This window comes from Mesocricetus auratus, unplaced genomic scaffold (assembly GCF_017639785.1).
Source record: "Mesocricetus auratus isolate SY011 unplaced genomic scaffold, BCM_Maur_2.0 Super-Scaffold_100003, whole genome shotgun sequence".
Classification (NCBI taxonomy): Eukaryota; Metazoa; Chordata; class Mammalia; order Rodentia; family Cricetidae; genus Mesocricetus; species Mesocricetus auratus.
The window spans coordinates 101,654,374-101,859,689 of NW_024429188.1; the positions used below are offsets into that span (position 1 = coordinate 101,654,374).

General features: G+C 42.6%; 1 protein-coding gene and 1 long non-coding RNA gene across 4 annotated transcripts; both read right to left on the reverse strand.

Annotated features, from left to right (window-relative positions):
* Positions 1-18,229: 18,229 nt before the first annotated feature.
* LOC106022463 lies at positions 18,230-24,327 on the reverse strand. Its single transcript, XR_001197433.3, has 5 exons — positions 23,832-24,327; positions 23,375-23,420; positions 23,123-23,172; positions 19,525-22,761; positions 18,230-18,777 (listed from the first exon to the last, which is right to left on the reverse strand). It is a non-coding gene; the product is annotated as an uncharacterized LOC106022463 (long non-coding RNA).
* Positions 24,328-43,325: 18,998 nt separating this feature from the next.
* On the reverse strand, positions 43,326-172,858 carry Plac1 (placenta enriched 1). Of its 3 annotated transcripts, none has more exons than XM_040744629.1 (3): positions 172,813-172,858; positions 70,700-70,771; positions 43,326-44,213 (listed from the first exon to the last, which is right to left on the reverse strand). In XM_040744629.1, exon 3 carries the CDS (start codon positions 44,153-44,155, stop codon positions 43,634-43,636), a length of 522 nt encoding a protein of 173 aa, XP_040600563.1. In that variant the 5' UTR covers positions 44,156-44,213; positions 70,700-70,771; positions 172,813-172,858; the 3' UTR covers positions 43,326-43,633. The 3 variants fall into 3 exon arrangements, with proteins under 3 accessions (XP_040600563.1, XP_021091882.1, XP_012980314.1); XM_021236223.2 differs by lacking the exon at positions 172,813-172,858 and adding an exon at positions 86,186-86,419; XM_013124860.3 differs by lacking the exons at positions 70,700-70,771; positions 172,813-172,858 and adding an exon at positions 86,186-86,421.
* Between the last annotated feature and the right edge of the window lie 32,458 nt (positions 172,859-205,316).

The window sequence follows — 205,316 nt, forward strand, 5'->3', positions numbered from 1 at the left end:
GTCATTTCTGGAGCAAAGATTGGAGTCCACCTTCCTCAAAATACATTGGACTTTTTCAGGTTTGATAAGGATGGCAGAATTCCGTGTAAGAAACAACTAGGAACAATGGGTGTGGTCTCTAGTATCAAAAAAGTAGAGTTTGGTGCTTGTTGAGGCAAAAATAGAGATCATGGGAGAAGTTTTAAATGGGGTTTTGGCTTCCTGGTTTGGAGGGGCTAGTGTGGCCTGGGATCATCTCAAACTCTGTACACAGCTGGGTGTGGCCTTGAAATCCAGACCCTCTTACCTTTACCTCAACAGCTCAGGGGAGGCCTGGGGAAGTAGCAGCTAACCCAGTAAACTGTTTCCTTAAGTTCAGTTTCCAGAACCCAGGGAAAGGCGCCTGGCTTTGTGGAGGTCACTTGATAGAGTGCTTGGCTAGTGTGCACAAGGCCCCGGGTTCCGTCAGCAGGCCCACAACTGCAGGTTGTCCTCTGACCTTCATGTGCTCACTGTTAAATGTGCACTGCCCCCCACAGTAAATAATGTAAAGATATTGTTGTTTTCAGTGAGTTTCAGTTGAATCCTAAGTGAAAAGGTAACGATTTTACTTGTATTAGGAAAAACAGAACACTGGTGAGTCAGAGCCCTGGAAACTGTGACATGTGTGTTCCTGTCACCTGCTTTTTTCCAGAGTGGCTTCTGCCCTAGAGTCAGTTGCCCCTGGCCACATCCATCTGCTTCTTAAAAACAGCTATTATCATTTTGTTTTCATGCCAGATAACATTTTCTCCAGTTTAAATAGTTTGCATCTTTGAGCTGGGCATGTTGAGTTTGAGTCCAACTTAGGCCACATAGACAGACTGTCTCCAAAACACAAAGCAAAAAACAAGTTATGCATCTTTATACAGGGAGTCTGGATAAATAAAAGAATTTTTATTATTTCTAGAAACACTCTTATTTACATGTCTGTCCTCACATTCCCTCGAACTCCCATCCTCCCATGCTTCCCACCGACCCCCCAACCCACCCACCACCCACTCCCCAGGGGTAGTGAGACCCTCCACGGGGGAATCATCAAAGTCCATCACATCATTTAGGGGAGGGCCCAGGCCCTCCTTTCTGTATCTGGGCTGCAATAGTATCCCTCCATAGGGAAAGGGCCCCCAAAGTCCATTTGTGACTTAGGAATAAATCCTGACTCCACTATTAGAGGTTCTGTAGACTGTCTTGGCCTTCGATCAGCTACTGGGTAAAGGCTCTAGGTAGTTGTCAATCTCATTATAGGGGAAGGGCATCAATAAAAGAATTTTTAAAATCAGAAAAATGCAGATTAAAGATAAACTACAGCTATCAAGTCTTCCTGTGCTTAGTACAGTACTATGTATAAGGGTACAGCCATCAAGTCTTCCTGTGCTTAGTACAGTACTACGTATAAGGGTACAGCCATCAAGTCTTCCTGTGCTTAGTACAGTACTATGTATAAGGGTACAGCCATCAAGTCTTCCTGTGCTTAGTACAGTACTATGTATAAGGGTACAGCCATCAAGTCTTCCTGTGCTTAGTACAGTACTATGTATAAGGGTACAGCCATCAAGTCTTCCTGTGCTTAGTACAGTACTATGTATAAGGGTACAGCCATCAAGTCTTCCTGTGCTTAGTACAGTACTATGTATAAGGGTATAACTTTCTCACTGCAGCCTCCACACATCTTGCTCTGTTCCCCATACCCTTCCTGCTCCTGACAGCCCCCTCTCCCTCTATGTTCCCACCTTCCTCTCTGTTTCTTGTTTTTCCTAGGGAGAGAGAGAGAGAGAGAGAGAGAGAGAGAGAGAGAGAGAGAGAGAGAGAGAGAGAGAGAGAGAGGAGAGAGAGGAGAGAGGAGAGAGGAGAGAGGAGAGAGGGGAAGGAGTCAATTAGCCTGATATAGAAGGATCACAGTTTGGGGGATAGATGGTTTTGAAAAAAGAAAATGTCTAGTAGTATACTTAAACAGAAAATCAAGTAGTTTTCTAAATAAAATACATCCATCAGAAGTCATACTGACAGCTGCACACTGGTGGCACACACCTTTAATCCCAGAAGCAGGTGGATCCCTATATGTTTGAGGCCAGACTGGTCTGCAGAGTGAGTTCCAGGACAGCCAGGGCTACACAAGAAACCCTGTCTTGAAAAACCAGAAAAAAAGCAAAGAAATCATATTCATAGGGCTGGAAAGATGGCCTAGTTCGTCACCAAGCCTGCCCACCTGTGACCCACAGAGTGGAAGAAAGGAGAGAATTGATTCCAGCAATTTCTTCTCTGACCTCCATGTGTGACATGGAGACACACACACAATAAATAAAATAATGTTCATGAAGGCTATGCAGTGATAAATTTTTTTTTGGTTTTTCGAGACAGGGTTTCTCTGTATTGTTTTGGAGGCTGTCCTGGAACTCGCTCTGTATACCAGGCTGGCCTTGAACTCACAGAGATCCACCTGCCTCTGCCTCCCGAGTGCTGGGATTAAAGGCGTGCGCGCCACCACCGCCCGGCCTATGCAGTAATAATTTTATAACTCCTTTCTAAGCCTTTTACTGCCTAGTCTTCCAAAGACTTTATGTATACCAACCTGAATCCCGACAATAGGCCTGTGCAGGCTGTAACATTAGGGGAACTGAGCACTCCCTAACTGTGTGACTCTAGACAAGCAGTCAGCCTTTACGCCTCTGCCTCTAGGTATCTCATTTGTGAGAACAAGGCTCCCACCAGCAATTATCTCTACAGGGGCTCAACTTTCCATTGGCACAGGACCTGGTGTAAGTGCGCAATAAATGTCTAGTATCACGAGAAAGCCGTAGATGTCCTGAAGGTTTCAACTGACAAAATCAACTCATGTCAGTACCCAAAGAAAATTCTGCTGAGCAATTTTTATCATTCTGGATTAGGTAAGACTTTCAAAAATAATTTATTTTTATTTCATGTGCATTCATGTTTTATCTGTATGTATGTCTGTATGAAGATGTCAGATCCCCTGAAACTGGAGTTACAGGTAGTTATGAGCTGTCTTGTGGTACTAGAAATTGAATCTGGGTCCTCTGCAAGAGCAGCCAGTGCTCTTAACCATTAAACCGTCTCTTCAGGGGTAAGACTTTTTGTTGTTATTTTGAGATAGGCTCTCATGTCTTACAGGATGACCTCAAAATTGCTATGTAGTGGAAGATGACCCTGAGTTTCTGGTCCTTTTGACTACCTCCCAAGTCCTGGAATTATAGATATGTGCTCCTACACCCTCTTTATGCAGTGCTGGGGATCAAACCCAGGACTTCATGCATGCAGGGCCAGCACTATACCAACTTAGCTATATGTCTAACATTAGGGGATGCCTTTCTAAGCTGAATCGATCGCTGAACCAGAGTTCTCAGCACCCATGCATAGTGGCTCACAATTGTCTGTAACTCGGGTTGTAGAGACTCTGATACCCTTTGTCGGCCTCCATGGGCATAGCAACACAGGTGGTACACATGTAGGCATAACTCTCATATACATAAAATAAATCAGTAAGTCTTAAATGTTGGATAAGTCAAGAGGAAGATTTCTACAAGTATAAATAAAACTAAAAAGAAAAACCTTATTGGAAGATGAGAATAAGCAGAGAGAAAAGTGAAATATATTGACAAGATTTTTTTTTGGTTTTTCGAGACAGGGTTTCTCTGTGGCTTTGGAGGCTGTCCTGGAACTAGCTCTTATAGACCAGGCTGGTCTCGAACTCACAAAGATCCGCCTGCCTCTGCCTCCCGAGTGCTGGGATTAAAGGCGTGTGCCACCAACGCCCAGCTATTGACAAGATTTTTTAATATGCATTCAAATAAATTTTCCTAGAAAAATCGGCAAAGAACATAAATAGTAAAGCTAGTCATTTTGATGTGGCCAAGTTATTCATGGGGACAGAGTTACTTGACCCAGTTACTACCTACAACCACTGTGGGACAGTTGCCCTGCTGAAAACATGTACTTCTTGGCTCTTCCTCTCTTCCTAGTCTCTAGTCCAAGTGTCTTGGCTTTCTAGCACACGGTATTCTTTTCTTGTGATTTAATGGCCTTTTGTAAATATCTTGCTTTTAATCAGGAATAAGGGGAGAAAATCCTACTAAACAGCCTCTTCTGATGGCTAGTCAACGTAAAGCAACCTAAAATCACCCACTAAGAGAGTGTCAGTGAGTGCCGGGCATTGGTGGCACATGCCTTTAATCCCAGCACTCAGGAAGCAAAGGCAGGTGGATCTCTGTGAGTTCGAGGCCAGCCTGATCTACAGAGCGAGTTCCAGGACAGCCTCTAAAACAATACAGAGAAACCCTGTCTTGAAAAACACCAAAAATAAATAAGTAAAAAAGAAGAAGAAGAAGAGAGTGTCAGTAAGTGATTGGCTGTGGGCACATCTGTGAAAGATTGTCTTAATTACCCTGATTCATACTGAAAATTGCAGTCTGAAAGTATCTGACACCATTCCCTTGTTTGGTGTGTTACATATGTAGGAGTAGAGGGAGCTACAGGGCTGGAAAGATGACTGAGAGGGTAAGAACACTTGCTGAACCCAAGTTCAGTTCCCAGCATCCACATCAGATGGTTCCCAGCCATCTATAACTCTAACTTCAGGGAATCCAACGTCTCTTGCCTCTGCCGGCACCTGCACTCATGTCCACATACACACATGAAGTCACACACACCTATGCATAATTAAAAATAACAAAAACCTATAAAATGAGAAGAGAGTGGTGGCACATACCTTTAATCTTCTCAGTCAGGAAGCAGTCAGGCAGATATCTCTGAGTTGGAGGTCTGCCTAGTCTACATATGGAGTTCCAGGCCAGCCAGGGAACTCTGTCTAAAACCCAAAGGCGGGAAATGCTGGGATTGAGTGTGTGTCACCAAAGCAGACTGCTAAATAAAGAACCTTAGTCTTCTCCGAGTACCTTCCCTCTCTTCTTTCCTGAGTACTGACTGTATCCTGGCTCATCGATCCATTCTTTCTGCCCCTACTGTGCACCAGGCAGTAAGCTAGGCCTGAGGGCTCAACAACGAGCAGGAAACAGTTCTTCATGCCCTCGTGAAGCAAGCATTACGGCTGGGAGTTGGTAGGGGACAAGAAAAAGGAAGTCAAGCTTCATGGTAAGCACATGTTGTCAGATGTGAAGAAATGGCACATGGGAAGAGTCCGGAATGGCAGGGGCTGCTGATCTGAATGACATGGTTGAGAAGGTGTCTGAGACAGAGTTGGGGAGGTTTGGGAGCAGGCTGTGCAATTACTGAGACCACTTCAGACAGAGGCTACAGCTTCAGCACAGAGCCCGAAGCAAGGATGGCTCTGCTGTGTTGAGGGAGGGTGGAGAAAGAGAAGAGGAAAGTGATAGGAGATGAGGTAAGAGCAAGGGATCTTTAAGCGGAGCTCTCAACACCGAAAAGACATTGGGCTTTAGTCTACGCGCTGGTGAGACTAGGAATGCAACTCAGTTAGTGGAATGCTTGTCCAGCATTCATGAAGGCCTGGGTTCAATCCCTAGCGCCTCATAAATGGGGTGTGGTGATGGGTGCCTATAACCCCAGCACTTGGGAACTAGGAACAGGAGGATCAGAAATTCAAGGCTATTCCTAGCAAATTTGAATCCAGGCTGGGCTGCATGAGACACTATCTCAAAATATAAATAAAAAATAAAAATATTCTGGGACTGGGAAGAGATGGCTCAGTGGTTAAGAGCATTGGCTGTTCTTCCATAGGACCCAGGGTTAATTCCAAGCAGACACACGGTGGCTCCCAACTATTGCTAACTCTGATGTGCTCCTGCAGCCTTGGGTCCTGCAAGCATGTGCTTCACAGGCAAATGTGCAGGCGAAAGAACCTGCACATGAAAATTAAAAAGGCAAAAAAGAGAAAACAACTCTAAGAGCTGAGAAGGTTGGTGTAAGAATCCAGTCTACACGAAGAAGTGTCCTTTACGTGAGTGAAATGGAAAAAAAAAGTGATTTCCATTAAACAGGGAACCCCTTGTGCGGGTGAGGTGTAGTCCAAAATGGTCCCTAATTATGATCTAGTGATCGCTCTTCCCTCATCCAACATGTCCCTCAGAATGGTGGGTGTTAGCAACACAGAAATCTTAGGCTTGGATTGCTGTGAGGCGTAGTTAGCTCAGCAGGCTTGGAGGCTTATTCCTTGCTTATCTCCAAAGAACACTTAATCCTTGGGAACTTGGCTTCCAGAGCACTCATGTCACTGATGGATTGATGATTTCATTGTGCACACTTGTAATACTAGAGCATGCTGTGCATCGTGGTATGGTTGCTCCGGACGAAGACTGAACATACATACAGACATACATGACTGAACACATACGTGTTCGTATATAGGTTCACATGTTTATGCTTGCTTTTATTGTTGGAACCTTGAGTTTCAGTTGTCACAGACAGTCACTAGCAGGTGAGATTATGTGCCCAGCAGTCATATGGGCCGCAGACCTTGCAGTACCGAGCAACCTTCCCTAAGCAGAGGTGTTGAGTCCTTGTCCGCAGTTTGCTGCTATGACGCAAAAGTGTTGGTGTACTTTCACCTGACATGAAGGACAGTGAAAACCTGGGCTAGATTCCTCTGAGTCTGCTGACAAGTGCCTTTCTCCTGCTCTAATAAATCTTAGCTGTTCATATGAATTGCTATCAAGCTGGGTAAATCTGCTGACTCACTGTTATGGAATGAATTAGGTTGCCTCAGTTTCCTATGTTGACATCCTAACACACAGTATCTCACTGTATTTAACAGAGAGTCTTACTCTTTTTTTTCGAGACATGGTTTCTCTGTATTGTTTTGGAGACTGTCCTGGAACTAGCTCTAATAGACCAGGCTGACCTCTAACTCACAGAGATCAGCCTGCCTCTGCCTCCCAAGTGCTGGGACTAAAGGCGTGCGCCACCACCGCCCGGCGAGAGTCTTACTTTTATACTAACACGTTCCTTTCCATCTTTTGCTTGTTTTGTTTTGTTTTTTTTGAGAGACGGTCTCTCTGTTTAGCCTTGGCTGTTCTGGAACTTGCTCTGTAGACCAGGCTGGCCTCAATATCAGAGAGCTCCTCCTGCCTCTGCCTCCTAAGTGCTGGGATTAAAGGTATGTGCCACCACAGACATGTCTTTATTATTGTTATTATTATTATTATTATTATTGTTATTATTATTATTATTATTATTATTATTATTATTATTAAAAACAAGGTCTCACATTCCAGGCTGGCCTCAAACTTGCTATGTGGAGGATGGCCTTGAACTTCAGAACTTCCTGCCTCCAGGATTACAGGAGTGTAGCACTATATCTAACTTATGCTGTGGCTAGAACTTGGGTCTGTGCTCACGCTATGAAAGCTTCAGCCCCTGTGTCTTACACCTGCTGTAGACACATGACATACAGGTAGCTTTAGCAGTATTTTTAGCACATCTCGATTTCGACTGTGTTACATGAAATAAGACATGTCATTTCTCACTTGTAACATTATGTCAGGGCTCAGAGACATTCAGATTTTATTGTATTTTGGACTTGGGGTTTTCAGATTAAGTATACTCAATCAGAAGTGGTTATGACATAACTAATACATTTACTGAATGAGCAAGTTGGTCAAAAATTCTTTTTTACCGATTTTGTAACTTTTTTATGAAATGTGAGCTTTTCAATTGAAGTTTAACAGTTTTAAAAATGAAATAAGACAGAAAAGACAGCACCAGCATTAAAAATCTAATGGGTCCTGGAGAGACGGGTCAGGAGATAAGAGCACTTCAAAGTATCCCTTCACACCCCCACAGAAGACCTCGTTGTATTCTGACATCTTTGGCATCTGTGGGCTGAAATGTATGACCCTGTGCATTCTAAGCTTGTGCATTCAGTCATTTAACCTGTATCTCTTGAGCAGCAACTATGGGGCAGTCACTGTTGTAGGTAGTGGAGACATATCAGTGATCAGGGACAGCAATGAAAGCACATTTCTTCTTCAGTCCTGTGGTGCTCCTAATGCACAATAAACAGAATGCGCATTTAGCCAGTTGAGTAGGAGATGAGGGGAAGGGGAGAGGAGAGGCAGAAAGAAAAGCAAGCTTGGAGCTTGAAATATGATATGCAAGGTCTGGATTGTGACCCTGAAACATTCTTTCCCACTGCTAGCAACAGGACTCCTTGAACAAATGGCTAATTCAAGGTCAGGGTCAAGAAACATGCAAGAAGAACCTGGAACATTTTGTTGCACCAGAAGGATAAACTAAAAACAACACTGGGCTCATTAGTCATTGTTGGAGGTTAGAAAAGCAATTTACAGCTTGGCATGGTGGTATAGGCCTATAATTCCAGGAATGAAGAGGTTGAGGCAAAAGGACTGTGAACTTGAGGTCAGCCCAGGCCAAGGAGCAAAAGTCTGTCCAAAACAACAAAAAAAGAAAGAGAGGCTGGGGGTGTGACTGAGTGGTAGGGCAAGGTTGTCGAGTTTGGGATAACAAAAGATACCAAATCCAGGGACTCGTGCATGCTATGCAAGTTCTGTACACTAAAACTTTTTGGGATAGTAACAATGTCGTTATTGTTGGTGGTGTGCGTGTACAGGTACATTGTGTGTACAGGTGTGTGCGTGTGCACGCGTGCGGGCCAGCGTGAGTGTGTGTAGGGGTGTGCACGTGCCATGGAAAGAATGCAGAGGTAAGAGGACACTTGAAGGGTTCAGGTCTCTCTGTTCATCACGTGGGCCCCAGGGCAATCCAATTCAGGTCACCAGGCTTGGCAGCAAATGCCGGTACTCAAGGAGTCACCTCACTCACTAGCCCTGCAAACTTTCTTTTTTGAGATACAGTCTTGCTCTGCAGACCAAGGGGGTCTGGATCTCACTATGTAGCCCAGGCTTTTCTGGAACTTGGGGAAATCCCCGTCTCAGCCTCACAAATTCTGGGATTACAGGTGTGAGCTTCCACAGAGCTACTCACCTAAACTTTAATGACTATCATCTCTAGAAGATTTTAAATTAAAAATGATAGCAATAGACACAAAGCGTAACATTCGCCATTCTAATCATTTAAAATATACAGTTCAGCATGTTTTGACTGCTGTGCTACCAACATCCACTATACAGTTCCATAGGTCTTTATCATCCCCAACTAAACTCTGTACTCATTAGTCATTAATTCCTTTCTTTCTGTTGCTCAACTTGCAAGCCCTAGGGTGTGTGTGTGTGTGTGTGTGTGTGTGTGTGCGCGCGCGCGCGTTTGTGTGTGTGTTTCCTTTTACTTTGACAGAGACTCATTAGATAGTTTATATTGACCTTGAACTCACAATCTTCCTGCCTTGACTCTCCAGATGCATGCATCATCACTTCTGGTTTAAGTTATAGCAGTCTGGCAGGGGGAAGGATTGATAAGTATGTGTATATGTTTATGTGAATGCATATGTGTGTGAGGGCAGAAGCCAGCATAAGATGTCTCCTTCTTCCTCACTCACTCTCAACTCAAGGATTTGGAGCAAGTTCTCTCACTGAACCTGGAGCTCAGCTATTCAGCTAGATTTCTTGGCTAGCCAGCCCTGGGCTCTTCCTGGCTTTGTCTCCCTGGTGCTGGAATTACAGACATGTGCATTAGCACCCAGCTTTTTACATGGGCCTGTGGATCTTAACTCAACTCCCTATGCTTACACAGCAAACACTGTACCCGCTGAGCCATCTCCCAAGCCCCTTTAGCAATTTTGAAGACAGAATAATATTCCATTATGTAGATATTTCGTTTCTTGACCCATCAATGGGCCCTTTGGGCAGTTTGGAATAGTCTTACTGAAGACAGTGGGCACACTTACAAACATTTGCATACTCTTAGCAGTGATTGGACACGTCATGGGACAGGAGTTCAGAGGAGGCCCTGTGTGGGCACAGACGGAGGAAACAGGGCACAGAAGGGCAACACTTGACTGAGTCCTCGCCAGTGAGTGGACTGTTTTATCACTAGTGGCATATGGACTTCACGTGCAGACAGCTGAGGGTGGAGGTGTCCAGTGTGAGCAGCCAGTCACTTAGGACAAGGGAAAGAAGGTAGAGGAGGCTGAGAAAGACTGGACTAAAGGGCGCAATGAGCAGATGGGAGAGGGCAAGAAGACTGGATATAAGCTATTTCCTGGAAGGAACTTATTTTCACTCACAACTGGTTTTCACTGAACGGACCTTGATTCATCTATGCCATCTTCCTCACGAGGTATTGTAAAAGCTGAACCAATCAGGGACAGGTGTGGGGGGGGCGGGGGCACAGGGCTGTAATCCCAGCATTCAGCATGCTGAAGTGGGAGGGTCCCAAGTTTAAGGCTGACTAGGTTACACAGTGAGACTCCATTTCAGTAAAAAAAGCAAAACACCAAAAAGGTTCTTGGTCCTTGGATGGGAGAGCATGGTGATTATGTTTGTTGAATGAGTAAATAAGGTAGTTCTAAAGGAAGTCTAATGCACAGCGTGGCAACTGACAAAGACAAGTGGAGTTGACCACGGAACAACTTCTGTCTGAGGACCTAATCTCTCTCTCTTTCCTATCTCTTCTCTCCCCTTTCTCCTTCTGCATCTCTGCCCTCCATCACTCCTCCTGCCCTCTATGCTATTTCTCTTTCTGGGTGTCTATTGGTGGTGAGTGAGCTAGAGCACTTTGTCCAGTCTTCATTCTCCAAAAGAGGAAACTGAGGAAAGAATCCACAATGATGTGAGAGAGGACTGGGCTACACACAGTTCTGTTTAAAACCTGTCAAAGAAAGAGAGACTTGCTGCTCCAGTACTTAACCAACAGATTCAAATCCAGATTCTGGCCTTTAATCCCAGCACTCAGAAGGCAGAGGCAGGAGGACCTCTGCGAGTTTGAGACCAGCCTGATCTATAAAATGAGTTCAAGACCAACCAGAACTACATTGTGAAGCCATGCTTCAGAAACCCCCAAATGGGATGGAGAGGTGGCTTAGGAGTTGAGAGCACTAGCAGCTCTTCCAGAGGACCTGAGTTCAAATACCAGCACCCACATGGAAGCTCACAATTGTCTATAAATTCCTGTTCCAGGGGATCCAGCACCCGCACACAGACATGCATACAGGCAAAACACCAATATACATACAGTAAAAGTAAATAAATTATAAAAAAACCTAAACAGCAACTCCTGCACCACAAATCCCTAGCAAGTACTCTGATTGCCTAGGCTAGGGTCACAAGAACTAGTTCTAGGCCAATCAATAGAGAAAGAAAAGTTAATATTTTCTGTTCAAGAGGAAGACTCCTTTGGGAGGCTTGACAGTTTACTATGATTGACAGCTCTTCCGGAGTTTCATGATTGTGGTGGGGGAGGGGCAGCTCACCAAAGCAAAGAGTCCCTGAATCATTAGAAGACCCAGAGAATAGAGTCTTGTCAGTAGTAACAGATGGAAACCCAAATGTCTGGAGTCGGGTGCATGGATTCTCCTCTCAAGATGAGAATGGCCTGGGAGTCCCTGGACAGCCCTGAGGAGCCCAAGACAAATACAAAAGTTGGAAATGGTTGAGATCCTAGCTTGCTTTTTTTTTTAAATTGCCCTCCTTTGAATAGAGAAACTGCTGCAAATTTCTCACTATTGAACCTCGTCTGCACTCCAGGAGTTGGTGTCATACATTTTCTGGGAGTATTTTGCATGTTCCACTCCCCAAGACACTATTTTACCCTCAGGGTATAGCCCAGCTTGTATTTGGAAGCCAGATTTGTCCTTGACAGGTTCCTCCAGACACTCTTGACTGTTCCTGTGACAGAAGCCATCTGTTCCTGCCTCTGCCTGTGCCCCTATCATTTTCCCCTGCTTGAAATTCATTCCCTCATTCTTTCTGCTGCCTCCAGCCCCACCCACCTTTGGAGGTGTTCCTCAAGTCACTCATGCTTCCCTGTGTGTGCCAAAGTCACTCTCTCTGTCCTTTAGGCTCAGTGTGTAACAGTGGAAAGAGGCCTAAAGACCAAGGCTCAAGTTAACCACCAATTCTTTGCACGACCTTGTTGGGAGTAATTTCCCCTCTCTGCAACTGCGTTTCCTCTTCTGTTCGATGAGGGAGGACTGGTTTGTTCGAAAGGGAAATCGTCCCCTCTGCACCACCCCCACCCCAGAGTCTCTTGGCATCCTCCCAACTAGGAGGCATGCTGCCTGCATCGGCCACATTCTAGGCTATTCTGTAATTCAGAAATGCTGCTTAGTCCCCTGCTGAATGAGAGGGCTTGAAGCTCAGAGCTTAAATTGGTGGAGTCTTCTCTTTCTGGAGCCTAGAAGTGAGTCCTCCCATCTCAGGAGGGGTCCCGCCCCGGCTTTGCCCCCTTTCCATAACCCTTTCCCAGCAGAGTAAGGCCTAGGGGGAAGGGGGTGGCCTTGATTACAAGGAAGTGCTCTGGAAGATCCGGCCTGGCCGGGAAGAAGCTAACAAGGTCTTGTTGATTTCTGCTTCAGACCATAGGGAGGAATGGGTTTGAGCATCCAAGGTCTCTCTGGTTCCACTTCTCATTAGCTCTTGTTGGTCTCCCTTCCAGGTACAGAGTGAGGGGCCCAGTAAAAAATGCTCTAACAAAAGGTGGCAGAGTAGATTAGTTCTGAAAAATCTATTGTAAGGATATGTCTGGCTGTGTGGTTGCTGTACAGCAGATGAGTAGGCTGTGAGGCTGGCATGAATGAGTTCCCAGTTCCTTTGTGAGTGAATCTGTCCCCCGCCACAGCAGTAGCTCTGCTTTAAAGACTACATGGGCTTTGCTAGTGTGCTTTGCCTCTTGGGGGAGAGTGCTTATAAATGGTTCTCAGAGTGGAATTCTAGCTCCTCTTCCAATGTGTGACATTTGAGGAGCATTAATAAAACCTTTGGGAGGGAGCAGCAAGATGACTCGTCAGGTAACAGAACATGCCATCAATTCCTGAGTTCAATCCCAGGAATCCATATGGTGGAAGGAGAGTATTGACTCCCACATGCTGTCCTCTTATTTCCACAAATGGGACATAGCACGCATACACCTTCCACCACACACACCCACAAACACAAATAAAAACGGAAGACAACAAAAATCCCAAGAAACCACAAACCCCCCTGACAGAACTTTGTCGGAAAACCGGGCTGCCAAGTTAGCTGATGGCCCCCGTGTAAGGAAGAAGAGGGAAGGCTGAACTGGAAGATGCCGTGTAGTCTATACTGAGGCTCCAGAGGGATGGGGGAAGTATGTAGAGAAATACAGCCAGTTGCTGACATCTGTATGTCCATTAAAGTGGGCTTTGTGGAAGGATTTTCCCTGGCTCAGGCATTTCTCAAACTAGCCAGTGTGTCTTGAGGCCATGGGCAATCATCCAAGTGCCTCCTTCCTGAAGGAAAATTTGTGACTTTCAACTCTCTCTACATTTTAGAGTGCTTGATTATGAAAGGTTCTGGCCTGCCCTGTTACCTGGCAGGACACATTCAGGCAGCTCTCTGGCCAGCCCAGAGTTCTGTGAGAACCACGCAGGTGCAAAGGACCCCTTTAAAGGACTGATCCCTGCCCGTTTACGCTCTTTTTTTACTCTCCTCTTCCTCTCCATCTTATCTTCTCTTTTACTCTCATCTCTTTGTCTCTCTGTCTCTGTCTCTGTCTCTCTCTCTCTCTCATGTCTTATCTCTCTCTCCTCTCTCACCTCTGTCCGGGTTGGTTACCTCTCACCCCCCTTTCCTTCCCTGTCCACCAATAAACTCCACGTGGGATCGTTGAGTCACGGTTTGTGTCTCCTTACTGGACAAACCTAAACATTTTAACAACATTGGTTCCCTGAGCGGGAACCTAGGCATTTTAACAACAGATCAGATAAAAGCTAGCACTCTGGTTAGCATTCACTAGTGTTACCCTGTGTGGATACAGTGTTTTGAGAGGGGGTCTCACTCTGTAATGCAGGTTCAGCTCAAACTTTCCAACAAACCCCCCTCAGCATCCTGAGTGCTGTTATTACAGGCTTGAGCTACCACACCCAGCCATCATGGTTGTTTGGTTGCTTTTTCTTCTTCATTTAGTGTGTGCCTGTTTGTGTATGTAGAGTGTATGGAGGCCAGGGGACAACCGTAGGTTTCATTCGTCAGAAGCTCTCCACCTTGTTTTTTGAGACAAGGACTCACATTGGGGCACAGGGCTCGCCAATTCAGCTGGAGCCCCAAGGACCTACCTGTGCCCACCTCCCCAGAACTCAAATACTAATTATATATTTAAAACATCCATATGAGTGCTTTGCTCACAAGTATGTATTATACACACTACATGCTCTTGAAGATAGAAAAAGGCTTCATGTCCCCTGGAGGTGGTTTGTGAGCTGCTATGTGAGTGTTGGGACCCACAGGCGTCCTCAGCAAGGGCAGCAAGCACTCCTAACTGCTGACTAATCTCTCCAGCCCCCATAAACAGCAACAACAGAACAGCAGTTCTGAGGACTGAATGCAGATCAGTGGCTTTAGTGAGGAGCTAGTTCCAACTTCTGCATTTGCTAAAGCAGGCTATGTTTCACCTCTGCCCAGAGAAAATGAAAACATGTATCTTCAGTTCAGATCCTATGGAGGTCCTGTAAGTTTCCCCTAGACAGGTTGGAAATTGTGTTCTAGGCCCACTGCTGTGCACATAGAAATCCCCCCTCCACAGGACAGGGGGTTCATGCTAAAAAAAAAAAAAAAGAAAGAAAATCAATGTAAAGCCAAGTGTGGTGGCACAGGCCTTTAATCCCAGGACTTTGGAAGGTGGAGGCAGGCAGATCACTCAAGTCGAGCCTGGTCTATGTAGTGAGTTCCAGGGCAGCCAGGGTTGCATTGGGAGACCCTGTTTCAACTACTCCCCCAAAAGAAAACAATGTAGACTCTTGTATACTAAGATAAAATAAGTTTTATTATTGCCATATAAAAGAAAAACACTGTTTATATATTATTTGGAAAAAATAAAAATATAGAGAAAACCAAACATCACCTGTAATGCCAGAGACATAAGTGCTGTTAAAATTTTGTCGTGTTTCTTCCTGAAGTTTGTCATGTTTCCTTCCCCCATATATTGATACAAAATTACGTATGCAAAATGTTCCCAATACGCTTACATTATGTATTCAGGAACATACTGCAAAAATAATTCTGCATCTTATTCCTGGTATAAAAGCAAACCCATAAATAATTATAGTTAGACGTGCCACTTCTTTCTTCTAGCCTTTTGCCTATATATTGATACAAAACTATTTATGCAAAATGTTCCCAATATAATTATAGTACATATTAGGAACACATCGCAAAAAGAGTTCAGCATCTTTCTTTTGTCACTGGTGGTGCCACAGCTTAGAGGTAACTGTCTTCAGCCCATACGATTGAAGCAGAACCATGAATGCAAAATGTCCCCAATATACTCATAGTACATATTAGGAACACATCGCAAAAACAGTTCAGCATCTTGGCTTCTTCTCTTCTTTCTCTATCATTCAACCACACGCCCAGGCCCCAGCATCTTTTTTCAATAACATTAAAGCACAGCTCAGAGATAACCATAATATTTTGATGTCTTTTCTCTTAGCCTTATAGCTGTATATTGATCCTATGCATGTAAAATCAGAATACAGAGAAGAAAAATATTTTGCATGTTTCTCACTTAACATTTTATCAGTGTTTGTGACATATCACAAAATTATTTTCAGAAACATCAATTTCAATGAAAGCATGCTATCCCATTGCCTTAGAAAAGCCGATTTTCTAATGCAACCCTTTACTGTTAGTCCATCATTCAGGACAGTCCTAATTTTGTCCTCATATTTCTGAGTGGAAGAGAGGCCTGTAACCACAGTGATGTGGGATGCTGAGGTAAATGAACAAGATTCAAATTCTGCCTGGCCTACAGAGTGACTTTAAAGCCTTCATGAGCAATTTAGTGAGAGCTTGTGTCAAAAATAAAAATATATAATCACCTATAATCCCAAAACTTGACAAGCAGAATCAGGAGGATAAGGAATTCAAGGTGAGCCTTGGCTATACACAAGTTTGAGCCCAACCTGGGCTACTTAAGACCTTGTCTCAAAAATAAGTAAGTAAATAAATAAATAGCACTAAACATAATAAAAGAAAATTCTTTAAAAATTTCTGTGACTTTCTGTTTCCGTGGCATATATTTCTTCATGGCCACTTGTATGATTCAACATATTACAGTTGGTCTTGTGTTTCTATTGCTTGCAGCTAGTGTTTTTCTTGTTGGTTTGAACAAAAAACTTGTTGTTTTAATATTTAGCACACACAAACACACACACACACACATATATATATATATACATATATATATATATATATATATATATATATATATATATATATATATACCCTGTCTAGGCTTCAGTGGACTGAACAGAAATGCAAATTAATAAAATGACTCTCATTAAACTTCCATGCATATACAACTCCTACCCTCCCCGACTCCATGGCAACCCCGCTCCTTGATCAGGGCCCACTTCCCTCCTGACTTCTCATCTCTTGTAATACTCACCCCACCTGGTCTTAGGAAGATGAGTGGTTCCCAGACCTTTCAGTTATCAATCTGTCACAAGGGCACAGTGTATCTCGTGACATGATGATCCCCGAGACGCCTGAGATCCTTGCATGCAGAGCCTCTAGCTTCTGTATTTCCCAGGACCCTTAAAGACTTTTCAGAGAGTTACATTTCACAATGCAACAAAAAACAAAGCACAACAAAGCGAATCAACAACAAAACTAAAGAAAGAAAAACAAAATAAAACTTTGGGTGTAATTCTCCTGCTAAAGGAGTGTTTGTTCTGCAGTGTCCCTCCAGTTTCTGCTCCTACTTTCAGCCAGTACAACCTGTGTGGTTCTGTGGCCTTGATATTTAAAAACTTGTTATCTTAAGCATTTTTCTAAGCTTCTAGGTAGTTTTTGTAATGGCTAAAAAGGTTATATTGAGGACTCCGCTAAACTAATTCCCTATGGCTAAACTCATATTTGCTCCCTTAATTTAGTTGAATCTATAGAAAGGAGCAAAGATTTAAAGTGAATTCCAATGACAATTGTTACGACCGTGCACACTGAATTGTGCATGGGTATGTAGCTTATAGTCATTACTTAATTGGCTCTCACTCATTTTAGAACTAGGAAGTTTCCCCTAGACCTCTTCTAACCAAACATACTAGTTCCCTCCATTAAGGTGTAGGCCTCTGATGACCAGGTACAGCAGGAAGTCTGGATGAAGCCTCAGCAGCTAGGGTCCCATACATCCTTCATCTTCCGAATCCTTGGGTTTCTGGAAACGTTTTCTGCCTTACTTATCTCAAAGTTGTTGCAAACAACAAATCTACCAAAGCAGTTGGGAAAGTAGGTGAACAAAGGAAATAACGGCAAGGGCTGAGATGAGGATTGCAAAGATTTTGTTTCTAGGGCACAAAAAGCTGCCTTTCACTCTGCAGAGTGGAGGTGGGGGAGGGGTAGCAAAAGCCCCGCAAGGGCACTGCCTCTGGAAATTCAGGCTGCAAAGCAACCAGTATTCCCAACCCCCACCCAGACTTGGGGCCAGGGCGTCCTCTTCAGTTCCCCCCAGTTGCTCAGATGACAGAGCTCAGGAGCTTAAAGGGAGTGCTCCAAGACTCAGGGAGCACAGGAAGTGGAAGTCTATAGAGGCTCCTCCTTAATGATGCAGCTTAAGGTCCCCACAAGGCTTTAAGTCCTTTTGACCTTGAGATCAACTGTAAAGCCAGGAGGGGAAGCAGATGGGTGAAATATTAGGATAGAGCCAGGGCATATTGTCTTGGTGAATAGATATTAATGGGCGGACATATGCAGGCTGTGCCAGGAAGATACGTATTTGACATGATTGGTGTATACGTTCTGTGTTTCTTTTAAGAGTTGTGCAATAACTGAATAAAGATGAACATATAAACTTCTGGGATCACCAGACAAGCTTCTGGCCAATGGGAAAACAGATCTCTAGAAATTAAGGTCAACTTGGTATAGCCTCCAGTTCAAGTCCTCCAATCTCTTATCATACATATTCATTAATCTTCCTCAAGCATGCTTTTTGAACCTTATTTGTATTTTTCATCCTACGTGGTTTCTCGGGAAAGCTGCCTGTCAATTAACTTCTGTCTTGTAGAATCATATTTTCCCTAGGATTCGAGGAACAAATCCAGTCCCTTGCTATTCCCATCTCCTTTCCTTGATGGACTGACAGGTTATGGTGTTTTAGTTTACTCAGCAAAATAATGTGCACTGCAGAGTCCTTATTGGGTTTTTGTTTAATTGGATAGTTGCCCATGTTAATGGAATCAAAAGCAACATACAATTATTTAGTCTCCCAGCACTGGAGCACATCCAAATGTTTTCCTGTTTAGGATTCTACTTTGTCCTTGTCTGTGTGCACGAGTAAATGCTTTAGAGTTGCAACCACTGCCTTTTTCTGTGGCCCTGGTTATTGGCATCTAGTTTTTCCAAGTAACATTGCCACACCTGACTGACCCATTTGGTGGGAAAAACAAGTTAACATGCCAGTTGGAACAAAGGAGCCTGGATTGGGGGGAACAGCAGGAAGAATGACATGGTGGGACCGAATTCTTTGACTTATAGACCGTAAAACACTTTCCAGTAACATTTTTAAAAGACATATAATATTACACTAGTGATTGATTATATCTTAACCCCCAGCTGGGTGGTTGTCAATATCTAGTGTGGTAAAATGCATATAAATTAGTGTCTGGAAGATGATTGTACTTTCTTGAAAGAGGAGTCTTCTGTGTCCACATCCCCAAGATTGTTGATGTAGTGTTCCCTTGTTGGAAAAAAGAAAACAAAACAAAACCAGTACTGCTAACTTAAGATGCCTTCAGAATTATTCCTGTTATTAAAATTGTTACAAAATTACACTCAGTTCTAGTGTATCACAATAACCTGAATGCCGTGTCCTACAACTTATAGAAATGTCGAAGTTTAGATTGAGAGCCAGGCTAAGCTTTTCATAGATTTAAGAGCCATGTATGTCTAATAAACTTTATACAATGCCACGTGCACACAGCTTCCTCACTAACAAATAACATGTGTTGGGGCAAAAAATGAGAAAAAGAGATGCCTCTTTGAATGTGATAATGGAGGATCAATTAATCAGCCGACTATAAATGAAATCACTTTATACAAGTCTGCCACACATTATGATGCACATTTAGCAATGTTTGAAAAAACAATTTAAAAGAATACCTTAGGGAGTTGTTAAAGAGAATTTATAGTCTGGAACGAATTGCCATTTTCTTAATTGACATAGAAGTGTTTGGCTAAAATATTGCTTTATTCACATTTTTGCCCTTGGAAGAAAATCTAGTCACACCATAACAGAGCAAATAAAGGTGCGAAGAGCATTTCAAATAAGAAAAGGGCAGCACACAGTCAGGCGCTGTGTGGATGAGCTCAATTTTGGCGCCCTTGGGCACCTTGGGTAAAGGACATCTTGGATTCTGGAAGGCAATGGCCTTAAATCCGGATCCTTTGCTCCCCTGCTGTCTGCCTCAACCCGCCTGAATCTCACCTGAGTCCTGCAGGCACCCACTGGAAGAAGCCGGATGGCGCGGGCCAGATCCTTCTGGATGGGTGGGCGCCTTCAATGCACCCAGGGGCTCTTCCTCTGGTTTGAAGGAAAAGCCTGTTGAACAGCGGAAAGGGAGAAGGGAAGCTGGTGAGGGAGAGTAAGGAGTCTCAAACTGCCCCTCCTCCAATCCAGTGCATAGGAACGCGGATGCCTGAACCTGTTAGCCATTTGCCCTGGGGATTCCTGGACAGAGGGGCCCTGCCACGGGGCGGGGTGGGGCAGAAACTGGGGGCGTGGCTTCAAAAAGTTGAGGGGGGGATGGGGACAAGGCTTGGCCGAAGTCCATAGGGCTCTTGGTGCTCCTGGGATCCCGGGGGTCCTTGGGGGCCCAAAGGAACCTAAACCACCTCCCACACATTGCTCAAGCGCAAGGGAGTCTGGGAGAAGGGCATTTGGTGACTAGAGCTAGACTCCCAGGCGCTCAAGGCCTCCTCTAACTGTAAATTTTATGGGGGCCTGGCCCCAGTCCCTGGGGAAGATCACTACAAGGCAGCTCATACAGACCAGAAGGGTGTGTGTATGTGTATTTTATTTTTTTAAAGATGACAAAGCAGAGAGATTTCCCCCCACCCCGTTTTCCAATACTCCTTTACATTCCCATGCTCCAGACAATATAAAGTGATTTTCACAGGAAAAGTAAGGCCTTGCTCAGGTAATTAACACTCTTCTCCAATTCCCAGGTGACTCTTGAACCCCTTTTTCTCACTGCAGGCTCAAAGGGCTCCTCAAAGGACTGGAGGTGGCATGAGAGGGCCCCGATCATTAGTCACAGCACACACCTCTGGTCCTACTTGCCATTTTCTTAGAGCCTGTCAATACTAAGCTTCCAGGCAGTGAGAAGGGTGTCCCTTGAGTCCCAGCTGTTAGGGTAGAATTGTGTGATGACTTTGGGAAATGAGGACAAAGAGGGTATAAAAATGTAGAGCCTCACTGTTAGGTCACTGTTCCTCAGTGTCACCTGGGGCTCACCACCAGCAAGGCTAGGTGATTCTTTTGGATACCTGATATCCAGAGATACCCCCACTAGCACAGCTGTGGGACCCTTAATCTTTCCTCACCCCTAAAGTCCTTTTTTATACAGCACCTAAGCTCCTTCAGGACGAACTGCACGGAGAAATGGGGATTGCTTCAAGTCACCCTTCTGACCACCTTGGGACCCCTTCTTATTCCTTTTCGGGAACCCCCTCCCCATCTTGTTGTTGAGGACTGAAGACAAACTTTCTTCATTGCTGTCCTGTGGTTGGTATTTCACTAGGTGATGGGGAAGTGCTTTCTTTCAGGTCTGTTCAGTTTTACCTGGGCAGGCAATGAGGTGCTAACAACAAAGGGTCTGTCACACCCAGTCACATATTCACAGGTCGGCAAATGTTTCACGGAAGACAAACACAAAAGCTCTAGTCTGGAGCTGTTCTGGAGTCTTGCTCGCATTGGGGCCTACGCTGCAGGCGATGGACTGTAACTTACCTGGTGGGTGTGCCCAGGCGTTAGTCCCAGACTTACCCGGGCAGCGGAAACAATACTCCAGACACCAAATACCACAGTACTGTTCACGCTGCTAGGGCACGACTGAGTGTAGTGGGCTGACTGCAGGGTACCTTGTCCCCCCTCCAAGTGCATGGCCAGCTTGCTTAGCAGTCACCCCCTCCCGGGTCCTTGAACAGTGGAGAGTGGCCCTTACTAGACTAAGGCCCTGTCCAGAATGAACTAAAGAAACAGACAAGCCTCTACCCTCCCACCTACCTGCTTGGGGGCTTTTAGGAGAACCCACACGGGTCTGTTCTGCAGGCCCCCACCTTCTAAGTTCCCCGCGAAGGGGTGTGGCAGCGCTTCATGTTTTGAACCTTTACAATACTCCAAAACATGAATTGCTGCTGCATCCCTTCGGAGTAAACGAGGGTGGGGGTCGCTCGGGTACCTGTGAATGAAGAAAGTCTCTGTGAGGAGAAGAGAGCCTCTCCTTGCCCTGCCCCCAGGGGAAAATTAAGTACAATGTAAGCTTCTTAGGACTTATCACTCTAAGTTGAGGGACTTTTTATAAGCCAGTTCTTCTTATACTTTTGTCCGATTTCCAGGATCTGCTGGCGAGGGGCAGTATGTGGCTTCACACCCCCTCACCATGAATATTGGGAAAGTGTATTGGTGGAAAGCAGGGCAAATAGAGGGGTGGGGAGACTCTTACCTCAGAAAGTAGACGAAAAGTGAGATTAATTAAATTGAGACAATTTGGTAACATCTGGATCACTCTTGCCAGCTCCAAAGTCTTGGTGAAACTTCCTGCTGCATTGTATAAGTGTCATTTATTGTCTCCAGTTTTGGGTCATTTATTGGAAATCAATGTAAGGAACTTTTGATTAAAAAAAACCCTCTGGGTGGCCAGTTGGTTTTAACTCATGGCTAGTAGTTTCTTGCATTCTAACAGTAAACACCTTGTCTGCCATTAGTTATAAGGACAAAGCATGAGAATGTTCTAGATGAAACCCCTAGATGTCTTCATACATTGCTGGTTACCCAAACTAATTTATAAATCATTTACATTTATCAGTGATCACAGATCAAGAACGTTAAGTACTTGATGTCAAATGGCTCCTTCTTAAGCAACTCCACAGAAACTCATGTCTTGAAATGGCCGACACTGTGCATGACCATGCTCTGATTTTCAAAATGGACACCGGAGCAATAGGTTACATTCATTCATTTCCTTTTGTTTAAACAAAACATTCAAGAAAGCACAAACAAAAAAAATCCTTCAATCCTTGACCACAAACCTAATAATTAAGACCATAAACTATAGTGCCTTTGAAGGTAAAAATACGTTCTATATACATAAACAAAGATTTAATGTCACCATATTTCCTGTATTTTCATTTAAAATTATGTCAGATTTTCAAAACTAGTACAATGAATGCTGGGTCGTATTAATTAACTAATTAATTAGTTAAATATACAGAGTATGTAATTAAACTAAGTACAAAATTCCTAACACAACAGATTGTGATCCAGCGCTAACAAATGCACTGATAATAAAGCCATAAGGTCATGATAAGTAAAGCCATTAATAATAATAGCTCCACTCCTTAAGTTGGAACGAGTCTCTAAATCCCGTCTTGTCTTGGCTATATTACAAATCATTTTCACATGGACACGGAATGGAGAGAAAAAAAAACATCGATGGTCACCCTTAAAAAGAGAAAAAAAACATGTTTAGTAAAGGCATAATTATACTTTAAAGATACATAACTTTCTCCCAATTTAATTTTATGTTCCACACAAATATGAGAGATTAAAGCCAATCCTAATTTATCATTTCCTTAGTTGACTACTTAAAAAAAACACATAAGTTCATTCGAAGTAACATCAGCCTCAAAGACGAAGGTCCTTCTAGATCATTTTGATAACAAATAAACCGGAACCAAATTCATCTATACATTTTACTTCACCCATTTCTTTTCCTCCAGGGACTCTAGAACGACTTATGTCCCTCAAAAGTCATCTCACTCCCCCTGTTTATGTATTTCCCCTTGGGCTGAACTTTACTTACGAAAGGAGAACACAAAGACGCGTCTGGTCCCTTCTGGAGAGGGTCATTCGCTGATACAATAGACAAAGAATCAATACTTTGGAATTGCCATGGCCCCACCCCCTTCAGAACTGGGATGTGTTCGGCCAAACGATTTAAGAGTCGAAGAATACGCCTCTTCCTCTCTTCCCAATTGAGAACGTTTTGTCTTTTAATGTTGCAGACGCCATGAACCCCCACACCCAAAACGCACAATGTTCACGTCCTCCTCACCTTCGAGCCAAACTTTTCCAAGGTGGAGTTTCATAAACTGGAAGCGCTAAACAAACCCGAAAAGTTTTAGTTAGTGAGAAAAAATGTACAATGAATTTTACAATTCTTTCCAGGGCACTCTTTGATGCTCACAAATGAAAGTTGCCTGAAGTCCATTTACAGTCTGTCAAAACCAGTGGCTCCCCACCCTGGGGAGGCTGACAGCTGGCCACTGCCCCCACTCACTTTTCTCTCCCTGCTCCTCCCTGTTCACCCTTCTGAGTCTATTTTCTGACCCCCCCCAACACTCTTTCCGCCCCCAACCCCCACCCAGCGCGACACATAACTTTTTTCCCCAGGATTATCCTCGAATTGAATCTGTTACAGGCTCAGTGACCAGCGTCTTAGTTGGGGGAAAAGGCCAGCCACAAAGTCTCCCTCCTCCTCTTTTTTTTTTTTTTTTAAGATCGCAAGTCACCTCTCACTCCACTCGAAAATGGCGCCGAAATAGTAGAACTTCTTAAATTTCATTGTAAGCTTTCTGCAAAGGTTTCTGGGATTTTCCTTCGAGGCTGCTCCGCCAAGTCGAGCTGGCGAACAAGCCAGCAGAGCGGGACAGAGGAAGAAAAAGGAGGGTGGGGAGGCAGACAGACAGACAGACCTACTGGCAGACAGAGAGCTAGAGAGCAAGGGCAGAGGGCTGTGGCGGGGCTGTGGGAATAGAAGAGCGGGCACAGGGACTTGGGAGGGCGCGAGGTCGCGGGGTGCGGGACACTGAGCGACAGAGGGACCGAAAGTCGAGGGTCGAGACGAGGGCGAGGCGCGTGTGCTGGAGAACAGGAGCCGGGCTGGAGCTGACTGGAACTGGACTGGAGCTGAGCTGGAGTTGGGCTGGAGCTGGGCTGGAGCAGGGCTGGAGCTGAGCGCACCCGGAGAGGTGAGCAGGAGCAGCCAGCGCCCAGTGGCCCGCAGCAGCCCTAGAAAAAGCCGGCCCGGGGGGTGTGGCCAGGCGCTGCTCCGCGCCCCGCCCGGCGATTCGCCGGCTCCGTTTGGAGGCCTGGGGGCGGAAGGGGGAAGGGGGGAGGCCGTGCGGGCGCTCAGAGCCACAGCCTTGGCCCGCAGCCAGGAAGGGCTGGGAAGGACGTGGGGAGCCTGCAGTGGCCACGTACAGAGCCTCATAGCCTGTGGGTGCTGGGAAGAAAAAAAAAAAAAAAGGGAGAAAGGGGAAAGGGGGAAAAAGCAAAGCCAAGGACACAAGATAGCTTAGCTTCAGCTCAAAGACCCGTGTCACAAATGCCACTCCTTTTACTAGTCCTCTGGGCTGCTGGGGGGCGCAGGGTGGCTAAGCAAAGCCTCTTGGGATTGTTTTTCTTGGGGGTGCCTGAAACAGGCTGGGGAAACAAGGGACCCTCAGACAGCAGGAGGGGAGTGCTCAGCGCGCCATTTGTGTTCCAGATCCCTTGGGGCTTCTGCTCTCTGGCCACTGCCAAACTCTCCCTAGGCTAGAGGACTCCCTTAGGTCCTGGCGGTCCGCTTTGGTAGGTGGGCATGACACTGAGGCAGGGCACAACAGTTTATATGTTTGTCTAGTCCAAGAAGGGAAGTCTTTATGACAAGTTTTGAGTCTTAAGTAGGGAAAGAGAGTCTTTTTTTTTTCTGTTTGCTAGGTAACCTCAGGGTCGACGATGTTTACTAGGGAGGTGTGAGGATAGTATTGAAGTTAATAGCAGGGTGTCCACATTGTTACAAGATCTGTGCCAAAGTATAGAGAGATGAAGTATAACGATGACCGCGATTTTCAAATGATGCCGCTGATATACACACACTCTCAGAGAGAAGGGGGAATATATTGCAATGAGCGAACAGATAATGTTGCATCTGATGGGGAGTAAACAGCCTTTCATTGTTCGCAACTTTCTTATCATTATAACACAAATCTGGAGAAACCAGGTATGGTGGTTCATGCCTGAGGTCCCAGCATTTGGAAGTGGAGCACAAGAAACAGAAGTTTAAGGGCATCCTTGGCTACATACCAAGTTCGAGGACAGTCTGGGGGATGTGAGAGACTGCCTCAAAAAAAAAAACCTAATAAATAAAGAAATAAATCTGAAAGAAATCCCTTATAAAATAGCGTCTGGATGCTAAAAAATAAACCGGCTTCTTTCTTTTCCCCTCTCCCGGGTTGGACAAATCTTTGAGCGAGTGGGATGTAAACTTAGATGGGTTTGAATGAGGACATTGGGTATCGCTGGCGTGCAACAGCCACAATCCCGACACCAGAAGATGACCAGAAGGGGCCACAGGGGCAGGTGGAGTGCTGGGCGAAAGGCGCTACACAGGAACTACTTAGCACTTTGCTTGGGGACTCGGAGAGAGAAGTTATTGTCCTGGCAGCTCTTGGCTAAAACTCCACTCCAGCCATCTCTTGTCTGGTCTGGGACTTAGTGGGTTCCGCGGCGCCATTGACTAGCAAGGATATCCGGACATCCGTCCGTGAATCGCCACTAGTTGAGTGGCACCCTGGTAGCTGCGGTGTGGCCATGGGGTCTTCCTTGCTCCCAGAGCCAAGCTTAAGTTTCGTCGCTGAGGGTAGAATGAGTGCGGGATAGTTTGGAACCGCATGAGGGAGGTGGAACACCTAAGGCAAAACCTACCAGGTGCCAAAAGAGGGGGGAAAGGCAATCGGAAAGCGGGTGAACACACTCACACGCGCGAAAATGGCAGGCAGAAACTAAAACCACGGATTCCGCGGGGCTCAGCGCTGCTGCTTCTCGCGCTGCGAAACTTTCACCGTATTTCTGTATTTTACTGTCATATTTCTTCAGGGCTGATCTAAAAACTGAGTTTTGCGAGGACTATCACAAAGTCTCAAGGTTTCGCGTGGCCTTATTCTGATGATTTGGGCTTATTTTCGTTTTTTTTTTTTGCGGGGGGGGGATGCGAGAGTAGAATTTTCCAGGGTCTGGAAAACCGCTGGAAAAAATTAGTCAAAAAATATTTCACAGACCAACATTTTCTTTTCGGGATTTTTGTTTTCATCACAGAGGACAACATGGACAGTTTCGGTGGGCACTTGAAACTACTATTAGGACCTACGATTTTTTTTTTCTATTAGTATCTTCAGAACTCGTGGACAGGGCGGAAAGTTTGCCGGCTTGTCTGAGGTGACTGAACAGGCTTCTAAATCCTCGGCTACATCATTCATACAGTTCCTGAGTCCTTGGGGGTGAGAGGCTTTCTTTGGGCTTTTAAGATTCGGCTTGGTGGGTCCGTATGTTTGGATTCCTGCACATAAACATTAATTTTCCTACGTAAATACCAGAAGATTCCAGCACGGAAGATGAAAGATAAATTTGTGACAGGTCCTCTGAAGAAAAATGGCAGCAACTTTCTTTATTAAACTCCTTTTGCTACATCAGCATATTAAGAGAACCAGTTGAATATTGATGAATTTTTTGAGGCTGAGTAATATGGCTTGGGGCCCAAGAAAGCGAGGGAGTGCAGGCTTAAGTATTTACTCAAGTGAACAATCTTCAAATATTTTTTCAAAGATGGTTTGTTTCTCAAGGATTTTCTTAGGACATCGTAGCGAGCCGGTTCTGGACATGGCTTCTCACGTATTAGGCCCTTCCTGACTGAGGGTGATAAAAATCACCTTTAAAAGTTTCCTGAAGGACATTTGGAGATTAAAAGGGGGACACAGCTCACCAACCAGAATGCTGGGGAACTTCCAGGAGGGGAGTCAAACATTTCTCACGGGGCAAATAGGAACCAGAAAGAAAATGCACAACGTGTAGCTCCTGCTCCCACCTTCGCTAAAATGCTGTTTTAAAGCAGTTATCTTCTGGAAAATGACACATAATTTTTTCTTTCATTTTTTCCAAGTAATAGTCAGAAATTACCTTGATAAATAATTGTAGATAGCGAGGGAGGAGAGGGTGCAGCAGCAATTTGAAGGGTCTTGGGTGCAGCTGAGAAAAATAAGTCTGCCTTAGACTTGAGACATTCAACTGGAGGTATGCTTGCTCATCAAGGCATTTGAAATAGTTTTGGGGGAAACTTTTTTTGGAAATGATCACTGACTGGGTCTATAGATGTTAGGGAATCAAGTTGAACTGAAAGTTTTTTTAATTATAAAGAAAATTTCTAGACACTGGGATTTTTAATTTTAAATAGGAATGCTTTTTTATGATATGTGGGATTTGTGTGTGTGTGTGTGTGTGTGTGTAAAAGGCCTTGAGTTAGAGAAACAGGACTTTTCTTAGGTTGTAAATATTCAGAAGTCTTCAGAGTGATAAAATCAGGATACAGTTACAGATTTAACAGAAAGGAAAGCTTCTACTGTGTTATTGGTGAAGACCCCCACCACTCAGAGTTCAAGCAAAGGCTAAAAGGGATAGCAATTATCAGATTAAACTAAAATGATAGTGTCCTTTGGTAACTTGTATCTTACTTTATAAACTTGGTTATGAATGATTTAAATAAACAGTTCATTGAAAATCTTAGAACTTGAGGGGAATTTTTGAATCCGCGCTTCTACTGCTGTGATCTCACCAGAGAAACGAATGAATTAGTATATTTTTCCTTTCTGCCAGGGAGGAGCTTAGTTAAGTCAATGATCTCAAGATTTCTTTTCCTTTTCCAAAGATGCACACAGTTGCTGCCTTGAATGCGTGTATATGCTTATTGTCTTAATTATTTCTGGATTTCTGCTCATTAAATAGAAAACTATTTCAGATTACAGAACTGACTGATCAACCTTCACACACACACAAAAGGCCCACAGTGGAGGGAAGTAGGATGACCTTAGTGTCCCTGTGTGACTGCCCTACCAGAGATTTGCTCTCTGGTCAGTATGAACTGACAAAGTGTAACAAGAGGCACTTGGAGACAGAAAACCCGTGTACGTGCAAATAGAGGCAGTTTGCGTCAAACTTGACACCTCTACCACTTTCCTGAAATCTTGTCTAATTAGGAAAAAGGGAGGGAACAAGAAACACAGTAATGTCTATCAATGTGACCCTGCCAACTGCATTCAGGGAGGCAGAAGTACATTTGAACAGTTGCCTGGTTGCCCCATTTATATAAAAATGCCAGAGAAAACAAAACAAATCCGAAACAACAACAACAACAACAACCTCAAATGAATAAGCTGAAACAGTGACTGGAAGTCCTGAAATCCCATGAAAAGTGCAGTGCTCTGGCAAGTCTGAATGATGTCACTTTCTGAGTCTGGCTCTGTAAGGATCAGACTCCTGGGGGCAAATTTTATCTTACTAAGTTGAGGGGAGAAGAGGGACCAGGAAGTAGAAGGCTCCTGAAGGATGTTATCTCTGTTTAAAATGGACATGCAGATACGTGCTTTTCAAAGCCTGGCTTACTTCGTTGCAACAGAAGAGGGGGGAAGCATTTCCCTGTGCTGGTAGGTCAGAATTATCCAGAATTGACTCAAGAGTTCTGTTCTGTGTCTATAACATTAAGTGTTTGCATTAAAAAAAATAACAAAAAGACAGGGTGTGACGACTCTTGCCTGTAATCCTAGCACTCCAGAGACTGAAGCAGAGGTCAAGGCCAGCCTGGATTACATTGAAACCCTGCCTAAAATAAAATAAAATAAAATAAAAAAGACTTAGTTGGTAGGGTTTCTAGGTCCAGTGGAGTATGTCATTTCTTTTACTTCCTGTCTCTAAAAATAATTCTTTTTCTCTCTTTCTTTTTTAAAGCAGTTCTGAGGATCAAACACAGGGCCTTGTGTTCAGGCCAGCATTCTGTCACTGAGCTCCAGCAGCAGCTCTTCAGATAATTACTGAGCTTACAAGTGACGTGGAGTCCGCAGTTGTGTACGACCAGAGTAAAGCCCATCTGTTGGTATGAGAAAGGAAATAGAGATCTGGAATCAAGATTTCTTTTTTAAACAAGGTCTCATGTAGCCCAGGCTAGCCTCAAACTCCTGATCTTCCTGCCTCACTCTCCCAAGTGCTGGGATTATAGGCATACATTACTACACCCAGCTTGGAATCTGTTCCATCAACAGTTTAGCATTTGCCCTAAACCCAGAGACCAGCAGTTTCTTTCGCTCCAGGGCCTCCAGGAAGGCAGAGGGCTAGGTCAGCCAGAGTGAGCACAAGAGGGAGAGGGAGAGGGAGAGGGAGAGAAGGCATCAGCAGCACAAGAGAAAGAAGGAAGGCGAGGGTATGAAAGGAAAGACTTCCCCTTCCAATTTAACATTTGTCCTCAAGTACAGCCCCTCAGTGTGCCACTGGCTCATTACAATGAACTTTTCTGACTGTCTGGACATCTTTCAGATGAATTTTGCCTCTCTTTCCGTGGTCTTGGGGGCTTTCTGGGAATCAATTGCGTACAAAATCTCATAACTATAAATTCACTGTGGAATGTGGCACTCAAGGCCCTCCCTAACCAGATGCAGTCTACTCCTATGGGTGCTTTTCCCACACTTGCAGGCTGAGACACCTGATCCTCACATCTTCTCATGCCAGCCCATCACCAATGCCACTTCTTCCTGGCCGCATTCCTGGGTGTCCTCAATCCTCCATTTTCACAGCATTTCATCACGCTATGCTGGGCTGGCTTTCCTAGTAGACAAAAAGGCCCTAGAGGACCAGGGCATGTGTCACTATTGTTGTCTTCTCTACACTTTATGCAATACCACGCCTCAGCTCATGTCCAGTACTTAGTTGTTGAATGAGTACATACCTAAGAATGGCAAAGAGAAATGGACAGAACGACACCATGGCAGTGTGTTGATGCTAACCCTAATGGTTAACAGCCTTAGTTCCTTTGGTAGAGAGACTGACAGGTGTTTAACCCAGGTCTACCGTGTTGGCATGCCAGAAGTCCATCTGGCACTGACATTCACCAAAATTATGTGGAATTACTTTGGTTTTAGGCTAGCTGCTCAGAACTCTAAATTTTCTCCTCAAAACCCATCACATGCTTTGAGCTTGTAGGGAAATGAGGATTTGGATGGAATGGGGGAAAGTCCTTTCAGAGGCCCAGTAGTGGAGGAGAACTAAAAGAAGATGGACTCAGATGAAAGACTTAGAGAATGACCTGCACACATGGGGGTCACATTGGGAGGAGGTGTAGGCACAGGACATCAGTTTTCCATTTTGACATAGCTTTATGTAGTCCAGGCTGGCACCGGCCTCAGTGGGGATGATCTTGAACTTTTGATCCTCCTGCCTATATGCAATAGTGCTGGGATTATAAGTGTATATCACTGCACCCATTTTATGCAGTGCTGAGGCTCAACCCCAGAGCTTTAAGTATGCTATGTAATCACTCTACGACATGAATTACATTCCTAGCCCTGAAAGAGGAGTTTCAGTTTTAGTCATAGGACTTTAAAGGGCCTTGTGTAGGGAGGATTGTGATATCACAAAATAGTGTTTTTAGCCGATTCACCTAACTTAAATGGCAACCCTATGACATATAAATATAGTAAAACCCACACCTGTCTTATGAGAACTATCCCAGTCTTCATTGTACAATAGTGAAATTGTTATTTGGAAAGAGAAAAAGGAGAAGACTATGGCTGCGCTATGTATCAGGAGATACGTCGTTCTTCCATGTCATGTTTAATATAACTTGTCAGCTTGACAGTACCTACAGTCACCTACGACACAAGCCCAGCAGCATGTCCGTGAGGAACGATCTAGCCCAGCAGCATGTCCGTGAGGAACGATCTAGATTAGGTCAGCCTCTGAGCATTTCGGAGAGGGACTATCTAGAGCAGGGTCACTGAAGAGGGAAGATCTATCTTAACTGCATGAAGGGCCACACTGGGCTGGTGTCTTAAACTGAACAAGAAGGAGAAAGAGAGCTGACTATTGAGCAAGATTCCCTCTACTCCCTGGCTGCGGATCTGCTGGGAAGAGTGGCTTCAAGATCCTGCACCTATGATTTTACACCCTTGAAATGATAAACTGTATTCTTGGAGTGTGAGCTAAAAGACCCTGTCTGCCTTTAAATTATATTTTTATTTATGAGTATTCCATGTGTGTACTAAGTATAAACCTAATACAGAGGTGTTGGGTCCCCTGGAGTTGAAGTTCCAGGTGGCTGTGAGCCACCCAGTACGGGGCCTGGGAGCCAAACTTAGGCTGTCTGCAGGAGCAGTCCTTGCTGTTAACCAAGGAGTCCTCTCTCCACTCCACTCTTTCTTTCAATTGCTCTCCTCAGGGCATTCGGTCATAGCAACAAAAAAAGTAGCTAAGTAATGGTCATTGCCGCCTCCGCTTCCTATATTTTCTTTCCAACCCTCCCTTCTCCCCTCTATGTGAACACCAGAAGTTCTGATTAGGGTTCGGTTTTCAATGACTTTTAAAGTTAACCAATGAACTTATCAAAAGTATGTTTTACGATGCCAGTGAACAGAAGGCAAAAGAAAGACAGAAAGAAGGAGAAAAGGGAATGGCAACCGGCGCTGATTTGAAAGAGCAGAGGAAGGAAAACACTGTCTCACTGTCTGCCCTGAGCCTGACTGGTTGTTTTTTGTGGCAGCACAGCCTCCAAATGGCGAGTGCTCATTTTCACAGGCAGTTTGAAAATATTGTCACCAAATACTTTAGTGAAGTTAAACCAACCTTGGAAGTGACGTGGGCAGGCATGGCCTTCCACACACTTGCCATGTAACCTGAATATCCTTACTACTTCAGTGTGTAGGCACATCTGTCATCATTGCAGGGGGATTTTTCAGGGTGGAGCAAAGACTGAGGAAGGGAGGCTGGGGATGTAACTCAGTGGTCAGGGACTTGCCTAGCATATAAAAGCCTGTGGATTTCACTTCTAGCACCACAAAAGAAAAACAATTACTAGACATGAAATGTAAATGACAATTAGTTCCAGGTTTGACCCACAAAAACACAAGTGTTACGAGAAGCCTTTTCTTTGCTAGCCGCTTTGGTTTATCCCCCGACAGCAGCCTGGGCTCTGCTGCGATGTAGTCCCCAAATAACACACAAGACGCTGTATTAATTATGAAGCTGTTGGCCTTGCTTGTTTCTTACTAGCTAGCTCTGACTTAAGTAATTACCCCATAATTGTTAATCTAAGTATGTTTCTTACCGGAGAATATTTCCGGGTTTCCTACCCCACGGCGGTTACATCTCGAACTCTCTTGTGTTTCTCCTTCCCAGAATCCTCCTGGACTCCTAGCCCCACCTATCTAGATTCCTATAGGCTCAACAGTACTTTATTGACAAATACAGGCAAATAACAGGACTTCCCCAACATCTCCTCTTTTCTGTTTAAACAAAAGAAAGGTCTTAACTTTAACATAGTCAAATTATATACAACAGAACAGTTATCAAGTAAGAATACAGTTACAATATTTTGTCTATCAACATTCAGCAAGATTTAAAGAAAATATCATCTATCTCATTCTTGTGAGTCCAAAGTCCTATATGTAGCTTATCTTTTATCATAACTAAGGAAAACTATAACTATCTGTCTTCAACTCCATCAAAGACCACAGAAGGATAATATATAAACACTAGGATTGACAGAGACATCTTACTGCCTGGACAGTCACCTGAAGTTCCTCTGTAACGTTGGGGCATCCATCTTCAGCCCATAGGCCACAATGTGTCTGGAACACTTCTCAGCAAAGCAGGAAATTTCGAACTGTCCATCTGCATTGGCAGTCTGTCAGTCATTTTTCTTTGTCCTGCAGAAAGTCTTGTAGACTCTTCCATGAAGCAGGAACCCTGTAAGACTGAGTTTAGCAGTCACTTTTCTGTGGGTCCTGCATGTCCAGTTTATACAGCAACAGTCAGTCTAGGCAAGAGCAGTTTCTTGCCCATATGGCTAATCTTGCCATGTTGAAAGCAAACTCCATAACGAGTTTTTTCGATGCCCATCTTCCTCTCAGACGTAATTGGTGCTGCCAGGAGCAGACATTTCTCATTGTCAAGAAAAACCCTAAGCCATTTTAAATGCCATTTTCTGAAGGTCTTTGAGAGGTTTGAAGACTGTTTATATATCACAAATATATTTCTGTATATCTAGAAAATCTAACTTACCTAACTATAAATTCTATTATAAGTAACTATCTATAGTCTGTATTCAATTATGTATTATGTTTTAAAAGAACAGTATAAGCACAATACTTAATCAAGAGGAGAAATATAAGCATCACAAAATTGACCTTGATTTTGTCTCAATAAATGAAAAACAATACCCATACCATAATTCCCCTTTTTACCATTAAGAAGATTGGCTGTGATCATTAGCCAATTATAAACAACCCCATTTAAATGAAAACAAAGATTTATAAACAAGATGGGAATTAGGACGTCGCTCATTCCAAACTGCTTCCTGCTGGAAGGGGGCGCTGTTCACACCATGGGGATCATGACAAAACTCAGAAACCTGTATAAGTCCTTATTTTCATGGTCTGTAAAGCTGCATCATCTTAGCTGTTTCAATTGTTGGAACATCTGATCCACTGCTTCCGGGGGTCTTGGTTCGTCAAACCACAGAAGACTGGAAGGAATCCTCAGCTTTTCATTTTCTGTGGAAACATAAACTAAAACTCCTTTTCGGAGTAACATATCCTTATACTTAAATTTTGAAGTCAAGGCATTTCCAAAAGATATAAGTTGAATTAATTCAGAAGCATTTATAATCAAGTGTACTTTAGCAGTTGTTCCTTCCTTAGCAATGAAAAAACTGAAAAACACAATAGCGTACAGTGTCCAGACTCTCTGTGTATTTTTCATCTTTGCGTGGCTTATTTATTTATCTATTGTTACTTTATTTCTTTCACTTTTATTTATTTTTCTCTGAGACAGGGTTTCTCTTTGGAAACCTGCCTGCCTCTGCCTCTGGAGCAATTCCTACCGGCGTGTGCCACCACAGCCAGTTTCTTTATTTTCTCTCTCAATCTTACGTATATTTTTAAACACACTGTAAACCTTTAAAGTTTTGTTCATCCAAGTCTGACTTTACTGTAAATCTTTATGTTTTTCTGGCCACGTGTCTTATCTGTAAAACCGCGGCTGTTTTAAACTGCCGTTTCAAGATGGCGGGCATAAGCGTGATTTCAGCTTACTGCCTCAGTCCATGCTGATCTCCAGCAAAAGCTGCCACTTCCAGCTGTACGTACACCCCTTTAAATCGTTAGCAGAGTCTCTTAAAACAACCTTGTTGGTTTTTTTTTTTATGCCCAGTCAGGAAGACTCCGGTAAGCGCGCCACATGAATCTCGGCTTGTTGCTAGCAAAACAGAGCACACCTGAGAAAACGCTGCTACCAAAAATCTGTGCTTCTCTCCGTTCTTCTGTTTCTAAAATTCCTTTAAAGCTTTTGTCATTCTACATGGAAATTCCATCCCACTCCTGATCACCATTATGTAAAGAGAAGCTTTTTCCTTGAGAGGAGCCTTCCCACCCGCCTGGTTCCAGATCCGCATCAGTCCCAAATAAACACACAGGAGGCTATATTAATTATGAAGCTGTTGGCCTTGCTTGTTTCTTACTAGCTAGCTCTGACTTAAGTAATTACCCCATAATTGTTAATCTAAGTATGTTTCTTACCGGAGAATATTTCCGGGTTTCCTACCCCATGGCGGTTACATCTCGAATTCTCTTGTGTTTCTCCTTCCCAGAATCCTCCTGGACTCCTAGCCCCACCTATCTAGATTCCTATAGGCTCAACAGTACTTTATTGACAAATACAGGCAAATAACAGGACTTCCCCAACACACAAGAGTTTTATAGAACTGTTGTTTTCATTGAGACAGGGTTTATGTGGATCAGGCTAGCCTTGAACTCCCTATGTAGTTGAGGAAGGCCTTGAACTTCTGATTCTTCTGCTTCTATACCTCCAGAGGACTGGGCTTAGAGACATGCACCATGGTTTATGTGGTGCTGTGGATCAAACTCAAGTCTGCCGTGCAAGCCAGGCAACCACTCAGCCAGCTGAGCCAAATCTTCAACCTTGAGATGACTTCATTTTGATTGTAGACTATGAATTATTCCAGGGAGTTGGTGTAGAAATGATATGGAAGTTTAAACTGCTGGCCCTCTCTTTCCTGTGAGGTGCACTGCAATTTCTGTTTGTTCCTTACCCTGATTTTCCTTGTGTTTTGTCATGCAAATAACAGTGAGGTGGCTGAGAGCATAAAGGCACTTGCTCCCAGTTTGATCTCTCTAATCCACCAGACAGGACATAGAGCTCACTCAGAGTTGTCCTGTGATTTCTACATGTGCACCGAGGCACACTACAAGCCCCCTATACAAATAAATAAAAACAAATAAACGTAATTTTTAAAAATTTAATAAGAAAATCCAGTGACTATTAGATGGACATCACCTGGAAAACAAAATTTTTTTTTGAGACTGGGTTTCATATTGTAGGCCAGGATGCTTGGAACCTACTATGTTGTCCAGGTTGGTTCCGAACTTGCAACAGTCCTTCTTTCTCAGCCTCTGATTGTTTTGAAATGATGTATATATGTTGAAGTTATATAAAGAGCTTAAAATTTTTGTTTTTTCATTTGTTTTTAGGCAAGGTCTTTCTATGTAACCCAGGCTGACCTTGAATTCATAATTCTCCTTGTAAGTAGCGGATTCACAGACATGCACTACAAAATGCACTTTTTCAAAAAGTTATTGTTACACATAAATAGGTATTTGGCTAAAAGTAAAAGAATGCTAAAGTACCTTGAAAAGCAAATCATTTATATTAGTACAGTATGTATGACAAAGATAAAACGGCATTGACCATATCTTAGGTGATTTTACTGTTCCTCCCAGTAACTGGAAAACATAGGTGCATTCGAATGGCTGGATTTCCACACAACTGTCAAGGAATCTATGTACCTTTACTTAAAATAATTAGCATTTGATTCTCAGACTCAGCGATTCCCCGTTGCGTATGCCATGGCAGCCCTTATCAGCTACCAGTGTTTAATAAGGCCATGAAATTCTTTGGTTTCATGCATGGGTCTTCGGGCAAACCACGTGTGCTTCACCAATGGCCAGTGTAGATGGGTATGAACTGTATAAGAACAAAATTAAAACATGAAGCAGGAAGCAATAGGAAACATGATTTTAACACATATATAAATTAATAAGCCAACCCTCCTACCCCAAGCCTTGTAGCCTTAGATATTGGGCAATGTATGAAAATATCCAAATATTTAACACACACACACACACACACACAGACATATAGATCCACAAGCACGTTAGAATGATTCTTTGGTATCCATAGGGGATTCATTCTAGCATTCCACCCCTCATTGATGGCAAAACCTTTAGATAGTCAAATCTATATAAAATGGCATAGTTTTTGCACATAACTTATGTACATCCTCCTGAAAACTTAAAATAATCTCCAGATTATTTATACTTTTTCCTCCAAAATTGTATTTATTTACTTGGTATGCACGTACAAGTGTGTGGTGTGTGTCGGTGTCACTAGTGTGGAGGTAGAGAACAGCGTTGTGGAGTAAGTTCTCTCCCATTACACCAATCCTGGGGTTTGAACTCAGATTGTCAGGTAGCAAGTGCCTTTGCTGCTGACATGTTTCACTGCCTTATAATTCTTAATGTGATGTAAACGGTTGGTATACTACATCATTTAAGGGACAAAGAACAACAATAAGAGTACTTGCTGGTTGAAATCGAGAATACGTAGTCTAAAGGTACAGCTGGAGATTGTATGTGGATCCCTACCTGATCTCTTGAACCTGAATTAATTTAGAAGATTGTTAGCCTGCAGGAGAGTAGGTGACCCATGCCTTTAATCCCAACACCTGGGAGGCAAGGCACATGGATCTCTTGAGATCAAGGCCAGTATGATCTACAGAGTGAGTTCCAGGACAGCCAGAACTGTTACACAGAGAAACCCTGTCTTGAAAAAAGGAAAAAAAAATCAGACACAGGGCAATGGTGGTTGTGGCGCATGACTTTGATCCCAGGAGGCAGAGGCAGTTAAATCTCTGTGAGTTTGAAGCCAGCCTGGTCTACAAAGAGAGTTCCAGGACAACCAGATCTTTTAAATAGAGAAACCCTGTCTTGAAAAACAAAACAAAAAACATAAAAATTCAGTCTGAGAAGAATATATGTATGTGATAGCAGTGTAAAGTTGAGCAGTCTTAAGTCACAATTTACTGTGATATCCAAGTAACTTACTGGTGTATAGAAGGAAGATGTTCAATGCCCATTCATTTTTAGGACATTCATTAGAATTATCTGTATGTTTTCTATTTTGTGTACATTTTAGTACAGTAGCCCTGCATACAGTTGAAAACCATGCTGGGTTTCCTCTCAGGAGGAAGGGCCAGGCAGATTGAGGCCACCCTGGTCTACAGAATGAGTTCTAGGACACTTAGGGAGGTCTACACAGAGAAACCCTGTCTCAAAATACCCAACTCCCCGGTTTCTCCCCGCAAAAAGATTGCTAGCTTGATGAGAAATACATTAGAGGATGCTTTTGGTTTGTGTTTTGTAGTGTAAAAGATTCCAGGGTAAGCGTTTTACCGCTGAGTTCCAGCCTTAGCTCCATATAGGAAGATTATTCAACTTATATATCACTATTATGGGTAAAATTAGAAACAACCTGAGCGTGTCTACCCAATGCCATTTTATGTAGCTTGATTTCTATTTTACACTTTTCTATTGATCTCAAATGAAGACCACTGCCTTTTTACGAAGTAAATAGAGGTTTCATGGAGGAATGATCTTTATCAATCTTCAATCGATCTTGTGACTTTTGCAACTTGTACAACTTATTTTCCCCTCAAGAAGGAAAACATAACTAATTGAGGCAAAGATGCAGCAGTGACAGAACATGAGCTTTTCACGCAATTTATGTGAATAAATTGAAGAGTGCTGTGTTTACATAAATACATGAATCATTTGAAAAGTGTGGCATTTGTGGAGTTTGCTCATGTAATCAGATGGAGGGTATGGTAGTGGTCTGTATGATGGTTCCCAGTAGCCCCTGCCCTATGATAGTCCTACTATGTGTGTTCCCTCCCCTGCTGATAGTCTCACTTTGTGTGTTCTCTCCCCGATAGTCCCACTCTGTGTATTTCTTCCCCCGATAATCCCACTCTGAGTATTTTCTTTCACCGATAGTTCTACTATGTGTATTCCCTCCTTCCTGATAGTCCCAGTCTGTGTGTTCCCTCCCCTAGCATGTGTATATGCTCTAGACAGTAATTCTCATCCTTCCTAATGCTGTGACCCTTTAATACAATTCCTCATGTTGATGGTCTACACAGTGCTTCTCACCCTTCCTAATGCTGTGACCCTTTAATACAGTTCCTCATGTTGATGGTCTAGACAGTGGTTCTCACCCTTCCTAATGCTGTGACCCTTTAATACAGTTCCTCATGTTGATGGTCTACAAAGTGCTTCTCACCCTTCCTAATGCTGTGATCCTTTAATACAGTTCCTCATGTTGATGGTCTACACAGTGGTTCTCACCCTTCCTAATGCTGTGACCCTTTAATACAGTTCCTCATGTTGATGGTCTAGACAGTGGTTCTCACCCTTCCTAATGCTGTGACCCTTTAATACAGTTCCTCATGTTGATGGTCTAGACAGTGGTTCTCACCCTTCCTAATGCTGTGATGCTTTAATACAGTTCCTCATGTTGATGGTCTACACAGTGGTTCTCACCCTTCCTAATGCTGTGCTCCTTTAATACAGTTCCTCATGTTGCAGTAACCCCTCAACCATGAAATTATTTTTGCTGCTACTTCGTAACTGTAATTTTGTTGCTGTTGTGAATTGTAATGTAAATATCTGTGTTTTCCAGTGTTGTTGGGGGTCACAACACACAGGTTGAGAACCACTGATCTGGAGGCTCCTTTTAATAGGTAGAATACGTCAGAATTTTTTTTTGTTTTGAGACAGGGTTTCTCTGTATTGTTTTGGAGCCTGTCCTGGAACTCGCTTTGTAGACCAGGCTGGCCTGGAACTCACAGAGATCCACCTGCCTCTGCCTCCCGAGTGCTGGGATTAAAGGTGTGTACCACCAACGCCCGGCAGAATAAGTCAGAAATTTCAGAATGTTCTGAGATTGGAAAGTGAATTCCAACACGGCCCTCCTGCCTTCCCTTCCTCTTCCCCTCTCTCTTTTTCATTAACTGTCATGTGAGGAAACCCGAGGACACTTGGGCAGCTCATGGATAGGGCCTCAAGACAGGAGGACTGAAGGTCTCCTGCCAACAACCACCTGAGTAAAACTTGGAGACAGATTCTGCAGCTCTGGGTAAGGGTTCAGATGGCTTCAGTCCTACAGCTTGCTTCTGGAGACACTGAGCTGGGCACACCTGGCTAAGTCTTAGCCAGATTCCTGACTCATGTAACCAGGGAGACAATAAGGGCTTGGTATTTTGGGTAATTCATTATTCAGCAATATATTCAGCAATAATGAAACAGTGTTTGTAATTGTATAGCTAAAGTGAGTTTAGAAGCTAAAATTTTATCTTATTTGTTAAAAGAGTCATAGAAAATCACAGAACTGAAAATATTTCTCTCTGAGAATAAACAGCTATTATAGTTTAAACAGGTCATTGTAGAAATCTGTCATAGAGATTAACACTAATTAGAGATAACAAGCATTTTTTGAAATTTAGCTTTCATCTTACAATAAACAATATCATCTCTTGATAACACACTTTTTAAATGAAGTGTGTGTGTGTGTGTGTGTGTGTACAGTTTAAGTTAACATTTGATTGAATTTTCATTCTTGGTTGAGGGAGAGAGGAGCAGGAGTGTTTATATACACCTCAAAATGGGTTATAGAGCCAATAACATGATTCAGAGGGTAAAGGCAATGACACCAGGTCTGAACACTTGAGTATGAGCCCCAGAACCTACACGATGGAAGAAGAGAAGTGACTGCATAACACTGTTCTGTGACTTCCATACACATGCTGTGACGCACATGTACACACATACACACTAAATGAAAATGTAATGAGAAAAGCTTAAACATGAAAATTAATAAGACGTTTGCCCTTAGCATTTGTATGTATGTATGTATATGTGTGATGTGTGTGTGTGTGTGTGTACTTTACTCAATTAAAATATGGCTTGGTCAGAGAATAAATAAATACACAATATTTTTGAAAATATGGTTCACTGTTATCAGACTCTAAGAATAAATTTTCCACGGTGCTAGGAGATTGTGCAAGCACTGTACTAGTGAGCTACATTCTCGGCCATTACTCCGAGTCTCCTTAGATGGGTGAAGCATCTCATTAAAGCTCTAATTTTTAAGATCTGACAAGCAATTATCCTAACAAATGGTGCAGACATTTTTGGCTTTTCTAGAAATTGAAAGGTGAACATGTTCATTTTCTTAATGGCAACACAGCATTTCTTACTATTATTACAGACATGCTGAACACTATTTATGAAGTTTTATAAATCACGTCACCTTACAAATTAACTGAACCTTACCACACTAAGGAAGGAAAACATTCTTTTGGAGTGGTGTATCATAAGACAACTAAATTACTCAACTGAAAACTCAGGGTTAGGGGCTGGAGACATGATTCAATGGTTAAGATAGCTTTTTGCTCTTCTAGATCCTATTGCTGATTAAAGGCATTGCTTAATTACATTGGGTTGTCAAATTATGAAAAATATGATCACCTATCAGTTGTTCTTTGCATACATTTTTTTATTATTTGAGACTCTTATGCAAGTATACAATAATTTTTCTTTATCAAATCTACTCCTCCTGCCTCCTCCCAATGTCTTCCATACTTCCTCATCACTTTTCACTGCCAACTTCATATAGTAATGTTTTTAACCCATGAATCCATTTAGTGACGTCAGCATGTGTGAGGGTAGGGCCATTGACTAGAGCCTGGGGGATGTTTCATCACAACTGTCAGCAGCTGTGGTTGCATACATACGACCTACACAAGTTCAAGCCAGCTAAAATTCCAGCAGGAAGCAGGAACGGCCTCACCAAGTCCCACACATAGCTGAAGAGCTATTGGCTGTTGATAGCTTCTGGAGAAGGGAGACTCAGTTCTTTTTGCACATTGCTTTTTGCAAATCTCTTTACCTAGAATGGCCTTCTCCTTCATCTTAACTCAGTGGAACTAACTTTCAATTGTCCCCAGTTTCATATGGAGCCTTACTCCATCTTGGTTTTTATCTGTTGCCCTGGTGACTAGAACTGATCTGGCTTTCTTCCCAATTTTTCCACACATCATTCTGTGTCACTTCTGTCATCTTTGAAGTCTGTTTTTTTAAAAACCATTTTCATTGTTTCCCATCATCATCTGTCCCTTTGCCCTGCCTCCACTGTATTGAAAGAGACTACTAGCACTTTCTCCAGTGACCTCAGACCTGGTCCTCATATTTTGTACAAATCGATTTTCTGGGCTTGAATAGCCTTTGCAGTTTCTAACTCTGTAGGCATTTCTGTGGTTCTATCACATCAGATAGGGTTAGTTTTGTCAGCCATTGAATTACCAACACCTCAGGTAGTGATTGACATATCAGATAACTATAATAAGTATTTGTTGCATCCATACCCTGCTTCCAGGGATTGCTACCTGACATTTTATCAAAAAGGGCTAGAGATACTGAGATAGATCTCTGTCCCTTTAACTACCATAGTTGAATTCTTTTCTTGATGTTTTCCTTTAAAATATTTGTCTCTTAAAGCACTTCACCTTTATTAATGAGAAAAATCGTGTTAAAGCATTGTGTCCTTTTTACTTCAAGATTTATTTTAATATATTTAATTATGTGTAGATATGTAAGTGTGTGTATGGGAGCCAGAGGCTTTGGATCTCCTGGAACTCAAGTTATAGATGACTGATATGGGTTCTGGGAACTGAACTTGTTTCCTCTGGAAAAGCAGCAAGTGGTTTTAACTGCCAAGCCATCTCTCTTAAAGCATTGGTTTTTTTCTTTAAAAGTAATTTTTATTGACAAATAAGAATTTCATGCTTATTATGCACAACATGATGTTTTTAAGAGTCTGATTCTTACTAGCTATATGCCCTTGAACTGCTTTCTTAATCATTCATGCCTCAATCTCCCCACCATGTGTTTGAGATACTCTCATTATATAGATTAAATTCTTCTGAACTTGCAGCAATCCTCCTGCCTCTGCCAAGTCCAGTTTTCTTACTTTTAAAAGGGTGTGACAAGAGCACTTCTTTTCTAAGGTGGTAGTGAGGGTTAAACGAGATGTTTCTACTATCTGGAATATTTTCTTTGCAGATTATCCCTGCCTTCACATCCAAGACATAGTTCAAATGGCAAGACCTCAGAGGCCTGGCCCCTCCCCAGTTTCCCATGTCACTTTGTTTGAAGTTCTTCATAGCATTTGTCACTATCTGAGTTTATCTTTATTTACTTATTTGTTTACTAGCTATGTGACCTCGATTTCAGAGTCCCTTTCTTCTCACTACCACGTCCTCAGTATCCAGAGCCAGGTCTGCATGTAACTTCACTGCATAATAAATAGTTGTTGAGTTATTCACTTCCTCCTGTTGCTCCAAGCCTTTGAGAAAACTAACGGACAGCCACACTTTGTGGCTGGTTTCTGATAGTTTATGTTGGGGGTGAGAGGGCTTTTATCAAAGTACTGTAAGCTTATGATCCAGCTCAGCCTTGGGAACCTAGCCTGGGACCATTGGAACGTGACTTGTCTGCTTCCCAGAATCACTGGAGACTTGAAGATAACCAGCTTATCCTTTCTGTACATAAAAAGTGGTATAGCTGGAGATCAAACGAAGGAGACATAGTGCTAAGCTCATTGGTGGTAAACAGAAGATGGGAAATGGGGATACAGAGGAAGAGATTCTGCTGGGAAAGGCTTTGTAGAGGAACCTGAAGGGGTGGGAAATCATCCTAGAGAGAAAAACCCAGGCACAGATGCTGGCAAACCATGCAGATGAACTCCTGTTCCATAGATAAAGCAAGCTACATATTTATGAAGCAAAACCATCCAATTGATACTTTAATGCCATCAGAATTTTATTATTTTTTAAAGATACAAAAATAGTAAAAAAAGGTTATAATTGGCTATATATGAATTGCCCCTTCACAAAATTCTTCTTAAAAAGCCATAATGGCACTTATTTGACTGACAGTAGAAAATACTACATACTAATTCTAGAAACAGAGTTTTCAGAAGCCCCCAAATCTGGGCACTACATGGGTTTCCTCATATCATCTGAGTGAACACACTAGTCCCCAGAAATATCAGTGGAGTCAGATGACTACACAAGATGGGCCTCCAAAGACTCTGCCTGGTGATGGGCTTAGATGCTCTCCTGCTTGAAGACATGAGGTGGGCAACTGCAGTTGGATCTTTGGCTCGGCTCCGGCAAGCTGAACACTTGGTAGCACGTCTCATTCTTCTGGGTCGCAGCCATGTTATTGCTGGGAGATTTCACGGACTGGGGCTTAGTGAGCCAAGGGGACCGTCGAGGGGCAGCACATGACACGGGGATCACATATCTAGATGATGAGCCCTTAGAAGCGTAGTGAATCTCAGAGCTGTAGATAACTACATCTGGAGAGATGGCCTTGATGCGGATGCCACATTCGGTAACGCGGTAGGTGAACTGGTAGAAGTGTGGGTGAACGTGGTTGGGAGGACAACCCAGGCCCAAATGCACCTCATAAAAGTGGACATACACATCATTATTCAGCAAGAAGGGGTGAACGGTGACCATGAACCAATCCGTCGAGCACAGAACATTGACTTGATTTTGTTCTGAATAGCTGGAAAACATGAAGGCGAAGAAGACCATCCCTCCTAGGAACTTGAAGAGTTTCATTCTTGCAGCAGGCTGGGTAACAACTCACAGGAGGCAAGAAGGCGTCCAAGAAGGAATTCTAGAAAACATAAAAATACAAGAGGCAAGTTACCTCATGTCTTATGTACAGTTCAAGTATGAGTTTTTGAAGCAAAAACACAGAGAAGAGGGAAACTTCCATGTGAGGCAGAAGTGAATTTTAATTTCATTGCAGGAACTTGTATGATAAAAATAACTAGCATGGCCTCTTAGGATTTTGTTATTTATTTATTTATTATTTATTTATTTATTTGGTGGTGCTCTACCACTGAGTTACATGGGTCTGGAATGGTGGTACATGGATTCTTAAGTGGCTTTCTCATGCTGTTCTGGCATGAAACACATATATCTCCCTCTTGTGTAGCACACGAATCTGCACTGATCAGGCTTGGTATCCTCTTTTGTGTATGACCAGCATGAAACCCAAACAAAAGAGTTTCATGTTAAACATTAAATCAAGGCGTGGGAAATAACAGTTTAATTCAAACTAGCAACCTGGTGTGCCTTAATGGTTGTGATGTCCTCACATATATAATCCCAATGAGCCCTTCTTTATGACCTTCTTTCTTAGCAAACAAATTGAACTTTAAAAGCAAAGAAGAAGCTTGGTGAGATGCTTCATAGGGTAAAGGCACTTGCTGTCAAGCCTGATGACCTGAGTTCAATTCTTGGAACTCACATGGTGGAAGGAGAGACTTCTGAAAGTTATTCTCTGCCCTCTAGACACTCACTGTGGCAAGCACACACCTCCCCACAATGAAATATAACAAGTTCTTTGAAAAAACTAAGGAGAAATTGCATTTTATCGCAGACAGCCATGTATTGAAATTTGGCTGAATGGCTCAATTAAATACAACCAAAAGAATTCACCTGATATTCCATCAGTAGCATTGTAACTCATGATGACCAAAATATTCTTTGTATAGTGGGACATGTTGCACATCAGAGAAATTTCAGAGAGAGAGAGAGAGAGAGAGAGAGAGAGAGACACAGACACAGACACAGACACAGACACAGACACAGAGATACAGAGAGAGACAGAGAGTGATAGGAAGAGGGAGGGAGGAAGGAATGAAGGAAGGAAGAGAAAGAAAAAAACAATGGGAGTTATATAGAATATAAAAAATACAACCAAAAGCAAACAAAAACAACAACATTCTGAGATTCTGAGCCTGGTATGGTGGCTTACACTGAGTAGAACCCATTCTCAAAATAAAAAATACCCCTCCAATCATTCTGGTCTTAATTTTACATTTTAAATGCATATTGTATATAAACTACTTAAAAGAAATCCTATATTTAAAAAGAATCATTTTGTTTATGCTTTATGTGTAGACTGACCATCTAGCTCCTAGGTTCTTTGCTTCAGATTCATTTGGGTTCGGTTTGCCTTTTGCCCCGGAAAGTGTAGTAGACACAATGGCAGGGAGAAACGAACAAAGCTAAGAAAACTGTGTCTAAAACATGGCAGCAGAGAGTGGGAATAAGGGGAGAAAGATGGACATCATCAAATATTGTCCAACTCAGCTTTCACTTTAAATGTGGAAAACCACATAAATCAAACAGAAAGTGCCTAAAAATTGGAAAGAAACTCATGTGCATAAGTGTGGGGATTAACTTTTGTTCCCTGCTAAGTATTCCCCATACAGATGATTTCATTCTTTGACTAATATTTATTGAGTGCCTACTATACTCATAGCATCAGGCTAAAAAGCCCCCAAGCCCTCCCCCTTTTCCCATCTGTAAACAGGCAGCTGTTTCTCTGCTGTTGCCCTTGACAGATGTTCGGAATTCTTGAGTAGTAAGCGCGCTGTGGAGGCCCACTAGAAGAGTGCACTATCCTGGATGAAATGCTTTGCTTCTGTTGGGTATGGCTTGCTCTCTTTCTTAATGACTCTTCATTCTTTCTGCAGTGTTGGGGGGAGGGTGTAAAAAGAAAGCAAAGTGACTTTTCTGTGCTCTTCATTCTGAAGTGTCACTGCTGGGGCTGGCTGTTTTTTCCCCTATAAAACAATAGAGACAGCAGCAGCAATACACACACACACATACAACACACCACACACACATACAGAGACAGAGATAGAGACAAAGAGACACACAGGCACACGGGGGGGGGGGAGGGAGGGAGGGGTTGAGAAATAGAGAATCACCCACCACTGTCACTTTATTATCTGTGTCTTAAGAAACCTCCTTGTCCATATACACTTTAGAAATGGCTTTCTCTCTCTCATCCTTCCCTTCCTTTCGTCCTACTTTCCTCTCCCCTTGCGCCCCTCTCCTTTCCTTAGCATGATCTCACAACCTGGGACCATCTGCCCTGAACAAAACCCTTCTCATTAAGCCATGTCTGGAATAGACCAAGGAAACAATTCTTTCATCCCATTTTTGTTCTCAATCCCCAAACTGAGGCCCCAGCTGAAGGTTGTTCTGGTCCAGGAGTTAAGCTATCTATTTTCTCTCCCTCTCCCAAGCATCCTTCATGTAATCCCGTCTCTCCCTTTCTCTCATGACTAATCCAAATAAAGTTACCAAATGCCTACATTCTCCAAGAAATAAGACAATTGGTCCCCAGGCAATCATTTCAGACTATCTTCTTGCTCCATACCCACTTTTCAAGTTCTACTGCCCTGATACAGTCTGAAAGGGGAAGGGGGGGTTGTGACGCCACTGCTCCACTTAGTACAATCTCCAAACTTGGACAAGATAGAACCCGTTTCCCCTAGTTCCCTTAGATCCAGCAACAGATTTCTATGCCATAGAAGCAGTAAATGAAGATGCCTATGTATGTGATAACATACTTGTGGACTCAGAGAAAACTTTAATGAAAGTCAGCACAAACCATGCCTGGGGTTCCATTGCTCTGAGGGAGAAGGGAAAGGCTAGAGATTAAGAGGAGAGCAGAATTTATTTGATGAATTTGCTAAGTCAGAACCCAATACTTTAAGGCAGTATTTTAGGACTGGCTCCCTGTTGCTGAAGACGCATCATCAAAAATATAGCAGCCTCCTTTCCCTAGCTGCCTGCTCTTTGCAGGGACAGAGAGAAGGGTGTGCATGTGTACCCACACTGCACTCATTTGTGCCAGGGAATGATTCTAAATCACTCACCACACAGTGTGAATTCACATAAGCTTGCTTTCCTAACAACTAGCTGAGATGGGCCAGCAGCATCGGATCTAGAAACGGGATGGGGAAGACTTGTGTTACAGAGCCAAAGGCGGTTGAATGGCTAAGAAGGGAAGTAGGAGACTATATAATAGGCGCCAGGCTGAAGGTATTTCCAGTTCTAGTTGGAACTGCACAGCTGCCCGGGAGGTGTGGGATGGGAACGAATTGCAGCTAACATCTCCAGAAATCTTCAGTGCTAAGGGGCAGTTGGAGACCCAGGAGGGGGGAAATACAGATAGGAGTATTCACCTTGTGACTACTGTCTGGCTGCTGGCAGGTGGGCTCCAAAAACAGGTTTTACCGTATGTATTACGGGAGCCCCATTTGGCCTTGACTGTAGATTTTCTCTGCGGTGAACTGACATTCATTGGCTTAACTAAACAGGGATCAACTATGGAACATACCGTCCTGAATCCAGCTCTAGAGCGGCAAGGCAAGCTCTTCTAACACCCGGATGCAAAAATGTTTGCTTTCCTTGCAGTTACTGAGTACAAGGAGCTTTCTGTTTTCTTAAATGTGCTTTATGTATATATATTTCCCACTAGTTCCTTCAACGACAATTCACCTTCTCTTGCCTTCCTCTACCCAACATCTCCCATATTTGGGCTAATCATAGATGAATCCTTTACATTAAAACTTCATGATATCAGGGTTAGGGAGATGGCTCAGTGGGTAAAATGTATGCATGGCAAGCATGAGGAGCAGATCTCCAGAAGGCAGATAAAAATGTGAGGTGCCTGTAATCCTAGGGGGAAAGGAGTCGAAGCTGGTGAATCCATGGACAATGCTACTTATGAAGTTGAGCACTGATATATTTAAAGCAGTGAATAACAATTTGCATAACACCACGTATAAAGTCATCCCTCACTATCTATGGAGAGCTGGTTCCAGGAGCTTGGGTAATACCCAAAACTACAGATGCTCAACTTTCTTATATAAACAGCATACAACCTAGCCCCATCCTCCAATACACTTTAACTCATCTCTAGCTTACTTACAATACCTGGTACATGTAAATAGTTGCTGGTTTATACTGTTCAGGGAATTATAGGAAAAAGTCCATACTTATTCAGCACAGAGCCAATACTTTTTCTCAAATATTACCAATTTATGAATGTGTCCATGGAATGAAAAGGGCATATTTATATTTTTGGAATAATTTATGGGGAGTAATGTGGTATTATAATATAGTTGGCTAAAATTATTTACTATACCCATCACTTTATATTCTTCTGAAACAGTGGTTCTCAACTTGTGGGGGATCGAATGACCCTTTCACAGTGGTCGCCTACGGTCACCTGCATATCAGTTATTTACATTATGATTCATAACAATAGAAAAATTACAGTTATGAAGTAGCAATGAAAACAATGTTATGGTTGGGGATCACAACAACATGAGGAGCTGTATTAAAGGCACAACATTAGGAAGGTCGAGAACCACTGTGTAGACCATCAGCATGAGGAACTGAATTAAAGGGTCACAGCATTAGGAAGGGTGAGAACCACTGTCTAGATCATCCACATGAGGAACTGTATTAAAGGGTCACAGCATTAGGAAGGTGAGAACCACTGTCTAGACCATCAACATGAGGAACTGTATTAAAGGGTCACAGCATTAGGAAGGTGAGAACCACTGTCTAGACCATCAACATGAGGAACTGTGTTAAAGGGTCACAGCATTAGGAAGGGTGAGAACCACTATCTAGACCATCAACATGAGGAACTGTATTAAAGGGTCACAGCATTAGGAAGGGTGAGAAGCACTGTGTAGACCATCAACATGAGGAACTGTATTAAAGGGCCACAGGATTAGGAAGGTTGAGAACCACTATCTAGACCATCAACATGAGGAACTGTATTACAGAGTCACAGCATTAGGAAGGTGAGAACCACTGTCTAGACCATCAACATGAGGAACTGTGTTAAAGGCACAGCATTAGGAAGGTCGAGAACCACTGTTCTAAAAGTTAAAAATAGAGCCTGGAGTGAGCAGGAAAGGTGAGGCATTAGTTAAAGACAACAGAGCTTCATTGAGACTGGAATAACATGCTTGTTGATTGGTTTTGCTACTATAGGGCATGTGTGTGACTTTATGTGTGCACATGGAACCCAGAGGTAGACTTCAGGTATATTTATCTCTATTGTGCCCTGCCTCATTTAAAGATTGCTAAGAGCAGATTCAAATTTTTCTCATCATTAATGTATATCTTAAAGGAAAGAGATCGAATCTCGGTCAAAATATAGAGCCTTTTAAATTCTAGCCTGTTTTCTTTGAGATAGAGCCCCACTATGTAGTCCTGGCTGTCCAGGAACTCACTCTGTAGATAAGGCTGGCCTCAGACTCAGGGATGGGCCAGCCTCTGTCTCCCGAGTGCTGGGATCAAAGGCATGCACCACCATGTTTGATTAGGAAGCCTTTGAAAAGACACAAAAACTCAAGTGCAAATCAATTTTGTGGTGTTACTGGGCAAAGTAAGGAGTCTGACTGAAACCTCCTGGAAAGCAGGTGGGAATTCTGCCTGCCCTTCTCCTCTGATATCGTTAGAGACACGTAGGAATTCTGCATGGAGAACGAGGAGGGGAATTAGCTAAACATTTCCACATCTGTTTTTGGAACAATTTGGAGAAAGAACTTGCTCCATAAGCTCCTGGAAGCTTTCTGGTTTGACAGTTAATTTATTTTTAAAATTCAGTATACTCGTGACAGCAAAGTGATCATTTGTATATTGTTTTCCCAGACTCTTGTTGTCAAAACAAAGGGAAACAGAGAGGAAAAGGAAACTCCAAAAGAACATGCAATTAGCTCAGGGAAATAGAACTGTCAGAGCTTTGATTTGTAATGAAGTTTGCTCATTCTTTTGCAGGTTATTTGAAGAAAAAGGAATCAGTGTCAGAATAGAGTCTTCTACAGAACAAGGAGAGAGGGGGGTAAGGGAGGAGGAGTAGGAGGAAGGGATGGAAGAGGAGAGAGAGAGAGAGTGAGAGAGAGAGAGAGAGAACTAGAGAGAAGCATCTGCATGCTCTGATTTAACAGTTCAGTCAGTTACAGTCTAACTTTGCCTTGTACACTGTCTTAAGGGTGGAGAAAAATCAGTGTTCTCTCACAGTCCCATTTGAAAGAATTAGTGGGCTAGCTGTTCTCAGAGACAGAGTGAGACTTGTAATTAATACTAATGATGCTGAAGGTATGATAAAATGAGCTAGAAAATGAAATAACAGCTTCTATGGAACTTGCATTTGTGCTAAAGACCCTGGGACGGATTCTATTTTGGAACCTCGTGAAACAGTGTTAAAGTAACTGCACATTATTCTCCGTTTTCTGGGGGAAGAATTATGAACTGCTAATGCTTAACAAAGTCCATTTTCTTCATTGAGGAAAACACCTCGCCTGGGCCCTTTAAAAAGGCGCCATTCAAATTAAACTAAAAAGCAGCCATTAAATATATACACGTATAGAGTTTTATTCTAAAAGAAACTGCAGGGGAAAAGTGGAGCTATAGAAAAAATAAAGGAGGAAAATACTCCTAACTAGCCATTGTTAAATTTTTGTTTTATATACTTCTAATTTGGGGTCAGGAGGTTCATGTATACATATATAATTCAAAGTCATTTTTGGAAAAAATGTCAAGGCTTTTTGAAAGCTGTTTCTAATTTTTGACGTTGAATTTGAAAGCAATCAAAGCATTATTTTTGTTTGGGCCATCTGGTTTTGTTCTTATAATCTGTTAAGCTATCAAGCATAGTTTAAATGTCATGGTTCATCTCATACACAAATAAAGGCTGTGAAATAAATAAGAGCCCAGGCTCCTCCGAAGAGAGAGGACTTTTCGCTGGGCTGGGAATTGAAGTTACTAAAAGGTAAGTAGTCCAATGTGAAATCAAACCACAAGAAGGCTACAAAACAATGGGGAACCATGCCTTAGCTGCACACAAAAAATTACAAATAAATGTAGAAAGCCATACGCAAGGGGAAACTGAAAATCTCAGGTCCTAGGAACCCCTTTCCTTGTGTGTGGAAGAGCTGAGTTGGCTTAATTTTAAAGTTGAACAAAGGGATGTATTTCATAATTTCCATAAAAATGTAAGGAAATTCCAAATGCATGCCTCTAATACAGTTTATGCTTTAATTTAATCATTTATTTGAGATTACCCCCCCAAACCTAACACCATTTGCCACAAAGTACCAGAGTCCCTTCTCATTTTAAAAAGACAAGGTAGGTTTGTGTCTGTGCAAGGCTCTCAACTACACAGCAGCCCAGACCACACATTTAACCCTTTAGTAGTCCTTCCAAGGCTATGCAAGCAAAATAAAGACCCATTTGCTTGAGATGATTTCAGGGCATTACCCTGGGGAGGGCAGACAGTTGGATCAGATGCCCCATTCAGGCCTTCACCACCTCCCTGATACACTTGTGTCAATAAACGAGGGCTCTAGACAGCTTCCAAAACCCAGCCAGGCAACTCCCTGCTCCCTTTCAAAACTGGGAGCTTTGGGCACAGTCTTTAAAGTGGGGGTGCATGTATATGGACTCTTAAGAGTGGCCTATGTCCAAGTGAAACCACGGTTGATTTTATAGGCTGTCTGCTTGATTTTTAACGGACCTAACTGGCATGTATCTTTCTCTAACTCAAAGCCACCATGTGTCTCTGCTCTACCCAGAGTGTAACTACGTGGTCCAAGTGTATGTATCCTGACTGGGGCCACTTGCCATCCCTTGGCGGCTACTGAGAGGTAGAAAAGGTTCAGAAGAAAGGTTCTTTTGATAGTGAGGCTGTCAGTCAATTTTAGGGAGCCTACAATTTGGGACGTGTGTGTGCATATTACAGAAAGTAAAGAAGTTTGGACCATGGCTGGGACTTTGTGAGAAAAGAAAGACATTTATGTACGTATGTGCATGGGCACATGCACACACACATAGACACACGTACACCCCTCAAATAGAAAGAAAGCCTCAAATCTCTTTCCCATGTGAGTCTGATAGCTACTACTTCTTTTCATTCCTTAATCCCTGGTCCACAAGCTTTTTTTAATTTAAAAATTTATTTTATGTGTTTGGGTGTTTTACCTGCATGTATGTCTGTGTACCACCTGTATGCCTGGTGCCCACAGAGGCCATAAGAAGTGTTGGACCCCGTGGAACCAGAGTTACAGCTTAAAGCCACCATGCAGGTGCTGGGAATTGAACCTGGTCCTGTGGGAGAGAAGCCAGTGCATTTAACCGCTGAGCCATTTTTTCCAGTCCATGTAAACTCCTTAAGGCACACACCACAGTGTCTGATACACAATAAGCAATCGGTGAATATTTTCTTAATTGAAGAATACAAGAGGGAGGGCCTAGGGAGTTAGCTCGGTAAGTAAAGTGCTGTTTTGTAAGTGTGAGGACCTGAGGCTGACCCCCTGAACCTATGTAAAAAGCCAGGCACAGTGGTTTGTGCTGGAAATCCCAGCTCTAGAGATGCAGGCGTGGGATGGAGACAGGCATCTCCCTGGAGCTCACTGACCAAGAAGCTTAAACGACTCCATGAACTCCAGGTGCAGTGAAAGACTGTCTTAAACAGTCAGAGAGCAATCAAGGAAGACAGCCAACACTAGCCTCTGCCCTCCACACACTTACATGCAAACATATGTCCATACCCACACATATACACGAACATGTATGCACACACTGGACACGCGCGCTCGCGCGCACACACACACACACACACACACACACACACACACACGCACGCACGCGCGCGCGCGCACACACACACACACACAGGAATAAAAGTGTAACGGAATCATGGCACGTTCCTCTGCTTCCTTGTCTGACCTAAATGTAGTTATTGGCTAGCTCCTTCCCCACACCCTTTCCACTATTTCATTTCAAGGCTGCAATTGTGGGAAAGCCCTTGTCGATGGAGAGCATAGGGCCCTGTCAAGGGTCCTGCTCTGCTCATTGGCCTGCCTGCTCAGCTTGCTGATGACAAGGACTTCCCATCTTCCTAGCATGATGGTCCCATTGTTTACTATCCTGAATGGAGGTAACACTCCTTTCCCCAGCTCTCTGTGATAAATCAACCTCTAAAGAGGACAAAGTAGAAGCCTTCCTTGGTTTGGCTTTTATACAAGAGGAAAGAAGAAACTCTCAAGCCCAACCCAGACTGTCTTGGCAGTTGAGAGACACAGTATAATGAAAAGCAGAAGCTTTGGGTCCATGGGGTACTGAAGGATGATGGGTGCCCAGAAGGGTCTTGCTGCAGTCATTGGGATTACTCAGGCAAATGGGTAGGGCTCTGAGGTCACTTAATTCTCTAAACTAAAGAAGGAACCACAGCCACGAGTTTCACACTGTTCCTTCTGAAAGCTGATGGACAGGTTCGCCCCAGATCCAAGCATAGAGGGAGGCCCAGAATACTCCAGAGGTCCTGGGAAACCAGAAGCAATGTGGGCTGCCTCCTCCATACTAAGTTCATCTGTGGTCAATCTCAGGTTCTGTTTCAACATTCCCCCTTCTAAATACTGTAAAAAGTGTTTCACAGTTGATCCTCTCTTTGCATAAAGTATACTATTTCATCGGCAAATATCACTACCCATCACTCTCATCTGGACTTTTTACATAGCAGTGATTTGAATTTAGGCATGCTACTCTTGATCCCAGCAATATAACAGACTTGGTTTGGTACCTTCTTCCTGAAATCACTATTTGGTTAAAATATGTACACATGAAAGCACATAGGAATAGACAATAGGTTGAACCAGTCTCTATTATATATGCTATAGAATATACACACTAAATAAATAAATATATATTTGCTAAAAACAAATACAAGATGGCTAATAACTTTAATCACAGCACTCTGGAGGAAGAGTCAGGCTGATTTCTGTGTGTTTGAGGACAGCCTGGGCTACATAATACATTTCAGGCCAGCCATGTCTACAGAATGGGACACTGACTCAATAAAATAAATATTAAATAAGTATTGCAGTATTGTATCTAATAATGTTTATACATATGGCATACAACATTATTTTATGAATATCAAAAATGATCAAAATCTCTGCTCCTTGATAACCTTCTCCTAACCAAAATCAAAAAATCTTTTATTTGGAGTTTTCTTTACATCCCTATCACTCATCTATAAATGTATAGGGGTTCAATCGTATCCCTCTCCAAAAGATATGTTGAAACCTTAACTGCGTGTCTCAGAATGAGACCTTATTTGGAAACATGGTCTCTACAGAGGCAAGGAAGTTAAAATGAGATCATTGTGGTAGGCTCTAATACAATATGACTGATGATATTCTTATTAAAGGAGAAATCTGAGCACAGAGACAGACATGGGCAGAGAAACGATAACATGAAGACACACAGGGAGAAGATGGACATATGCCTGGAATGAATGACACCTCTGCAATCCAGGGATTGTTGACAAATACCAGAACTATATAGCTGAGTCCCACCACCACCACCTAGAGTTGTCAAGACAGTGTGGCCCTACTCACACCTTGATCTCGGGCTTCTAGCGTCCCCCAGTGGGAGACAAAGTTCTGTGTCTCAAGCCATCCAGTTGGAGTGCTATGTACATCATTCCCAGCAAACAAATAAATGTATTTTCCCAGAAATTGAATAGACATGCATATCCCTTTCCTGAGAAAAGAGCCCCCAACTATAAATGTTGGATTTTATAACTTCCTCCAACCTTAAATTCCATTTGAATGAGAACACTAACAAGACAACAGGAAATGAAGCCAAAAGGAAAGAAACTTGTCATAAGGGTCTTGGATACCAGCAGGAGAGACAAAAAGTTGGGAAAGCTGGTGAGGGGCTGAGTGCTTTTTGCTTCCTATGTAGGTATCAAAGTAAAGATTGAATGACAACTTATTATGATGACTGAAGAGGCAATTCATTTCCTGTGTACAGTTTTATCATAGAATCTACTCTCCCCTTGTATGTGTGTGTGTGTGTGTGTGTGTGTGTGTGTAAGAAAGAGAGTATGTGTGTGTTGTGTGTTTGCATGTGTGTGTTTGCATGTGTGTGAGAGAGAGACAGAGACAGAGAGTGTTTGTATGTGTGTATGTTTGCATATTGTGCATGCTCTTGAAGGCCAGAGGTCATTATCAAGTGTCTTCCTCAGTCACTCTCTGTTTTGTTTACTGAGCATTTTCTGCCAACTTGTTCCAGGGATCACTGTTTCTGCCTCTGGAGTATTGGGATTATAGGTGGGCCACATTTTTATGTGGGTGCTGGGGATTCCAACCCTGGGCTTTGTGTATCAAGGACTTTATCATCTACTGGGTCATCTTTGCAGCCCCTAAGTCTTCATTTTACTTGTTATTTTGAGACAGAATCTTGTTAAGCTGCCTAGGATGACCTGGAACTCACTCTGTAGCCCAAGCTGGCTTTGCTCTTGAGTTTTTTGCCTCAAACTCCTAAGTAGCTGAAATTACACACTAGTGCAACAGCACATGGAGAAATTCACCCTTTACTTAAGTTTTCATTGAGAATAAGAAGTCTTGCCTATATTTAACTCCCAAACCTTTTCTCTCTGTTAGTTGGGTTTGTGCCACCATGCCTGGGATGATAGGGACTTGAGCTGGCCTTTCTAAACTGTGTGGTCTTTGAGAGCCTTGTGTTAAGGCTTGTCTTTACAAAGTTCTTATGCTTGATTGAAATGTTAGGGCTCGCTCCTCTGCTCCTTAGAACTAGAAGACCACTCAGGCCCTGTTACAGAAATAGCACAAGTGTTCAAAGACAAATTTCTTTTAGAATGGAGTAATGGTAATGACCTTTAAAAATACCTTTATGCTCATTTACAAGGCTTTAAGCAATTGCAGAACCCAGAGTGTTCATAAAAAAAGCTCGTTTGACATATATGGGTTACGTATGGCAACGACTCTCAAGAGCATCACATTTTTGCTTAATTTGGATATTTTTATTTGAATACAACTCTCCCTCTGCTAACACAGCATACTGTCTTCTTATCCCTCTTAATGCTTGCAGTTGTCTCTGAAGGTCCCCAAGGCAAATGCCATGGAAATAAGGGCCCAGAAGGGCAGAGAACCTTGGCCAAGATCATGTTCGCAAAAATGAATTTGGGCCTCAGGCCTTTCCACCAGCCTGTTGATGTCTCTCCCCCTTCACAGGGCATCAGCAGTCACAGAGCATCATTGTGAGTTAATCTCTGTGATATGAAGGGGGTCCTGAAATCTGTCTTAGTGTCTGATGGCTGAGTTGTTTAGGATAGTGAGGAGAATCAATATTCAAGCTGAGCAAAGCAACACACAGAGGGCCTCTGGAAGTAACTTCCTATCTCAGTGGAAGGCTGAGAGAATCTCTGGGGTGGCACAGGCATTTGGGGGGGGGAGTAAGGCTTTCTAGGTAGACTGAGTTTTGAAAAAAACTACGAGGAAGCATATTGTTTGGCATTCTTGTGAGCTCTCCATTACAGGCCAGCCAGGGCAGGCCCAGGTGAGTATAGGTGGCACCTTCCTGGAAGTTTGACTCTCATTTCCTCCAAAACAGGTACTTGAGAATGGATGGTACAGTTGATGAAACTCTGGACAGCAAAGGAGGCGCTCACCCGTGAGAGGCTGTCCCTTCCCAGAACAAATGGTCTTCAAAATTCCAAGAGCACTGAAAACTTCTTTATGAACTCTTTCTTCCCACCAAACTCAGCAGTTCCTCATGCCAAGTCGCCAGCTCTTAAATCTACCCTACCACATGTGTATTAGATTTAGGGAGATGGTGTACTATTTAATTTTCAAGATGCTTACCTTTTGCCATGTTACAGCATCCACAATAGTGCAAGAGCTAAAGGGGCTTTGTGATAAACAGGCCATTGGGGTATTCTGAAACTTGGCTATTTTGTCTATAGAGATGGAGGACTATTCCATTTGCTGTATACACAATTTAGAAATTTTTCTAGTTTTATTACTAAGGGATGTACAAAGACAGAAACTGGGTCCAACATTATATAAGACTGCTCCTCAGAAACAGAAACAGATTCCACTGCAGAAGAAAAGGAACACTTATTGAGGCACCAAGCAAGGGCTCCCTGTGTACAGTCTTACAGACACTCCGTGGCAACCCTGTGTGATATTATTACTACTAGGCTTGTTTTAGAGAAGACACTGAGGGCTAGACATGCAAGGAAACTCATTAAAGATACAAAGCTAAGACGTGCTAAGGACAAGATGAGAAGAACGCACAAGCTCATGGACCCTCCATGTACAGAGTGTTTACAAAAACAGGAAAGAGGCGATGCACGCCTTTAATCCCAGCACTTGGGAGGCACAGGCAGGTAGATCTTTGTGAGTTCTAGGCCAGTCAAGGTTACACAGTGAGACCATATCTGAAAATAATGAATAAACAGGGGAGAGAAAGAGAGTTATAGATTGCTTCTGGGTATCAGAGTCTAAGTGATGGGGAAGCTAGTAACTTTTTAAGCAGGGAAAGAGAGAAGCAATAAAGGAGAGGCAGACATTGGAACAGACGACTCTCGGTCACTTTATATTTTATCATTCCTCATATTTGAGAAATCGAGAGAAAAAGCTATTTCCTGTTTCAAAAGAACACATTTGTTCCATGATCTGCGATGTCTTCCTCAATTTACAACCATCTTATTTTCTGAGATGGGGCCTCTCACTGAACTTGAACTTGCTAGATGGGCTGGCTAGCAAATTCCAGGGACCTGACTATCTATATCATCTGAGTGCTGGAATCACAGGCATACTACTGAGCCAGCTTTCTACATTGGTCCTGCGGATCTGACTCAAGTCCTCAAGCTTGTACGCCAATGACTTCACCAACTGAGCAATCTCCCAAGGCCCTCTTAAATCCTACTTTGGTAAAGGAAACACATGTGGCTTCTACACAAAGCCACCAACTCTGAATCTGCCTGCCCATTCACCCAACAACTCTTCCTGATGCAAAAAAAGAGTTGCCACACATTCTCAGAGCCTTATATTTCTCATGGAAGGAGACAATCACATAGTCCCTACTACACCCCGAGACAGGACCACGTCTCTTTCTGATTTCATCATGTCTTTGTAAAGAATTGCCGTCTTCACTTACCAAGCCTAGGTGACTGTATCACTGCAGAGAGTGCTTGAAGGGGAGGGAAGGGAGGAGCATCAACAGCCAAATGGTAGAGTCAGTGGGAGACTCCTCATTAGTGCTGGGTTCTACACACGCAGAACTAGGCAGCTCTTAAGCTCTGCTATCACTGAGATTGTCACAAATATTATAATGCTCAGAGGGAGAGACAGAGAGAGAGAGACAGAGAGAGAGAGAGAGAGAGAGAGAGAGAGAGAGAGAGAGAGAGAGAGAGGACAGACGGTTCTCTACTTTTTTCCAGGATGAAGAAAGCAAGCAACAACGTTAGGAAATTCTTCATTCCTGATCAAAATCACTAGCTTGGAGTATTGGAGAGAGAAATTGAGCTGATCCCCACCCCCGCCCCCACTGATACCATCTTGTGGTTTCACAGGCTGTTTATGAAGAGTCTTGTATTGTTTGAGCCATGAACTTGTCTCATACTAAGAGCAGAACAACTGTGGCATCCACCTGTTTGAAATCAAGACTAGGGTATTAAAACCAGAAGTGCTGGCCCATTAGAAGAGCCTGGCTCTCTTGCATGGAAGGCGAACGTCTTGTAAAGCCAGGGATTAGTGTGTCCACACTGGGCTAGTGACTGGAGCAGGTGCTCATTCTATGGGTTGTTCAGACTCATTTTTTCCCTGACTGCCTAGGAGCAGAAGCTGAAATAGAATAAGATCTCACAGGGCATGACCCCAGACAGGAGATGTGGCGGTAATTGACACTCCTTGTTTTTTTATATACCTGGAAAATGGCAAGACAATCTCTTGGAACAGGCTATTCATCTATTTAAAAACAGTGTAGGTTCATTCCAAGATCATCCTGACATACTGAAGTCACTCAGGTACTCAACTATCTTGCCCATGACTGGGCATTTTTAAAAGACCAGTGTCCGGGCATATAGCCTCTATGGGACAGTGCTTGCCTAGCATGTGGCCCAGGCTCCAAGAAAACAAACACTAAGTAAATACAAATTCCAAACTGGGTGGGTGGAGTGCATGCCTGTACTCTTGGCATTTAGAGAGGGTGGGCATGAAGTCTGAGACTAGCTCAGACCATGTGGTGAATTCCAGGCCAGCTGTAGCTACATAATAAGGTTGTTCAAAAACTTAAAACCAAAGCCAGAGACTGTAGGACATACAGAGTTAACCTTGGCTGGGGGGGGGGGTCTGCCACATGCTATGTGGCCCTGGCCCTTTCAACTCCTGGCTTTAATTTCCTCATATAAAAAGGGTGTTATCATAATAGTGACCTCAAAGGACTGGAGGATTGAATAAGGTATGAGAAGCAGCATGCGCAGGGTGTGGCGCAGACCAAGGGTCCTGTTGATGGGAGTTACAGAGTGGGCTCCGACAGACTGCTGAGAGCAGGTCTCCACCTACTCCCATCTCCTTCCACTCCCTAGTTAGTTCCAACCAGAGTGTCATCAATCTGCCACTCTCCTTGGGGGTTGCCGGAAATTCCTGGCGCAGATGTCTCCTACAGGGACAAATTTTGAATATTCCTCCATCCAGCCCTGTTACCTCTGAATTATGGGGAGAGAGAGGAGGAGAGAAGAGCCATTGAGAGGGAGAGGAGAAAACAAATGCCTTCTGTGTACTCCTGCCCTGGCTCATGCCTGAAATAGGTGTTCGGTAAATACTACAGGAATGTATGTACAAGTGAATGGAAAAAAAAAAAAACCAGACAGGCGGCAGCCAGGCATCCGGGAAGAGAGTTTGACACTGTGGCAAACTTTCCCTCACAGTACCCCCATGACACCTCTCTATCTGGGGGGGGGGGCGCTTCCCTAGCTAGGAGTTGCAGCCAGCCCCAAGTCTCTCCTTCCCTTTTAACAGTGTCCCAGGCAAAAACTGAGAAGTCCCATTCAAGCTCATAACAGAAGCTCAGGGGGCTCCTCTTTGGGTTCAGAACACGTGAAATTTTCAGCTGTGGGCTCTAAATAGAGCTTCATTCTACTGTTGGCCTCAGAAAGCTCCTCAATGGCTATCCAGATATAATCCCACCCATCATTTTGAGATTCCCCCTCTTGTGACACCAAGCTGCAGGATAACAATGGATTCATTATTCTATTTCCATTTTTCATGTAGCACATGAAAGAAATATGACCACCAGGTTTTGCTAGACACACAGGTGGATGAACATGAGCTCTGGACCCACATGCTAACTAACCCTCAGAGGGTCTGAGGCCGAGGATTACGCTCTTCATGGGTGACAGTTCCCAACCTTATCTGCTATGGCTTCCTCCATGCCCCTCACAAATACCACTTCTGTTTTGACATTTGTTTCAAATAAGTTTCCCTTCCAGAAAAATACCAGTTAGGGCCACATAGAGAGAAGATGGATTTGGCTCTTCCTAGGTGTTAAATATTTTGTTGGATGTGCTGATTTTCATACTGCATTGCTGGAAAATTAATACACATTTAATTAATTGCCTGCGTGGTGACCTCTCAACACAGGAGCAATGGCTTCATTCTTTACCTCTTGTTCCCTATGAATTCCTAACCTCAGTTTCACCCCAATCCCCCTTTACCCACAAATTCTGCAAAAACATCCTCTCTCCAAATAAAAACAAGGAACTGGAATGGAGGGCGAGAATTGCACTGTTCACGGTGCAGTTGGAAACGTGAAAAACGATTTGAAAGAGAATCATTGCGTTTGTAACACACGGATCTTCTTGATTGCTTCCACACTCGGGCTGGATCTGGTTCTGGGGATCTGACTCAGCAAACTTTTCTGTTTTATCTCATTCCACATGTGCAGAGAGTGAGGGATATCTGAAGGCTGCCCTTTTGTTGTTAAAATAAAAAATATGGTTGAAGACCAGAATTGACTTCCAACGTGGGTAATTGCAGTTCACAGGTCAGAGAAGGAGCCCCGGGGAGTGTGTTTATCACGTCCTGAGGTGGAGACCTTGAGGTGGGGGTAATTTCGTTCTGACGGCAGTTGGTTAGGCAGCTGGTGAAGAACAGCTGCTGGAACAGGGTGACTTCTATGGAGGGCAGAGTTTAAGCTTGAACTTCTGTGTGGAACCGTCCAAACTGACCCAAGCAAGCCTGGGTAGAATTCTCCCCGCTGGTATCTGTTACAAGTTAAGCCTGGCTTTCAGACATACAAAGAGTTGAGAGAGTGAAGGGCCCTTGCCCACTTCCTGAGTCCCAGCATGGCTAGGGAAAAGTTGCCACCCGAAGGTGGCAATTCCAGGTGATCTCTCAATGTGATGCTTTGATTGGATTTTAGTGCAGAGACTGTCCCATGAACAGGGCTCTCATTTAAAGTTTAAAATGCCCTTTCATAACTGTTGGAAAGGAGGTTTGTATACATAGAGAACATCTAGGATTTGCCCGATTCTGTGAAAAAAAAACCTTCCTGACTGTAAATCCTGTGCTCTGTAAATAATTTGTGAGTCCAAGAAGACCAATAACTCGCATTTTCCTATCCCACAGTTCCTTGCACTTTTGAAACCCTCAGCATGAGGAGAGGGGAAAGGCATCTGTGAGGGAGATGACAAATGGATCTAAACACACTTAGTTCGTAAACAAGCTCATCATCTTCTATAATTTAAAATTTGCTGTGAGCAAATACGAGTTCTGGCTCCCCTGGGGCGGGGGAGGGTGTGGGTGTGGGTAGAAGGCCAGCTTCTTCCTGAAAGCCCTTCAGTAATTGCAGGGAGAGCAATGGTCCACCCAGGTGGCAGGACAACACACCTATGGGCTGAAAACAAAGTCCCAGCTGTTAACCCTGAGGGGCCGCAAGGCAGCCCTTGGGTTGGGTTGTGAAAGCCCCTTCTTTTCAGAGGAATCCAAGGTTATCATGTCTCATGGCCTCCTCCTTTGCTGGGTTGGTATTTCTGAAACATCAATACCCAAGTGCCATGTGAAGGTTTCATGAGCCTTGTCTCAGTTAATCTGAAGCGTTTAGAGGTAGATATCGTTGCTACGCCATGGGAGAGAAGAAACATAGGCTCAGAGACTTTAGATGGCTTGGCCAAGAAGGTCACATCTCACAAAGGGACCAGAACTCAAAGCTGGATCAGTGGCCTCCATAGCTGATCCTCTCCCAACAGACTTCACAAATTCATGAGATCTTGCTTCAGGAATGGGTAGTCTTATTTTGCTATTTTCCCTTATTTTGTTTTCAGTGCTGCTGATGGAACCCTCAGCCACATGCATGTCAGGCAAGTGCCCTACCACTTGGCTATGGGCAGGGGCCTTTAAATATCTCCCTTTGCCCAAACCATTTCGTTGAAAGAGAGTTCCAGGGCTGGTACAGAAATGAGTTAAGGAGGCCTGGCCTAGGGCAACAGTCCTGCAATCATAATTGCAAAATGTGCCTGGGCTATAGAGTGGGTTCAAGGTCTGACTAGACAACTTGGGGGACTGAATGGTAATTTTTAAAAAGAAGGCTGGTGGTATTCACTGGTAGAGAGATTGCCCATATATATGCAGGAGCTCCTAGGTTCAGTCAGAGAGAGAAAAGAAGCAGTTCCGGGGCAGTGCCCGCGATGCATCTCCCTTCACTTGAGGGGTTGTCTGCACAGCCCCTACTAGCACCCTCAGTCCTCCTCAGGTTATTAATGAGGCATGCTCGCTTTCAATGAGGCAGGCAAGGCAGAGAAGGGTTAGGGATTGGAAATCTAGGTTGTTCTTTCCTTCTTCCTCTTGAACACCCAAGCTATAAAAGAGGCAAGCTTTATGTAGGAAAAAAGCATCTGTCAACATATTTCTTGTTTTTATGAACTGCGATAGTTTTCCTCCCTGCTTTAAAAAAATGTGGTTGCTTCCAATTTGTAAGGTTCGGGTACTCTCGTTGCTTCTCAGAGTGTGAACCCAGAACAGTGTTGAAAAGAGGTCTTGGATATATTCTCTCTGGTTCTGAGTTGATTCTCTACCCCAGTTCTAGCTGTTTCACTGAAACTATTCTCATCTTAAAATTCGGCACTATTTTAGTCTTCTATTTTATATTTTTATTTTGGATTACTTTTAAAATTTTACATGCTTATGAAATGTAGTGTGATAATTCCACACATGTATATAAATACATGATAATCAACTCAGGGCAATTAGTATATTGTTTTTTGTGTATGTGTACCAAGAAATCAGATTCCATTCTTCTAGTTCTTTATAAAATACACATTTTTTTGAGACAGGGTCTTACTGTGTGTCTCTGACTGGCGTGGTACTTGGTGTGTAGACCAAGTTGGCCTCAAACTCACAGAGATTCATTTGCCTTTGTCTCCTGAGAACCACCATGCCTGGCTTCCATATTTTTTTAAAAATCTAAAACCAGTTGTAAAATACAGCCACTGACAAGAATCAGAATTCATCTAGCTAGGGAGAATAAGTACACATGCTCACATTTTCCCTGAAGACCCTTTCCTCTGTTCCCTGTGTACTGAAGTTAAACCATGCAGTGGAGACTAAGGTGACTCCAAGAATTCATTGCACATTGCTGCTGGGCCAAGGACCAATGCTTTGGTGGGGTGGGGTGGGGGTAGGGAGGTTAGGGACCAGGACTAAAACATTTGTCCTATGAGGACACTACGAAGAAAATGATCATACCAAGGTAGGACATGGCAGCAGTAGATGGCAGGAGCCCAAGAGCAGCATCTAGCAGGAGAGGAGCTAGGGGCAAAGCTGAAGTAACGGAGAGTGAGGGAGAAAAGCTAATCCCAGACAAGACAAGTCGAGGGAACAAGAGAGGCTTGAACAACAGCTCTGGTGTCAGGTGGCTGTGAGGAGAGCCATTTTCATTGTGACCTGGGGACTGAGCATGGCACTCAGGCAGGGAAAGACCTTAATGGGTTGGAGTGAGGATGGGGTGGGGGAGCCTTGGTGGCTCAGAGATGAATCCTGGTAACCGAGAAGACAGGACAAGGTGCGGGTGAAGGGCTAAACAGGTTGGACTTGTTCCTGAAATGTACTGTTGGAAATATGGGCAACCCCCAAGTGCTCCTACTGAAGAGTCTGTGCTTCCTAACTAGCCAGCAGAAAAACGATAATGAGCACAACAAGGGCTAGGGAACCTGCAGAAGAATGAAGATGAGTATTCAGGTGCCACGGTCTAAGTCCAATGTGGGGGGCATGGTGTCGTCTCTCAAATCCTTTATATTCTCCTAACCTACTGTTCCTTTCAGGAAATAGTGATGCAAATCATGATTTTTGGTCCACTAATCCTTCAAAAGCTGGTGTGGGCACCAGCATCCCTGTAATCTAGCAAATGTTCCCATCAATCTCTGGGTGATTTGAAGGGATCTTTGGTAGGTGGAGAGAAGCCCCACTTCCTAATGGGCATATGTGCTGATGTGCACATTTTTCTGTGAAGCACATTCAGGGCTTGGGATTTTATATCTCAAAGAATTAACAATGGGCCTCCAGACTCCAAAGGTAGGAAGGTACTACTTTATTATCATTGAGCTCTGTAACTGTAGCTGAAAAACTCTTTTTATTCCAGGATATTCCCCATATCTATAGAGTCTTATCCGCTGTGATAAGCAGGGTAGCCAATGTTTCTCTACTCTGTGAGAGAAAACAAATACAAGTTAAAGTTCATCTTCCTTCGAGTAACTGTTTAATTTAGCTAGGATCTTGCTACCTTCCTGTCCTTCGGGTACTGGGCACCTCCCTTGTGTCAGGTGTTAGGAGTATACAAAAAGGAACTAAAACAGAGTCCCGACACTCATGAAATTTCCACTCGCAAGTGAGACACAGGCATTAAATAGATCACAGGCAACCTTATCAAACATTAAATATCTCACCTCACACTTTTGTAATTACAGATGCAACAAATACTATAAAGGTGAGAGTCAAGTCTTATCAAGATGGACACCAGAGGAATCTAGCCTAGTGCTGGGGTCCCAGCAAGGCCTCCTCAAGGAAGAGACAGCAGTTGTCAGAGTTGGGGGCTGCAGATGGGGAAGATAGCAAGCATACCTCAATGGGATGACTCAAGTAGCCACAGAGGGGCTCACTCCTCTGCTTGTTATTCCCCTTTGCTTTATCTTCTGTCTTTCCTACTACTCTTCTGCCTCTGCTATCAGCCCGAATCACCCTTTCCCCTTGCCTGAGCACAGTTCAGTGGAGCTTTTATCTTTCATCTTTGAAAATGAGTCAAGGGACAGGAATTGCACTGCGTGAAAACTCTGTCATCTTGTATATATGTGTGTCTTGTCAATGTGGGATGAATGATAACATTTAAAAAATAATTGCCTTAGAGATGCTCACTTCAAATATACTGCCACAAAACTGAAATCACATGGAGTGCTCCTTTTTGACAAATGGCCTTTTGAATCAGAAGGAACTGAATCGAGAGTTCTCTATGACAAGGCGGAGGTGAAGAGCTTTGTATAATTTGCTACTCCAGATCATACCCTTGAGGTCCTCCAAGTTGTCTTTCATTCTTTTCTTTTTTCTCTTCTTTTTTTTTTAATTGTACCACATTTTGTTTAACTAGTCACCTATCAAAGGACATTTGGGGTGTTTAAATTTTTTTTGCTATTACAAATAAAGCTTCTATAAACATTCATGTATGAGATTTAGTGTGGATATAGTTTCATTTCTCTGGGATAAATGCCCAGGAGCGGGATTACTAGGTCCTATGGTAATTGCATGTTTAGTTTTGTAAGAAACTGTTTTGCAGAGTGTTTTTGTAGCATTTCTCATTCCCACAGCAATGTCTGAGAGATCCGGTTTCTCCGCATTCTCCCCAGCACTTGGTGTTGTCACTGGTTTTTATTTCAGCTGCTCTCTCTCGTGGGTGTGTATTCGCCACTGTGGTCTCAGTTTGTATTTCCCAAGTGGCACCCATCTTTTCACATATCTACTATCCATGCTTCTTTGCTGTAACACAATTTCACCTCCTTTGCCCATTTTCTTTTCCCTTTGTTTCTTAACACAGGGTTTCTCTGTGTAGTCCTGACTGTCCTGGAACTCACTCTGTAGACCAGGCTGGCCTTGAACTCACAGAGATCCCCCTACCCCTGCCTCCAGAGTACTGGTACTTAAGGCATGTATACCACCACTGCCCAGCTACTATTGATTTTCTTACACTCCTTGTTAATCAGATATATTACAAATATTTCCTCTAACTCTATAGTTAAAAAATCTCTTAACATGGGTCTTTCACATTTTTAAAATGTTTTTGTGAGACAGGGTCTTGCTAAATAGCCCGGGGTGGCCTTGAACACACTATTCTCTTGACTTCACCATGCAAGTGCTGGCATTGCAGGCATATGCTACCACTCGCTCCTGGAGTCTTTCACCATTTTATCAGGTGCAAGTTATTGATTTGTTCATGAACTTGTCACTGTTCTACCATGGCTACGAGCTTTTAGTCTAAACTCTAGGACCTGAAGATTATTTCCTGTTTACTTTTGTCAGTTTTTTTCCCTCTGAAAAATATACGTAAGTCCATGATCCATTATGAACGTTTAAAATCTAAAATATGATACTGAGGTTCAAGTTTGGGAAGGTTATCAACTTGGTTGTACCTTTTCTGGGAGCCTGTGGGCCGGTTAGCCTTGGGTATGCTGCTTTATAGCAGAAACCACTTTGAACAGATACCCTGCCTCAATAAGGAAGAAGATGAGCTCCAACTCCCGAAAACTTGTGCTCTCATCTCCACATGAGTGCCAAGGCACATGGGAGCCCTCTCATTAAATACGTAAGTTTTCAAAGGCTCCTTCTCCATTGAATTATCTTTGTATCTTTAAAAGAAATGAAGTAGCCATATTTCTGTGGGTCTCCTTGGTTCTGTTGCTTTATCGTGTGCCCCTCTGCCAGCACCTTGATTACCTTGATTACTGAGGATGTGTAATAGTGCCATTGATTGCTTCCACTTTATTCTCCCTCCTCCCCCAACCCCTCTCCAGTACCGAGGAGCAAACCCAAGGCTCTGTGCATACCAGCCAAGAACTCATTCCTCTCCTCCCTTATCCTTACTGGTTTTGAAACATACATGGTAACTGTACATATTTATGGGAGAGGAAGTATGGTGTTCCAATTATTCCGAAAATGTCTATTAGTTTTATATATAATTAATTTTGAGTTATTCTTAGAGGAATGAGGAAAAGTATGTCTACTCAAACTTGACTTTCAGGATCCCAACTTTCCAGTTAGTTATGAAATTGCATTGCTAGAAGACAATGTTTAGAAGTCACTTGATAATATGCTATCTTTGTTGAGCAAGTGGCTCACATTCACGTAGTTTTGACATGTTGGGGCAGAAATACAGATGGCAGCATCCACGGAGTTCTCTAGCTGCTGAACCGGTGGCAGATTGCTTGAGACTATACTGCTTGAGGACTAATAGGTCTCTGGGGTTGTTTAGAATTGCAATGGATGTTTAAGAGGCTATGGAGAAATGTATGGTGGCAAGTCTCAGGGATGTCGTTGAGACGATAAGAAAAATGTGTTATCCATCTATAAGTCTGGCAAATACTAGATACTCAATAGATGCATGTGTGAATGAATGTGATGAATAATGCTAATTGCTTCCAAGTGACTATTGCTGAGCCAAGTTGTGTTATCTAGACTGGGTTTTATTTGTTCTGTGTGTGTGTGCATGTTCATGTATGTACACATTCGCACGTGTGTGCATGTTTGAAGACTAAGGATTTTTCTCAGGAGCCATCTAACTTATTATTTCAGACAGGGCTTCTTACTGAGACCCAGGACTGGTGAATTAGGCTAGGCTACCTAGCCAGGAAGTCCTAGGGGTCTGCCTGTCTCTGCCTTCCCGCTGTTAGAATTACAAGAGCCCACTATCATAACCCCACTGTTTTCCATGGGTTCTTGGGATTGATTGAATTTGGGTCCTGACACTTGTCCTACAAGTCTTTTACTAATTGGGCTATTTTCCAGACCTCGGAAGTGTGGTCTTAGGGAGGTAGGGGTTAACTTGTAAGTAGGGTAGGGGCTAGAGATGTTTTTGAAGGAAAATGGACAGATTCGTTAGTAGCCTGGGGTAGGGAAGGGTTGAAGGAGAACAAAAGCCAAATACACTCTGGCTCAGATTGCTAGTGACGGGGAAATATAATGAATTTGATTTCGTATCTGATAATCTTGAGCTGATGGTAAGATATCCAAGCACACACATACAGTAAGAATTTGGAATAGCTATTATTGAGGAAGACATCTAACTGGAAAATTTGTTTTACCTGTGAGTCTCCAGAAGATGTAGGTTCTAGTCCCAACTTTGTATTAAGGAAACCATGAGATTTAAAGCAATTCAGAATTTTCCCGTGTTTTGATTTCCTCCTCTGTAAATTGGGGTGCTTTGATAGGTGATATTCTTTGAACTAACATTTATTTCAGCATAGGATCAGTGTTTGGAAGGAATCTTATTCTTACTGAAATATTTTCCTGTCTGCTATAAAAATCTAGGATTCTGTGATTTCTTAAGATAACTGCCTTTGATGGCTAGCTTCTTATTTAGTACCTGCCTCCTATAACCCCTCCCTGCCCCCGGCACACACCAACAGAGCTCATCAGTTTATATCATGTCAGATAAAGTCAAGGAGGGGGAAGCTGTGTATGCTGGGTCTCAGTCCTTCCAGACTTCCTAAGTATTTCTGTCTTTCGAGCTCTCTCCCACTCTAGGGAGTACAGTGGGCACATAGCCATTAGCACACAGGAAGGGAGGCTTTGTGTTATAGTAAAGCCTTTGGGTTTAATTTATGTCCGTTTACCCAGCATTCATTCCACAGATCTGGACAGTTGAAGAAAATGGGTGGGAGTGGAGAGAGGGAAGGATGAGAATTTGCTAAAGGTCAAGAAACCAACAAATGTCTTTCAATAGCACACACCGACTCATAGCACTTAACACTGAAAAGACTTTAGTTTGGACTTTCATGGAAACCAAGCACTGCTGTGACTCTCCACACAGCATCCAAAGCTGTTCTCTTTTCCAGTTTCCATTAGTGAGATCTGTATCATATTACTATCTATCAGCAAATTTTTATTCTTCCAAATCAAAGATTATTTTTTAGATTTAAATCATGACAAGCTCATTATAAAAATAAGAAAATGAAAGTAATTCTTAATCCCATAAGAGTTAACTACTGTTGAAATTTATATTTATTCCCTTCTAGTCCTACACACACACACACACACACACACACACACACACACACACACACCACTCACTCACACACCCATATACACACATACACACAGTATCATGTCATATGCTCAGTTATATATCTTTCCTTCCTCCCTTTAATTTAGGCTGTGAGCATTTCCCCATGTTATTAAACATTCTTCTACACATGATTTGAAATAATGATAGAGTATTTTGTAGTATATAACTATTCAGCATTTCATAATATAAATGTTTTTCACATGAACATTTTTGGATGTTTTCACTTTATTTTTAAATGATGCTATAATTAATTTCTTAGTAGTTTGGTATATCTATATTTCAGTTAATTTGTATTAGCACTAATTATACATATTTCTAGGGTACAGTGCTATAGTTTCATAAATGTAGACAATGTACAATGACTCAATCAAGGTGATTGGCATGTCCCTCTCCTTAAACACCTACATTCCTATTACTAACACAGAATAATTGTGCTTTTGAAAAGATGAATTTCTTAGAAAAACCCTCTCAAGGGGTAGAGGAGAAGAACACTGCTAATGCTTTGTCACATTTTGCAGCTGTCCTTGTATGCGAGTTATACCAATTTGTGTTCCTATAGGTGCTGGACAAGGCCTAATTTTCTGCATTAACACATTATCCTTCAGCAACTCAAAGGCATTTGATCGGCCCCTCGTGAGTGTTGTGTCTGAATCCCTTCCAGACTTTCTAAGCTATTCTTAAGCAGAAGACCCTGCTGTATACTGGGCAATTAGACTCTCTAGTTATGCCAAGTAAATGCCAGATAAGACGCATATGAAGATGATTAAAAATGCAAGTGGAAAATAACAACACATAATTCCACATGGCCAGTGCTGACACTACTTAGCCTTTAAATAGTTACTCATTGGAGGAAGACACCAATGTATCTAATTAAAACAATTTAGGCCCCATGAACACTGAAAAAAGAAAGCATTAACGGGGTTGAGTTGTGCTTATTTAGTGTATTTCCTGGTATAAACTAGAGTGGGAATGGAGAGGAATATTACAAATTCATATCTTTCAAAGGAAAAACAAAACAAAACAAAACAAAACCACCTCACATGGGTGAAAGGACAATTTCTGCTTTTGTCAGTTCCCTTTGCAAAGTTAACCTGTTGGTTATCAGAGAAGGGGACACAGAACACACAGAAAACTAACCTCCTTCTGGCAGCTGGGGATAATTTGTCAGTCTCCTTTGAAATGTGGCTTTGTGCTCGCTGCTGAAGGCAGCTGGAAAAGAAAAAGCATGACAGACAAAAGCTGAAATCCACATGAAGAAAGGTCTTTTTCCCAAAAATTACTGCCTGAGTTAGCAACGGTCAGAACGGAAAGTGCATATCTGTCTTCCCAGCAGCACACACATCTGGTGCTAAAGACGGTCCCTATGCTATGGGAGGTATTCAGAATGGCTGTTGACCTGAATAGGGCTGCTGCATAGCATCGAAGCAAGCTTTCTCACCCTGTGACAGATTACATGCTCAAATCTGTCTACAAGGAAGTCCAAAACAATGTTAGTGCCATCTTTGGAAATCTGGTAAAAAACACTTTGTTGAAAAGGCATACCTAATTCACATACAGTGATAATAGACGAAGGAATAAAGGCTAAAGTATATGATTTCAAATGAAAAGGTAACCAGTGGAATGACTAAAACAATACTGTCAAACTGGAAACAGCTCAAATGTGCCTCAACTGATTGACTGATGAATTCTGTTACATCCATGCAATGGACTACTACTCAGCAACCCAGAAGAATGGACCACTGATAAATGAATCTCAAGACAGCAATAAATGAATAAATGACTCAAAATAGTTATCATAGGTGAAAGGACACAGTGACAAAAGGTTGCATACAGCATGATTCCATTTCTATAGCATTATGCAAAAGACAAAATTGAAGTGACATGAACCTTTTCAGCAGTTGCCAGGCCACTAAGGAAGTAGGGAGGGATTGGTATTTATTTGGGCCATGGAGTTACTCAATGTGATGTTCTTAGCAGTAGTCAGCTGACTTCAGATTTTTGCCTAAACCCACTGAACTGTATACCAAAAATATAAATTTTACCACATTCTACTTTAAAAATAGAGAAACAAACAGCAACAAAAGCCTTAAAAAACTCACAAAATTGTTACCAAACAAGGAGAAGTAGCAGAAGGGTGGATGGCAGTAAAGCTGAGTTTTTACAGCAGAGAGTCAAGTGGTAAGGGCTAAAAGGGATAGATCAGGAAGCAGGCATCCAAGCGTTGTTAACAGATATTCAAGCCTCCACAAAGAAGCTGAAAGTAGGATCTGATAAGAATGAGTGTCTTGGAGGAGGAGACCTGCGGTGGGTTGGGGAGGGGTAAAGAACTGTTTTGTTGTTGTTTTTTGTTCTTTTCTTTTCCTACAAACTCTTTTGCACTATTTGAAAGTTGTAAACAATATTCACTTATTTCTTTGGCTGAAAAAGAAATGGAGTGAAGAATGTCTAGGATGAGGATGGAGGGACCAAATTTTTCACGGGTTGAGCACCAGCCTTTGTCCCCTTTTGACCTGGTTTTCTACATCTGTACCATAAAGAGTTTGGACTAGAGGATCTTTCATACCTAGTGGAAATCACAAGATTAGACTGTCTTCACAGCCATGATTCTATGTTGTACTTGAAGCTAAGAAATAGACTTTCCAGTTTTGAAGCTAGAAGGGACTAAATCATTTAGTTCAACCATTTCTTTTTAGCCACCCAAACTGGATAAGAGAGGCACTTGAAAGGGTGGCAAATTGCTAGCAGTCAGGCCTGGAGCTCAGGGTCCTGGCCATTGTACTACACAGCTTCTCCCAGGCCCAATGGAATCACTGGTTAGTGTCAAATCTGGCAAAAATGTCCTGGGATAGCACCAGGGGTGGGATTCACATGCTGACATGGCTTCCTTCGCCTGGGAGATGAGTCAGAGTTTTGGAAGTGGTCCCTGACATAGCATGTATGATGCAATACTATAGGAATCCTGAAGTCGGTCAAGGCTGTGCCCAAATTTAATCTGGGGGCTCTATTCCTTAGTAACTGTCCACTAAACTCCTAGCCTGCTGATTTTCTTTTGTGTGATAGGGATCTTTCCACTCGCAAATACCACTGTTCTCATTTTGATTTAAAACCATGGGTTTATCTGTTTTTCCTCCTCATCAGTTTTGTTTTCTTTCCATAACCTCGAAACCTAAGCAATGTCTCACCGAAATCCATCAAGTTCTTTTTTTAAAGATTTATTTATATTTTTTGTACTGATGTGGAGGTCAGAGGACAACTTGTGGGAGTTGGTTCTCTCTTCCCACTATGTGGGTCCCAGGGATCAAATTCAGATGGTCAGGCTTGGAGGCAAGTGCCTTTACTGGCTGACCCACCTCACGGGCCCCAGTGGAAACTTTTTATCAAACATAATCCCAATTTTAATAAAAGATATCTTATTCTGGCTTAGCAATCCTAGAAGAGAATTGAAACTGCCTTGCCTTTGACCATGCTGTCCCTCTCAGGAAGCCCTTCCATGTGGACCAGCACCAGGCTGGACACACGTGTCTTCTGCTAATTGCCCCTCCCCTGTTGTCACAGCCTGCAGGCTCACTTACTCTTGGTCACACACTCTGAGGTTTATAGAATAAGGATACCATTATGCCAGACTATCATTCTTTTCAGTGGAAACAACGCAGCCCTTTGTGAGCTCAAAGCTCACTTCAAAGGGTGTGGCTATCATTCAGTGCTCCTAAGGGAAGGGTCTTTGAGAAAGTGCTCACAGTGCCCTTCCAGCTCTAGAATCTTCTCTAGGGTGTGGGGAGTTAGAGCAGGAGTTTTCATGAAGCCCTCCTATGGGTGTTTTGTCTACCTTGGAGGCAATACTGTATATTTTCAAACCTCCTGAGAAAAGTTTTTTTTGCCAACTTTGTGCCCCTTTCTATCAATACCCCCTCTCTTGCTTGGCTTTTGGCCCAGTTCTGAGGCTTGTCTTACTTCTGCCTGGCATTTACTTCATAACAGCTGGCCCAGGGAGCTCAAACACTTAGCCTCAGCTGCCAGTTTAAGGAAGGAGAGGCCCCTGTAGCTAAGCTGTGACAATGACAGCATTTGTTCCCACAGTGGTATTCTCAATGTCAACAGCAGTGACAGGCTCCAAAGGAGATCATGGCCAGTCATTGCTTAGGGATGTTCATGCATCCAGCTTTGCCTCCTCACAATACTGTGAACGAACTAGAAACATGTAGTCGCTTTTCCATTCCACGCTAGGGGAAAACAAAGGGGTCCGCCTAAGGGAATGGATGGTCATTCTCCCCAGTACCACAATCAGGACACTTGCTTCTGTGACTTGTCAGTTTATTTACTCTGTTAGTAGATGGCATACCTAGCATACATAAAGCCTTGGGTTTGATCCTTAGCACTGCATAAACTGATCACAGCGCTGCCGGCTTGGAATCCTAGTCCTTAGGAGGTAGAGGTGGGAGGGTTAGGAGCTGAAGTTAAAGGTTATCCTCTATATAGTGAGTTGGAGGTTAGCCTGGGCTGTATGAGAACCTGTCTACAAACAAACATACAAACAAACAAAAGACAAAAAAAGAGGTGACTTCTAGGAGGGAAGAGGTGACTCAATACCCTGTAGGAATGTGACAAAAAGACCATGGCCAAGATCATCTCTTCCATGGAGCTGAGTAGCATTGCTATGTCTCTTCTCCCAGCAAATGTTGAGTGGGCTAGGCACTAGGACACTAGGATGCCTGATGACTCAGAGGAGCACTAGGCTTTTCGAAGACAAGATCTCAGGAAACCCAGGCTGGTCTGAAACTCACTGGGTAGCTAAGGACGACCCTTACATTCCTGTCTTCCTTCCTCCACCTCTCAAGGACTGGGACTGCAGGCATGAATATCCACACCCAGTTTTATGTAGTGCTGGGGATGGGTCCCAGGGCCTTGCGCATGGCAGCTACTTGACTTTATGATGTTTATAGTTGGATGAGGGTACTATCAGTTTTGTTGGTGATTTAGGGCTTTGACAAAAACACTAATCTCAGAACTGAGGAGGTTCATGTTTATCCCTGAGCTGACTAACAGGAAGTGGTATTTTATTTTGGTTTGGATTTTCTCTTTCTTCTTCGAACTATAGTGATTAGCAAGTACTGAATAACTCACTTCAATTCTCATTCTTTGAGAGGATATATTTTTTCATGAATCTGACCAAACGACTTATCATAATATATAAAAAACAGTCTCAAGATGTAATTAAGGTTTCCTACCAAGAGATGTTGAACTCACAGAAGGGGCTTGCTCCTGAGTTAGCCATTAATTGGATGAAAAAGCCATTAAAAGAAAGACTGGGGGTCTTTGTGGAGTAGAAAATTTCCTGCTGGCCCTGTGGAAGCAGCCAGGCCATAAAGAAGAAAGTACAGCCTTAGGAGGTGAAGGTCTGAGTGCTACAGCTGTAAGGAACTCAGTTCCACCAAAAGATGGAAGCAGCTTGGAAAAGGACCACAAGCTCTAAATGAGAATACAGCCCAAGTTTGGTGGTGCTGTGATGCCACGTGATGAACTGTGCCTGGGCTCCAGAGAAGTCAAGGAAACTTCGATCACACATAATGATTATATTTGGGTTGTTGAGGTCTGTTTCTCAACAACCAGAGTGGTTCTAAACCCTGAGTGCTCAATAAGTTAAACAGAGTTATCATATGACTGAGCAACTCCTTTCTCAGGAACAACCATACAATTCAGTTATAACATTCATGGGTATATAAAGGAAGGACTGTCACTCAGCATACTACAGACCCACACACCTCCATTTAATTAAAACACTATTCACAGTAGTCAAGCTTCTGAATCAGCCCAGGTGTCCATCAACAGATCATGGAATTAAAATTACACACACACACACACACACACACACACACACACACACACACACACACACAGAGGCTGGTCTGAAACTCAGTGTAGCTAAGCATGACCCTTGAACTTCTGATCTTCCTGCATCCACCTCTCTAGTAAATATATATGTTGCATTTTAGTAAATCATAAAGAAGAATAAAATCATGTCATTTTTATGAAAACAGACAGAACTGAAGACCATCCTGCTAAGCAAAACAAACCAGACTCAGAAAGAAACTATCCCATGTTCTCTCTCATATGCTAGATCTATGAAAAATATGTCATAATGGACTGAGGAGATGGTAAAGTCTTTCCTGCACAAGTATGAGGACCTGAGTTCAAATCTTCAACACCTACAGAAAATCTAGGCATGGCAGTATGTCTGTAACCCCAGAGCTTAGCTGTGCAGGAGTGGGAGAAGATTCTTGGAGCTTGTTAGTCAACCAGTCTAGCCAAACTGGTGAGCTCCAGGTTAAGTGAAAGACCCTGCCTCAAAAAAAAGGCAGACTGATGAGGAAGACACTTGAGACTGACCTTTGACCTCAGCATACACATACACGATGCATGTGCACTGCATGAATACATGAAGACACAAACACATCGCGAGCACTGTATATTGATCCACCCCCACTGGTTTGGATAATTTGTGTATTTTCTCTTGTTCTTTTGTGAGTATGTATGTGCTGACATTTGCACATGCTATGCATGTATGTGGAGGCCAAATGTTGATGTTCAATGTCTTCCAAAATTGTTCTCCCCCTTATTCTTTGAGACAGGGTCTCTTATGGAACCTGGAATTCACAGGTTAGGCTAGGCTGCACAGAGAGCTCCAGGAATCTCCTGTCTCTACCTCCCCAACACTGGGATTTGAGATCAGCACTCCCGCTGCTTCTGGCTTTTCTTTGGGTGCTGGCTATCCCAACTCAGGTCTTCATGCTTGCATGATAAGCAGTTTACAAACGGAGCCACTCCCATCCTTTTCTTCTTACTATTGATTTCAAGTTTTATTTCCATTATGATGGGATGCAACTAGAGGAAAGAAACTATGTCTTTGTATTTGTAAAGACTTTCATTATGACCTATAATGTTATCTGTTTGAGAAAGTTCCATGTGTTGCTGAGAAGAACAAGAATTCAACAGCTGTTGAGTGGAATATTCCATAGATGACTGATAAGTCCTTTTGATCTAGTGTATTTTACCTCTGAAATTTCTTTGTAAATCTTTTGTCTGAATGGTCTACTTGTGAGAGTGTAGGGTACGAAGGTCATCCATTATTATTTATTTTTATCTAGATCTCTCTATTCTTTTATGGACAGTGATGCTTGTCTTATGAAACTGAGTGCATGACATTTGGCAAATAGATATTTACAATGGTTCCATATTCTCAATGAATTGCTCTCTTTAATAATATGTAGTGATCTTGCTTACCTCTTCTGACTAAATTTGATTTGAAGTCTATCTTAACGGATGTATCATTATTAGTCCTGTTTGGTTTGGACTTCCATTTGCATACTGACTTCTATCCTTTCATTCCTAGTCTCTATGGATCTTTGCCAGGGAGTTGGACTTTTGCAAACAGTTAATCTTTTTCAATCTATTTAGCCATTTTGTGTCTCTTAGTTGGAGGTTTAGAGCTGTTTACTAAAAGGTATGTACTGACCCTTCTCCCATTCACCTGAGAGAATTGGCTTCACTAAATTAGTAATGCTTGAGTAAGTGGTCTTATTTTGTTAATATTTCTTGTGTTTCTCTACTGAGATTTGTGCATCTACTAGGATGGACGTCTCTTCTGGTTTTAGAAGACGATATTCTTACTGAATAGTCTTCTCTTGAGGGCTCAATCCCAAGTACCATTCAGAGAGTGGAAAACAAGCCATCCTATCAGCAACACCATTAAAACAAACCAGATGTAGAATTACTACAAAATCGATTAAAGATAACCACTATACCACTAATAAACATAGGAAGAAAAATAGCAAAAAATGAAGAATAAATTGTGAGGTCAAAAATGAACAAAGTGATTCTATAGCCATACCACCCTGGATGAGCCCAACCTCATTTGATCTCGAAAGCTAACACAGTTTATAATAATAATATAACAATAAAATAAAGAAGAGAATCAGGAAACTGGAAAAAGAAGCAAGGTTGAAGAAGAAAAAGAATGAAAATGGGAGGGAAGAGAAGAACAAAATATTTTTTAAAATCTGTTTTCAAATAAAGACAAAATACATAGGTAAAATTAGATAAAGGTAGAGCTGAGGCAGGAGCATCACAATTTTGAAACTAGTCTGAGTTACACAGAAAGTTCCACCTAAACCTTCCTTCACAGCAAGACCCTGACTCAGTTTTTTTAAAAAAATGAGATAAAAGTAGAAGCAAGAATAAAAATAAAAATGAAAACAGAAGATTTTAAAAATAAAGTAAGTAAAAACCACTAAAATAGTAAAGAGTAAAAACAAGAAAGAGAAGACAACAAAAGATTGGGGAAGGATCTTTCTGTGTTCACTATTACTGATATTTGCCAGGATGGGCATTGGACACAGTAGGGCATAGCAGGATTCTATTACAGATCTTCTCTGTTACTGATGTGGCTACTCATGGGCAAAGTACCAGGCTGGCAAAAGATATATCATCAGCATGAGTGTGCTATATTTTATTTTATTTATTTGAGACAAGATAAGGCCTCCCTCCCTCCCTTCTTTCTTTTCTCCCTTCCTTCATTCCTTTCTTTTTTTTTTCTTTTGGTTTTTTGAGACAGGGTTTCTCTGTGTAACAACCCTAGCTGTCCTGGAACTCACTCTGTAGACCAGGCTGGCCTCGAACTCACAGCAATCTGCCTGTCTCTGTCCCCCCCCCCCCCAAGTACTGGGATTAAAGTTGTGTGCCACTACTGCTTGGCCTGAGACAAGGTTTCTTGTAGCCTAGGTTGGCCTTGAACCCTCTATGGAATTGAGGATGACATTGCACTTCTGATCCTCCTGCTTCTACCTCCAGAGTGCATGGGTTACACATGTGGGCCACCACACCTGGTTTATGTGGTACTGGAATGAAATTTAGGGCTTCATGCATGCTAGGCAAGCATTCTACCAACTGATCTGAATTCCCAGTTCCTGACTGGCAGCATCCCTTTAGAAGCTTCCCTTCTCTGTGTAGGTGGAGCCACTGTTGGTATCACAAAGCCTGTAGCTTGTGGGCTTTGTATAGGTTCCCTATTGTTCCCCAGTCCAATATCCCAGTCGGAGAGCATTCCCCTGCTTGTGTCTGAGAATCAGGGAAAGAGAAACAGCATGGAGTTCAGCATTAGATGTGGGGATTTGAGGGAGCCCAGTCTTCTGCCTGCCAGTGTCAGAGATTTCTGGCCCTGTCTGACAGGAAACCAGCTGTGGGAGGGAGAAAGCTGGAGAACTTTCAGTAGATAGTGGAGAAGGGAGTTCTGGAGGCCAATCCCCTTGCTATGGGCTCAGAGTTCTCAGACTGCAGATATTCTTAGGTGATGGCATTTGCAACTCACCCTAGAGGCCAGCGTTACCAACTCTCGTGTTTTCCAACAGCCCAAGCCTCCTACTGCCTAAACTTCTCAGTGTGTTTACACCAGCCCTCTCCATCTCTATGACTACCTACTCTGGGCTATTTCCCACCCAGACACTGTACTTTGGCAATGCATCCTAGATTTCCTGATTTGTGATTGTTCCTTTTTTTCAGGTCCCCAGAGTAGTTCAGTCTCAAACAATAGGCTCCCCCTTCTCAAGATGGTGCCTGATTACAGTACTCTTGAGATATGGGGGTGACACAATGGATTTAGGATACACTCCCACACTTGCCTATGAGAAATATACCAGTCTTACCAGTTTACTGTGTTTTGCTTCTTTAACATAGCAATGATAGATTGCTCTCATATATATGGTGATTTTGCTTATGTGAATGTATCGGTGTGCATATATGTGTGCCTGTGTATTTGAGTGTGTGTATGCATGCATATGTGTGCGTGCATTCACGCATGTGTATATCCATGCTTGTGGATATTGGGGGTTGATGCTGTGTATCTTCCTCAAGCACGTTCCACTTTATGCTTTGAGACAGGTTTTCTCACTGAATGTGAACCTCACCGACTGGCTAGACTGACTGCCCAGAAAATGTCAGGGATCCTCCTTGTGTCTGCCTTTCTGCCTCTCCAGTTCTGGCATTAAAGGTGTGCGCCACCACATTTTTTTTTAAACGTAGATGCTAGGAATCCAACCTCTGCTCTTCATGCTGTGTGACAAGGACTTCAGTAACTGAACCATCTCTTTCACTCCTGGTTATTCATATTTGACTCCCATTCCTTCTATAATCTCCCATCTGTCACGGCTTTTCCAAGGATCTAGTATCATCCATCTCAAAGCTTTTCAGAAACTAGTAGAGAAGACTTTTTCACAATCCCTTATTTGTGCTCAAGCTTCTTTCAGAAATATCTGCCAACACAGCAGGTCCCTTGACACCTTTGCCATGCCCTCTGTTCTTTAGCCACATGAACAAGACAAACATTTTGCATTGGGTGACAGTATTCTATGCAGGTCCCATGGCTCCAGAGCTAATTGGGATGATAAGTTGAGCCAGCAAGAGGGGTAGGCTTGACTTTTTCATCCAATGTGACACTACTACAGTAATCTTGGCCTCACAAAGTCACAATTTCTACAAAACGATTCATGTTTAGATGATGGACACAGTTTAAGCATTCAAAAAATGGTTGCTGTTTTACCTTTAGGACAAATTCTCCTGTACACCCATAGAAGGTATGTTCTGGAATAATATTAGGCAGATGGTTGCAAGAAAACTGTCAATTAGAAGAAGGTAATTGTACAACAGGTGAGATGACTCAAAGGGTAAAGGCTCTCGATAATGAGCTTCAGTCCCATACAAGGAAATGTGCAATGTCCACGCCAGTCTCTGTTAGCCCCGAAGCCATTGACCAAAGGCAAGTCAGTCAAAGGCAACAGAGTCGTTTCACAGTCCCCAGAACCCTTATAGCGGAAGGAGAGAACTAAGACCCAAAAACTATCTTCAGGTCTCCATGTGAAAAGGCATGCAAAGTCCTCCAGACCTAGGTAAGCACACACATGCACAAATAAGTAAATATAATTTAAAATAAAATAAAACAATTTGGAGAAATTTATTTTTTAAAGGAGCAAATTGAAGAATGTTACAAGTGTCTCATTTAGAATATAGTACGTACTAAATGTCTATTAACTTCAGTGTCTTTATATGTAAAATAGAGATCACACACAATAGAGTTGCAATGATAGCCTTGTCTGTCGAGAAAACCCAAGTCATGCTGGATACAGTAGCAGACACCTACAATGCCAGCACTCAAGAAGCTGAGGTAGGAACACCATGAGTTCAAGGCCAATATGAGCTACACAGTAAGACCATGTCTCAGAGAACAAAATGAAACAGTAGAGTTGCTTGTGGCGGTGTATATCAGTAGGGCATGCCCAATAGAGGCAGGAGGGTTATGAGTTTGAGGCCAGCCTAGGTTGGGCTAGGGAGATGGGTCAATGGGTAAATCACTAGCTGCACAAGCATGAGGCTGTGAGTTCAGATCCCAGCAATCACATTTTAAAAAGGTATTGTAGCCCACCCCTGATGCCAGTGACTAGGAAATGGAGACAGGGCATCTCCAGAGCCAACTAGCTAGTTAGACTTGCTGAACTGCTGAGCTCCAAGTTCAGCAAGAGAATTTCCCTTAGGAAGAAAAAAACCTGGTGGTAACTGAGGAAAGACATTTGATACCTACCTATGGTCTCCACATGTAAACACTTCCATGTGCACCCCCCACACACACATGTGCACACACATATACCACACATTCACATAAGAGAAACAATGGAAAACAAAACTAATCAACATCTTGGTTTTAGCCCCTGGCTCCCAAACACAGATGTTTGTGTTTCTAGACAGAAACATACAAGAAAATGTATCTAGACAGAAACATACAAGAAAATGTATCTAGACACAACATACAAGGGAATGTATCTAGACAGAAACATACAAGGGAATGTATCTAGACAGAAGCATACAAGAAAATGTATCTAGACAGAAACATACAAGGGAATATGCAACGTCCACACCGACCCCTGTTAGCCCTGCAGCCAAGGGGCTCTAGTCATCTAGCAAAGGCACGTGAGTCAAAGGCAACCAAGTCATCTTATATTCCTTTAAAGGTCGTTCAAATAAAATCTTACCACCAGTATGAATGCATGGGCACCTTTGCCCTGAGCTAGAGAAGCAGTGCCTATGTAGAGATTAACCTCTGTGGGTAACTTTTAATGGGCAAGCCTGGGTCTTGCCTTCCTGTTAGCAATCTTTAGCCAGAGTGCAAGGGGTTTGGGGTGGACATGGGCCTCCTCAGCACAGGAAGCATGTTGAAGTCTTTCTTTGGAGTCTCACAGGAGTCTCCATACAAAGCCACCTTGTTCCTGTCTCCAAGGGAAATGCTCCACTCTGAGAAAGAAACACTCAGTCACAGCCAGGGAACTGAGCCCCTTCTGCAGACCTCACTTTAACACGTTTCATTCTAGAACGGCCACTCTCCATTCACAAGACAGATTCGTGAAGACCTATTGTGACTGGGAGGTGGTTTTTCACAAGACCTGGGACATCAAGTAGAGTGCCAAGCAGAGGCTGAAGAGGGAGCCTGGTACATTCCTTTGCAGTGCCAAATCTCTCCCAGACCCAGGCAGTGACTCAGTTACGGTGGTTTCTTTATCAAAGAAACCTGTGTGTACCCTTTGGGGAAGAACTATTTTACAACATTGAAAAAGAGTCTCCTGGGCTGGTGAGATAGCTCAGTGGGTTGGGGTACTTGACACCTAGCCTGATAACCTGGGTTTGATCCCCAGTATCCACATGATGGAAGGAGAGAATCGGCTGTTTCCAGTTGTTGTCTGACTTATACATGTGGACTGTGGTATGCACACTACCCCCACCCCGAAAATTAAAAATATAGTAATAAAATAAAACAATATCTAAAAATGTGCTCTCTGCTCCTTGGCTACGCAAGTTCTTTGGCCTGGTTTCCTTCAAGCAGAGCAAATGCTCCTACATTGAAAGGGGTATCACTCATGTAGGTGAGAAGGAAAGGCTCTAAATGGACTTGCTTCTTACAGGGAAGTAAATGTGCATGACTCCAGGCAAAGGTTCCAGAAATTAGCCAGCTCTTTCCTCATTCCACTTGCCTTTCGCACTCTGACCACGGACACCCAGTCCTGAAGAGAAGAAATGGAGTCAGAGAGGCCAGTTGAGAATGGGAAGGAGAATCTGGATTCAAGGCCCAAAAATCATTAGGGGACTAAAATCAAGAAACCCTCCCTGGAACTGACTTGTGAAGCAACCTCGTTTCTTATCTAAATTTAAACTGGAAAATAAAAGAAAATGATAAAAAAAGAAACCCTCCCACATAGTTTTCTCCTAGAAGTTTGATGATTTTAATTCTTACACTTATTCAGTCAGTTTTGAGCTGGGGTGTGTGTGTGTGTGTGTGTGTGTGTGTGTGTGTGTGTGAGAGAGAGAGAGAGAGAGAGAGAGAGAGAGAGAGAGATAAAGATCCCATTTGATTCTTTTGCATGTGGTTATCCAGTTTTCATAGAATAATTTATTGAACAGGCTATCATTTTCTTGATACCCATATCAAAAATTAGCTGATTTTATTCCCTTAGGTTCATTTCTAGGCTCTCTATTGTGCTTCATTGTTCTTCATATGTGTGGTTTTATGCCTATATCCTACTGTTTTGGTCACTTTCATTTTGTCATGTAGTTTGAAATTAGAAAGTGTGATGGTTCTAACATTCTTTTCTTTCTTGAGATTGCATGGAATTTTTAAAATGTTGTTTTGTAGTTATTGTTATGATTCCACATAAGCTTTAGGCGTTTTTTCTATTTCTATAAAAATGCCACTGGAATTTCGATATAGATTACATCTAGTCTGAATCCCACTTTGGATAGTATGGAAATTTTATGAGCATGGAAGTATTTGCATCTACTAATGCTGCCTATGTCTTTTATTAATGTTTTACAGTTTTCATGTCTGGATCTTTGACTACCTTGGTAAGTGACTTCTGCAATTGCTGCTCTGATTCCCTCACATGGCTGTTTGATTTGCAGGTCAGGTAGAAGCAGTGTGGGAAACCCTTTGGACAAGTGTTGTTGCTGAGTCAAAGCACCCATTGGAGGCTTGGAGCCCATCTGACTGCTCCAATTGTTCTGGTCTTCTATAAACACAGCCTAAATCCCCACATAGAACTTCTGGGTTCAGCAGTCAAACATTGTTTCAGGGCTCCTCCACTGTTTTGAGCAGAGGACAACTGTTGAACAGGCCAAACTCCATGTTTTGGTAAAGTGACAAAGGTCCTATTGGTTTTGTTTCCATGCAGGGAAGGTAGCTCCCGCACAAATGTATCTATACCCTCAGAAGAAAAGCTTTGGGTCTTCTCAATGAACTGGCTACATCAGAAAAAAAGAAAGTATTGGAACTTGTATTTATTGAGCACTTAGTATATGCCTTGTACATTCTGTCCATTATCTCACTTACTATCTCCTCAACAGCTCTGTTATTATCCCCATCTGTCAGATGAAGAAATTGAGGTTCCAAGAGATGAAGTCACTTGCCCCAGGTCACACAGCTGTGTGTTTCTAAAGTTCAGTCTTTGTAATAAAGGTCGGCCTTAGAAACGGCATCTGGTGTTGAGAACCAAGGACTTCAATATTTTTTTATCTACCACATAATACCTCCTTCCAGTCTATAAGAACCACTGAATTCCCATGAGCAGGGTTCTTCTAACCCTCCCTGATCCCTATACCATTGGAAGCATGGCTGTTCATGTGAAAATGGGACAAGAAGAGATAAAGATTCTCAAACAGGTTCTTATCCTTCAGGGGCAGCAGAAGGAAGTGAAGCCGGCCATGGAACGGAGAGAATTCAAGGCTGGCTTCTGAATAAACAGCAGTTGATTCGTAAACACAATTACACTTCTACTCCTTTTAAGCCAGTGGTTACTAGCATTTTTTGAACAGAGACCCTTTGAGAATTTGAGGAAAGTTGTGGACCCTGTCCTAGGAGGAAAAGCTAAATGCAAACCTACAAGTTTCACATAGTTTCAGAGAAATTTATTGAGTTTCTTGTATGCTGGCCAAGAGTAACCGACACCAGGTTAAAAACTCCTGCTTTAAGAGAGCCCAATTCTGTGTTCTAAAATGTAATAAATTAAGGAACGATGACTCCTTTAAATAACAAGGTAACCTAGGGCACAAAAGCCAGGCTGTGCTCTATAAAGCTTTTGTTTTCAATGCCCAATTGCCTGCATGAGGTACATATACACATAGCATCTCCTAGTCCCCTAGTTCCCTGTGAAAGGCACAGATGACCACTATAAGGTCTGACCAGAAGACAGAAAGAGTAACTGTACATAGACTGGTAGTAAATGTCTTTGACTAGTAACTGTACATAGACTGGTAGTAAATGTCTTTGGCTAGTAGAGGTTGGGCAGCCACTTAATAGACAGGAGTGACTTCATTGGATATAGACTGGATTATGTGACCTTAACAGCCCAGCCAGCACCTGAGGTCAAATGTTTTAATCTCTGGGTAAAAGCAGTATAGATCTGAGCACGTCTGTTCCTACTAAGAACTGGTGGCTCCATGAGAGACCCGATAGGAGCAGTCTCAGTATACATTGGCTCGCTCATGTACCTGAGTCGGCTTTCTTACATTAGCCCATGTTATTCCAAATAGCAACAGCTAGTTCCTTGAGAACTAGAAGCCCCATTGTTCTTTTACAAAAACATTAGATAATCCCAACCCAAGTCATTCCAAGATAATTTCCCCCTGACCTCTTGGGTTGTGAGTAGCCAAGGTCTTACTGTAATCTTTAGGAGAATTGTTAGTTACAGCCTGATATTTCTCCTAATCCACTGCCAATGTTTAAGCCTTCGTACAAACAGTCACAATGCACAGACCTGATGCAAATATTCTATAGCACTTTCCTCTTTAAAGACTTTGAGAAAAGAGACTGTGTGGTATGCTGGAAAGCAGCAGACCCAGATGCACCATGCATTACCCCCTTACCTCTCTGTGCCCCACTTCCCACCAGTAGACAGCCAGCTGCAGAGCTGACATGGAAGGTCACACTTCCATGTGCTTGGGAAATGGAGGGGGGCCGACGAGCTACACAGTGAGTGCTAGGCCAGCCTGGGCAATACTGTGAGAGCCTGTCTCCATCCCCCTGCAGAAATGGACACTTACTCTGCTTCTCTCTCTCCGGCAGGTGCCATGAAGGACTCACAGGAAGAAGCTAACGAACCCACAGATGATGTATTAACCAGTAAGCTTTTGAACACATGACAACTCGCAACCATTATTTCACTTAAGCTTCCGACGATCCCAGGAGCCACACAAATCCTCATTGTTTTGTCATGTATTCATTTACTGTCTTCTCCCTCCCCTTCTCCCGTACTCAGAAAAACTCCTAGAGAGGCCATATTATGGTCAGGTACTGCACGCAGCCTGTGAGTGTTTTCTTTTGTGTGTACAGAGTTTCTAAAAACAGACTTAGCAAAGGAAAAAAAAAGCTTCAAAGCATATACTGCTGCATAGCAAAGACCTGGACTAGCCCCCTCTCCCCACTCTCTTTCTCTCCCTCTCTCCTTTCTCTTCTCCTCCTCCTCCCCCAGGCTCCTTTCCCATGGCTCCAAGTTATTTGACCCCAAACATTCCCCATTGTAATAAGAAGTCGTTACTCACTTTAAAAAAAAGAAATCTTTGGCTCTCTGAGAATTCTGAGGCTGTTAGTCCTGTTTTCTCGGTGTCGAGCACGAGGGAAGGGGTAGGGAGAGGATGATGCAGGTCCCTTAGTCGTGAATCTTCGATGCCTGAACTGTTCCAGTTATATATGGCTTTCAGAAGATGGCTGAGTATGTTCACCCTCTCCCTTTTCCCGCCCCCTTTTCTAACTCTCAAGCTGCAAAGCGAACCTGCGGCGCCCAAATGCACCAGGTGTCTGCAACTTTCTAATTGAGCAAGGCAGACTCCCTCTCGGCCAAGAGTCTTGAGATATTTATCCAAATTTTGGGTTCACTGGATTAATGCCTTAAGCTGGTGTGCAATCCCACTGCAGGTCAATGTTCTTGTCCTAATGTTGTCCAATGCCTGTGTGGCATTCAGACCTGAACATGATAACTTCCCTCCAGATTGCAAATTCCCCCGAGCGCACCCTGGAGAGAGAAGCCAGTTCTCATTGTTTGCAGATCGGTCAGCATAATGATTCAAGGTGGGCTCAGGATTGAAACTGCCTTGAGATAAAGCAGATCAGCCCCAACTCACTCTTGGGGGAAGGCCTCTGAGAAGGGGAATGTGCAAGGCCCCTCCAGTCAGAGGAGACATCCGCTCCCCTCTGCTTTGGGCTCCACCAGTTGGCAGATGGAGGCCCGTGCAAACGCTGGCCAGACCAAAATGGTGCCGAGACAGCCACGATATTGTTTAGAAAGAAAGAAAGGAAACATCTGCAAATGCTGCCTTGGTGCTGAGCAGGGACAGTCTCCTGCTTTTCCTCACGGGCCCACGGTGGGCTAGCTCCTGACTGAACAGAAAGGTTCCCTGAAACAAATGCATCTGAAAGATATTTCCCATCCCCCACAGGAAATGCTTGTGTTTAGTCATCCTTACTCCTTGGGCTGAGTCAGCAGGTTCAGCTTTAAGCACAGCTGCTTTCACATGGTAAGTTAGGAAGACCAGTTAGTTGAGTTAGGAACACTTTGGCTGAAACACTTTGACAGCCTGAGCTTCCAAATCGGACGGCTAAACTAGAGCAATTGCAATTTGGGCTCAATACCTTTTTCAGTCCTTCTGGGTGGGCCTCAATTACTTTTTAGTATGTTTGTACTACAGAACATTCCAGAATGAATAGAGACAGCAGTCTGTGTACCTTTAAGAGACCACTATGGTGCCACAATGTGATCTTTGGCTTAGGATTTAAATCCTGGTTCTGTCAATAATTTGCTATATGAGTATAGGGCAATTGTCCCCTCTCCCCAGGTCTTAACATTCGCATATTTAAATTAGAGGCTTGGATAAGATCACTTCTAAGGGTTCTTCCTGCTCTGGTGGCCTGTGGAACAGTCAGGGACAGATGGCCAGCCACTCTTTCCCCTGTTTACCTGGGGAAAACACTGCAGAACCTGTTTTGGGAATTTTCTTCAGGTTTTTCCCACCTGTGGCGAAACATCTTCCTGTGTCTGGCCACAGCCTGTTTTCTCTAGTTTGGACCTCCCTGGACACAGAGTACCCCCGGGTAACATTCTTTTCTAAAAAAAATCCTTTGGCAACTCTAAGAACTTCAAGTCTGCATTCTGTTAAACCCTCTGCAAATGTGGGAGACAATTGCTTATGGCAGAGGTTTAAGTGACCACACTTTCTCCCCTCATCAGAGAGGTTTTTCCATTCTTTTGGTCACTGGCACTGACTCATGGACCTAGGGGGACGAAGAAAGGAAAGACAAAAACACCTTTTCCCCTGAGGAGCTGCAATACAATCACGTTATGACCCCGGAATGAGTCGTGTTTTCCTCTTAAAAGGGAAACCCAGAGAAAAGACATTGTATAAAACAGCTTTCCCTGGAGCTAAGAAACTCTTGAAAATTTAGCTACATCCCTCTCTGCTGGTAAGTATATTAGATTAGTCAAATAGCAGAGTTTGGGGAGAACCAGTAACTTGTGTAGTCCCAGCGCTTCTCGTTATGGATATGGCAACCGAGGCTGATACTTGGGCCAATTACTGCCTCCATGCTTTCTCTGTATTCCAAAGAAAGTAGGGAATAAAAATTTGGTCAAAGAGAAGAGAGAAAGAACCTAATTTCTACCATGCCTCTGGCAGTCTTCCAATTCTTAGACAATCAAAAATAAAGACTGTGAAATAGTCTAGGGGGTCTCTTCCTGGGGGAAGAATGGCATGTCCTCACGTGGCACCAATTGTCTCCATTCTCAATGTAGAGTCATTGCTACTGTATCAGAGACTGTGGGTTGAGAGAGCACTTGAAAGATGGGGAAAGGGCGGGGGCAATGACAAAGCTGGCTGTTTTGTAATTCCCTCATGAGCTAATCTTACAAGGGTGTCTGGGAGAGAGTCACCTGTATTAGAACCACACTTTCCAGTGGGCTGTTACAAAGATCTTGCATAGCAGAGGGTCAGAAACATAGGTTTCCTATAGGCAGTGACAGAGTAAGCAACTGCCACTTCGGATGCTCTGTCTGTGTTCCGTGTGTGTGCAGTGCTCTCAGAAGCCAGAAAACAACATCGGATCCCCTGGAACTGGAGTTACAGATAGTTGTTAGGCACAATATGGGTGCTGGACTCGAACCTGTGCCTCTGGAAGAACAGTGATCTTAACTTCTTAACTGTTTGAGCTACCTCTCACAGCCCTCTTAGTATTTTTTTTTTACATCAGGTCTGCTTACTTAATGGACCACACACATGTACACAAATGACTGGCGAAAGCCTACTTAAAAACAAGTTGCTCAAAAATTGGCCTGATGACTGTGATCTAAAGAGATTTCCCAAAGCTTGCTTGAATGAAAGCTGAGTGCAGCCATCTTCCTTTATAATTTTGAGTGTGCAGATGTTATTGAAATGCTTTCAAGGCAAAGGCTTATAAAATATTTCTTTAAAATAAATTTTATGGTGGTATAAATTTTCACTGATCCCAATACAGAAGTCAATATGGAAAAACTAAAAGAAAGAGCTGGGGCTTTTTGAAGCCTTCTAGGAACTGGCCTGAAGGAACAGTAGCTTAATGGCTATTTTCAAAGAAACACCAGCAGATGATCCATAGACACTAAGTGTCAACCCACAATGTATTTTCCAGTCTCTTCCTTTTCAGTGCCCAACAAAAGTGTCAGAGTATATAACTAGAAGGTACTAAATTGCAGATCCTGCCTGATTTGCTTGCTGAGGTGATACACAGAGAACCTTAAGTGCAATGTCTTCCTAGCTGCAATGACAGGAAGACGGGACTGGATCATTTAAACATTCACGTTACATTTTGGGGTATAGCCTATTACTGCCTAGGAACTTTCCCATATGGTAAGAAAGTCGACTACACACCATCTTAGAAGCAAATGAACTTCCTCTTTGTTGTACAGAATGGCTGAAGTCTGATTATCTTTCACAATCAGCCAATCTCTTAATTCATTCCAGGGTTGTAGCTAAATTCCCAATCCATGGGAGCAACTTAGTTTAAGAGGAGAGACCAAGGTGAGTGAAAGATAGGGATATTTGTAGGTGGGGGTGTGGTACACAGGCTCGCCTAGGAAGAATTTTCTAGGTAGTCAGTACTTCTAAGCTCCAAAAAAAATCTGCTTTTGTAGTGCTAGGGGATGACATTTCATTGCAAAAATAAATGATTTGGTCATTACCATTTCATGGTTGCTGGCAACCACCCTCCTCTGCTTTCTAACAATTTCCATTTTAGGCACTGACAAACCCTTCAAAGGGATTCAGCCAAATATCCACCCAAAGTTGCGTATTTGGCAGTTTCATAAGGAGAAAGCTGGGACCTCTGGGCAGGAAAAAAATTGCCAAAAGGGCTCCCTCCTTCTTTGTTAACTGTTAACAAACAGATCACCATAAACAGCCACGGGGGCTCCGTGGGCAGCAATATGGGAAGGAAGGGGAAAGAATGGAAGTTGTTGGCAGGGCTGCTTCCTTGGCTCCAGTTCTTGCTCCCAGTCCCCATGGCTTCTTGTACTTTTCCCAAAGTCGGGTGCTGCCTTAACTGTTGTCCCTAACCAATGCAGGCCCAGCTCTCAGCAGGCAAGCATCTCCCTCAGACACAAAACCCGAGTGGAAGTGGAAATCACAGGGCAAAGAGTCTCTGAGACTGTAGGCTTTCTCAATCTGTTGGAAGCTCAACTTATCCAACTGGCTGAACCCACAAGCATGCCATCACTAAGGATCTGCCTCTCTGGGAAACATCCCAGTTGATCTCTGAACCCACCTTGGGTCCCTGGCCCCTGAGAATCCACAAAACCCAGAGCACGCAGGCTTGCCATTAAGAAAGTAGAAACTCGGTCCTGCTTGACCAGGAGCTTCAACGGCGTGATGCTCAAAGAGATTTCACATTCATGTTCTCCTCAGTCTTGGAGGTGCTTCTCTTGGGTTGTGAAATGAGCAATAATTCCCTTTTCTGCATCCAGAATTTTTCCATCCTGATCCTTCAGTTCAGGCCCTACCTGTGCAGTTTCTTTTCTGCGAAACCTATTTTTTTTTGTCTAACTCATTGGCCTCATTACCATTAGTAATTAAAGCCAGCTTTCTGCATCCATGGGTTCTGCATCTGTGGATTCAAGCAATGGCAGATGCAAAGTGTTTTCTAGAAAGTTGCATCTGTGCTGAACATGTCCAGCCACCCCACCCCATTCACCACTCCCTAAATTATATTGTACAACAACTATTCATATGAAAATACACTGAATTAGGTATTATAAGCAATGTGGAGACTATATCAAGTACGCAGATGCCGTGACCATCAAATACAAACAGTATAACATTTTACATAAGAGATTTCAATGTGTACCTATGGGGGCATTGTGGAACCAATCCCCAGTGGATGACACTGAATACTTGTGTGTTTGTTTTTCAGTCACCTCTCTTATGAGGCAGTAACCCTCCTAAGGATACAGGGATGCTTCTCTTTTATTCAATATTGTATGGCCAGTGTCCACCATAGTGCCTGGCAATAGTAGGTTCTCCATAAATATTTGTTAAGCCTCTCTGGATCTAAGATGTTAGCATTCTATAACATTTAAAGCCAGCCTATTGCTTCCACCTGTAGGTTGTAGCTCCGAAAGCTTCTTGCATTTAACTCTGCTGCATCTGATCAGGAAAAGGCAACTGGCCACAACTATCTCCATACCCCAGTCATAGCCAGTCCCTCCTTTTCGCTTCACTCATGACGCCCATGATCTAGTCATCAGCACTAGGAAGCTTCACTGCCTAGGGGTAGTTGCTGTTGGGGATTTGCCAAGCAGTGGCTCTAGCTACAGCATACTGAGGTCTCATCACATGGAGGGCCACATCATTGCTTAACACTCACGTTTCTCTTCCCTCCCCTTGGGGAGCTATTTTCCAGAACTTATTTAGATTCCTTGTCTAAACAATGGCCACCCTTCTCAACAACAAAGAAAGTCAAGTTGCTATTATATGTAAATTTCAGTTGGTCAGTTTTCCTCCAAGAAGCCCTCAAAAGGCTGTCTGCTGCAGTAAATGACAGCCATCCAGCTGCTCAGAATGTCAGCAGAGCTCCTTTCCCCTGAAATGAAGTAATGAAGAAGGATGAGGTAACAGACCTCCAGCAATTGCAAATGGTTCCCAAAGGGTTACCATACCTTCTGCTCTTTCTTCCTGTCATCAGTTTCAATGAAATTGGCATGTGGTGGGGACAGAAGACATGGAAGGCCTTGTGCCTTTAGATTAGATCTTCAAATGTCGATGAACCCAGCTATTTCTGCTGTTCCTCCATATTACCATAGAGGGTTTTCCCTACCCCAAATTTAAAGTAGCATTAATTCCATTATGAAGATACCCCCTCCAAGTTTACCAATATTCAAAATGCTTCCTCTCTCTCTTTCTAGGTCAGGGTCTCATGTTAGGAAAGGCTGGCTTCAAACCCACTGAATAGTAGAGAATGACTTTGAACTTCTGGTGTTTCCTGCCTCCACCTCTCAAGTACTGGGGTTTGCAGGCATGTGCCACTATGCCTGATTTTATGCAGTATTGGGGATTGAATCCAGGGCTTCATGCATGCTAGGCAAGGATTCTACTAGCTAAGCTACATGTCCAGTCTCTAAATTAGGTTTTGGCCTAGAAATATCACTTCTGGAGCTTGGTCCTACATATGTAACCCTACCTCCAACATGTACACATCAGGTGGTCACCAAAACAGTATTGGCAAAATGGTATTTTCCCAGAATGTAGCACACAAGTCACAAGGCTAAGACAGATCTAGTTGCATTGTTTTGGGAAATTGTCTGTATTGTGAATGATGACGGTCGAGCCAGGCATGGTAAGAAACCATACCTATCTGCTGCCTGTCAGTTCTTTATGGCTGTTTCTGAGAATCCTTTCTTTTCATTTCCTTTCACTGATTCAGCCTCCTAATGGGCTCCTTGGTCCCAGGGCATCTATTTCCCATTCATCCATCCTTTCAGTCAGAAAGAATATTGTAAAACCTGACCTTCCTCGACTCTCTATTCTGCTGGAGGAAGAGTGCTAACTAACTGTGCCACTACCCTGACAGAGGCAGGTTAGGGAGTGTGTTTAAGAATTAAAAGAGATCTGGGTATGATGAGGAGATCCACCACTGACTGTGTCACTTAAGACACATGACTCAGTCTTTCTGGGCCTGTTTCCTCATCTGAAAAAGGATGTAAGTCCTATGTCACTGCCCTAGGATGAAAAAGTAAGGCTGGAAGGAGGAGATCAAAACCAAAGCCAAAACCAAAAAACAAAACATAGCAAACTCACTCAGTGTGGTGCCTGGCATATGGAAAGCATTCTAGAAATGGTAGATGTTATTACCATTGTTATTATTGTTGATAGGCCAAAAATCAGTTTATTGGAAATTCTTTGTAACTTTATAACACCCTTTGGGATAAAATTTTTATAGTTTCTTCATGTTTAGTGTACATTCAGTACCCTCTAAGGACACTATTCTTGCCCCCTTTGTCAGTTATTTCTTGATCTGCATCACAAGACCTGTCCCTCTCTTTTACATCCCCAAATGTAGTTGACATGTCTCAGTCCCCTGGGACCATGACCTTTAAGGGGTCTCTCTCTATACTTTGATCATATGTCTGCCCTAACGATTTTGCTTTAATCTTTCTTGCCAGGCCTTGTTAGACAGTTTCCCCAAATCTGCAAACCTTTCCTGACTTCATCAAGACTTCTTTGTAGCTGTCTGTTTTGCATTTCTCTTCTGTTGCGTCAGGTAGCTATTTTATTCCATGAATTCTTTAAAACGAAAAGGTTGTTAGCTGTGATGTGGAAGCATATGCCAATTTGTTGTTGCATCATCAAAGAGAGAGTGTGTGTGTGATCTTGGTTTGTCCACCAGTTCTCATGCTGGATTCTTCTCTGGTGTAGAGAGATAAATACAATAATTAAATCCCTAAGGTCCTGGGTGCAAACATTCTGCCTAATGTTCTTTCTCCATACCTTCCCCAGTACCTGGCCTGATTCGAATTAGAATTAACTGTTCTGTGGGATATGTTCATGTATTTCTCAGAGCTCATCTTTTGAGAATTCTCTTTCATATTAACTGTCACAAGAATCAATGGCCCTGATGACTCACATCAGAAGTCACAGCAGCAGAAGCAGGAGGATTGTGAGTTTTAGGCAAGTATGTACTACATAGCAAGTTCTAGACCAGCCAGGGATATATAGAGAGACCCTGTCTCCAATAAGATAAAGTAATAAAATGAAACAAATAAGTAGATAAAGAAATAAACAGAATTGGCTTTTCCTTCCCCCTGTCCGTGGAGCTCAGTTCAGTTCTAAGTTCTAAGCTCACTTATGGAGAAAACGTTCATGTGCTGAACTCTAGTCAGTTTTTATGGCAAAGAACATTTTTCTCTATCACCACCTCCTCTCTCAGTAATGGCCGTCCTCACACATTGCCTGCCTTGGTCTCTCACAGGCAATGCTGACTGGTTGATTATTTGCACTGGTGATTGTAGCATACCCTTGCTTGGTTTTGTCTCTAGAGTCTTTTTATTGAGAGTTTTTATATTAAACATACACTAAGTCCCAAGCTTGATTTTTAACTGATCCCACATGAAGGAAAGATTTTCATCTCCTAACACATGAGGCACATCTGTTCTGCTTATTTGAATTCAGGCCGTACCATTCTTATTATTATAGAAGTTGACTGTTGAGTATCAATATTTGTCTCTTTTGGTTCCATTGAACTTTCCCAAATGCTGCCCCATTTCTGGATTCTTTAAACACACATCCTGCAGTCTATGAAATGGTGGAAAAACTCCCGCTTTCCTTTTCTTTTTTCCCAAGTTCTACTGTTGGTCTGATGTCTTGTGCAGGCAGTTGAAACATGAGAGTCCCTGTCAGATGTGACCAGTCATCATTTTAAAGTCTAGATATGAGCTAGGCTTGTGGTACTCATGATCTTAGGACTTGGGAGGACGAAGTAGGAAAATCTTGAGTTTAAGGCCAGTTTGGACATATTATATAACAAGACTGTATTTTAACAGAGCTATAAAAAAAAACCAATCTCCTGGGTGGTAGCAGCACTGGGTGGTGGTGGCCCCTGCTTTTAATCCAAGAACCCAGGAGGCAGAGGCAGGCAGTTCTTTTGAAGCTCCAGGTCAGCCTGGTCTACAGAGTGAGTTCCAGGATACCCAGGGCTACATAGACAAATCTTGTCCAAAAACAAACAAAAAAAAAAAAAGAAAAAAAAAACAAAGACAAAAATTGATACAGACACCTCTCACTGCCATTCCCCTATGCTCTCCTGAGCAAGAAAGGGGGTTTGTATCTGATTTCTGGGAATTAAAAAAACTGGGTGTGCCCAACGGCATGGGAACACTAGGACACTTAGACTAGACATATGATCTTGCTCACATCCTCTTGGTGGTACCAGAGGTGATGCCAAGCAGAGCATTCTATCATTGAGCTACACTAGCAGGAGGCAGCCTTTATCCTGGCTCTTACCTCTAACAACACGTGCACATCTTCACAAGAGCCCACTGAGATTATTCCCCTGCATGGTATCATCACAGTAGGGATTTAAATGGGGGGCAAGATGGGTCATACAATACATAACACAAAGGAAATATATAGTATGTGTGTAATCGCTAAGAAAACAGGATGGGTCTAAGTAGGGCTAAATGGATGATAATAGAAGAACTCAAGCTGGAATCTTAATTACTAGTGCAAACTAGGTCTACTTGTTCAATGTCTTTAAGCCTTGGACTACTGATCTCTCTCTCTTTTTTTTTTTTTTTTTTTTTTTTTTTTGGTTTTCCGAGACAGGATTTCTCTGTGGCTTTGGAGGCTGTCCTGGAAGTCGCTCTGTAGACCAGGCTGGCCTCGAACTCACAGAGATCCGCCTGCCTCTGCCTCCCGAGTGCTGGGATTAAAGGCGTGTGCCACCAACGCCCGGCTGGACTACTGATCTTTTAACTAAGGGATATTACTATTTCCTACTTTAGAGTTGTTATAAAGACAAAAATGGATGGTGCAAATAAATTTCCAGCATAAGCCATTCATGAATTAAGCACTACCCCAAATATGGTAGTCACTGTTAGCTGATGTGTATCCGAAGTTCATTTCTCATGTTGGTTCTGATGGTTAGCACACAGTAGGCACTCAAAAACGGCTGACTTCATACCAAAGACCACATATTTCACAATTACACTTATATGGGACATCTAGAATAAGTGAATTCATAGCACATCTGTTTTTTCCAACAGCTGTTGGGAGAAGGGGTGAGGAATGAATGTTTAAAGCATATGGGAGTCCTCTCTAGGGTGGTGAAAATGTCCCAGAGCTAGGCAGACGTTATGCTGACACAATGATTACTACATGTACCGAATGCCAGTAAACTGCATTTGCAAATTGTTAAAATAGTAAATTTATGTAATTTTTATTTTACCATCACAAAACCAGTGGTTTGTATTAAGCCCTTAATTCTCTTCCGGGTTCCTCTTGTCTACCGGACTGATAATCAGTCACCCACTTGTATTCTAGGGCAGTGTGAAAGGTCGTGGTCACACTCTAGGCTGATATTCAGCAAAATGCCTTGGCTGTAGCTCTCATCTCATCCTACCTGGTGGTATTTGGCTTTAATATTCTTCTCTTTGACCTGAACCTACAGAGGAAGAGGAGGAGTGGAAAGGGCCAGCAAGGACTATCAGCTTAAGGGCCCGAAAGATGGTTCAGTGGGCAAAGTATTTGTCAAACAAACATGAGGAACAGAATTCAAACCGCAGACTCCACCTAAACACAAGGACAGTAATACATGCCTATAATCTACGGTGAGATGGGAGGTAGCATAGAAAAATCCACACACACTTTTGGGCCAGTTAGCCTGACTTTTCAGTGGCTAACAACAGTAACAACAAACAACAAAAGACTTGTGTTAAGGCAAAATGTGAAGAACAGTATTAGAGGTTACCCTCTGATAGCCATGTGTATTCTGTGTCATGTATGCACCCACACTCCAATATGCACATACACTCACATGCACACACATGCACATCACCACACACACACTCACACACACACACACACACACACACACTCACACTTTTTAAAAATGAAAAAAAAGTATCAGTTTAGGCCTAGTCAAAAATATTGATGTTCAGCTCCAAGTTGTTTATCTCTTAGGTTGCTTCATGCTGACCAACCCAACTAGAAGCCACGCACAGCCTTGCTTCTGGAAAGCGTTGTTCTTTACACTACTGCAGGGAGCCTAAGGATACCCATGGCATTTCTAAGCCTCCACTGTACCCTCTTTAACCAATCACCCAGCACTCCAAACACCAAGATTCTTGAGCTGCCACCAGGAATGTCCCTGGAGTAAATTAGTTTTTTTTTAGGGAGGTAGAGTGGGGGAGATTGAGCAATGGGCTCCAATCTGGGGTCTAGAGAGTGACTGGAGCATTTGAAATGTGTTACCCAATAAAAATCTCTGCTAAGGCCCAAGACTGAAATAACTCAGCTGGGCTCTGGTCTCAGCAGGACCCATTCATTAGCTAACACTTCTCATCTGTGATGGTCACAGACAGGTTTTTTCATGCCTCCTGAAATGGGCTTCAACATTGCAGCTGGCAGACAGCTGTGGCCTCACAGTGTTTACATTACCCAGACGAATGCAGTCTGTGCAGGAGACACAGAATGAATCTGATTTAGCTGTTGGAAAATGGGATTTTGAAAAGTTCTGTGGTTTTCTCCCCCCCCCCCCCCCCCCAACTTGGCAGGCAGCAGAAAGACTGAAGGTGGAACGAAACAGGCATGGAGGGGAAGGAGTCTCCTGTTTCTGGGGCTGGTGCTTTCCTTTGTTTGGAGCATCTTTGTGTGACACCTCCAGGTGGTGGGAGCTGGGTGGGGAGCATAGGATTAAGGGGGCTGTGGCAGATCATCCCTTCCAAACGGAATCTTACTGGTCAGCATTAGCTCTCGGGGACTCAGCACAGCCAGCAAGAGACAGCTGGGCAAAGGCCGTCAGTGCTCCAGTCCGTTCCCTTCACCTCTAGACATGAAGGGGACAGAAGGAGGAGAGTCCCCACAGACAGCTGGGCCCATGACCAATTGGTTCACAAAGTAGAAGCAGGGTTGGTTAACCCTATTGTGGTCTGTAGAATCCACTGCACTGCCTCATGGGGAACCTGCTTCAGTCCCACAGACATTTTGCTTTATTTTGTCAGGTCAGCAGTATTAACAAGCTCTCACTGTTTTCCTGCACCCCAGTCCTTTCTGTTGTTCCTTATGCCTGCACCAGAGAGAGATTCATCCTTCTAACTAGCTTCTGCTGCCTGACTTCTGTTGCAAAGAACTCTTCCAGCTATCTAAAGTTGTGTTATTCTACTCCATTCTGGCCCACCAACAAACATTTCCTGAACATTAACCACATGCTAAACCCTTTGTTCAGTTATTAGAGATATGTGCAAACAAGCAGACAGAAGCACTTTCCACAAGGAATTCGGGTTGAAGGGGAGGAATGCAAGACAGCAGTGAATCATAGGAAAATGTGAAAAGTGCTATGAGCAGGCCAAGGGATTCTTGGAGTCCAGAGGAGGACATCGAACCAATGCTCACAGAAGGGTGAGGAGAAGACTTCCCCAGCATGCTTTTCATCTGCCACTCACCTCCTTAACACGCGCCATTACCTCCACAATGTGTTTCCAACCAAACACCGCACATACTCCCTTTAAAAGCTCTATTCCTGAAAGACTAGTCCCTTCCCTGTCGGTCTATACCCACTCTCCCCCTCCCCCTTCCTCTTACCTGCTTCTGTCAGGGAGGCATCATGCCTCCTCCATGTCCTGCTTCCTCCACACCCACACAGTGCCTAGAACAGTGTGTGTTGACTGAGGAGCTAGGAAACACATCTTTTACTGTGGGACTGATCTGACTCCAAGAAGCATGAAAAATGATTGCACTGCCATAAGACGGGACTGACAGAAAAGCAGGGGAATGCAGATGAACGGATTTCAAAATGAATCCCCCAACTTGCTCGAGCTGAAAGAGGATATTGCCGATAATCAAGTGGAGGTTTGTTGGCAAAGAGTTACATATATTTTCCTTTCTGACTTAAATATTTAGCCTGATTTGTTTGGGGCTTTATTTTATTTTATTTTATTTCATTTTATTTCTTTGCTTTGTTTTGTTTTGGTCCCGGGCCTGCTGGTCAGGGCTAATTTGTACAGCTGCTTTTTCGTTTGGTTTCTTCCAAGAAAGCGAGAGGAAATAAGGTTGCCAGCAAATCTGCAGTTACCAAGGTTTTCCTAAGATGAATATTATTTTTCTTTTCTAATTCCACCAAATACAGTATAAAGAAAAGCATGTGACTATTCCACAAATTGAGTTGTACCAGGGGTCAAATCCTGTACTCTGTCCACATCCTGGTGTTGGGAGACTTAGAATGTTGATTTCCTGACCCACTAGTTAGGAAAATTGTACTGTAGTTGCAGAATGGTAAATCCCCTGATTTGGTGCTTGAGTTCTCAGACTTGACTCCTCCCGTGTTTCAGCAGAAATGTGTAAGGGGCTGCATTGGAGAGGACAGGGGAATGGGAGAAGTTAGGCAGGCGAAACCTCAAGGAGTACATGTTTGGAATCCCAGATTCTGTTTGTTTTTTCTCTGCTACTGACAAGTTCTGTGACACAGGCAGGTTATATTTCCTCTTACTGAACATCCTCCAGGGAACCAGAGTGGGACAGGCACAAGGGCTCTTTCCAATAAAATTGCAGTGGACCCTGTAAGTTAGCGTTTGGTGCTTCTAGAAAGACTACTCAAGCTGGGTTTAGTGGCACATGCTTGTAATCCCAGCAATGGGGAGGCAGAGGCAGGAGGATCACAAGTTTAAGCCAGCGTAGGTTTTTAGTAAAACGCTGTCTCAAAGAGAATTAAAAAGCCATTAAGGAAAGGCCCAAAGGTTTGTGGGTATTAAGAAGGCTTCATCCCACTGCCCTTTCCTTATGAGGCATTTGTTTGTGCTTATCATTTCTACAGCCTGAGAACTGTCTAGAAGGGACTATCCATGTTCTTACTGAGGTGTGAGAGCCTACCTTGGGTAGCTGGTATTGGAGGCTAATTTTTCACAACTTTCTTAAGATATATATTATACATCAAGCAATGTACCCATTTAAAGTATTCAATTCAGCGAGTTTTTGTATATTCTGAGTTGTGCAACTGTCACCACAATCCTTTCTAGAATATTCTCAGCCTCCTAGAAGAACTTGCCCCATCCTGAAGTCCCTAGTCTGCCTGGTCCTAGGCAAGCACTATCTACTTTCTCTTTCTATGATCTTGCCTTTTCTTCCATTTCATAAAACAGTCATATGATAGATCTGGTGATGAGAATTTTCACTCAGAATAATGATTTTAAGATTTTTATGGTTATGGAATATACTGGCATTTAATTTTGGGGTGTGTGTAAATAACATCCCATTATATTAGTGTGACATCTTTGCTTATCTACTCAGCAGATGAGGGACGTTTGAGTTCTTTGTATCTTGACCATGGCATAATGGACATTTGTTTCTAGTTCTCTTGGGTATATAGGTAGGAGTGGATCTGGTGAGTTCTCTGGACACTATGTATTTAATCATTTTAGAACTTCAGGTTGTTTAGCTAGTGATAGATGAAGGCTCCAATGTATGGAGGCCACTGATAGAAACCACTTTCTGGGATTGATGATTTTGAAAAACCATCTCCATGGGGTAGCTTGTCTATATAATGCTAAGTTTTTGAAGAAAACATTTTTATAGTCTCCATTTTGTTTTATGTCTGCTAGATCCTGGGGAAAGATGATGTGAGGAGAGCCACCATTTGCCTTTAACAACTATAGAAACATGATGGGCATACTTCTAGGATGTCTGATTAAATGACTGTGCCAAGATACCAAGGGGTTTGACTTATATGAAGATAAAAGTGGGGTCATATCTACTTCAACCCTTTTAAGACCATCTTCTGTCAGCACTAGGTCATTTCTGGGGAGCAGGGAGTTGAGGGTCTCTTGACATACCTATACCTACGAAGCCTTTCTTTTTTTTTTTTTTTTTGGTTTTTCGAGACAGGGTTTCTCTGTATTGTTTTGGAGGCTGTCGGTCCAGCCTGGCCTTGAACTCACAGAGATCCGCCTCCCTCTGCCTCCCGAGTGCTGGGATTAAAGGCGTGTGCCACCAAAGCCCGGCCCTATGAAGCCTTTCTGTTGACCATTCCTGCTTGGGAACTAGGATAGGAAGAAAAGAAACCCAGAGTCTTATGCAGGAGAAACACAGGTACATTTGCATCAGGAGATACGTATTCACGTTGACCTAACAGTGTCATTGTTAACAGCAACGATTTTCCCCCATAAAAGTGTGCCAACCTTGGCTGGGCAATGGTGGCACATGCCTTTAATCCTAGCTCTTGTCGGGTAGAGGCAGGCAGATCTCTTCGAGTTCCAGGTCAGCCCAATCTACAGAGAAAGTTCCAGAAGAGGCTCCAAAGCTACACAGAGAAACCCTGCCTCGAAAAACCAAAACCCAAAACAAAACAACAACAAACCAAAAACAGCTAATGTACAGTCATCACATTCAGCTCGGTAAAGGCTACCAAACGTTTCACCTTGATGAGCTTATCACTCACTGAAATAAAGAACAGCTCTCTCCAGAGTCGCTGAGGGGCCACTCCAGAAGGGCAGTCAAAGCCAAGGATGGTGCACAACAGAAGCCAAACGCTGATGAGATGTCAAGTGTATGAAAGCGCACTTTGGAGAGGTGAGGTGGAGCATGGAGATAAAATGTTGTGCGTGTATGGCTTCCTTGAATGAAATATAGGATCGAGGCACTCCAAGTTCTCCAGCAAACCAAAGCCTCCCGTATCATTCATCCTTGTTCTAATTAAAAGGCATGGTGCTCCCTTGTGCTTGGGCAGACAATTCACATGACCTCCCAGCTCATTTGGCAGCATTTGGGAGAAATCTGGCCTTGCAATCAGACTAAATGATGTGTTACCCTACACTTAATCTCCACCATCCATCAAAATCCAAGGGCCTTGGCCTCAGCCCCTCGACAAGAGGCCCACAGTACCTGGGTAGGATTTCATTCAGGGAATGAATGCAAAACCCCTAATTCTCCATCCATCTCAGCCCTCTGTAAACAGTTAAAGACTGCAGCCAACAGCAAAAGAACTGCCAACCCAAATGAAAGCAGTGAGTCAGCAAAATAAAGACAGATGGCAATGGATTAACTGTAGCATAGACAGCAAGAAGTACACCCTCCTTTGCTCCAACTAGATTGCCTCCCCTCCATTTCAGGTGACCTGGTGCTCACACGGAGCCCCTGTGAACTACACTATGGGTGGAAGAAAGCATTTGCTGTCCACAGGTTGTGTGTAACCATAGCAATTGAGGAGATCTTTGCTTCAAACCATAGTCTCCAGGCTGTTCAGGCAGGGGTTGCAAAGACATATGTCAGGCTTTCCTCCAGCGGTCTCATCTCCATGCCACAAGGCCATTTCCTCTTTATTCTGGTTTGTTTAGCCATACTTAACTGATTCCATAGTTCTGTTTATGGACACACAATTATCACTATAACTTGGCCCATTTTTGCCCATCATTTACCACAACTCAAAGTTTAGAGATGTTAACAAGTCACAACTACGTCTATAAAGCAAGAATTTGAAGGGACTGAGTGGGAATTTCCATATCTAGGGTGATGAATCCCCAGCACTGTGTTTTCTAGACATGGGAAGTGTTTGGCAAATACTCATGCAATAGAAGAAAGAATGGGTGAAAGAAATCTCACTCATAAAATATGGCCTGGATATTGGAGGCAGATGAGCATTATGCTTCTTCAGCATCTCTGGGGACCACATGGCCCCTCATGGGTCACACCTCTTCCCTTAGTTCTGTCTTAAGCAGGTGGCACAAAGGACTCTGAGGCCTGCTCCCTCTGATTTCCCTTCAGAATGATTTTGTTCTTAAAATGGGTTTTTGTTTATTTGTTTCATTTTGTTTTTTAGTTTTATAAGCCGTTCCTTGAAGAAGAAACCCAGATGATGTGACAAAGTGAGCCTATCTTTCTTAGGAAGTAAATTCACAGTGAATAAGAAAGCTTTCAGTCAAAAGTTGGATTTTTGTCTTGAGAAATAGTTGAGCTTGGGGTGGTGGTAATGGCTGAGAAGTGGGCAAGAGCCAGCCCTAATGTCGGTGGGATTCTGGGATTTTTCTATCCTCTCTTTTGGTTCAGCCTGCATTCTGCTTTCTTTGGATCTGATTGCTAACCACAGAAGTTTCCAGAAGAAAACCTAGGGCAGCCGTGCACGGGTGCTGCCAATTTCACAAACTACTATTTCAGTTCATATTTTCAAAACACCTCTGGGCACAAGTCTACATGGTAGAGAGTGAATTAGAGAGAGAAGGGAGCTGGAGAAAGACAAATAGAGAGGGAAGGGTTTCTCAGATGAGACTGCAAACAAGAGAAGTAGAAGCGATGAAATCCTTTCACCCTCACTCCAGAGAAGGCCCCCAGTGCTGGAATAATGCTCTGAAATAGCAAAGCCATGAGACAGTCTGTAGACTGTCACTGCAGTTGGTGCCAGCCCCATTAGGGCTCACTCTTGGTCATGCATCCTTTGGAGCTCAACTCACCAGATCGCTACTAGAGAACAGGGGTGAAAAAGGAGTAAGGCAGGGCATCTCACCAAGTGATGATCATTGGGATGATACCTTGAATGGAATTTGTTTTCTAAAAATCAACAAAAGAAAGTCACCCAGTGAGGCAAACTCATTTGTACAATCCCTGAAGTCAGTATAAGACTGAGTTGAAGATCAGCCTCAACTACAGAGTGAGATTATATTAAAAAACAAACAAACCCCCAAACCAAATCTCAGCTAGAAAGCACACTGTGATGGGAAGTCCTTCATTGTATCTGCCAACCAGCTCATGGCTGGGTCATTCAATCAAATTTCCACCAGAATTCCTACTTGGGATGTCAAATTCTGTGTTAGGTACTTAGAGATACAATTATAAACTGGACATGGTCCCTGCCCTCAAGGAATTCATAGTCTGATAGGGAAGGGAGAGACAAACAGATCACTAATTATAACACAGGATGATAAGAGCTAGAAGTTGCTGGGGGAGGCCAGAGGATGAGCACTTAAATCATTCTGGAGGGCAGTGAGGGCTTCCTGAAAGGCATGATGCATACACTGAAGAATGAGTAGGAGTAACCGGTGAGAGAGGGACTGGGGAGAGGATACTCCACACAGATGGGCTTTGGAGGAGGATGTTTTGCTGAGACACATGAATACAAAGATTTATAAATTACACAGTCCCAACTGGGAAGCTGATCAATACAAGCAATAGCAGATCTTTGGGATGACCATGAACATATGAGAAAGTTAGCAAGTTTGTTTAAAGAACAACTCACTAAGGAGTAAAAAAACCAAAATAGTGGAAAGGAGAGGGAGACACAATGTGGAAAAAGTGAGGGAGAATGTCTTAGTAGGTGCGTAAGGGCATAAATGGTAAGTAGAAGATATTTTATATTAGTATTTATGCCAATACATTTAGAATCTAGGCGAACACCACGAGGATGGATAAAATCGGAGAGGAAACTGAATAGAATGGAAAATACACATGTCTTATTTCCTGTCATGTGAGTACACACAGACTTACTGGTAAATTGTATACTTCATTTAAGGAGCATATGATCCCTCACCCTTACAGCACAGAAAATGCTGAAAACCTTCTACTTGACTCTCACAGTCATTATCACCCCTATCTGAAACCGTAAGACAGACAGAAAGACAGCTCTCTATTGGTGTGCTATGGATCAAACCTAGGGCCTCACACATGCTAGGCACGCACTCTACGGACTATATGCCCAACCCTTAAGTGTGCTAACAGAACCTTTTGTTGAGTCCTTCTCTATGTGTATGGCGCCATGCTTCTTTAATCTGTTCAACAATCATGCATACCTCTTCAATAATTTCCAATGCTTTTTATAGATCAAGTGCTGTGATTTAACCAAGGTTCACGTTGATGGTGATGGCAGGTTCAACCCAGAGCTCATGCTCCCAATAAGCACTCTGTTTGGATGTTCTAGACTTCTTTCGCTGGCCACATCCTTCTCCCTATCACTTCTACAATCCCTGCTAGCAGCTGCATCTTGTGTAGTGTGTTCAAGTTTAGATCCCAGCAAAACTGTAAACATCGAGAGGCTGAGTCTTGGTCCCCAACCCTTCCCACCAGAGCCAGTCCCATAAAGGAGAACTTGCTAATTGCTGAAGTAGAACAAATTAAGCTAACTACATGGCTATTTGTCTTTAGTATCTTGTCTATACGAAAGAAGTGAGAGAGCACCTCTTAGAATAAAATAAAAAGTGATAGAGGAGGATGTCTGCTGTCCTCCTCTGGCCTTTGCATGCACCGGAACACATACATGTGCATAAACCACACATTCACATGGTATGTGTGTGTGTGGGGGGGGTGGATGAGTAGATTAATACAAGCCTCCCCATTCCAAAGCCTGGGTTTTCACTCTAAGAATAGAAAGGAGGAGTAGAATTAGCAAATTTCCCAAGATGCCTCCTTTCCCCAATCACTCCCTTATGATCAGGCTTTGCTCTGCCTAGCTTAGGTCAATGTTGCATGACGAATCTTCCCTTTACATAAGGATTGGATCAGGCAGGGTTTTGTTAGCATGTACAAATGGAGCCAAATCTGTCAACTTACAATTGTACAAAAATTGGACTCCTGGGAATCTTCCAGAAATGAGCCAAAGGAAAGTTAGTAGTTATCCTACCTACTTCATAGGGTCATAGCGAGAATCGAGTGATATAATGGGTAGGAGTATGCTTTTAAAAGTACCAATGAGAAACAGATTGGGTTTTAGCCCCGAGTGGAACAACAGGAGCTCATTGGCAGGGTGAAGGCCATGGCTAGGTGAAAGACAGGGCTCTTTTGTGACACTTGGATTCACCATTTTGCAGTAACTGCTAGCCTTGCTTTCCAGCAGTTCTTGGGAAAATACATTTTATCACGGGACTTTGGACACTATATCTCAATTTATTCTTGACTTCTCATTTTATTTCCGAAGTTATACTTACCCAAACGAATTCACAATACTCTGTGAAAGATAAGCTAACTTTTCCTTCTTTTAGTTCATTGAAGAAACCATATTTTGTTAGTGGCTTAGCTTTAGATTTCAACAATCCTTCAAGTCAAGAAGTAAGTCATATGGAGAAAGTACCTCTAGTGCCTGCTGTCTTCCATGGAGGATCTGCCACTGGATGCCATTAAACAGATATGGAAATGGCCTTCTTGTGGAGCATCTGATGACCCCAGATTTCAAGCACTAGGAGATTTGAGAGAATTTAGGACTCTAGGTTCAAGCAAAGTTAAGAGTCAGAAAAGAGGGCTTTTCTGAAGAGGAAAGATTTTGAGGGGAGTCAGGGAAGAGTGAGCTCAGTCTGGATAGAGAAGAGGAAAGAGTGCCGACTGTGCAGGGATCTTGGCCTAAGAGCCTTGGATCAAGAATAGACTGGACTTGCAGAGGTAGCCAAAGGTATTCGAACCAGGGAATTGAGCAAGATTTATTGCCTGAATTGGCCTAGACTAGACAGCGTGGCTTTGGGTTTGTTTTATGTGTTGGGCATACACACATACCTCCTTACAGTTGAAGCCATAACCTTCAGCAAAAATAGGGACAAGGAGATGTTGCTGTTGGTGTCTGGAGTGTGTACAGAACCCAAGGGACAAAGTTACAGAAAGCACACCTAGGCCTGTAAGGTAGGGGACATCAGCCTCTTCCTCTGTCCCTCGAAGCTCCTGAGGCACAGGCTAGTTCATCTGCATTTAGACACATTGTACTTAGCAGCCTTGGGAACTGGCCAGCATAATCATCATTGTATTGTGGCTTCGTAGGCCACCAGCTCCCATGTACTCTACACTAATGTTCCACTTTTGGTTCCAGATTCAGATTACTCTCCTGGCTAGCTGCTGCCTTGTAACTGAGGAGGCAGAGAAAAGAGAGAGAGAGAGAGAGAGAGAGAGAGAGAGAGAGAGAGAGAGAGAGAGAGAGAGAGAGAGAGAGAGAGAGAGAGAGAGAGAGAGAGAGAGTTTGTGTGTGTGTTGAGATGAGTCCTGGGTGGTCTCAACCTCAGCTTCCCTGACTGCAGGCTTTAGGGGGAGCCTGTGCCTCTGAACTTTGCTCTACTAGTCCACCCTCAGTGAGAGATGAGACTGGCTCCCTGCTGGTTCTGTCTCATACTCCCGTTATGATAGGCAGCGAAGCAAATCATTTGGGTTCTTGCCTGGCCTTAATGGGATAGAAAGGGCTCCTCTCTTGCTTGAAAGGAACATGCAAGTATGTGCTTACTGTTTAGTTTTCCTGGAAAAATAATTTCTCTGGCAGACTAAAGAGCATGAGCTTGCCTTCAGAAAAGGATTGTGTCATATCCACAACCCTGTGGCCTCCCAACATTTCCATGGCTGAAAAGCTTGCATTCAGGGGAAGAGTAACCAAACATCTGCTAGGAACAGCTTTTCATTTTTACTCAAGAAAAACAAGTGTGTTGTGTAAAGAAAAAAGAGATGGATTAATGGGTGTCTCTGAACGTAATTTAGCAACCCACCAAAATTCAGAGATTTTTTTCAAGTATAGTGTGAAGTAGAAATCGGGTCGGACTGCTCAGTGATACAGTTTTAAGATACTCTTCTCTTCTTCAAACTCTAGGCTTTAGAAATTAATTGGATTAAGACCTCTGAGTGACTAAAGGGGGACAAAGGAATAAAGGTAGAAATGAGACGGTGACAAGATATGGCTAATTTAAGACACAGCTTCTGAAACTATGTCATAATGGAGTCATGAAGCTGAATATAGAAGACATGGAAAAATTCAGCATGAACAACAAACAAAAATTAATTCAAAATCCAAGACATAATGAATTCTAGGTGCTTCTGACAGTGCTCGCCTGTGTTTCATTGACTGTGTTGCATGACTGTAACCTTGGTTCTAAACACACAACATGTCTTGGATTGTAATCTGGGACTGTGAGATAACACGAACCCTTTCCCACTTAAGTGGCTTCAGACAGGGTATTTTGTCACAGCAATCAGAAAATAAACTGAGATGCATACCTATAAATTCTAGGTCATGTAAACATTCCTTGGCTGAAATAGGTTGATAAGTGGAAAAAGTTTAAGAAGCTCTGACAAGATATTCTAGGTGGAAGGAACCAAAAAGACTGTTTATGACATGGCTTTTGAAAAATAATAAAAAAGTACATTGCAACTCTTTGTTCAAACATAGAACCTCATTATGCATAAAAGGAATATAAAGTGGTACTGCTCTGGTTAAAATACAGGAATGGACCCTCTCTGCACAACCTTGCTTTTTACTGCTCAGGCTAAGATAACAGTGAGGTAATTCCACATGCAACCAAATTATGGGAGCCAGTTTTTTAGAGACAGAAATTATTAAAAATTAAATTATATGAGCTTACAATTATATTAAAGACGAAGCGAGTACATTTTCAAAAACTCATCACTTCCTAATTACTTGACCACACTTCACTATTATCAATACTCTTGGGATTGTTTACATCTATTGTATCTGCCCCATGGAAATACTGTTCAGTGGTGTGCTGTTTGTGCATCTTTGCCCAATACCTTGTCCAATGACGTCAGGTTAGGAAATTGAAATTGGCCCTGGTGGGAGTATTTATATCACAGAAATCCACAGAACGCTATAAATCAGAGCTCCAGTTCCCTACTACTGGGAGAGGCAGTGTTAAACATTTACCATCTTCTGCCAACTTTGTGAGTCTTCACTTCTCTTGGAAGCTATCCATCCAGCAATTGCCACCATCGGGGGATGGCTGCTTGGAAGTCAGAGAAGGGCAAAGGCTTTGGAGTTAACAACCATTATCACGGGACTCTTCGAGAGAGAAAGGTCACTGCAGGACCCCACCCTATGCAACTAACAAGGCAGATGAGAGGTAACACGATGAGATCAGCATGAAGTGACAGCTGACAACTTGAGCCGTTTTACTCTAAGACCTAACTGCCCAATTTATAATCAGGACCCCCAAAGACTTCACTGCACCACAGCCCAACATAGTTCAGGAACCAAGAATGTTCATCCTAGGACCCCTTCAAAACAATCCAAGTTACAGGTACAACAAGCATATAAAAAGATCTGTCTATTGCTGCAACCATAATCTATAATACAACACATGAAAATGAAAGACCTTTAGCTAACACATAGCTATTGAAAGAGAGAAACCAATTTTCACAAGGAAGCCCTTTGTCTATTTCTAGGAAAAACATTCAGGACATTTATTTTCAGACTATCAAACTATTTTAAAAAGCTGTCTATCCTGTGAGGCAGTGGTGGAGCTCCCATTTAATCCCATCGTTTGGGAGGCAAAGGTAGGCAAATCTCTGTGAGTTCGAGGCCAGCTTGGTTTATAGAGCCAGTTCTAGGACAGTCTCCAAAGCTACACAGAAACTCTGAATCGAAACCCCCCAAAAATGCTGTCTATTCCAAATTGATGTCCCGAAGTATTGATACTTAAAGAGGCAAATGACAACTATTAAATACATTATTGGTGTGAGTTTTCTATGCCCCAGTGATGGCTGATAAACAGAAATGCCTTTACCAGGATGAGAGCTGATTGACAGTGACACACTCTACCCATTGTAGCTCCCATTTCAAACACCTTTCACCTCTCTTTTCTTCTGTGCCTGATCCCTTCATTTTCTAACTTCCTGTTCCCCCTGCTTTGGATCCCCTTTCTTTCTGTGTCCTTCTCAGTTCCCCAGCCTGCTAGTCACTCCTCACATGGCCCTCTCCAGCCACTCAAATAATAGTTAAGTCTTGCCCAAAGCCTCTGTGGTTGGAGAGATCACTCCTCCCAAACCCCAACTCAAACCCAAACCCAAACAAATGTGCAAGCTAGGCAAGCCCCTTTGTCTTCAGCCTTTACAAAGAGATACTCACCTACAACTCGATATTCTTTTGTCAATTTTCAGTTTCTATGGTGTGTGTGTGTGTGTGTGTGTGTGTGTGTGTGTGTGTGTGTGTGTGTCCTGAAAGGACTGTGCTATTCCCCTGCCTCTTTTATGCTTTAATGTCCTTACAATGTAATTTGGTATATCTACACTTTATAGCACTGCAGGAGAGAAGCTAATATCCAAATGTTAATGAAGCCTTTCTGGGTTACAGTGACCCTTTGGCAATCATCTAGCTAGTTCAAATACACTCTGAAAACCACTTAGGCCACAGTAGCTGGGTTAAGTGAAAAGTTCTACCAGAAATGATTTAAATGGGCAGGTCATGTGACTCAAGTTTTATAGACAGTTTTTTTATCACCTATTCTCAGGGATCTGACTATGGGTTCTTTTGAAAGACTTTTGTAGTGAAATTGCTACTACTCCCAGAAGAGTGGTAAAGCTGCCTCCAGGGTAGACTTATGTATCTCAGTCAAACTTGTTGTTGCTCTTTTCCAGACAGGGTTTCTCTATATAACAGCCCTTGATGTCTGAAAACTTGCTTTGTAGACCAGGCTGACCTCAAACTCACTGAGATCCACCTGCCTCTGCTTCCCTAGTACTGGGATTAAACGCATGCACTACCACCACCCAGGTCTCAGGCAACCTCTTTTGCAAACAGATCTACCATCAGACAAATGGAGTCAGTAAGGAGAGAGCCAGAAGCGGGTTTAAGTTGGAAGTCATCTGAAGGATTCTGGTAGGTCTGCTGGCTTCTAGAAGTTCTGCCATGAAAAAGGTGAGCAGCTCAAGTTACTTAGCCTTCTGAGTCTCAGTCTGATAGTTATTTATTTCTTGCTGGCCTCAAACAACTCACTATGTAGCTGAGGCTGGCGCTAATGATGTCATGTCTCTAGATGCTTAGTGCTACAATTTCAGGGATGGGACACCATGACTGGTTTATGGGTTTCCACATATTTAAAATGATGTTGATGATAGCACTAGGTGCTCTGGAGTTATATTAATCAATCAATTAATTCAAGGATTATTTAAAAGCTATAGCTAACAGACTTGCTCTAGCATCTTGCACATAGTATGTGTTTTTCTTTTAAAGGAGGGCCGTAAAAAACAATTAAACCTAAAACCAAATAAAAGTTAAGATTGCGATCTTTTTAAGAGCTTGGTAGAGAGATGCAATAAACTGAAACACTAGAGTCTTGAGGTCTGCACTCTGAGATATGAGGATTGTAGTTCATCTCCACCACAGCCTATCAGTCTATGCCACTGACTTATGGAGCAGGGGTAGCTGACTCTGGGCAAGCAGACTACTGCAAATCCAAAGCACAAACACTGATGGGTCCTCTGGGAAGTTCACTGGGAAGTTGCTAGTTGGTGCCAGCTTTTCGTACTTTGGTCATCACAGGGAGTATGTGCCTGTGAGGAGTCCCAGCCGGGGCCCCTCATGCACTGGCTGACTTTGCTTCTGCCTGGGCCTCAGAGCTCCAGCTTGCACTAATGACTCTAGGACTTCATGGGCTTCCTGTTTTTTCTCCCTCCCATCTCTCTAGCCCCCACTTGATATTGAATCCCACATACAGCACTCTCTGCCCTGCCCCATTTAGCTTTTGACATTAAATGGAAAACATTGGTGACATCCTGCTTGCAGTTTCAGCACTAGAAAGGCCAAAGAGGAAGGTTAGCTACAAACTTGAGGTCAGTTTGGAGTACACAGCAAGACCCTGCCTCAAAAAGTCCAGAAAACACTGATGAGTCCATGTGTACCTCTGAGACATGTTGATTTGGAGAAAATGAGTGGGGTGGGAGAGCTTTTCAGTTCCATACGGAGCGACAAGCCAATTGGATCCTCTGGTTACTTGAGTCTAAACATCACTGAAATGTATTCTGAGCTTAATTTAGATGCAGCACTGCCAACTTAAGGTCAATGTGTAGCTTTACGGGTCTGTGGGCACTCAAGGTTTCATAGAGCTCTGCTTCTTATCTGAGGGTTTTTCTAGTAACTCTGTAACCAAGGCTAACAGGAGTGCTTCTAGTGGGCGTTCAATTCTACAGTATTTGAAAAATCCATTTCTGAGAAACTCAAGTTCATATCAGGAATGATAATAGAATGGCTGCTTCCCAAGATTTGCAAGCTGTGCAGCATTTAGCTGCAGATAAATAAACAAGGAAATAGGGGATTCAATCCTTTTTGTTGCTATTGTTAATTAGACCATTGCTTCAGGTTTTTCTCAAGTGTTTATAACTCAATCCTAGATCTGGTTTCCCCAAGTCACATTTCTCAGTCAGTTCCCTCCCGTTTGCAGGGAGGCATCTGACTTCTGAGTTCGTCATTTGACTTGGCCAGGTGTGGGCAGTGAGGGAGGGATTTCCTATTCAAAGCTACATAGGATTTAGAAAGCGGACACCCCCACCCAGGATTGGAACAGGAGGCAATCAATCATTGGTCACGAGGGACAGGGAGTGGGAAGCCTCATGGAGAGTCTGTGGACTCTGTCCTTGAGCTTCAGAATTTTTCTGGCATCTTGCCTTTTCTGTGTGTGGATACTCAGGCCTTGAACTAGCATCATTAGTGAGAATTCCGTCTCTCTCTTCAGAGCAGTGCTGACACTGGAGTGTCAGCCATTTCTGCAGCTGCTTATGGCAGCATGGTCATAAACTTGGGGACTAGTTAGAAAAATATTCAAGTGATTCTTATTATTAGGCAAGTTCAGGAAGCCCAAGCAATTTCTTTCTATCCAGATGTCCCACAACCATCCAATGCATGATATGATTAAAACCATAGTCATTCGAGAATCCACTTACCCTAAAGTCTGTACGGAATGAGGCAGCTCCACATTTATTCAAATGGAACACTCTCTAAGAAGGTCTGTGGCTGTGAGAAGTCACCGAGCTGCCAACATCACAGTGCAAGCTCACTTTGCAGACCTCTGTGGAACCAGTTATCAGGAGGAGTGCAGTTCTCTGTTTCTTTTGCACACTGATTGGTAGCCACAGCATGTAGGATTGACTTGGATGTCTAGCTGATCATGGCAGCCCTTCTGTTTCAACTGTCTGTAGTTAACTGACTACTCTCATAAATGCATAGATACAAGAGAGCCTGTTACAGATTAACACAAGTATTCAAAGAATGAGCCCACAGAGCTGCAAAAAACTCACAAATACACATATGTATACTCATAAATACAGATCCAATTTCAAGAAATAGGAAGAAAAGCTGTGTAGGGGAAATTACCAGGTAGCCATGGTAAAAAGATTCCCTCCATACCCTTTTGTACAGTTTAAACTTTGCACAGTAGTCACAAGTTATTTTCGTCCAAATTTTAATTTGAAAAATTTCAAAGAGACTAAAAAAGGCGCACAGGATTTCACAACCAATTTGCTAACACCACACCAAGTGTGTAGTTATGTTTCTGTGCTCTCCGTATGCATGCATGCATGCTTTCCTTTGCTGAGCTAACCACAAGGTGCATGTGCAATGAAGCACACTGAAATTTCCCGAACTGATTCTCTAAACAAATGTCTCCTCCCCAGCCCCAAACCATTCTCCTACCTACCAACATGAACAACAGTCTCCCAATAGTGTCTACTTTCCAATCCATACTCAAATTTTCCCGGTATCCTCCGAATATCTTTTGTAAGTTTTTAAAAGTTCAGATTCCAAAATCAAGGGTTGTATCTCGCACTTACTCATGTCTCTTTGCTGTTCTTTCAGCTGTAAGGGTGTGCATGCTTTCTCTCTCTCTCTCTCTCTCTCTCTCTCTCTCTCTCTCTCTCTCTCTCTGTGTGTGTGTGAGAGAGAGAGAGACAGAGAGAGAGACAGAGAGAGAGGGAGATAGAGAGGAGAGGAGGGGAGAGAAAAAGTGAAAGAGGGACAGAGAGGTTTGTGAGAAGGAGAGAGAGAACAAGAGAGAGAACGAGAGAGAGCAGTGACTTTTTAAATCTCACTTTAACTGTCTTAGAGCATACCTTAGTTTTTGGCTTTCAGATTATCGGAATTATAGAACCCATGAAATTGGAATTTTTCAAGGATCTCGTGCTGGGAGAAGGAAAAGTTTAAGAGACTGTGTCTGTCAGCCTGAGCACGAACTTAGGATTTTACACACTTCTGAATACCTTGTCAGTCCACTATGCAGGAGGGACAATGGTGGGTCAATATGGACCACATGTTGACACAGGCTGCTTGGCTATGTATACCTCTGGCCCTCTACTTAAACCTAGACCTCACTTCAGAACCCTGAAGATAGACTTGGGGGCAGGGGGACATTGGACTTCTCCCTTCTTTTCCTCCTTTCCACTATCATTTGTTTCTTTAACTTGTCTATGCGTATAAGGGTTGGGGTAGGGGTGGGGGGAGCAGGCTGTGATCCTAACAACCCTGGAAGACACTCACTGCTCCTCATTCTCCTCTCTCATCCCTCCCTGCATCCCTCGGACATGCCTCCTCTTTCCAGTCTTCTGCTTTTTAACTTTTCTTTGCTAGCTTCTGGATATGATAAAGGTCTTTCTGGACCTTGCTTATGTTGCTTAAATCATCATCTCCAGTTCCATACATTTTCCTACAAAGGCTATTGAATACTACCCTATTGTATACATGCCTTGTGTTTACACCAGCATCTGCTAAAAGTCTATGCCTCAGTTTTCCAGTCTCAACCACAGCTTTGTCTCCTCCAGAAAGACTTCCCATGTACAGTAGCACCTCACCCCTTTCTGTATCACCCCTTTCTGGGTTTCCATGGCCTCTGTGGCCTTCAGGAGATGACTTAGCAAAGAGTAGTTTTATTGCTCTCTAACATTTACATTCCCATCTTATCAGCTGTTGGAATAGCCAAGATCCTTGAGGGCAGAGGCCACATAGCTGTTTTTCTACCTAGGGTTCCAAGATCTAGTGCTTATGCAAGAAACTGATCTTCAGAATCCTTGCTCTTAATTAATGGAGAGACAAGAGATTATGTTCTCATTATCCCGACTCTGTTGAGACTATTACCCAAACAATCATAGGAGTGAGTTGTTCCTAGTTTTAGACTATCTATTATGTACATTAATGATTTTAATTCTAATTTAGTAAGTAAAGAAACTGGCTCAGAAAGAGCAGATTGTCAAGAGTCCCCCAACTATTGAATGTTGAAACTGTAGTCTGTCTAAATGCATCACCCAGATTTCTTCCATTCAGCTTCTGGAATAACAGGGAACAAAGGCTCATGGGAGGAAGGACAATGCTACTGTCAGAGATGCTGGGATTTGGGAGAAATGTATTTTGGTTGCCCTCTTTAGAAATAAGAATGTTTCTGTGCATCTGTATCCTCTCAGGTTTGAGACCCAGAGACAGGCTTTACTGTGGCTGTAGGAAAATGAGGTCAAGCTGCTCATCCCAGAAATGGATTTAGGCTCTGTCTATTTCTCAAAGGCCCTAAACTGACCATCTATCTGAGTTACTGAGAACTATCCAGAGGGGTGGGGGGGGGGAGAAAAGGAAGAAAAAATGGAAAGAAGCAAGCAATATATAAAAGAGAATGCTAAGCAAGCAGGGGAAAAGATGGGCAATGTGCACACAGATTCTTATGTAGCACTCCGTCAGCTGGGTAGTGGCTCACCCGTATACTAATGATTGTGTGTGTGTGTGTGTGTGTGTGTGTGTGTGTGTGTTCAATCTTTGGATTTCAATAAAGAACAGACCAAAGTCAGAGTCAAAACTGCTTCTCAGCAGCCACTTCATCACCCCCATGTCACATTTCCCAGCTGGAGGGCAATAATTGCATGGCCAGATCCAGCCCCATCTGGGAAACACCAGGGTCTTCCTGAATTGTCATACTCCTTGATGGCTGCCAAGGCATAAGGTGACCTAAGCGAAACCTTCACACAAGCCATGTGCACAGTCATAAAATCCCAAGAGACTGTGGCAACAGACACAGAGAGGCCTGCCTGCCAAATTTCCAAAGGGAAGAAGGAACTTGCTGCATCTGTGTTTGCCCCTGGGAGTGGAAAAATGTATCTCAGCCACTGGAGCTGATTGGTGGAGGCTTACCTTCATAAAAGAGGCTCTATTTATACAAACACTGCCGATGGCTTGCTGTATCTGTGTGTCTTTGTGTCAATACAGCTCTACACTTACTTTACCAGATTGTATTCTGCCCGACAATTTTTTCTACTCCTTTGAAAACAACAGTCTGAACATCAGAAGGATCTGTGGTCCCAGCAGGGTTTCCCATCTTGGTATATAACTTAGAGAGGAAAAAGAAATCCACATATGGGGGCTCATCCTGAGGGTCATCTGACTATTTAAATTTCCTTTTAAAGATAAAGTCTTACTCTACAGCCTGGAACCTGCAATACTTCTGCCTCAGTCTCCCAAATGCTATCCCCAGCTGAATATTCCTTACTTTGTTAGAAGCCATAACACTTGGAAGGCACTCATTCATGGCAACAACAAAAGAAGGTGAGGGAGTCATATGGAGTGGCCATTATTAGAGAAATCATGTAATGAGATGGCTACTAATAGTGCTTGCTATCTCCAATGGACTCTTTCATTTCTTAAATCAGTAAATACATCTCCAAAGTATCAGCCACCGTGTCAGGCACAGTCAGTGTGAAAGGAAATAGCACATAACCCCAAACTAGGCATGATGGTGCATTCAAGCCATGGGAAGTCTGAAGCAAGAGGATTACTTGAGACTGGTAGTTTGAACCCACATGGACAACATTCAAGCAAGACCCTGTCTCAAACGCAACAGAAACCAACATGTTCTGGCATCACAAATGCAGAGGGAGCTCAAAGGCACAGCAGCAGTGAGAGGAACTGCAGCTATACAGCATGCAGAGGAATCTAAGGTACAGGTTGGGTTTGGGTGCAGGCTTTCCGCAGCATGCTGGGGTTGGAAGTGTTACCTGAGCTGCCATAGAAAGGCTGAAGCAGTGGAAAGGGCTGACTAGTACATGGGATGGGGTGGGGGGACACTATTTGTAATTGTGGCAGTCACTTCATACTGTGAGCGGGGTGTCACATAACCCAAGGTATGTAGACCTACAAGGTAAAGCAGTTCCTGTGGCCAGAGAGCCTCAGGATGTGCCTGCTTCTGCCTCTCCAGCACTGGGATTAAAAGCGCACATACTACCAATCCTTGTTTTTTTGTTTTGTTTTGTTTTGTTTTTTGCTGCTGCTGCTTTGTTTTGTTGTTTTTCTTTGTTTTGCCAACTGAGCTATTTCTTCTATTAGCACATTCTAGAATAGCCTTAGTTCATAGATGGTAAAGCAGAAGAAAATGACATTCAGGCCAGGTATTATAGTGTGGATCTATTTTTATACCTAGCACCTTGAAGATGAACTCATAGCTAAAGTTTGCTGTGTCTACAAGAAAATAAAACAGTATGAGATTGATGGAATGCATGAAAGATTTCACACAATAGAAGTGCCAGCTAATAAAGAAACTGAAGGGAACTTTAAAATAAGTATGACTGGGCTAGGTGTGTAACTCAGCGGCTGCTTCAGTTCAACCTCTAGTACATATAATATAAAAATATAATAATATAGCATTATATAAATGTTCAAAGCGATTTACAATAGGAGTAAGTGGTATAAGGCAACTATTGTGTGTTTTTAAAATATATGTCTATGATAGAAAGAATCAATACATAACGTGGTGGAATGAGAAAAACACCAACCAATGGTGGGATGAAAATAAACTAGGTCCAGCTGCTGAGAGATGAACGCACATATGAGGTTGCTGTCCAGAACACAGAACAGAGGAAGAGGAATGGAAAGAAATGAAAGCAAAGTCAAACTGCATAAACCATAGGATGAGACCTTCTAACAAGTGTTTGCTCTCCTAAAGCTAGAGTTAGTGGTGGTCTTGAGCTCTTGCACTTGGCTGCTAAGGAGCTCAGTTGTTTCTGTAGAGCCTGGACCTGTGCTTTGTATGAACATATGAAGGCTGTTCCCTTCACAATGGAAGAAAGCTGTTCTCTTCCTTCTGTCTCCTCTTTAACCAGTCCTTGTACTTACTCTTCAGGTATCAGGTTGAATGTCACATCCTGAACCCCCAATGGGTCAGAGTCTGCTGCCATACAATCCCCTTGAAGGAGCTTATGAAAACTATTAGAACATACTGAACTCTGTGCTTGTTTATCCCCCAGGGACTGCAGTTATCTGTGTTATGATGTGTCCCTGCTGCTCAGCAGACTACCTGACAGATGGGACATGCTCAAAGAGATGAATGAATGAATGAATGAATGAATGAGTGCAATGAGTGGCATTACCTGAGCAGATGGGAGGAAAATTGCAGACCTGGGAGGGACATTGGTAAGCTATTTTAACTCTTCCCCAGTTTATGAGCACAACTATTGTGTAACTACCCTGGAAAAGCAAACTGTGTGCTTTTCTTCAACCATACTACAGTAGTTCCTTTTTCCTTTAAATAGTTCTCATTATTTGGAAGCAAAAGGTGGTCAGGAAGCTGTTGAGAATGGAGACAGAGCTCTTTTTGAAAATATGTAAAAATAACATCTAAAATCATTTCCTATTTTAGAAGAGCCAGGGAAACTCCCAGCTTCAAAGCAACCCCGTTGTAAATCTTTCTGTTACAGGAAAGAATGGACCAAGTTAAATGAAGATTCTCTTTTTATTCCCTTCCTTAAAAGAAGATTGAAATTTGGTGTGATCACAGCAGTATGTTAATACCAACTCACAAGCTCTAATTATTCATTTTAAGAGCTGGTTATGCTGGGGCAGGAAGGAGACCAGCAGGATGGGGGGGGGGAGGCTAGAAGAGGAGGGTGGAGGAAGAGGGTCAACAAGAACAAAGCATGTGTAAAAATGCCACAAGAAACTCATTGCTTTGTGTGCTAAAAACAATGACCATAAAAGCTACTTGTTAAATAAGGCCATTCTTATAGATCAAGTGATACAACTTACAATTTCATGTTCGAAGCTTTTGTAACCTGTGCAGGGGAAATACTGCATGACATTTAGTGACCATACATCTCTTCCCAAGTACATTCACAGCAATATCAGGTTGTTAGCTTAAAATCAGCCATGATGGGAGTAACCAACATGATGGAAACTGACAAATTGTACAAATAGGAGCTCAATCTATTGTTTCACTGAGACTTGACTGAGACTCAGAAACCTTCTATCCATAGCCTGATTATGATAACCTACAAGCAAAGAACAATTGTAACATTTGCTTTTGTTTTTTGTTTGTTTGGTTTTGGTTTTTTGAGACAGGGTTTCTCTGTATTGTTTTGAAGGCTATCCTGGAACTCGCTCTGTAGACCAAGCTGGCCTCGAACTCGCAGAGACCTGCCAACCTCTGCCTCCCGGGTGCTGGGATTAAAGGTATGCATGCGTCACCAATGCCTGGCCAACTGAAATATTTTTAAGGGCTACAAAGAAATGAGTTATGTCGCTGTGAAACCCAAGGTATTTCATATATGGCTCCTTTTTCTGTTTGAGACAGTCCTGCTATGCAGATCAGTTTGGCATTGAATTCATAGAGATCAGCCTGCTTCTACTGCCTGAGTGCTGGGATTAAAGGCACCACACCCGATGATATATGCCTCCTTGCAGAAAATGTTTGACAATCCTTGCTCTAGGCTAAAGAAAATGATGGAGAAATGTCAGTGCAGTTCAAGTTTTGAATTGTGTTGTCTCTGTGGGTGTTCTAGTATAGACCATGCCAAAACAATCGAGGAAGCATTCTTACAGTCTTCAGAAACTGATATTTGATTCAATAATGAAGTCATTCATGTCACTGATGTGAGGGAGAGAAATTTGAATATGCATTCTGTTGCTTCCCATTTGTCTTATTCACTAAAGCAAACCAATATGCCAAGCAATACTCATGCCAGAAACACACGTGTCTCTTAACTACTACCTCAGGTTGCCTATAGTTAGGCAAAACTCAGCCCATGGTGTCCAGAAGTGTTAACTAGCCAATAGGAACTAATAACATTGCACATCATTATTTGTGAATAATGTGCTGCACATTTTAATATGTATGTACATATATGGATACTCTTGGTAGAGATAGCACTATTGAGCATTGTCAACATGTATCCTGGCCACACCTAAAGGAAAGCCACAAGGCTATATGGATTCTTTGATCCTTTAAACAGGTTCCTGGTGTCTTCTTTTTTTCGGCTGGTTCTGAGCGGACCTCCTAACCTGAAAACAAACAGGCATCTGAACTGTCTTCAGCATGTGAATTATGGTGGTAATCTCTCATCATGGGGAGGGGCAGGCTCTCACTGTAGGGAGGAGGAGGCTCTCACTGTGGGGAGGGGGAGCCTGTCACCATAAGGAGGGGCAGACTGTCTAGTCTTTGAGGTCTCAAGTTGCCTGGGAAAGTCCTCAGGAAAAGATAACATTTCACTTCGGTGACAAATTTGTTGATTTTACAGATAACATGCACATTTTACCCTCTGAGAAGGCACATTCAGCGAGGACATTGGTTTTATGTTTTTCTCAGAGCAGTCATTAGTACAAATTAATAAATCTTTTTGGAGAGGGAACATTGGGCTATATTTTATCTTTGTTCAGCTAACACAGGAAAAAGGAATGCATTAGTTGGGTTCAGGATAGAAAGAACATGAAACTTTGAAGTTATATGGACCTGGCATGTGTTCCTAAAGTCATATGAAGGACACAGTGTGCTTGCTGGTTTTCTGCATGAGCTGACAGCATGCCAGGGCATCCTTGCTTTTGCTGGCAGTAGAATTTAGAAAACTCTGGAATAACAATCCTAAATGTGCTAGTGCATCAGGCTCACCTGTTAACAGATGATGGGGCCCCACCCACAGTTACACATTCACTTGGTCCAGGGTAGGGCCTGAGATCACGTGCCTAACCACTTCCCAGGTGATGCTGATTGCTGTTAAGGTAATGCTTTCCTCAGAGAGCCGCTTCCATAGGAATAAAAGCCTACCCGCTGTTCTGGCTGCCTGGCTTCAAACACAGTCAGAAAATCTCCCTACAGGACTACCTCGGCAGCTTCTGCTCTTCTAAGGAAACTACAAAATTCCTTTTGTTTACAAATCACACAAAACACAGTTAAAAGCTTAGCTGATTTAAACTAGCTAATTTCAGACTTGGGTATGTCAGAACATTTTCATCCGAAAGTCATCTCTCTTGTCTGCCTGTGTCTCTGTCTGTCTCTCTCTGTCCCTGATTGTGTGTGTGTGTGAATGTGAATGTGTGCACACGTCTGTGCTGATGTGGATTAATGTGTAGGTGCAGGCCACTACTGTGCATGTGGAAGTCAGACGCCAACCTTGGGCAGGTCCACAGGTACCTTCTATCCATCAATGGTGGAGACAGAGCGAAGGAGAAAGATGGAGAATGATTTCATTTCTCCCAACTTCAAGAACTGACCAAATAGGTGATGGCAGAGATCAGTGACTCAGAGGTTCCCCTTAGGGGATGGTTAGTCAGCGCTGTGTCACTGTAACAAGCACATGATACAATCAGTTTCTATCTATAGTGACCCTGGTGGTTGTCTTTGAGGGGTGAAGTAATAGGGATGTTTTTATTCCTTGAATCTCACTGTATTTTCTAAATTAAAAAAGAAACACTTAATAGGTACCTATGTCACCAATAATAAACTCAGCATGACCTTTCTCTTTTTATGAAAATGGAGGCATAATCGATACAGTTAAATGCATAAAGCCCACTAATATTAGTGTGTGCTTCATGATTGTGTGTGTATCTATGTGACTGCAATCAAGATCAAGACAGAGGCTATTGCCAGATTTCCAGAAGGTTCCTTCATGTCTCCAGTCTGCTCCCTGATGTAGCTAAAATCTGAACCGTCACCTGAAGACTGTCAAAGGTTTGTTCCTCAGCTGGCAACTACTAAAAGGTGCTGGGACATTTATGAAGTGGGGCCTGGTAGGAGGTCTTATTGAATGAGTATGTGACCCTGGTGACCCTCGTGGGAATTGTGCACCCCAGCCCTCTCCTTTTCCTGTTGCATATAGGCCAGGAGCTGAGCTGCTTCGCTCCACCAAGTACTCCCTGCTATGGCTATTGCTACGAGGCCCTTAAGCAACAAGGCCAATGGATCTTGGACTAAAACCTCTACAACTCTGGGCCAAAATTGATCATAGCAGGTATTTGCTAAAGCATCACAAAGCTGACTACATACCCCAGTAAAGGTAACAACCACACCATTGATCTCTACCATTGTCAATTAGTTTGGTCAATTATTAAAATTCAGAGAGATGGAATCATACAATCCCCCTCCTCTTTAGGCTGATCTAATAATACTAAGATTTACTAAAATTTTTGTGTACAACAAAAGTTTATTGCCTTTTATTGCTGATTGTAAATGCACTATGTTTTCTCTATTGTTCATGGCTGGTCATTGAGGCTATTTCTAAGCTTGGGCTATTAAAAATGCCTCTAATTCCAGTAAAGATTAAGATGTCTCCATGGAAACCATAGGTTCCCCAGGAGTAGTAGTTCCCTTTAATAAAATGCCTATTATGTATCAGGAATTTTACTTTGTTTCACTCTTCCTGGTATCCCCATGTCCTTACTCCTGTCACAGAGGAGGAAACAGGATGGGGCAGGACAGGGATTGAGTTCTTCAGAAGTCCAAAATGGTTAGTAGGCAACAATACTTGATAAAGAAAACTGGAAACAGCAGGTTGGGCAAGAGTATCCCAGTCCAGAGCATAAAGCTGTGAAAAGCTAGGGCCAACAGCTTCAGAGCACAGACTGCCTTTCTCAGGAGTCTTCCAGATGGCGAAAATGGGTCCTGTATCACCTCCCTGATCAGACACTGGCTAGAAGTCACCTCAAGAACAGTGAGCTTGGCTTAGAAGCTGAGGCAATGTAGGTGAGAACTAACAGCTGGATGCCATCAGCTAGCCATGTCCGTCACAGCTATACCAAGGTTCAAGTGGTGCGTCTTGGTGTTTGCAATGAGTAGTCAGACTTCAAACCCGGATGACTGGGGCAAAGACAAAGGTAAATGACAAGGATAGAAGCAAGACATCATACTGCTGAGCAGGAAGTCACAGAGGTTTGGGCTTCCAAAATCACCTTTGAGCAAATGCCCATTGAGGACTTCCACCTAGGCCCTCCACCTCCAAACACTGCCAAACCGAGGATCTAGTTCTCGATATACGAACCTCCAGGTGGGGATGGGGACAAACAGCACCCGAGGCACTATACTGTGCAAATGGCAAAGAGCAAGAACATTTTGGGGGAAATAAGATTCTGTGAAACTGGCTTTCAGAAACCTTGGGGTCTAGCTCTAGCTTAAGCACAGAGTAGGTAACATGCAATGTGGTTCTCAACTTATAGAGAGGGAGGGAAGATATTGTAAGTTCAGGACGATGTGCTCAGAAAGAATGGGATCTACAATGTTAAGTTTCTAGAGACAGGGAGACTAGCTCTAGAAACACAGACACCATTTCTCCATGGTTTGTTTCCACGTTGAGTCATTGGATTTCAGTGATGACCCTGTCCCCGAGGAGTGTCCTTTGTTCTGCAATACAGATGGAGGGATAAGAGGCCTCTGGTGATCTGGGCTAAGGTATTGAGGTGAATAGTGAGCACCCCATGTTTGGTTTCTCTTTTCTGTCAATTAGCAATCCTGTGGGCCACATTTATGATCTACTTTCAGGGGGAAGTCAAGACCATTCAGTGGAAAGAAAGAACAGTTTTTAAACAAATAGCTTGTTATCAATATCTAGATAGCCACATACAAAAGAATGAAGTTGAGCCTTTGCCTTTCATCACATACAAAAACGAACTCAAACTACGTCAAAGGTCTAAATCCAAGAGCTGAAGCTACACAACTTAGAAGTAGCATAAGTAAGAAGAATCTTTCTAACTTTGCAGTACACAATGGTCTCTCAACTTTGACCCCAAAGCACAGGCAGCCAATTTTAAAAAATAGGTAAATGGAATCTCATCAAATTTAAAAACTTTTGTGCTTTAGAGCTCACAGTGAAGAAAATGGGGAGACCACACACAGAGCAGGAAGGAAACATTTCAAATCATACATGTGGTAAGAGACTTGTATCTAGAGCATCTACAGAGCACCAACATCTCCATTCTAAAATAAAAAGACAAAACAACTAAGTTTAAAAGAATCTAAGGGAGAATTCAAGGGGATATTCAAATCCCTAATAAGTACACAGAAGACACTCAACATCAACAGTCATTAGACTGATGCAAGTCAACGTGAAGTGAGGTAGTACTTCCCACTCATTAGGATGCCTATAATAAAAAGCAAAATGGGGCTGGAGAGATGGCTCCATACTTAAGAGCACTGGCTGCTCTTCCAAAGGACCTGGATTCAATTCTCAGCACCCACATGGCAGCTCACAACTGTCTCTAACTCCAGTTCCAGGAGATCTGACCTTCACACCAATGCACATAAAATAAAGTTAAATCGCCAGGTGGTGGTGGAACACGCCTTAAATCCTAGCAGAATGGAAAGATAGCAAATACTGGCAAGGAAGGGGAGAGACACCCATAGATTGTCAGCGGAGTTGCCACACCATGCAGCTGTTAGGCACAGAGTTTGGCAGTGTCCCCAAAAGTTAAGTATGGAGTTGCCTTGTGTCTCAGCAATTCAGGGGAGATTTGAAAACACAACCACACAAAAACGTGTGCATGGATGTCCACAGCAACATTATTCATAATAGCCCCGGCAGAAAGCACCTAGATGCTCATCAACAGGCAAAATGGAATGGTCACACGAAGAAATATTATTCAAGTATAAGCAGGAATGAATGCAATACATATGCCAAAACATGGATGAACCCTATCAACACAATGTTAAGTGAAAGCACACAATCACAAAGCCTGCTTATTTTATGATTCCATTTATATGAAATGTTCACATAGGCAAATTCATAAAAAAGAAACAAAAATAGTGCTTGCCAGGAGCTTCAGGGAGGAGAGACTGGGAGTGACTGATTAATGGGCATGGGGATTCTTTGTGGTGTGATGACAATATTCTGGAATCAGTGACGATGGTTGCACAACTTTGTAAATATTCTATGGTAGGTGAATCATATGCCCATAAAGCTGCTATGGAAAGCCCTGTGGGTCACTAACCACGTGGCACTCACACCCTTGGCTTTCACTGGAGCTTCCCTGGGTGGGTGGCACTTTTGTTCTATTCTCATTCCTACGCCTATAAAAATGGCTCAAATAGGAATTAAGGTTAGAGCTTTTTGTCTTTTGCTCCCAAGTCTCGTTTTTTTCCTAAAAGCTGTTTAGCACACGATAGCTTCTCTTCTGGAGAAGCCCCTGTTAGAAAGGCAATTTGAAAATGTGTCCCTTGGATATTTTTCACTCTCGATTTTAGTGCCTACTGCAGAGGAGTACTGCTGGCAGTGCTTTCCTTCTCAAAGATCAATCTCAAAGATGCTTGTGTCTTGTCTGTGGCAACACAGAGAAAGCTGTGGTCAAGAATGCACATCTCAGAATGGGGAAAAACAAGCTGGCTGGCAATACCTGCCAGGGTATACAGAAGATGGGGCTCTCCCATATTGCTGATGGAACAGTGAGTTGGTAAAACCACTTTTATAATGAATGGTTTCACAATACAGACCAAACTAAGTAACTCTTCACAGTTGGTTAGTCAACTTTGTGATACTGTAACAAAGTTTGAATGCCATCTAAGGCAGAAAGGATACTGTTGTGGGAAATGAGAGCTGAAAGGGACCCTCAGGACCATGCCCTACCCCCTCTCTTATAGACAATTAGACTGATAAGGAAAAAAAATTACTGAAGGCTATAAGCTAGCTGATGTAAAGAATTAAGAGTTATGACAACAGTGCCAGGAGCTGTTTTCAATACGTGGTTCAGCCCTGGAAGACAAGTATTCTTTTCATTCCCATTTTCCAGGTGAGAAACCCAAGGTCATATAGCCACCAAGCAATGGGGCTAAGATAGCAACCTGGCAAGTTCCCTCCGATACCCACAGCAGAAGCTATTCTGGATATGGGTGATCAGGCTCAACTCGGTGTTCTGAATTCTGGGTATCATGTACTGTTTTGATATTTTTTTTAACCAAAAAGGTCATGGGGAGGAGAGGTGACAGGTTTAGATTTGGTTCTAATGGCCAGCTCAAACTTTCAATTTTTTTCTTTTCTTTCTTTTTTTTCCGTTTTGAAAACAAGGTTTATCAGTGTAGCCCTGACTGTTCTGGGACTCACTCTGTAGACTGGACTGACATCAAACTCATAGAGATCTGCCTGCATCTGCTTCCCCAGTGCTGGGTTTAAAGGCGGGTGCAACCACTGCCTGGTTTAGCTCACACTTTCCTACCAGAACCCCACACAGGGAAAACATCAAGGCTGAAGACAGAAACTTCTGAGATGAGGCAAGTACTTTTTAAAATATTTTTAAAATATCTTCTAGTTTTTCTCAGTCTCGCTGGGATGGGCTAAGCACAAATCCTCCAAACAAAGAGGAGCCAAACCCCTTCCCACCCCTCCAACTTTCCCCAGTGAGAGGAGAGCACATTGCCATCTTTAACCAAAACCAAATGAGTAGCCCTGTTTGCACCGGTGGCAGTGATGTAGGATGCCCGGGGGTGGTAATGGGTCAGCCCTGCGTAGCTGCGTGATATTGGGCAAGACACTTTACCCCTCACTATCTCAGTTGTGTCATTAATGAAATCAAGTTCCCAACAACACCACAGAGTTGTTGAGCCCAAGCAGCGACACACATAAATGATGGGAAAGCTTGCCACATGCACTAGAAAGTTGGACGTAAGCAGAAGCTACGGCTCTCAAGAGGGAGAAATGCTGACTAGAGAAAACATGGTATTTTGTGGCATCACGATAAAAAAGATCTGAGACAGGTATCACTAGAGTGAAGTCTTGAGGGATGAGTAAGGATCAGGATAGAGATACATGAAAGAATGAGCATCAGAGACAGAGGGAGCACTGTCTACCATGGCAGAGAGGAGACTGCTAGGCATAAGAAAATGGGGGGATCTAGTGGGGTTGGAGCTGCAGGTGCCAGGAAGTAGAAGACAGGGCCCAGAATTGTGAGTGGGTAGTGACTAGAAAAGTGGCCTTAGCAGCCAAGCTAATCTCCCCAAAGTCTCCCTTGCTCTTCTCTGAGTCAGGCTAGCCTGTTCTTGGCCTTGGGGTATGCCCTGGATCATGACAGAACCTTGGCTTGGGTCCACAAGAGGCGGCACCTAAGTCCAGGAAATGCCGAGGTGCTGGGGATGGCCCTGCATATGGCTAATGCAACTGTCACTCTAGTCTCCACACCCCACCCCCACCTCGAGAAACACATTCTTGTCTGTTTCTGGAAAACATGTGTGCAAGCGAACTTTGGCTGGGTGGCAGATGGAAGTCTTTTTGGGTTTCTGTTCTTTTTAACAACAAGCCTCAGCTCTTGTTACCTGGCAACCTTCAGACAACCTTGACTAGTCACCTGAGAAATGGCTCTGCAGTGCCCAAGTCCCCTGGGTGGTCCCATTCTGCTTGGGGACTGTCCTTGATACAGTGGTTCTCAGCTGACCTTCCTGCAGAGAGCTCCAGCAGGCAAAGGGAAGCAGCTGCCTCATGCTTGAGGAATGCCTCCTGAACCCCTCCCACCTCCAACCTCCTGGCTCCCAGAAGTCAACAGCTCGACTCTTCTGGGCTAATGTTTGCAGAAAATGTTTGCAGACTTCATAGCATGCCACTTCCAAGAATCATTAGCAGTCAGGCAGCCAATCTTCCACTCAGGTTTGGAGAACAAAACCCTCAAAGAAGGTGGGCTGGCTGGGTGCTAGGGTAGGGATAGAGGAGGTCAGGGCCATTGACCTCAGTAAGGTTCTCCAGCTTGCTTAGCTGAGTTCAATGTCAATGAACTCCAGGTCCTGAGCAGATCACCAACACCCCCTTGCCCTCTGTGCACTGGCCTCCCTGGAGCAGTTTCTGTTGACTGCTCTTTTGTTTTCCAGTGGAACTAAGTCACAGGCGAGTCCCCAGTTCTGCCATGTAAACAAGACAAGGTCATCATAGCTCTCATAACACAGGCCAGGAACTTCTGTTTCAGGCATCTTTTCCACTAATGTCCTATTGTTTTGAGACTGGCATGTGAACTCCCCTCCCTGTCATTATCACTTAACTGAGGACATTGGTGCCCCCAGCTCACACATCTAGCAGACTCAGGTCGTTCTGTGAAGGGAACATGCTTAGCAGTTCTCCACACAGAGCATGATGACTACCCCAGCCTGCTTGTTTCTTAAAAGCAAATCTAATCCTACAGAAAGACACTCAGTCCTCTGGTAGGCTGAGTTCTGATTTTGCCAGACTTCCAACTTTTACCTGTGATAGCCCAGTGTTAAATATTTTGTTTATGGACTCCTTAAGCAAATTTTGCAATGTGTTTTCTTGTTTATTTATTTAATTTAAAAAGTTCATTTGTTTACATCCCTACTGCAATTTCCTCTCCTTCCTCTCCTCCCATTGTGCCCCCACTTCCCTTCTATCCTGCACCCCATCTACTCCTCCTTGTCTCAGAAAGGAACAGCTGTCAACATGCAAAGTGTGTTCCATCCTGGTCAAGTGCAAAGTAGCTAAACAGACTAGAATGGCAAGAGTATTTTAGCAAAACAAAACTTAATACAAACAGTAGAGTTGGCTTAATGCTAGACAAGGAAAAGAAAAGGTTGTGGGGTATAAGGCTAGGGGGGTCTCTATTGACAGTCTGTTTCTGCCCATATGATATAGCCAGTGAAGCAAAAAGCAAAAGTGTTCTCATGCTGCCTTCATGCATGTCTGGTCTTCAGAATAAAAGAGTTCTGCCCTGACCCCCATACGTTAAATAAAACTGTGCTGTACCAGTCAGTTGAACTTAGGGCATGACAAATTGATGAGTAAGAGGATAGAGAGTGATGTAGCTTGGTGACCGGAGTTATGTTCATGTCTTATCTATCTTCTCACCTTTAAACTGTGGACCCGTTTGCTGTACCCACTTGCACATTCTCAGCATTCAGTGTAGTGCTTATCAAAGAGTATATGCTCAGTAAACAGAAGAGAGGCTAACGAAGCGAGGAACTTGCACAGTTGTAGCATTCGAACTTACACAATCCTTTTCAATAGAGTCGACCCTACCACTAGAGGAGCAGAAGGACAGGATGGACAGCCATGTGCTGAGGGGGACGTTCAAGAGTCACTAATGATCGTGAGAATAATTCGTAAGATCTATACTACTGTGTCCACTACAGCAAACAAAGAGAGGGCAGGGTGTGGTTGCCCCAAGACCTTAGCTGACAGGGTTTGAAGAGGCTTGAGATCCCGAGTTCTCTCTTGTGCTTCCCTTCTCTCTGCAGGTCAAGTGGTGTCTCTGTAGCAGCTATACTCAGTATTCAGCCAGTACTCAGCATTCTTGCTCAGTGATGGGTTGGTGCTTCTGGGCAAACCAGCTACTTAAAGCCAGGTCCATGTACTCCTGACAATATAATGCTCCCAAATAAAAACCTCAATTAAAAGGGAAGAAACTCGTTCATGAGTCGTGAGTACTACCCCGAAAGAAACTTTCACTTCAAACAAACACACAATTCATATTATAACATCGAAGAGGCAAGGGACTGGCTGCTTACTGTGCAGAAGTAGCTGCAGGAGAGTGCTTTGTAATAGGCAACTGCTGGGGAATGAGGATGGAAGCCAGGCTTGGAACTCCAAAGACTGGAGCTGGTGTGCTGGCCCTCATTAGTGAATGTACTGCTGCGTGCTTCATCTCCCCCATGCCCCCACCCCTGTGCCCTGGAGTCTTATCAGTTTGGAGGCTCCTTCAGCTATACTCTGGTCTTTGTGTAAGCCACGAAAGGGTGTACTTTTCCACTTATTCTGTCTGTTTAAGTTGAAACCGCCCTTTGGGGGAATCCTATCAGCGCTGACAGGGAAAAGGTATGTGACAGAGAAATGTCTCAGGCTGTGAACTTGCTGGAATTATACTGGGTGAGCCTTTCTCTGCAGGGCAACTTCTTAAAAAAAACAAGAGGGGAGGAAAGAATAGGAATGGTGGGAGTGAAAAAGAGAGTAGATTTTTGTGACAAGAGTGAGAAAGAGAATTATCAACCCTTCTGTGACCATTTCTTCCAGCTAAAGAATCCTATACTATAGTTGGATTTGGCTGCTCACATCTGTACTCCTGGCACTCAAGAGGCTGAGGTAGAATTGCCATGAGTTTGAGACCAGCCTGGGGTACAGGGACCAGTGAGAAGCTTCGTGGGTGAAAGCATTTGCCAGCAAGCCTGGTGACCTAAGTGTGATCCCTGGGAAATATGTGGTGGAAGAAAAGAACCAACTCCCACAAGTTGTTCTCTGACCTCCACAACATGCGCCATGGCACACAACCCAAATGCCACTCCCTCCAAATAAATAAATGTAATTAAAACAATCTAACAAGCAAAACCAATCTCAGCTAAAAACAAAACAATAAAATCCACCGCTGCTTTCACATGAACCCTCATTATAGGCTCCCAAACTAAATATTGCAAATGGAGTTTAGTGGACCAAGTGATCCCAAATGGGAGTGGCACAGAACGCAGAGCCCACCCTGGCTCCCAAATTCTCTTACCTAAGGAAACCTCCCTAGCATAGAAAAGGCATTTAGTGATAGTGTCAAATTGTTAGACAGATTTCAGGGTGGTAAACCTGATACTACCTTCTTATCAAATTAAGTTTGCACATGCTACCTTTTGATCCATACATACAGAAGGAAGATTGCCTTAATTCCAGAATGAGAGCCCAAAGAGCATCAATTGAACAGACCCAGGTCCTGTGGACCAGTCATCCAATGTTCTTCATTTGCCTCTACTTTCTTATTAATGAGGAGAAAATGTCACTATGATCTAATGCAGGGCCTGGGAGCATTGTCCATACAATCTCTATCTCTCCAAGAAATGAAAGGAACAATGATCAATAGATGGCTATCTTCAAAGGCTTCTATCCTTTGCTTTCTTTTTGGTGCTATACATCTGTTGGGTATGATGTTAACTCCCCATGGAAGGAGACACAAGATGTTTGTCTTAGACACCAAAAAGGTTGGTCCAATATCCTACTTGGGTGCCACTTACAATCTGAGCTTTTTGTGACATTTCACAAATTCAGTGGCTATGGGAAGACCCTAAAGTAACTCCAGGGAACCTGGTATTATGGATATTCGCCCAGGGAGTCTATCTTTGGGATAAAATACATTAAATATTTCAATTTCTAAATTATATTTCTCAGTCTCTTGAGAAATTTTAAACAGATCTAAGTGGATACTTTTCATCTTTGTCAAGTCTAGAAAACCCCATGCATAATTTTATTCAAGAATGCAATGAGAATTATATGCATACAAGTAATATTACACAAATTGAGCAGGTTGTATCTATATATGTAATCTACATATGTATATATAAACATAAAGCAAAGAAAAATAGGTTATGAATTTGAGGGAGACACGTGGGAGGGGTTGGAGAGAAGAAAGAGTGAAATGATGTGATCATAATTTTTAAAAAAAGTTATATAAAAATGAATGTAATGGAGGATTAGAATAGAGTGGGGGATGCTAGCGTGTATCTCTCACAGACCCAAACAAGAAAATCCAAAAACCAAATAAAAAAGGCCAAAGTGAAAGAGGTGTCAAGAAAGAAAACCAAACTTTGTTCTTACAGATTTCATCCCATAACCTCAATTGTATCCACCATGACCTACAAGCATGTGGGGCACACAGAAATGGCTAATTCAGAGCTGTAAAACAAAGAAATAGCAGCGGGGTCTCTCAAACAGTAACTGACTGGGTCAACATTTTTCTACTGCCTGTATTGGTTTTGCATAGATGTGCCCCAGGATAGACCATATTGAATGCTTTGGAACTTACAGCTTTTAAAAGGAACTATTTGTGCACACTGGAGGAAAACCAGAATGTGACTTCCCACATTGGCTTCTCACACCTTTCTCTTCTTGTTTTTTACAGATAACCATACTGATCCAACAATCTTTGAGCAGAATAGGGGGGAAAAGATCTTGGCAAAAACTCTGCACACATGAATAGATCCACAGGACAGGGTTTAGTGAATACTTAGGGAAAAGGGGGAAATTAGGTAAGCAATGTTCATTGTCCTCATTTTTTTGGCTAAGGAACTTCAGCCAAACCTGACAATGACATAGGCCTCCATCACCATCTGCCCAATATGTGGAGAACCATAATGGGGAGCTGTCTGCGGCAGGGGAGCTCAGTCATCACCCGGGAACACAGTCTACCTCTAAGAACTAGGATCAGCAGGCTTTGTCCCTAGCACATGGACAGCCCCATTGTATCTAACTCTGTTCGTCCACCAGTTGGCTCAAATTCAAGAAAGAGAAGTAAGGAAATCCCATCTGGGCAGAGTTCTGCGCTGCCGCCTGGCCTCTTCCGCCTTTCCTGTGCTGGAATTCTAGACAAAGCAAGTCCAAGACAGAAGCTGGTGAAGTTCAATTGTCTCCAAATGGGCCTCCCCAAACATCTCCACTCTCTCTGACCAGGATACAAATAAAAGTGGCCTTTTCCGTCCTGCCGTCTGGATCCTCAGAGGAGGGAAGTGCAGTGGCCAACTGATAGAGAAACTCTTGAGTTTATGAGATTCCTTCTGCGGCGAGAGGAAGAGTATGAATTCCCAGGTTGACAAGATCACCGCATCGTGCTCAAGTGTTCTGAGTGATGACAGTCCGGTCTCCTTGCCATGTTTCAGCCAAAGGTAGAACACAGGCTAGGTTAATGTGGGAACAAAAGAGGCTTTCTGTGGCAGAGTGACCTTCCATAAGTCACTTAACCCTTCCCTGCTTCTTGCTGCCATGTGACTGGAGCCATAAATTATTAGTCGCACACATTCGGTGGCTCAATGAAAAGTAATGGAAAAAGGGTGAACTTGTACAGTCACTCTACTAAGGAAACTTTGTCCATTCAAAGTCAGGTTACAGAGTGGCCTTTATTTTAATTAAAAAGCATCTGGAGATGGAAAAGCCTGTTTGGCTCAGGGCCTCCTTGGAGAAGAACCGAAGCATGTCATCTGGCTGGGCCATCTCATGGCTGTCTCAGTGGGAGCTGCTGAGGCTTTGGCACATTTTTATGACAGGAACAGATAAGCCCCACCGAATGTCCTGCTCCCTTGGCTGCTGTTAGGAGCCTTCTCTAACACACCATCCTCAGCTAAACCCTGCAGCAGCAGGCATCCACCACGGTGGATTTGCTAACCGGGCTCTCAGGGGAGGGGGAGGGGGTATCTAACTTGAAGTTTATATTCGCCAAGATATGGTTGGACAACCCAGTGCTGGGGTATGTTCCCTCATTCTCTGTCACCCAGTGCTGACAGCAAAAGTATTTCTAGATATCCTCTTGTGCCTGGGTTTTTATGTGGACAGCAGACTCCCAAGCCCTGCTTCTCACAGAGCTCAGGATGACTGACCAGAATGGAATGCTCCTCAGATGGGGGAGACACAAAACCTGTCTCAACCCTGATTATGCCTTTAAAGAGGTCCTTTGTCTTGTCTGGGCTTCAGCGTCTAAGCTGGGAAAACATATGGCTGTGGGTCCTAAACAGAGCTAGTTGATGTCAGAATCTACTGCACAGAAACAGCACTGAACAGTGGGTAAGAGGATAGCTCTGGCCAGCCTAGGTGGATCCCACCCCTTCCATCTAGACTCCACCTCTTCCTATGAGGGAAACCTAAGGTAAGAGGATGGCTAGCGCTAGCCTAGCTTTACATTCTAGACTTCAACACTTCCTGTGAGGGAAACCTAGGCCAGATGACTCAACTTTCCTCTGTCTCAGTTTCCTCATCAGTGAAACAGGCTTATACCATTTCATTTTCTTAGTGTGTGTGTGTGTGTGTGTGTGTGTGTGTGTGTGTGTGTGTGTGTGTGATTGGCTGGAATTCTAGGCTTTTTACTTGGCTGCCTTAATTAAAGCAACTACCCACGTGTCCAGTGTCTGTGCAGTGTGCAGTGTACTTTGAATTAGAGCAGGGCAGACGTGCCAGTGCTCACACACATTTAAGAAGGTGCTGCATTTTTTCAAATGTCCTGCTGATTTCTTCCCTGCCTGGAGGCAGGAAGAGTCAAGTCTAACAGAGAAAATTGCAAAGAATGTTCACATCCAGAGACCAACCCCTTCACAACACTGGTCAGCTTGCCACCTTGCAAGAACCTAACTCTTATCCAGCATCGAACTAGCAAGTTTGGGGTAGACTCAGGATCAGAGGTACTTGTCAAAGTCAGGAAGATTGTCACACTACAAGGTTGGCCTACCTGCTCTTTTGTTAGGGTGTCAATGCTTTTATAGGACCCAGAAAACTGGAAACTACTTGCCCCTGGAAGAACTGACCTAGTTTATTCCTAGGTAACTTACCTCTTGGCCATCAATAGCATTAAATAACCAAACATAGTCCCTAGGTTCTCAGAATATTGTGTCTGATAAGAACCCAGTGAACAGTGAACACTTTGACTGTGAAAAGGAAGGAGACCCTCTTGAAGAAGCACAGCTGTATTGAAGGATAAGCAGAGAGAAGATGATCCTGCACACGGGGAAGAGTCTGAGCCCTAAGGTGCAGGTGTGGACTGCTAAAAACATACAGCACGACATACAGTCCCCAGCATGCATTCACCATTTCACCAATTATTAAGCACTTCTGCTGTGCCAGGTCCTACATATACCTATTTTAAATTTGTTATACAAAGACCACACATTTAAAAGAAGAAGAACATTGTAAAATGGCAATGGCCAGGAATAAAGAAGGCAAAGCTAAGAAGAGGGATAATATAATATAAGGCCCATGAAAACAGAGATTTTTTTTGTTTTACTCACTGATGATTTATAAATGCCAAATATCACCCAGGCATTTAGTAGGAACTCAAAAATATTGATTGAATCAAATGAATGTACCACTAATAACATCAATGTTGAGTCTAAATGGTATCTCAAGAGTCCATGGGGACAACATTCTAAATCCAGTTTTTAACTCAGGTACTTCTCCTTATTGGATCTCAGTTTCCCAGTTTTTAAGACAAGGTCTCTTACTGTCCTGGAACTCATTAAGTAGGAGATGGTAGCTGATTAGTGGGGCCAGGGTCCTCCTGCTGCTACCTTCCAAGAGTTAGGATTACAAAAATGTGTCACCACATGTGGCTTAAAAACAACAACAACAACACAAGTTCTTGTGATTGAACTTGTCTTCATGCCACACCTCATCCAATGGGCTCTCTCCCTTGGCCCTTTCTGATTCAGAAGTTCTCTAGGAGTGTGAATCCTGATTTAATATATGTGTCAGCAGGCACTTTGGAGAGTAGGCCTTTTAAACTATGCTCTTCATGGGCAGGTAGTTGGGGCATGGAGCTCAGCCTATTGGTCATGGAAGATAATCAAGTAAAAGTAGGTTCTGAGAGACTCAAAGAGGCTAAAAGGCTTTCCCATTCTTGCTCAGGGTTAGTGCGTGCTAGTCTTGCAATATGTAATTCAAGAAACTCCCTACCTGATCTTCTCTAGTGTAAATTGACCCAATGACCTAGGTGAACCGCCTCCATTAAAGTCAAACTCATATGATAAGTGGAATTACAGGAAAACATATGAACTCCTCAATTATGATGTCAGGATGTAGTTTGATCCTTGTCCAGTTCATAAGTGGTAGAAATAATCCCAGGAATTATGTATAATATTACTTTATGTGTGGTATATTTGTTCCATTTCAATGCTTTCTTTACACATCTCTCTATATCCATAATTTTCTATGAAGTAATGGAAAAATGTAGGAGCACATAGTCTCAAAATTGTCACATTTACTTGTGATTGAAACTACAAAACTGATTCCAGTATTGTAGGTTGATCAGTGAAATGGGATTTATCTCAGTCTGGTGGACCTTGGAATTATCCTTCTGCAAAATACTAGACTACCTTTCTCCATCAGTGTTGACCTACTCACCCTCCACTATTTTTTTTTTTTGGTTTTACGAGACAGGGTTTCTCTGTATTATTTTGTCGGTCCAGCCTAGCCTCGAACTCACAGAGATCCGTCTGCCTCTGCCTCCCAAGTGCTGGGATTAAAGGCGTGCACCACCACCGCCCGGCTTCACCCTCCACTATTAACAGCAGAGAGTGCTGGGGCAGAGGGGACAGACAGACAGACAGACAGACACAGACACAGACACAGACACACACACACACACACACACACACACACACACACACACACACAGATAGACAGAGTCGGACAGAGAGAAAAAGACAGAGAAAGAAGAGAGGAAAAAAGAAGCTGGTTTATATGGGGCCACTAATAAAGGCTAGAATATGGGTTTCTTTTCCAGTAAACATAATGGTTGGCTCTCATCATATAATGGTACACAGATCCAAGTGTCACAAGTCTTTTCCAGCATGAATTGCCAGAGGTTTTCAGACAGTTGTCTTGTATCATTTATCTGTCTCTGCCTAATTCAACTCATATTGAAAACAGATGATTGGGACAACATTTGGTAAATGTGTGGGCAAGCTTCTCTCAGAGTATTGTCTGTAACCCTGAGCCTAAATATGGAGTACCCATGTGGCTTGAAAAATGCCGGGAAACCATCCACACTACTTATTGTGGCCAAAGGCTTGGGAGGACACTTACTTTCCTACAAAATTCCTTTTGCTTCAGGAGTTGACATAAAGTCAACACTGGCTTTGTGCCTGACCTCATTTGTGTCCATGTCAATCAGTGTGAGTACCAGGCACAAATCAAGAGACTTGCACAGGGCATCTCCAATCCTGTTGGCCTCCATCTGTAGGAAAAACTGAACTTGACAAGGTCACTGTAGCATCCATACACTGGCTGGGTTGACTTGGATTAGAATGCCCAGTCAGAAGAGAGAGGGTAAGCTTATGACCCTGATGGGGAATTGACCATATCAAGTAGTAATCAACCTGGAATAGAGGGATGGAGCAAGAGAGCAGGATGGAGGATAGGGCTTCTTCATGATGTGTAAAAGAAAATTCCAAGGGAAAAGAGGCCACCTTGTCCTAAAACTTTGTCCCCATCACCCTTAAGAGAGGGACTCCCTTTTTATACCACACATGCAACCTGACACTCAAGTACATGAAGGCAAATACTGTTCCTCCAAAACTTCTAGTAGAAATTCAGAAATTGGTATCATTTGGGAATCAAAAGAGTCTGGGAATCAAATGTCATTTTTCTCGGAGCCATAACATCATCAACTGCTGTTTAAAATAAAGAATGCTATAAGCCAGATGTGTTTGTATATGTGTGTAACTCAAAACACCCAAGAGGCTGAGTCAGGAGAATCTAGTATTTGAGGTTGGTTGGGTTTCATAGTGAAACCTGCTTCAAAAACACAAAACAAAACAAAACAAAACACATGTTGGCACTGTATTAAGCCATTTTCTTTATCAAGAGACCATGGATTTGGTAGAAATGGCAGTCTCTGTGACTGATAAGTCTGGTGTAGAATTTTAGACAGCATAGTGGCTGGGGAAGAAAGATAATTAGAGCTCTACTGGATAGTTCACAAATAAAAACACCTGTAGACAGCTGTCTAAGTCAGCTTTTGCTCAAACCTAACCCTAGTGACATGTCCTTCAGACCCCACAGACTATATACAGGGCCATCTGTGGCTTAGCCTACATAGAAGAAGGATAGCCATTCCCTGAATTTTTCTATCAGTAGGAAAAGCTGGGGAGAAGAACAAACAGTTTTCCCCTTATCATGGAAGGGTGCCTAGCCCCCAGGGAGCCTCAATGGGGCAGATGTCTGTCTCTCCAGGGCAGTAGCTTTGTCCCTGCTGAGTGGCCATGTGTCATGTGTACTTCCTGAGGAACATGCTCCAGCTTGTGTCCCTGCTATATTTGAGTTGTTGAAAGTGGATCCGTCAGGAACCAGACATCTGCAGCATTGGCTGGCAATGCCAGAGTGTCACTGGGCTGAGGCTTAAAGTGAAACAGGATCTGAGCCTAGGACCAGATACGTAGGAGCGCCTTCTCAAATGCCTCAGCCCAATGCTATCGTCTTTTGCTTAGGTTAGATGCCAAAATAGCTTCCAGACTAGGCCAGGAGCCAAGAGGGGAAGCAGGCAAATATACAAGCTACGGCAGGAAGACAAAATAGCATCACTTCTTTCTTGGTGAATTCTAGGGAAACTTTGTGTTTCTAGAAGAATATGTGCTTGGAATCAAATGTCTGGTGGAAGAATACAAATCCTGAGTTTTAAAAAGCCAATTTAAGACAAAAAAGGCTGCTTCATGCTGGAGAAGTTGATCTACATCTTCCTTGAAAAGGAAAGTTCAGTGTTGTACATTTGGTTGGGGTATACATGTGACAGAGCTGACCAACAACAGCTCTTCCACACTCTAAACGCTTGTGAGCCCATGTCAGGGCTCTAACTGATATTTTCCCTTGCCCCTGTAGAAGGAGTAATTTTGAGACAGACATGCATTTAGCAATCTGAGCGTCCAGACAGACAGAAGACAGACATTTATTTTCCTTTACTATTTTCCTTTACTCATAGTACAGAGACCAGAAAGGAGTGATTTTTGTGGCAGTGTTCCATCATGGCCCAGACTGCAACTGATCTAAAGAGAACAATCCAAGATGACACTTAGGCACTTTCCAAAAAATCTTTGAATAGCCAAGCGAGTCCCCAAAGCCACCGAAGATGCTACTTTGCAATATGAAATAAATGAAAACCAAGAGGTCATTAACCAGAGTTCTGCTGTTGGTGAGGTTATAGTGAGGTGGAGGCTAAGGGGGCTCATCCAGAGACCATCTAGGTTCTAGCCCATGACTGAGTCACTGCATGACCTTGAGGAAATCCATGATCTCTCGGTACGTCTTCTACACAATTAAGGGTGGGACCCGATGACATAGGAGTTCTTTCCAGCTCCAGTATTCTATGATGTGGAGATGAGAAAGTTGGTCCAGAGTAACTTTAATATAGTTTACTAAAATGGATACTTTAGAATCTAAAATATAATATTGTTTATGAAATATACACTTACATTTTAAAGTTCAGAAATAAATACACTCAAATGATATTAAAAACGTATATCTTGTGGCTGGAGCAATGGCTCAGTGGTTAAGAATACTGGCTGCTCTTGCAGAAGGCCCACATTTGGTTCCCAGCACCTACATGGTGGCTTTTAACTATCTGTAACTCTCCTTCTATGGGATCTGACATGCTCTTCTGGCCTTGAGCACTACATGTACGTGGTTCACAGACATACACACAGGTAAAACATTCATGCACATAAAATACAATTTAAAAATTATTTTAAAAAAGCAACAGGTCTCTGCATCATTGTATTATAACTACCTGCATTATAACTACCAGAATTTTTCAACTGCTCTATAATAACATATAGAATTTGTTTTGAAGACATATCTAATTCTTACTTTTAATGATTGGATAAAAATAAATGATGACTGATGAGACACATACTAAATAAAGAGGGTAATTCTTGCAGGGGATAGTTAAAAGCACAGGGCGTACCAAGGAGGCAGAATTGCTGGTTTTACTTTTGATGTGGGCTGCTCAGTTTTATTAAAAACTAAATAAAGGAAGAAAGGGTTACTTTTCCTGGATCGATATCTGTTCATCTCAGGCAACCATCTTGTTCAGCACAGGAAGGGCTAGGTGAATGAGTCTGATGTGATCAGCCTTGTGCACTGCTGGATAAATGCCATGAAATCTAGGCTGGACCAATCAGCTGCCTCAATGTAGGGCAATACTTGTACTCATAAGAGATTCTGCATCCATCTCTTATGAATCCTAGGTAGAAGACCAATCTCCTTTAAGCCCTGCATTAATTCTAGGTTCAGGGCTAGTGTTATCCTTGATGAATTTAGCAAAGAATCTAGCATTTTTCTGATGGCCCCTTCAAGAACACTAATTGTAATGTGGCTTTTTGCTCCTTTTTTCCCAATATGACCAAGATTCATAGTTCTTAGCTTTCATATTGAAAGTCAGTAGGGATGAACTAACACCAACAAGGAATTAGGTGACACTGTAGGAAGAAATGATCACATATCCTCAGTGGGGACATGAAAGTTAACAAAGTGTAAGCACAGATTAGGAGGTTTGCCATTGTGCCTCAAGTACTGTGCCTCTCTGTGGCTAAAGGCACATTAGCAGAAGGGGTTTATACCAGGGATCTGTCATAAACCAGTCTAGCATGGGCTGGACAGCACCATAGCCCCAAACCAAAGTCTTTAGAAATATTCAATGAAAATGTGTATTTCCTGAGCATGGCAAGGGTAGAAGGGGCCTTTCCAGTTTCTTTAGATCAGCTGTTCTCAACCTTTGAGTTGCAACCCCTTTTGGGTGAACCAACCCTTTCACGTGGGTTGCTTAAGACAATCAGAAAACACAGATATTTACATTACAATTCATAACAGTAGAAAATATTAGGGTTGGGGGTCACCACAATATGAGGAACTGTATTAAAGGGTCACAGCATTAGGCAGGGTGAGAACCACTGTCTAGACCATCAACATGAGGAACTGTATTAAAGGATAACAGCATTAGGAAGGATGAGAACCACTGTCTAGACCATCAACATGAGGAACTGTATTAAAGGGTCACAGCATTAGGAAGGTTGAGAACCACTGTGTAGACCATCAACATGAGGAACTGTATTAAAGGGTCACAGCATTAGGAAGGTTGAGAACCACTGTCTAGACCATCAACATGAGGAACTGTATTAAAGGGTCACAGCATTAGGCAGGGTGAGAACCACTGTCTAGACCATCAGCATGAGGAACTGTATTAAAGGGTCACAGCATTAGGCAGGGTGAGAACCACTGTCTAGACCATCAACATGAGGAACTGTATTAAAGGGGCACAGCATTGGGAAATGTGAGAAACACTGTCTAGACCATCAACATGAGGAACTGTATTAAGGGGTCACAGCATTAGGAAGGTTGAGAACCACGGTGTAGACCATCAACATGAGGAACTGTATTAAAGGGGCACAGCATTAGGCAGGGTGCGAACCACTGTCTAGACCATCAACATGAGGAACTGTATTAAAGGATAACAGCATTAGGAAGGGTGAGAACCACTATGTAGACCATCAACATGAGGAACTGTATTAAAGGATAACAGCATTAGGAAGGGTGAGAACCACTGTGTAGACCATCAACGTGAGGAACTGTATTAAGGGGTCACAGCATTAGGCAGGGTGAGAACCACTGTCTAGACCATCAACATGAGGAACTGTATTAAAGGGTCACAGCATTAGGAAGGTTGAGAAACACTGTCTACACAATTAGCAGAGTTTGGACTAGGTGGCGAATTTAAGGATTTCTAGAATGTTCTGCTCACAAACATAATGTAACAGTTTTCTGTTTATTAGGTTAGAACTGACTTCTTTGCTGGATCTAGTTTTGTCACTTTCCTATCTACTGTCCTTTGAAGACTTCCATTTCTAATCTGTACAATGAGGGACATAGTGCTACTTCCTCAGATGTTTGTTTTAGGTCTAAATGAAATAGGGTATACGTCAAACCCCGAATGTGACATCTGGTACACTGTCAGTCTCGATACACAGTAATTATTATGAGTTTTAAGAGGCCTCATAGTAGAACCTGGAACAAGAGGTTGGAGGTGAGCCTATGAACTACTAAAAACGGATGTGAGAAGACAGATGAAAGGCAAGGGGAGAGGTAGAAAGACTAAAGAGAAACTTCGCATGCTTCCCTGACCACCAGCCCTGACTCCACCAAGCAGATTTAGAAGTCCTGGCAGTCCTTTCTGAAAATGCGCCCACAGAAAATCACTCTCGCTCTCTTGTTTTAATGCTGCTAAACCTGCTGTTTTCCATCAACTCAGACAGTTTCCAATCACTTCACCTCATAGAAATCTGGGATGCAATTATTGGGGTTACAAAGTCCAAAAAGCTTTGTCAGCCATGCTTTGGGGGATAGGATTTAGTTCATTGAGCAAGTTGCAACAGGCAATAAAGCAAACATTATCAAGCTTCTTCCCCTTGTGCCTTGGTCAAATTATGGGTTGTAATGTGATGTCCTGATACGAGTCACTGGAGCAGCTGCCATACAGTATTCGTGGCAGAGGAGCTGGATTCCATACAAGGTGTTCCCAAAGGTTCCTTACCAAATAGCCAGCCAGCAGTTCTTTGATAGGTTGCATTGGTTGACAAGGACACTAAATCCTTACATGGCTTAGTGCTCCAAGAACGGACAACTAGAAATTACACCATGGCTTTGCTCTCCTCTATTTCCAGAAAAGAGAAGTTTGAATTACTCACATGGGCCATCTCCACCCTTTCCTTGATGTTTTCTGGCTTTGAAGGCACTTACATGCTTGTTCCCCTGTGTTTAAGGCCTTACGCCATAACTTCTTTATGAAAACAATATGTCTTTTAAATTAACAATAGATAAAAATGAGACTGTCACTGGAACATCATCCTGGGTAAGTATCCAGATTTAAAATGAAAATTTAATGACCTCCTGACCTCAAAACCAAGCTCCTATATTTCTAGCTGCCTGGAAACTGTCTCTACTTGGATCTTATATAGCAACCTCCAGCTCATTAGATCCAAAAGCAAATGTTTCACCACTGCACCAAACTACCTTCTGTTTTCATGTCAGTCGAGGGAATTACCTCATTACTCAGGCCAAGAAAACCATGGAGTCACCTGAGAAACACCCTTTCCTTTCACCTGCCGTTTCCCAGAGGCCTGGGCCCTGGCAGTGCCAACTTTGACTTCCTTTGGCTTAGCCTTGGCCTTGTGTTTGCCTCTTTATTCTCAGTGCCACCAGCCCAGTTCAGGTCCTTGCCACATAGTGACTGGATTCCTAGATTCTGATTTTGTTTTGTCCATACTTTTGGTCACTGTCAAATTAATTCTTCTAGATCTCTACTTTCAGCATGTCCCATCTTAATTCAAAATGCCCCAAGGGCTGCCTGTTGATGGTTGAATCAATCTACTATTCAAGATAGCTTCCAGCATTTCAAAATAGCAACCTACTTCTGTAAGCTGCAGTTTTTCTGTGCCATCTTCATTGTGTCCACATGGATGAGAAAACGCCTTCTCATGCCTAAAACCTTTATTTGTGTTCATTTGGACTGATTTTTGTTTGTTTCAGAATTTCTGCTATAAACATAGGGACAGTGATACCCTACTTTATGTAGCATTCTGTGGCTTAAATCAGGCACCCGTGGGAAAGTAATGGCTGTGCCTGTGAAGATGTGTTGTACCAGGTTAAGTGCTGTGGAAGACAGACAGGAAGATTCAAACGTAACTCTGCTCTCACTGAGCCCAGGATCTGCCTGGGGAAAGCAAATTAATCCAGATGGACTTTTGAATGAGGCAGGCACTCAGTCCAGGTGCACTCTGAGCAGGCTGCATGGTTAAGACTTGAGTTAAGCCCTGAAGGAAAAATAGGAGCTGAAGAGAAAAAAAGCAGAGAAGCCAGAACATTCCAAGGGAAAAGAATAGCGTCAGACGTGGCTGAGGCAGTTCCCCATGTGGTATATTTCAGCTGGTCCACTGAGATTTGTCTCATCAGCTGCAAAAGAACTCTGGAAAATTGCCTGCTTAGAGTTCTGTTCTTTAGCATGGCCTGTGTGGAAAGGCAAACACACCTGCATTAGTTTGTGTATGACTTCACTTGCACCTTGGGATGCTTTAGTTAAATCAGAGTACTTTTCTGGAATAGTTGCATAGGATAGACTGAGGGATGGGACTCTGGTTAGTAGCACCCCCAAAGCCATTATTCTGGAGCTCTAGAAACAGTTTCTACTGGAATCAAGATAACAGCCTGTGGTCCTGGAGAGGGCAGGAGGTAGTGGGGTGTTCAACTGTCAACAGGGACATCATTTTCAATATGGGGGAAGGGCAAAGTCCTTACCAGTATCTGTTTCAACTGGTGTCTTCTGTAGATGTGCAAATCAGAGTAACTTGCACATCTACATTAGAAACACACCAAGCTCCCCCACTAGACAAAAGAAGACTTGTCACAGATGGGTTATTTCATTTCATGAGTACTGGGTTAAACAGACCATGACAAGCACAGAGATGTGGTTCCTCGGAATCGGGGTGTAGCAGGTTTTCCATTTTCACAGACCTAGGTTTTTCCTCAGTCACCTCAAAGTTTGACTCCTAGACTTGATCTAAATTTGGGGATGCTCCTTTCCAAAGACTATTGCTTCCCCCAGAGGATGCTGTGTTTAGCAGAGACTGCTCCAGGAATTGGTGGGAGTGCAGAAGAAGCCGGTCTACCCTCGGGGCTGCACTTGAGGCATCGCCTCTTGGCCAGCCTTCCATTCCCTGCAGCCATTGCACCAGTCAGCCTCTGTTTGCCTTGGCATGGCCTCAGCTAACTTGGGCAAAGATGTTTAGGAAAATGTTCAAAGAGGTTGGCTCTGGCTCTTTAAGAATAAGCTATGATATGGTAGCCTGTCCATTTTCCTTTTGTTTTATGATTTTCCTCGTGCAGTTCGTGACTAGTCGCTTCATTTTGTGCTCCAGTTAGGTACATTTCTAATTGACCCCAGAGGTAATTTATAAATGCTTCCCTTGGAGTCCACGGTGTGCTAAGTTCCAGTGTAGTAGTCAGAGAAGTGAAAGGCAGAGACCTGTGTTCATAGGAAACATTTAGCTCTTAAGATGGAGGAGAAGGGGGTTAAAACAAAATTATTGGAGCCGAAGGTGGGGGTTGATTATCAGTGAAAGGTGTTTGGAAAAACAAGAGTAAGATTAAGGATAAGTAATCTAGTAGGATCTCCAGCAGGGAATGACATCACAGCTGCACTGTGACAAGTAAGCTGAATTAAGTTTTATCATTTCATCACTATTATTTTTCGTTTTTTTTGAGACAGGGTTTCTCTGTGTAGCTTTGGAGTCTATCCTGGCACTTGCTCTGTAGATCAGGCTGAGACCCACCTGCCTCTGCCTCCCGAGTGCTGGGATTAAAGGCGTGCACCACCAACGCCCGTCCTCATCACTATTTTTAAACACTGAGTGTGTATACATTTATGTGTGTGCACATGCATGCCATTGTATGCCAATGAAAGTCAGGGGACAGACTCCCCTTTTGCCTTGTTTGAGATAGGGCATATGTAGTGGTACGTCAGGCTTCAGGGAGTTGTCCTGTCCCAGCCTGTCGGCTCACCATAAGAGTGTTGGGATTGTGCATATGCTTTAGATGGGCTCTTGGATAGTTTAAACTCTCATCCTTATGCTTATGTGTCAAGTACTACACCCACTAAGCCATCTTCCTAGCTCCAAGTAGCACCCTTGAGTGGGCAATCTCCAACAACTGTTCACTGCCTGAAGTAACACAGCCTGGCATTCAAGGCTGGCCTAGCCTGGCCATACTTTTACTCTCCAAGAACCTATCTTTTTTTGTCTTTGTTTTTGTTTTTCTTTTTCCGAGACAGGGTTTCTCTGTGGCTTTGGAGGCTGTCCTGGAACTCGCTCGGTAGACCAGGCTGGTCTCGAACTCACAGAGATCCGCCTGCCTCTGCCTCCAGAGTGCTGGGATTAAAGGCGTGTGCCACCAGCCCCTGGCCCAAGAACCTATCTTAATGTTCCCCTCCACAGGATCCTCCACCATGCTCCATATACTTTTGGTATCTGGAACTTCCCTATTTATTTCCCTGTGCTTGGCTATCAACATGCCTACATTCACCTCTCCCCCCTTCACTGTTATACAGTTGTTAACAAGTTCAAAAGTCACCTTAATCATGAAACCACTTCTGCCAACCCAGTTATATACACGCCCTACCCTTGAGTTCCTACCACTCATAGGCCACTGTCTAATTTGATGCACCACATGTAAACCACTTGCTATAAAAGTGAGCAACTGCTGAGGGTTTCTCATCCTAGGGCATCAAGGCTAAGTGTTTTCAAGCATCTTTATATTTAATCCCTATGACCATCCTCTCCACAATTTTTATTTTCATTTTACTGATAAAAGCAGAGATTCAGAAAGATTCACTTAGCCAAAATCATAGAATTAGTAAATGGTAGAACTTACCTTCATATGACCTCTCCTACATTTCACATGAGTGTTAAGAGACCTATTACAAGCACACACACTTGCCATTCTTATATGAATTGGCCAATACTCAAAGAAAAGAGAAAGGAGATCAACTGGAACTCACATGGGCAATTATATCTACTGTTCCACACACCACACTTTGCTCTTGATTTAGCTTGAGTTGGAAGGTGTGAATTTGCAGTTTATTTATATGGCCCTCATTCCTGTGGGCTGTCTACAGTATGATTTTCCTACTTCAGCATAGCTTTCTCTTGTTTGTTTTGGTCTTTAGCTATGTAGGCCAGGCTAGTTTTGAGCTCTTGATTCTCTTGCCTCAGGCTCTTGAATGTTGAAATCACAAGCATACAGCACCAAATGCAACTTTCAATGCAGATCATGAATGCAAGCTAATCAACTTGGTTCTTGACTAAAGAAGTGGAGATGTGGCATCATATTGGAGGATATATACCCATGTTTGACTTATTGAAAAATGTTGTACATCTTTGTGCCTTTCAAAGGATTTTTCCCTTCCTATGGTGCTGGGGATCAAAGCCAAGGCTTCATACTTGCTAGATGAGTTCTCAATCAACTGAGTTGCATTCTCATCACCCAAAGGAATTGGAGAGGGTGTATTTTGTCTACAAATGATTTGTTTTTCCTAACAAGAACCTAGCCATTCCTAAGAGAAAACCTTGTGATTCTTATTTTGTTTCTTCCACTGGCACGAAAGTTGTCTTACACTTGGTGTCTCCTCCACAGTACCTCAGACTTTGTTAAGTCAGTCAAAGAAAGTGGCTTAAAACCCAATAAATTCATAGCATTCCCATGTCAAAGCTCTCCAGAGACAAGATTCATGCTATCATGTGTATGCCATGACCTGTTGGCAATCACTGTGCTATTTCTAGAAATGGAATCTGTCTGTTGCTACCCCAAGCTTGGTCATCTGAGTACCTGGCAGTTGTCTACTGATGCCTGTCCAGCTGTCACTTTCTTACCCATGGTTCTGTTTGCTCAGTGTGTTTCCTTGAGCAGGCATGACTATTTTGAGTCTAAGCTACAGCTGTCAGCATTTCAGGAGTAGCACGCGTGTTTCTAGAATTAGGTGGAAATATTTGAAGCCTAAAAAAGTATCTATAATGTTCTAAGTATGAAAGAAATATTTAGGCAAGTATTAACTGGCAACACACACACTAAAACGAATTGAGTCCCTGGTAACACAAGGAGAGGAGGACAGCAGAGTCTAGTCATCTTGGATTTTGATAGTAGGGGTTAAGTTATCAAGCTACTTATATACTTTTTTATAAACATGTCATTTAGAAACTGCCCAAACATGACAAGACAGTTTGCTATAAATAGTGATATGGCAAAATTGACCAAAATCATTAATTTTATTCTAAAACAAATGACTCTTGGATGTAAAAAGTCACCTCAGTTATGTGTGTTAAGGGATGCTTTGGAAGCCAAACTATCTCTTGACCACTGATAACTTGCACTCTCTCCATTTGTGTTGGTACAATACTGACTGAGAGTACTTACACTGTAGCTCTGAAGCAAATTATTTACCTGTTGTTAGTTCTTTTGGAGTCAGACTGAGCAAAAGTAGAACATTTGTTTTAAGGAACATCAAGACACCAATGCAAAAGAAAGAGCATAAAACTATCTTCAGCTTTCAAGATCAAGTTGAATCTAGTGATTTATATTTAGAAGTTCTTTTGGATTCCTTTATTTGGGTGTGTTGTAGGGGGACAGCAAGCCTCTCTTCAATTTTGCCTTTCATTGAATTGCTTTTGTAATGTGTGATGGAACAGACAAAACAAAAATATAATTAACAAAGCCACTGTCATCCAGACCCCCTGGACAAAAGCTGTTGTAGAACTAAAAGTTCTGGAAACAGAAGAAGTGATTGTGGTGCCAATGAGGCAAAGGTCATAATTTCAGTCCCTGAAAAGACTGATTATCTTCATCTCTTTCCAGATGATTCTGATGTAGATAGTCCTGGGATAATGCTTTGAGAAACACTACAGAAGAGAAGGAACCCAGTCATTTCTGAAGAAAACTAAAATCTAAACAGCCATCACTTTCAGTCCCTTTGGAAATTTTGCTTTTCATGGAAACATGTGCCTCTGTGATTGTTCTGCTCCTATTTCCTTCCAGTCAATAAATTATTGATAAAGAGATTGCTGAATTAGGTCATATGTTGGAGAAGTTCAAACTTAAATCTGCAGCCCTCACACTGCTTTGCAGTCTAATCTTGACTTAATCAGTTAGTTATTTTACCCTTTTGTAAACTGAAAATCCATCTAAGAAACATCTGGTAAATTTTGGATGAAAAGCACTGAGAAAAATGTTTGCATCACAAGATTAACTCCCCCCCCCCCCCCCATCTATGGTTGCCAGATTTAGAGAAAAGCAGAGAGGGGAGTCCAGTGAAATTTGAATTTCAGATAAACAATGGTTGATTTTTGCTATAAGTACATACATGGGGTATACTCGCACTGAGTATTTTATTCGTTATCTGTAATTCAGATTTAATTGGCTGCCCCATATTTTAGCTGGCAATCCTGTCTCTATCACCACCTTTTTCCTGGAGCCTGTACTTTCTAAGACTTGGGCAAGAAGAGAGACTTTTGTAACTCAAGGCCAAGAAGGAAATGAGCACTCATTTAGCATAATACAGGAAAGGAGAAATGCTAGAAAAAGATTAACTGTCCACATTGGAGAAATGTAGGTACACTTTTCAAAAACTGGTAATTTTAAAATTAAATAAGTGAATTATGAATACAGTTTATATAGGATATTGGGAATACAAATTGAAGAGGCCAGAGTCATAGGTTGAATAAAAATAAACATAATCCCAAGCACAGCTTAATGAAAATGGGTAGAAAATTCTTTAAAATAATCAGAAAGAAAAGACATTTTACATTTAAAACTGATTGACATGAAGTAATAAAAGATTAGACTGACAACAAATAACAAAAGTGGACTTCACATTAGCAACAAGAGAGTTCAGGGGATACTAAAATAATATTCACAAAGTACTGATGGGAAGTATTCATTCACTTAAAATTTAATATAGAGTTGAATTATCTGATGACAACAATGAAAAGACTAGAGTTGAATTACTCATAATGGAGGGCAATTAAAACCTTTCAGTCACTGCTATCACTTTTATAACTGTATTTATGTAAGCGTGGGTGCCTGTGGAGGTTAGAGGACCACTTGTGGGAGGCAGTTCTCCCTTCTATTTGGGTCCTGAGCAGTGAACTCAGGTAGTCAGTCTCGGCACCAAGTACCTTTACCCACTGAGCCCTCTTGCTAGTCCCTAAAAGAACCGTTTAAAGAATGTATACTGACATGAAGAAAGATAAACCCAGAACAGAGGGCTGGAGTTCAAGAAACAATGGAGTGACAGCTTCAGTAAATACAAACACATTAAAATAAGCCTCAGTTGAGAGTTTTTGAGATAATAAAGTAGTCTAGTGCTCTGGGGACTGAAGAGATGGCTTAAGATGGAGACATGGTTAAGAGTTCTGCTCTTCCACAGGACCTGGATTTAGTTCACAGCATCCACATGGTGTCTTACAACCATCTGCAATGCCAGTCCCAGGTGATCCAGTGTCTTCTTCTGGTCTCTGTGGGCACCAGGCATGTATGTAGCATACAAATATACATGCAAGAAAAATATACATATAAAATAAAAGACACTCTAAAATTCAGATGATTAGTATTTCAATAAAGCTATTCAAAAAGGATTCAAAATTTTATAATTACTAATTTTTGTGGTAGCAAAGAGAAGTGTGACCCCAAAAGGGTTTTCTGCTGCCATATTTAAAATAAATTTATTATATTATCCATAGGATGAACAAAGAAATACATTCACCCAAACTTTTATACGGTCATTGGGCACATACAAAAATCGAGAATAATTACTCCAATATCAGAGCTGAGTTTGTTTCCCTAAGTTTAGAAGGAGGCAGAGAAGAAAAAAAATCTATCAATCCAATAAAGGCAAAAAGAATAATAAAGAAATTACATAAAGTAGTAATAGAACATTAAGTAAAATGGAAAAGTAAATCACAAAAAAAGACACATTAAAGTCTGTTGAACAGTGTTTCTGAGAAGCATCCTGCCTAGACAGGGACACTTTACTCTTCACTACTCCACACAAAGTTGAAAAGTAAAAGGATAGAAAAGTATAAACCAGGTAAACACCAACCCAAAGAAAGTACATAAAAACTATATTCAGGCCCGGCGGTGGTGGTGCACGCCTTTAATCCCAGCACTCGAGAGACAAGGGCAGGCGGATCTCTATGAGTTAGAGGCCAGCCTGGTCTACAGAGCAGGTTCCAGGATAGGATCCAAAACCTACAGAGAAACCCTGTCTCGAAAAACAAAAAATAAAAACCACCTATATTCACATCAGATTTTAAAACATCTTGGCAAAATATCATTGAGATTGAACAGATCATTTTCTATTAAAGACAACATTTCAACAAAACAGTGTAATAATCCAAAAGTTACATACATATCTGGCAATGGAAACACTGTAGATATAAAGATCTTATAATATTATTGATAATTCTATGCCAATGAAATTGAGAATGAATAAAACAATCACCATCTAATCTAGAGAAAAACAGAAGAAAATATCTTACATTTGCAAGACTATCGCAATTTGATACTCAAATCAGACAAGAACAGTTCAAGGAACAAAAACAATGGACAAATCCTCCCATGAACAGAGACAAAATTTTGAAAAATAATCTGATGATTTGAAATCCACTTATGTATGTGATCATCCAAGATGTGCTCCGAGGAAGCACGGATAGTTCCATGCCAGAAAATCTCATGATAGGACTCAGCACTGAGAAAGTCAAAGGGAAGCAAGCAAAGGGCTAGCACAGTAACCCACATGCATACTAAGATATCAGAAAATGGCATTAGAAAGCCTCCTTAGTTTGATAAAAAAGCATCCCACAAGAACTGTATAGCAAACATCATACACAATGAAGAGAGTATCATATAATCCCAGAAATAACCTTAAAGGGATGCTATTATCTAAAATTCATGCTTTTGGCAAGGCACTAGCATTGTGGGTCATGTGTAATAAGTTTCTTTAGGTACCTCATCGCATGCCTTATGCAGTGGTACCCACTTTTACTCACTCACTTACCACTGCTAATAGTGTGACTTCACACACAATGATCATAGAAGATGGGGGGGGGAATGATTGGGAAAAAAAGCACAAAAGATGATCTTGTATTTTCAGTTCTAGGACAAGATGAATTAAAATATTTCCTCCTGTTCTTTCTGCCAAGTCCAGTTAACTCTGAAAACTATGTATAAAGCAGGCATAAGAAGAATCTGACATAGAAAAGAGGACAGACAGCTAAGGATCTTGGAACCTGAGGAAACATTGTTAAGTTCCTTCTATTTTCTTTTTACCTTATATGTTGCAAGCAGGGTGCTAGAGAAGCCAGCAATGCCTCGACTTCCCTCATTGATGGAGTATGATCTTGAATTGTAAGGCAAATGACTTTCCCTTTCCTCCCCTATTCTGTTTTCTTGTCATGGTATTCTATCACAGCAACAGGAATAAAGCCAGAATAGCAGCCTTCTACCTGTAGGCAAGAGTGAGGAGGTGGTGCCCCTTCTCTTACCACTAGACCAGTGCCAAGGAAAAGCTGTTAAAACAGAAGATGTAAGAGCCAGAGTCTCTTGATAAAATACTCCAAATGTCAAAATTTTTAATTAAAAAACCACAATATACCAGAAACAAGAAAATCTCTACATAAAGCTGAAACCATGAGTCGATGCCCACACTGAGAAGACATATGAGCGTTATATCACAAAGGTGGTAAGCAGCCATCATCAAAATGTTTAGGCATGCCATTATAAACATATTTAAAAGAAAAGGCAAAAAGTCTTGAGCAAAATAGAAAACGTAAAGAAAAACCAAATGGAAATTTCAGAACCGGAAAAGTATCAAATCTCAGTAGATGGCAGGGAGAAGCCAGAGCAAGGCATGAGCAAATCTGAAGGCAGAGCAAGTGAATAAAGTGACTAGGGGAATAAGGGGCCGTAAGGAGAATGGGAAAGGGGGAGAAAAGGGAAGGTACAGGAGGATGAGAAAAATATGCTCAGTGCACAGTATCTACTTATATGAGAATTTAAAACAATAAGATAAAACAGTAGAAAGTAGACTGAAAAGCTATGAACAGAGCACCAGAGAGCTGTGGTACTATAGCAAAAGATACAGTGATCCTAGCCAGGTGGGTCAGTGCATGCAATCTCAGACCTCAGGAAACTAAGACAGAAGGCTCATTACGCATTCTAGGCCAGCCTGGGCTCCATAGTGGGTTTCTGTCTTTCCCTCCCACCCTTCTGTCTCTTCTCTCAAAAGAATCAAGACGGTTAGAAGACAGCGGTTACAAATCACACAAAGAATCAGTGGCTAGAAGCTTTTCAACTTTGGCAAAACAAATAAAGCTACAGATTTAAAAAGATGTGTGAATCCCATAAGGAATAAACCCAGAGAAATTTAGGGCAAGACCAATCACAGTTAGCATTCTGACATTAAAACAACAACAACAACAAATCCTGAAACTATCAAGAGATGGCAGCTGGTCTCTAATGCAAGAGTAATAAATAACAAACGGAATTCTCATCAGTCCCTCCAGAGGGGTCAAGGAAGTAGACAACACGTTTCAAGGGCCAGGAGAAAAGAATTTCCAGTGAAGAATTTTACAACCAGCAAAAAATGTCTTCCTGGAATGAAAGGGAAGTTCAGACATTCTCAAATGAAGGAAAACTCAAAGAATTTATCATTAGCACACCAAACTTTAAAGAATAGCTAGAGGAAGTTCTCCAAACAGAAATGAATAATAGGAAGAATCTTAGAGATTCAGGAAGGAAGGAAGAACAAAGAAAATACAAAAAAATATGAGCAAATACAATAGACTTTCCTCTTCTATTGAGGGTTCTAAATTATGGTTGACAGAGCAAAACATAAAATTTATCTGGTGCGTTTTTCAATTCATGTAGAGGAAATAGTTTTAAGAATAATTATAAACTGGAGAGGAAAAAAGGGAGGTAAGGTTTTTATACTTTGTTCTAGCATGTAAAATTATGGCACTCGTTGCCTGATAAGTTATGAACATATACTGTCAACCTTAGAGCAATCATAAAAGCTACACAAAGAGGCACTATAAACTCTGTCATTAGGTAAATGACTATGGCTGGGCATATATGCTGAGGTTCCTAAGATCAATGGTAAGAACAGAACATTTTATATAAAGTGCTCATACTGCTCCATACTATGTGGCTTCCAGCATCCACTGGGGTTGGGGGGCATTATAATATTTCCCCTGGGTAAGTAGAGAATATCACACCATAAGTCATAAGTCATTTTCCAAAAGGCAACCAACCCCAAAGCAAAATGGGCAATGAACACCAATAGACATCTGGAGAAGAAACTGGAAAGGTCTATAATATGAAAAGAAGCTCGCCCTCATCAGTACTCAGGGAAATAAATAACTACAATCAAAATGAGACATTATCTTACTCATCGTATTGGCAAAAATTGTCAGTGTTGTGGTGTCATGGCAACTCATCCTTCTCTGGCAGGACTGTGGACAGGTTGAGCTATGTTGAAAAGAGATCCATCAACACTCAGACTAGAATTGTGCATATTCTATAGCTCAGTAGTATCCTATTTTCATTTTCAGATGTGTGTGTGTGTGTGTGTGTGCGCGCGCGCGCACGTGCGTGCGTCACTTGTATGAGGTGTCTGCAGAGGCCGGAAAAGGGTATTCAATTCCCTGGAGCTAGAGTTATATATGCAGTTTTCAGCCACATGATGTGGGTGCTAGAAGCAAACTTGGGTCCTGTAAAAGAGTGGCAAGTGTTCTTACCTGCTAAGCTATCTCTCCAGCTCCAATCTTAGTTTCTAAAAGAAGAATTTCTGTAGAATGCTCTACTTTGTGTATACTGCATACTGTTTCTGAAAAAATGAAAACTACCTAGATGTCCATCAGTTGGGGAATAAGTAAAATGAACAGTGAGAATACTCAAGAACATGATGCAGTACCTAGGCCCTGCCCCAAACGATATGACAGACTATGATGATTCCCCCATGGAAGGCCTCACCCTCCCCAGGGAGTGGATGGGGGGTCAATGGGGGATATGGGAGGATGGAGAGAGAGAGGTTGATGTATAAAAAGATTGTTTCTAATTTAAATAAAAATTTATTTAAAAAAGAAAATGGGACAAAAAATTTAAAAAACCACACACACAAAAAACAAAACACAACTTACAAAACAGCATTGCTTCTTATCTATGACTTGGAATTAAGTCTTCTTTCTTTCTTTCTTTTCTTTCTTCCTTTCTTTCTTCCTTCCTTTCTTCACTCCTTCCTTCCTTATTCTCTGTGTTTGCTTGTATATCTGTCTGTCACTGTTTCTGTGTCTGTCTGTCTGTCTTCTCTCTCTTTCTCTCTCTCTCTCTCTCTCTCTCTCTCTCTCTCTCTCCCCCACACACACACACACACAGGGAATTAAATTCATTGCTATAGTATTACAAAAGGAAAGCCTATAAATGGAATACAAAGTAAATACAGCAATATACTTATATTCTACATGGCAGAAAAGTAATTTGCTACATTGTTCTCTGAACTCTAATGTGTATTTTGGGTTTTGGCTAGAAATGAAAGATGTGTTAAGTACTCAATTACTAAAGAATCAGTAACTTCTGATGTTGGCCTTCCCAGAGACATTTTATTTTTAAAGAAAGATGCAGGGCTGGTAGATGCCTTGGGGTCTAGTGCTTGCACCACCACCAAAAACCAAACTAAGAGACCAAACTGAAACAAAAACCCTGAAGAAATGGATGCAAAAGTTGGAGCCTTGGTGATAAGGAAGGATGGGAAGTGGGCAAAGGATATGAAAGTGGAGACAAATCCAGGGGTGGGAGGGTGCACTGGAGAGCAGGAGCAGCAGGGGATGGAGAAGATGGAGGAAGGAGAACCACCACGCATGCTTTGTTCACAAATTACATAATGCTATCGAACATTATTTGCTGATTTAAAACATAAGTGAAACAAAATACTTTTTTTCCAAAAACTTGGAGCCCTGTGGTGTTTACTGTTACTTATGCAGTGTGGGTTCCCAAGGCTCAGTTTTAAAGCATGTTCCCTGCTGCTACTGCCAGTCTTGCTCCCATAGAACGCTGGGCATCCTTGGGATGGAAACACATAGAAAGGGAACAGAGCATATGTTCACACAAAGACGGACTGCACATTTCCCTCCTCAACTATGCTTTCAGCCCATATAAATAAAGCACTGTTTAAAACACCCACACATAAAATTTAGAGTGAGATTTATAGAAATTCAGACACCTAAGTGCAAATAAATCCTTTCCAACATTACTAAGATCCTCTATATCTTGGTCATCAGGCCAGGGTAGATTTAACCCAATTTAAATATTTCTCCGCTCGTCTGGGGAGTATCAAGGCTCATCAGTGGCTTGTAGGCTCCAACTCCCTTCACCTCAGTCAAGTCCACTGGCTGATTACACTGCTCCAAACTTTGTGCAGCTCCAATTTTCAAGTGAGGGGCTTTTTATTGCTTTGGGCATGTTCCTTCTCCTAGCCAGTGCTCAGAATTTTAACTATCTAACACATCAATTTCTCTCTTTTTACATGGGGGAGAAACTGGATTTCTGTTCCACACAGTTTTTGGCAGAGGCCAGCAGGGAGTGAGAGATTACAGCCAGATGTACATCTACAAGTCAGCAGCCAGAAGGTCTGGGATGGCGCTTTTTCAATCAGAAGGGAGTAGTCACTTCCCCATCTCAGAGGAGAGGGCCTCCTCCCTCCTGATTTGGCTGTGGGATTCTCACTGATTAATTACCAAGGTTGCATCTCCATACAACTGGTCTCCTTAACAGTTCTAGCAGGATCCCAGCTTGTTCCTTAATGTGTTTCTTTCCTCTAAAAGAACTGGCCTCCTTTTGTAAAGCATGCATTGGCAAAAAGAAAAAGAATAACTTAAAAGGAACAAAGTATTGTTTTAGAGTTTGTTTGTTGTTTTGAGACAAGGCCTTGCTACACATAGCCCAGGCTTGCTTTGAACTTGCAATTCTTTGCCTAAGGCTCTCCAGAGCTGGAGTAATAGTCACTGTGATTGGCAAAGCATTATTTTGAAGCAATGTATTTATTTCACTACATATCATCTAATAAGTCAAGTAGGAGCAGGGAAGTGTTTTCAAGGTCTGGCTAGCACCCTTATGATAAGGATGTCAAATTGATGGTTTGTTCTATTTGCTTGGAATTTATCACTTCTGATATCTTCTAATCAACTTCAGAAATCTGTTTTATATTAGAAAATCAAGGCAACATAGGTACCCTTGTCTCTGCATCAAACGGCCACACACTCCTTTTTGGTTCCCCCATAGGGACAGCAGACACCTAATAACTAACTCCATTTTCTAGTTTGACTCACAACCAAGCATATCTGTGTTCTAAGGATGGTACATGAGGTCTATTGCACAATCACTCTGTGACCCATAACCTGGAAGTTGCTCCTTGGATCTCACTGTCGTTTCCAAGGAGCTTAACACATTGTGCAGCCAGTACTAGAAGTGGTTCAACCTGAGAAGTGGAAGGATGGACACTCACACATTCAGAATTCTCAAAGGTCACATCTCTGTACTCAGGGAAATATTGGAAACAGAACAAACAATATCCCTATAACACAAATACCAATCAGCACCACAAACCTGGAGGCCAAGTTAGCTAAAACTGTGTTTGCTTAAGTTCAGGAAAAGCTTCATCTTTTTAACTTGCCTTCCCAGGTTTTTCCTCTGTCCATTCTCCCACTTAACACAAATACCATGGCTAATCTGTAATGCAATTGACAAATGACCTTTGCAGGCATTAATGTACTTTGGGAATATATGATTCTTGACATGCTATTAACTAAGACCTTTTCATAAACTCAACTAAAACATACTGAGATCTGGTCACGGCACATTCCTGCACCTAGAAGGCTGGGAGAAGAGCATCTCACATCTGAGGCCTGTCTGACTTACATCATCAAATTCTGGAACAGCCTTGACTCTATAGCAAGACCCTGCTTTAAGGAAAGAGAAGAGAAGAAAACTAAAAGAGCTGGGTATGGTCAAGCATGCATGTTGTTCCAGCCCTCGGGTGTTCAGAGGCAGGAGGATCAGGAGTCCCAGGTTATCCTTAGTTGAGAGAGGCCATCCTGAACTACATACGGCCTTGTATACAAAAAAACAAAAAACAAAAAATGACACACCACCCTAAAATACTGAAATGTGCACAAATAAGAGGAATGCATGTATTACCTGGAAAATCTTGAATTCATTTCAACTTATAACTAAAGTAAACCATCCAACAACATCAGCACCTTAACTACTATATGTAACAAATTACTCTTCAGCTGGGTTTGACAATAGCTGCTCTTTCCACGGAGGTGACCTGTCGTGCTATCTCATACCTGTATGTATGGTCTTTCCTTCTGTTTTAAGTTTTTACAATGTTTCCCAAAAAGTTGTTCCAGGGAATGAATGAATGAATGAATGAAGTGCTTGTGACCTCAGAGAAGCCTCACGCTTACATTTAGAACATTCCTACACTGAACCATGCTGTGCTGTAACAAAAATAATATCCAATTATGAATAGTGAAGTCAACTGTGATTATGGGCAATTTTCTTGACCAGAAAGCATAGAGCAGCAAGATGCTTTGCAGCTGTACATTTCTATTAAGGGCTGTTCAAATAAACATAAACCATGTTTGCCAGGAGAGAGTGAAAGACACACGCAAATTTCGGTCAGAAAATAGGTACATTCATTATTTTTTTTGAATTTGCTTTAAAATGTGCCCTTAAAACAGTAATTACCCTGGGATGTCATTTTTTCTGACCAGCGACAGGGACCAGAAACAGTGACTTAATTTGGGCAGGGGTTCGCTGGGACATAATATGGCTACTGTGCCTGGAGTCTTTCTTGGTCATAAAAGCCATAAGGAAGTATGACATAATGGTGAGATGGTAAATCACAGCCCAAGCCATTTTGGTTGGCAGAATTTGAAAGATAAATAAACATTACTTCAGGAGCAGAGAAGACGTGCCTAATTACCTCCGTGCCTATGCTAGGATCCCTGCAGCTGCTGTCGTTCCTGGACTCAGGTGGGTCCGCACAGACAGGGTCCACGTGTGCAGGATCCTGGAATGGTCCAGTGAAGAGGTTGCTTGGCTAGGGATGTGGAGACTGGCCCACCCCGAAACCTCCTCTCCAGGGAAATCAGGCAGCCCAGTAAGAAGAGCAGCCCTGAGGGGCCCAGTGGAGCCTGGAAGGAGTGGGATTGGAGGAAGAGGGGAGGCTGGTCCCACCCACTCTGCCTTGGAAGTGGTGGGGTGTTGAGCTGATTACGTTTGCAAATCTGTGCACTTTTTACCCCAAGCCAGTCCGAATTCCCTCTCTCTTCCTTCTGTGGTCACTGGGCCTGGCCACAGTTGTAGCACGAATGGGCTTCAGGACTCATCCCAGGTGATCAGAGCCTAGGGGTGAAATCTACTCTTCTTGCTCGCTGTCTTTTCAGAGCTCCGAAACTTGCACCCTATTGTATTTTTAAATGACAGCTCCACGCCATCTCCAAGTGTTTCATCTCTCTCTCCCTCCCACCTCTTACACACACACACACACACACACACACACACACACACACACACACATCTCATCACTGAAACGACCTGGTAAATTATAACTTCTCTCTACAGTCCTTGGCAACCCTCATTTCTCTCTCTGTCACTATAAATTTGACTTAGTCTATAGACATTTAATAAGTGGAATCACATAGTATGTTTTTAATGAGAATTTGATTGTTATAGTGGTGTCTGTAGGCATGAGTCAGAATTTAATTCTTTTAAAAACTGTCTAATACTCTCCCCCTCTACACACACACACACACACACACACACACACACACACACACACACACACACAAAATTACATTTTGTCATCTTCCCACAACCTAAGACCACTTAGGAAGAGAGCCTCAATTAAGGAATTGCTTAAATCAGTTTGGCCTATGGGAGATTAGCTAGACTGTTGACTAGTGTGGGAAGAGCCAACCCACTTTGGGTGGCACCATTCCCTCAGCAGGTGACCTTGGACTGTGTAAGTGAAGAGGGCAGGTGAACACAAGTGCGAACAAGCAGGCACCATGGCTTCTTTTATTTCTTGAATGAATGTGATGTGACTAGCTGCTTCTGTTCCGGACTTGGTTTCCCCTCAAGGATGGATTACAACTTAGAAATGTAAGCCAATTAAACCTGTTCTTCCCCAGGTCAGGCTGGTTTACCACAGCAACAGAAATGAAGCTAGGACACGAGCTTCCCTTGAAGGACTGCTGGGGCTGTTTCCATCTCCCAAACTTGTAAACTGTGAAAATGTTAGGACAGTCAGAATATTGAACCAGTTAGTTGCCACACCTTTGTTCTCCACAGTCGTATACTCTGGTGACATCACAGTCGCATGTACACTGGTCACATAGCCCAGCTGCTAAGCTTCTGGCCTCCTTTATCTGCCTTATAAGACAGTATGTGGGTAATTTCCTACTTACTGCAGTATGAAGAGGGTTAGTGAGAATCTGCAAGCTATGCCACATGCCCACAGTCAAATGGTTACAAAGACTTGTCCCTGACTGGCTCAGCAGTTAAGAGCATGTATTTTTCCCATATAAGACCAGAGTTCAATTCCCAGTATCCACATCAGATGGCTCACAAATGATAATTCTATTTCCAGAGGGGTCCAACACCTCTGACTTCCACAGGCACATGCACACGAGTACATACTCACATACATACATAAACAATGCCCATCATTAAAATTACATACATACATAAACAATGCCCATCATTAAAATTACATACATACATAAACAATGCCCATAATTAAAAATTAAAACCAATGTTAAGCACAAAACCAAAGCCTTGTCTCACCTCAAAGGCCCCATACTGGACCACAAAGGTAGTGCCTGGGACCCTTTGCCAACAACTACTTATGTTTAGTCGAGTTAGTTGTTTTTACTTAATTTTTGATAAGTTCACACACGAGTAGTGTATTTACATCTTTTCTGCCCCACCTTCTTGCCCCTTCAACTCTTCCCATGTCTCACGCACTCCCTCTCAAATTCATGATCTCTTCTTATTTACTGTTAAATCTCTCTCTCTCTCTCTCTCTCTCTCTCTCTCTCTCTCTCTCTCTCTCTCTTTCACACACACACACACACACACACACACACACACACACACACCTGAGTCCGTTTAGTCACTTTCGGACTGAGCACTTGGGATTGGCTAATCTGTCAGAGGGTTCACTCCTGGAGAAGTCTGATTCTCCCTCTCTCAGCAGCCAGGGCAAAGCCCTGATGAGCTCACCAGTCTGGGTGATACTCAACCCAAGCTAGGCCTGGGCATGTGTGGATGGCATGGGCAGGCAAGATTCTCTGGGGTCAGTTAAAAAAAAAAGTCAAGCTACTGTAGGCACAAACAAGACACCAGTGATATGTGCCTAGAAGGACTCTTTGAATGGGAAAAACTGTCCAACTTCAAATGTGAAATCATTCCCACTGTTGTATAAATCAGGCAGAGCACAGTACTGAAAACCAGGGTTCATTTAAACATTGTTTCTTCAATGAGCGGTGAAGAGACCAACATAGCAGACAACAGACTTGATTTGTGTTCTCAGATGTGAGACTTTTTCATGGCTATTTGTCCCATTTCCTCTCCCAGAGTTCTCTGCCCTTGCTTACCTTGAATGGAGTAATTAATTGCAGAGGTGACCAGCATTTTAAAAGGCTAGAAGAATTAGGCCTGCGGGTTTGGGGCAGATGTTTACCTATTAGTGTCTTGATGCCTGAGTGACACTAAATTCCATAAATGGGAAGAAAGTCTGCAGGATTTTTATGGCTGAGTCTAAGGGAAGTGATCCTGGAAACAGAAAGAAAACCCAGTGGGGCAGGAAAGTTGCAGACATAGATAGAAAGTTCCCTGCCTCAGTTTTGCCAGTTGCTGGCTAAGTCCACAGTCTTTCCAACACTGCCCCAGAGGTTGGACAGAGTGGGCAGTGGCAGGACCAGCTGGGTAAACAGGAGAGCAAAACAAGTCAATCAATCAGGGCTGGCTCCAGCTTGCCCAAATCCCCTCCTGCCCCTTCCTTTCTAGTTCCCCTGGGTCTCCTTAGCAAGTAAGCAGGCCCAGATGTCCTTTGATCTATAGGAAGGGTGAGCTCAGGCCCACATGTGACCCACCCCCAGGGTTGCTTGCAGGGGACCATGAACTTCACACATCCAGCTGCTAACAGGAAAAAGGGCAGGCAGACATGGTGTGATTGGAAAACTTAAGATTGGCCTATGGCTAGGAGGGGCCTAGGTGGCTAAAATTCACAGAGTCATGAAGACCAATGAGGCATGTTATCTACCTCAAGCTTTGGAGCACGGGTCACAAGCTAGATTAAGCACCCAAGGCCTGGTCAAGGACGGGATCAATCTCCCATTGCTTCTTTCCCCCACGACTTAAGCTTTTCATAAGCTCCTTGTGCTTCAGTTCCGGGCTCTCACAGTTTTTGAGATTCCCACATCCTGATAATAAATGGATAGATCTTTAACTGTTATGCCATCTTCTCCCAGATGGTACCCTCCCAAGGAGCTAAAAGTCATGCTGAATGAAGATGCCTAATTGCTGTATCCCCAGGATCTGGGAAGGCTTACAATAAAACTAGTACTCATCAAACACTTGAAGAAACAATGGGTTGGCTTTGGGAAACGATGAAGACATTAGTCTCTGGAGTCCAGTGAGATGGTTCAGTGTGTAAAGGTGTGCTGACACACCTGAGTGCTTGTATTGTAGCCATGCGCCACCATATCTGGTTTATACAGTGCTGGAGACTGAACTCAGGGCATGCTAGACAAGCACTCCACCAAATGAACTACAACCCCAGTCTCAAAAGGCCCTTTTGAAGTCGACTTCAAGAAGCAGCATTCAACTGCATGCACCTGAGTAGCTTTTATCAACTACATAGCTAATGGGGCAAGATTTGCCTTTACTGGGAATGCCTTTCAGAATGATAGCAAAGGTCATGGGCAGTGTGACCTACTAAACTTGTAGAACCCTCCAAATAGAGTTGCATTCATTTGTAAAAGTGGTTTTATTTATTTATTAGTAGTATTATTTTATATATCATACATATGTTTGGGCACACACGCCCCAGCACATGTGTGGAAGAGGTCAGAGAACAACTGTGTGGAGTCAGTCAGTTCTCTCTTTCACCTCTATCTACATGGGTTCTGGGATCAAACTCAGGTCACCAGACTTTCGAGGCAAGTGGCTTACCCTCTGAGCCACCTTGCCCTCATGCATTGTGATTCTTATCAAAGCCTGCCACAGTCTGAGTCTGCTGTCATCAGAGAAGCAGGGTCCAAGCAGCAGCCACACACTCCTACTTCTAAGTGGAGTTGTTGGTTCTATAAACAGAATAGTCACCTCACTGTGTGCTTGAGTTTGTCAAATGTCACATACTATATGTCAGAAGTGTGAGACTTGACATCACATGAGCAATATGGCACACATTTCCAACTCTATTTGAACTTCAAAAGACATGCCAGCCACTTTGGCCCCATTTAAATGTGTTACACTTTTGATCAGCTGGTACCTGATGTCCAAGAAGACTTAGAAGCTCATGTGTCATTTGAAATGAAGCCAAGAAAGTGAATTTTGATGAAAAGTAAATTAGCTCGGGTTCTGGAAAGTCTGACTTCAGCTGGGAACACAAAGCACATGAGGTCAGAACAAGTCATAGACTTTCAAGTGAAAAACCCCTGTGACATCACGTTAAATCTGGATGTGTCATTAGAGTCTGGAGAAGTGGGAGCCAGGAATCCTCCTCAAAGGGGAAAAATCCTCATCCTAAAGTCTCTGCATAGAGTTAGCTCCCAACAAAGCATGAGGGCAGACAGATTTTTCTAATCCTATACATATTTTATCAGAATAATAAGAAAAATGAACCAAGTACTAGCAAACTTAATGCAACAACACATGCCTATGCCCAGTGATGAAGTGGAATTTTCACCCAAAATTCGAGGTTAGTACATCCCATTAATAGAGCGAAGGAATATCTCTACTCAGCGATGCCATTATCTTTTATGGAAAGCACCCCCAAGAATCTACAAACAAATAACTAGAGTTAAAAATCAAGTTCCTCAAGATTCTCAGATACAAGAAAATGTGACAGCCAACCAGATTACTATACACCAACGGTAGGCAGTCTGAGTGTAAAGATAAGAAAACAAATGTGTTTCCAATAAAAAGAACAAAACAAGAAATCAACTGTGTTTATAACAAAAACTATAAAAAGAACAAAACAAGAAATCATCTGTGTTTACAATAAAAAAGCAATAAAAAGAACAAAACAAGAAATCAACTGTGTTTACAATAAAAAGAACAAAACAATAAAAACACCAAAACAATGCCATTAAATTTAACAAAAGAAGCACAAGACTTGTATACCGGAAACTAAAAAATATCATTGATAAGACTGAAGGAAATTTCTTTTTAGCACATACTAATAATACAAGCTAATAGTCTTTGCTCCATTTCTATATGTGCACATAGGTTACTTTGGTCATAATCACACCCTCCACTGCCCTTTCTTCTTATGCCCTGCTTCCCCTTCCATATCCCTAATAGACCCCCTTGCTTCATGTTCAACCCTCCCCTCACACTATTAACACATCACATGTATGAAAGAAAGCATGTGATATTTGAGTTTCTGAGTCTGTCTTATTTCACTTAGCATGGTAATCTCCAGTTTTTTTCATTTTTCTTTTTTCTTTAGAAACAATTTTACTTTACATATCAATCCCTTGTTCCTATTTTTTCTACAAACACATAATTCTGGTCTTCTTTATGATTAAATCAACTTCATTGTATATATATATATATATATATATATATATCACAGTTTATTTCTCTTTAAATCTGTTAACAGGCACCTAAATTAATTCCATAATTTGACTGTAGTGATAATGCTTGGTGTAGGTGTATCTAAGGTGATCCAACTTTGATTTAAAGAAGACTAACACATGGAAAGACATGCCCTTTTTAGAACCAAAAGACTTAGTACTACTAAAATACTGCTTCTCTTGAAATTGACCTAGAGTTGCAGTACATTACTGAACTAAAAATGTCAGCTGGATTTCATGTATCAATTGACATACAGACACTAACATATAGAAATGCAAGAGATGGTCCAGTTAGATGGAGCAGCAGGCGAAAGTGCTGGTCTTACAAACCTGACTGTGTGAGTGAGTCCCATTCCCAGAATCTACAGTGTGGAAGGAGAGAACTAATTCTTTAAAGCTGATTGCCATAGGTGCGTGTGCACACACACACAACAGAGAGAGAGCACAACTAAATGTTTTCCTCTATTGCCTTACACATTACAGGTTCTCTCACTGATCTGGAAGTCACCATCTTGATTACATTAGCTGGCCAGCAAGCCTTTGGAATCTTCCTGTCTACCCTTCACCATCCAGCATTGAGGTTACAACTTAAAAAAACCTGGGTACTGGAGATCTGAACTCAGATCCTCATGCTTATACAACAAACACTTTACCCACTGAGTCCCCCAAAACTGTAAATGTTTTAAAATACTCTGTTCTTATTTTATTTTAAGTGTTGACCTTTATAACAGATTGAAAAATAGCATCTTTGCAACCATTTACATTTATGGTTTTTAAATTATATGATAAAATTTTACAAGGAGACACAGTTATTAGAAGGTCAAGGAGCAACACGGATAGCGTGATGTCACTCTTTGGTATTCTTGCCAGAAAGGCCATAACCCCAGAAAGATTGTAAAATGAGGGACATTCCACAGTGTAGCTGCTGAGATTGTCTTAATGAGCACCAACGTCGTGGAAGAAGAAAAACAGACCAAGAGGAGTGGTCACAGGTTGGCTTATTTCCTCCTATTCCTTCCATATATATGTATTGTATGTGGAGCTTTGATACAAATACTACTCCTGTTTTAACTACAAATCACTTTTTTATCACTACCATAAAAGACTGTAACAGCTTCACAATAATCTCTAACATTATTTTCAAAAATGGGAGAAAATTCCTTTGTGTGGAGAGACCCAAACTGTTATTGGACCATGTGATCAGTTTTGTCGCTATGTATCAACCATTGTAGGGTGCAAGGATTTGCTCTCTCCTGCCAGGCTCTACACATAGAATAGGTACTGAAACCAGGCCACATGACATACATAGTTGTGGCTAGGAAATTACAAAGAAGCTGAGGTTTCTACCCCTCTGTTGCATAACCAGGCCTCAATACACTGTTATTCCTCATGGGTGATGGAGGACTATGATGTCTAATTCGCAGCCCTATTTAGAAAATAGCCTTTGAATATACCCACAAATATATGTTTTAATATCTATTTATCACTGCATATGTGCGTAACTTATGAATACATGTTTCTACTTTACAAATTATGCTAATGTAGTATAACTATATACTAATAGATTAGCCATGTATAGTATATAGTATATACAAAACAAAATGAGATACTATATGTGCATTTATGATTTGTAAATTATAAGCAGGTACTGCTGAGTCTACCTATGTATGTATATTAGTAAGTATATACAGAAAACTAGAGAATTAAAAGTCATCTAAAAAACCAAGCACTAGCCAGGCATGGTGGCACACATTCAATCCTAGAACCCAGTAAGCAAAGGCAGGTGGATTTCTACATAGAGAAACCGTGACTCAAAGAACAAAAAAGAAACAGAAAACAGTTGTAATATTTTCTTTCTGCATACCAATATTCTATGATACTGAGAAAAAATTACTAGGTAGGGATATGGGCAATAGGATCTATTTCTTTCCTTAGAAAGAAAGCCAGGTATGTTTTTCCCACACCTTCAAACCACTACTGACTCAATCCTGGGGCAGGAAGTGCATCTCAAACCCCTTGGATCCCACTAGGCATTTCAATGTGACTCTTGCAGGGGTCTGGTGACCTCTGTGCCATGTGGCTGTTCATTACACAGCCTGTATGTTGTCTATTAACTTAAGATTCTTGGAGCCTGTAGGCAAGAGGCAAGCCATTCATCTGTCCAGCACTTAACCTGCTGTTAGCCTTCATTGTTCGAGGCCACTGTGATTTGTAGACCAAACATTGGCCCTGGAGTCAGAAAATATGGACTTTAGTCTTTCCTCTGCCCCTTGCTTAATTGCATGACCATGACCATTTATCTCTGTGGAGGAGGAATCCTCGGTGTGCTGCAGGAAGCAGTGTGACCTGGCAGGAGAGACATACGTGCCAGATTCGGACCAGGCCTGCTTACTTCCCAGCCCTGCTACTCCGGCACTGTGCCATCTCAGGCAAACTTATCTTCTCTCGGTTTCCATGCTTGCATTTGGAATCAGGACAACACAATTATAGCTATCTCGGGGGCTTGTGGTGAGATTCTATGAGTGCTATTAGACCATACCTCAAGAAATGCTTGCTGTGTATGACTCGTTGGAAGGCAAGCAGAGTCACCAAATGCCAGAGCTCTCAGAGATCATCTGCTCTGACCCCCACATCCCATAGCACACTGGGAACTGGTGCCATAGCTTGAGTTCATCTCTTCTATAAAGTGAGTAGACCAGGATTCTCTGCATAGAGCTGATTCTCTCCAGGCTAATTTCCCTTAAGCAACCTCCTAGCTTGTAATCAATGTTTAACAGATGTTTTCAATGGGTGACAAGGAGGGGACAGAGCTATGACACTAAACTAAGGCTCATAAGTCATATAAAAAGGGTTAGGCATCGAGAAGGACTTTTTTGTTGTTTTTATAGTGCTGCAGCTCAAACCCACAGCCTCATGCACGCAGGCAAGCACTCTACACTGAAGTGCATCCCAAACCTTTGACCTTTACAGATAGGGTCTCACTGCCTAGGCCAAGCTGGCCTCCCACTTGCCATCCTTCTGCCTCTACCTCATGTGTATTGAGGCTGCAGGTGTGGGAAACCATGCCCCACCAGAAATAATCTGAGTGATATTCATTCACCACATTTGTTCACAGCTTGCTGCAGACCAGGTATTATTCTAAGCATCTACGTGAATGCATGTGTCTAATTGTCAGAAGAACTTTAAATCCCCATTTTACAGTAGAGGAAACTGGGCCTCTGAAAGGTTCAAAGGTTGCCCAAGATTATCCAGCAGGAGAGCCAGAATTTCAACCCAGGTAGTCTGACCAAGAAGCACTTCTCCAACTTGAGCAGGCATCACAATTACCTGGAGAGCTTGCTCACATACAGATGGCTGGAGCCCATCTCTGACTGCTGCTGATTCAGCAGGTTTAGAATGGGGCCCAAACATGCAAATTTGTTTTGAGACAATGTAGCACATAGTCAAGGGCGGCCTCAAATGTAGCAGAAGATGACCATCAACTTCTGACCTTCCTCAATCTCTATCTCACACGTTTTGGAATTGTAGGCACAAGACACCATACCTGATTTATATGGTGCTGGGAACTCAGACCCAGAGCTTTGTGTACACAGGCAAGCACTCAACCAGCCCTGCCACGTTCTCTGTCCCAAAGATTTAACATTTTAACAAGTTCCCAATGACACTGATGATGCTGGCACGGGGATCACATTTTGAATATTAACAAATACAAATTCTGTGTTCTTTAAAACAGATTTTTGTATATTTATGATGAATTCATAATATTCTTTATTGGTATATAGTATTTATAGGGTAGAGAATGTTTTGATTAACATACATGCTGGGCTAGGGACATAGCTTCAGAAATTGAGTACTTGGTTTGTCAAGCATGTGCAAGGCCCAGGTCCAATTCCCAGAGGGGGATGAATGGATAAATAGATGATGGACAGATAGACAGGTGTACAGACAGATTTGATAGATAGTCTCAGGTTAATTAGTATACCCAACACATTCTACTCTTACTATTTCTTTATGATGATGATATTCAAAACTATTTCCCATTATTCTTACATTCATCTTACTGTGCAATACAAAATCATAATTTCTTGTTCCTGTTCAATTATAACTTAGCACTCATTGGTCAACTTTCTCCAATCCATCCTATTCCCCTAGCTCTCTGAAGCCTCTGGTAACCACTACTTGACTCCCTACTTTTTTTTAAATAATACTCCACCAGTAAAAACACGTAATGTTTGTCTTTCTGCATCTGGCTCATTTCACTTAGCATAATGTCCTCCAGTTCAATCCATGCTGTTACAAATGACAGGATTTCAGTTTGCACCCTTAACTACCTCCCTGCCATTACCCAGGTCATTCCCCTGGGAAATCTTTCATTGACTCCTCCATAGGCCTCAAGATAAAGTACAGATGCCTCCTTAAAGCATGCAGAGCATTTTGTGATCTAGCCTTATTTAGCTTTCTAATCTCATTTCCTTCTAGAATCCTTTATATATCCCATATTCATCTTCAAAAGCTATCTTTCCCATTGTAGAATGTACCCAATTATGCAAGACATTCTCTATGGCTTCTGTTTCTTTTCTTTAGGATGCTTGCACCCTTGCACATTCCTGCCAGCAACACTTGACAAAGTTGTCCTATGAATTTCAACTCAACCAGAGGCCATACTGAATCCTGCTGCCTACCCTCACTCGCACTCTGAGCTAGAGTGAGGGGCTTCCCCAGGGCTCCTGCTCCCCAGGCTTCCCTCAGTCACAGACTTGCTCTCACTATAATACTATTTGCTATATAATAGTTTCCCATACAATCTTGAAGGATCTGTTTTATTCATTTCAGTATTCCCAGTGCCTGACTAATATCTGTTAAGTGAGTATTAATAGGTGACAGTTGAGAAACATTACAAGAACCCAGATGACAATATTAAAAGCTGCTTGGGGAGAACATGAACTAAGATTTTTTTTTAAAAAGTGACTGTCTTTTACTCTAAGCCTGCCTCAGAGGCAAGGTATTTTTGACCATTCTTTGTCTCTACCTGTCTCTAAACCCCCCTTTCTCTTCCTGCTCCCACCACATTCCAGTGTTGGAGACATTCTGACCACACTCTTCAGTCTTCCTTTCCAATCCTTCTGTCTCACACACTCCCATCCAGATTGACAGCAAGGCTGTCCCTTTTGCTGTGGAGGGAGAGTATCAAGTGCCTATCTCTGGCAATATGACACAAGTCTAGTTTCTAGGCAAGTATCCTCTCTCAAAATCAGGGAAGCTTAGGAATGGAAGGAAATGGGTAGAGTCACCTTTCCTGGCTTATTTTATTTTTCCTCCTGCATTGTGGTTTGTTTTCATTAGGGTCTTTTCTAGCTTTCAATAAGAATGGAATGAGATCTTCTCTCATGCCTATAAATCTCTTGTTATTTTCTTCTCTTCCTGACATGAAGGCAGATAATGGATACCGATTGGTTTTGTGATTTGTGAGTTATTTGAATGGAAGTTGCTCAATGAAGATCTAAGAAGCATCAAGAAAAGCTTACTATTTATGACTTTCTTTTCCAACTGACTGGCCTCGAGTTTCATCAAAAGAGTTGATCGGTGGCCAAAGCAAACAGTAGGGAGAGTTCTACTTTATAAACTATAGTTATGAGGTAGGATGAACCACCTCAGCTACAAGTTCAAACAGAATGTCACTGACCAAGCAACCACTACTACTATAAGCAGCACCCATAGTAAACCTGGGAGGAAAAGAATCTGACTTCCAGGATTGCTATATACTGGACTCAAAATGTCAAGTTTCCAAGGAATTTGATACCTGCAGATAAACAGCCCATACACAGGATCAAGAAATAATTAATAGAAAGTATGTCCACAACAAGACGAAAAAGAAAGAAAGAGGGGAAAGAGGGAGGGAGAAAACCATAGTTAAGAAGCCCATTCTTTGGACTTTTTAGATAAATTTAATTCGCCTATTTTAAATGTTACAAAAAGCTAAAGAGAACTATATCTAAGAGGTAAAAGAAGATATGAGAAAGATGTTTCAATCAAAAGAGAATATATACTCACATGTCGGAAACCTGTAATACCTAGCTATTCAAGAGGCTGAGGTATGGGGATCAAAAGTTCTAGACCTGCCTGGACTACATAGTGAGTTCAAGACCAGTCTTGGCAACTTAGTGAGCTTCAATTTAGAAAATTGGACACATGCAAGACAGTGAGACACATGCAAGACTCCGAGTTCAATTTCCAGTACCGCAGAAGAAATGAAGGAAGGAGGGACAATCAGGAAAGCATAGAGGTTTGTAATGAAAAAGTATATCTGGAATTAAAGTATAATAATGGAAATGAACCATTCACTAGAGCTGTTCAATGGGGGGTTTTAACATGCAATAGGATGAATTAGAATTGAAGTACTGATATAATCCAGTGTGAGAAGCAGATAGAGAGAAAGGAAGACACGGGGACACTTTCTAGTACAATAACAGACAATCATGAAGAGAGTAGAGAGGAACAGTGGTAAAAAGACCATTGGAAGAAAGAATAGCCCTATGTTTCCCTGAATGGATGAAAAAATGTGAAAGAAGCCCAACCAACACTCCCAGGAGCATCTCAGCAAGAACCACACTCAGATACATTGTCATCACACTGTGAGAGGCCAAGGACAAGAGGACCTCAGGAGCAGAAACAGAATGTCATGCATCACCTAAAAGACATCTGAAATAACATGAGATGTTAATTTCTCATCAAGAGTTGGGCATGGTGCTACATGCTTGTCATCCCAGTGCCCAGAAGGTAGATTCTAGCTTATCCATGGCTACATAGAGAGTTCAAGGCCAGCCTGACCTAAATGAGACCAGAAAAATCTTCTCCTTAAAAGTATGCAGACATTTTGGATGTTCAAAAAGTAAGACTATGCTGAAAGTAATGGTGAATGGAGTCCCTTGAGTTAAAACAGATGTATGAGAATGCCCCAGGAAAGCAAACCTTCTACTTTGTATGAAAGCTACAAAAATAATTGTAAAGGAGATTAAAAGTCCAGTTTAAAAAAACGAAATAATTTGTGGGCGTTGGTGGCACATGCCTTTAATTACAGCACTCAGGAGGCAGAGGCAAGGCAGATCTTTGTGAGTTCAAGGACAGTCAAGGCTACACAGAGAAAGCCTGCCTCGAAAGTAACAACAACAAGAATAAAAGAAAAGAGAGAGAAAGAAAGAAAGAAGAAGGGAAGGAAGAAACAATTAAGATGGTAAAATTATGTTGTACCCATTTTAACCTCCAATAAATATGTAAATGGGGAAGAGGCTTATGTAGTCCTGCCACACCTTATGTAATGAAACAAATCCATATATACATTTGAAATAAAAGGATACCAAATAGTAATTAGAACCTACTTAAAGAAATAAATAATTCTTGTAAAAATAATATTTAAAAGCAAATTTCTTTTGTTTTGTATATTGAGACAGTTTCATGTATCCCAGGCTGGTCCCAAACTCACTATGTAGCCAAGGATAACCTTAAACTTCTGTGGGATCTCCAGGTGTGTGCACAGGTTGCAGCTGAGAGCTGTAATGGTGGATGTGTTTTGCCTGAACTTGATAGCTTATACGACCTTGAACAAGTCTTTCTGGCTGCTTCTCTCATTTTTCCCGATGGTTCCCATGCCTACCTCTCCCTAAGCCTCTGTGAGCTACAGAGTTGTTGTTTCAGGCCAGGCCAAGGTCTCTCCCAGAGACCACTTACAAAATGAGACAAGGCTTAACTTCACACACCTGTCCACATATTCCTGCTGCCTGACTGTGAAATCCATGCTCCAAGCTACTCTGGGTTTGAATTTCAGTGTCTTTACTTCAGAGCCTCTGTTTTCTCATCCACAAAAGGGTATTTAATTGTGCCTACCTATCACGTGGAAGATTTGCAATACGCCTGTCATACATCTGACACTTGGCATAAAACACTCAACTCTTAAAAGTGACCAAATGATAGACTAGCCTGGTCTCCAGAGCTTGTTTCAGGACAGGTTCCAAAGCTACAGAGATACCCTGTCTCATAAGAACAAAAAAAACAAAAAAAAATCCAGGCTGTAAAGGGAAGCCTTTTTCTTTGAGAGAAGCCTTCCCGCCATCCTGGTTCTAGAGCCGCATCAGTCCCAAATAAATGCACAGGAAGCTATATTAATTATGAAGCTGTTGGCCTTGCTTGTTTCTTACTGCCTAGCTCTGACTTAAGTAATTACCCCATAATTGTTAATCTAAGTATTTCTCTTACCGGAGAATAGTTCCGGGCTTCCTACCCCATGGCGTTACATCTTGACTCTCTGTGTTTCTCTTTCCCAGAGTCCTCCTGGACTCCTAGTCCCTCCTATCTTTGTTCCGTATTGGCCAACAGTGCTTTATTATTGACATATACACAGGACTTCCCCCAACACCAGGCAGTCATGGCGCACGCCTTTAATCCCAGCACTGGGGTGGCAGAGGCAGTCGGATCTCTGTGAGTTCAAGACCAGCCTGGTCTACAAGAGCTAGTTCCAGGACAGTCTCCAAAGCTACACAGAGAAACCCTGTCTCAGAAAAAACAAAACAAAAAAGTGAGCAAATGAGCAGTGTCCAGGTTTGATTTCCAAGTTTATGCTGCTGTGGCACTAGGTTACATAATTTCTCTATTTTTGAGCCTTTTAAATCAATTGAAGGCTGATTTCAGTGTAGAAATGCTGGTAAAGCCTTGTACCCTTTCAGTTAGTCTTCCTCCATGGCTATGCAAAGACATGTTCGCTCTCCCATACTTTCTGAGTGCCCCCTCTAAATTCAGGCCATAAGCCTAGCACACCGAGGGAAGAGAGAAGTTAGCCCCATGCGACAGAGTCTTATTATTCTGTGACAGCTCTGAGGCACATGAAAGCCCTTCCCCTGTTGACCCAATCACTCCTCCTGGTGCCTAAAATCCCCAGTGTCTTCTAAGGAGAAAGTTAAAAAAAAAAGATCCACATGATGAGCTCTCATCACAGTCCTTTGGCCTCCACCCCACCCCTAGGGACCTCTTACCCCCTTGAGGTCCCCACTAAAATGCCACAGTGTCTGCAAGTCATGTCCTATGTTCTTATCAAGGACTCCCACCTAGTGAGTTACTTACCAAAGCTTGATGCACAGAGTGGGGGTGGCCCAGGCCCCAGACGGTAAGCAGGAGACTGGCCTCTAGCTGAAAGGGGAGTGATGTGGGTGGGGCTTGGGCTGCTTCTTCCTGCTGTGGCATGCAACTCTGTAGCCGTCCTGGCTGTCTACTCTTTCAAAGGGACATGAACTCCAACACCTGACCAGCCCAAGACTGAATGAACCCTTAAGTCATACCATTTTGGTCTACTGGGTGCAGAGGAGGCTAGTGTACATGATGGGTCATTTTTCAAAGAGATACATTTTTATGACTGCCCAGCCAGTACAGTAGCACAGAACTAATAGCTAACCAACGGCTGCCAAGTACTAGGCCTGCCAGATTTGCTTTAATGACAAGATAAGAACATTTACAATTAGCACATTTGGTCGGTAAATGGGCTTCACTACACCCAGGTTTTCTAGTAGCATGGGCTATTGTGAATAGTCCAGCTTTGGGAATGCCTGGTGAGGGAATAGGAGATAGCCAGAAGGCAGGGATGTGACTTCAAACCCAAGAGTTACAAAAAAGACATTTGGAATCAACTACAAGGAAGGATAGTGAGAGGATCCCTGATACTGCCAGGAATAGACATCCACTTCTGTTTCCTCCCCCCCACAATGGGATGAATTGACAAAGGTCCTGTGTACATTCTCCCATGGTATACACGCACATTAACGCGCACATGCATGCTATACACAAGTCCTTTGTTAAGATCTGAAGCAGGAAGTGGGAAATTAAAAAAGAGGGCTTCCTGCCATCCGTTGAAGGAGCCAGCCCCAGAGTGATACAGACCAGAGTCCCTTTCACGGAGTCTTCAAGTTCATCCTGGATGCAAAACAGAAAACTTCCAGGACTAAAGCAAGAGAATATTTGCCTACTGGAGGCCCTGCGGGTGCAGTGGGTCTGTCTCTGTTTCGGTGAGAAAACCAACAACAGAAAAGACTCCAGTCACCCATTCTTGCTAGGTCTGTCTGCAGAGGCAGATTTTTCTCCTCCATACGTCTTTGTTCAGTTTTTTTTTTTTTGCGGGGGGGGGGTGGTCTTCTGATTAGCGAGAGATTTGGAGTTAGTGAGGATGTGCATGTAGGCAGTTTGCATGGCAAAGCTCCAGGCTGGGTAATCCAGGGATGCTAGAGAGAGCCTCTTTCCTCAGAGAGTGGGATGTATACAAGGATGGAAAAACTGACCTATCAAACAAAGGGCGTTCCAGAAGGAGCAGCAGCTTAAAGACAAGCAGGAGCCCCGAAAGGTGGCAGTTGGTAGTATCAAGGATACCCTCTGACCTGGAGGACCTGAGGCCAGGAGGAGCAGTGGGAGGGAGAGAGAAGAGAGTAGATTGTTCTTGATAGAAACTACGAGTTACTGGTATGAGAGTGTTCACTGGTGTGTGTGTGTGTGTGTGTGTGTGTGTGTGTGTGTGTGTGTGTGTGTGAAAGAGCGAGAGAGAGAGACTGATGAGTATGTGTATGAGTGTGTGTAAATGTGTGTGACTGTGCAAGTGTTTGTGTATGAGTATGTGTGAGTGTGTGTTTGTGTATGAGTATGTGTGTATGTGAATGTGTATGAGTGAGTGTGTGTATGAGTATGTGTGAATGCATGTGTATGAGTGCATGTGTGTCTTGCGAGTGTGTGTCTGTGTATGCATATGTGTATGAGTGAGTATGCGTGTGTAAGTGTGTGTATGTGTTGGGGTGTGCAGACTGATGTGATTTTGCTTGTTGCCCATCCAGCACAAAGTCTGAATGGTAGCCTCACCTTCATCTCTCATCTTCAAAGACCTGTCTGGGTCCTGGGAAACCTGTTGGAGGGTCTTGCCCAGATGAAATAGAGTAAGCCAGGACAGCTGTGCCTGGTGTTTCCTGAGGAAAACAAGGAAGCCCGTGCCTGGCTCTGCCTCGTCTGGGAGAGAAACATTGTGGTGGAAGCCTCCATTCCCAGGCCCTGCTCAGCCTCTCTGCTTCCACTCTACTTCCTCAGCCCCTACTTGGGACCCCATTCAAATCAACTGAGTTGAAGGTTGAGAATAAATTGTTGAGGTGAGGTGGATTTTTTCCTTTGTTTTATTTTGCTCTTTGTTTTTGTCCAGACTCCATCCTGGTGGCCTTTTCACACTTAGCCTATTGTCCACTGCCCATTGGCAACAACCTGGGCTTGGTCCCAAAAGCAAAGCCTGCTAATTTCTAGATAACTGTGAGCACTGGGGAAGCATGGGACTCAGGGTGTCCCCAGAGCTCAGCAAGCCTGCTCCCTTTCTCTGCTCTTGGGAGCTAGCAGGAGTTAAAATGCAGGCCGAATCCCTGCACTCCACACCTGCAGAGGGGACAGTAAGCCTAATCTGCCCCCAGTGGCTGGCATACAGGGGCCTCATTCACAATTCACTGGCTTCTAAGGGCACTGCCTCTCATGAACTGTTCTTTCAGGAGCCTTGAATCTAAGAAGCCGCTAGTGCTAACAGCCGAGCTACCCTAATCTGGTGGCTAGGCCTCAGCTTCTCTCCCTCAGCACATTTTTAAGGAATGGTGTTTTCCCCCCTCTCGCGTTTTTTTATCATCATCAAAATATATTCACAAAACACCCACATCTCTGTCCACACTATAAATCAGGGTGGGGAGCCTCTGGCCCACAGCCCAGATCTGGCCCTCAGCTTGATTCATCTGGCATGTGGGGGATACTGTATTGGCTGCCACAGCTGCAAGCTGGAGAAAAATGCCTCCCTCCCCACAGCTCCCCCCACCCCGGCCCTGCTGGGGCCTTCCCATTCCAAATGGAACCTCGAAAATAGCCAAGCTCCAGTGTGTGTGTGTGTGTGTGTGTGTGTGTGTGTGTGTGTGTGTGTGTGTGTGTGTGTGTGTGTAGGGGGGCATTGCCTGCATCTCCTTCAATTTCTATTAAAGAGGAAATGGGATGACAAAGTCAACGAGGTGATTTTCAGTACGAGCAAAGACAATATTTAGTGGCTACTTTGCTAATTTTCAGGACTTGGCTAACATTTTCTCCTCTAATCCTTTGCACCGCTTCCTCATGTTTCCCTCTGCAGGGGAAGGGCTAGTGAACAGCGTGGCTGGAAAGCAAGTTCCCATACAGCTTCCAGCAGGACCACGGGAAACGTTCAGCCCCATGGGCCATCCTTGAAAGAGCTTGTCCCTTCCCCCTTATTTCTTCTGTTCCTTATTAACTTATTATCTATCTATCTATCTATCTATCTATCTATCTGTCATCTATCTATCTACTTATTTATTTCAGATAGTCTCACTATGCAACCCTGGCTTGACTAGTGCTTATGATGTTGTGCTAGGCTTGAACTCCCAGTAATCCTCCTCCTTCAGCCTTCCATGTGTTGAGATGCCAGTCATGTAAGCTACCACACCTGGTGCCATCACATGGTACTTGGGTCATAACCATGTGGTAACCCTATAGTACCTAGAAATTGGGCTTCAGTGAATTAATTCTGACAAATTGCTCCCTAAAGATTCATTTTAGAAGAGAATGCAGGGTGAAAATTGTGTACATCAATTACTCTGAATTTGATTGAGACAAGGTCTCACCCTGTTGCTCAGGCTAAATTGAGACTTATCAGAAGACTGGACTGGCCTTGAACTTGCAGCGATATTTCTGATTCTGCATCTCAAGTACTGGGATACCACTGTGACTGGCAATAGACTAGTTCAAAGTTTAAAGAACCGTGAAACTCTTCTGAAGTTTGAAGCACGGAGATCCCTCTTTCTGATTTGCCTAGCTAGGTCCTTACAAATAGAGGGAAATGAAAGACAGAGATACACACACAGAAACTGAGACCTAGGTCTCCGCAAAACAGACATCATGGAAGACAGACATCTGGATTCCCGCACTAGGTGACCTCTTCAAATCTTCCCCCAGCACTTCATTTCCTCAGCTCCTGGAAGACCAGGTAGGGATGGTGGCTCTGAGCAGGTCTGCTGAAACCCAGGCACTATATCCCAATAAACTAGAAATGTGTCTGTTCAACCAAAACGGAATGTGTCTGGGCGTACCCAGAAGTGGAATGGTTAAAAACAAACAGGAGATACGTCGTCCTTTTGAATGCCACACCATCTGTCTGTCTTTAAAAAAGTGTGGGGTGTGGTGTAATATGAAATCTACAAATCCTAGTGGGCTCACAAGTGCCCTTTGCTGACACTGCCAGGCAATAGCCAACTGCTTGGGTTTAGGAAAAGTCAGGGGGAATTTTAGACTGATCCAGGAAATAAAGGCAGCTGCTTGGTTACAGACCTGGAGGCCCCTGGAATCCTATTTCTGAAGGCCCAAGTGACTAGAAGTATAGAATAAAAGGAAAGCTTGGTTGGACCCCTGACCCCATCACCAGGGGTGGTATCTGAATTCAACAGCTGGTACTAACAGTCCTGGCAGCAGGATACTCCAAATGAGAACATCTTGTCCTCCCAAGATCCTTGGAAACTGAAGATTTGCTATGCTCACCATGAGAACCCTCTGGCACCCTTCAACCCATTTTTACCTCTTCATCGTCTCACTAAACAGTTGTTGTCTGGCAGGCACAGCTGCGGGCGCCTAAGAAATCATGGCTCTAGACCTGTCGAAGACCCCACTGAAAGGGACCAAGTGGAAAAGTGCCTTGGAGAGCCATCATTCCTAGAAGCCACTGGACTCTCTAAGACTGGCCAAAGAAACCCATGCCTCTGTCTTCACGATCTGCTTGCATCTTCTCCTGGATGGCACTCCAGAAGCCAGTGACTCAAAAGAGTTTGATTCTCCCCAGAGGGAAGTGTAGAAAAACGACAGGGGTGTAAGGAAGCAAATCAAAATAGCAGCGCATCTCACAGCCTGGTGACCTACTTCCTGAATCGGATGTTGGAGTCTCCTTCTCACGGATCAGCCGATTGTGATGCGTTAGCATTTTCATGCTGTGCAGCCCTCTGGCATAGAGGCGCTGCCCCATTCCTTCCCAAGGAAATTCCAAGGCAGGCAATGTTATGATTAGTGGACTAATAACACTTGTCGTTGGAATACTCCAGACAAAGCTGCAGTGTGGACTGGCCTCCAAGTCCCTTAATCACCTATTTCATCATCTCGACACTGGAGCCCTGGCAATGGGGATGGGCTTGCGGATCCCAATCATTAACCAAAGGGACAGCTGCTCCTTTGCATGGGGATCTCCCTTCCTTCCATTCATAATTCCAACCCAATCTGGGGTGTTAACTAGTGTGGTTACATTGGCCAATACTGAATGACTGCTTGGGGGTTGGGGGGTGCTGCAGTCTAATTCTGAGGCAAGTCACCTGCTGGTTCACTCATGACATTCATGCACACACAATTTCCTTGTGATTAGCTTGCTAGCATTCTGGACTGGGGCCAGCTGAGGAGCCAGGAAATGCATGAATGTGCCTGAAAACTGTTTGGGAGCACCACTGATTCCCAACTACAATGGTGTGTTTCTTTATACTTCCCCTTGACGTTGCAAGGGGGATATGGAGGAAGAGGTGCAGAAACTCCATACATACCAAAGTATTATAGGAAGCAAGTTGGGTGGATGGGAAATCAAGGTTGGGGGGGAGAGATGAATTTTTCATTCTGGTCCCTTTAGATTGAGCTTCAAACCAAATGGGAGTTGATTAGCTGAAGACACATGCTTATAGGCTCCGAAGACACTGACTTACAAATGAACACGGGTGAAAAGAGAATGTGAGAACAGAGATGAATAGAAGAGGGTGAAGCTGACATAATCAAACAGTGAGAACAAGTGCCTTTGGGCACTTTGGTTTCTCACAACTGCTGGTTATTGGCAGACCAATGGACCTGATGCTTTGTCATCCCGAGAGCCATCAGAGCTCTTTGGCCACATCTTAGAGGGAAGAAATAAATGTGTAAAGACAACATTGAGATGAAGGGAAAAGCACACAGTGAGAACAAGACAGGATGTGAGAAAAAAGGAAAAAACTGAAACGAATAAAGGAGAGAGGTCAATTATTGTTGGAAATGGGTTCCTAATGGCAGTGCCTGGGAGCCCTCAGCAGAATCATGGGAGCTTGGGGCTTCTTGGAGCTGACGTCAGGGAGAAGCATTTCTCTAGCACACAGAACTGGACTGTGGGAAACAATTCGGCAGTCCTCTCTGAAATAACACACATGCACACAATTCTCCCTGCTTTCCTTCCCCCCAGATGGTCGGCTCCATCCCCAAGGTTCCTGACAGCAGTGCACTATTCAAGGGGTTCAAACCAGCTCTTTCCCAGGATGAGATGACTCTCTCTAGGGTCAACTGGGAGAATCTTAGGTTTCCAGCCCCACTGTACCCAGGTACCAAGAGAGAAGAATTGCATCTGTTCCCTTCTCCACCCACTCTGGGAAGGACAAATTGTGCAGTGACCAGACAGCTCCTGGAGCAAAGGCTCAACATTCTCTGGGAAAGTCCCACCCCAATCCTGTTCCCACTGACCTTTCCAAAATTCATTTGGCTTTGTTTAAGGTTCCACAAGTTATGAAAGTTAACTTCCAAGGGAGCTTGAAAGAGGTATTCCCAATGTGCATTTAGAATTCTTCATTTCCACGCCAGTGCCAGAGTAGAGTTTAGGACTGTTTTTTCCTCATATTTAGACAATGATGCAAAACCTGTTGATTTGTTTAGGTACAATTGTCCTTCAGCAGGACTGATGGTATCCGGCAGAATGGAATAATTAGGAAAGTTAAAGGAAATAATTTTGTGAAAAATATGGTTGGAGTCAGGGAAGCCTGATAATTCATATGAAAAATTCAGGTTAAAACTGTGCATAAAAATTTGTCATTCTGGATTTATTGTCTTGTTATCCTAAAGCAAGATAACTCTATCAAGAAGACATGTTTTATATTGTACTATTAAAGACAACTTTAAAAAATAGATTCGTGGGAACAGTGATACAAAATGTTCAGTTTTTAAATTTCTTCCTGGGGGGAAAATTCTGTGAAGCAATGACTTCATTACACCAAATTGTTTTTAAAGAAATAACACAGTTGGGTGTGGGAAATCTATTTTATTAAATTATTTTGTTATTGTTGTTATTTTTCAACTTTGAGTTGCTTTTGGCTCTTTGTAGCTCAGAGTCCAAAAGATGGATTTTTTAGGCAGACATTTCTTTAAATGAAGGCATTCTGAGGCTGGAGGTGTAGCTCGGTGACAGAAGGCTTGTCTGCCATGTGTGAGGTCCTGGGTACCATTCCCAGAACCACAAAAAAGTGAATGAATAAATAGGTAGATAGATAGGTAGGTAGATAGATAGATAGATAGATAGATAGATAGATAGATAAACTCTATATGCATAATACTTCTTTGCCCACACAAGTTAGGGTGAGAGCTTGCCCTAGACACTTAATCCTGAGCCAGTTGAATCCTCCAGCAAACAAGAGGCCTGAGGATATAGGGAGGAAGTGCTTAACCCTGTCTTACACACTTGCTCACACAGTGTGCTTCTTGCCTTACCCACACCCCATCACTGACCTCTCTTTCCATTGCATGATCTGATAATGGCAAGGCAGATTGAGTTTGGCCCAGCATGTTGATGGAATACTTGATCCAGAATGACAATCTGTAGCTCTATCTATCTAAGATGAATATACACACATCTTAGGTAAACTCAATGGAAAAGCATGCCTGGGTTTCCAAGAAACAAATACAGAAATGTTTCTATCAGCATTAGTTATAAGTGCCACGGCTGAAAATAAACCAAATGTTGTATCAAGAACAGAAAGAGCGATAGTGATTTAAAAAATACGAAACATTCAGTGGAATACTATGCAGCAACAAGGATGGTCAGTAGCTACAAATAATCTCATAATTAAATTTACAAGCATGATACTGAGCAAAAAAGTCATTCAACAAAAGAGAATACCTTATTATGATTCCATTTGAACAAAGTTCAAATTCAGACAAAAAGTCTAATCTGTTAGGGGCTGGGCCAGTGGTGACATATGAAAGGGGAATGGCTAAGAGGACAGATGAGGGATGTAGTAGATTGAATGCTGTCTGCAGGAAAGATACATTCACATCTCAGATGTACAGTTGACCTTGTCTGAGGAAGAATATTTCTAAGACAGAGTCCCTGGCTGTTCTTAAACTCTATGAGGACCAGGCTGGCCTCTAACTCAAATAGATCCACCTGCCTCTACTTCTTGAGTGTGCAATTGAAGGTGTAAACCACCATACCTGAGGAAGAGGTCTTGCAGATGTAACTAAGTTATGGATCTCAAGATGAGCTCATCCTGGATCATTTGATTAGATCCTTGACTCAAATGTTCAGTGTCCTTATGGGAGACAGAAGAAGGAAAGACACGACAGAGGGAGAAGCAGGCAGAAATTTTCAATGATGTAGCCACATGCCAAGGCATACTGAGAATCGTGAGAGGTGTGGAAGGACTTTTCTCTAAAGTCCCAGGAGAAAGCATGGTAAGCCTTGCTGTAAAGTTGATTTCAGATTTCTGGCCTCTAGAACTGTGGTGGAATATCTTCCTTCCTTCCTTCCTTCCTTCCTTCCTTCCTCCCTCCCTCCCTCCTTCTCTTTCTTTCTTTATTCCTTTCTCTCTCTCTCTCTCTCTCTCTCTCTCTCTCTCTCTCTCTCTCTCTCTCTCTCTCTCTGTGTGTGTGTGCGCACCCGTGTGTGTGTGTGTGTGTGTGTGCGCACCCGTGTGTGTGTGTGTGTGTGTGTGTGTGTGTAATGGCATGCATGGGGAAGTCAGAGAACAATTTGACTTATTCTTGCCGGGCGGTGGTGGCTCATGTTTTAATCCCAGCTCTTGGGAGGCAGAGACAGGCGGATGTCTATCTCAAAAACAAAACTCAAAAAGAGGGAGTCAGTTCTGCATCTGTACTGTGTGTTCCAAGGCTGGAACTCCTCAGTGTTGCAACGAAACTCTTTTTCACCACTGCATCGTCTACCCACCTCTTCTTTTGTTTTGTTGGCATGTATTTGATTTTGTAAAGGGGCTGCATATTGTTCAGACTAGCCTCAAATTTTAGATAGCTCAGTGGGCCTTGAATTCCTGATGCAACTACCTTTGCCTCTCAATTGCTGGAATTATAGGTGTGCACCACAAACCCAGCTTAATTTCTGTTGTTTCAAGCCACCAAATGATAGTCAGGTTTGCCAAAGCCACAGCTTATTAATGCAGGGAAGTTAATCCTGGTGTTGTTCTGGTTACACGGGTACACTTATTTTTAAAAATTCAGCATATTAGGCAAAACCCTGTGAAGCAAAATAAGCAAGACTAAAAGAGACAAATGCTGCATGTTTTCTCTAATATATAGGAGCTAGATTTAAGTATAAACATAAATATGACATAAATGCAGAAAAGAGAATACAAGAATAGTAGGAAGAAATTGCTGGGAGGGGGGAGTAATAGTATGTTTTCTCTCATAGGCAGAATCTAGACTTTACTATATAGACATGTACTTGTGGTGTGAAAGCAGGTAGAGGCTGGTGAAGGGGAAGATTGGGACCATTGAGTGGGGAGGTGCTCAGACAGCAAGGTCATGGATAAAAGCAAGTTACCATGATTATGCATGAAAATGCCATAATTAAATGCATTATTGTACACAAATTTTTAAAAGGAATACACTAAAAGGGGTCTTTACATTTACCAATGACCCTTCCAAAGACGGGCAGGCAGCATATTAAAAACAAGCTAAAGAGTAAAGCACAGTGCTAAGTGCCTGCAGAGCCAGCTACTTGGGAGGCTGGGCAGTGGGCTATCTTGAGTCAGGAGACGGAAGCAAGTCTGGACAGCATAAGGGCACTTCATCTAAAGCAAAGAAAAGTTCAAGTTGTCCGCTAATGATTCAAGTTCTTTTTTCCATGTATACTATACTTCAGTGAAAATCTATTTTAAAAGTTGATGATTCTGTAATCTATTTTCCAAGTACTCACCACTTTGAATAAACAGAGGGTGGCTTTACAAGTTTTTTTTCTTTTTCCTTTGAATTACACGAGGTTTTGTTGTTTGTGTTTAAGCCTTGCTCTATACAATAGGAGGCATCCTTCTATTTTTTTTTTTTGGTGTTTTTGAGACAGGGTTTCTCTGTGGTTTTGGAGGCTGTCCTGGAACTAGCTCTTGTAGACCAGGATGGTCTCAAACTCACAGAGATCCGCCTGCCTCTGCCTCCCGAGTGCTGGGATTAAAGGCATGCGCCACCACTGCGGGGCCCTCCTCCTATTTTTTTTAAAGACAGGATTTCATACAGCCCAGGGTGTGGGGGGGGGTCTTGAACTCACTATGTAGCCAAGTGTAGCCTTAGATTCTTGATCCTTCTACTTCTGTATGCAGTTTGTCTGGCTGTATAGGCATGTGCTGCTATGCTCAGTTTATGTTATGCTAATAATTGAACCCAATTTTGTGCATGCTAAGCAAATGATCTACTAACTGAGCTGCAGCCCTAGCCCCAGCAACTCCTACAGCAAATACACACACACACACACACACACACACACACACACACACACACACACACACACCTTGGACTAGGAACACGGTAGAGTGTTTGCTTAGCACATATAAAAAAAAGACATGCAAAAAAAAATAAAGGCCGGGCGTTGGTGGCGCATGCCTTTAATCCCAGCACTCGGGTGGCAGAGGCAGGCGGATCTCTGTGAGTTCGAGGCCAGCCTGGTCTACGGAGTGAGTTCCAAGACAATACAGAGAAACCCTGTCTCAAAACAACAACAACAACAAAAAGCACGTATGAGGTCCTAGATTCCCTCTGAAGTCAGTCCTACACAGAAGTAAACCCTTTTATAGTCTTTCTTCCCACTCTAGCACAATGTAACCAAGATGCCAGGGGCAATGTGCAAACCTGCAAATTACATGGACTTTTCTCTTGGCTGAAGTAGGTAGCAGAATAGTGAAGAGACAACTGTTAGAAAGTTTTGAGTTGTGAGCAGATAATGTTCAACCATAGAAGACAAAGTGACCAGCACCTTAGTTTTGTTCCAACAGGTCAGTTGTAACCTCATGGTGATGAACAATTGTTTCTGGACCCTACTTAACTCCATCTTTTCTGATAACTTTGTATCGAGTTGGAGCAGAAACCTTCCATATCATTTGTGTGTGGTTAAGAAAGAGATTCAGAAGTCAAGCGTGGTGGTGCACACCTTTAATCCCAGCACTCAGGATCTCTGTGAGTTTGAGGCTAGACCAGTCTACAGAGTGAGTTCCAGGACAGAGAAACCTTGTCTTGAAAGAAAATGAGACTCAGAGACAGTTTCCTCTGTCTTGAGGGGGAAAGAAAGAACACACTTGGCAGCCTACAAACAATACAGCAGTGGAGGTTTCATATTTTCCCAAAAGAATGAAATGCCTCCAAACCGAGCATGTTTTCCATTTTCCACTCCCTCTAAGCCCAGGCAGATGATTTTGAATGTGCACTCTCGTCTCCCTGGCTTTGAAGAAGTTAGCACTTGCCAGAACTGTGGACTCAAGGCGAAAGCCAAGTGCAGATGGAAGTGGCTGTGGAGAGCAGGCCCAAATTCCCTCAGCAGGGATTACTGAGGAACAAAGCTGGCAGGGTACAGATTTCAAACAGCCACAGGTGCAGAGAGGCCCAGGGTGGAAGCTTCTAGAAGGGGCTTCGGGGAAACGTGTTTTCCCACCCTTGCTCAGGCAGCTCTCACGGATGTCTCTTCAAAGGGGGTGGGGCATTGCTGCCTGAGTGTCACGATCAAATCTGTAAGTTCAAGGGGACACCATCACTGAAGATGGCCATAGAGGCCTACTCTTGCCCCCATGGGAGGGTGGGCCCTCCCTCACTGCCTGCTCTGGCACTGAGAACACAAGAGTGTGATCACAGTGACTGGAACATTGAAGAAAAATGAAAGAATACAGCTTTGGCTTTCTTTTTCAACTCTGAAAGGGCTTCGAAATCCCAAGGTAGGAACAGCTCAGGTGTGGTGCTGTGTGCCTGTAATCCCAGCACTCGGAGGTGGAGGCAGGAATATTGCTGCCAGTTTGAGGCTAACCCAGGCTACATAGTGAAACCCTACTTTAGAAAGCCAAACAAATAAGTAAATAAAAATAAGATTAAAATAACATTTAAAAACTAAGAAAAATGGCAAAGTAGGAGTAAGACAACTTTTGGCAATGACTTAGGTGCTGACTTCCTTGAGAGTCTAAATTAGGTTCAAATTGATGACTCCTCCAAGTCCCCTCCTACGTTGGACTCCCTGAATGTGTGTTTTGTTCTGTATGAATGTCCCGTCTTTCCCCCTCTTTGAGTATAAGCAATAAAGACAGCAAGGGCTGGGCCTCCTATTTCTGTTGTCACCTTTGAGTTGTTGTCATCTACACCCAGCTGTTAATATTTTTTAAAAAGACACAAGAAAAAAAATGAAGGAAAGTGAAGACAGACGCGAAATGCCACATGTTCCAAATTAAGTCACTCTTGGATGGCCAGAACATGACTTCTTCAGCAAGATGAAAAGCTGCACTAGAGGGTTAGAGAGAGGGGAGGGGGTGAAATAAGTGAAGAAAACTCCCCCATCGAAGGTAGGGAAAGAAAAGCCTTGCTTGAGAGAGCAGATAATAAGTAACCAACTTGACAAGAAGTCAGAACATTAGGTAATGTGAAATGTTCAGCCTGAAAACTTGACTCCAGCATGTACTGCATATTTTCCCCCTAATTCAGTTTTGTCTGTGTGGCATTCCAGCCAAATGTTCTAACGGAAAGCCCTTGAGGAAAGTCGCAACATGAGACAATGGTTCATAATTCAATTCTATCAGCATCCACTGAATGTGTACTATGTGCTCAACATTCTGTTTGCTGTTGTGCAGAAAGTGTAGGAAGCAAAAAGCACAGTCAATATCTCAGAAGCTTACCACGCAGGAACTGAAAACCATTTGATGAGAAAAATGAAGACACAGGGTTGGTAAGATGGCTCAGTGGGCAAAGGCACTTGCAGTCAAGCCTGATGACCTGAGTTCAATCCTCAGAGCCCACATGAAGGAAGGAGATGTGTACATGGACACATGAAAACAGATTCACACACACACACACACACACACACACACACACAAATAAATATTTTTTAAAGAAAAGAAAGACATTAGACCAGAAAGATGGCTCAGCAAACAAAGGTGCCTGTATCTAACCCTGATGACCTGAGTTTGATCCCTGGAACTCACATGGTGGAAGGAGAGAACTGCTTCCTACAACTTGTTCTCTGACCTCTCCATGCAGGCCACACACACACACACACACACACACACACACACACACACACACACCCCGCACATACTTATTACTATTGTAATAAAATACTTAAATAACTTTAAAAACAAAATAAATAATCAAGACAAACATATGTTTCAAGATGAATTGTTCATGCAAGACTAGGCAATACCAGAAAATACTGAAACCAGTAAGAAGAGTTCTAAAGGACACACATCAGGCAGATGACTAGGATGTCAGAAATAAGACCATCAATGTTAGTCTTCAGAACTAATGTTGACAAGCCTCAGTCATGACTGCTATGAAACAGGACTAATGCTAATCATTATTGTATCTACCTCACTGGGTTGTGCCAAGGATCATTACCTAATACATGTGTGGCACTTAACATGAGGCCCACCACAAAGTGGACGCTCAGTAAGTTTACTGTTGCTTTTTTCAAAGTTTTGTCTATATTAGTTACATCTGAGTGTGTGTGTGCCTGAATCAGATTAGGTGCACCATATAATGTCTATGTAGGAGCCCTTGAAGGCCAGAAGAGGGTGTTGGGTTCCCAGGAATTGGAATTATAGGTGGTTATGAGTAGCCAGGTGGGCACTGGGAACCGAACTTGAGTCTTCTGCAAGAGCAGTAACTTTTAACCACTGACCCATCTCTCCAGCCCCTTACTGTTGCTTTTCCTAATCATAATAATTTTCTGATTGCCACTAAGGTTTAGAGAAGTTCACAGTTATGAATTTCTACTTAGGACCACCAATGTTCAACTAGATAGATACTTAGTACTCTGTCCCTTATTAGATGTTTGCTAAATAAGGCTGTTCTTAATATTTTATATTTATACACTATTTAAACCTTAATGTTTTATAAACTTTTTTAGATTTAGTTATTTTATTTTTATGTATATTAGTGCTTTGGCTACATTTATGTATGTGCAATGTGTGCATTTCTGGCGCCTGTGGAGATCAGAAAAGGATGTCAGGTCCCCTGGAACTGGAGTTACAGATGGTTATGTGTGGGTACTGGGAACTGAACCTGGGTCCTCTGAAAGAGCAACAAGTACTTTTAACCACCAAGCCATATCTCCAACTCCTGTCTTCTTTTTTATTTTTTAAAGACAGTCTCTTAGTATGTAACCCAGGCTTATCTGGAACTTTTGAACCTCCTGCTTCAGTCTCCCTAGAGTTGGAACTACAGACCTGTACTGCCATACTCTTTTCTCTTAAAAATTGTGTGTGTGTGTGTGTGTGTGTGTGTGTGTGTGTGTGGAGAGAGAGAGAGAGAGAGAGAGAGAGAGAGAGAGAGAGAGAGAGAGAGAGAGAGAGAGAGAGAGATGGGGGAGAGTGATGGAGACGAAAGATCTTTCCGTAGAAGACTACATCAAATGTTCCTTTAGCTTTCATTGCTATGCACGAGGAAAAGGTATATCTGAAACATCCCAGGGGGCATAAAATTATTAAGGTCAAACTCAGGACAATTAGACTCCATCTGCTGAGGGTAACAGCCAAAACTGTATTTTGCTAAACAATGTTCGAGAGGTTAAATGGTTGGTGAGATGCTATCAGACCATGATGGCCACCATCTTAAAAACAGTGTAGCAGAACTCCTTAATGCTATGGATGATAATGAAAAGTACCCTTGCTACAAGCAGTTGGCCTCTCCCTGAGAGGCAGCTGAATTTAAGGTCTACCCCAGTGACCTCTTTGGAACTATAGTCATATCCGGAGTGACAGGAATGCCACTGCCTGGAAAAACAGGCTCCTTTTCTAAAATGGGCTTTCCCTTCTGGCCAGACTGCGTGGTCCATAACTTCAGTTGATAGGATCTTTGGGAGAGGTTTCCTTGGCCTTTTGTTTGAGTGTTGTGCCCCCTTTATGATTCTATACATGAATAGGAAACCAGCCCTTTCCAGCTATGTCAGGGCCCTGATTAATGCCTCAGTAGCAAGCACGACCTAAGCCATAGGGAGCTGGGTTCCTTCCTTTCCCAGAAGGAAGCTAACTCGCTCTCCCTTTGTTTGAAGGTGCTGGGCTAAAAACCACAAGCATCAGTTTCAGACGGGGGGGGGGGGGGGTCTGGGGAGGGGGTAATCTATAATCTGTTTCATTCTTCATTCCTCTGCTCTTTCTGTTAAGTTGAAAATGAAGCAGCCTTGAGAAGGAAGATTCATCCAAGACAAGGCTGAGGACAATGGACATAGCCACAGGCAAAGGTACAAAAAAAGCTCAGTCATTGGCAGAACTCAGTGCTCTGGACCTTAGGGTGCAGCTCCTCATCCCCTTCTTCCTTGACTGTTTTTAATTTTCGAAACTCTCACATCTCCTGTGGAATAGTTTCAGTTCCTTGTCTCACCTCTGCCTTGTCTCCCTGGGCAGGCTGACTTACTCTTCCTCCCTGCCTGTCTGCCTAACTGCCTAGTCATCCCAAGAGACAGGAAGACACCCTTTACATCTTACTCCTTGGCTCCATTTCTGCTGCCTTTCTGGAGTTCACATCAACGACTCTAAAAACATCTTAGTAAATGGAGATATAGAAGTTAGATAGGATTGTGGTCATTTTGGCCCTCATTCTTCTTGCTGCTTACAGAGTAGGAAAATCCAATGCTGTTTTTGGATTTGACCCAATACCTTTTCTGTTCAAAACGCCAATAATTCACTCTCCAAGTGACTTGTTTGGCTCCACTGACCATATCACATACCATATATTACAGATAATTTATCCCACTCATTGGCAAAGCTGACCAATGCCGGAATTCCACTCACGAACCCTAGCGTCAATACTGCCAGGGATAAGCATACATCCATGTTAGTGAGACACGGTTGAGGCTGTTAAACCAGTCTATGTGATTTGAGGCTAAGGAGTGAAGCAAAGACTTCCAGGGTTCTTGGAAAAGTAACAGTACAATTGCTTTTGGACTGCAAATACTTCAAAAATTGTATTTTCAACATGACTTGGAATTTGTTTTTCCAATCATGTGAATATTATGTACAGAACATTTTGCTCAGTGTTGAAAATGTTCCAGGGTTGGAATAAGGGGATCTGTACCATATACTCTGAAACAACTCTGAACAACCCAAGACTGTGTATGCTAAACCAAAAGGATTGCCATGGCATAGACCATACCAAAGAAGCAAAGGTCTTTGTCCGTAGTTGATGTATAACACCTTAAACTTATTTCTAAGCATTGCCCTTGGGCTTTTTCATTCAGGGCAATGTCATACTCGGGGAGAGTTGGGGTGGAACACCACTGACTATCTAGAGTTAAATGAAACCTCTCATTAACCTATGGCTACACTGTACCCAAAGGTTTAGTTACTGGCTTGCTGCGGCTAGAATTGAGCTATTCAAGAAGCCAAAATAGCACGGACCCAGTGGTTTCTATGACAGCTTGCTTTCTGCTGGGAAGGAAAGGGGTGGGGAGAGTGTTGATCGGACCTCCCTGGGAAACACCCTGCTATATTTTGAGTTGCCTGGTCACTGAAGTCAATGATTTTAAAAGAAGACATTATTTTGTTTGGTGGCCTGTAGTGAAGTTTGCACTCTGCCCAAGAAGAGAAAATAAATGTTTGTGGAGTGGGGAATTAGTAGGGCCTCCTTAAGAAAGTCTCTGCTGGTCACTGTGCTTATTAATTTTTTAAAAGAGACATTATGGGGTCAAAAGAGAGCCCTGGCCTGAAAGTCAGGAAATTTTCTATAGGTGGGCCCAAAAGCAGATGTAGGGATAAGACTGGCTTCTAGAAACCTACTGGTGACATTTATAATAACAATAATGACATGAATGCTTTGTGTGATGCTACTTAATTCTTTAAAATCACTTTCACATTTTCTACCATAAAGTCATAGAATCCAAAGTGTTTGAAGGAACAGGAGAAATCATGTAATGGAGTGTCATGCAGTAGCACAGAGTCGGGAAGCAGAGGCCAGCCTGGGGTGCATGGAGAGACAGTCTCATAAAGGAAGAAAGGGATGAAGGGAAAAAAGGAAGGAGAGAGGGAAGACTGAAAGAGAAATTAGCCAATGTAGTGTCTAGTCGATACTGCTCTTACCGAGTACCCAAGTTCAATTCTAGAACCTTCCAAGTAGCTTACACCCATCTGTAATTTCAGGTCCCAGGATCCAACGCCCTCTTCTGGCCTCATTGGACACTGCATGCACGTGTTGCACAGCCAAACATGGGGGCAGGGTGGACAGTTAAGACACATAAATAAATAAATCCTAAAAGTACAGACTGAAAGGGTTGTATTTATGTATTTAGAAATATGTATGTTTATAATATACATATATGAATATAACAGCAGGTCATGAAAAAGAGGCCACGAATGTGAAAGGTATACAGGAGGGTTCAGAGGGAGGAAGGAAAAGGAGAAGTAAATAACACTTTAAAAAAGAAAGATGTGTTTATTTTTATTTGGCGTATGGGTGCTTCGTCTGAATTGATGTCTGCGTATTACATGCATGCAGTGCCTCATGAGACCAGAACTGAACTTGCAGATGGTTGTGAGCCACCATATTGGTGCTGGGATTTGAACCTGGATTCTCTGAAAGAGCAACCAGTGTTCTTAGTCACTGAGTCATCTCTCCATCCCCTTTCTCTCTTTAAAGGTTTGTTTTATTTTTATTTATCTGTGTGTGTGTGTGTGTGTGTGTGTGTGTGTGTGTGTGTGTGTGTGTGTAATGTGCACATGAGTGCTGTACCTGTGGAGTCCAGAAAAGGTCATCAAACGCTCTGGAACTGAAGTTATAGGAAGTTAGTTGTGAGTCCCTGACGTGGGTGCTGGATTACAGATGTATGTCACCATGTTTAGTTTAAGTTTTTTTCTCCTTTTCTCTCTCTTTCTTTCCTATTCTCTTTAAAATGTCTTTTGTTTTGTTTTCAAGATTTGTATTTTATTTATAGAAAATTTTAGATGGATATTACTTCTTACTAAACAACTAACAAAATACATGATATCAATTGCTACTGTTCTTTTTTGAGATGGGGGGGTCTCACTTTATAGTCCAAGCTGGCTTTGAACTCTCTTCATCATCTAGGCTAGCACTGAACTCATGACCCACTTGCTTCTGTCTCTCAAGTGCCAGGATTACAGGTGTGCTCCACCACACTTATCCTTAGAGTTAAGAAACATGGGAAGTCAGCTGACACTTTTATTATACATAAAGACAAACATAGCATGTATTCTATGTAGAATAGCATGTAGAACTAAAAGGACCTGGACTTTCCTAACAAATTGCTTAATTGAAGGAGGAATTAATGTTTAAGGGATGTGTTTTTGCCGATAGAAAAAAATACATCAGACAAAGTATATGTCAAGTCATAATGATTCCCAAATCTATACTTTAGAATGAACTCTTCTATATACTGAGACTTAAATTAAATGAAAATATTAAAAGTTCATTGACATATTAAAACAAAAAAATGCTGTTCAAATGCAATACAGAATCTTATGCTCTTTAAATCTATTCCCAGAAGAGGGAATTGACTTCAAAGGTTATATACCAACTACTCAAAGGAGGTTATTAACAATGGCAGCTACTATCACTAGATGTGCCATTTGTTTCTCTTGCTGCATTTATCACTGTCACACAATAGAATTCTGTTTTCTGGCCCAGTTTCAAGCTAGTTAATATCTTAAAAAGTAAACTTCTAAATATAAAGTTGGTTTAAGACCAAGTAAATAGTAGCAAACATAACATTTTCCTCACAAAAAGAATATGGTATTCAAACTTCTTTTGTCTTTTGTAAATTTGTTTCCTATTAATTTACTCTGTCCAATGGTTTTCAACTCCAAAGAGGTATGAGAGGATTGGGAGTGCCTCTGAACACTCCTTTGCTTTTTAGATGAGCTTTTCTTTATATCTCAAAAACATGCTGGATTTTACTTTCAGAAATTTTATCTTCAATCTGCCTTAGTAACTCCAGCCGCTACTTTTATTGATGGGGTTTGATTGGAGGAACATTGATATTTTATAGCAGGTTGCATTTCTCCTCTATCAAAATTCTCTTATGTGTTTTATTATCTTGTGTGTGCTTATGTGTGTGCATGGGTTACTTTCTGTTGCCATGAAGAGACACCATGACCAACACAGCTTGTAGAAGACTTTATTGGGCTTACAGTTTCACAATCACCATGGCGGGGAACATGGCAGCAGGCAGGTAGGTGGGAGCTAGGTCAGTTGCCGACAGCTACATCCTCATTCATAAGCACAGTCAGACAGAGAGCTAACTATGAATGGTGTGGGATGTTGAAACTTCAAAACCCATCCCTAGTGACACACCTCCAATAAGGCCACACCTCCTAATCCTTCCTAAACAGTTCCTCCAACTGGAGACCAAGCATTCCAATATATGAGCCTATGAGGCCATTCTCATTCAAACCAGCACAGTGTGTGCATGTATGTGCAGGCATGCATGTGCACACAGCACATGCAGAGATTATATGAGAGTGAGTTCATTCTTTTCACTGTGGGATCTGGGATTTGAATTCAGGTCAAGTTGTCAAGCTTGCATGGCAAGCACTTTTACCAATGGACCCATCCTGCTGCCCTGGGCTGCTCTTATTAATGGATAAAATGACTGGCAAGAAAGGAAATTACTTAGGTCTGACACTGGCAAGAGGAGACCCAACATCTGTTTTACTTCCTTTAAAGCCTTGGCTGGAATGATAAAGAATGGAGGATGCCATGATGCTATTTTCTGTCTACCAGGCTGTAATAAATGAGACACATGCTTAGTTTCAGCCTTATATCGGAGGAAATGTTCTAACAAGGATTACTCATCATGGGTTTTTGACACAAATTAGCCACTTCCAAGAGTATGTGGATGCAACGAAAATGAGATGCGAAGCCTAGCAAGAAACTGAGCCAGGATTAGTGGCATAGACACATAATCCCATATACTCAGGACGGTGAGGCAGGAGGATGGAAAGTCAAGGCCCATATAGGCAACACGGAGTGAATTCAAGAACAGTCTGGCCAATTTAGTGAGGCTGTCTCAAGGTCAGGGTAAAAGGAGACCTGGGGATGCAGTCAGGGGCAGAGCAGCTGCCACCTAGCGTATGTATGTCACCAAGAAAAGAAGAAAAAGCAAGAGAAAGACTGGAAACTGCCATATAATACCTAGGCTTTAAAAGCATCCCCTTTAGTTCATAATTCGTCAGTTTCTGACTGCTTATTCATTTCATTTGTCTTCTTCTCCACAAAATTATCTGTATTGTAATAAATCAGTTTCTTTTGACACTGTCTCCCACTCCAAGGACATCTATAAAGGGTGTTTGTTAAATACAAATGCATTTACACTACACCAGGTTATAATACTACACTTCTTATGTCTATAAGGAAGCCCCTGCCAGCCGCTAATCCCATCACTGGAGATGGGTGGGTGAGCAGCCTAAAGCTTTGCAAATAAGAGGCGAACAAGCCATGGAATCTGTTGCCTTACCCAAACACCACCAAGGTAGGAGGGGCCCAACCTGTCCGGTGAGATTCCTTTAAAAGTAGTGTGTGCTACCAAGGCGTAGATTTACCAGAAAAGAAAATAGAATTTGCTACAAAATATTTAAATTAATGAAACACAACTCTTCGGGTACACTTAAACATAACTTTCTAAGGCTAAACTATATACTAACCCTCCTCTAGATCCTTTAAGTTTCTTTCTTATTCCATGAGAAACTTTCTCTGGGATGACACGCATTTGATCTCATAGAAATTTGAGCCAGGACATTTAGACCACTATCCTGCCAGCTTTACTTTTATTTTCACCACAGTCCTTTTGTTCTCGATGCACATTATATTGTGAATATTCTAATTTTCCTCCTCAATCCTCCCTCCCAATCCTCTTCCTCACAACTGGACAGTTAGATTGATGAAAAATTGAAACTGTTGTTGGGACACCCACCCCCCAACACTCTTAGCAATGAGAAATGTAAGAGCACATCTCATCGGGTGAAGATGTAATTTAAAAACGCACCGTTTGTGTGGGTGGGAGAGAATGCATGTGTCATGATATACATGTGGAGGTCAGAGGAAAATTTAATGGGGTTGATTCTGTCTTTCTACCTTTATGTAAGTTCCAAGGATGGAACTCAGTTCATCAGAGTAGCACAGCAAGAATTTTGCTCACTGAGCCATCTTGTTGTTCCCAGATGAAGATTTTTTTCTGAATATTACTACCTCCCAATCTGCTCTAGAATTTCTCCTTTCCCTTCCCACTTTTTAACTTCCATATTTACCCTTTCTCTCTAGACCTGCACTATCCTATATGGTAGTCAGTAACTTTATGTGGCTATTTAAATGGAAGTAAATTGTTATTGTGTTAGTCATATTTCAAGTTGTCAATAACCCCAACTACTGAATGGGACATCATAAATGTAGCACGCTATTATCATCACAGAAAATTCTACTCTACAACATTGTTTGGTAGGCTCCTATGGTTTCTTTCTTTATCATATAGTCTAGTTGATTTCTGGAAGCAGCAAGAGCTATTATACAGAGATAGTCCTACCCCCCTAGCAACCGGTTTCTAGGACACCACCAAAGTTTTAGAATGAGTGCCATCCCTCACTATTTTCTTGCAGTCATTACCCTTCTAAAATGTCTCTTCCCTGGTCTGTTCTCCCACCTCTTGTCTCTTGTGTATGACCAATTTAAACAAGTGCCGGGTCAATAAGACTTCCCTCCAAGGTTACTCATTCCTCTAGGACCTTTCATCCGCCCCCCCCGTTCTCCATAGCCTAGTCTTCTGCTCTTCTGCTTTTCAGCCAGCCCTCCTCTTGTGAGCTAACCTCTCATACAGCTTTATCCATCTGCTCCATGAATATGGGTTATTGCCGCCCTATTCAGCAGAGGCAAGATATGAAACCAGCCTAGCTACCCATGAACAGATGAAAGGCTAACAAAACTTTGGTACATATATGTAATAAAATTTTAAGCAGCCATCAAGAAAAAAAAACTACGATTTTTTTTCCTTCAGGGGATCTGATGCCTCCTTCTGACCCCTGCAGGCACCAGGCATACACATGGTACGGTGCACATACATATACACAGCCAAATACTCATACATAAAAATTCAAGAAATCTTTTCCGAGAATAAAAAAATTGAATAAATCTGAAAAAACAAACAAAAATGAGTCTCAGTCTCACCATTTAAGTGACTAATTCTCACCTATATGACTGACGTTACAGAAAAAGCACCAAGAATAAATGTTTATATTATTCATGAATAGCGCCAGTGATACAGAGAACCCTGTCTCTGCGTCCAGCTAGCTCTGCCCGTTGCACCGGACAGCTAACTCTGAGAAGTACTCTGTCCTTTCTTTGGAAGCTGTGTGGAGAGTTGCGGCTACGGGGTGGTTGAAAGAAAGAAAGCCCGCAAACTAAAAGGCACAGTTATGCTAGTCTGCCTTAGTCCTTTCTTCCCACTAGTCTCTCAGGACGGCATGGAAATTCTTTCTCTCTTTCATTGTTTCTCCTTTTTGAGGGGATGGGGAGTGGGTTAGAGACCCCCGCAAGTGCTGTAGATCATAATGAAACACCGACTCGTCACTTACACCAGTGCAATATCATGCCCTAAGCCCGAAGCAAATTAGCCGTGGGCGTTATGTGAAAGAAGCTGACAGAACAGCATTTGTTCCCGTCTCAAAATGCATGCAGAAAGTACACGGCAACTTTCAACAACATGGAATGCCCTGAACTAACTGAGAGGGAAGGCAATCACTTTTTTCTGCCTTTGCCTCCCCATCACTTTCAGCATACACATCACCATGCTGATTAGAAAGTGAAGAACGTGGGTAGTTAAAAATACATAGTTCGTTCGGCTTTGTCAAAATGAAAGAAATGCTGGCGCCACGGGGTAAGATCCTTGATTTAGTTACATGGAACTTAAAGACCAATGGACTCTGACAAATGTTCTGACAGTGTAAATTCAATATTTCAAATTCATAAGTCACACTAAGAAGACCAGGAAAAAAAAAAGGAGACACACAGGACAGATGTGGGATGTCCCGATAATCTGTGCCCTTTTACAGCAGCGAGGTCGAGGTAGTTTTTCCCAGTGATTTGTATAGTTTGCTTATAAAAGACAAACAAATTTAAGAGAACATTCACTTATGTACAAAATAATCAAACTTATAAAAATAACTTCCAGGTGAACTCTGACTGAACAATTCAGATGAAAATTATATAAAAGGCAGATTGTTTAGGCCAGTAACATAACCTTTTTATACTGGAAGAAAAATCAGTAGATGAAGAAACTTTTTTTACAAATAGAAAAGAAAGATAAAGAGGAGAAAAGGAAAAGAGCCAGGCTTCGTGGTTGATGCCTGTAACCTCAGCATGTAGGAGGCTGTACACAGGGTGATTATCATGAGTTCAAGAGCAGCTTGAACTACTTATGATCCTGCACTACACAGTGAGAAACTGTTTCAAAACTTACTAAATAAATTATAAACCAAGTACAATAAAATAAAAGTAAAAGGGGAAAGGAAAAATCAATAAATCGATTTTTAAAACAGAAACTTACTCTTCCAGAAAGACTGCCTTCTCTCAGCCTTCTGCCAAACAGATTCTGTTACTAGGTAAATGTGAGCTACTAACAACTTATGTACATATACATATACATATACATATATATATGTATATATATTCATATATATATATAAAATTAGAGTTCAGAGGAAGCTTGGGAGCTTATGAAGCAGATGGAGTTGAGTCACAGCCTGGGAATGAATGGTGTTTTGACATAATAAGCCAACACAAGTCTGACAGTTTCTTAGCTAAATAAATGCTCCGGCTATACATGTCCCAAAGAATGATGAAAAGGAGACTGCCGCCAAACAGAAAGGAGGGTCGTAAGCAGTGGCCATACTGATACTCTTTCACAGGGGCAATTATGAGTTTTCAACTTTGTGCTACAACACATTTTAACAGCAAAACAAAAAATAGACCAACCCGGCTCATAAGGCAACCCCGGGCCATCCATCTGGTTTGAAGTCAAATTTAATAAACACAAAGACATTAACTCCACTTGTCTAGCACTACAACTAATCAAAGAAAGACTGGTCAAACAATCAAGAGTGGGAACAAGAGGGCATAATCTGCAAACTGTGTAACTAGAGTTCCTATGCCTGTTTAAATTGGGGGGGGGAAGAGGGAGGGAAGAAAAGAGAGAGGTTGATTGATTTCAGGCACACAAAGGCCCTTGCAGCTCATATTTCTCATCCACAAGGAACTGGTGTTTGTTTAATAAGCAACTGCTTCACAACTGGGCTTCAACTCTGACCACATCCTGGAACACGCTGTTGAATCACACTCAGACCCACACTGACATCTGCAGGTAATTGAAACAGGGCTTCTAGGACTGGATGCTAGACTCTGAATCCTCACTTAGCCGGGTCAGCTCATCTCAGTAGGGTACTAACCCATAAAACTTCAATATCCTGGATGGCAATGAGTTTCTTTCAAAAATACTCTCAATGTTTAAGCATCTTCATAGAACAAATTAGCACAGCATATAGAAAATATGCTTGATTGCATAGAAAACCCCACAGGCACAGCTGTCTCCACCTGGTGTAATAACAGCGACTTTTATTTTCATTTTAGACAGTTTCTCCCCTCTCACATATTCTCCAAGTGGCGTGCAGTACATACTCGTTACCTTACGGAAAGATTATTCCCCCAAATTTAAACTTAAGTCTGGAGTTATCCTTACTTAAATTCACATCCATTAATGAGTTTTAGCACGCACACACACACACACACACACACACACACACACACACCATTTTACTGTAATAAATCTGTGCTAATCAGCATGCTTATTCGTATAGTCCATCAAAACTCTAAACCACCTATAAAAATAGGAAGAAAGCAGATTTTTCACAGAATTAAGCTTCTCTGTTCTGTCTAACGCATGTGAATTTTCTAAAATGCCTTTCAACTGGGCAAAATGGCAAGGTAATGTTTATTGATTGGGTCAATTTATGATTACTGTATTAGTGACATTATTGGGATGTATTACCAATAGGTTCATTTTACAATGACTACCTTAGGGAAAGTCTGTTTGTCCAGGCTTGTGAAATCAGGTGACTCATTCAACTTTTGAGGCAAAAGTCACCATATAAAGAAGGCCTTATTCTACACATTGAAAGCACATGATACAAAGGTGCATCAAGGGTTTTTAGTGGTTGAAATACAGAAAACAAGGATTAGTGGGTATGTTTGTGTATGCCTGCAATCCCAGCAGTCAGGAAATAGCTGTAGGATGATCATGAATATGGGGCTATCATGGGCTATATAAAACTCCTTATCTCACTACAACAGAACAAAAGTAAATTAAGGCTGGGCATGGTAGTCCATACCTTCAATGCTAGCACTCAAGTGGCACGGGTGGACAGTTATCTGTGAGTTTGAGGCCTGCCTGATCTACATAGCGAATTCCAGGCCAGACAGGGAGAAAAAATGAGAGAGCCCCTGTCTCAAAACATTATTTTAAAAAGAAGCTGTGTAGTGGTGGCACATCAGGAGTCACAGGCAGGTGGATCTCTGTGAGTTCCAGGTCAGCCTGGTCTATAGAGCGAGTTTCAGGACAGCCTCCAAAGCTACACAGAGAAACCCTGTCTTGAAAAATGAAAACAAAAAAAAATAAAAAGAAAAAGAAAAAAAAAAGAAAAGGAAAAGAGGGAGAGGGAGGAAAGGAAATGAAAACACACACAAGGATAATTGCTAGCTTAAGGGCTCATTAATATATTCCATCAACAGGCACTCATAAATATGCAATTGCCCAATTTGGCAATGCATTCCATTTCAAATGTTTATTGATATATTTATTTCTGGTGCTCAGAATGCATTTTCTTAAAGAAATGAAGCAATAGTGGTTAGAGTTGCAAGTTAGTTAGCAAAAATAAAGATACTGTGTGTTTGCAATGAGATGGTGGGACCAGTTGTAGCAGTAAGATGAAACATATGTTGGAATGATTTTAGCATTGGTTATTCTCAGGGTTCTAGTTTTGCTCCATGAGGGCATCATTACACAAAGATAAGAAAGCAGGGCATTTCAAAGCACTTTATATGCTAGTGTCTGATTTCTCTTGAGAATTTCCATCTTCTCTTACTTTTGATGAAGGCACATAGTTTACGCACATAGACACCGCTGAAGGTTTTATTGAACAAATGGAAACATAAATTTGGGAGGAAAGATAGGAGGCAGACACTGGCATGCAAAGTGAGCAAGAACTGAAAGTAGAGGAAAAACTAGGGGATATATATATATTTATTTATATATATATACATGTATTTAGATTCTACGCGTTGCATCCATGTTGTTCATTCGTTTTTTGTTTTTCTTTTTTCAACTAGTAGGTGACAGGCTGTATTGGTGTGTATGAGAACCAAGTAGTTCCATCATTTATTCATCCAACAAATGCTAATTGAGTATTAACATGATACAAAGAGTAAAGGATACTAGTCTGAACAAGATGGTCACATATCTCTCTGGTTAACCAATGTGGAAACTGACATGAAACAAATAGTATCATTCCAAGTAAAGAGTTCAAATCTCTCACTGACTACGTAGAGTTGGAGGCCTCAAAACAACAAGCAAAAAGAAAAAACAAGCAAATAAACAAAAACTGACACCTGTAATCCCAGGTACTTGGGAGTTGAGGCAGAAGAAACACCACAAAACAAGTTTAAGGCCAGCATGGTCTACACAGTGAGATTTAAACCAGCTAGGGCTACATAGTAAGAATCTGTGTTTTTTTTTAAGTGTTGAGCATCAGTCTGGGCTACAAAGCAAAACCATATCTTCAAAACAAACAAAGAAAACAAACCGCAGTGGGAGGAGCCAAGCACTGTAGCACAAGCCTGTAAATGTAATTCCAGTATTTGAGAAGTGGAAATAAATGGATCAGGAGTTCAAGGCTAGCCTTGGCTACAAAGTTGTCGGATAATTTGGGCTACATAAAGTCCCGTCTAAACCACACACACAATTAAAGAAGAAAAAAGAAACGAGCAAGTAAGGTAGGTGTCATCAAAGGGGATCTCTGATTGCCTCATGGCATCACAATGTGAAGTAGCTTAGCCTAGCCGGCTGGAGGCAGACAGTGGGGGTGGGGCTGATAAAACCAGTTGAAGCCAGGACAGATGACCAACAGTTCTCCAAATGACTCAACTGATAAGCTAAGATCAGTTGTTCGGGGCCCTGAACAAAAGAACCATCCAGCTTCCACAGAGTCATGAGGAAAATGAACAATTGTTAGTTTAAGTCTCTCACGTTTTTGAAGGGGTAGGGGACAACGGGAGCTATATTATAATGGCTCATACAAGCTGTGCTCAGACCTGTAATCCCAGTCTTTAGAAGGCAGAGTCAACAGGAATTTTTTTAATGAATGTATCATTTTTAAGAAATCCATTTTTCCACACTGACCACTTGAGAGAGTTTTTTTTTTTACTTTTTACTTCTTTTTTCCTAACATACTATTTTATTGATTATTTGGGAATTTCACATAATGCACTTCAATCACACTTCCCAGTTCTCCCAATTCTCCCCTCCCCCATCACCTCCCCTCCCCTTAAAATAGAAAAAAAATACACCAATTCCAATTTGTGTTACTTATATAATCACAGGAGCATGGTCAAACTCCCAGTGGCTAGCCCTTTAAATATAACTGAGTCCTCCCCCACCCCCACTCCTGCCAGAAGTCCTATCACCCTGATCTTGGAAGCCAAGCAGGGTTGAGCCTGGTTAGTACTTGGATGGGAAACAACAGGATTTTTTTTAGAGGCCAGCCTGAGCTGGCAGGCCAGATAGGGCTATGGGAGTGAGATTCTTTTTCAAAAACAATGCCCCCCACCATGCCCAAATAAATATGTGGATATAATGTTTGACATGCAAACTTTCTCTGTAAGAATGCAGAAGAAACAAAACAGTTGCTTCTGGGGGAGAGGAGCTATGGTAGGCAGAGGAAGTGGCTGGGAATTCATTTAGAATTTTGAAGCATCCGAATTCATATCTAACGAATGAGTGCTCTCTATTCTTTTAATTCAGGTCTTTCTAGAGCCCTTGAATAACTTCTGGGGGAAAATAGGAACTCATAAACTGGTATAATCTTTGCGGGTTGGATGCATTGCTTAAGCAGTGCCTATAAAAATATGTAAATACATATGCAATTCACAGACTATCCCTCTGAGGATCTGCCAGAAGCTGTTAGCATTGGTTGCTTCTAAGGAAAGATGTATCATACCCTTTCCCCAGTTTGATTTTAATTTTAAAATTTAAGTCTATGTTTTATTAATTCTTTGAGAATTTCATATATGCAAACAATGTATTTTGATCATATTCACCTCCAGGCCTCCCCTTACAGTCCTCTCAAATCTATCTGCCCGAAACACTATCCACATCTAACTTTGCGACTTCTTTTTTTATAACTTACCGGGTCCAATTTGTGCAGGGTGTCCACTGGAGTGCAGTCGACCTATTAGGGACCACACCCTTAAAGACAACTGAGGCTCCCTTCCCCAGAAACCATCAACTGTCAACAATGCCTTGGCTAGGGGTGGGGGTTCCTGAGCCTACCCCCACCTGCCACGCTGGAACAAGCTGAGGCAGGAGAATCAGAAGTTGGGTTCCAGCCTCTGGGACACAGTGAGAATCCATGTTCCCCAAATGTTTCTTACAGAAATACAGAAAGAAACAAAGATAAGGATATAAAATTCTTTAGTTATATACACTAATACATCATTTTTAAAAACCCACTTAATGAGGCAAGTGAGATGGCTCAGTACATAAGGACATTTGCCACCAAGGCTGATGACCTGAGTACAACCCCCAAGCCCACATGGTGTAAGGAGAGAACTGATTACCTCAGGTTGTCCTTTGACCTCCACAGACATACTGTGGCGTTCACAACCACGAACACACACACATGAAAAAATAGGAAATAAATAAATGCAAAAATAATTAAAATCTAAATGACTATCAATTCAGAATTAATTGAGAAAGAATGTTCATAAAAGAGAATACTATATAGATGTGAAAAAACGAACCCATAATCGACCACCTTTCTCATTGTGTAGCCCTGGCTGCTGTGGAACTCACTCTGTAAACTAGGCTGGCCTGGAACTCACAAATATCTACTTGCTTCTGCCTCCAGCATGCTGGGACTAAAGACGTGTGCTGCCACATCTGGCTAACGCAGAATATTCTTGAACGCTCAGTGAATATCCCTTCTAGTTATTCATTCTCTAGGAATGACCACAAACTGAATAACTCCTCCCACCTTGCCTTTCCACGTGCTGGGATTACAAGCACATGCTACCACACATGGCAGAAATCCTAGAACTCTTGATCCTTTGCCAACAAAGTTCCCTCTCTTTTCAGAACTCCCCAGGTCCTAAAGAGAGAAGTGCCTAGAGGACAGATTCACCCCATTTAGATTTCAGTGTTGTCACCCTAGTCATCAGAGGAGCTAGGCTGAAAATTCTTTGGGCCCAAAGCACCAGGCCTCAGGAAGTAAATAAAATTATTGTTATATATGTATAAACATTATATATACATATATACACACACATACATGAATACATACATAGAAAACACATATATGTTATATTTTAAAACAACTATATATGTTGTTAGACTCCATATAACAAATCTATAATGCTTCAAAATATACATTTTATATGTATTTGGCATTTCAAAAAAAGTTAAACTAGGTAGGATGGCTCAGCCCTGTAATCTCAGTACATAGGAAGATGAAGCAGGAGGCTTTTCAATGGAAAGCCAGCCTAAGCTACATAGCAAGTTTGTGACTAGCCTGGGCTATGTACCGAGATTCTGCCTTAAAAACTTCAAAAACATTTTTTAAATTGCATGAGGTAGCATCTCAAATATGTTTATATATGTATAGAACAAGAAAATTATGTACATACATCAAACTATCATACTATCTGTAAAAAGAATGTAAGGGGAGCTTAACTTCAACATTTTTATGCTTTAAACTTTTTCTTCTGAGCTTTCCCTCCTTAGTTTAAAAATGAATTAAAATGAGTAGAGAATAAAAGAATGTTCTGAGGCAGAGTCTTGCTATATGAGACAGGCTGACCTCAAACTCCCAATCTTCCTGCTTCAGCTTTCCACGTGCTGGCTTACAAGTACATGTCAGGACACATGGCAGAAATCCTAGAATTCTTGATCCTTTACCAACAAAATCCCCTTTCTTTTCAGAACTCTCCAGGTCACAAAGGGAGAAGCCACCTAGAGGACAGGTTCACCCCACTTAGGTTTCAGTGCAATCACCCTAGTCATCAGAGGAGCTAGGCTGAAAATTCTTTGGGCCCAAAGCACCAGGCCTCAGGAACTTGACCAGAATTTTCTTTCTCTGAGGAATCCATTCTGACCTTAGCTCTCCTTTAATCAGAGAGATAAGTAAGCAGAACCCTTAAGGGCTGTTTAGGCCCCTATCCCCTAAGCCTCATGCAAGTTCCCTCTTGTCCTTGAAGACAAGATGGGGTTGTTTTCTAAGCTAAAGGTGAAGCAACCAGACCTTTCTTACCATACTTTACAGAGGAAAGAGTAGAATCCCCCATAGAAGACCTAAAGAAATAACCCCCAAAGAACATTCCTCGCAGATTAAACAGATCCGCACATTTCCGCACACTAACATGACCCACTGTGTTCCTGTATCAAAGTTCTTATGCCTATTTATCCCTACGATTTGGGCCATATCTGAATATGGCTTAGAACCATTGCTTCCCTAGCATGTTTCTTTACATCAGCTTTTTCTCTGATATTTATTTTTAAAACACGGGTCTTTAGGAATCTTATTTTCTACACTTACTTCAATAGAAAACTGTATCATTTACATAAATGGAAAATCAGTATCACATACCAGAGAGAGAAAGAGAATATTAATAAATATTACCTAAGATGGAACTCCTTGACAAAGACTCCTCGTGCAAGTTCTCCTCAGAGATGACTGGAAGGCGGGCCACCGATGCTCCTCCTAGGGCTTATAATGTCTGGGAAATACTTTCCAGGAGGTTTTGTTTCAGCTTCTCCTATAGGTTAACATTCCCCTGTGATTTTCTTTTAGCTCCGCCTATAAGTGAGAGTGACATTCTTTCAGCTCCCTCTATAGGTTAGAGTGTGGGATTATTAGCCAGCACAATTTTATTGAGTGACTATTCTTTTTCAGATAAAGCGCTAACTGCTTGAGATACAGGAGAAAAGGAGAAAAAAATTGTAATCAGTCACAGATCAAGAAAGCCAAAAGGAGTGGGATTAGAAGACACCCTACACAGGCTATCCACACAGTCTCCATTTCCCGGGTACATCTATTTAAACTATGACTGGAAGCCCACCGGCAGAAATGTCCCAGGGATGTCCAAATTATCAGATACAGTGGGAAATTATCAGTGTCCAAATGGTAATTGCCCTTGTTAATCACTCCCTCCTTTACTTCACGGAAGCAGTTGGCTGCAGGTTTTTCCTCTACGCCCCCGCCACCCTCTGTCTTTAACCAGATCCCTAAACGTTGATGGTTGTCAGGATTTGTCACTATGCCTGCTCCTCATGACCTCCCTGCTGAGGTCAGCACACATACCTTCCACCTACATAGTGAACCAGATTCCCAGATCCTAAACACACAAAGTCAGTCCCTTTCCAGTCTCCTTTTCAGTATTATGGCATTATTATACTTTTTTGTAATGGAGCTATGTTCATCCTGTGTCTAGCTCCATCTACCTGATTCCTTTTTCTATCCCAAGTTTGTTCAACATTCAGTCTCAAGTCACTGAGACATCCATTGGGGGAGCATTAGACTGAAGATTCAGATCAGCCTTCAGTGCACATTCTGAGAAGCCTTCTAGAACCACAGTCATTGCTTCTTAAGCTCCAACACACCTACACAGTCCCTTTGCCCTTTAAAAAATTAGATGAGGTTTATATTTGGGTCTGGTGGCACAAATCCGTAATCCCATCACTTTGGGGACTGAGACAGGAGAATCTCAATTCTAGCACAGCTTGGGCTCCATGGCCAGAAAAATTCTCTCTAAAGAAACCAACAAACAACAGGAAGAACATTTGAGCTGTAAACAGTCAGGCACAAATTAAAAGGAACTTGTAGGTGTATGGCTTATTCAACAGAATTTAAACTGAGTTTTGTTTCAGACCCTCTTCCCCTTTTCTTTCTTCTGTAAGGACAACAACACAGGGAGTCACAAAGGGTTCGTCCAAGGAGAGCATTCTTCCTGAAGAAGTTCAGGTGACAGCTGACAAGGCAAGAAACTGGTTCCATACAGTAGAAAGGAGTAAATTATTT

Coding starts and splice junctions, on each gene's coding strand:
- Plac1 (XM_040744629.1), bottom strand. CDS start 44,155: ATGAAACTCTTCAAGTTCCTAGGAGGGATGGTCTTCTTCGCCTTCATG.